At 50.2% G+C, this 288,358-nt stretch overlaps 1 protein-coding gene across 1 annotated transcript; it reads left to right on the top strand.

Moving 5' to 3' along the window:
• Nucleotides 1-129,291: 129,291 nt before the first annotated feature.
• Nucleotides 129,292-285,582, top strand: LOC138521581 (phospholipase A2 inhibitor CgMIP-I-like). The gene is made up of 4 exons (XM_069634528.1): nt 129,292-129,429; nt 218,497-218,616; nt 270,291-270,446; nt 284,717-285,582. Exons 1-4 carry the CDS (start codon nt 129,378-129,380, stop codon nt 284,878-284,880), a joined length of 492 nt encoding a protein of 163 aa, XP_069490629.1. The 5' UTR covers nt 129,292-129,377; the 3' UTR covers nt 284,881-285,582.
• Nucleotides 285,583-288,358: the final 2,776 nt, after the last annotated feature.

The raw sequence follows: 288,358 nt of genomic DNA, 5'->3' as shown, positions 1-288,358 counted from the left end.
TGGCCCCTGCAGGTGGCTCACACCACAGGGGCCTACCCTGCACATGTCCTGCAGGCACCCCATCCACCATGGCCATGCCCGCCAGCCAACCCACATGTCAACTTGCACTACTGCCCACCAACGCATGTCCCCCTGCACCCCCAGCCACCAGGGGCACCCTCCACCAGGCCCCCACCCATGTCTCCCACCACCCCCACCCCTCAGCAGTGCAGGGGCAGCCTCCACCAGGCCCCCACCCATGTCCAACTCATGTCCCCACCACCCCCACCCCCCAGCAGTGCAGGGGCACCCTCCACCAGGCCCCCACCCATGTCTCCCACCACCCCCACCCCCCAGCAGTGCAGGGGCACCCTCCACCAGGCCCCCACCCATGTCTCCCACCACCCCCACCCCCCAGCAGTGCAGGGGCACCCTCCACCAGGCCCCCACCCATGTCCAACTCATGTTCCCCACCACCCCCACCCCCCAGCACTGTGGGGCACCTGCCAGCAGGCCCCCACCCATGTCCAACTCATGTCCCCACCACCCCCACCCCCCAGCAGTGCAGGGGCACCCTCCACCAGGCCTCCACCCATGTCTCCCAACACCCCCACCCCCCAGCACTGTGGGGCACCTGCCAGCAGGCCCCCACCCATGTCCAACTCATGTCCCCACCACCCCCACTCCCCAGCACTGTGGGGCACCTGCCAGCAGGCCCCCACCCAAGTCCAACTCATGTTCCCCACCACCCCCACCCCCCAGCACTGCGGGGCACCTGCCAGCAGGCCCCCACCCATGTCCAACTCATGTCCCCACCACCCCCACCCCCCATCACTGCGGGGCACCTGCCAGCAGGCCCCCACCCATGTCCAACTCATGTTCCCCACCACCCCCACCCCCCAGCACTGTGGGGCACCTGCCAGCAGGCCCCCACCCATGTCCAACTCATGTCCCCACCACCCCCACCCCCCAGCACTGTGGGGCACCTGCCAGCAGGCCCCCACCTATGTCCAACTCATGTTCCCCACCACCCCCACCCCCCAGCACTGTGGGGCACCTGCCAGCAAGCCACCACCCATGTCCAACACATGTCCCCCCTACCCCCACCCCCCAGCACTGTGGGGCACCTGCCAGCAGGCCCCCACCCATGTCCAACTCATGTCCCCACCACCCCCACCCCCATCACTGTGGGGCACCTGCCAGCAGGCCCCCACCCATGTCCAACTCATGTTCCCCACCACCCCCACCCCCCAGCACTGTGGGGAACCTGCCAGCAGGCCCCCACCCATGTCCAACTCATGTCCCCACCACCCCCACCCCCCAGCACTGTGGGGCGCTGCCAGCAGGCCCCCACCCATGTCTCCCACCCCCCCCCCCAACCCCCAGCAGTGCAGGGGCACCCTCCACCAGGCCCCCACCCATGTCCAACTCATGTTCCCCACCACCCCCACCCCCCAGCACTGTGGGGCACCTGCCAGCAGGCCCACACCCATGTCCAACTCATGTTCCCCACCACCCCCACCCCCCAGCACTGTGGGGCACCTGCCAGCAGGCCCCCACCCATGTCCAACTCATGTTCCCCACCACCCCCCAGCACTGTGGGGCACCTGCCAGCAGGCCCCCACCCATGTCCCCACCACCCCACCCCCTAGCACTGTGGGGCACCTGCCAGCAGGCCCCCACCCATGTCCAACTCATGTTCCCCACCACCCCCACACCCCAGCACTGTGGGGCACCTGCCAGCAGGCCCCAACCCATGTCTCCCACCACCCCCACCCCCCAGCACTGTGGGGCACCTGCCAGCAGGCCCCCACCCATGTCCAACTCATGTCCCCACCACCCCCACCCCCCAGCACTGTGGGGCACCTGCCAGCAGGCCCCCACCCATGTCCAACTCATGTTCCCCACCCCCCCACCCCCAGGCCCCCACCCATGTCCAACTCATGTCCCCACCACCCCCACCCCCCAGCACTGTGGGGCACCTGCCAGCATGCCCCCACCCATGTCCAACTCATGTTCCCCACCACCCCCACCCCCCAGCACTGTGGGGCACCTGCCAGCAGGCCCCCACCCATGTCTCCCACCACCCCCACCCCCCAGCAGTGCAGTGGCACCCTCCACCAGGCCCCCACCCATGTCTCCCACCACCCCCACCCCCCAGCACTGTGGGGCACCTGTCAGCAGGCCCCAACTCATGTTCCCCAGCCAACATGTCATCACAATCTAGATCCCTGGTCCCTATGGTCAACCTCCAAATGCAAAACACCCACCCGAGTATTGCATCCACCCACTCAGAAATGGCAATTACACGACAGAACACCAATTGCAAGTTTCGAAACAAACACATGTCCCTCACATACACCCAATGGGTGTCAGTGAATCTAAAAACCCATATCATGATATGCATGAAACCAATGAGATGATACTACACATTGAAGTTCGATAAAAAAATATGTATTAAAGGAAACATAAATAGATCCAAAAATAAAGAAACAGAAATGGGAATGTACAAAAATGAAAAGAAGCATGTCCGTGAAAAAAAGCAAAACCAAAAATCATAATCCAAAGTAATGGTGTCCAAAGTCACTGTCCACAAAAGAAAATCCAATGGGAAATAATAATTGAAAGCCATTGCTCCATGGGTAAATTGTGAAAGAAAATTAAAATCCAACAGTGAACTATGTACAGACAAACAAGCCAGGGTCCATTATCCCAACAAAAGAAATGAAACCTATCTAACAACACTAACTAATAAAATAAACTATATACAAAAAAGTGGCCAATGTCCAAAAGGTCCAAAATAAATCAAAAAACAAAGGAAACCTAACACTACCTACATAACTATGTACAAGGGCAGCGGGCTAGTCTGACGGCTCACTTTTGGATGTCCCGGGCTAGGGCATCATCGAACTCCTGCTCAATGTCCCGGAGGCGGTCCTCCTCCATGGCCCCAAGGGTCTGCAGGGCCGTCGACGTGTCCACCTCCAACCCCCTGCGGATTGCCTCGAGGCACTCGGCCCGCCTCAGGGCCCTCCGCATGGAGTTCTCCGCCCTGACCATTGTGAGCCGTGCCTCTTCCGCCCGCTGCCGCTCTGCATCTATGGCGTGGCCCAACCGCTGCCACACGGAAGACACTCCCTGTCCTGGGTCCTCCTGCCCTCCGGCCGATGCCTGCCCCTCCGATGTTGAAGGCCCCGAGCCTTCATGGCTCCCACCACGTTGCTGCTGCTGCTGTGCCTCTGCCCGTGCACTGCCTCCTGCTGCCTGCACATCCTCCGCCGGCTGGGGTGCAGTCGTTGATGTGGCCACCCCTGCTGGACGTCCGACTTCCGACTGTGGCAGGGATGCCTCCTCCACTAGCCTGGCCGCACCATCAGAGGCAGCTCCACAGGGCACCCAGGTGACTGATGGGTGGGAAGATGGCACGGAGGACGACTGGCGCGTAGGGGGTTCAGTTGAGGAGGGGGTCGTAGCAAGCCCCATCAAACGGAGGAATCCGGCCTGGGTGACCTGTCCCAGCAGGCTGACGTGGTCAACGAGCCATTCGAGATGATGTGACGTCTCCTCCTGAAAAGACTGCAGGTCACCTTGCATGGCCCGTTGACGCAACGCCACACCAGTCAGGACAGGCTCAACCCGGACCCGGATAGCCACGTCCGCAGGCAGAGGAAGGCCAGTTGTCGTTTGCTCATCCCCTGCCTGAAAACGGGTCTGGACGTAGGCATCCCTGCTGGTGCAAGATGATGCAGGGACAGGATCAGGGACAGGATTGCACACAGGCACCTCCGCGGCGGCCTGTGCTGCCTCCTGTCCCTGGTCCTGCACTGCACCACTAGCACCAGTGGGATCCCCACCTCCAGACCCCGACTCTGTTGCTTGCACGGCCTCCTCCTCCACCAAACCCCCCACCAACCTGGATGACTCTGTGCCATCTTCCCCCGTTAGGCCCTGTGGGGTCCCAGCTGCCCCTTCTGCTGCCGAGGAGTCCAACTCCAACCTCCGCCTCTTGGACCTCTCCCCGGCAGCTGCAGCCTGGGACGCGGCACCGGACTCCTCACTCCCCGACGAGATGACAACATGGGAGGGGAGCCGGGCCTTGCGTCTCCGGTTGGCGGTGGGATCCCCGCCGCTGTGCTCCACAGCACCTTCTCCGCCCTCTTCATCAGTTGACGCTGCAGACAGGGAGAAATAAAACACAGGCATCAGGGCACTGTACAATGGACACATCCACACATGACAGTTGTACATGAGTGGCATTGGCAAACCTCAGACATGCCATCACAATCCCCAACACACATGTCATTTCGTGTAATGAGGGAAACACCCGCGCGTGTCATGTCACAGACGCGCTCACGCGCTAAGGGCCTTTGGTCCAATGAAATCGCATATGCGTGCTGACGTGCATACGCGCTAAGGGCCTTTCCTCGAATTACACGCAGACGTGCAGGATTTTCACGTGCCAATTCACTCCGTATCAAGCTGGCCACGCGTAAGCAAACGGAAGACCACGCTCCTGCCCAGAAGGCCGAATCACTGCCCCCCCGAGCCCCGAGCACGCTCCCACCTGCCATCAGCTGCTGCCTGACTGCCTGCTGCCCACGTGCCCTGCCATTTGCTGCCTGCACATCAGCCAGGGGTGCTGTTGCTGTGACCACCCCTGCTGCAACCGAAGACTCCCGACTGGGATTCCATCGCTCCACAGCCCAGCCCCAGGACCCAGTTGCCCACCCACTCCTGCCTCTGGGGTTGTCATGTCGGGCACTCCAACATCTGGCACCACTGACAACCCCTGGCCAGAGAGGCAGAGGGGCACCAGCTTCAGTGCCACCGAAGTTGGTGTCCTGGTGGAGCAAGTCCTGGGGCAGTATGATGCCCTCTTCGGAAGTTCCCGCGCCGACAAGGAAGGACGGACTCGGATCTGGACTGACATCGTGACTGCCATCAACGCAGAGGGGGTGGCAGTCCGCGACTTCCAACATGTCAAGAAGCGCTGGGAGGACTTCAGGTCCAGGACCCTGAACAAGGCCCGGCGCCTCTTGAAGGCAGCGGATGCCAAGCGGCGCCGGGGCCACTTGTCGGAAGATCAGATGAGGGTCCTGGAACGCATATCCCCAGCCCTCCACATCCAGGTCCTTGAGAGGCAGACCCATCTGGAGTCGAGCGGTAAGTGTACATGCATCCTGATTGTGAGCTGTGCATGTGGTGATGTTTCAGTAGTGTGCAGGTTGCACATCTGTTTGTATGGGGTCGAGTATGGGTGGGGGTGTACAGGACCGTGGGGCTAACACATGCAAGGGCTGTAATGTGTGAGACATGGATGGTGCTTGTGTGTGTAGGCTTGCATGCCAAATGCAGTTGTGTGGGCACACATGTTTGGATGAATGTGTATGTAAGTAGACATGTCCGTGATGTCACGCATGTATGTTGTTTCCAGCTGCATGTATCAGCACTGTGTACATGTGCATTTGTGTGTATTTGACAAGGGTGCAACAGTGATGCAACATGGATGCATGTGACAGCGGGATGTGGAAGCCTGATTGGCAGATGTGACATGGATGCCCATCTGAACACTGCGACACTTGGCAGAGGTGTACACATGCATGCAAGTGTGGTGGTGTGTGTACATGTGTGGTGCACTTCCTGTGTTGCATGTGATGTCTGGCTCAGCTTTGCCTGCTCATGCTGTTGTATGTGTATGGATGGTGCTGGCAGTTGCGATATGGCTGTGGTATGGCTCATGTGTGCGAGTTGAAATGACATGTGTGTTGGGGATTGTGATGGCATGTCTGAGGTTTGCCAATGCCACTCATGTACAACTGTCATGTGTGTATGTGTCCATTGTACAGTGCCCTGATGCCTGTGTTTTATTTCTCCCTGTCTGCAGCGTCAACTGATGAAGAGGGCGGAGAAGGTGCTGTGGAGCACAGCGGCGGGGATCCCACCGCCAGCCGGAGACGCAAGGCCCGGCTCCCCTCCCATGTTGTCATCTCGTCGGGGAGTGAGGAGTCCTGTGCCGCGTCCCAGGCCGCAGCTGCCGGGGGGAGGTCCAAGAGGCGGAGGTTGGAGTTGGACTCCTCGGCAGCAGAAGGGGCAGCTGGGACCCCACAGGGCCCAACGGGGGAAGATGGCACAGAGTCATCCAGGTTGGTGGGGGGTTTGGTGGAGGAGGAGGCCGTGCAAGCAACAGAGACGGGGTCTGGAGGTGGGGATCCCACTGGTGCTAGTGGTGCAGTGCAGGACCAGGGACAGGAGGCAGCACAGGCCGCCGCGGAGGTGCCTGTGTGCAATCCTGTCCCTGCATCATCTTGCACCAGCAGGGATGCCTACGTCCAGACCCGTTTTCAGGCAGGGGATGAGCAAACGACAACTGGCCTTCCTCTGCCTGCGGACGTGGCTATCCGGGTCCGGGTTGAGCCTGTCCTGACTGGTGTGGCGTTGCGTCAACGGGCCATGCGAGAAGACCTGCAGTCTTTTCATGAGGAGACTGCACGTCATCTCGAATGGCTCGTTGACCACGTCAACCTGCTGGGACAGGTCACCCAGGCCGGATTCCTCAGTTTGATGGGGCTTGCTACGACCCCCTCCTCAACTGAGCCCCCGTCATGCCAGTCGTCCTCCGTGCCATCTTCCCACCCATCAGTCACCTGGGTGCCCTGTGGAGCTGCCTCTGACGGTGCGGCCAGGCTGGTGGAGGAGGCATCCCTGCCACAGTCGGGAGTCGGACGTCCAGCAGGGGTGGCCACATCAACGACTGCATCCCAGCCGGCGGAGGATGTGCAGGCAGCAGGAGGCAGTGCACGGGCAGAGGCGCAGCAGCAGCAACGTGGTGGGAGCCATGAAGGCTCGGGGCCTTCAATATCGGAGGGGCAGGCATCGGCCGGAGGGCAGGAGGACCCAGGACAGGGAGTGTCTTCCGTGTGGCAGCGGTTGGGCCACGCCATAGATGCGGAGCCGCAGCGGGCGGAAGAGGCACGGCTCACAATGGTCAGGGCGGAGAACTCCATGCGGAGGGCCCTGAGGTGGGCCGAGTGCCTCGAGGCAATCCGCAGGGGGTTGGAGGTGGACACATCGACGGCCCTGCGGACCCTCGGGGCCATGGAGGAGGACCGCCTCCGGGACATTGAGCAGGAGTTCGATGATGCCCTGGCCCGGGACATCCAAAAGTGAGCCGTCAGACTAGCCCGCTGCCCTTGTACATAGTTATGTAGGTAGTGTTAGGTTTCCTTTGTTTTTTTATTTATTTTGGACCTTTTGGACATTGGCCACTTTTTTGTATATAGTTTATTTTATTAGTTAGTGTTGTTAGATAGATTTCATTTCTTTTGTTGGGATAATGGACCCTGGCTTGTTCGTCTGTACATAGTTCACTGTTGGATTTTATTTTTCTTTCACAATTTACCCATGGAGCAATGGCTTTCAATTATTATTTCCCATTGGATTTTCTTTTGTGGACAGTGACTTTGGACACCATTACTTTGGATTATGATTTTTGGTTTTGCATTTTTTCACGGACATGCTTCTTTTCATTTTTGTACATTCCCATTTCTGTTTCTTTATTTTTGAATCTATTTATGTTTCCTTTAATACATATTTTTTTATCGAACTTCAATGTGTAGTTTCATCTCATTGGTTTCATGCATATCATGATATGGGTTTTGAGATTCACTCACACCCATTGGGTGTATGTGAGGGACATGTGTTTGTTTCGAAACTTGCAATTGGTGTTCTGTCATGTAATTGCCATTTCTGAGTGGGTGGATGGAATACTCGGGTGGGTATTTTGCATTTGGAGGCTGACCATAGGGACCAGGGATCTAGATTGTGATGACATGTTGGCTGGGGAACATGAGTTGGGGCCTGCTGGCAAGTGCCCCACAGTGCTGGGGGGTCGGGGTGGTGGGAGACATGGGTGGGGGCCTGGTGGAGGGTGCCCCTGCACTGCTGGGGGGTGGGGGTGGTGGGAGACATGGGTGGGGGCCTGCTGGCAGGTGCCCCACAGTGCTGGGGGGTGGGGGTGGTGGGGAATATGAGTTGGACATGGGTGGGGGCATGCTGGCAGGTGCCCCACAGTGCTGGGTGGTGGGGGTGGTGGGGACATGAGTTGGACATGGGTGGGGGCCTGCTGGCAGGTGCCCCACAGTGCTGGGGGGTGGGGGTGGTGGGGAACATGAGTTGGACATGGGTGGGGGCCTGCTGGCAGGTGCCCCACAGTGCTGGGGGGTGGGGGTGGTGGGAGACATGGGTGGGGGCCTGCTGGCAGGTGCCCCACAGTGCTGGGGGGTGGGGGTGGTGGGGAACATGAGTTGGACATGGGTGGGGGCCTGCTGGCAGGTGCCCCACAGTGCTGGGGGGTGGGGGTGGTGGGGACATGTGTTGTACATGGGTGGGGGCCTGCTGGCAGGTGCCCCACAGTGCTGGGGGGTGGGGGTGGTGGGGACATGAGTTGGACATGGGTGGGGGCCTGGTGGAGGCTGCCCCTGCACTGCTGGGGGGTGGGGGTGGTGGGGACATGAGTTGGACATGGGTGGGGGCCTGGTGGAGGGTGCCCTTGCACTGCTGGGGGGTAGGGGTGGTGGGAGACATGGGTGGGGGCCTGGTGGAGGGTGCCCCTGGTGGCTGGGGGCACAGGGGGACATGCGTTGGTGGGCAGTAGTGCAAGTTGACATGTGGGTTGGCTGGGGGGCATGGCCATGGTGGATGGAGTGCCTGCAGGACATGTGCAGGGTAGGCCCCTGTGGTGTGAGCCACCTGCAGGGGCCGTGGAGGGTGTAGAGGGAACACCTGGGAGGACCCAAACGTGCAATTCATGTGTGGTGCTCCCCGCGCCCCCCTGTAATACACGTACCCTGATGGAATTGCGTGTGAAACTTCCCGCGCACCCCGAAATACACGTAGCCTGGACATTCGCGTGTGGAACTTCTCGCCCACCCCTGTAATACACGTACCCTGATGGAATCGCGTGTGATACTTTCCGCGCACCCCTGATATGCACGTACCCCGCTCAATCGCGTGTGTAACTTCCCGCGCAACCCCGAAATACACGTATCCCGCTCAATCGCGTGTGTAACTTCCCGCGCACCCCCGAAATACACGTACCCCGCTCAATCGCGTGTGTAACTTCCCACGCACCTCCGAAATACACGTACCCTGCTCAATCGTGTGTGTAACTTCCCGCGCACCCCCGAAATACACGTACCCCTCTCAATCGCGTGTGTAACTTCCCCCGCAACCCCGAAATACACGTACCCCGCTCAATCGCATGTGTAACTTCCCGCGCACCCACCGAAATACACATGCCCCGCTCAATCGCGTGTGTAACTTCCCGCGCACCCCCGAAATACACGTAAACTGCTCAATCGCGTGTGTAACTTCCCACGCACCCCCGAAATACACGTGCCCCGCTTGCACAGGCCCAATTGCTGTATGTTGCCACTTTTGTAATGCGCAGGGACGCTACCGCCTGCCTTCGTGTGGTGGACGTGTTTCGGCTTGTGCGTGTCTTTGGCTGTGCGTGGCTTTGCCCTATTCGATTCCATGAATACGTGTGGTTCGAGTGCGTGTGGGCGTTCCGTCTGCTTCCCTGCAGTACATCCCCAGTTACGCCCTTATTTTCGCGCGTTGTTTCCCATTCCGCGCGTTACGCCCCGTGTTCCACCCACTTTCTGGTGTATGCGCCGAGGTTGTGCGCTTTCACTGTGCACGTCGCGCACGCCTTTCGGGATGTTGCAGTGATGTGTGCGCCATGCACGGGTTTGGCGCACATCCCGAGGAAAACACGCACAGGGACTTCCATGAATCGCACGCGCACTGTTTTTTTGCGCTTGCACCTGCTTGCGCCTGCTTGCGCCAAGATTTTCGGCGCACGTTTGTTCCATGAATCGGCCCCTGTTATCCAAATATTTTTAAAACGTGGAACTATTTGAAGATTCAAATGTTCTGAGATCAATTGTTCACTGCTATATGCAAGAACTTAATGAGAAGGAAGAAATGGGAAATGTATAGACCCTAGGTCAATTAATAGAGCTTAATTACGTAACACTCTACCAAAAGTTGGACGTTATTGATTCTTAGTGTGCTGAGAATGACCACCTATTTTCAGGTTGGTTTAGCCAGAATAGAATACGGGCCTTGACACCTACATCCTATTTTATTATATTGAGATTCTTCTTCCAATATGAACCTAGAAGTTTATACTGATTATGGTTATGGTAAGATATTTTAAAGTATATCTAGGCTTACTTCAATTTTTTTATTTCATTTATCTTATTGTCAAACAATATATATTACTTATCACATTTGTATGTTTGTAAGTTCAAAATGGTGTATTTCTATGCTGTTTAATATGTATAATTTATTATATATGTGTAAAGTTTAAATTTAAACTATATCACATTCATAAATACATTAAAAAAAATTAATGAAATTCAGGGAAACAAACCAGAAAAAAATAATCAACCCTATTGATTATTAGGACCCTACCGTCCTAGCAATTTGGATGATCATACCACACAGATCAAGAGTCAGAAACATTTTAATATCTACTTTGATGAATTAGATAAGAATATTAAATATTAAAAAGTTATAGGGATCACGGGGCCAAGCCCAGATGGGTTAGCAAACATGGTAATGGAAAATGACCCGGAGATATGGGGACATGTTCTATCTTCCCTGTTCAATAAGGTTTCAAAGGAAGGGAAATTGCCAGAGAGCTGGAAAAAAGCAATAATTATTCATTTTTTTTAAAAATACCAGCGAAACGACCCGTCCAACTATAGACAGTTGTCTATGCTGGACTCTACTCACAAACTATTTGGAACCCTGATTTTAGAGTAAAAAACTGGGTAAGTGTGAATACGATTCTTGGTCTGTTTCAAATAGGTTTTAGAGCTGTAGTACTCTACACAGCTTGTTGTTATTAAACACTCGGATTAATAATGTACAGACACTTATTATTCATCGATTTTTAAACCAGCACTTGACACAGTAAACCGCGATAGACTGTGGAGGAAGTTAGAGACTTGGGGAATCCTGTACAATCTGTAACGTATTTTAAGAGAGTTCCATTCTGACACTTCTGTACAGATTAAACAGCATGGAAGCTTGCACTAATAACATACATACGACTAAAGGGTTAAAACAAGGGTGCATGCTGGCACCCATGCTATTTAATCTGTACATGGCAGATTTCCCTGAGTATCTGTCAGCTATTAATAACTTGTCTCCTAAGCTTGGAACTAATCGAGTCAACTGGATTTCCTACTCTGATGTGGTCCTCCTTGACCAATTGTTCTGCACAGGAATTATTTAGATAGGCAATGAGGAATGAGCTTATTTGGAATTATGACAAGACCAAATGTATGTCATGCGGAGGTTCAAAAAAAGGACAGAAAAGTATTTTATATATAAATGGGAAATGCATTGTGAGAGTCACTGAGTATACATATCTGGGTGTGATCCTAAGTGAAGATGTGGAATATATGGCAATGAAGCAAGATACATTCTCTAAAGCACCGGGGCTCACTATTATAACAAAGAAATTTACTGACCAAACAGCTGCATACAGCCTTACTGGCATAAATAGCATTTATAGGCAGTGCATTGTGTCGGCTGTAACATATGTAATAGTGAGGAAGGATAGCTTAGGGGCAACGCGTTTGTCTTGGAAGCAAGACAACGCAGCGCAACACAGGTTGGCATCTCGATCCCGCGTTTAATAGCCAGTCTCTGGTATTAAGCATGTTATAAAAGAACTATTATAATTATAATATGGTCTTGAAGCATTGCATCAGGTAAAGATGGGCTGGCTGAATATCTTGGAGGGTAAGATATGGAGAGGCATATTGGTACTTTCACAGAGTGTTCCCGTACAGTCATTACGCCTAGAACTTTGAATGACTTCTATTAATGCACTGGTGCTTATACATCGTGTTTAATTATGTATAAGCACCAGAAAAGAGCTTTGCTAGCTATAATGGGAACAATTATGAACAATGAGGACTCCATGGACTGGCGGTTATTTAAACAATCCTGCAAGGAGTCGTTTATACAAGTCGGGTGGACTCCGGTTTGGGAACAAGAGAAGCATAACTTAATTAAAGAATTCACGGAAAAAGGGAACATGTGGGATTGGGGCCAGAACCACGCTCACCTGGCCAAGTTGAAATCATATAAAGTACTTATCTAACACCACAAAACTATCTAATAAAAACACCAGATCTGACCCTGAGAAGATTCATTTTGTTACTATGACTGAATCAGTTACCTATATTAGAGGCTTGGGGGTCAAGATTGGGGAAGTCAATGGAAGAAAGGGAGTCCAGGTTATGTCGTTTAACACATATTACGGAGTCCGCCCAACACGTTCTAATAAATTGTAGCACGATGGGCAATCTATACATGGCATATTTGGGTGATTATGTTCGTTTGCTGGACAATATAAAAAGCAAAACCTTTAAGTGGGCCGGGGCCTGCCGGGGCCGGGCCCCGGCAGTCTCCAAAAAGTGGGGCTGAGCCGGGGCCCTGCCGGGGCCCCCGGCCTCACCACGCCACTGCAGGACGCATTATCCCGCCGTGGCCGCAGCCGCCACTTTAACGTCAGGCAAGCTGACAGAAGTGCCAGCCAGGCTCAGCGTTGCTGTGACTGGCTGGCACTTCCGTCAGTCACTGTAACTTTCTCTGATGACCCCTCATCTGAGGGGCCATCAGAGGAAGCTAGAGTCCCTTAGTTTTCCCTCGCCAGGTCACTGACCCTCAGCGAACCCGCGGCTCCGTGATCTAGATTAGATCACGAGCCCGCGGGTTCGCAGAGGGTGAAAGACACCTCGGGCTCTGTGATCTCTGCTCTAAGCAGTGATCACTGATCTCTGTTCTAAGCAGAGAAGGCTTGAAAAGTCACAAACCATAGTAGTACGCAAACAAATATATAAATGCTCAAAGACATTTATATATTTGTTTGCACACCTCACTATGATTTGTGCACTTTTAGGCCACGCCCGCAATGGAAGCCACGCCCCCAAACGAGGGCCCCCCCCTCAATTTTTTACCCCACTTAAAGCACTGCAGTGGAGGAGATGCCTAATGGCTAATTACAATACGTTATATATGTCTTACAATACGTTATATATGTCACTTTAAATTATGTCAAAGAATTAAGTCTTTGTTAGAAATTGCGAAATAAGATTTTATTGACGATTGTATAAATGTGTAGCTGTTTTAGGAATTTATGTAAATAATTACTTTTTAGAATATTGTTTAGATGGACTTCTGTCATTTTTTTGTAGTGACCTGGTTTGTACTAATAGAGTGTGAAAAGATATTTAAACTAAAACACAATAAAATAAAAATATTCTGTTGTGGCCATTACTGTTTAGAGGAAGTTGGGCAGCATTAGGACCCTGCAGCCAGGGAGGGAAATGAGGGCCTCAAATCTGTCTGGAACAACAAAACCTGCAATGTCTGCCAAGGCAGTCTGCGGCAGTCCATTCTGCTATTTACCTTAGTGTTTGGAGGAGTTTGGCCAGCATTAGGACACAGCAGCCATGAGAGTAGAAGAGGGCTGTAAAAGCAGCCGGACCAACAATGCCTGCAAAGTCCCACTAAGGCAGTCTGGGTCAGTCCATTCTGCTATGCACTTCAGTGTTTCGAGGAAGTCTGACAGCATTAGGACACAGCAACCATGAAAGGGAAGTCGAGGCTTGCCTTAAAACTGCCTTGGAGGAGTGTTTCTGTTGGCAAACAACACTCTGCAGAAGGCGAGAACGGGTGAATACACAACGGTGTCGGTCCATACCACTCTCGAGAAATAACCTGAACCTAAGTTAAGAACACTGCTTCTCTCGGCCTAGGCACATATTTGAAACTTGTTTGTTCCTTCACACATTGCTGCTGAGCTCCAACAGGAGCTTTAAACAGGTTGTGCTGTGATCTTAACATCAGGGTGACAGGAGGCCTGTGTGTGGTGACCATGCACGGTTTTCTTTTCTGCTTTGAAACCGTCCTTGGTGGTGTTGCACTGACTATTGGAGCCATAACTGACTGTTTGTATTAATATCCTTTTTATTTGGCTTTAGTTGTTTTTTTATGTCATTGCTATTATTGTATGCCAATATACTGTGATGTTGGAGGGGGGTAATTTTATGGCTAAAAATAAGGAATATCCAGATGGAGAACAGGTCCTAAAAAAGTAAGTTGGGGCCATAGATCAATTCTTAAGAGATGTGACGGAAGCACAAGAAAGAGGGTCCTGTTGTGCCTGTGTTTACACCCATCAAGGAAGAAAGAAAAGATCTGATCAATAACCGCAAAGAGGTGAAGGGGTGCATTACTATTGAAAAATTTACCTGGTGTGGATTTCAAACCAAGAGACCAAGAGGAAATGACCAGGGTGTGTATGAAAGTAAAATATGTATCTGAGAAATATTAAAATGATGGAAATAAAGACACACAATTTCTGCTGTGTGTACCTGCACAGGAAGGTACTACACAAAATGATGTTCCAATAGGAGAACAAATTCATTCTTGTAACATCAAGAAGGTATGGGTTTTTGTACTCCCTTAGCTGTAGGCTGGCTGATAAAGAAGTCTAAAGGAGGGTTTGAATGAACCGTTTTAAGGAGGCTTGCCGTTGCAATATAGCATGGTCAAAGCGCTAACACTGATTTATTCCATGTTCTAGATGTAGTGGAAAGGGTGGCATTGTGATGTAGGAGGCCCTGCGTGGAAAGTCCTTTGTCACCATTGTGGAGAATGGGAGATCAAAATGAAGAGGCCTCCCCCTTCCGGATGAGGCCATTAGAATCCTAAACACTTTGTCTGTGGTGTGAGTGTGTTTGTTGCTCCGCAGTGGTCAAAGATGTATTATTTGCCACTGCAGCTTTCTTGTACTTGCCTCATGAGCCACCCATCCTGTCTCCATGTTGGCAGTGCCATTTCTTCACAAGAGCTCTGTGCTTATCTAACCGTCTTCCGCCTGGTGGTTAGTCGGTGGCCAGCAGACATCTGCAGGGTACTCATGCAGCCTGCCTGACCCACGGACTATCACCACCACCCTCTCGTGTTACTGGTTGGGACACTTCTATATCTGGCAATACTGGGGCTTAATCTTTAGAAGCCAGGGTGCTCCTCTCCATGGGTGGATGCATCCTCTCGTCCACCTGACAACCCCACACGATGGGCCACAGACTGGCTGATCTGCTACACAACATGGACAGTGACATGTTTAAGGAGGATGATGAAGTCCCTTACTCTTCATCTTCTCCAGGCACGTGCCTCAGACCATCTGGAGGTGTGCCCTTCTTACCAGACAATAGAGGCCACCCTGCATTCCTGGGAAGCCCAGTGCCAGGAATTGTTGTCTGCGTGGCCGCCAGCATGTTAGGAGCACGCTTGTACCTCTGGATGGAAATATAAATGCTTTTTATGACAGCATTTGAAACTAATGATTTTCCAGAAGGATTCCTGCTCCTGTCCACACCATCTTTAACTTACTCCCTGTTAGAGACAACTCCTATAGACGAGCCAAGGAAGTGTTGTAATCATATTTTCACCCATTTATGAACAAGTATTATGAGAGGCTCGGACTCCGACATGCTAGCCAAAGGGCAACATACCCTCTGGATGCCGTTCATGCCAGGTTGCAGAGCTAGCCATGTCCTGAGGCCTGGTTGACAAAATGGATGAAATAAGGGAGCAGATTATACAAAACTGCTTTCCCTCTCAACTGCACAGATAAATCCTGAATGAGCCAGACATATCTGTACAGTGCATGCTTAAACTGGGCAAGACCCAGAAATGTGCTGATCTGCAGGCATCCCATATAGAAGAAGCATTCAAATACCTCCATGATGAAGGCACACGGGATCAGAGCAAGACCACCACTGAGACTCATGCAAAGGGGACGGGCCATCCCTGAATGCAACCAATGAAATAAAAAGTGGTCAAAAGAACAACCTGTGGTTCGTGCACCAGATCACTATAACACACACAAGTTGGGGAGGGGCTGGGCAAACCTCTAGGAGATGTGGGAATCCAAACTACTTTTCCAGGGTATGTCCGCCATTATGGCGTAAGTGGTCAGGAAAGTCCCCCTTTCTAAGATTAAAATAAACATAGTGGCTTCAGTGACCAGCAAAAGTACGCCATTTCATCAGGGGCCGAGATGTGGCAACAATGTTGTAGAAGTCTTCTGCATTTCAGCAGATGGCCAAGGGGGGGAAAGTTGTCATCTGGAGCCTTGCTGCTCTGCAGATATTCTGCCAAAAATGTAGCCATTCTAATTGACAACATTTAATCAGTAAACGTCATTCCAACATCCCAGTTCCATCTGTTGTAACTGCCTCCAAACCGGTGAAACTAAAAATCTGCATCTCTAAGTATGGAGGGTAGACTACACTTCTCCTCAAAGGTGCATTCTGTGCCTTGACCACTGCTCCACCCACAGCCACATTCTATTTAACCTCATCATCCAAATACACCCTGTTAAGCTGCAACACAGCAGAGGTGCTCGCACTGCTCAATATTGCTTTCCAAGTGTATCAAGAAGACATTAACACCCTGCTGATGGTGCACCAAGATTTATTTGAAGGCATTCATTACTTTCAATGCAAATAAGTGAGGTTAAATATTGCCCCCCAGAGTCCAACCACTGGCAGTGAGACTCTGCCGGATTCCCTTCCACTTACAGGAAAATGTTAAGGAGGGGATGCAGAACTTTGAAGATGTGGACATTATTGAAAGGGTGATGGGCTTACACCATGGGTAATCCCTGATCATGATAGCATGCAAGCAAGCCCAAGCAGCCAGAAAAGGTCATGATCTGTGTGGACCTGAGGCTGACAAACTGGGCAATACACCGGGAGAGACACCCTACCCCTACACTTGATGATATCATCACTGAGCTGCAGGGCTCAATGACCTTTTCGATAATCTGGACTCACAAGGTGCCCCTTCATATGGACTATAGGCCGATCACAACATTTTCCTCACACACTGGCCTTCTTAGATGCAAGATATTGAGCTTTGGGGCCTCAGCAGCCACCAAAGTGTTCCAGGATACGAAAAAAGTCTTTTTACTCCCGGCTATCTTGTTTGGAAAATCTGAAATAAATATTTGTAACACTCTGGTTAGTACGAAATAATCAGTTTATCATTGGTGTTCTTCTTGGGTGGTTCATTCCATAGGTATATTTGTGTTTTAAGAAACACTATTTAGGACTTGGTGTACAAGTTTGGTCAGCCGACACGTGTTTCGACCCATAAGGTCTTTCTCAAGGCAAGAATTATTTGCTGTGTGCCCTCAGTGGGGTTCTGTTGTAAATGTCCTTAAGGCATTCTTGGCTCCTTTTGGGCCCTGCATGCTCTTTCTGGCGTCCTGGGCGGTGCTCCCCTGCTCCAGGATACAATTATAGCTGTGCTGGAGGGACTCTGTGGGGTGCTCAATGTTAGTGATGACGTGCTCATCTATTCCTCCTCTGAAAAAGAGCACCACAAAAGACTGTCCCGCAGTTTTCCAATGACCGAGGCAACATGGCCTTAAACTCAACAAAAAGAAATACTGGTTCCTACAATGCAAGGTGGATTTCTTTGAATGTGTATTCCAGGAAAATTTACTTTCCCCAGACCCTCGCACCAAGACATCAAAATGGCTACACACCCGTCATCGCCATCTGATGTGCCTAGCTTCCTCTGCATTAACTTTTGGGGCTGTTTCCTTTCTAACCTGGCTACATTAACAAAACCCCTGAGAACTCTAACCAGTAAGGACCAAGAATGGGTCTGGGGCCCTAAAGAGCAAGCTTCTTTCAACAATACCAACTGTGCCCTGATTGCAGAAAAGACATGGCATTTCATGTCCAATCCAGAACCACAAAATGCTGGTAGATGGCAGCCCGTTGGCCCTGGGGTGGTACAGAATCAAGTGCACTCCCTCTTCACTAGATGGCTGGTGGCATATGCCAGTAAGGTGCTAAGCCCTACAGAACAATGCTACTCACTGACTGAGCACAAAGCTTTGGCTGTTCTGTGGGGATGACAGCATTTTCATGTATACTATATTTGGCCACCCAGTTAGCGTTGTGACGTTGTGAAAGATCATATAAGCCCCTCATCTCCAGAATGAAAGGATTTGGCCAAGGTCACGTAAACAGCTAGAGACTTGCTTGCTTCACCTTCAGGACTATAGGATGACTTTGCAGATACATACCGGCACCAATAATCTTAATGATTATCTGTCATGGCACCCACTGGCCGCAGTCTTGCAGGTGCTGGACGTCAATGATGGCGTAGAATAGCTTTTCAAAATGATCATGAGGGCTGCAGGCTCAAATCGATATCGATTAGGACATAGAAGAGGCACTGTCTGGCATGACAGCATGCATAGGTTAATTGACCAGATAACATCAGGCAGTGGGTCACCTTCGTAGCAGACCATCAGCACAGAATGGCAGAAGCACAGGCCTTTCTGTAGTGTCTGGACACCTGTCGGTTGGCTCAGAAGGAACTCTGCTGAGAGGATCCCAAATAGTAATTCTGCCAGAGCTGAGTGACAAGGTAATGCAGATGGCGCATGTCGGGCATTAGGGAGCAAGCAGGAGAAAATCAAGATTACAGGGGAAACATCTTGTTGTCGGAACTTGAGGCAAAGGTGTACATGGTTTTGAACACCTGCATGTGGTGCCAAGTGTCAGTGGGGGCTGCTGGCCATTACTCAATGTTTTCCTCCCACAGGGCTTGCAGGCCATGGCAGACACTGAGTATCGATTTTGGGATGGTCCAGCATACCAGAGACTTCTTAATATTGCTGGATGCATGCTCACAATGCCCAGAGGTGTTGTTAAATAACACTGCAGGCAAACACATTAGTTATAGTTTTTAACAGGAGTGCTCCCCTTAGGAAAATGAACAATTTGAGCCATTTTATCATTTGGTCAAAACGAGCTTTTTTGGTTTAATGTCTCATAAAGAAATCTGAAGTTGAACAGGGAAACCTGTTGTATCAGGGAGATGTGGTAGCACACTTCAGGAATAGCTGTGCTGCATCTGTGCTTTTTTATTCCGTAAGGTTAAGGGCTTCAGCCAGATTGATGGACGGTGAATGAGGCCAAAAGAGGGAAAGATTGGTGTGAGGCAGGACTCTTAGGGTATCAGCTCTTGCAATTAGCTAGAAATTCTGTCTTGGGCTGTAATGATTTGCCAAGTATTGGGGGGAGGGCAGAAGTGAAATGGAAGCAAAATGGATAGTATCAAAGCCTGTCAGTGGGCGAATCTCCAAAATAAGAGTACTAACGGGAAGAAGAGTAAGGGCTAGATCTGAGACTAGGACTATGACCCATGCTATTAAAATCATGAGCAAAGGGAGGCCACCAGAGGGCGCACAGGTTATGGGAACCTGACAGCGCTCTGCTCCTATTAGGACCCCAAAAAGTAGTTAGAGCCAGCACCTTTCGCCATCCCTGGAGCAGGCGTAACGTCGAAATCTGCTTATATTCGAAAAATGCTGTGTTGGTGCGCATGCGCAGTAACGACTGCCAGGAAAGCATTTTTCGACAGGCAATTTTGCCCAGGATAGCGCATTTTCCGACGTTACACGGGCCTGTGAAAAGATCTCCCTCCCTCCCAGGGAGATGTAGAGTGAGAGGGAGGCAAATCCGAGGGGAAGCGAAATGGCAGATTGCCGTAGGATGCTCGTTCACCGCCTTTCTTTACACTCTGCAGAGGTGACACCGTTTGCTCCCCTCCCTTTTCCCCCTTCAGCTGACAGGTAGGAAAAGGAGCACCTGAGGGTGGGGGAGTGGTTATGCAGAGCAAACTCGAGTGGAGCACCTGAGGGTGGGGGAGTGGTTATGCAGAGCAAACTCGAGTGGAGCACCTGAGGGTGGGGGAGTGGTTATGCAGACCATTCGGGTGCTTCTAAACTCGAGTCCCATTCTGGTTTGGCATCGACACCTGTTCTTGCAAAAGAAAAGTAAAGTGGCTGAGGACCGCATAACTTAGGAAATAAAGCGTATTCCATGTTGCGAAACAGGTTCAAGGCTGTTTGGCTAAAATGAACTGGGGAGGGGGAGCTGTTAAGCGCATGTTGTGCGTTTCAGGTTACTCAGCACAAAACAAGATAATGCAACTCAACAAGGATTGGTTTGTTGTGGGTTTTCTTTGCTGTGAAGTCTCACCAGGAAAATCGGTGAAAACATGCAGGCCACACATTCATATGGTACTTAGTTGTTGTTGTTACTGGCTTTACAATTTTGCTCATGGACAAAATGGTGTAGTGAAAGACTGTTTAGTCCATTTCGTATAGTGTTGGTTAGCTGTTCCTTGCTATGCTGTCTGGTTGAGGTTTCTACTTTCCAGGTCAGCGTAAGCAAGGTGATGTTTAACTTTCCTCTCCCCGTTACTGGCTTTACAATTTTGCTCATGGACAAAATGGTGTAGTGAAAGACCGCTTAGTCCATTCGTATAGTGTTGGTTAGCTGTTACTTGCTATGCTGTCCCTGCCCCGCCAGTATCTCCTTGTCCCCCCACCAGAGTCTTCCTGCCCCTGCCAGTGTTGCCTTGTCCCCCCCTGGCCCCTGCCAGTGTCGCCTTGTCCCCTCTGCCCCCCGTCAGTGTTGCCTTGTCCCCCCTGCCCCCCTGCCAGTGTCTCCCTGTCCCCCCTTCCCCCTGCCAGTGTCTCCCTGTGCCCCCTGCCAGTGTCTCCCTGTCCCCCCTGCCCCCTGCCAGTGTCTCCTTGTCCCAACGCCAGTGACTGCATTGTCCCCCCTGCCCCTGCCAGTGTCTCCTTGTCCCCCCTGCCCCCTGCCATTGTCTCCTTGTCCCCCCTGCCCCCCGCCAGTGACTTCCTGTCCCCCTGCCCCCGCCAGTGTCTCCTTGTCCCCCTGCCAGTGTCGCCTTGTCCCCTGTGCCCCCGCCAGTGTCGCCTTGTCCCCCCTGCCCCCGCCAGTGTCTCCTTGTCCCCCTGCCCCCCACCAGTGTCTTCCTGTCCCATGTCCCACCTGCCCCTGCCAGTGTCTCCTTGTCCCCGCCAGTGTCTCCTGTCCCCCCTAGCCCCCGCCAGTGTCACCTTGTCCCCCCTGCCCCCTGCCAGTGTCTTCCTGTCCCCCTGCCTCCACCAGTGTCGCCTTGTCCCCCCTGCCCCCGCCAGTGTCTCCTTGTCCCCCTGCCCCCCGCCAGTGTCTCCTTGTCCCCCTGCCCCGCCAGTGTCTTCCTGTCCCCCCTGCCCCCGCCCGTATCTCCTTGTCCCCGCGCCAGTCTCTTCCTGTCCCCCCTGCCCCTGCCAGTGTCTCCTTGTCCCCCCTGTCTCCGCCAGTGTCGCCTTGACCTACTGCCCCGCCAGTGTCACCTTGTCCCCCCTACCCCCGCCAGTGTCTCCTTGTCCCCCTGTTCCCCGCCAGTGTCTTCCTGTCCCCCCTGCACCCCGCCAGTGTCTTCCTTGTCTCCCCTGCCCCCCGCCAGTGTCTTCCTGTCCCTCTGCCCCCACCAGTGTCTTCCTTGTCCCCCCTGACCCCTGCCAGTGTCTCCCTGTCCCCCCTGCCCCCGCCAGTGTCTCCAATCCTATTTATCTTAGCACTTACTCTTATCATCGGTCCCTGGATCACTGATAACAGCTTGTTCGTCCCCCCTTTTTCCCTTCTTGTCTTCTCGCACTCCCTCCCCTGCACTATCTTGTAGATAGTCACTTGTTTTGTTCCTCTCCTTACCGCTTTCCATTTCCGCCCCTTACCCCCCCCCCTCCTCTTGTCACTCTTGCACTGCAACAAATGTCGTCGGGCATAGTAATGTTACTGCTAGTTTTGTCTCTGTTTTTCCCCCACTCACCTCTCCCTTATTTTTCCATGCACTTGTACTATCTGGTATGATTTGATAGTTATTTTTTACATTCTGACCTGTTTCAAGGACCTATTTGAATGTAATTGTATTCTCCCATGTTCCCACCCTCCTTGAAGCGCTTTGAAACACATTGTGTATAGGCGCTATACAAATAGACAATCAATCAATCAATCAATCAATTTGCTGTCACGTTGAGGGTTCTACTTCCCAGGTGAGGGTAAGCAAGGTGATGTTTAACTTTCCTCTCCCCGTGCACATAATTATAGGCTCTCTTCATGAGCAATGCTACATAACTGTTTCCTCAGAGGGGGGCTGGCAGACTCACATAAAATAATAAACTGGCCAACGTCGATGGCTTTTAGAAGTGAAACTATGTCATTTACACTTATACTAACATCATAGCTATTTAAGACCCCCAGTGACCTCAAAAGGGCACTACTATGTGATACAAACTTTATGTTAAAGGTACTTATATAGCGCACCATCACCAACGGAATTGGCCCCGAGGCGCTCTGGCAGATCTGCAAACGAGAAGGTGGGATGGGCTAGTAAGGTGAAGAGGGAGTAGGATAGTGAGAGGAGTGGTGTACTGTTGGCAGCTTCAACACGGTACACACAGGGTGCTGAACTTTGGTGCGAGTATCAGAGTCAGTCTGCATGTGATGTAGGTGCGGCCTATGTGTTGTTGCAGTGTGGTGAAGTGTGTGCTGCTTGTGCGAGAGATGGTTGTGTGAGTTCTTTTACAAAGATACATATGCAGAGAATTTGAGCTTACATTGGTTAGTGGGTTATATGAAATTTAACATGCTAACATTCACAGTTCTGTCTAAGTGTAGTACTTGCTAATCTACATATTCCGTCCACGTGTGGCACTTGCTAATCTTCCCAATAATTATCTCGATGTAGGGCAGGATGATGTTCTCCATTCTAAGTGTGGCACATGGTAACATTCAAGTTCCATCTATGTGTGGCACATGCTAACATTCACTTTTTCTATCTCTATGCGATGCAGGCTGAGGTTAAGAATTCCATCTAAGTGTGGTATATGCTAACATTGGGATTTATGTTCGTAAGTAATGCAAAACAACATTTACAGTCCAGTCATGCGTAGATTTAGGTCGTAGGTCATACATCCCTCTAAATGTGCATGGTGTAAGCCTATGGCGGTGTACTTTAGAGAGAGGTAAGGTAGAGTGGTGGGGGCTTTGTGGAGTAGAGTAATTGCTCTACACCCTACCCAAGCCACAATTACAGTTTTAGTTGGTGTCTGTTGACTGCTGGCTTCATTGGCTTCCCCTGCTGACACCTGCAGACATGTCTTGGAGTGTAGGAGTCACTCTTGGCCTTGGGGCCCTTAGCCGAAGGGGCTGCACAGGCAGGGGACTGCTGTGTGGTGTCTTTGATGAGGGCGTGGTGCACCAATCAGGGCGGGGGGGCGCTGAGGGAGGCAGGTAGAGGGAGGTTCAGGAAGCGGGTTGGGAAGGGGAGAGGGACCACGCGCCGAATGTGCTCACCGTGCTTTTAAGCACAGGTGCAAAAACGATTTTGGAAGCCACAAGATGGCGCGGTCAGGGGGCACCTACCTGATCAGCATCTCACGTCCAGAATTAGGAAAAAGATGTTAATGAAAAGATCCTGTATATCAATGGTAAGGCTGTAAATGGCTACCTTTCACCCTGCGATTGAACCCACATTAGCCCTTTATCTCTCCAGTATGGCAAACAGTTTGGAGCAACACAGTGCAGCTAAGTGAAAAGGGGAATCAGCCCTCAGTAAACATTGGGCTGCTCTATGTTCACATTTAGGGATTCTGGAGAATGTTAGTGCAGCTACCGCACTAAGGGATGAAAGAAAGCACTGCTTCAACATGTGCACAGAATCACCATCTGCAACACAATCTGTGGGGATTTCATACTTTCTATGCATATGTTGACTCAGGCTCTCCTTATGGAGTCAAGTGGGGCCTGGGAGAGCCTATTGCATTTGTCTACTGCTCGTGTTTGTTTTCCTTGCCTCCTGTTTCATGTCTACATGTATTTTAGTTTCTTTCCCTGGTGTTGTTAGCTTGTGACAATGATTTGTTTGCGGTAGACTGCAGGTACCAGTGAGTCATTGATCATTTCCACGGGACTGCTGCTGCTGAAGTGTTTTCACATTGTCCCCCCCCTACCCTCTTTCATTATTAAGTATAGGCTTATATAAAATGGGGACATTGTATTATATATACCAGCAATACCAGCATAGGTATGCCTCAGAGCCAATACTGTACTATTATTTGATGAAATGTGATGTCTTATGCCATGATCTGGTACTTTATATGTTTCAGAGGTGGTACCATGCCTTATAGTGATGTCCAACTATGCATTACATAAAAAGGTGATTTATTCTATTTTTGCATCCATTGTTTCAGCCGCATTGTCAATAGGTGATGTTACATTTAATTATTTAATATTTATATACAGAGAACTATTACACTGATCCAGAGTTATATTGGTTGGATTTCAACAGAGGGCGTGTTTACGCCTGGTCTTGATATGTGATATGTACTTTGATCCAACCATTTTTCAGAAGGTTAATTATATGTTTATGCTATTTATGTATTTAATATTTAAATATATCATTAAAAAGGCACCTTGTCCCAAGGGTGATAAATCCATTTGTGTGCATTGACTTTATTTCAGCGCTAGAGAATATGACTGTTTAACTTGTCCATGTACAAAGGACATTGGGTTTTCTTTACAGGCAGTAGGGATTCTGGGAGCTGTCCCCATTATCTCGCTCCCAGTGGAGTCACTTCTTTCAAAGCAAGAAGCCCCAGTATTGTTGGGTGTTTCTCCATTCTCTCCCCGGATTTCCCAATAGGCGCTTTTTGCGCGGTAAGGTGTATGACCAGTTCTCCTTTTCCTCACAGGTGCTTACTATAGATGGATGTGGGTACATGCAGTTACTTTCCATTGCAAATAAGGTCTGATACACCTTACATATGTCTTTGCAGCGTCCTACAGTAGTGATGTTTCTTCTGTGCATTTTCCAGGGTCTCTGTGTGTTTGGTAAGCAGTGCTAAGTCTTTTGCACATTGCTTGGAGTCTCTACAGAACACTGCCTGTTGTGTCCATGTACATTACAGCAGTGACATTGCTCCAGCACACTGCCTGTCTATGTACAATGGATCTATATATGAGAGCAATCGAGAAAGAAAAAGATTAGCGAGAGTAGAAAACCAAGTGTAAACATTGGAGCTATCTGGTCTGCGGAGCAAGTGAGTGTGAAGGGGATGTCATTTTGTGTCTTGTTTGGCCTTAGTGTACCTTGTTATGAATGATCATGCAATGTTAGGCGATGTCACCTTATGACAGGGTGCAAATTCAAGACCGCAACTTCCAATTTTTCATGGAGCTTCCCTCCTGAGCATCGACAGCTCACAGATATTTCAACCTCAGGACCACTTAGCTTTTTATGGGGTGAAACAATGTGGCCCGATGGAGATGCACCATATGCCAGCAACTGAATTAGCCAACCATACACAACATTGCTACCGTGCACATGGCAACTAAAGCATTACCATGCTGACAGGTGCATCTGAATGCAATCTTATGTTAATGCCCATTTGCGAAGTATAAACTCTCCAACGTAACGAACGCGCTAACAACTCTACAATAGCACCCTCCCACTTGTCTCACACAAATTAAGCACTCATTACAACCCACAACTCTTGCCACCTCAGAATGCCTGCAGACAACGTATTACAGCTTGCTCAACATCAACACCCAGCAAAAACCTAACACATACTACACGCAAATACCACACACACTAGCACAAAGGCAATGGCAAAACCTGGCCTGCTTCGAGCAGCCGACCCAAGAGCAACCTCTTATACGCTCGATAATTCACCCAAAACCCAACCTTTTTAATTGCAGTACCCATAGGGCAAAGAGGTCATGCAAATGTAAAATGCCATGCTTTAAGAGGACCCAGTAAAATAACTTGACAAGTGCCCTCCACCAAGAAAAGACAAACTAAGCTCCTCCTGTGGTACGGGCGATGTTCCTTGGTTGCATTCCTCATTTATGCTCTTGTTCATTGAAGCATGGATCGGCAATGACAAGGACTATGAGTACCCCAGTGTCAGGGACTCACAGGTGGCAAGCATGAGAGGGACACGCCAAGCAGACAATATCAGGGTTATGCAGCGGTGTGGCCATAAAAAAAGGTCTAAAAGACCCAAACACCTTTATTTCAAGACACTGCTTTGTTTTATGTGCAGGAAAAGGGCTTAGTGTGTGTACTAAGAACGCTCTGGGGCATGAAAAGGACCAGTACATTTCCCAGAAGGCTTGCATGACCACTAGCCTCCGGGATCCTCTAGGACAACGCCCAACCAATCGAAGATACCAGCTTGTGCTGGAGAACACGAGAGAGAGACAGGACATGTGTTCGGAGGGCTCCTGCAGGCTGCGAACCGCAGGGCCATTCCCCGCCTGCGAATACTACAGGCCCTGCATTCAGCAACAGATAAGTGCTTTTATCTAACAAGTCTGACTATTGGTTTAATTCTGGAGTGTTTATTTGGATAGAACGCAAGCAGCGTTCAGGCAAGGCAGCGCTCTCGGGAGCAGCATTGTGTTCGAGGAGTAACTGAATAGAACGCAAGCAGTGTTTGGGCAATGTAACTCTTAAAGGCATTGGGAAGTATATGGAGTACAGAGGTGCTCACAGATGATAGCAACTTCCGATGCACAGTAGAATGAGTGGCGGAGAACCGGCACCACAAATCGACTGCATTTGAATGCTGTCGACCGCCAGTGGGCAGTTTTGGTAGCTTGTCAAGTGTTCTGTTATACTGTTCCGCAACACAAGCTCACACGTGCGTTTTATTTCTTTGTAGCGGCGCTCCGCGGGATAAAAACGGCTTGAACATTGGGACCGCAGCTCATGGCAGACGTACCCCGCTGCACGACACAAAGCTAAGTGCCATCTTGTTTATTTAGTTAATGTGTGTTGGTTGTGAGTTCCAACAACCAACGCATTGTATGTAACCAGTGGGTATATGATTGCAATGTACTAGTGAACCTGTTAAGGTGTGCCGGTTGTGAGTTCAAACAATCAGCACAATGTGAGTGCGTGCCAGTAATGCACCAGAGAATCCTAAAATAGAATGTGCCAGGTATCAAAGCAGAATTACTAAGGCCGGAGAAGGCCAGACTAGGCAGGGCTTTGGGGGGCATAGTCTGCTAGTGTGCAGGAGTGGGTGGGCGGAGCATCAGCGATCTCAGGAACCCCAGTAGGGGGGCAAAAAGCCAAACCTTTTCCCTGAATCCCCTTACCCATCCATTACCTCTTCATGATCCTCTATCTGGTTTCCATAATCACCTATCCAATCCAGCAGACCCTAACCCTCTTTCCGTGGCGGGTCATGGAGGCCTGAGATTGTGCACAATCCAGGCACCAAGATCCAACGTGGAGGCAAGTGTACTTGCTACCTTCGCGCAAGACCAAGAAACCTGACACCCAGTCACTAAGTAGAGTAACTTGAATTACTCATATGTCCTGTCCCCTTTCCTCCATCCTTGTGGGTGATTCCACCGATCAAGACAACTGGGTGGTGCTGTGACAACCTGCCTCAAGATTAAGAAGAAGCAAGAATGTTCTCCAGAACAGCCTGACTGAACGATGCATCCCACCTGGAACTGGTATGCAGGGAATAGTGCTTACAGAAAGCAGACGAAGTGGCTCAAGTAGCCGCCTTGCTAATGACTTCCGAGGAAGCGTGTCTCTGAAAGGCGCCCACCATAGCCTTGCCCCCCTTGACCGCGTGGGCATTAACCCCCACAGAAACAGTCTTACCCATGGCCACATATGCCTCAGAAATGGCCTAGACCACCCAAAAGGCGATGGAATCTTTGGACGCTTGGGTGGCGTTAGCCGAGCCCCCAAAGGTGACGAACAACGCTTCAGACTTCTGGAAAGACCTCATCCTGGAGAGATGCAACTTCAGCGCTCCCCAAGTCTAAGGAATGCAATACCCTTTCAGCACCGACGGCGGGTTTGGAAAGAACATTGGCCGGCAGATTTTCTAGTTCAAATGGAACAGAGAGACCACCTTGGCCAAGAAGTTTGGATGAGTGCCCAAGATTACCTTGTCATTGTGGAAGGTGGTGAAGGGCTCGCACGACAGAGCCTGCAGCTCGCCGACTCTGCATGCAGAAGTGAGAGCTACCAACAGTATTGCCTTGAGCGTCACCAGCCTGATGTTGACCAAGGCCATTGGCTTGAAAGGTTTACGCTGTAAAGCCGCCAGAACCACGCTGAGGTCCCAGACCGGGTGTGGCCCATGAACCAGAGGAAACCGTCTGGACAACCCCTTGAGGTGAGCCTTAAGCACAGGGGTGGCCGCCAAAAAAACGCGCTCTGGGGAGTTCTTGTAGGCCCCAATGGCCACCAAATAGGTGCGGCAGGTATCAACCTGGTCTCCATAGCGAGCCAGATGTGTAGAAAAGGCCAGTACGTCATCCAGGGTGCAGGTGAGGGGGTCCAGCCCCTTGTCGTGAGCCCAGTGGCAGAACCTGGTCCACCTACTCTTGTACTGAGAACATGTGGAGGGCCTCCGGGATGATTTCCCAGTTGTCGTACGAAAACTGGGAGTGGCGCAGTCTCTGCTGATCAGGAGCCAGGCCAAGTGTGCCAGCTGGCTGGGTCCGGGTGCTCCCAAAGTCCTGCTGCATCAGAAAGCCCCTGCAGGGGTGTGGGAAATGGACAGGCCCCTGGGAGCGCAACTGCAGCAGGTTGGAGAACCAAGCCCTCGACAGCCAGTGGGGGGGAGGCGATTAGGAGGAGGCTGCAGTCTACTAAGGCTCAAAATGCAGAGGTTCCACTGGAGCAATGGAGGAGGAGGAACCGGAAAGCAACTGCCCGCAGAGTTGGAACGTGTCGCCCAGAGTCCCCTGACCCCATCCCGCCCATGAAGCGAAGAGGGGGCACTTGGAATTCAGAGGAGATATAAATAAGTCCAGATCTGGGAACCTCCATTTCTGGAATAGGGGCAACAAACAGTTGATGTGTAATTGTCATGATGCCTACCCCCGGAGCACCAGGCCAGGCCCAGCAGCCCCGGGAACAGGCATCATGCCCCCGGGTAAAAGCCCAGCGGCCCCTTATAGGGGCTCTTTGGACTCTGTCCTGGCGCCGTCATGTTGGACATCAGTCCTGGCGGCATAGGCGCCAGGCTCATAAAGGAAGGTGTTTTGTACACTTACCTGATGCAGACCATGCTGCAAGATTCAGGCCTCCCTGAGACCTGAAAGGGACTATTTTTTCATTGGGACTATTTTGCCACTCGGGCATGGCCAGGGAAGGATACTTACCTGGAACTACTTTGGGGGCTATTTAAGCCATGCCGAGACAGTAGCTCACGCTTCGCGTTGTTCTGCATCCAAGCAGCTGAACGCTCACCGTGTCTGCTCCTGCATCTGGTCTCCAGCCACGCCCGCCTCGATCCTGGAACACCTGTAAGGAAAGAAGAGAAGAGAAAGGTGAAAACCAAGAATTTTATCAAACTTCTTACCTGCATCCGGAACCTTCACGCCAGCGTTCCTGTTCCTAAGATAAGACTTTCATTTAAAAGCACTGCGTTGCTCGCTGCAGCGCCGCGCTTCACTCACCTGTCCTCGGGAGTTCTTCTGGCTCCACCGCGACTGTCTGCACCGGTCGCCACATCTCTGCGCCTAGGGGAGAGAAGAAGAGACAAAAGGTGAGCAGAAGGAACATATGAGTAAAGCCTAATTTTCCACCATAACACTTACCGGTCTTCTGTTGGTGGACCATTCCTCATTTCGGGTCGGCGCCGCTTCGTTGGCAGGCACCGCACCCCGGCCCCTATGGGGAAAGGACAAAAGACATTACTGGAGGAATATAAAGACATTAAGAGGGATCGCCTCCATCGCTAACTCACCTGAGTTTACCATCGGCAATTCAATCCCTCAACGCATCGCCTTCATTCTGCACCTGAAATAAAGGACAGATCACAGGTTAGGAAGGCAACAGAAAAGGAGGCTCAACACTTGAACTTTTGTAATTTTCATAGTTACGGCGTTCCGCTCGGAAAAGTCAAGTGGATTTTGCCAGCGCCATTCTGAAAACCAGTGAAGTAACTGGACTAACACGCGCCCCTGCACCAGAAGCAGGATGGAGAGTTCATCCTTTCAAACCATAAGGTGAGCTTCAACCGGGGATTTCGGAGGAAGTTAGAGAAGAACGAAGGGGGGAAGGGGGGAGCAAGCACACTATTCTGCAGACTGTTAATCCCCTTTCTCATCTGCAGAAGGATATTCCTACGGGCCAGACAAGCAAGATTTGAGGGTCCTGTTCAGTCAGTGTTCCGAGTTCTGCGCATCACGCTCGAAGAGGCCACAGCAACCCAGACTAGACCAGCGCCTCCGTGGGAGTCAGTTGAGCATTACAGTAATTCCCATTTGTAGGTGTTTAGCCCCAGGCGGCGGAGATGTTCGGCTCCCGCCTTGTTGTCCCCCGGGAGATGGACAGCAGAGATCCATGTCCCCTCCAACTGGGTCCCTCCCAGATTGACACTGCCTCCATGCACAGGAGGGGAGAGGGGGTGACGCCCTTCTTGTTCAAGTAGAACATTGTCATGGAATTGTCGGTCCTGACCAGAACCGCGTCGCCCCTGATGACCAGTAGAAAAGCCAGGCCTACCACTTTGAGATCCAGCAGATTGATATGCAGGAGGGCCTCCGTTCTGGACCATGCGCCATGAATCAAATGGCCATCTAGGGTAGCCCCCAGCCCGAGAGGGAGGAATCTGTCACTACCAGAGTGGGCTCTGGCTGGGTGAACGGAGCTCCCACTGCCACATTGCACTTCTTTCTTTTCTTGAGAACTATCCCACACCCTTTTTGTATTAGTTGTAAGGTTTGGCAATAGGTTTCTTAGTATAGGCCCTTTTATTTTATTAAACTTTATTTATTTAGCTTGACAACACAGAAGAGGCAGAAGCCCAACAGGGGCAGACATGACAATTGCAGTGCATACAGTCCGATTTCAACATTGTACATTGCTTTGCGGGTATGAGTAGAGGGGCGCAACAACACAGGAGCAATTTGGGTAATCAAAAGTTCAGGCCATGGTGGAGGTGGGAGAAGATGAAGTAAGAGATGCACCATCAGAGTCTGTAGCTATGGAGGCCATATAAGAGCAGAATCTCAGCCATATGTTCCTGGGTCTGGAATGCGTTGGCTGTTGATTAGCCCAGACCTCTTCCGTGTCAGATGCCCAGGTGACTGCCCTAAGCCATTGCGAGTGTGAGGGTGGACCAGGGCGGAGCCAGCATAGTAAGATGCAGTGGACAGTGAGTAACATACAGAGGCCCTCCAGCTTTTTGGAGTCGCGACTCAAGTCTGGGAGGTCGTGAAAGAGACACGATGCAGGGGATGGAGCGACTGTGCAGTCCAAAGTGACAGTCATAGTAGTACATATCTCCTCCCAGTACTGCGCTAGTTTAGGACAGGACCAGATCATGTGTATGTATGTGGTGTTGTCGGTTCCACACCTGGGGCATCTGGGGGAGTGGTCCTTGGACATGCAGTGCAACCAAATTGGAGTGAGGTGATAACTGTGCAGAACTTTGAACTGGATTAACTTTAATCAGAAGTTAAAGGAGACATTGTGGGTGCGTGCACACATGAGATTCCAGCGTTGGTTGGACATCACCACCCCCAAGTCCTCTGCCCATTTATGTTTCAGGTTGTCGCGGGGGGGGGGGGCGATCTGGCCTGTAATAGGGCGTATAGTCTGGATACTTTCCCCCTAAAGGAGTTGAAGCTGCATAGCTCCGCAACTACTGGGTCGTTGGGAGGTAGCGCAGGGAAGTCAGGGTATCTGATTTTAAGAACTCTTCGGAGGGAGGAGTATTGGAGCCACGCGGATGGTTTCCGTCTGAGGATGGGTGGAAGATCTGACCACTCAACGAAACCACCACTCTCAAAGATGTCCCGGATTGCCTCCTAGCCTGTTTCAGCCCACTGGTGTATGATGGATGATGGTAAGTATGGGACCCCTGGGAGGAAATTCCACAGTGGCAGATCGCCGTGGAATGGATAGGATGTGCCTGATAGTTTCCAGATTTTAGAGTGGGGTAGGGATGTGCTAACAGGGTCTAGTGACTCTAACATGATCGGCAAGGGGGAGAGAATCAAGGAGCGGACGTCTCGGCCACTGACTGCCATTCTCTCAAGTCTAACATGCGGAGGGGGATCCTGTGTGTTAAAGTGCGAGGCGAAGTGGGTCTGGCCACCAGCCAATATTTGAGAAAATCTGGGGTGCTGAATCTGCCGCTTTCCATAGGAGTGGACAATGTCGCAAGTTTTAGTCGGACTGCCCCAGAATTCCACCGAAAAGCGTTAATAGTGTGGGTCAATGCTTGGAAAAAGCAGTCTCCCGGCAACAGGGGCAGATTGATGAACTTATATAAAAGTTGGGGGAGTACGACCATCTTTAGAACCCCCAATTTGACCAGCCAGGGAAATTGGAAGTCTCACCCAGCCAGAAGCCTTTTCAGAGAGTTTCGTGAGGTACTGATAGTTCTCCTCGAGCAATGTCTCAGGATGGTGAGTCACCTCTATACCGAGGTAAGTAAATTTTGATTGGGACCAAGTGAACCCCATAAGATCGGGAGGGGAACGTGTGCATTCAGTGAGTGGGAACAGGGTGGATTTGGAGCAGTTTACTTTGAGACCAGAGACACGCCCAAAGTGGACAACGTCTTCCAGTATCGGGGCAAGGTTGATGGCGGGAGACCGGATATAGAGCTGGGCATCGTCTGCATATAAAGAGATGATATCCGCCTGGCCTGCTGTTCGTAACCCTCTGCAAGCATGGCACTGGCACATCTTATCAGCAAACGGTTTCATAGCTATACCAAAGATTAAGGGGGGAAAAGGGGCAGCCCTGCCTCGTACCTCTGGCAATTCGAAATAGGGATGAGCGTCTGTCCTCAGTACGGACCCTAGCCACCAGATCTGAGTAAAGTAGCCCGACCCATGAACGAAAACTGGGCCCAATTTTACATTTTTCGAGGACCTGCCAAAGGTACTTCCAGGACACGCAGTCAAATGCTTTTTGCATGTCCAGTGTAGCAACTACAGCTTGCACGTTCGGGTTAATTCTACTAATAATATCAAGTTCAGAGAGGTTGAGCGCCCTGGAATAAATCCTGCTTGATCAGGGTGAATGATGTGTGATATGAAGAGAGCCAAGCGTAAGGCTAGCAATTTTGCAAAAATGTTGACATCTCAGTTGATTAGTGAGAGGGGACGGTACGAGCCACAGGGGTGGGGGCCTTGCCAGGTTTAAGTAGAACCGTTATTATGGCTTCCCGGTGAGAAGGTGGAGCCTACCCACTACACATGCTTCTTCCCATAGGGCCATCAAGTCAGGTATTAGGAGGGATTTGAAGTGTTTGTAAAAATCTACTGGAAGGCCGTCCGAGTCCGGGGATTTACCAGATGACAGCGAATCGATGGCCTCTGAGAGCTCCTCCGCAGTAAACGGCCTCTCGAGAGAGCTATTAGTTTCAGAGGAGAGGACCGAAAGGGGAAGGCTGTCTAGGTAAGCATCGATCTCCGCTGTTGGGACGCTCTCATCCTCTGAGTAAAGGGCTTCATAGAACACCAGGAACTCAGTGTTAATATCCTGTAGGAGTGTGGCTAGAGTGCCGTCGGCTCTCTCGATAGCAGGGATGTTGGGGGATATAAACTCTTGATGGATGAGTCTGGCTAAGAGTCGGCCTGGCCGTTCGCCCTCCCCGTATTTTCTCTGAGCTGGGGTTGTCAAGGAATTTCACCTTGCGTTCCGCATGAGTATGAATCGCATCAAGTTCCGTACCTAAAGACGTGAGGATCTCAGGAGATGGAAGGAAAGCGTATTGGGACTCGAGGGACGCGAGGGCCGACTCACTTTTTCGGATATCTCCTTGGATCACTTTCAGAATACCACTTTCCTTGGAGATGGCGATACCCCTAATGTAGGCTTTAAATGCCTCCCAAAGGGTGGATTGTGTAGTGACCGAATTAGTGTTGTTTTCAAAAAGTCTTCAATGGCAGTCTCTAGCTCTGAGCTAAAGGATGTATCGAGCAAGGAGTGTGGTTTCATTTTCCACTGCCGAGTTCCATCGTAGTCTGGATCCCAGCAGAGAGAGAGAGAGTCACCGGGGAGTGGTCAAAAAGAGTTCTAGGGAGAATCGATTGCTGTGAAGCGTTTCTTATCAGCATGTCTGATATCAGCCGTCTGTCATTCCTAGAATGTGAGTCGTGAACCGGGGAATAGAAGGAGTATGTTCGGGAGTCAGGGTATAACAGTCTCCATACCTCTACTAAAGCCAGTCGGGGAAGCGATGACAGAATGGTGTAGGCTGCTTTCGAGAGTTGGCGGGGTCTTGAGCCCGATCTGTCCAGGTCCATGTCTAGTATTGTATTGAAGTCGCCCCCCACAGTATCGGGACCATAGGGAAGCTGCCTAAGAGGGAGGCTAAGTGGAGGTAAAATTCGGGGTCGTCTACATTGGGACAATAGATGTTCAATAACACCAGTTCTTTATTTTGTAGGACACCATGAAGCAATACATATCTACCCAGTGGGTCGACCTGCAAAGACTTACCAGTAAATTTGAGGCTTTTATGGATCAGTGTCATAACCTCCCGATTCTGGGAAGAATCGTTGTTGTAATATCTTTGGGGGCCCCACCCTTTGGCGAATTTTCCTCAGTGTTCAGCATATGCATGTGTTTCTTGTAAAAGAAGGATTTTCACTTCATGGCGTGCAGTTGTAACTGTCGCATTTTCCTATATTTCCCCAGCCCCCGCACATTCCAACTCATGAGCATCACATTATTGTCGCCCATTGGAATAAGAGCACTGCATAGGTTTTGAAGTTCGGAGAGGTGATAACCTAGAGCCTGAAGCCTTGGCTAGATGAGCAAGCCCCCTCTCAGTATGCGACTGACCTGGCATAGTCCCTTCTTCGTGAACATCAAGCCTTTTTTATCATAACACCCATCCCAACCCACCCCCACCCGCATCCCTCCCCCAATCAGAGGAATGACAACCCCATAACCAAATCCAAACCAATGGCATCAACGCCTGGAGGCCTGTGTGCTGGTCTGGCGGCAATACTCCGGGCTGGGGGCTCATGAAGGATAGAGAGGTGCATCAAAAACCGTTAACATGTAGTTTAAGAGGGTACTAATGACGGGGAGATCAAGACGTCGTAGAGCCAGAGTGAACTGTAGACACATGACAGAAGGATGGATCTCCTGCACCCATGGGACGGGGGCGCCCCTCCCGATAGGTGATAAAACGTGTAACAAACGTCAACAAAGTGATGAGGCCATGAACTTTCAACCTGGAAAGTGATCGTCTATGAATTTGGAGGCTTCTTCTGGGATTGTGAAAAAGAAAACCTGGTTAGAGTGTTCAATTCGTAGCTTGGTGGGATACAGCATGGACTATTTAACCTCCAGGTCACACAGCCTCTTCTTGACTGCCAGGAAGGGTTTGCGTTCCTGTTGAGAAATCTGGGTATAAGTGGATCCTAGAGGACCCAAAGAAAAGATCCACTTTGGCTCTTTCTGCCCTAAGGAGGGCATCACGATGCCGAAAGTTTAGCACCCTGGCTATGATGGGGCACGGGGGCGCCCCAGGTCTGGGTTTTGCTGATAAAGCTTGATGGGCTCTTTCAATTGTGAACTGTGTCGAGAGCCTGGGAGACTCAAGAAGTGTGAGTAGAGTGCGCTCTAGGTAGTCTTCCATGGGTTCCTTGATGCCGTCCTCGGGGACCCCAATTATGCGGAGGTGATTGCGTCTAGAGCGCGATTCGAGGTCCTCATTTATTTTGGCTACCTCCAGCATGCGTCTAGATAATGAGGAGATTTACGCCCGGATAGAGCCCAAGTCGTCCTCCGTAGCGCCCACCCTCGTTTCAATTTCAGCAATTCGGTTGTCGGTTTTTTCAATGTGCGCTGTGATCGAGGATATGGAGCCATTCATGTCATCCAGTTTGGAGTGCAAAGTGGTGAACCCTTTGCAGATATATTCCAGCATTTTCTGCAAGTCTATGGAGTCTGGAGGAGTTGAAGTGGTGGGTTTCGGCTCCGGTGCCTCCTCTGCCTGTTTAGACAGTGTTTTAGTAATCATGTTGATGGAGCTCTGTTTTTTGCCTGCGCCCTTAGTCATGATGTGGACTGGAGGAGAGTCTGCAGACTTGGGAGACCAGTATGTGGAGAGAGCATGCCAGAAGACAGGAGCACTGTAAGCAGTGATCGCAAGGGTGAGTGAGGGTGACTGGAGGGGGCCTAGCCGGTCCCAGTTGGTCTGAAGGAGCTTGGCCCCTTATTAGCTTGTGGGTGTCCAGAGTATACAGCGACGGGCCTGGTCGGCGGCCCGAGTCGCCACGCCAGTTGGCAAGTATGTAGATGCACAGGGAGCCCGGTGACAGGAATGCCCAGGCGGAACCAACCACTGATGTTCCAAGTTAGAGCGCGGATCCTGGGGGACCTCAGTAGACAAGGGGGCGCTATGGTCCAAGGACTTTGTGGTCTCGGGCGTACCAGGGAGGGTGCCCAGTAAGCAACTGTGAGACGTCAGGTGATCGAGGTGGGAAAGGGGTCGCTGGGTGGCTAGGGTGAAGAGGACTTGCTGGAGCTCAGTTAGAGCATCACAGTTGCTGGTCGGTGGGAGCTCTCATTATGCGTGGCTTGGCCACACCAGCGACCGTTCCCCGGGTTGTAGGGCAAGTGGGTGGTGTAGATAGTTTAAGCTTTGTGCAACCTGGCCAGACTCCACACACACTGCATCCGAGTGGCCCCCCCTGTTGAGGTTCGCAAGGCAGGAATTCTGCAGGTGGGCAAGGGTGGAGGAGGCCCAGGGATCCAGAGCCCTCTATCAACAAGCTCTATCAGAGCCACCTATTTCTGGGCTAGTGCAGAGGGATGGGAGCCTTCACTGTCGCAGCAGCATGAACTGGGATGGGGTTGTTGAGGCTCTATCAGCGCCTGAGCAGGGTGTGATTTTCAATGTTTAGTAGGTATAGGGGCGCCCACCATCAGTGCACCCAGAGGCCAATGACCATTCAGTTGTGCCCCCTATGGCCCAAGCTGGCGGCTCGTGGAGCTTGAACTCCTGTGCAGCCACGGGAGAAACACAGATTGTGGGGGAGTGAAGGAGCACCCCCGCCGCACAGCAGCACCCCCGGCAGGGGCAGGACAGGCCGCAGCGAGGCTCGTAGTGTCCCCAGGGGGGGAGGGCCGGCCCAGGGAAAACGAAGCCTGATCCAGGCCCACCCGCCCAAAGGGACTCACCATCTGTGTCGTGGGCTCCGGGCTCCACCTGTCCAGGGCCACAGGAGGGGGGCACCCCCACCAAGTGTGTAGATGTTAGGAAGGCTGCAGCGGGCGCCCCCCACCAGCACACCCCGGCTCGGAGCAGCGGCAGAGCAGACCCGCTCAGCGCCAGAAGGGTCGAGTGCGGCAGCAGTCCACGCTGAACACCAGAAGCCGCAGGATCCAATGGTCGGGGTTCGATGTCGCTGCAACTGTAGCAGCCCCTACGGAAGCTCTGTTCACCCCCCCGGGCACAGAGGATCCGGCTTGATCAGTGCTGGGGAATCCAATCAGGCGGGCACAGAGCGCCTCCCCACAGCAGGCCGCAGATCCCGGCCCTAGCAGACACTCCCACAGAAGTGTCAGTCGGATCAGGCCGATGCCGACTCCCGGTCCACCAACAGTTGCCCAAAGCTCTGGAATGGAGCCGGCTCTCGTCTCCAGACCCAGGTGATAATTAGACAGGGTGCATGGGAGTAATCCGTTGATGTCCCCTCGGTAGACTATGGCGCACCAACGCTGATTTCCACAAGAATAATGCCTCCCACCACAGAGCCTTCACTTAGGTAGCCATCTTCTCCGAGTGCAACAGCACCGCCCAGACCCTTTTTATTTCACACAATGCCATTAGGACAGCCTTATTTTCATTTGATGGTTGACGCTTACTCCCATTGTAGATTTAGGTTTAGATTAGATGCTTTTCCAACCTGCATGCAGTTTAATAAACACCCTTGAACTGTGAGCACTTGTCTGTCTTTACTGTTGACACCATGAGTTCCTTACACTACCCTCAAACAAGCCTGGTTGTTCTTGGGTACTGCAAAAATCCTGTAGTAGAGATCGGAGCACATATCTGACTGAGGAACCGGCTCCAACACCTGCATGCAGACGCGAAGAGAGCCAGCCGGCCCCCACCAGCGAGCTGTGTTACCTGACCGTCACGTCATTGCTTCTTGGCGTCCGAGGTAGGAGCGGAGGAAGGGGAGCGGAAAAAGCTGTGCAAGGTCCTCTGCTGCTTCCTCCTGTGGTCGCTGGGGGATCAGTCAGGCTGCAGCGTATCATGGTCCCTGAACCCCTTCAAGCTGCTGAACAAGCAGGGTTGGAAGTCGGATCTGCCCTGGGTTTGAGGGAAGGACTTCTGCTCTGTTTTGGTCAGGATGGCCAGGGACTTGGCAGTTTGCGTTCAGGTCTTCTTTTCTGTCAGCTTGTCATCGGTGGTCGAATGAAAGAGGTCCATCCCTTCGAACGGAAGGTCTAGACTCCTCTCCTGTACATCTCAGGAGAACCTCGTGGCAAGCATCTACACCGTCCACCTCTTCTAGACCCTGGGGCTTCTCACAGAACCTTTTAGCCACGAAAGGACATCTTTTTGAAGGGGAATGCCTGATCGGATTGTGGCGCGCGGGCCAGGACCTCCGCCAACACCCCTGATTCCAATCAGACCAGGAATGAGCAACAGGTATAAGATAGCACCTGCATCCTTAATAGGAATCTGAGCTTCACACACACACAGACACACACAGACTATAAAAGGGAAAAATCACAATTTTAAAGCAAATGCTGGAGGTACCACGTATGCATTATTCACTACCTGCAATACAAATTGCAAGCTCTCCCCCAGCCCCTGCCCACAAGCATCCAGCATGATGAAGGGCAACCCTCTGAAGAATGGGGCAGGGAACAAAAGTATAAATTGGTCCATCCGTAGTCTGATCATAATCCAACAGACAGTACACCACACAAAGTTTACGATGAAGAGTAAATCCTGGGTAACAAAGGAGACAGGTTTGCACACTCCCTGAAGAAACACCTGTTGCTCCATAAAAGTGCCTCAACAAAATTTAGGGCATAATCAGCGTACACCCGGTGAATAGAAATCCAGAACAAAAAAGCAGCCAGTTTTAACAAAGAACTTTGCCAATTTTCCAACCAGATCATACATTATGGACAGATCCAACAATATGGTCCCACTAGGGCAAAGGGCATTCAGCAGTCTGAAGAAGCTGGCAAATCAAGGTTTAGTAGGCTAACATGCTTTCCTGAACAGGATAGTGAACCGCAGAGATTGACGTTCTGTAAGCAATACTGATGCAGTACTCCTGGTTTACACCCCATCTCAGAGCACTACGCAAAGAAAAACGAATTGCAGAATCCCACTGGAGAAGCAATCACTCTCTAGCTAACAAATCACGCGTACTCCTGGCCACCCTTAACTACAAGGAAGCTATATTCCAGGCAAAAAAAGACACATATAACAAACGCATCGAGCAAGCCAAATCTAACACCAAAGAATTGTTTAAAATCCTAAAAGAACTTGAAACTCCTGTTACCCCACCTGACACATGTACCAAAGATAGCACCTGGTGCTCCAAAATCCAAGAAGCTCTCCTAGGTAAGATTGCCACTCTCCAAATTAAAATCAACAACAAACAATCTAGCCTTCAATCCAACCCTCTACAGATCCCTATACCTACCATAAACCCCTCTATCACAGACTCTCTGACTCCTTTTAGCTTCTCTCCACTCTCCATTCTCGAAGTGGAAAAGATTATCACTAGCCTTAAACCGTCCAATTGTCAGGGTGACCTTTGTCCTGCACCTATTATTAAGGAAGCTGCTCACGACCTAGCACCTTTCATCACTACGCTCATCAACTCCTCCTTTAGCTCTGGGATTGTACCGGACAATCTTAAGGATGCATGGGTCATCCCGCTTCTGAAAAAACCTACCCTGGATCCCAGTATACCCACAAACTACAGACCAATTACCACTGTACCTTTTTTACTAAAAATCCTTGACCGCGCGGCCTACCTACAAATTCAGGAATACCTTGAATCAAATAAACTTCTGGGACTCAGGCAATCAGGCTTCCGGCCTCGCCATGGCACTGAGACCGCCCTTATTGACTTAAAAACGCAGATCGAAGATCTCAAAGACAAAGGCAAACTGGCGTTATTACTTCTCCTGGACCTCTCTGCTGCTTTTGATCTTGTCAATCACAAAATTCTCTGCCATCACCTCAAATCAGCCGCACACTTCTCAGAAAATGCCGCCACTTGGATCAGATCCTTCCTGGATAATAGATCAATGCGTGTGTTCTCCCCACTTGCGGCCGCACCACCCGCTCCGGTCTCTTGTGGTGTGCCTCAAGGGTCCTGTGTCTCGCCCACGTTATATAACGTGTTTACCAAACCCCTCTTTGATATTTTGGACCATTTGGGCGTCACGTATACCAATTACGCTGACGACACACAGATACTAATCCCCATCACAGGAGACTACACAACTGACTCCCTTGCCATCAACGCCATCTACCAGGTCATCCAAGCGTGGATGGCCCAGCACGGCCTCTGCCTAAATGATGAAAAGACAGAGCTCCTCATTCTTGGTTCACCACAAAAACTCACTAAACTTGACCCTGCCTTCAAGTCTTTCACCATTGATGGGAACACCATCCCGATTGCTAAGGACACGAAAACCCTAGGGATTTACATCGACTCAACCCTATCCTTGACCAGACAATCCAACGCAGTCTCATCTGCAGCAGCGCATACTTGCAAGCTCATCACCGCCTGTCGCCCGTTCCTAACCACTGCCAACTGCGTAACCTTGGCCAGGACCCTTGTACTATCCAAGGTCGACTATTGTAATGCCCTCTATCTAGGTACTAATCTCCGCAACTTAAACAAGCTACAAATTGTCCAAAACAATGCGATCAGAGCGGCCCTTAACATTCCTAGGCGCCAGCATATATCTGACACCAGGCGCAACCTGCACTGGCTCTCTATCCCACAGCGCATCTCCTTGAAGTCCTTGGCTCTCACACACAAATGCCTCCACAACCAAGCCCCTCGCTACCTGGCAAACAGATTCTCTTTCCTTAATTCCACCAGACCTCGCAGAGCGGCCCAAGCCAACTGCCTTGACATCCCGCGCTTTAATCTCCAAAGATCTGGTGGAACCAGCTTCCCCATCCTGGCAGCCAAACTTTGGAACTCACTCCCCAATGACCTTAGAGCAGAACCTTCCTTCCTGAAATTCAAATACCTTACCAAAGCATGGCTATCCGCCCAAGACTGCTAACACCAGCTTACTGCCCTACTTGCACTTTGACCTACTCTGCATCCCTTATTAACTATCCTGTAAATCACTGCCTTATCGATATTCATTTGAATGTATATTTTGTAAATTTTGTAAATCTTCCTGTAATAATCTTGTAATACTCTGTCACATTGCCTTGTCATGCTTTCATCTTGTTGTAACTAAGTTAAGCGCCCGGTTGCCCCTGGGCCTGGTGCGCTATAGAAATAAATAAAATACTAAATACTAAATACTAAATACCAAAACAAGCAAGCCTAACGATTTTACCACAACAACCACACCGACGGCCATACAAGAAAGATCTCTACATGGACAGCAATACACCCAGAAGACCAGACTGAAGCATACCAATTTCTAGTCCCAGTCCTTCGATTAAATGTTCTTAGGCAAAGGGAGCTCTGTGGCTCAGGTCGGCGACGGCGGACAGCTGTCCGGTGTTTCTCTTTCATCTCCTCGGCAGTCCCCTTCTCCGGCCGGCAGCCTTTCGTAGGTCTGTCTACCAGGGAGCTTTGGCAAAGATCAGCTGGTGCATGATGGCCCCTTGTAGCTCGGGAAGAGGTCTCCTAGCCAGGTCCTCCCTTGGATCAGTTCCTTGAAGGCACAGAAGCTTTCAGATTAGCGAAGGACAGCAGCAGCAGTTCTTCTTCTTCCAGTGGGCTTCAAAGGCAAGCATCGATTTCAACTTCAGCTTCTGAACTGCGTCAGTTTCGATGTCAGTTTCTACTTCAGCTTTTGAGCGATTTCTAGTAGTGAAAGGCCCCCAGATATATTGTTGATCTCCTATTCATTCTGCTGGGTCACACTCAGGCAACCAATCACTCAGAAGGGCATTCAGGCAGTCAGGCAGCCAATCAGGCGCACAGTGCATTCAGGCCATTCTTCTCCATCCAGACACTCACAACACAGAATGTGGATTCGGCCAAGTACCATGCCATTCAGCACTACACACTGCATTCATACCAGTTTTGCGCAGGGCTGTCTCAGTCATTGTGTCAAACGCCAGATACTAGACACCCATAACATAGAATGCGTATTCGTCACACACTCCATTCACCTAGGTCCCACCCCAAGGGCGTACCCACAACATACAGTGATTGGGAAGGCTCCAGCCAGTCTGGCCTGGTCTTCCCCCACAACACCATATATGGAACTTCCACCGAACAGCCAGTCAGGGAGAAGGGACAGAGTCAGGGCTTCCTGTGACTTTGGGAAAAGTAAGGTAACAGGCGATAGAAAGCAAGATGCCACCGGGGCCATCTTGTTTCCTACCAGGAAACCACTGATTCCAATGACAGGCCCTGGGCATCCCAAAATGGACAATTTAACTGCAAATGTGTACGCCCCCTCACCCCCTTTGGTTTGACGGTAGTCCATAGTGCTAAAGTGCCATCTCCGGGCTTCGTTATCCTTGGTGTCATGAGTCAGTGCTGCACTGCGTGCTTCAGTTCGGTCCTCGGGGCACCTCCCCTGTACTAGCTTGATCAGAGGCTATCCTGCTATGCCCAAGAGGCGCATGTTCCTTGGACTCCAGGCACCCCTCGATCCTTCCTGTAGGAACTCCAATAACCTTGACCAGTCTGTGCAGAACCCTCTTGTATGCTCTCACAATATCTCTCTATTTTGGGGCAGTCCCACCATATGTGGCTCCACGTTGCCTCCCCTCCACATTCCCTCCAACAAAATTTCGATTCCCCCAGGTCAATTTTGTGGAGTCTGTAGGGCGTTGGGTGCCAATGGAAAAGCATTTTTACCCAGATTACCCGAATTTGGAGGGATCTCGTGAGCTTGGTAATGCTCACCCATAGTTTCGACCATTCGCTCTCTTCTATTGAGTGTTCCATGGATAATTTCAATGTTTTCATATATGGCCTCGGAGGGGGATCTTCAACTACTTTTAGGTGCACGTATATGGACGTGACCACCCGCCTGTCGCCGGGATCCATATTCAGGTATTTTTCAAAGGGCGTTAGCTAGCATGTCCCTGCTTGTTTCATGGAGGGTTGGAGTAACCAGTGCCTTAGTTGTGCATAGCGAAATCTCTCCCTCTCCCCCAGTTCGAAGTCTGCTGAATATTGGTTGAATTGTTTGACCTGGATCAGCGCAAACATATCTCTGATCTTTTGGCATCCCCCCCTGCTGCCATTTGGTGAATGCAGCGGTTTTGTGTCCCAGGGTGAATTGTGGATTGTCCAATAACGGCGTGAACGGTGGAGGGGTGATGTGTCCCCTCTTCGTTGCTTCATCCTATGCGTCGCCCACTACAGCCAGAATCTTGCTACAGTACATTCGGGGTGGTTTATCTGGTTTGGATTTCCATAGTATCTCTTCCAAGTTTTCCCCTGCTACTGATCAGTCCATTGGCCTCCATATCTTTCCCCTATCTTCATTCTGCCGATCCCGGATAACTCTCATCTGGGCTGCCAGATAGTAGGCTTTAAGGTCTGTTTCCCCCAACCTACCTTTACAAGTAGGCATTTCCATGATTCTAGCACCCACTCTCGGTACTCTATTGTTCCATAGGAATCTACTTGTCATTTTTTTGCAGAGACCTGAATAGGGCGGGCGGTACCTGGATAGGGAGGGCTGAGAAGTAGTATAACAGTTGGGGCAGGATGACCATTTTTATAACATTTATTCGGCCTAGCAGTGTTATGGTAGGGGCCCCCATAATTTTCGTTCTGATCCTTTCTAGGAGGGTCGGATAATTTACTTGATACAGTTGTTCGACCGATTTGGCAGCATGTCGTCAGTTTCTTTTCAGGTTTGGGGTTATGGGTGTGTGATCTGAGTGCATGATAGTTTCGACCGAGATCCCTGTAGTGTGGCCCAGCAGACTTCTGGAGAGCCACACGTAATCTATCCTCGAGTGCTTGTGGTGAGCATGCCAGTAGAAGGTGTACCCCTCCTGGTATCCCTTCAAAAGCCCTCCACGTATCTACCAAGGCCAGACTTTCCTTTGTGCCCCCTGTGCTATTTTGGTTCTGTCCTTAGAGGGGTCCCAAGCTATGTTAAAATCCCCTTTTAGGATAATTGGCATTGTAAGTGATATACAATTAGTACTTCCACTGATTGAATGTCACTGTTCATGCTGTTGCTTTTTTTGTCTTCTGTTTCTTCTGGCTGAGGTCAGGTTCTCACCTCCTGGCCCGCACATTCTCCTGGGTTCTTACTCTATGCCCAGGGGAACAAGCAACTCATTAGGCTCACTAAAGGGATTGCTGCGTCTTTGGGCTAGCGTGTCATTACTCTGTCTACCTGGTGTGAATACTACACTGCGTGCTAGTGTTGGAAGGGCGTGGCTAGCAGCAGAGTGATGAAGACGTGAGTCTCTGAGCTCTCTCAACCGCTGACAAACATCCTGTAAAATAGCCTGCTATTCTTGTAAACCCTGAGGGGAAAACCATCCCTGTGGAGCGACAAATGAGTGGAGATCATTTGGGCGAAAAACGGAATCAAAAATCAGATCCGCCGGCAATATACAAGCCGCGGAAGAAATCGGCGTGTGTTCGAGGTAGGAACGCCAAGATGGCCGCAGACTGAAGCGCGACCCTCGAGAACCAAGCGTATCAAGGAGGCGCCGCCTGGAAACTCAGTTGCACTATAACAGGTCACCAAGCGCATAAACGGAGGCACCCAAGACCCATAGAACACAGAGAACTTATCTGCCGACCAAGGCGGCCCGGCAGGTGCAGAAGCACTAGGTGAAGCACGCAACGCTCCACGTGAAGGGGCAACGATCCAAAAGAAATATCCTACCCGCAGACCTGCATGGAGCGCCCAGCCAGTCCAGTGCGGGCGAAGGAACACAGAAGATCGATCACCTGGTGGGGGTGACGCTGCCCCTGCAACAGCACCCTGGAATCCAAACCGTGGACCACCAGTGCTGCCGCCCAGAGTGCCTGTCCGGGGACTGCGGATAAAAAGGTGGGGGCCTGCCTGGTGGGTGTCAGACGGTGTGAGACATGCGCGGGACTGGCCACCCCAACCAAGCTGCGTCCACAAGAGTGCTCACACCTACCAGCGAAAGAAGCAGCCCTAGCCGGCCTGAACAAGCATTGTGGCTTGCGGCGTGCTGAAGCACAGACAGCTCCACAAGCAGACCCGACCTGTAATCTTCTCCTGGAGTTCGCTGCATCCACCCTACATCTGCCTCCTGCCATATCCTGAGGACGCCCGACACTGGATATCCACAGCAGTGCATGGGTGAAGCGGCTCGATCGGAAGATGGTTGCGGACCCAGTAAGGGAACCCTCAATACTGCAGTGAATTCTAGGCTTGCCAGAAAATACAGAGGGACCAAAAATAGAATTGTTCTTGGAACAATGGATCACTGATATGTTTGAACCTAACTCGTCTCCAAGTTCTTCTCGATAGAGAGAGCCCGTCGGATGCCATCTGGACGGCCAGTGCCTGTGCCTGGTGCCCCGCCACTTACTGTGATCGCAAAACTCCTGAATTACAGGGACCGGGACGCACTGCTCCAACGTGTACGCGGCAAAGGCACGCAGACCTACAATGGTTCCAAAATTGCCTTTTTCCCAGACTACACCAGGGAGGTGCAAAAGGCCAGACAATCTTTTGATCAACTTAAAAGGCAACTGCAAACACTAAAGGTGAAATATGGCCTGTTATTCCCAGCCCAGCTGAAAATCCACCACAAAGGCACCACTGTCTACTTTACGGACACGAAGGAAGCATGGAGATGGGCACACAAAGGAAGCATGGAGATGGGCAGGACAACATATTGAGGGGGACTGGAGAAATGCAAGGAATAACAGGAATAGAAACCCCTGGGCCCGACCACAACGAGAACTACTACCGCCGCCGCTTGACCAAGAACCGCCGCCTCACAGGGAAGAAGAGTGAGAGCCAAAACGAGTAATAGAATGCACACCGGGAACCCCGTAGAATGGAAAAGAGGTAGAAAGCAAGACAATATCAAGATACATAACTAAGATGTCCAAGAGTAGACAATATTGGTGCAATCGCTGGAGACAAATCTCCACCCCACCAGGAGCGAACACTACAAGTTAAGTGTAATCTGGAATTTGTTGGGGATGGAAATTGTTACCGAGTATTTGTGTGCTTGACGACTGACTGCGCTCTTGCTCAGTCGCCAGAAAAAAGGTTTGGGGCGACAGATGCTTCAAGTTGGGTGGAGTATGGGGGGGGTTTGTTTTCTTTATTATTGTTCTAGTCGTTGTTATACACAAATCCAAAAACCGATACACTGATCCTTCATTGAAATCACAACACAACACATACTGGCCAAAGCACTGGTCGCCCACGAACTCTAACACTACGCTCCTGAATACGCATGGCACTCAAAATGACCTTACCTGAACACAAAACTAAAATACTAACGTGGAATGTCAATGGATTAGGCACCAGTGTGAAAAGAAGGCTGGTAACACAGCTACTGAACAGACCTTCACCGGTCATAGTATTCCTCACCGAAACACACCTGGCAGGTACAACCTGTAACCTGTTCAAACGCACCAACTACTGCACAGCGATTCACGCCGGCTTTACAATGGGTTCAAGAGGGGTCCTTATATTTATACATAAAAGGCCCCCCCTGACTCTCTCAGGTGTAACCCAAGACACAGGTGGCAGATTTGTATACATCACAGGTACTCTCTCGAACCAAACAAAAGCCATGCTAGCAATCTATGCGCCACCTATACTATTATCAACATTAATAAAGGATGTTACGCCCATACTCACCAATGATATGTCCAACACCTTAATCTTGGGGGGAGACTTCAATGAAGTCATGGATGTAGAACTAGACAGCACGCACCTAAGAGGAAGAAACCCTAGCACCAATACCAAACTTGCTACTTTCACGACTGCACTGGGCTTGAGGGATGTGTGGCGGGACCTGCACCCTAACACAAGGGAATACTCATACCATTCTGGTGCCCATGCCTCTCTCTCTCTCTCTCTCTCTCTCTCTCTCTCTCTCTCTCTCTCTCTCTCTCTTGAGATTAGACTACTTCTTCCTCCCATCGACAAATATACACAAAGCGATCACTGCAACCCTGCTCCTGAGGGGTATCTCGGATCACTCCCCATTGGTAATGGAGTTGATGACGGAGAGACCGCTCCCCCCACAATATTGGTGCCTCAACAGCTATTACCTTGGTTTCCCAGACTTTATAGAACAAATAGAAACTGCCACGAAGAATTACTTTGAACTAACACTGGATCAGTGAGAGATCCTTGTGTACTGTGGAAAGCGTACAAAGCGGTACTCCGGGGAGAGATCCTATCTTGGATCACTGCCCAAAAGAGGAAGCACCAAAAATCACTGGAAGTAGCGGAGGCAAACATAAAACCCTAGCACCAATACCAAACTTGCTACTTTCATGACTGCACTGGGCTTGAGGGATGTGTGGCGGGACCTGCACTCTAACACAAGGGAATACTCATACCATTCTGGTGCCCATGCCTCTCTCTTGAGATTGGACTACTTCTTCCTCCCATCGACAAGTATGCACAAAGCGATCACTGCAACCCTGCTCCCGAGAGGTATCTCGGATCACTCCCCATTGGTAATGGAGTTGATGACGGAGAGACCGCTCCCCCCACAATATTGGCGCCTCAACAGCTATTACCTTGATTTCCCACACCTTGTAGAACAAATAGAAACTGCCACGAAGAATTACTTTGAACTAACACTGGATCAGTGGGAGATCCTTGTGTACTGTGGAAAGCGTACAAAGCGGTACTCCGGGGAGAGATCCTATCTTGGATCACTGCCCATAAGAGGAAGCACCAAAAATCACTGGAAGTAGCGGAGGCAAACGTAAAACGAGCGGAGGAGACTCACCTCGCCCTAAACCTGCCTGACACACACCAAGCATTAATGTTAGCCCAAAAACGGCTATAAAATATAGCCCTTAGACTGCGCCAAACAAGCACACAGACCTATGCGCGCCAGAATATATGAAACAGGTGATAAAACGGGCAAAATGCTAGCGTGGCTTGAACGCAGGGACGAAGGGCACAGTCAGGTCAGAGTTATCAAACCTGATAACGCAGATCCGCTGGTAACTGATTGAAATCCCTCTCCCCTCCCTAAGTGATGAACAAAAAACGCTGCTTGAAAGGGATATCACAGAAGAAGAGCTAGTAGTGGCCATGTTGCAGTTACAATCAGGGAAAACACTGGGCCCAAATGGGTTCCCAATAGAAACCTGGAAGAAAATAGGACCGAGCAAGGTGGCCCCGCACCTACTGCACATGTATACCCATTCGAGAGAACAAGGTCATCTCCCCGCAGATCTTAGGAAAGCCACCATAATCGTGATACCTAACCCCCAGATAACTGTGGATCATATAGACCAATCGCCCTCATAAATAGCGAAGCCAAACTCTTGGCGAAGGTATTGGCTAATAGAATGCAAAGGGTCATAACATCACTGATGCACGCGGACCAATGCGGCTTTTTGTCGCAAAGATCCACGCGCATGAACATACACAGGCTCCATGCAGCAATAGAAAAGACGTCTACCCTACAGGATCCCCGGGCGCTACTGGCAATAGATTTTGAGAAAGCCTTTGACTCTGTCCACTGGGAGGCACTCTGGGAGATAATGTATTGCATGGGCTTCGGGGAATACTATATGAGCTGGATACGACTCCTCTACAGCTCCCCTGAAGCCGAAACCAGAGTGAATGGGTGGCCATCGAGACCCTTTACACTTGGGAAAGGGACAAGGCATGTATGTCCACCATCTGCAATGCTCTTCGCCCTCGCAATAGAACCTCTAGCGGCTCTGTTAAGAAATACAAAAACATGGAAAGGTTTCCGGTGATCGGCCGAGTGGGAAGACAAAGTTCCCCTATATGCAGACGACCTGTTGATCGACCTGAGTGACCCTGTGAACTCAGGTCCAATTGTGACAGATCTCCTGGAGCGATATGGGGCATTCAGTGGCCTTCGGGTCAACTGGTCCAAATCAATACTGTTCGCAATCGGAGGTGAGGGAGATAGAATCCCAGTAGACTGTCCCTACAGAATAGAAACGAGTCACTTTTGCTATCTAGGTATAGAAATAACCCAAAGGCTAGACGAATACGTGGCATCTAACAACTCGGCTGAACTCTTTAAAATATGCAAGGAACTGGCCAATCCTGCCGCATCCTGTCCCTTCCCAGGTACTCTGCACGGCACTGGCCTCTCATTTCGTCTCTAAAACTCAAGACATCCTGTCCTCACTCTCCTCCTATCCCCCCCTCCCCTACCACCTCTTCCTCTGGCCCTTCTGTAGCCACCCCTCCTCCTCCTCTTCCTTTCTCCTTTTCTCCACAGACAAGGTTTCTAGACAAGTCCGATCTATGAGAATCTCGTTGAAACAGGTTCACCCCTGTTCCTCCAAAACTATCAAGGACCACATCGACTCCTTGGCTCCTGCCTTGGCTGATTTCTGCAATCACTCCTTCGCCACCGGAGTCTTCCCATCCCCCCTGAATCACTCCCTTGTGCACCCCCTTCTTAATAAACCCTCTGCCGACCCCTCATGCCCAGCTAATTATCACCCAATCTCCATCACTCCCTTCCTGGGCAAGCTCCTGGAGAAACTGGCCATCTCCCAGCTAATATACACACTGAATCTGTTGGTTGTCTTCATGACCATCAGTCTGGCTTCAGAGCTGCCAGAAGCATGGAAACTGCTCTCCTGAACATTCGTGAAGACTTGCTCTCCAACCTTGACTCCAACACCCCTTGTGTCCTCATCCTGCTTGATCTCTCATCTGCCTTTGACACTGTCAACCATGCCATCCTGCTCAGCCGTCTCCGTGATAACCTGGGTATCACTGGTCAGGCTCTGGTGTGGCTGACTTCCTTCCTCTCGGACCGACCCTCCCAGGTCCAACTTGGGTCCTTCCTTTCCACCATCTTTTTCTCTACCTGTGGTGTTCCCCAGGGGTCTAACCTCTCTCCCTGGCTGTTCAACCAATACCTGGCACTCCTTGCCCACCGCATTGCCGCTCTCTGCCCCAACTTTCAGTGCTATGCAGATGACACCCAGCTCATTTTGAGGCTACCCTTGGCCTCCTCCTCTCCTTCCCCCATCTCTGAATGCCTTTCTGCTATCCAGGAGTGGTGTGCCGCCAATCACCTCTGCTTTAATGCCAGTAAGACTGAGATTCTCCTTATTGGCACACCCGCTCCCTCCTTTCCTGTTGCTCTCTGGCCGGCCTCTCTTGGTCCTCTTCCCGCTCCCCCCTGCAAGGCCAAAAACCTCTGGGTCATCTTCGACTCCACACTCTCCTTCTCTCCTCATATGCCCGACGACAGGAAATATTCATGAGCATGAGTACCAACTTCGGTTGGGTTGATAAATGTATGTAAATATGTTATCTGTAAAGCCCTTTCTTTCCACACCCTCTACCTCTCACCTGTTGACCTACCTCCCTGTGCCTATCCAATCCAATGGACCTTAACCCTCTATCCCTGAGGGGTTACAGTGGCCTGTGTACTACTATAGTGCAGGTGCCGGGGGGGGGCGTGGCCTGGGTCCATGGGCTGAAGACGTGCCTCTTCATCGCTCCTGCCCTGATCCTTCTAACGATACTCAAATAACAAGGTTCGATTCTTGTTTTAGCACATACAGACATATGCTGGCTAACAGCAACCGATCCTGTACCCCTGGGTGGCATCGCCAAAGAAAAACGGACCCAACGGGCCGAGAACACGCCGCCTGAACCCCAGGGGACCAAAGATGGCAGCTACTACTTTGCACTGAGCCCCAGGAGGATGAGGGGCCGAGCAGGAGGTGCCATAACACCCGCTGGCTCGAGACGCAAGACGAAGACGGAGCCCTCATCCCTGCCCCGACACCAGCACCTCCTCATCTGCCCTGAAACTTTTAGTGCACCGGCAACTCTATTCCTCCACCCGACATACGCAGCGCTGGGGACGGAGCGGCCAGAGAAACTGACCAATGCGGGCCCTCAAGCAGGACTCAACACTTCAGGTGGGGGGGTGCCCCAACTGCTCCGGAAGACTGGCGCAGACCACCTGGGACTTGGCGGCCAAGGTCCTCCACAGCCGGCAACAACGTGACAGGCGCCCCCGGCGGATGGATCGATCTGCAGCGTCCTCCCCCACACGAGACCAGGGACACGGCAACCTTTGGGGAATCCGGGCCTCTGATACACAGCCCCAGCAGCCGCAACAACGCAGTAAGTGAGGCCGTGATTTCAACGCCTCCCAGCTATAAGTGAAACAAAACGCAAGGGACATCACATATAAAACGAACAGCTGTGGCGGGCTGGCGGGCCTGGCCTCCTCGCACAGCCAATTTAGGGGGCCCTGATTCCCCCCTTCCCCAGCAACCAGACTTTCCCTTGTGCAGGCAACGACTGGGGGCTAAGCTTAATCACAGGTCCAATCCGGTGAGCTGCTTGGCAAACGATCTTACCTGCCCACCTGGAGGCCATCCGCTGTGGGGGGCCAGCCCTTGGTGTGCGCCAGGCGAAACATATAAACAATAAGTGGACCCCAGTTATGTGAAGGGCTTACGCCCTGTGGAGAACTGGGCTTGGGCCCCTCTGAATAATCTCTGCTGGAACTCCTGGGGGTGCCTGATAATTACCGCCAGCACAAACCACGGGAGAGCCCGACCGCCTATCCTCCACCGACAAGTAAGGAGATTGGATACTGTTGGTTGGCCGGGTCTACCCATCACAGCCTGGGGATCAATTTAGTGGCACACTTTACTTCCAGCCCCCAGGAGGGCGGCACTCTGCCAGATGGGGCTGACCCCAAAAACCCGAGTCACTGGCCCTCAACATACCCCGAAAGGAACGCCTGGACCAGCTTCACCAGCGCCAACAGCAGCGAACCACCGCACTAAGCCCCCGAAAGAGTGGGATTGGTTAAAGAACTGGTGCTAAGAGGACCTATTACAAAGGGATAAGCACCACGCCCTGAAGTGGAACATTGGTGGGCTGCGGCTCCCATTGTCCAGCCGTCCCTCTTACTGACCTCTGCAGCCATCCAGCATTGGCCCTCTGGCACGCACAAACACTCTCCCGGTTGCTGCCTCTACGTCCCAGGTCCAGAACCGGGATCCCTATACGACCCCAGGTGACACGCAATACTGCTTTACCCGGGAAACGAACCGGCGTACCTTGAGCGACCATGCCGAGCACCAAAGGCAAGGCCAAAAACACCATTATGGAGTCATTCTCGGCTCGCAAACCCAGAGATCCGGACCAACAGGCCAAGGAGTCAAATCCAGAAACTACAACACCGGAAGTGATGGATAAGGACAACCAAATACTAGAAGCTATCAGTGGTCTACGTTCCTTCATTGACACCAAAATTGGGGAGGTAAAAGCAGACATAATGCTAATGCGACAGGACCTACGGAATCTTACAGATCGCATGTCCACCACTGAGGCAACGCAGAAAGAATCCATCGAGACCCTCAAGGACATGCAAAGTATAGTTCAAGAACTCGAGAAGCGCAACAAATTCCTGGAAGAGACAGCAGAGGATGCCGAAGGACGCCCCAGACGCAACAACGTCCGCCTACTCGGTATTACCGAGGGAATGGAGGGCTCTAACCTGACCAACTTTATAGAAACTCTTTTACAACAAGAAATAGGCGCTGTCCACCTTTTGCAAGGCTTTGCGGCCGAACAAGCACATCGATCCCTCCAGAAGAAACTGCCACCGGGTTCCTACCCATGCCCAATAATAGCCAGAATTCTAAATTTCCAGGGCAGAGAGATTGTCCTGCGCTTCTTCCGGGAGGGAGGGGAAATCAGAAGAGGCAATGCCAAAATCGCTATTTATCCGGATTATACAACTTCAGTACAAAGGGCAAGGAATTCGTTCATCCCAATCAAAGCCAGACTCAACTTAACATCAAATACATGCTAATGTATCCCTCAAGGCTCAAGTTTATCCACAAGGGTAGAGCAATTTTCCTGGAGTCGCCGGCGGCAGCCACCATGTGGCTAGAACACAACAACTTGGCGGACGGCGGGGAGAGGATGCCGCAATCTGCATGAGGGTCCCACAGGATGAGTCCACCCATTAACAAACAGCGCAAATTGAACCAAAGATTGTCTACCGTATGGCAGGAGGGAGCTAACCTATCAGACCGACCCACTACACCTCCCCAGTGAAAGGACACACGACAGCACACTGCTGACGCATCAAACCCGCCCAAGATGACCCGGACGGGCCTTGGCAGGACGGGGACACCCGAGCAACGCAGTAACAATTGGACAAGTTTGGTTTGTTTTATTTGTTGTCTTAGGTCGGGGAGTCCTGTAGTTCTCAACATGCTCAACTTTCAGAGCCAAAAGACACATCACAATGGGCCGTGGAGCCAACCCTACAAGCATGGTAGCTGACCTTAAGAGACTGACCTGGAACGTCAGAGGGATGGGGACCTACATGCGCAGGAACAGAATAAAATCCTTCCTAAAGCGGAAGCACGTCTCCATCGCAATGCTTCAAGAAAACGAATTTTACTGCTGAAACTGACTCTCGCATCCCCGACTGGTGGGGCGGCCAGGATTTGGCGCCAGAGGAGTCTACACATGGATTAGCGGTCATGTCCCTTTTAGAATCTGGTCCGAAGAGGCAGATCCGGAGGGCTGGTACCTCATACTCCATGGAAGCATTGAACAGACAGAGGTGTGCTTGGTTAATACATATCGCCCCAACTGTGGAACAGCAGCGTACCTCACCAAGCTCCAATCAAAATTATCCCCCTACAGACATTGCTTCTTCGTATGGGGAGGCGACTTCAACTATGTCTGCAACACCGCTCTTGACAGATCTGCTCCTCCGACGAAACCTACCAGCCAATGCCCCTCTGCCCTACAGAAAACCATACAAACACTGGACCTATCAGTGGTATGGCGGGACCTGTATCCTGAAGGTAGGGAATTCTCATACTATTTGTCCCCACACGGGGTATACACCCGTATAGACTACCTACTAATAGACAAAACACACCTCCTGCAAGTAAAATCTGCCTCGTACTTAGGTAGAACTATATCCGACCACTCCCTGCTCCTCTTGGTATGGAAGCCAAAGGGCCCTAGGCCGCCTATACCGATGTGGCGGATGCCAGCAGACGCCCTGACGGACGAGGCATTTAAGGAGGGCCTTTGTGACAAAATAGTCGAATATACAGACAATAACATGGGAAGTGTGAGCAGATGGAGCACCATCTGGGAGACCCTGAAGGTAGTGGTAAGAGGGGTGATCATAGCCAGTGCCGGTGGGATCCGGAAGACACTTAGAGATGAACTGGAGGGTGGTGAGGAGAAGATCAAACGTCTGGAGGCCGCGCCCAGCAAGTCACTGGAACTTGAGGAAGAATTGTCCGCTACGAGAAGGAACTGCCAGGATGCCTGGTCCAGACTACCCAAATTTGACAATGTGGCGAAAACCACTAGGGCCCACTCGGAGGGAGACAAGCCAGGCGATTACTTTTGTGGCTGTGCAAAAAAGAAAATCTGAAAAACCCAATCCTTGAGATCCAAGATCAATCTGGATCCACACACACAACTCCAACAGCGATTAATGGGGAATTCAAAAGCTTCTACTCACAACTATATAGCCATGACTGTCGTTCCCCAATGTGAGATCCAAGACACGCTAGATGAAATAGGCTTCCCCACACTAGAGGAGGCCCAAAGAGAAGCATTGAATAGAGAGTTCACCATTGATGATATACAGGAGGCTATTAGAGCACTATCCACTTGTAAGACCCCTGGGAGCGACGGGCTACCCCCGGAGTTCTATAAAACATTTGCAGCAGAACTGACTTCAATCCTACACGAGGTCTACGCAGAAGCCTTCGAAATTGGGAGGCTATCTGATAAGATGAACGAAACCCTAGCGATCCCTATAACCAAACCCGGGAAGCCAACTGCCGAGTGTGGATCTTATTTTACGATATAAAGATCCTCACCACTATACTTGCCAATAGATTATCTAAAGTTATTGGGACCCTAATACATGAAGACCAGAACGGGTTTGTCCCCGGCCGTAGTACAACAGCAAACCTACGCAGACTGCAACACATCATAGCGCAAACAGCAGACTCGCAGGAACCCTATGCAGTGGTCTCCCTAGATGCCATCAAAGCATTCGACTCCATATATTGGGAGTTGCTCCGAGCTACCCTGCAAAAATTCGGCCTGGGCGGCCACTTCCTCCGTTAGGTCGAGATCCTGTACAAAGCACCGAAAGCAAGGGCAAAAACCGGCAGAACCGTGTCAGCACCTTGGAACATACAGAGGGGCATCAGGCAGGGATGCCCCCTTTCTCCTATGTTGTGCATACTTGGGCTAGAACCGCTGGTGATATTTATCAGGAAACAATTTTTTGACACTGGCATAAACATCGGGGGTCGATACCACGTGATCTCGCTATATGCAGATGACGTCTTACTTTATTTAAGGGACCCACAACTTAACCTACCTACAATCCTGGCAGTTCTGGGGAATTTTGCAAAAGTATCAGGAATATAATTTAACCCAGAAAAATCTTGCATTTTCCCACTGGCGGGAATGGTAGGGGCTCAAATATCTGCCCTCCCGGAGGTCGGGGTAGGTTGGGAACCAAATACATTCCGATACTTGGTTGTCAATATTTTGCATACCCCCGAGCAAACACATGGGGGCAATACCCGGATAGCAGTACAAAGACTCAAAAAGTCGATGAGGTTATGGACCAGGCTTCCGCTCTCAATAATGGGCCGAGTAGCCATCGCTAAAATGATAGTGTTACCACGCTTCCTGTACTTCTTCCAAAACGTCCATTACTACATACCCGCAGCCTTCTTCCGACTGCTGGGCGTACTATTGAAGGACTTGGTGTGGGGGAGCTCCAGACATAAGCTTGCCCTAAATACGTTAATGCCTCCATATAAAGCAGGCAGAGTCCAACTCCCCGACTTAAAGCGCTATTTCCTAGTTGCCCAACTCGCCGTCGTGGCTAAATGGCTCGCAGATGGCCCCACCTCCGAGACGGACCTCCTACGCCACCTAATTGCTCCGGGGCGACTTAAAGAAATCCTCTGGGTTCAATGGAAGACGGCTACGAGAGATCCGCCGCTCATCCAACTGGGCCGTAAAGTCTGGGACAGAGCTTTGAAGCTACAGAAGCTGGTAAATCCATACTCCCCAGAGATACCACTCATTGCAGACACCTGCTCCAGCAGAGAGGAATTGGCGCCGACAAGACTGTGGGAAAGGCACGGCCTCTACACCTGGGGGGACATGTATGAGGAGGGCTCCTTTCGTGAGCTGGACTCCCTGATAATGAATGACAGACTTCCCAAACGCCAGCACCTCCGCTACCGGAAAATCAGGGAGGCAGCGAAATAAAAATGGAGCAAATGACCGGAGGAACCAGAACTGGACCCGACTCTGACCCTGCTGCGCAACCTGGGAGATGGCTGGAAACCAACCTCCAGGATATATGCCCAGCTCGCAGATAAACCTAACCCCAAGAGTGAAGCTCTGAAGACCGCGTGGGAAACAGATTTGGGAACCAGTATCACGGAACAAGAATGGGGAAGAATTCAACAATATCCCAGAGAAGTGTCGAGAAACGCTAGATTCAGACTCGTTCAATTGAATGTCCTTCACAAGACTTACATGACCCCCAGCAGGATTGCGAAATTTAGTAGACCTCCGATCCTACAATAGGATCATGTTCCTGCTCACCCTGCCACCCTACCGCACTGCCTCCGGGCCACCCCTTGCACTGGGGTTTATATCTGTACCCGTACAGCCCTCCCCTTTTTTTTCCCCTCCTGCACTTATCAAACCCACCTGATCTGCTGCCTCAAACCTAGCACTTGCCACTTGGCTGCACTACCACTTTGTGCTGATTTTATTATTTATTTTATTATTATTATTTATCCTGTTTCTCTTTTGCTCTGCACTTTCCACTTTCTCCTTCCCTTCCATGCACTTTTCCCCTCCCCCTTCTCCCATGCACTTGCACATTCTCAATGTCACTGGGCCTAGTAAGATCGTTGTTTTGTTCTCCCCTGTTCCCCTCCCTTACCTTGTCGCACTCTGAAACACCTGTGTATGAGCGCGATATAAATAAAATATCATATATCATATCGTATCATAGATTGTAGATAGTGGATTCGTGAATCCTCAAAGTGGGGTCCACGGACATCAAGCTTCTGTGATGCTCGGCCATGATGATCAGCTTTTCAACTTCCATGCAGCAGGGTTTGCCATCTCAGTCCTGAAGAACTAGGAGGTTGTTCCTAGTACGTAACATCTTAAATTTTGTGCAGTAGCAGTCGATTGGCCTTGTTGATATTGAGGTAATAATACTGCTTCGTGTATGCTGGGGTGCGGGCCGTTCGGTCCGCCAGGTGCATCTCGAGGGCAACTTTTGCTCTTCTGAGATCTTTCTGCGCACTCACTGATTGGCGCCCTTTATAGCTCACCTCTTTATCCGCCACCTCTGCCTCTATTTCAGAGAGTCTGAGTTGGTGTCTGCGTTTGTGCCCCGCTGTACAGTCGATGGCTATTCCCCGGATCACTGGTTTCATAGCGTCTCACACCATAGCCTCCGAGGACCCCTTTCCTGCATTCTCTGCGAAGCAATTGACGCGTGCCTCTGACAGTTCCCGGCCAGCTGCCGCGTCTGAAAGGATATAGTCTTGTAGTTTCCAGGACCTCTGCGGGGCGACGGCAGACCTTCTGTTCGTAGTCGAGCTATCACTGGTGCGTGGTCAGCGATCACTCTCAGGCTGATGTAGATGTTTTTGATGCAAGGGAACAGAGCGCTGGATACCAGCAGAAGATCTATCCTCGAGAACCCTCCATGGACGTGCGAGAGGAAGGTATAATCCTGAGCGTTATCATTCGCCAGCCTCCATGCGTCGATTGATTCGGTCTGCCTCAGGAACTCTGCAAACCCCAGGGTCTCAGAGAAGTCGGACCTGGTGGGCGGTAGAGTCTTGTCAACCATGGGGTCCGGAGTGAGGTTGAAGTCTCCTCTGATCAGAAGCTTGCCTTCGGCGAAGGTGGTTATTGTTGGGAGGATCTTGCGCAGAAAGCAGCCCTGGGCGTTGTTTGGGCAGTATATTGCTGCGATAGTGATTGGGAGCTCGACCAAGAGACCTTTGAGCAGAAGGTACCTGCCTCCTGGGTCACGCCTGACTGTGACATTCGATAGGGTTGCTGTTTGACTGAGTAAAATTGTGACCCTGCCCTTCTTCTGGCCAGAGGAGGCGAAGTACCTTTTAGGGTAGCGTCGGAAGCTGATTCGTTGCTCTTCTGGATAAAGTAGATGGGTTTCTTGTAGACGCACGATGTCCGCAGTGAGTTGGGCTAGGCAGTGTTTCACTGATTTGTATTTTCTGAGTGAGTTCAAGCCTTGGACGTTACATGTGATCATGGTGAGATCCTTAGTGTGGGTTGTCATCCGTGTAAGTTGTGTTTGCGGATTACAGAGGTTGCTCTCCCCACCTTCATGCCTTAAAGCCAAAGTATTTGTTGATAGATTTGTTCCCTTCGATGATGGCTCAAGTCCCTTCCCGCTCCCCCTCATAGAAAACAAAACATGGTCATCCGGACCAGCCTTCGACCAACGGGGACTCCAGCTGGGCCAACGCAGCCAACTTGCGTGGAGGCAGTTGGGCCTCCACTGTTAAGGAGTGAAATCTCAGTGTGCGATGGGCGGCAGACACCTCCTTTGGGAACTTCATCCGTAACAGAGGTTTGTGGCAATGGACCCCGGTCAAGGGTTTCGGATCCTGAAAGCCAGGTGTCCAAGAGTGACCCTGCGCTATCCATGGTTACTAGGCCGCTTTCCCTTGAGTGGGGGCGTCTCTCATCCTGAGGCGTCTCTTCTCCACTCGGGACAAGGACTGTTTAGAGTCTTGTGGTTCTTCTTGCCTGGAAGGTGAGTTTCCGTCCCCCTCCCCGTGTGCAGCAGTTTCTCTGCTTTGTGTACATTGCGAATATGGCGAATGTTGCCATCCCAGGTGAAGGTCAGGGAAGTGGGGTAGCCCCATCGATAAGAGATTCCTTTTTCCCTCAGCCATTCTGTGACCGGTCTCAAAGCCTTCCTTTTCGTTAGTGTAACTGCTGCGAGGTCCTAATATAAGGAAATGAAGGCGTCTCTGAAAAGTATGCGGGGGGAGCTTCTTGCTTCTTGCATTATTTCTTCTTTAACTGTAAAGTAATGCCGTCTCATTAGGACGTCCTGCCGGGGTGGGTGGGTTGTGCTCGGTCTCGTTCTCGTTCTATGGACCCTGTCGAGCACCAGGGGGGGTTAGGGGGAGTTGTCTGGCAACGTTAGAATGAAGTGAAAGAGGTCACAAACGTAACGCTCCAGGTCAGCATCTGGAATGGTGGTTGTGATCCCCCTCAAGCGTATGTTGTTGCGGCGGATGCAATTCTCAGTGCCGTCCTATTTGAGCTTGAAGGGCTTCACACCTGGCCTCCAGTGCGGCTAGTCTGTGCACACCCCTCTTGATCTCGTAGCTGTGCTCAGAGAGGGTGGTTTCCGCTTCCGTCGTTCTCGTCTCCAGTTGCCCTACTCGTTTGTACAGGACAGTGATTTTGCTCTTGACCTCTTCCGTGCCCTTCTGGTACTCTTTCGTAAGGGCCGACAGGAGTTCCTGGACATCAGATTTTGTGACCACCTGGGTCGAGCCTCCCGGGGTTGGTTCCATGCGGGCGTCCTCAATATTCACTTCAGTCACTTCTGGCCGGTCCCTCTATTCTGGGCCTTTACGCTGCAGGGGTCAGCAGTAGCACCGCAATGTCTGTTTGGACAACTTCAAATTCTTGGCCATTATAAGCGAAGTGCCTGCTCCCAGATCCCACGGATCAGGGTTCCTCTGTGCTGTTGGGGGCCGAGATGACTAGGCGAGGCTGACGGGCCCTGGGTTGGGGGGGGCACCCCTGTGTCTGTGTGTTTCCCTGCCTTTTTGTGTAGCCTTTATCGAGAAGACCTCTGTGAGGCATGCGTAACTGCTGTGGGGGTGTACCACCTCAGATGGGATGCAGAGTCCGGTTTTATATGACTGGCGCCCCCGGCAGGCTGGGTCTTAGGCTGTGGTTAGATGATGCCTTGTGTGGGTGAGGGATCAGAGATATGGGCGGTGCTGTGGAGGCAGGGGCTAGGCCAGAGGACCCGATCAAAGGGCTGGGCCGTAACTGAAGAAGTAGGTGCATCTGAGTGAACAAGTGGTGTTGGCTGAAGGCTGGGAGGCTTACTGACTGACTGATTGATTTGCAGGCCTGTGATCGGATGCGGGCATGCTCACTGTTGGTTCTTTGAGGGGGAGCTGCTGGTTCCAGTGCCCACTGACCCCTGCTGCAGGGGATGGGGTGCTCAGCGCCGGGTCACCAGATGTGGGCCGTAGCTGTTGACAGTGAAAGCCTAGAGAAGCCAGGGATTTCCCAGCATTAAGGGCCAATTGATCCAATCTGCTTTTAGATCCTCAGGTTCCGCGGCAGCCTTCTCAGATGATGGGTGCTTTAAGCGCTGTGTAGCGGTGGAGGGAATGGCGGGTGGACGAGGACCCAGGAGGCAGGCCACCTACTGATATAGGGCATCCATGCTGAGCCCCCGGGGAGGCACCTTACAAGCCGGTGGGGAGGAAGTCCAGAGGAGCGTTGGGGCAAGTGGCAGGTGCCGCCTTACCTCTGCCGTTCAGAGCCCCCCCAGGGGGACCGGCATCAGGGACAGTTGCGGAGGCTGCAGCCCGCAGCACATGCTCTGAGGGCGGGTCTCGCTGCCTCCCATCGACAATGTGGGCACCGGAGCAGGAGTGGCAATGGCCGCCTGGCCGAATAATGGTGCTCCTTTTGCTGGGAGCAGAGTGTCTTTTCCAACCCCAAAGGAGTAAAGTTGTAGGGGGTGTTGGCAGCCGGCCTGGGCAAACCGCGGTGACGTGTCCCCAAGGTCCGTCGTTCCAGGTCTCTCCTGGTGTGTAGGCGGGTTGATTCTGTCACGGGCAGCCTGGGTGCCTGGGTGCCTCACTGCACCGACAACACCACCATGATGTTCTACATCAGGAAGCAGGGGGGCACCAGATCCCCGGCCCTATCCAAGGAAGCGCAGGATCTGGGGCACTGGGCCGTTGCCCAAAGGATGTTCCTGGTACCCTTCCATCTGGCAGGAATAAAGAACACCATCGCCGACTCATTCAGCAGGGAGCTGCGCTCGTGCCACGAGTGGGAGCTTCGGCAGGATCAAGTGGATCTCCTATTTTGACGATGGGGCAATCCCCAGATCGATCTATTCGCGACGGCGACGAACAGCAAGTGCCGGAGGTCCGCCAGCAGGTTTCCCGGGCCGAGGAGCATGGGCGATGCCTTCTCATTCCCCTGGGACGGCCTGTTCCTGTATGCGTTCCCACCGTTGCCGTTGCTGCTGCGATTCATCAGTTAACTCAGACGGTCCTGGTGCAGGATGATCCTCGTCGCACCGGTGTGGCCGAAGCAGATTTGGTTCCCGGACCTTCTGGACATGTCAGCGTCCCCCCCAGTCAAACTGCTGAACCTGCAGGCCTGGCTCCTACAGCACTAGAGTTCGGAGGGTACGATATCCCGGCGGACTGCAAGGAGGTGCTTGCAAAGGCCAGGGCGTCCTCGACTCTTACGTGCTATGGACATAAATGGAAGAGGTTCTCTGTCTGGTGCTGTGCACAGAAGATCAACCTTCTGCGGATTACGGCCCCTCAAGTGCTGCCGTACTTGCTGTCCCTGGCCAAGGCAGGGCTGGCTCATGCATCTATCAAAATCCATCTAGCGGCGATCTCCCGCTACACCAGAACTCCGGGGTTGTCGTCGCTGTGGTCTCATCGCCTGGTGAAGGAGTTCATGAAAGGACTGTTCCGCTCGGTGAAGGCTCTGGCCCCGGCGTGGGAGCTCAACGTGGTGCTGACCAGGCTCATGGGTCTGCCATTTCGAGCCTTTGCATTCAACACCGTTGAAGTTCCTATCGTGGAAGACAGCGTTTCTTTTGGCCATCACCTCCGTACAACGAGTGGGAGAGATCCAGGCCCTCTCCTGTAAACCTCCATATCTGACATTCCACGAGACAAGGGTAGTGCTGAGAACGCACCCCTCCTTCATGCCCAAGGTGCTGTCAGACTTCCATCTCAACGAGCCCTTGGTGTTACCTGTTTTCTTCCCGTCGCCTTCGTCGCCGGCTGAGAGGACTTTGCACTCGCTGGAAGTGGCTAGAGCGCAGAAGTTTTACGTGGACCGCACGAAGAGTCTTCGGAAGACGTCACAGCTGTTTGTGAACTTTGGCCCTGTGAACCAAGGGAAGGCCCTCTCGAAGGCTTCCATTTCCAGATGGCTCTCCGGCTGCATCATGCACTGTCACCAGTTGGCAAACCGACCGTTGCGCGGCCGTCCGAGAGGCCATTCAACCAGAGCGATTGCTGCTACCACGGCGTTACTGTCTGGTGTGCCCCTGCTGGACATCTGCAGGGCTGCTACGTGGAGGTCGACGCACACCTTCACGAGATTCTACTGCGTCAACCGGGATTGCACAACCTGTTTGCTTGAAGATGAGCCAGGTGAAGAGGTAAGAAATGCTTAATGTTGAGTTGTTGAAATGCTTAATGTTGAGCCTTGCCACCTCCCGTGGTTGTGCATGTGTGTACTGCTATGTAGTCTTGTATTCATGAGCATGTGAATCCATGGCAGACCCCATGCTGGAGAAGGAACAAGTTACTTACCTGTAACTGTTGTTCTCCAGCATGGGTCTGGCATGGATTCACATGCAAACCCTCCCTCCAACCCCTCTTCTCCTGGTCCTACTGCCACTTTACGTGCTACCAAATCTGAACATGGCTGCTAGAGGAGGGGCTTAGGTAGAGGGCAGTAATTGGCTGGGGGCAGTATAACTGTTCTGACTTGAGTGTCGTGTAGACCGATGAGACCTCCGTCCCCAAGTGGCGCACAGGGTAACAAATAGAAACCAGCTGTGCGACCCTTGAGGCCACAGGTGAGAGATGTCTTCCCAGATCCACGGAGCCTCTGGAACACCGATGCTGCTGTCAAGAAGGAAGGAGGTTAAGCACCAGGCAATCACAATACAGCAGGTAAACAAAAGAATCTAAAGTGTCTTACCTATCTGGTGTAAGGGAGACCCAGGTAACCTAGTAGGGAGGTTCGAGGCTCAACAAGATACAGCGGTCCCTGGAGTGGTAGAACCGCAGGTAAGCGTGGATACGGGTAGGCCACCTGTAAGATAGGGCTTGACTTGGGCGTAGGAGTACAGCAAGATACTCAGGGATGATCCAAAGACAAGTCGATGTGCAGTCCAAAAAATCCGGCAACAGGTAAACAGTTCCAAGCAAAGGTACAAAGGGGTGTCCAAGAGAGTCCAAGATAGAGTTCCGTGGTCGAGGTGGCAAGGAGCAAGAAGTAACGCCAAACAGGGTCCGAAGCCAGCTGAGAAGCAATGATCGACCTGCCTCTCAGTTCTTTATACTGTGCGTCCCTGGGTCATGTGACGTCTCTGGGTCATGTGACGTCCACCAAGATCACGTGAGGAACGCCACACTGTATCACATGACCGACGTGATGACGTAACGCCGCCCCTTCTGCGATATATTCTCCAAGGCAGTTGCCAATGCAGAAAAGGTTGTAATCGAGCCCGTACACCAAAGGAGGTACGGTGTTTTCGGTTCTGTGGGTTCACCGAATCCCTTGAGCCTCGAAGCTGGGGTGGAGAAGTTGGGGGAATGTGAGCAGTGTTCTGATGTGGGGAGGCCTGATGTGCCGAGGATCGCCTAACATAGCCCCTCCCCAACGGCCCACGACCCCGTGGGCAGGAGGGATGGTCTAAATGGAAACGGGCTACCAAGCGAGGGGCGTTCAGGTCAGAGGCGGAAACCCACGAACGTTCTTCCGGGCCGTAACCCTTCCAATCCACCAGATACTGGATCCCACCCCTAAACCATCTGGAGCCCAAAATGGCCGACACCTCGAAAACATCAGGAGAGGTCAAGGACACCGGCGCAACAGGGGTGCGAAGACGGACAGAGTCGGGACAAGGTTTGAGGAGGGAGACATGAAACACAGGATGGATGCGCCAAGAGCTGGGAAGCACTAGACGGAAAGCCACCGGGTTCACAACCTTGGATATCACATAAGGACCGACAAAGCGAGGTAGCAACTTCCGACAACCCACTAGGCGAAGATGACGTGAAGACAACCAGACCCTGGAACCCACCACCAGAGGGGGAGCAGCCCGACGTTTGCCATCCACACGGGCCTTCATAGCAGCCTTAGCTTCAGTGAGATGAACCACTGTACTAGCGTGTAAGGCAGAAAGATCCCTAAGACATGTCGTGGCCGCAGGGTTCGCAGAACCAGAAGCATCAGGGACCGGCAAGACCTTGGGATGCTGGCCATAGAGGGCGTAAAAAGGAGAATAACCAGTGGCTGAATGAGCCGCATTATTATATGCGAACTCGGCAAGCCGTAAAGCGGCCAACCAAGAGGTCTGATGTTGCAATATAAGGCAACGAAGATATTGTTCCATAGATTGATTCGTCCTTTCGGTCTGTCCATCGGTCTCAGGATGATAGGCCGAAGAATACCTGGTATCAATGCCCAATAGCTTCGTCAGGGATCTCCAAAACCGAGAGGTGAACTGTGACCCTCGATCAGATATAATGACCGAAGGAAGGCCGAATAGCATAAACACATGTTCAAAAAACAACTCCGCTAATACAGGAGCCGAAGGGATACCTTTGCAAGGAACAAAACGGGCCATTTTAGTGAACGTGTCCACCACCACCCAGATGGAGTCAAAGCCCTTCGACTTGGGGAGATCAGTAACGAAATCCATCGTCAACGTATGCCAGGGCCTGGGAGGTACCGGAAGCGGAAGCAACAACCCAATCGGTCGACCCCTTTGATGTTTAGCCTGAGCACATACTGCGCATGATCTAACATAACACTCTACATCGCGCCTCATAGAAGGCCACCAACACCAACGCTTGAGAAGATCTAGAGTGCGCTCTTGTCCGGGGTGAGCGTTAAAGGGGGCGTCATGGGACCACTCAAGGGCCAGATTACGTGTGTCGGGTGTGGGAAGGAACAGGCGTTCATGTACGAACGGCAGTCCATCAGAATACACCGGGTCCCATTCTCGCAACTGATCAGAATGTTTACTAGTCCAGGATCGAACCGAGTCCATCAGTGACAATGAGGGAGTACATAGACAAATCACATGACTCTTTCCGAGAACAGTGTCAGGGAATGTAGGCAATTGGACCGCCCCCGGGGAACGTGACAAGGCATCCGCCTTCCCATGTGCCGTTCCAGGACGGTGCATAATACGGAAGTCAAAAGAGGAAAAGAAAAGATGTCATCGGACCTGTCTGCTATTTATGCATTTCAAAGAGGCCAAATCCTGTAGATTCCGATGATCGGAGTACACTGTGATGGGATGTTTAGCCCCCAGAAGATGATGGCGCCAAACACGGAACGCGTCCATGACAGCCAAGAGTTCTTTCTCCGTAACGGTATAATGAGACTCATTACTGGAAAACTTACGGGAGTGGTATGCCACTGGATGTAATTTGCCTGTATTAGGACATGATTGTGACAGTACCGCCCCGAGGGCAAAGGAAGAGGCATCTGCCTCGACTATGAACGGAAGATCAGGATTGGGATGTTGGAGTACCGGTGCGGTAGTAAAGGCGGTTTTCAAAGTATCAAAAGCCTCCTGCTGTTCTCTCTGCCACTGATATGGCACCCGAGGACTAGTCAGGGCCGTGAGTGGGGCTACAATCGTAGAAAAGGAAGAAATGAAACGCCTATAAAAGTTGGCGAATCCTAAAAAGGCCTGCAAGGACTTGAGTGTTTGAGGTACTGGCCAATCTAAGACTGCTTTGACCTTAGACTCGTTCATGGATAACGCCCCAGGGGTGATGTGGAAACCCAAAAACTCAACAGAGGTCTTATGGAACTGACATTTCTCAGGTTTGGCAAATAAGGAATGTGTTCTTAAACGGGTTAATACTTCTCGGACGTGTTTTACGTGGTCATCAAGATCACGAGAGAAGATCAGGATGTCGTCCAAATACACAACCATGTACACATCCAGAATATCCCTGAAAATGTCATTCATGAATCGTTGGAACGTGGCCGGGGCGTTACATAAGCCAAAGGGCATGACAAGATATTCGTACAAGCCGTAACGAGTACAAAAAGCAGTTTTCCACTCGTCTCCCTAGCGAACGCGTACTAAATTGTATGCGCCGCGTAGATCAAGTTTGGTAAAAATGGAAGCATGTGTTAAATGATCTAAGAGTGGAGTTATTAACGGGATGGGATATCTATCCTTCTTGGTGATAGCGTTAAGACGCCGATAATCCACACAAGGACGTAGATCCCCCTCCTTCTTGGGTACAAAGAAGATAGGACTAGCCACTGGTGAAGTGGAGGGGCGGATGTGTCCTAAACGCAGGGCGTTCTGTACATATTCTTTTAACACCAGTTCCTCCGAAGGAGACAAAGAGTAGATCCTGCCCGAAGGAACAGTGGAATCGGGAAGTAATTCGATTGGGCAGTCATATGTTCGATGTGGAGGAAGTACCTCAGACGAGCCTCGATCGAAAACTGATTCGAAAGCCCGATATTCGGGCGGAATCCCAGACATCAACCCCCCAACAGTATGGGACTGTATGACTTCTGGATCGTCAGCGGTTAGTGTGAGTTGTGCTAAGGCTCCCAAGAACCGAGAGGGCGTGTCAGGGACTTGATGGACCGGGAGACAATAATTCTGACAAATCTCGGACTCAAAGAGTACAGTGCCTGCTTGCCAATTGATCAGGGGGTTATGTTCACGTAACCAGGGAATCCCTAGTATGATACCGAATTGAGGTGCGGTGATCAGATCAAAACTTAAGGTTTCTGTGTGTATGTCTTGGATGTTCAACAAGAGGGGTGCAGTTTGTTGTCTAACAGGACCAGAAACCAATGCGGAGCCGTCTACGGCTTGGACATGTTCCGGTCGTGTTTTTACCACTAAGGGTAGATTGAGGGTATGGGCCAAATCAATATCTATGTAATTACCAGTGGCACCGGAATCAATAATGATATTGACTGCATGAAGAAGGCCAGTAGAGGGACATAGAGTAGCCTTTACGGAGATGGGTTGAACACGAGCAAAGGCAAGAGGGATACCCGGAGAAGATGAAGGGACACTCGACCTGTTCTCCGGTTCTAAGGTCGAGCCATCCGAAAAACCTGACTCTTCTTGGGACGTCGAGGACACTCTTTCACGAAATGTCCAGTGGTGCCACAATAAAAGCATGCATTATCTACCCTTCTACGTTCCCTCTCAGATGTTGTAATAGGACTGCGTAATCCTCCCACTTGCATAGGTTCTTCAGTACTAGAAGCGGGAGTACTAACAAGAGTAGGAGAGGAAGAGGCCCCCAATTCAGCTCTACGCTCCGATCGTCGTGCATCTACCTGCAGGACGAGATCAACCAATTCCTGATACTGAGTAGGCATAGAAGGGATCACTGCTAGAGCGTCTTTCATGGTGTTACATAACCCCCTATAAAAGACCACCGCCCGCTTGTTTTCTGGCCATGACGTTTCCGCAACTAGCTGATTGAACCGGGTGATGTAATCAATCAGAGTCCTTTTGCCCTGAGTCAATTCCAACAACTCCAGATCCCTAGACTGTGCCTTGTGTCGGGTATCGAATACTCTGGACATTTCTAGGATCAACAAATCAAAGTCATAAAGAACTGGACTATTGTTCTCTAACAGGGGATTAGCCCAAGCGGCAGCTGTTCCAGCTAAATGGGAAAGGGCGAAGGCGGCCTTAGCAGTGGACGTGGGAAAAGCCAAAGGCCTGCATAAGAAATGTAACTTGCACTGGTTAACAAAGGTTCTGAATTTCTTGGGATCGCCTTGGTAGCGTTCAGGAGCAGCCAGGGGGGAAGGAGTTGGGAGGATTATTGGAGTCGGGACTGTAGAAGTAGCCAAGGGAGGGGGTGTAGTGGAGGAGCTGCCATCTCCAAACTCAGGGTCTGCAGGAAGGGAGTGTTGAACGCTCTGTATGGTGTCCAACCTTTGATGGATCACCGTGTTCGCAGCGGCCATATCTGCCCTTAATATTGTAATTGCCTGAACTAAAGCAGTTATGGGTTCGTCCGTGGATCCCTGCATCGTCTAACACGACTATACGGCTTCTCAGTCTGTTCTGACTTGAGTGTCGTGTAGACCGATGAGACCTCCGTCCCCAAGTGACGCACAGGGTAACAAATAGAAACCAGCTGTGCGACCCTTGAGGCCACAGGTGAGAGATGTCTTCCCAGATCCACGGAGCCTCTGGAACACCGATGCTGCTGTCAAGAAGGAAGGAGGTTAAGCACCAGGCAATCACAATACAGCAGGTAAACAAAAGAATCTAAAGTGTCTTACCTATCTGGTGTAAGGGAGACCCAGGTAACCTAGTAGGGAGGTTCGAGGCTCAACAAGATACAGCGGTCCCTGGAGTGGTAGAACCGCAGGTAAGCGTGGATACGGGTAGGCCACCTGTAAGATAGGGCTTGACTTGGGCGTAGGAGTACAGCAAGATACTCAGGGATGATCCAAAGACAAGTCGATGTGCAGTCCAAAAAATCCGGCAACAGGTAAACAGTTCCAAGCAAAGGTACAAAGGGGTGTCCAAGAGAGTCCAAGATAGAGTTCCGTGGTCGAGGTGGCAAGGAGCAAGAAGTAACGCCAAACAGGGTCCGAAGCCAGCTGAGAAGCAATGATCGACCTGCCTCTCAGTTCTTTATACTGTGCGTCCCTGGGTCATGTGACGTCTCTGGGTCATGTGACGTCCACCAAGATCACGTGAGGAACGCCACACTGTATCACATGACCGACGTGATGACGTAACGCCGCCCCTTCTGCGATATATTCTCCAAGGCAGTTGCCAATGCAGAAAAGGTTGTAATCGAGCCCGTACACCAAAGGAGGTACGGTGTTTTCGGTTCTGTGGGTTCACCGAATCCCTTGAGCCTCGAAGCTGGGGTGGAGAAGTTGGGGGAATGTGAGCAGTGTTCTGATGTGGGGAGGCCTGATGTGCCGAGGATCGCCTAACAATAACCCAGAGATCAGTGATTGGTTATTAGTAGAAAGACAGTTCAGAAACAAAACTGAAACTGATTTCTTTCTTTACCGAGGATTCACAGCCTGACGACGGGGAATATTCATGAGCATGTGAATCCATGCCAGACCCATGCTGGAGAACAACAGTTACAGGTAAGTAACTTGTTCCTTCCTTTTAACCTGGCGGTAGTCAAAAACATTGATGACTCCTTCAGCAGGGAGCTGCACTCTTGCCACGAGTGGGAGCTTCCGCAGGGTGAAGTGGACAACTTCTTCCTCTGGTGGGGCAGTCCCCACATCAATCTGTTTGCGATGGCGATGAACACCGAGTGCCGGAGTTTCACCATCAGCTTCCCCAAGCCGGGGAGCATGGGCAAGGCATTCACCTTCACTTTGGGAAGGCCTGTTCCTGTATGTGTTCCCTCCGTTGCTGCTGCTACTACAAGTCATCAGTCAACTCAAACAGTGCTGGTTCAGGATGATTCTCGTCGCACCAGTGTGGCCGAAGCAAATCTGGTACCCGGACCTTCTCAGCATGTCAGCGTCCCCTCCAGTCAAGCTACCAGTGGTCATGGATCGTCTCGCCAGGGTAGGAGGCGCAATACTGCACCACGACCCATGATCGCTGAACCTGAAGCCCTGGCTTCTGCAGCATTCGAGTTCGGTGGTTAGGAGCTGCCTGCGGACTGCAGGGGGTCCTCGCCAAGGCCAGGGCGTCGTGGACTCTGAAGTATTACAGACACAAATGGAAGCGTTTTGCGACTTGGTGCCGATCACAGAAGATTAACCCTCTGAGGGTCACGGCCCACAAGTCCTTCAAACTTGTCGTTGGCTATGTCAGGGCTGGCGCACGTCGCCATCCTGGTGCATTTGGTGGCTATCTCCCGCTACACCAGGGCTCCAGGACAGTCTTTGCTTTGGTCTCACCATCTAGTCATGGAGATCATTAGGGAACTGTTCCGATCGTTCCCGCCAGTGAAGGCGCTGCCCCGGTGTGGGAACACAACGTGGTGCAGACTAGGCTCATGGGGCCCCTTTCTAGCCTATGCATAAAGCTCCGCTCAAGTTCCTGTCTTGGAAGACAGGTTTCCTCGTGGCCATTGCTTCTGCCAGGAGAGTAGGTGAGATCCATGCCCTGTCCTTCAAGCAGCCTTATTTCACTTTCCACGATTTGAGGGTGGTGCTGCGGACGCACCCCTCCTTCATGGCCAGGTTTCCATCCGAATTTCATGTCAACGAACCCTTGGTGTTGCCTGTGTTTTTGCTGACGCCTTCGTCGCCGGCTTAAAAGACTTTGCACTCACTGGATGTGGCTCGAGGGCTGAAGTTTTATGTGGCCCGCTCGAAGTGTTTCCGGAAGGCATCTCGGCTTAATGTTAACTTTGGTCCTGTGAACCATGGGAAGGCCTTGTCCAAGGCTTCCATCTCCCATTGTCACTAGTTGGCAAACCAACCGCTGGCTGGTCGTCCGAGAGCCCACTCCACCAGAGCGATCGCTGCGACGGCGTTCCTGTCTGTTGTGCCCCTGCTAGACATCTGCAGGGCTGCTACGTGGAGGTCTACCCACACCTTCACGAAATTCTACTGCATTGACAGGGATTTCAGAGAGGAGTCCAGAGTCAGCCAAGCAGTGCTACGCAACCTGGTTGCTTGGAGGTGAGGAGGTAAGAGTCATTCCTTCTGTTGAGCCTTGCCACCTCCCGTGGGTGTGTATGTATGTACTGCTATGTATTCTTTATTCATGTGCATGTGAATGCATGCTAGACCCTGTTAGGCAGAAACCTGTGCAGTTCCCTTAGGGACCACTGCAAAAGATTTAAGACTACAGGTGTTGGCAGTAAACCCACTTGGTAGCAGTCTGCACCACCCAGATTTACCTAGTAGCTGTGGCTGAGCAGTCAGACTTCCCTCAAGAAGAGTTAGGCAGTATGCAAAGTATACTCAATAGGCACTCAGATACAATAATACAAGCAAACACTGACCAGAGCTTTGGTATCAAAGTATATAATTATTTATTTAAAAACACACAGTTGAAACACTCCAGCACTCTTATTGTAAAATATTCTAAACACAGTTACTATTATGATATATACACCCCTTTTGCCCTTATTAGAAAATCACAGTAAGACACCACTTCTTTTCATTCAGAGGTGAGCGCTTAATTAGATTGCACTCTACTAAGGTTGTGAAAAAGGGAGGGAAAAAGGCAGAATATGCAGGGTTACACCACTCTACGATTCAGGAACACTATTAGCAAGGCAGAGAGCAAAAAGTCACTGGTGAGCCAAAAGTCCAAAGGCTGGGCCCCCTCTTAGAGAGAGCAGAGCACAAATGCACACAAGATCACACAGTTACACTAGGCTTAGAAAGTCTTGCAGAGGGTTCAGAAAAGAGTTTAGAGAGGCTTTAGAAAAGTTTAGCCAGGGTGTCCCAGGCTAACCCAGGTTCGAAAGCCGGGGGCTAAATCTACCCCGTACAGTCGGTTGCAAGGGAAGCCAGGCGGGACACGGTACCTTAAGTGGGAAGGATCCTCCAGCGGTGGCAGTTGTTCCTGGTAGTGGTTGCAAGTTGCGTCGTCGTCCAGGGGAAGAGAAGATCTCGACGTGGAGGAAAGATGCAGGTCGTTGCCGGGGTGCTTAGCACGGGCAAGGTGGCCACGAGATACGTCGGGAAAGCGAAAAGACAGTGAAACTGGTTATCCCCACCAGTCAAAGGAAGAAGACTCTCCGGCGGGAGATCTCCTCTGTCATTGGGAAAAGTGGTGAGACGGTCCAGCAGGGCTCCACCGGTCGTGGTGTCGTGGCAGGTCGGCTCAGCTTCTCCCTCGTCGGATTCTTAGGTCCTGTGGCGACTTCTGAAGTTCCAGCCCCCAAAGCCCTGCTTTTATGCAGCAAACCCCCATTCACTCAGCCTAGCTGTCACTCAAACATGCTAAGTGGTGAGCCGGCCGGCTCACCACTTGGGCCAATCAGGACGGAGTGCGACTTGAGTTGCCTAGGCAACTCAGTCCAGGGTGCCTAAATTCCCCTCCACCCCTCCTAAGTACCCCAGACATAGTGGTACCACTTTGGAGGGCTTCTGTGGAGAAGCCCGCCAAAAAGTGGAACAAAGGGCTCGACTTGGGTTGGCGTCACAGAAGAGAACACAAACGCCATTTTAGAATCAAGTTTTGGCAAAAAATACCAACCGGAGAATTAATATGAATTAAATAAACCGGCGGTATGTTCGAGGCTACCGTAAATAATTAAATAAAGATAGTAGCCTAAAACAATGGGAAGTCCCATAGGAAAATATTCGCGGTTGAATATAAAAAGTAGTATCCACTGCCACCAGCCAAAACTCGATCAGGGGGGACAGAGACATGCCCCCTCGACTAACAGACCCTGGGGCAATCGAATTGCCCCAGCCAGTACGTCCACAATATGATGGTTTGTACTGGTTCTGTTCAGAATTTAAGACTAGTAAAGTCAATGGTGACTTTACATGCCCTGGGAGACATTAGTCAGTCCCAGGGTATGGAGTTTATACTGGGGGGTCACTATGACACCCCTGTGTTACTGCACGGAGGGTGCGGTGTAACACACATCACAAAAACACATGAAACCCTATGGAGTAAAAGACCCCATAGCCCATTAAACACATCTAGATTCAAAGAAATACACTCAAATCATGTCAAAGAGTGAGGGTAAAAGAGTCTCACTCTTGGCAGGAGAAAAAAAATAAACCCCAAAAATCCAGCAAAGCTGCTGGGGGACTCACTAGGTTAGGAAATTCAGCCTAAACAGAGAATTCTCCCTAACAGACCCCATGCTAGAGAAGGAACGAGTTACTTACCTGTAACTGTTGTTCTCCAGCATGTGTCTGGCATGGAATCACATGTGAACCCTCCTGCCCCTCTGGGGCTCTTCTTGGTCATACTGCTACTTTACGTGCTACCAAATCTGAGGATTGCTGCCAGAGGAGGGGCTTAGGGAGAGGGCAGTCATTGGCTGGTGGCAGTATGACCCATAGCTCAGACATTGGTTTATAGGAGAAAGACAGTTTATAAACAAAAGTGAAACATTTTTTTCTTATACCGAGGATCCCCAGCCCGACGATGGAATATTCATGAGCATGGGATTCCGTGCCAGGCCCATGCTAGAGAACAACAGTTACAGGTAAGTAACTTGTTCCTTACCCTACTTCCCCTTTGCTTTCCATACCCTCTACCTAACTCTCTTTCCGGTTACCCTACCTCCCTGTGCCTATCCAATCCAATAGACCCTAACCCTCTATCCCTGAGGGGTTACAGTGTCCTGTGTACTACTATAGTGCAGGTGCCATAACCCTATGGGGATGCACAAGTTTGTGCTGCCCCTGTGAAACAGACAGAGGACCTGTGACACCTGGAGACACGGCTTTGTAATGCTAGTGTGTAAAATGGGAGTTAGAATAACATGGCGTCGATGCGCAGCCATTTTGAACACTCATCTACCATTGCTGCCTACATTGCCCACAGTGGTGGCAAGGATCAAGTTCAAGACCCTCTGCATTGTCCACAAGTCTTTCTGTGGCCTGGGACTGCACTACCTACAACTCTCTCTTCCTAAACATGTCCCTTCTCGAGCTCTCCGTTCATCCACCTCCAACTCTCTGAGGGTCAGTGGCTTTTCAAAGCAGAAAGTTGGGGGCAGATCTCTTTCTTCGGCTGGGGCCTCCCTCTGGAACAGCCTCCCTGCCTCTCTCAAACTTGAGCAGAACCACCTCTGGTCCCGGAAGCAACACAAGACCTTCCTCTTTGCTTCTGCTTTCTCTCTTCCTCTCCCCTGCTGATGACCCGTCTGGTCCACGCACTGGTCACCCTCTGAAGTTGGGCGCATGTCCCTGCCTGTCCAGTTGCACCTTGCACTGCCTTTTGGCTGCCCCAGCACTTGGGGTCTGTATCTGTAACCCTACATCCCCTTCGCTCTGCACTTATGAGCCACCCGTTGGCTGCACTTTTGATTACCTCCACTGAGCCACCCGCTGGCTGCACCTTTGATTACATGCACTTCTCCACCCCCCCTTCCACTTCTCCCCTTCCCCTTTCCTGCACTTGCGTGATCTAAATGACAAGGCCTAGTAAGAACGTTGTTTCGTCCTCCCTCTGTTTCCCCATCCTTGTCTTGTCTGGCCTAGAAACAATTGTGTATAGGCACGTTATAAATTCCATATCATGTCATATCATATCATACATTAAAATACAAGCCTATCTGAAACAACACAACATCCTCAGCCCTCACCAGTCAGGCTTCAGACCTGTCCATGGCACAGAATCCTCCCTCCTTGACCTGAAAAACCAACTCAACGATATCCACGACACGGGCAAACTAGCCCTCCTCCTTCTCGACCTATCGGCAGCGTTTGACCCGGTCAACCACCAAACACTCTGCCACCACCTGACTTTAGCTGCCAACATTTCTGCCAAGTCCACCAAATGGATTGCCTAATTTCTTGCAGGCAGACAGTGTCTATGCTGGAAGTACTGCTGCCCATCCAACTCAAGTTCCCTGCGGGGTCCCTCAAGGCTCATGCGTCGCCCTCAACATTTTAAAACATTTATACAAAACCACGCTCTGGACATATTTTATACCAACTATGCCGATGATACCCAAATCCTCATTCCCTCTCAGGGATTTATGACCAAGGCTCCAGCTACATCAACAGAATGTATGACACTATCAAGGCATGGTTGGCCACCAGGTTGGCCTGGGGCATACAATTGTCTCAGGCACCAATGAAAAAGTGACCCACAGTTGCAAATGGCAGTTCATTCCTTTTGTGACAGACTGGTTGAATATACAATGATGACTTTCCTGGACATTAGTCTGGAAAATCTGAATTCTGAAAGCTCAATTTCGTGGTCTTTAGTCACGTGGGGAGAAGTCACACCTATGCAAAAGGGCAGAGTGTGCCTTCACTCCCCTGAATTCTTCAGTAACAAGGAACATTTCCAAGGACGAGTTCAACGCCCTAATTGACAGCAGACCACTGAGGTGATGATGGATGATCATGTTAATTGTTGGGAAGCTGTGGTTAAGAATAGCTTATCTGCACCTGGCAGCTCAGCCTGTGAGCTGCTAACGTAGGTTGGGAGGGTACTGACACAGGTTGGAAAGTTACCGATGATAGAGGACCGCATGATCAAGGGTCTTATAGTTGTGTAGCCAATTAGACGTCATATATTTAGCGACGTTCATAGTGACATATTTTAGAGAAGGGCTTAGTTGCCCCACCTGATGTTAAGAAGCCTATCACTTTATTTCAATGCCCAAACGAGTATGGATCATATACCTAGATGATTTGTTTAGACCCTGTCGTTTTCACCCGTAGGTATTTAAGTTTTCCCACGTAGGATGACATGAGTGATGCACAGGTTAACGTCATCAATGACGAATATTTACTATAAAGGTGTCATTTTTTTAATGAAACACTTTGAGATAGTGAAGAGAGACGTCTGCTGATGTCCGTTGTCCTCCCTGTTTTAGATAATTGATATTAAAACAGTTATCCTTTTGCCAACTACCTGAGTTGTTTCGATTATTGATGTTTGAATACAATTCTGCATCCCCATCTATCTCAAGGGTATTGCTATCTCATCTTAAAGGGCTGGAAGGTCCAGTTCACTCTGATGACATGTACATTGTAATTTTGAATTTCACATTACTATTATAAATATATGTACCTTGATGCACCATTTGTTGCATAGGGGCATTATAAATACCCAATAAATTATTGATTAATATGTTCATGCTCTCATACATTACATTTTGGTGGCTATTGTATGCATACCAATATTTGAGCCTTACTTTTTCATCTCTTTACACTTACAGAGAAGTCATCCTCATTGGAGCATTCAGCGTTGGCTTGTGTGGGTAACCTGAATTTCACACCAACCTCCTGAGTGCCATTGTTTCGAAATTGTCCAAAAATAAAATGTTCTTGCTGACTTTTGCAATTTATTTTCTGTTAATACATATTTCATTGTAAAGAATAAAATGATCAGCGTAAAACTTGATTGCTTCTCTACTACTTTGCTTCTTTGTGTTAACATTGATCAAATCAGCGTAACTTCAAATGGCCTTCAACTATACAGAATATGGGCCAATAAAGCAAATGGGGGCTTGTACATTTCTGCTTGCTGACAGGAGCATCAGGGTGGGATGGAACATCACATACTGTTCAGTATGAACTCTTTTGCTGTGCCTTGAAACTTCATCCTGGAGAACTCCTTGGTAGTGCTAAAAGAAGATATAAATCACAAGCTATACAATATATATAATTTGAATCCGTTTTATGACACTCAACATTTTTGACTGGGATGTATGTCTAGGCAAACAGCCTGACACTCCTGGGCCCCTATTGTTATGTTATTTGGCATGTATATAGCACTCTATATCATTGCTGTGACCTCCAAGTGCTGGTAGGTTGAACGCCCTCTGGGACCAGAGTCCAGGTCAGTTGAGAGAGTAAGTGTCGTAGGGTGCATGGGTGCACCAGTTATGTGTGGAGCTGATGTAGTTGCCTGATGGTAGCTGCATCATAGCATTAGGTGTGGTGTTGATGATATCAGTTGAATGTGTGCAGTCTGGTGGGCGGACACCCAAGCTGGGTTCTGGCTGCGTTAGGCCTGTAGGACGCCTATGTGTGCAGCTAGGCCGGTTTGTCATGGGATATACTTGCATTTTATTAGAGTGATGAGGTGTTTGTGGGGTAGTGGTCGTATGTGAGCAGGTAGGCCGAATTGATCGAGGGGTATAGGTGCACTCTAATTATGTGATGGTGTAGAGTAGAGAGTAAGCATACTGATATGATATGATGTTTAATGCAAACGGCGCCTAAGCGCAATGCGCGTCAAAGGCGTTCAATGACAAGGGATGGAAAGAGGGAGAAAGCAAATACGCTCCCACAGGGCATGAACAGCACAAATGTGAAGATTAGCTACTGTACTCGGTCTAGAGACACCTAGACAGTGCAGGTGCTAGGACACAGACAGGAGGGCATGCCTGGGAACTGTAAACGAGGATGGGAGGGGTTGGGTACACAGCGGCATCGCAGGGGACCGGGGGTAGAGGCAAACGGCAACAGCCTTCAGGGGGCCAGAGGGTACAAAGAGACATCACAGAACCAGAAGGGCTGGGGGTATACAGCGAATCAAGGGTGACCAGAGAGGGCTGGGGGCACACAGCGACAACATGGGACACGAGCGGGGCATGGGGTAGACGGCGATATCTTCGGCGACCAGGCGAGAAGCTGGGGGCATCACACTGGACCAGAGGTTGTTGGAGGGGCAGTGACGAGATGGGATCCAGGGGGTCTGGGCACACAGTGACAACGAGGGAAATAAGGGCGGGGGTACAAAGCGACAACTGGCGGATAGTAGGTCAAGAAACTCATATCAGTTAAGACTAGTGATCTGACCAATCATGGAGGAAGCGGGTGGGGGAGGCAGGGAGAGGGATTAAAGGCATACTCTAGTAAAAAATGTTATTGTCCCTATGGGTCGGCCATGTTTTTTTAAGGCTAAGTGGCTCGATTTTAGAAAACTTTCCTATGGGCCTTACCCGAGTTTTCGTCCATTAAACGCACGCGAAAACAAGCACCTGGGAGCCGCCATTTTCTGATAATCTTATCTTTTCCTCGATCGCCCTGGCTGACCTGCTTTTGCGGCACTAAATCAATTCCCCCGCCCCTGAGCCTGACATTATCAAAACATTCATATTCCCCGCCTCTCCCCGTGACGTTACTGTGCTGCGTAGGCAAACGCGCCCAGTCGTCTTCTGCGCGACTCCACACAGAACCCGGAAAACCAACACAGATCAACTCACAACACAGCGCGCCACAATTCGGAATATGAAACTGTACTTTACAATGAAACAGCAACACGGTACATTTGGTAAAGTACATTTATTTGGCATCAAATGTTTAGAGAATATTCATATGAACTCCGGAAGCCATTTATTTTCTTTTATCTGTATCCGCAATAAGTGTTCCGTTTCATCTTGAGTCACGCGCTGTTCCATTATGGCACACAGGGTGTTCATTTTCGTAAAAAGAATCACTTTGGAAGCACGGTGAACCGCAAGGCTGTTCCATGAACTAGGCACTAGTCCAGCCTAAAGTTTATGTTACTTCTAGCCACTAGTACAGCGTAAGGGCATGTGGGCCCTTGGCGATCGTCCCATAATATGGTGATCGTGCTCCAGTTGTTGACACGAAGCTGCAGGTGTCTGCTGAAGAATCCATCCGCCGGTGTCTCAAACTGGTGGCAGTTGCAGAAAGGGATCAAATACCTGTTAAGAAAACAAATAAATGATCATTAGTCTCGCTAGCCGAACTTCATTAATATTACTCATTTCATTTATTACGGCCGATCAGAAACTATTTGCTTGCAAGGGTAGTTCAATGGAGTATGTTCTTCTCTAACATAAATGCGAAAAGTAACGAGATAAATCGAGGGCAACACACAATGATAAACGACAGTCTACATGCATGAGGAATGATATGATATATGATATGGCATTTGTAACGCGCGTATACTCAAGTGTTTCTAGGCGTGACGAGGCAGGTGGGGAACAAGGGCAGACAGACAACGATCCTACTAGGCCAGGTGTCTTTCTGATCGCGCATGGGGATGGGCTGTACAAGGATAGTTGAATACAAATTAAATAATAGGGCCAGCTGGTGGCAAGTGCAAGGTAAATGCCGGGACAAGGGGCTGAAGGATACAGAGACAGTCCCGTAGTGCAGGGAAAAGTGGCTGGGCCAAGGAGCGAGATCGGTGAGACCAGTGAACCTGCATGCCCATGTGCCCACTACGAACAGTTTTAACATCTTTTACAGTCTTCATTCATTAATTTATTCATGCATCCATTCATTAAATCTTCATTCCGGTATAAAAGCGTGTAAAGATTTACTTACATTATATTTGAAATTTCCATTGTGTCTCTTCGTAATGCAGTCTGTAAAACGGACCGTGCTCTTGACAATGATTTTTCGTATACTGACCTAAAACTGAAACTCGGTCTAGTTTCTGAATTTTCTGCCTTATCGTCTCTTACGTTATTGCGCACTCCCTTCAAATGTAGTTCTTTCGGCATGGTCCCTGTCTCAAGGTCAAAAAACAATAGACCCTTATACTTCCAGTGCGACTTGTGGGCCTCATCTGTGCACTGTCCTTCGCATTCTTTATTTGCAATATCACTTAGTATAGGCATCTATGAAAACTTGAAGTTTAGAACCCGTCTATGTAGTGCACCTCAATGTGCAAATGCGAACTGGCTTCTCTCCCAAATGCCACGGCCTGCTTGGCTGGCGCGTTCTAAGTGCCCCAATTTTGTCCCCGTTGTCTGCGAGATTTGCAACCCAAATTGAGACATTTAATTTTTTGCGGAAGGTCAGGGAAAGTATAAAGTACCACAGGAGTTGAGTTAAAAGTGAGATTTATTGTTTGTTTGTTTGTTTTATTTTTTGCAATACGCAAGCCTCCCCTCCGTTAACAGTGCACAGCATTTACATTTACATGAGATGAGACATGAGAAAAATATATACATACACATATGTGAGGTGAATATAGAGAATTCAAAGATGACACCCAGCTTCTTCGCCACCCATGATGGTGAAGTTGGGGGTTAGGTTTACTGGTACACTGTACAATAACATTTATTTACAAAAATACAATCCTATTGCAATTATTTAAACCGCGATTTGTTCTTTACAATCAGCTGTGCATCGGGTGGGCATGGCACAGTCGCAATGTTTGGTGGCAATGGATCACTGCTCTGTACAGAAACGTCAAAAATTCCATATCTGTGCTTCTCTAACACAGCAACAATAAGGCCTTTCACAAAGTCGAACTGCATTTCATCATAGACTGGTTTGATCACCCATTGCTTACTTCGTTTTGAAAACACCTTGGTGTAGCGAGGCATCCTTACTTTACCCCTAGTCCTAGATTGTTCACGTCCGACATTGCTGTTATGGGCCAAGACCGCTAGTAGAGTGCGATGTTTCATGCCCCGAAAGCTAAAATGCAAGCGCTTTGGCCTGTACTTTAGGCACATATTGTGGAACACCTCCAAATCTCCTGTGGGACAGAATTCTGTCAGTCCTCTCAAATCTCTTGATAGAGTTTTGTCGAAAACAATCTTCTCAATGGCTTTGTGTGTCGGTGATGATGGAATCAACCACTTCTTCTTCCGTGCCTCCTCTGGGGACAAAGGGCCATGTTCACATTGGTGGAAATGTTCATTTGCTGTCCAGCGGTGAACGTTGGTACAGTGGTGCATCAGTGACCGCCATTTTTCAAGTAGTATTTCCACTGACCCCTCGCAAGTTTTTGAGCTCCACCAAAGATGGTTGGTGATAGAATGTGACCACTGCAAAATACTTTCAAAACCTTTTTTTTTTCCTGTAGCCGAGATTTTCTTATTGATTGATTTAGCAAGATGCCATACGTCAAATTGAAGTTTAATATGTGGGAACTGCTCTCTCATTGTCTTGGCAATTGAAACGTGTCTATCCGTGGCTATGAGGCCGATGTGCATCCCCCTCGATTGTAGATCTTCCACTGATTTTATAAATCCTAGTTTCTCCATGGCCACTGAGGATGTACATTGTGTTACCTGCACAACCTCCGAACTCACAATTTTCTTACTATCCATGTCCTGAAAGTGGTAGGTGCAGTACTTGGCAGAACATCCAGGGCTATCGCACTGTCCATCGCCGGCTAGCCTGAATCGTTTGCCTTCGAATGTACTTGCTAGAGACAATTGTTCAATTCTCCAAGCATCACTAATGGCCGGAAACAGATAATCACGTTGGTATGTGTAGTACAGCGCACTAGAAATTAAATGGAGTCCCACAAACTGAAAGAAAGCCTCTAACTTTCTAAAACTGGAGCCACTAAAAAGTAAAGCAGCTGCACACAGTAAATTGCCTGCTGGCATTTTCCCCAGCATTGGTTGTGCAGACCATGAGAACCTATGATTTAATCTACCGGCGGCATTTATTTTGACGTTACTGCCTTTCATTTTACGAGTCACATTAATGAATGGCTTCCCACATACTTTCCCTCTAACGGAATGCACACATTTCAGCATACTTATAATTTCCATCAAGCAACTGTCGAATACAATGTATTTGCTCTCTTTCATTAGACTGTCATCCTGCGTCAACGTTGTTTCGGCCTTTGACGTTGTGGAGATGTCAACACATTGGAAAGTAATATCGCTGCTATCAAGTATTGTTGCGTCTATGGATGCTGCGGCTGGTTCATTCTCTCTCATTTCAACATCTGCTAATTCAACATTGATGGGAGAACACAACAATGTCGACATGTTTTTTGGTGGCAATTTTTTGGCTGGTGTAGATTGTGTAAATTGATCTGCAACTACTTCAGAGCTATCTCCAATACATTCAATAACATCTTCTTGTTGTGGTCCGGTCGCACAGTAGCTATGGTCCAATGCAACTTTGCTGTAGTCTCCAAACAGAGCTAATTCATGTTCTGGCCATTGGACATGCGCATCTCGAGCCTGAACACGCCTCGCCTCAATTAATAGTTCCTCCATAGTGTACATGGTCTGGCAAGCCACATCTCTCATTCGCTTCACTGTCTGTGTGTGTATAGTTCTGACGCCCACGGGTAACTGGAGGAAAGATTGGAAAAGGGATGTTCAGTTTAAACACAAGATGGAGTGTAGTAGAATTGACTGGAAAAAAACATAAAATAGTCCTCACCCCAAAAAATTTTTTCAAGTTATTAACTGTTTGTAACTAACCTTTCTTTGTTTTTTTTTCTTTGCAACTTTTTTGACTCGACCTTCAACATCTGCACGATGTAGCTCCGATTCGTTTCCGCATGTCCTCCCTTCCTCTTGCGCTGCAAGGACTATATTTTCTGTATCCTCATAGCCAGCATGGAATGAGGCTCCATCGTCTCCCTGAAACATAGTACTTTCATTACTATGTATCAAAATATTGTTAGCATAAAACACGTGAGGACGAACACACAGGTACATCTCAATAGCCAAATACGATTTAAACATTGTGTGCAACAATCAAACAACAAGTATTCGACCAGTGATGATCTATTTCGATGGAACTGTCAGTATCCATACCTCTGGCTCTGCATGGACTGCCATGAATGGTTGTATTGGAGAGGAGGCATCCGCATCTCCCTGAAACACAGTACTTGCATTAGTATGCTTTTCAATATTGGAAACACAACACACACTTGCGGTCGACGGCACAGGTACATATAAAGAGATAACCGCGAAAGATGCATTGTCCAAAAGAATCAAGGAAAATCCAAATATGATCACATTTCATCGACTTATTTCAACGATTCCTTTACATCTGCATCATCTCAATGAGATGTTGTGATTGTGGTGGAAGCTCCGTCGTCTCCCTGAAACACAGTACTTGCATTAGTATGCTTTTCAATATTGGAAACATAACACACACTTGCGGTCGACGGCACAGGTACATATAAAGAGATAACCGCGAAAGATGCATTGTCCAAAAGAATCAAGGAAAATCCAAATATGATCACATTTCATCGACTTATTTCAACGATTCCTTTACATCTGCATCATCTAAATGAGATGTTGTGATTGGGGTGGAAGCTTCGTCGTCTCCCTGAAACACAGCACTTGCGTTAATTGGGAAGAAAGTATAGCAAATGGAATCACGTTATATGATCACGCATGATGGAGCTGTCAGTATCCATACCTCGTGCTGCTGAAGAATATCTATGGATGTTGCAAATGTAGTGCGCACTTCCGAAAGCTGTTGCGCCGATTTGTATACTTGAATGTCAGGCTCTGCATCAAGTGTAGGGGTTGACGCTCCATCAACTGCCAGAAACATAGTACTTGCATTAGTGAGGATTACAATTGTGAAAACATAACATACACCTGGGGTCGACTGCACAGGTACATACCAACGGCTAACCACGAATGAAACATTGTGTAGAACAATCAAACGACAGGAATTCCGGCTCTGATGATGACGCTCGATGGAGCTGTCAGTATCCATACCTCGTGCTGCTGAAGAATATTTATGGATGTTGCAAATGTAGTGCGCACTTCCGAAAGCTGTTGCACCGATTCGTATACTTGAATGTCAGGCTCTGCATCAAGTGTAAGGGTTGACGCTCCATCAACTGCCTGAAACATAGTACTTGCATTAGTGAGGATTACAATTGTGAAAACATAACATACACCTGGGGTCGACTGCAAAGGTACATATCAACGGCTAACCACGAATGAAACATTGTGTAGAACAATCAAACAACAGGAATTCAGGCTCTGATGATGACGCTCGATGGAGCTGTCAGTATCCATACCTCCTGCTGGTGAGGAACATCTAGAAACGTTGTAGATGTGGCGGACGCTTCAGCATCTCCCTGAAAGACAGTACTTGCATTAGTATGGATAACACTAATTATAACTGAAAACAAACACCAGTGGACGATAACTAAGGTGTACATTAATTGCAAAGCAGTAACCAAACATTCGGTAAAATAATTACACGATAGAATAAAACTATTACTTGACATGCATAAAACAAGTATGTAGCGGATTAGCCTAGTAAGATTACCTGATACGCGCTAGAAGTGGTTGATAACTGCGACCACGTCAAGGATGTAGAATGTTCTTGCTTCAGATTCAAGGGATAGTCAAGAAGTTGTAAAGGTCAATTAATGATTGATAGTGAAATGCCAATATAAAAAATAGCCACGTAAGCCGACAGAATACTTTAAAAATGCTCAATACAGCACAGTTCCCTGTTCCCATATATATACATTGCTTTTGTGGGTTATGAAATCGAAAAAGAATATATTGATAAATGTCATTATTCAAAAAACTATACACTCATATCAATATCGAAATTATTACAAGGGATAGAACACCTACAATATCTATTAGTCCATTCGACTACACACTACCGCAAGGCCTAAAGCTAAATCCGGACACTTGACTCACCGGTGGCGGAATGTGGACGAATAGAGTGGGAATAGCGTTTTCGATCAATTTCCGTGTAGTTCGACGTTTATTCTTCTTTGTTACCCAAGAAGTTGTGTACATGTCCAAGCAAAAGTGCCGGCTGCAGATGCGGTATCGATCGCCCCTCTTGTCCTCTAAGACTTGTTGGACTCTACTTTCCAGCTCATCCAGTGGATATCCGCAATGTCTGACCCATTCTCTTATTCTATCAACAGTTTTCGGGAATACATGCATTGTGGTTCCTTCGGATTTCTCATGGGTCTTCGAAGGGCAACCGCTAATCGAACAGGCAGGCATTGTTGATAAATCTGAAAAGTAAATATCGACATTATTATACAATCTTCAAGAATAAAGATTTGATACAAAAGTAAATGAATCATACAATGATCAATGCAAGGTTTGTTTTGGTCGCAGGTACTGTACCAGTTCATTATGTGCAGCTTAGTATTTGCATAAATTGCAGAAATGTATAAATGATGTGACTAAAATCTGAACATGTGACTCATCCCTTGGCTGTTCTGTATTGCACGAGAAGGAAACATGCTTACATTATAGACTGGACCCCCGAAGGATGCAATTCGATGACAATAGACACAGATGAAAATAAATAGATCTATTGATAGCATAGCAATGGAAAATCTAGTCAATAGCAATTAGACCAATGAACATAGCACTATTGTGTACTCTACTCGCAAATAGATAGAAATTTAAAAATCTGCGAAATATGACTAGGATACATGGCCTTACCTTGACCAACAAACAGTCGGATTCAGCAAGCAGAGCAGTATGTTGCAGGAGAATAGGTGGGTGGCCACAGGTAGCACACTGATGGGTTTGCTCTAAGCGGTCACAGAAGTTCACGGATAGCACGACGACGACCAGATTAGCGTAGATCTCAGTGGTTGCCAGGTAACACGTTCAGGAGTTGACTTGCAAAGCACAAAGATGTTCTCATGAGACATATCAAGTGGTTTATAAAGTATTAGAAACAGGGGTGTGTTTGTGAATGAATGACGTATGTATGTCGTGGTCTTAGGGGGGCGGCCTGCTTCAAGGGGAGGCCTGCCTGGAGACACGGGGTCTAAGGAGACCATGTGAACAATGGCCTCTTGGCGTGGGACACCTTTTGAAGTGTACATGTAGTTTGGCACCTTGGCCTTTCGCGCCCCGGACACCCCCCATGCCAGCGAGCATCCACCGGCGCGAACCGCCTTTGATACAGGGGGGTGGGATGGATGGGCCTGGGGCGTGCAGATAAGGCACAGGAAGACTGCTGAATGGAGACACACTTATGTGGATTGCAGGGGGGCGGCCTGCTTCAAGGGGAGGCCTGGCTGGAGACACGGGGTCTGAGTAGGCCATGTGACCGATGGCCCCTTGGCGTGGGACACCTTTTGAAGTGTACATGTAGTTTGGCACCTTGGCCTTTCGCGCCCCGGACAGCCCCCCATGCCAGCGAGCATCCACCGGCGCGAACCGCCTTTATATCAATATACAGTATATCGCCTTTATATCAATGATAGTATATCGTTGCTTATCAATAACAAATGCCACATACCGGAGATTCTTGTGAGCACAGACCCACACTTCAACCGGTGTATTATAGTGGCCAAGACCCTAAGGCCTGTATAATCCAATGGTAATTGATAGTATAGATATATGTGATTCATTTAAAAAATCGAGACAAACGTTGTTAAAATAAATGTGGTGTTTTATTTTGTATCTTATTTTCATGACACAAAAAAAAATTAGAAGACTTTAAATGTTATACAGGTCAGGTTGCAGCACAGTGAGAGAAAATCCCCTGTACTGACCGCTGTCACTCGGGAACGTGTCTCTAATGGCACGAACGGCACAGGCGGGCATCACTCTTCTAACGCGGTGTCCAAGCCTCCCGTGAAGCCACCATGTAAAGGAACGATAGGCCACCAGCCTGTACCACCTGTGAAAAGGAATGAAACAAACTGTTTTTAAATGACCCAGATAAGTTTAATAAACGTTTGTTGTCAATAACAATTCTTGTAACTAATGGCATTTTACACGGACAAATGCTATCTAGACAATGCACACTATTCAACGCCTTACATGCGTTACAATGATATGTAGATGTAATTTTGGATATAGTAGAAGAACATGAAATAGGAGTGGCATGACAAGCAGAGTATACTTACTCGTTACTCGGATTACGAGGACGAACAGTTGCTCGAAGTTCGTGCATAAGCACCATCAAGATTCTCAACACGGCCCGTGTGAGGCAGGCTGCCCTGAAGTCTGGCAGCTCGGTGATGCATTGCGGGCGTGGCTCGCTTTCTGAAATGTAGGCCAGGCATCCCGAGTTTTCTCGGCAGCAGCAGTTCTCGTCCTCGGTTGGCATTAGCTCGCACCGATTGCATGTGCACCAGGCGGAGACGCCGTCCATGCGACTAGGCCCAGGCTCTTCATCTGTTGAATCGTCCTCCCAACTGCCGTCCGAATCCCCATCGTTTTCGCGTGCTTCCCTTTCCAGTAGTTCCTCCTCGGTATACTCAGGCTCGTACATGTAGGGCATTATTGTAGCCATTGTGTGGTTAACAGAGTAAAATAATTTACCGAGATGGTACAGGTGTTCACACGGGCTACAAGCGGCGAAGGTAGCTGACCAGAGCACTGAAGCGAGTCACAGAATACTCAAAGTAACACAGAGAGAGGAATGGAATCGAAAATCTGCTGCTGTTTGTTGTGAAACGGTCTGTTTATACTTATTGAGGAAAGAGGCGTCCTGCCATTTCCATGGCGACACGTCATTAGCTGAAGCGCAGCGAATGTTGACACGAGACGTGCTTTGGTGTTGGGAAATGGGCAGTACGAGTCTGCCGATGACAGGCTCAGGGGCGGGGGAATTGATTTAGTGCTGCAAAAGCGGGTCAGCCAGGGCGATCGGGGAAAAGATAGGATTATCCGAAAATGGTGGCTCCCAGGTGCTTGTTTTCGCGTGCGTTTAATGGACGAAAACTCGGGTAAGGTCCATAGGAAAGTTTTCTAAAATCGAGCCACTTAGCCTTAAAAAAACATGGCCGACCCATAGGGACAATACATTTTTTTACTAGAGTATGCCTTTAACTGAGGCACGGAGCACAGATTAATACAATGGAAAAAACATGCTCGGAGGAGCTTTTAGATGCTTTCCACTCACCTCGCTTTCACAAAGCGATTATTACCCAAAGCAAAGACATTGGGTATAATTTTATTTTTGCTGTGTTGCAACTAACCAACGATCCAGGATTATTCGCAGATAAGTCTGTCACTCCGTCCATGTTACCAAAATTGAACAAGGTTTATAATTTGCTTATGTTTCCAATCTGTTCAGATCCCTTATGGTGTACTAGGGGTTGTTTGATGGTTTAGAAACCGATATTCATCCCTGCACCACTGGTGCACCAGAAGTTGATTTGTCATAGTGTGCCTCATATCCCAAACAGGACGGCTCTCCTAATTGGCTAATAGTCACCAAAGAGCTGTAAACCCAATCGGAGGGGTTGGCTAGCCAACTATGATTCTATGAAGGTCACTTGCCTCGGGCACTAATACAGCTGTGTTCTGCTGAGAGCAGCTAATGATTGTCAGGTAAGGGAGGAGTACTTCAGTCGGAAAGGGTTTCTAGTACAGAGGCAGTCAGGCACATACGATGTGGCCTTGAGGGATGCAAGGATGGCAGTGAGTGTCTCCAATTGTCCAGATAGCTGAGGTTTTGCGAGATGGGATGTGTAGTGTGCAGTCAGTTGTAGCGTTGGTTTCAGAATGAGTGTAATTGTTTCAGTGAGGGGAGGCTGGACAGGACTTCTCATCAATGGTGTGATAATTGCACGAGAGGGAAGCCGCACTTCACCTGATGTGTGATACTTAGCAACACTTTGTGCGCCAGGTTCCCATCCAGTCCCCAGGCGGTGTTTGAGCACGAATCCAGAGAACCCACAACCAGCCCTCTGCAAGAATGTTTTATATGTTACCCATACCCTGCTTCAAGTACTCCCAGGGCGTTGAGTAGGGTAAGAAAGTAAGGGGGTGGGGGCCATCTGGGGGCGTGTCTTGCATGATGTCCATGGTCTAATACCTGATGGAGGTGGCCTAACTACGAACATTTTAAAAATGGCGTGGCTTGCTAAGTGCATATCACAACACAGTCTGCTTGCTACATTCCTTAAAGTATTAGAAATCAATGCTCAATATCATTATTATTGGACCCTCACAAAAGGGTAGTTGTTTTAGTAGCAGGTTCATTAGCATCCCATTATGTAGGTTGGGCAAGACTAACCCTTCAAAGGCACTACTCATCTCCTCTGTCGGGCCCTGAAAGGGAGGCCCAGCCAATTCAAGCACTTTCATCTGCAGCACCTAAGCAGCTAGTGTTGTTTGCAAAGAGCCTCTACCTCCATCCAGTGCCTTATGAGTGGGAAAGCAGCCGGAGCCAGCCCTGAGCCTGGAAGGGACAAGCGTAGAGAAGAGCAACAGGGGGATAGCAGGAGCCTTGAAGGGGCAAGCGTACAGGAGAGCAACAGGGGGACAGCAGGAGCCTTGAAGGGGCAAGCATAGAGAAGAGCAACAGAGGGACAGCATGAGCCTTGAAGGGGCAAGCGTAGAGGAGAAGAACAGGGGGACAGCAGGAGCTTGAAGGGGCAAGCATAGAGGAGAGCAACAAGGGGATAGCAGGAGCACACATGGAGCCTCATAAGGACCCCGACAAGTGCAACCCCGACGAGTGCAACAGGTGAGGCCCCTCCATTAAAGTGAACACACAGAGGAAGATACCGTAGGACATAGCAAGGGAGGGAGGAGGCTCTGGGCCACAGACCAGTCAGCTATACCCAGAGGACTACCTTATAACCCCCACCACACCACCCATCCAGGAGAACATTGAGGCCAGGAAGGGCCAAGGCACCGCACCTTGTCGGCCCTGGTGAGATACGATCAAGGGCCCACAAGAGTGACCCCAGACACCCCGGTTCCCCAGAGCAGTATAAAGGAGCTAAGGTAGAGCTTCCAGGGGGGGCAGGCACTCCTAACCAGACAAACTGTGCAACCACAGGAGATGAAGCCTCTAATATCAAGAGGGGCACAGCTGATAACCCAGGCGGGGGGGCGGTCGCAGGGAGACGTTGCCCCATAAAAGCGGGGGAAGTAAAGTACTGGGGGCCCCGCAGACCTGGTCCAGGAGAGAGAGACAACCTGCCAGGTATATCCCCCTGGACCTCCACGAGGAGAAAATCCCCAAGTAGCTCCAGAACAGAGGTCCCACAAAAGGAGACCCAGGGGAGAAGGGGGGGGACCGACCAGCACCTCATCGCCACAAGACCGGACCTCGAAGACATTACATAGAGGGGTACCTTCCGCCACCGCATGAGGCTCGAGGGGTCTGAGAGGCCCAGAACCAGAATAAAAGCACCAGGGAGGCTAAACTTTAAGGCAAAATAAAAGCCTGGGGAGGGCAACCACCACAATAGATAACAACACAGGGGATGGGGGAGGCTCTTCGAGTTGAAATAGGCCCGGACAAGCCTGCAGGTTGTACACCTGGGGAAAGGAAAGGACTCAATACTTTTTTTAAAAACATTTTTTATTGTGTTTGGTTTAAATTTACCTTTACAAAACAATCATCACATTACTAGTAAACATGTGTAAACTAAGCAAAAACAGCCTTAATACTCTAAAGAATAAAATAAAAATTAAAGGACTCCATACCCGCGAATCCACAGCGGATTCGGCACCAGATTTTCGCTACCTAAACGATGCAACATAGGGTTAAAAACGAAGAGGCACAGCTCTAGTTGCCCGGGAAGGACAGCGCCAAGCCATCATAGGGTTAAGTTGGCACAATTCCTCACAGGCGGCTTTGCAGGGCAGCAGAAAATGACATTTTACGTGCCGTCAGATTCTGTTTAGGCTGCCGTCAGAATTGCCCTGCACAACATAGGGTTAATAGGGTTAATGTAGCGCTGCCCCCGCTGGCCCTGCCCCGTAGACGGCAGAAAGCATTTTCTGACGGGTTAATGCTATGCTGCACTGCCCTGCACAACATAGGGTTAAAATAGATAATATGCCCCGTGGAAACATGCCCTGTGGAAACATAGGGTTAATAGGGTTAATGTAGCGCTGCCCCCGCTGGCCCTGCCCCGTAGACGGCAGAAAGCATTTTCGGACGGGTTAATGCTATGCTGCACTGCCCTGCACAACATAGGGTTAATAGGGTTAATGTAGCGCTGCCCCCGCTGGCCCTGCCCCGTAGACGGCAAAAAGCATTTTCTGACGGGTTAATGCTATGCTGCACTGCCATGCACAATATAGGGTTAAAAGAGATAATATGCCCTGTGGAAACATAGGGTTAATAGGGTTAATGTAGCACTGCGCCTACCCCTGCCCCGTGGACCAGAAAGCATTTTCTGATGGCAGAAAGCATTTTCTGACGGGTTAATGCTATGCTGCACTGCCCTGCACAATATAGGGTTAAAATAGATAATATGCCCTGTGGAAACATAGGGTTAATAGGATTAATGTAGCACTGCCCCTGCCCCTGCTGCCCCTGCCCCTGCCCCATAGACCAGAAAGCATTTTCTGACGGCAGAAAGCATTTTCTGACGGGTTAATTCTATGCTGTATTGCCCTGCACAACATAGGGTTAAAATAGATAATATGCCCTGTGGAAACATAGGGTTAATGTAGCACTACGCCTGCCCCTGCCCCGTAGACCAGAAAGCATTTTCTGAAGGCAGAAAGCATTTTCTGACGGGTTAATGCTATGCTGCACTGCCCTGCACAATATAGGGTTAAAATAGATAATATGCCCTGTGGAAACATAGGGTTAATAGGATTAATGAAGCACTGCCCATGCTGCCCCTGCCCCGTAGACCAGAAAGCATTTTCTCATGGCAGAAAGCATTTTCTGACGGGTTAATGCTATGCTGCACTGCCCTGCACAACATAGGGTTAAAATAGATAATATGCCCTGTGGAAACATAGGGTTAATGTAGCACTGCCCGTGCCCCTGCCCCCGCTGCCCCTGCCCCTGACCCGTAGACCAGAAAGCATTTTCTGACGGGTTAATGCTATGCTGCACTGCCCTGCACAATATAGGGTTAAAATAGATAATATGCCCTGTGGAAACATAGGGTTAATAGGATTAATGAAGCACTGCCCATGCTGCCCCTGCCCCGTAGACCAGAAAGCATTTTCTGACGGCAGAAAGCATTTTCTGACGGGTTAATGCTATGCTGCACTGCCCTGCACAACATAGGGTTAAAATAGATAATATGCCCTGTGGAAACATAGGGTTGATAGTGTTAATGAGCACTGCCCCTGCCCCGTAGACGAGAAAGCATTTTCTGACGGGTCAATGCTATGCTGCACTGCCCTGCACAACATAGGGTTAAAATAGATAATATGCCCTGTGGAAACATAGGGTTAATAGGATTAATGTAGCACTGCCCCTGCTCCCGCTGCCCCATAGACCAGAAAACATTTTCTGACGGCAGAAAGCATTTTCTGATGGATTAATGCTATGCTGCACTGCTCTGCACAACTTAGGGTTAAAATAGATAATATGCTCTGTGGAAACATAGGGTTAATAGGGTTAATGTAGCACTGCCCCTGCCCCTGCCCCCGCTTGGCGTGCCCCGTAAACCGAAAGCATTTTCTGACGGGCAAGCAAAATCTGACGTTACATGTACCGTCGGATTTTGTTTTGCCATTGAAATTCACACATGCGCAGTAGCACCCTAAGCATTTTTCGACGCTGAGCAGATTTCGACGTTACACAGCCAACCACCGACCAAAATCCCCTGAAGCTCCACAGCCCCAATGGGTGGAACACCAGAGTTAAATGGCCCAGGGAAAGTCCGAATCAGGGCTGCAGCGGTGTAGAAAAATTGAAAGTGCTTTTGCGGCCCAGGAGAGCAGGGATTTCACTTCTCTGCCTCCCGCCCCCCAACACCTGAGACCCCTGCCACACAGCCCACCTCGGGGGAGAGAGGATTGGGTGCCGAAGTCAACAGAGGCAGGTGAGTGGCCCCTGCTGAAGCTCCCCACCAAAGCTAGAAGATATCAAAGCAGACCACGAGGACTGCGGCTCGCATGGCTGTTCCGGGAGAGCACCCTGCAGCACCCAGACCCTCCCCCTCTGGAAACGGGCCTGGTCGGAAAGCCCAGGATCAGAAGGGGGACTGAGCCCCTGCCTTGCCCAGTGCACTGAGCAGGGCCAGCGCACCAAGCAGGGAAGCGTAGAGAGGGAGTCAACCCTGGTGGGCCTGCCACAGTGGGATCCCGCAGACAAAGTGTGACCCTAGGGAGTCCGGCCACCGCAGTAAGCAACAGTCTACCAACACGTGCACACCAAGGGTTCCCAAGGAAAGCCCCCATGGGGGTCTGGAGTCTCAGGTGTCAGAGGAGCTACTGCAGGGGCCTGAAGTGGACCAGGCCAAGCGTGAACCCCTGAGTTTCCACAAAGAGAACTGGGAAAGCAGCTGAAGGGCCGTGGCCTCCCTGTCCCGGCCAGAGGTGACGGAACCCACAGTGGCGCATCTCCCCAGAGAAAATAAACAATACAGAAGGAGCCCACCCATCAACAACGGTCCCCTCAAGACAGTGCTACAAGGACCCCGACTGGCCTCTACAGAAGGGAGACAGGACCACCACTAGTATCACCCGAGGAAGAGAGTGAGTGGGGAGGTGTAGGCCCCCTATCCAGGGGCATGTGCCCGCCTCTCTGCCCAGACAGGCTATAGTGGGGACCAGGCGCTGCCCTCCCCAGGTCGCACACCGAAGGAGCAAAAGAAGAGGCACAGGCGTGAGGGAGCGCCCAAGAACACGGATGTGGTAGCGGCCCGATCGCAGCAAATTGGGGAGCCCTCTGGTACAAGAAGGGCGAGACACCAGTCAACGACCTCAGGGCCACCACCCACCTTCGAGGATACAGGCATGAGAGAGAGGTGGCACATGGACGCAAGATTGAGATTGGCCAATTTCGAATACATCCCAAGAACAAGCTGTTAGGTAAGATTTCCACAGAGCTGGTAAATCTTCCTTTCCTGGTTCAACTCCAGAACTTTTTGCTTTTCTAGTGGGATATTTTTCATTAATATGTCAGTGAGTGGGAAACCTTTTCCACACTCACCTAATCTTTAACTCTTTTTATGGATGTCGTTTTTAAGACTCTCCATAGTGTATTTTTAAAGTTATCATGTCTAACAACTTATTAGCAATACGTGCCTGTTGTTACTGGGTTGCCCTAGGGGCTCCCCATGTAACTTTCTTGTGCTAACCTTGAGTGAACTACAGTTCCCAAGGGTAGAAAGGATCTTTGGATCCCTTTTACATTTTATTCTGTGAAACAAGCACACCCCACTTTATGTAGAGTGCTGGGGAGATACAATGTATCCCCTTTCACATTAAAACTGTAACAATTATTTTACAGTGACAAGCTTACCTTTAATGGCTGGTGGCAGTGATACCTTTTACTAATTTGGTGCACCTTTACCGCAGGCTGTAATCACAGCTGCAGTAAAGGCACCTAAGGGTGCTCATTTTACCAAAATGGCCCCTGTCTTCTTTTTCTGCCATTTCAGTGTTTCTTGTCGTTTCTTGTTCCTTCCCCTGACATCCAGGGTGGGAGATTCCTTTGTTTGAGTTTTGTCTTTGGCGGGAGTCCCCTGGACATCCCGCCCAGGCTCCAGTCAGTCTGTAAGCACAGGAAGTGGGGGAGGAGTCCAAAACTCCTTCATCCTTTGTCTTACACCTTCCTTCAACTGGGACAAATCCCAGTGGGGGGCTGCCTGTCCTGATTGGACAACCAGATGCCCCTTTCTTGTAAAATGCAGGGAGAGAATGCAGAGGTTGTGCTGTAGTTCCTGATAAATACTGGAAACCTGGAAGCTGAAGTCATGTTGACCACTGGAACAGAAAACCGAAGAGGATGACGAAGGAAAAGCGGCAGGAATGATTTCTAGCGACTGGAGAGCCAGCTGTGTAGCCGGAGCCTGCTGCAGCCCTTCATTCCAATTGACCTGGGGTCTCCGAAAACGACGACCCGAGCCCAGAGCCTGATGAGACCCACTGGACTCAAGAAGACATGCATGTTTAGCCATAACATGGGTTGCTGCGACCTTTCTTTCTTGCAATAGCCCAATACCCTGGGACCTCCAGCCACTGTGCGGGGCATGGTCTTCCGAATTCCGAATCTCTCTGAAACGTCATGGGCATCCTGGTGTATCTCCAGAGACACGAACTGAGTCCGAAAAGTCCCCTCACAAGAGTGCTGGACCTTTTAAACGACGAGAATTCAACTGCTATTTTCTGTCTTCTTCTGGGCTCCTTGAAAAGGCGCCAAACACGCAGAACCGCATTCAGCCACGAGAGAAATCTTGCCTAGAGCCTTCTTCATCGATCCCTGCTGCAAAGTCCCTTCTGAGGTCTTTTGTTCAGTCTCCAGGACAAGGAATCCACTGACCAGGTATTTGGCTGCAGTCCCTGAAGTTCTCCTGCTGCAATCTCTTCTTCATTGCTGAGGTACTGTGTTGGCTTGGTTATATACTTAACTTAAGCCTGTTGGGATTTCTGTGTAGCGTAGCTTTGGGGTGTCTTCTGTGATTGGAGGTCCCTCATCCAGTGCACTCATCCCACTGCTAGAATCCTGCTGGGGTGTCTTCTGTGAAGCCCCTGGACCCTCTTCCAACCCTAGAAGTAAAGTACTCACCTGTTTGCCCAGTTTTCCTAAGGAACTCTGAGTTTTGCTATTAAAGAACGCATTCTAACACTGCCTGTTGGTCACTAGTCCTAGTGACCCCCCTTCTGCCACTGAGAACACTCATGCTCCAAGAATAAGGGAAATACTTTGAAGGGAGTGGGACCTCTGCCTAGAAAAGAAATCAAGTGTTTTACTTACTTGTAAAGAGTTGGTGGGTAACTGTAATTCTAAGAGTGAACAGTTACAAAAGTTCTTACTGAACTTGAATGTGTGATGCACTTTTCTTAAAAGTATGGTTAACATCTTTTCTTCCTTAGCCACTGTTTGACCACTCTAAAAGAAAGTAGATGTAAAGGTATTTTACTCTCCTGTGATTAGGTTGTGCCTCTTTACAAAAGTAATGTGCTGGTTTCACCAGATTATTCCTGTAGGGTAATTGTATGAGTGTCCTCCAACTGTTGGTATCACCAGGTTAGTCCTGTTAGGATAACTGTATGAGGGTCCCCAAATTGGGTCTTGCGTCCCCTGACTTGCTGCTAGTCTGTCAATAATAAGTGTACATTAGGTTGTTGCCTACCTAGAATAACTATTCAGTAAAGTGTGACATTGGATTTTACTTTCCCCTTCAATGTGATGTTAAAGTATGTGGGTTTTACTTAACTTGTGTTAGCTGTGTGCCATCCAAAACAAGTTACCAGAGTTATTGCTTACCTCAATCTGGGGTTCCCTGATTTCCAAAGCATCTGTAATTGCATATTACATCCTTAGGTTTTACTCACCTAGTATAACTGTGTGTTATGACAAAAGTAGTTATAGGTTTCTACTGCACCTAGAATAAGTGTTTCACTATTCACCAAAAAGGTATATTGTCCAGTTGACTGTTTATGTGATTTGTTCCAAGAGTCACTGTACAACTGGAAGGGCCTACTGCCCTTGTGTTACCAAAAGTAATCTGAAAGTAACAATTGGTCTTTTACTCCCAAAGAATAGGCTTGACCTACACTAAATGTGTATAACAAGGTTTTGACTTCCCTAGAACTACTGTTAGGTTTTCCAAATAAGGTTTATACTTGGGTCTGTGTACTTTCAAGTATAGTGTTGAGTTTTATATTGTGATTTCATATAATGTGTTAGTACTTACTTTACCCCTAGATTTATCTGGGCCTACCTGTATTTAAATAAATCCTTTATTTTTACAATACATAGTGTTTCAGTGTTTCTTTGGATCATTTGTATTACAATTTCCCTTGTACTGTATCTACTGCCCTCTTTCCCTCCTAAGATAAGCCTGGCTGCTCTGCCTACGCTGCCATGTACTCAGGTGGTACAGTCTTATACTAAGAGTGGAGTCTTGTACTGCCTCAGTTGAATGGTTTTGAAGAAGTGGGTAGCACTTCAGAAAAACTGTCCTAACACAAGCGGAGGAGGAATAACCACAAGGCACACCATGTCTTTGGTGGAGGAGGAATCTGATGCCACCAAAAAAGACGTAGCAGCACTAATGGAGGAGATCAGGAGCATGAGTATGAGAGGTGACATTGGGGGTAAGGTCGACAAAATGACCCAAAGGATCGATAAAATGGAAGAAAGACTGGAGGAGGTAGAGCATAACCAGTCCTCCCTGGCCCCTCTGGAGAACCAGATGGATGTGCGTCTACCAGAGATGGAGAGGAGAGAGGAGATTATGCTCAAAATGCCCAATCTCGAAAATCGCGAAAGGCACAATCATCTTGGAATTTTTGGGATCCCTGACAAAGAGGGAGACACAGAGAATGGCTTGAGGAAAACCCTCTATGAAATCACAAAACTCATATTCGACAATGACAGAATTGACAAGGCTAAGATCGAGAGGATCCACTGGGCTGGGGCGTGGCCGAAAGCCCTAGATGGGTCCTCATCCACTTCTCCAACTATGGAGACAAACTGAAAATCCTGGAAAGAGTGAGGAAAAAGGACCCGATGATGTACAGAATAACAAAGGTCACAGTTTTTCAGGATCTGCCATCCCCGACCCTCTCCAAAAGAAGACTTTTGTCACCCTTTACCAAGTAGCTAAATGAAAAAGGGGTCAGATAAAGGTGGGGGTTCCCATTCTCCATCACTTTTGAATTGGATGGGTAATAAATACAGTCTTGTCACAGAGGAGGACATTCACAGGGTTACCAGGTTGTTCACGGGAGACACTGAGATCCCACACACCTCAAAGGACAAGGCATCAGAAGAAGAACCTTGGCAAATGAAGAGCTCAAGAAAGAGACGTATCCCAGGCTCCAGGAAGTTCAGGAAGCTGAATACACCACCCGGGGTGGGGACCTGACCTAACACTGGGTCATGTCTCTAATATTAACAAATAAAGGAGGGGGAGCAACAATTAGAGACACACATGTTGGAGGGGTCTCACCTACGACCTCAGTTAGGGTTTGAAGAAACCCACTCCAGTTCAATGCTGGGGATGGAGTGGTATGGGGGATGAGAAATTAGGGGAGTTGTATTTGATGTTTTGTTTTTGAGAAACTGTTAGGGGCTGAGGAAGAAGGGCTCTAGAACAAGAGGCTTTATGTGAAAGGGATCCGACTGAACGGGTGCCATAGGTGGTTCGGCTCTGACCTGGTTATGTTAACTGGAGAGGGCCAGACGCCCTGGGGGTTGAGGGGGAGGGACACAAAGGCCTCCTAGGTGGAGAGAGGTGAGCTTCTATACAGGGATAACGTGATAGCCACAGAGGAGATAAGGGGTCTCATTACGACCCTGGCGGTAGCCGTGCCCTTGTTAAGGGCACGGCTGCCGCCGGTAATGATTTTTTACCGGGTCCAAGAAAAGGGCAATAACTGGATTATGCCGACTTTGGTGGACCCGGTAATTGCCCTTTTCTTGGACCCGGTAAAAATCAATCCCCATTCCCACTTGAGCCCCATAGGGCTCAATGGGAATGGGGAGCATGCTAACAAGGGGCCCGTTAATGACTTGTTAGCATGCTGGCCGCCTCGCGGGACCCGCTAAGGACATCTGGTAAAACCAGACGTCCAGAGCGGGTCCCACAAGGGGACCTCGTAATAGGGCATCCCGTAATGAACGGTGCCGGTCCGTTACCGGCACCGTTCATTACGGGAGCGCCAGGGTCGTAATGAGGCCCAAGGTTACGGGTGGACCACTTAAGGGTGGGGACTCTGAATGTCAAAGGATTGAATTCACCCACAAAAAAGATCATTGGTCGCAAGGGAATTTCGGAGATGGAATTAGATATCCTCTTCCTATAAGATTCGAGATTTGCTAAGGTGGAAGAAAGAAGGATCCCTAGTGGTTTAGTAGGCTGAGAATACTGGGGCTCAGGCCCTCTACAGAAGGCAGGAGTGTGTATTCTTGTTAATAAGGCACTCAAGATGGAACTGACCAAGGTCTGGTCTGATGTGGAGGGGAGGGTTCTGCTGGTCTCAGGCACCATCAGGAAAGTGCACTTTACGTTTGCCACGGTCTACGCCCCAAACCAGGGACAGCTACGATTTCGGAAAAACACACAAGCGATAATACTGGTAGAAAGCACAGGGCATCTTATTACAGGAGGAGACTTCAATGTATGTGCAGACACTGACCTAGACAGACAAGGGAGATATGAAAGGGAATAGGACCCGCTAAGAATTCACTGGCGGGGTATGGGATGCGAGACATATGGCACCACTTCCACCCACAGGAAAGGGGTTATACCTTTTATAATCACTCTCACACGGAACATGTACCAGAATTGATTACATCTTTATTTCTAGAGACCTTTGGGAAGTAGCACAGGGCTCTGCGATCATCCTGATCTCCTGGTCCGACCATGATATGGATTTATACTGGATGAGATTGACCCCCAGAGGTGCGAAATGTAACAAATTGCTCTGGAAGGACCCGATGTTCCATTCGGAAATGGGCAAGGAAATCTCAGAATACTTTGAGACAAATGACACAGGGGAGGTTGAGAAAATAATTGTGTGCGAAGCAGGCAAGGCTACCTGGAGAGGAATCTTGATCAGGGAAGGGTCGGGGAAGAAGAGGGTAACCGTCTTTAGTGGAAAGTAGACTGAGGGAAGAGATAAAACAAATGGAGCTCCCTCCTAGTCAGGGCTGGAGCCCTCGCCACCGAAGCTGCAGGAGCAGCTGTATCATCCGAGACTATGACCTCTGCAGAAGCAGTTCTGCTCGCTTGGATTTGAGTGCAATTGTGCACGCTCAGAGCATCGGAGAAACAGCTGTTGGGAATTTTACCCTGCACACATGAAGAAGTCCCTCCGAGCTGAAGCTGGGCTCCCCCTTGCCCTGCCGCCATCATCCACATGGAGCTGCTGCTCCGTGATCCCTTCGCCTGCCTTACCACGGCCACCAAGATGGCCACTGCATCGCTCGCCAACTTTTGTTTACTCTAGGTTGCTTGGCAACCCTTTTCGGCATGCTCATAGGCCGCCAGGGCTACCTGGGAGGTGTTAGCCGGGACCCTTTCGTCTAAGGCCTCACAAGTACAAGAACATACCTGTCTGTGCCTGTCCAGGCCGCTACGGCCATAGGGTATACCACACTGCCCTTGCTAAACGGTGATTCCATTTCCGTTTGTAATTCTCATCCTGACTTGTGAGTTGCATTATCTCCACAACGAGTACCGGTGAGTATGCACAAGATCGCCTTCAAAGAGACTATACCATGCAATTTGCGTGTAGTGCTCTGACACGGCATTATAACTGTTATTACGGTCAATCCAGATGATAATGTCCGACTTGTAATGTATCAATTGTTTTATGGTAATTATAGCCACCCGCTATGACATTCCGGCATACGTTATGCACTACCTAATGGCCCATGTTAGACCTAGTCTTTATAAATGAGTAAAAGTTACCATCCGCAGCTCTATAGCTCTATAGTGAAACTGCAACTCTATGAACAACACTGATATTAGTTTGTTATCACAGCCACCATTTATATATTCTAGACTGCATTCCGGATGCCTGTGTCTGCATGTCCCCACATCATACCTGCCTCTGACATCTAACTGTGTCCATGTTATATCTGGGGCGAACACCATTCACTGTGCCCATGATCCTCTATGGTGGACCGATCTGACCATCATGTACTAGTTAATTTGTTAATTTGCCACTTTGAAGCATGTGCATCAGCGTACTGCATGTTGTGAATAACATCCCTTCCTATACATTAGGCATTATAAGATTGACATTCCGGAGAATTTTTCTGTGAACCAACTTCACCTATTTACATTACTCATGCTCTATATGTGCGCCTATTGGTACCACTAGCCGTGCATTACTTGCTGACCCGTTTTATGACCGCATGTAAATGATTGATTTGTGACTTACCTTCATCAATCACATATTTCATATTATGATATATGTGTCCATGAGCTCTCCAGTTAAGCCACCGTGCCATCCTTTTGCTGCGCAACCTTACACCAGCTTGCAAATTAACATTGAGACTCTGACCAACTGCTATTCTATTCATCCAACTATCACAAGTATAACATCCAGCGGAGCTAGCTATGCCTAAGCCTGCCACATCCTTGCCATGCCATACCTACCATTGCTGCTCCGCACTCTGAGTATGTTCACCATGGCCACCAATGTTGCCAAGACGAATTTGGTGTTTCTTAACCACGACCTTTACACACTGCCAAAGACTCACTACATCTCTCTCACCATGCCTCAGAGACTACCATCATCATACAGCATACCACCTTCAGAATGTCTACCCCCTGCCATCCCGCAGTACCCAAACCTCTGCTCACCACTACACCCATGATAAATAATCTTCATGTCCTCAGACCAGCCCAATGGATTAAACAGTTTGTCAAGAAACCCACCCCTAACCATCCATGCTCAATGAAAAACAGAAACCAAAGACTTGGCTCCAGATTCGCACCAGCCCACCCCTCACCCAACGCCAAACTCTACACCATAGTAGCTGACACTACCAATTATACAACAAACAATATTATTCCACCCTGTGAAAATACTGCCTGCCCTGAAAACAAGCAGAAGAATACCACTAAACTCAAATGCGCTCTCATTAATGCCAGGTCTTTACCTGCACATGCATTGGATATCGCCAATCTCGCTTGACCTGGTCTTCTTAGCAGTCACAGAGACTTGGCTCAATGCTGCAGCTGGACCCTCTCTGCCCCTGGCCATTCCAGACAAATACTCCATCATCCACCTCGATAGAGAATCCAACCTAGCCAAAGGCGGTGGTGTTGCTTTTATTGCTACAATCACTCTAGGTGCTCAATCAATCTTTCCCCTCTGCCGAATTACTGTCCATTAAACTGCCCATCTCAGCATCCAGAATAATTACCATCCACCTCTTATACAGACCCCGGGCCCTCCAACCACTTTCGAAGAAGACATTACACTCCTCCGTGTGACCAACACTAAGCCAGGATCTGAAATAATCCTACTGGGCGATCTTAACATAGGCTTCCAAGACCCTAAAGATCTGAATGCACTCTCCCTCCCCAACACAATCTCAGATGTAGGCTTTCTACATCGTAACAAAGAACCCACTCACAACAAAGGAAGGATGCTAGACTGACCTCAACTGCGACATAACCATCCTAGCTAACACACCTTGTGCCTGGTCAGACCACCACCTTATCTCTTTCACTATAAATGAAAGCACTCAGACAGACCACAAAAACATTTCACCCCCCACGTGCACAAGGAACAATCGTGCCATCACTGTGAAGAAACTCTTACCCTTGATACAACCGATTATTAACACCACAACCTCACACGCAAACCCCACTGTCCTAGTTGACCTCTACAACCACACTTTACTCAAGGCCATCAATACCATAGGGCTGCTTAAACTGCGCAAAGCCAAACCTCGCTCTCATCTCAACTCATGGTTCACCCCGCACATCATATCGCTACGCAAAATCAAAAGGAATGCAGAAGCTCTCTGAAAGAGTCTGCCCATAACCTTCAACAAAGACAAATACCTAATAGCAGTCCTTAACTACAAAGTTGCCATATTCCAGACTAAGAAAAACATGTATAATGACCACATAAGTCAGGCTAAATCAAGTAATAAAGAACTCTTCAATATTCTTAAAGAGTTGGAAACCCCGGTCCCTCCACTGGATACCTGCATCAAAGACACCACTTGGAGCACCAACATTCAAAAAGCATTATTGGGCAAAATAACTGTGCTACAAGACAAAATAGAATCCAGAAAACATAGTCTCTCACCAAACAGAACGCGACCCATCCACTCAGCCCCTGTCTCGAACACCCTTAAACCATTTAACTTCTCACTTCTCTCTAGTAAAGAAGTTGAGGACATATGCACCAAACTCAAACCGTCAAAATGCCAGGGGGACATTTGTCTGGCTCCCATCATTAAAGAAGCAGCTAAGGAACGGGCGCCCTTCATCACTTACCTTATCAACGCTTCCTTCAAAACCAGCACTGTCCCTAACAACCTAAAAGATGCTTCGGTCCTTGCACTTCTAAAAAAACAAACTCTGGACCCAAACATCCCAACCAACTACAGACCAATCACTACGGTTCAATTTCTGCTGAAAATTCTGGATAGAGAAGCCTACCTGCAGATCCAAGAACACCTTGAAACTAACAACCTCCTCGGTCTCAGGCAATCAGGCTTCAGATCCAGACATGGTACAGAAACAGCATTGATCGATCTTGAAACACAAATTGAAGAACTCAAGGACAAAGACAAACTTGCCATCCTTCTTGTATTAGACCTATCTGCCACTTTCGACTTAGTGGATCACAAAGTCCTGTGCACCCATCTATCCTCAGTGGTTCACTTTTCTGACAAAGCCAATAGGTGGGTCCAATAATTCCTAGACAATAGATCCATGATGGTCTTTGTACCTGCAGCCTCAGTTGAGCCATCTCCAGTCACCTGTAGAGTCCCCCAGGGATCATGCCTGTCTCTAACTCTATACAATGGCCCTCATTACGACCCTGGCGGAAAGCAACAGACCTGACCTCCATAACGTAAATAGCGTTTCCACCATTGCACGATGGAGTAAAGTGCGGCTAATTCGGCCCATCGGGCACGAGCATTACGCCATGGCGGAATCGGAAAGCCTGCGATGGCGGAAATGACCCCAAAACGCCCCTTACCGCCGTCATACGCCGCACTAGGTGCAATTCCGCCACCCATCTTAGCGGTCACCGTAATGAGCGGGCAGCGCAAATTACGGTCACCGTAAATATACGGAAACGGAAGCAAAAACATGTTGCCGGAACGGGAAACAGCACGCCGTACACCTATAAAATGAGAATCCCACCACAACCATAAAAAATCCGACCCTGAGACACATCCCAACCCGTTAGCCACTCCAGTTAAAAGAAATAAATATGGGAAAAGTAGCTAAGAAAGCGTGTGATCGCAAGCGGCAGGTCCACTTCTCCCATGAGGAACTGACCGTGCTCACAGAGACCCTCCAGGAGAATGCCGCCGTCGTCTTCTCCACGCAAATGACCAGGACGGCCCTTGCGAACAAGAAGGCCATATGGGCCCTGGTGGCACAGCGTGTAAGTGCGGTGGGGACCGCACCCCGCAACCCACAGCAATGCAGAAAGCGATGGGACGACTTGCGGATACGCGTCCGGAGCATACTTCTGCTAACAGAAACATTGCCACAGCTACGGGGGGAGGATCGGATTCACCCATCAAGTTGACCCCCTGGGAGGAAATCTGTGCCTCCACCATTGGAATGGAGAGCATAGAGGGAGTCGGAGGGATGGAGAAAGGAGTGCCGACATCCGGAGAATCAGGTAGGTTGGCCAAATGAAACAATGCCAAATCCACAAAGTACAATCATGTGCAGTACCATGTGTCCCCATAGTGCAATAGAAACACATGTCCAGGAGAACGTCCACATACTTTGGCCTGATAGCGCCCTCTAAAAGTCAGAATAAATAAATAAATAAGTTAAAATCCTAAAACCACCCTCTACATGTGCAGCATGCACCCCCTAACTGCAGGCTGCCAAATAAATGCATCCTCAATCCACACAAAAATGAGACCACCTCCAAGGCCCTGACCCAAATCACCCTCATGTACCACCCCAATGCATGTGATACATTGCCATTCCAATTTCCACAGACCCATAAATAACGCTCGCCCTCCTTTACTCCACCGCAGGGTCCGATTCAAACGACGAGCTGCAGGACACCCCTACCAGCACACCTGCAAAGAGGGCCAAGACCAACGGCCAAAGACCCTCCACCTCAGCTGCACGGATCAAGACACGGCAGCAGCAGAAATCAAGTGGCAGCACACTGGAGGGGACTGCAACAGGCACCCCAGCAGCCAGCATGTCCACAACAGCAGCACCACAGGTCCCCCCAAAGGATGTTTCAGATGGCACTGCTTCTGGTGGTAGCAGCACCATAGGTGACACTGCTTTCATGCCAGCATGCTCTGACACAGAAAACGGTGCTGGCGATGTAGGACCCATCCATGACCTGTCTCAATCCCCCTGTTTGTTTCATCCCGTACACCATGAGGAAACCACACAGGGGCACCCACAAGACGACGACTGGCCAAGCCCCACAAGCCCTGTGGCAAGGCAACATGTGGTGATCAGCCCCTCTGTCACACCACCGCAAATGGGCATGGGCCAGCAGAGGCAACAGTCCCTCGACCAGCTGATCGTGCAACAGCAGCAACTGGCCACGCTCCTCAAGGAGCATGCTGATGAATGTGGGGGTTCTAGGGCAGCCATTGAAACATCCACTGAGACACTTAGGGCACAAATAGAGCAAAGTACTGAGAGCCTGAGGGGAGAAATGGAGAGAAGCACCGAGATCCTGAGAGCACAAATGGAGAGAAGCACCGAGAGCCTGAGGGGGGAACTGCATGCGACGTCCAAAGACGTATGTGGTGAACTTGCCGCTGTGCGCCGTGTGCTCACTGAGCTCTCACAAACCCTTAGGGACATGCATGGACGTGAGCAGGCAGAGACATCATCCGTTGCAAGTTCCGTCCAGGGCAGCCCCCAACGTAGATCTGGCAGGAACCTGCGCTCCACAGGCAGGGGTGCACCTGATACCCGGAGAGGGGGCTTGCAATAGCGTTTACCCACGGACAATATGCATCTTTGGACACTGGTGTTCGGGGGGGAGGTAGGAGGGTGGAGGGGGTGTGTTGGGCTTTTCTGGGTGGCGGGTCCATTGGGTGTATAAATCAATTCACATTAGCAATACATTTCTTCATATTCATCCAATGAGATGTGTGGACATTGATCTTTGCGTACGAGGCCTTCATAGGCGTACAGTCCACATTGTGCATGTACTAGACACACACAGTGCTACAAGTCCCCTTTCCGTGTAAAAGGCACCATGCGTGAGTGCTAGAAGCATGCATCTATGATGCTCTGTCGAATTTCATGTGCCTCCTGTGCCTCACGGACTCCTTGAGGTGCCGCCACATCCCCACCCTCATCATGACCATCTTCAGGTGCATGCAGTTCTGCATCAGGGGGCATGGGCACATTTCTACGTACGCACATGTTGTGTAGCATGACACATGCCATGACCATCTTTGCAACCTTCTCATGGCTGTACAGGAGTGCCCCGCCAGACCTGCTGAGGCAGCGGAAACGAGCCTTCAGTAGGCCGAATGCCTGTTCTATAACTACACGGGTACGTGAGTGGGCATGGTTGTAGTCCTCCTCATGCTGGTTCTGTGGGTTCCGGAGTGGTGTAAGGAGCCATCTCTTCAGTGGATACCCGGCATCACCTGTATGTGGCAAATAAAGGATGTTAGTGGAATGAGATTGCTATGTACGCATCCCCCCCCCCTTCCTGCCAGGTCATTGACGCATCACATGCCCCACATTGTCATGCATGAAATGAGACTCACAGAGTAGCCAGGATCTGTGCCCTGCGTGTCGCTCCATGTAGCGTGGTATTCTAGAGTTCCTCAAGACCATAGAATCATGGGTAGATCCAGGAAATCGGGCACAACAATGTGTAAAGATCCTGTTGGAGTCACACACCATTTGTACATTGATAGAATGATATTGTTTCCGGTTGCGGTAGTGGACCTCCATGGCATGTGGGACAACCAATTCCACATGGGTGCAGTCGATGGCACCAATGCAACCCGGGATGCCGCCAAGTGCATGGAATCCCACTTTTGCGTTGGTAATCTCCTGGTCCGAGCGTGGTAGTGTGATGTAGTCGTCTGCGTGCTTCAGGAGGGCATCGAGCACTTGGAATACTGTCCGTGAGAACAGGGGCTGTGAAATGCCATGCAACTGTCCGACTGTGTGCTGGTAGGTGCCTGTGGCCAGGAAGTGGAGTACAGACACCACCTTCAGTAGGGGTGGGATGGCGGTTGGGCTATCTATCATGCTGACAAGGTCAGCGTGTGTCATGTCCACAATGGCGATTATGGTGTCCCGGTCCAAACGGTAGAGGGTGTGGATCTGCTCAGCAGTGAGGTTGAACGGATTGGCTCGGAGGCGTGGGATTGCGGGCTGCCTGCGTGGTGGTAGTGGCTGTGCTGGTGGGCCTTGCTGACCCTGCCCTGCCCTCCTCCTCCTGCGTCTCCTCTGTGCGGCCGGTTGTTGTAGCAGTTGGTGTTCGTCATCTTCTTGTAGTTGTAGTACTTGCAGTGCTATCAGGTCCCCCAGGGCCAACTTGCTAGTCCTGCCGGTAGCATTTTGGAGTGGGTGTGGTTGTGGGAGGGGGTTGGGTGTGCAATTTATTTGCTGTCAGGCTGTATGGCTTCCACCTGTGGTGATTAATTGAACCTGTGGCAGCTGCAATCTCTTTTGGGCGAGCACGTCCCGCACGAAACGCTGCATTTTGCCGCATGGCATCTTGCAATTGCAATCATGTATCAAATCCCGATGGCAGTGAAATGTACTTTGAATGTATATTATGCTATGGTCCCATTGTTACACATACTGTATTTGTAGACGCGAACAAACTTGTGAAGGGTCAGTGGAATGTAGGGCTCGATCGACGGCGGACCCTCATGCAGCACTGTAACGAACTTCACCGACGGGCGTGGCGTCCCATTTGTGATTGTAGCCAGTTAGCATTATCACACACAGCCGCACTACATAGGTGTAATTGTGAATGCAAGCGTTCACAGATGCCTTTTCGACGTGATGTTGCAAATGAGGAATTCGAAGGACAGCGCTTTTGGTTTTCAACTAGCGGCGAGGAGACGCCCACAGGTCTGCATGGAAATATAACGTTCTATTGTTGAATGTCCTTGGGACAGGGCCCATAACGAGCAAGCAATGAATGATATGAATTGAATGGGATGCGCAATAGCGTAGTGGACGATAAGGCAGGACGTTCCCAAATCCATGTTACTTCACAACACTACAGATCCGGCCAGGAGCACAGTGGTTTTTGCAGACTGCATTACGCACAGACGCAATGGAAGTTTCAAATATTATGTGAGTGAATCTTCATGCGTTTTCATGGCGGGATGAGGGAATGATGAATGGATGCATGGACAGATGGTTTAATTTAGAGTCTGCCATGTACATGGGTTTTTGGAATAGATCCCCTTACCCTGCGCTATGTGATGCAAAGCTGCCATAGTGGGACCATCGTCTATCTGCCCTTGTTGGATCCTCCCTGTCTCGACGCGCCTTCATACACTTGTGTCTATGCACGTTACTAATCCCATGTAATGGATTCTGTCTTAACAGACGCATGCACACAAACAAACGTTAGTTATGGTGTATTCACCTCGATTTTTTTCCTTATGATTCGCTAGTGATTTCGGGGTGTATATATTCCTTTGGAGCGTCCTAGCATGCATATGGTTGTAGATTTAGTGTGTTGAATGAAGTGAGTAATACATCCGGAGTTCTGAAGGCCGTACAGTTATTTTTTGTTTCATTTGGGTGACAGGTATCTCCTGCCCTTTTGCAGCTGCCATCTGTACGCCACTCCTGCAGATGGGTTTTACTCTCGACACCTGCAGCTTTGAGTTAATCAGTGGAGCACCATTACGATCTTATGGGACGATCGCCAATGGGCCACATGCCCTTACGCAGTACTGGTGGCTAGGTGCAACATTTCTGCCTTTCAGCTGGACTAGTGCCTACCTCATGGGACGGCCCTGCGGTTCTAGGCGCTTCCATGTTGCCTTTTGGAACGTTGATGTAGGCCCTGTGTACCATGAAGGAACAGGGCGTCACACAAGTGGAAGCTGGTCATTTATTGCGGATGCAGCCCTAAGTGATGATTGATGTTTTGGAGTTTATGTGCAAATAGCTGTATGGGCTTTGTGATTTGGATGTGCATTAAATTTATATTCAGATATTTGCCGTGTTGCGTTATTCTTTGCAGGTAATGTAGCATATTCCGATTTGTGGCGCTATGTATTGTGAGATGTTCTGCATTGTGTTCCGTCTTCTGAGTTGAGTTGTGTGGTACTGTACTGGCCGCGTTTGCCTACGTAGCACAGTATGGTCACGGATAGGGGCTGCCATTGTGACTGTTTTAATGTTGTAATGCTCAGGGGCGGGGGATTAGCTTTTGCCCAACTGATGCCAGGTCGATTGGTGGAATGGTGGGATTTTCTGTATATGGCTGGTCACAGGTGCCTGTGTTTGCGTGCGTTTGTTGGAGGGAGACTGGGGTCATGTCCATTGGAATAGCTTCTGTATTCGTGCCATCTGTGCCTTGCAGCTTCCATTGGCCCCTCTTGAGATTTGCCTGGCTGCTCAGTCACTCTGCCAACTTGTGTGGTACATGCTTTTGCTGATGGTTGGTTTGTTTACTGGCAAGAGTACAGGGCTGGTGCAATCTCCCTCAGGATACTGCTTTGGATGTTGCCTTACGCTGGTGGCAAGCGATGGGGGACTGTTGTTGTTTTGTGGCATGTAATCTTTCTGTTCATTTTGGTGTACTTGAACCTTCAGATGCCTGTGCTGCATCGGTACGGCAATGGTGACATGCCGAATATGGATGGCCACTCACAAGGCACTTGGAGCACCTGCATGCATTTGTACGTTGGCATGCATGGGTGACTTGTACATTTCACTGGTTGCATGGTGTGACTTCATTGCGCCTGCGAGGAGTTGTGCAATGTGGCCAGGGAGTGGAGTACAGGCACTCAGTAGGGCCATTTACGGTTGGTTCACGTTGCCGTATTTCTCCCCATGGCGGAATGGTACTTTCCGCCATGCTTGATGGCGTTATGTGAATGTCCGCTAGGGTCATAATTCGCGTACCGTTGCGCCATGGTGGAAATTGCGGTTTTGCAAGGCGCGCGTGCGCGTACTTGGTGCAGTTTGCGTTGCCGTTCACTGCGGTGTCGCTAATGGCATCATACTTTACGGTGACGGGTCATAATCGCAACGAGCGGTATTCGATGGCGGTATTCCATTTCCGCCATCGTTTTTCGATTTACGCAAGGGTCGTAATAAGGCCCAATGTGTTTACTAAATCCCTGTTCGATTACCTTGACTATTTGGGTATCACCTACACTAATTATGCGTATGACACCCAAATACTCATCGCCATCACATGGGATTACGCCACTGACTCTAAAGCAATAAACAACATCTACCTTATTATACAAGCCTTTGGCTTTTGCCATTCATGACGGAACTGTTCAACGACATACTGAACACCGGAAGTGCCCCAGAGTCATTCGGTAGGGCCCTCATTACAGTGATCCATAGTGAGGGTAGGGATCCCAGAATTTGTGCAGCCTATCACCCGATCTCCCTCCTTAACATAGATGTCAAAATATATACCCGGGTTCTGGCGACTAGGTTAGAAGGGTACATGCCGGGACTGATCCACCCGGACCAGGTAGGCTTCATTAAGGCTCGACAGGCAGCGGACACAATGAGGAAAACCCTACACCTGATTCATGCAGCCCAAGGAATGGTTGGGGATCCATCCCGCCTCTTTGTGGATGCCTAGAAGGCATTTGATAGGGTGGAGTGGGGATTTCTCAAGGCATTCCTCTTGAAGTTTGGGATAGGGGAAAAGCTCCTCTGAAGAAAAATGGCACTCTACGCATCCCCCAAGACATGTGTTATGGTTAACGGTGGGTACTCATGCTGGTTTAAAGTGGGAAGGGGAACGAGGCAGGGTTGCCCCCTCTCACTGACACTGTAGGCACTATCAATAGAACCTCTTGCCCAGAAGATACGAGCTGACCCACGTGTGGTGGGAATCTCAGTAGGGGGGTGGAGTACAAAGTCGCACTGTATGCGGGCGACATGCTTCTACACATAAGGGATCCCTGAACTCCATACCTCCACTGATTCAACTGATAGAGCAATACAGCTTCATGGCAAGACTAAAAGTCAATAGATCCAAATCAGTTCTCTTCCCCCCTAGACAGGCACAGGAATGGGGAAATAGGGAGGTTCACACTACTAGGGGTGCAGTTCTGCCTGGACACATTGAAATACCTGGGCATAAATATCTTGAGGGATATAGGGGACTTATTTGAGGTGAACCTCCGCCCCCTGATGGCCAAAATAAAGGAGGATTTGTTAAAATGGCAAAAGCTAACGATCTCTTGTCTGGGCCATCTGAATGCTCTGAAAATGGTTGTCCTCCCGAAGCTCCTTTATGTGTTTCAAATGCTCCCCATCCAGGTCCCAGACTCATTCTTTAGAGACGTAAGAGGTACCCTTCTGAGGTTCATGTGGCAGAGGAAAAGGGGAGGATTTATAGGGCAGAGCTGGATTTACCCAAGGAGAAGGGGGAGTGGGTCTCCCAAACATAAAGCTCTCCTACAAAGCTGCTCAACCCAGAATTCTAATACCCTACCTCAGGTCTCGGAAGGACCTACCATGGATTGCTCTGAACAATCTACAGTTACACCCTGCCACAGTTGGGGAATGGCTGTGGGTACCGAGAAGTAAGCTCCCAAGGAGGATTCGTGAGCGCCCTATTGTGGGGCCCATATGGGACATCTGGAAACAGGGCACGGAAGTGAAGGGGGCGTGATGTCATGGCCCTCACCTATGGGGCATCTCTGGGTACCGGGAATAAGGGATGCAATACCGAACCACTGAAAGATTCCAGAAATGGTTTAAGGCAGGGCTTGAAAGGATTGGGCAGCTCTGGAGGGAGAGTAACTTAGTCACCATAACTGAGTTAGAAGAAGCTCTGGGCATAGGCAAACATTCGTTATTCTCGTACCTACAGCTAAAAGGGGTCCTCACAGGGACGGGTTTGAAGGAAAAGATACAGAAGGACCTCACACAGTTCGAAGCACTCCTAGATAAGAGGACTGAAACAAGGGGTCTGATCTCGACAATGTATGGAGCCCTGGTGGGGTCAGGTAGTGGTTCCACTGAAAAATTGAGGGCCCGATGGGAACGTGATTTTGGAGATAATATTGACCCACACCTCTGGGACACACTTTGCAGGGGAGTCTCTAAGACATCAATCTTCTGTCAATACAGACTTCACTTCATTAAGCTTCTCCACAGGTGGCAATACGACCCGGTCAAACCTTCGAAAATGTTCGAAAACTCAAGCCCTATATGTTTGAGAGGTTGCGGAGAATGCTGGTGAGGGTGCCTGACGGTACACATCTTTTGGGATGAGGTCCTGAGGTGGATCAAAGACCTAGACGGACTAGCCCAAATTAAATCACCCATGTTGGTCCTGTTCGGCATGAAGGTGGATGATGGAGAGTATAATGGAACCTCGAAAATGGCAGCTGTGTTACATTTGGCCGCAAGGGCATGCATAGCCACTTAATGGAAAAGTGTAATACTACCTGGTAAAACAAAATGGACCAATGTCGCTAAAAATGTATTCACTATGGAAAGAATCACAGCGGGGCTCCATGGACTGGCAGGCTCTCTGGAGATGGAATGGTGTGACTTCATTGCTAAATATATGGCCCAGGACCCACACTGTTAGAGGTCCTGAAAGGTTGTCAAGGGAGAGGGGGATCCTCCACAGATGCAGGGGGTGCAAACAATGTGATCAGGGTACTCATGTCTTCTTCTTCTTCTTCAAATTATCAACAGCGTGGGCGGACCCACGCAGGCGCTTCCCCATCCAAAAGGATGATGAGGTACTCATGTCAATTGAACTTCAAAGTGGGCTCATCACACAGGGGCCAATAACCAGTGCCCAAACTATTAATATGCTTTATAGTAAAAAGGTTTGAAGATGTGTTCTGAGAAAGGGAAAAGATGTACCAAGGGGGGAGGGAGATAGGGAGAGGAAAGGGCGGGGGAACAGGTTGAAGACTTGTATGTTGCTGGGTGGCTCCGGGGGCTCAAGCCTGTTACTCGTCCACCGAAAACCGATGTATGTGAGTTAAAATCTTCAATAAAATAAAAATTAGCAAAAGAAATCATGAGGAAAGGGTGCAGTACTCCGGTGTTCGGGAAGTCAATGATAAGATTATGAGAAATAGGAATAGCAAAGCATAGGGGTTGACTGGCTAAAGGGAAGTGAATGAAAATGACCAATCAAGGATAACTGCCCATCCAAAACTTGGATGAATTGGTAGACTTTTTGTTGAAATTCACAGAGCAGGAATTCTTTCACATTTCATGGAATATCGCAGGACTATCAAAGAGAATGGAAGACCAGCCTGCTCATGAAAAGAATTGGCTTCTCAGTTCAGTTCTCAACTGGTTCACATCTTCGGAAAGGCACCAATTCGTTCAGATGGGCAACTTCAGGTCAGACCACTGCTCAATCACCTTCAGAGTCGGACAAGGTTCAATACACTCCCTGGTGATCTGTAATCTATGTATGGAGCCATTGAAATCCCTTCTCACTCAGTGGGGGAAGTGTACGAAAAGAAGTAGGGGAGCTATATCCCTGCTGGCCTGTCCACGCTCCCCACAAATCCCATTACCACACCCCCTCCCACGTGCAATACAAACCCCTAAACAAATATGCCTGCTGTATAAGGGAACGTTCAGTGCAGTATACTGAAGTGCAAGTTTCAACTTCTTTCTACACTTTTATTTTAAAACAAAATAATTCTGGAATGATTTCTTTTTAAAATAAAAGAAAAGGAACAGTGACACTTAATTAAAGAAAGTAGAGGAGCACCACTCCCAACAGCTCCCACACACTTCGACCACTGTTCTCACTGACCTTGACATCTCACTCAACCCATACGCAGATGATACCCTATTCCTAAAAGTCAGCAAAATGGCCCAAACCTCCTGGTACCAGCTAACCCGCCTCCGGAAGATAAAACCCTTCCATCCACCCAGTCACTTCAGAACCACAATCCAGACGTTGGTAATCTCCCACAAATTGGTTGGAGAAAAAGACTACTCACTGGCTATCCATGAAAGCACTTGGTCCCACTAATGGCAGCCCAAGATGACACGGCATGACTCATCACAGGAAACAAGAGATTCAACCACATTTCTCCTGTCCTAAGGGTGCTACACCTGCTTCCAATCCCAGCTAGAATACTCTTTCAGCCTGCCTGCACTACCTATAAGGCAACCACTGCTTGTACACATGCGTACGTAGCTGCAAAACTATATTGCATAGGTGGGCGACTCTCCTCCAGTAGCCAGGCCATCGCTAGACACTAGACAAAAGTGGCAAACAGGGAAAAAACAGGAAAAAGGTTTTCTTTTGCTACATACCTGCCTATTGGAATACCATCCCAGTGGCAATCCAGACAGTGGAAACGCTTTTGCAGTTCAGGAAGGAGTTCAAGTCCTTACTGTTTAGTCAATATCTAATTGCCATCTAAGATCCTTGCATTGTGTTAGGCAAGATTTTGTGCAGTACCCTTTGTGTGCACTACAACAACATTGTCCCCCTGGCAATAGGAACCCAACCTTTGGTATAGGTCTGTACTACACAGGTTGGTAGTGTGGCTGAGCAGCCAGGCTTATCTCGAACGGGGTCAATGTGAGAAGTAGGGTGGTTACACAGATATTCACAGTTACAAGTATCCAAATAAACATTTACACTGAAGGTTTCTTGAGTAAACAGTTATTAATTTTATTTCACAGTCAGTTTGAATACATCTTCTACAGAAGGGGAAATATATAAGCAACACACAAATACACTCCAAAATGCACACACTTAGTTTCTCTAAATCAGCGAATACCCATTGGGGATGGCACACAGATACTTTCTACACCCTCAGGTGACTTAAATAGCTAGGACACTGTGGACATTAATATATCACAGTTGCATTTAGAGCAATACTGAGATGAGTGTCAAAGAAAAGGGTTATAGAATAAACAAGAGATCACACAGTTATTTTGAAGCAGGTAAATACTTTTGAACCCCCAATGCAAAGTAGGTTAACCCCTTCCTGGAAGGAAAGGTAAAGCCCAATGTCAGAGGGAAGAAGAGTAATTCAGAGAGCCAGGTCAGCCAATGTCAATTGGGCAAAAGTCTAGGTGAGCTGAAGCACTTCTTGCAGGTAAGTAAAAGTCTTGCACAATGTTTTAGAAGTCTTTGAAGAAAAAGTAAAATCAATGTAGGGCTACAATCTGGGAGGCTTATGAGAAGTAGAAGATGCAACCAAGACAAGTCTCAGCTGATATCAAGTAAGGCTACACACTAAGAGGTAAGTCCTCTCCAACTTTACAGTACCTTTGATTAGAAGAAATGGTTCCAGCTGGTTTCTGTTCCTGTGCAGCTCTGCAGATCCTTTTGTTCCTGTGCCTCAGTCGTGGGGACAAGAGGGAGGACTTCTGGGGACTCCTGCACTGCAATGGGTCAGTCAGCAGCAGCTAGGGAAAAACTTCTATTCAGCGGCACTATGCAGTTTCAGAAAATAGCACCACCGCGGTCTCTCGGATACCACTCTGGACTTTCCTCGCATCTGGGGTCCAGCACTCTGTTGAGGTGGCTCAGGCTTGGTCAGTCAGTCCTGATTACTGGGAGTCCGGAGGATCTTCCACAAGCTCAGGTCTGAATTAAATGTGATGCACTCCGTTTGGTGTTCCTCCCCCTGGCACTTTGGTTCCAACTGGAGCAGCAGTGGACGTACAGCCAGCTCTGAGCGGTTGTCCAAACAAGTTCACTTTGGAGTTGATTGGTCCCACCAACTCAAGGGGAGAAGTCGCCCTTGCAGGGCTTCTCTAGTCGAGGTGAATTTGGAACTTCAGCACAGCAACAGGGCTTCACCGTGCAAACCAGCGGTCCAGGAGTTGCAGCAGGCATCTCTTACAAGTTCTACTTCGGATTCCTTCGTCTAGTGGTCGACTCTGCCTTCCAAGCCAAAAAGCCTCGCCTTTTATCCAGGTTTCTCCCATTCATTCCAGCCCAGCTGTCAATCACACATCAGGGTGGCTGTCTTTGCCAGACAGTCAGCCGGCCAATCACCTTTGGGTGCATTCCTGTAACCAAGGGGATTAAGCACAGAAAGTTTTGGGCACCTCCCTCACTTCCTGCCCCTGACAGACACTCTGGAGCCAGAGGCGGGCTTCACTCATGAATCCTGCCAAAGACAAAATGAACAAAGGAAACAAACCTGGTTTGGCGCACAGAGTAAATCTCAAGAAGGACCTTTCCAGCAAGAAATGACAAAAAAAGAAGACCGGGGCCATTTTGACAAAATGGGCACCCATGGGTGCCTTACTGCAGCCGTAAACGCAGCCTGCAGTAAAAACACACACTGGTAGTTAAAAGTAAACCACGGCCACCAGCCATTAATTGTGGAAAGGGTAACATAAAAATATTACATGAGAAACTAGACAAAGGGGATACTAAGTAACCCCTTCAGCACCCTATTGTAAGATAGTGTGTGCTGGGTCTAGAAAGTTACAAATGTAAGTAAAGTCAATTTCACTTCACTGCTATTGGAAACAGTAGTTTCACCAAAACAAGGTAATTAAACCTTTGGGAAATCTAAGAGACTTCCCTGTGCCACTGCACTGAAGGTGCTGTGTGTCACAATGTAAAGATGTTGCCTATGGAGTTTGTCACACTCCACAACCAAAAGAAACACAGAGTTCAAATCACAGAAAGAATACATGAGAGTGGGAAAAAGGGCCTCACTCTCTCCATTTTCAAAATCAAAAGTCATAGAGTCCAGCAAAAGAGCTAGGGGTCTCTAAGGTAAAGAGGAATTAGCACATTTCTGAGAATTCTCCCTAACACATTGCCACATCAAATCTCACCCCCATGGCTGGAACATCCCATGCCACATATTGTAACTGCCCCTGCTTACCTCATATGTTACCCTCAATGTCATTTACAGTTGAAGTATGGGCACTTCATGCCACAGAGCGTTTTAACTTTGTTGCAAACAATTTGTTTAAAAGGTTCTTACGAGCAAATAAGTTGGTGACTAATATGATAGTGCACAATGAAACCAGTGTTGAAAGTGTTTTTGAATTAAGACATCAGGGTATGTTGTTGCATTTTAATTATATTTTAATGTGTGAGGTTTTACATATGTTCCAACATGCTTTGGTTCATTCTATAAAGGGAATTCACTATTATCATGTGCAGAGTGTTGCATCATGTGATTTTGGAAATTTGGTATTTGCAAAATCTCCCTGTGAAACTAACACAGATTAGCGCGTAGATTAAGATCTTTATCCAACTGCAGTATGGGTAACTCGGCTTTAACTGCAGATGCAAGCCTGTACCTCCCACATTCTACCCAGCTGCCGTTTTGCTTTGCATCACTGACTAAAAGGATTTCCTTAGTGGTGGGGCTTGCTCCCACGGCTGATGCACTATCAGCACCCCATGATGGTTTGCCACTCAGCCTTGGTTTCATTTCCCATCAGCTTCCTTCACCATGGGTCCTCCTCACCCACACGTCCCACACGTCTGCACTAGCCGGATATTCTTTTTCCTCCATCACTCATCACACCACTCCATTGCAACCGCTACCATATGCAGTGAGGCAGTGCCTTCTCGAGTGAGGCTGTATGGAATGCTCTTCCCCTGTTTATAGATACATAATGATGCTAAAATGTGAATATCATTTGTTTCCTTGCTGTTCTCTCTGAATGGTAAATCTGCTTGTGGGTTTATATGCTGTTCATATATTTTTGTTCAGTGTTCTGTTCCCCCTTATGTCGGACAATGTATCATTTTAATAGGGACTTGTTCAAAATAACAATTTTCGTTCAAAGAGTTGGAATTCAGGTGGGGCCAATTCATGCACCGTGGATAGAGAGGTTTTATTTTCCAAACATCTCGACAAACACGCCATTGCAGCCTCAATCGCTGTGTACAACTCTATGGCAAAGGAGCGCAAAGACAGCAGACCCAGAGAGACGCAGAGGATTAAAAAACAACAGAATCCTCCTCTGAAATGCCTGCCAACCAATCTAAGAGAAAAGCAAACAGTAATACCAACAAACGACCTACAATACCTCTTACCTCTCGAGATGTTGTGCAAGTTAGCATCAACAACCAGAAAAAGACACATCACCATCACAGATAAATTATTCCATAGATCGAAAACCCAGTTAAAGGCAGAGAAGAAAAACGCACCATAAAGGATCTTCTAACTCAAATGTCTGGACCAACGGTAGATATCAACAAAATACAAGTACCGAGAAACTTGAAGAAACCACTGTTCCTTGAGTGACCAAATAGCACACTAAGTGGCATATCCAGAGGATAATGGGGGAATGCCCACTCATGTCGGGCCCCAATTCCACATCTCAGTGCTCCATCCCGGTCACTCAATTTGCCCCATGTCAATCAAATGTATTTAATGGTCTCCTCCAAGCTTTTGATGGTGGATGAGGTAAGCTGAATGGCATCACACTCCGCCCCAATTGTTGCTTTGGGCATCATATCTCAACTCATCCATAGAACAAGGTGTTTTCCTGTGAACCTTTAACATGCCTTGCAGTAAGCCCCTACTAAAGAAAACCACATCTAGCCCTGGTGGCCCGGGCTGTTACCACACCTCCTCCAAAACAATGTACACTGAAATAATCCTAAGAAGAATTAACTGAATCATAAAAGGAATCATGTACAATGTGTTTCTTTCTTGCTTTATAAAAAGCCTATAATGTTAGGCTGTATTATAATAAATGCATTATAAAAATCGAACACCTACTTCTGGACCATGTAGAAACCAACAACATCAAATGTAGATAGGATCCCCCACTCTTGTCCATATGAAAAATGCTAAAAAACAATACTGATGCATCACATCAAAGGAACCAAAGATTTGAGCGATTTTTTGATACTATCTTTTTCAAAGTCCTGCTTAAAAAACTCAGAATAGAGGAAATAGCACTGTGTTTGATCTCATCCTTACTCTCAGACACGAAATAGGCTACTTGCATGGCTCCCTTCAAGTCATACCAACTCAACAGTATCAAACTTATTTCCACAACATCTAAATGACCCCACTCTTGCATGAGCAACACAGACCTCAAATTCTACAACTATGCAGAGGATAGAAAAATCATATTTATATGTACCAAAATCATAACTGAAAATCAACAGGGGTGGCAACAAATTGACTAATACTAAACACAATGTAACTTAAGATATGCATTGATTCCCTGAACACAAGAAGTTGGTAACAGGTCACAACGCCTCAGTAAACACTACACTGGCTCTCTGTAAAAGGCAGGAGTCATTTAAAAACCATCAGTATTGCACACTATGCCTCGCAAGGCATGGATCCAGAATTCTCCAAGAAGAAGTTAATCCATTACACACCTGCCAGAACACTGTGCCCCAGCAGGCATGTACTTTCACTGTCAACAAACCTATTGAACACAAAATACTCTTCAAAACCTGTCTGCTCACAAGAACTCAACCGAAAAATTAGCATGGCACCTTCCAAAGATTTGACAAATCGGATCCTGATAACACAGAGGCCAACAGGCCAACTAGCCACGGGATCCTAAGGCCGACCTGACTCCGATTAAACAAATAGCATAGTCATGCCACTGCCCAATGGTCAGTCCTTCAGGACTCTAACAGCATAATTGCTACCACAATCTAGTATCATAGATCAGTGCTACGTTGTTTCACCGAAGTAAACTATTTTGTTGTAATTCACTTCAATGCAGTTACTTCGAATTTCTTTTCATCTTTCTTTTTTTAATTTATAATGGCCCTCTCCCATGTACCACCCACCACACTACCATTCCCCACCCCGATACCACTTTGCCGCAAATATACATATATTAATTACTTCCCCTCGAAATAGAGGCATCAAAGTGAATTACAACACAGTAATTCACTTCAATGAAACGACTGAGCACCCAAAGATCAACTAAAACACCAATGGCACCACCAGGAACACTCTAGAGAAAGGACCTATTTGGGTCAATCTCATTGAAATGTGCAACTAAGCATGTGGACATTCTTTATAAGAAGAATGCCCACAAGATTGAGCTAAATTGGGGCAATCTCCCAAATCCCCCTCCTCTTGCATGGAGCACCAACACCACACTGCAACCAAGATAAAGTAGAACCTTGAACAGTAAGAAACCCCTATGGATAACACTGCAAGATCGTCATGGCGGACTCGAACTCTACTGGTTCAGGCAAGCCTTTATATCTTCAAAAACAGGTCTTATCAATTGATCTTTCCTTCCCAACTAACTAACTGTCCTTTCAATCTTTTAACACTGTTATAATACATCAACACACACACACACTCCAAACACGCATGTAGCAGTTTTAAACTTGCTGACAGCACAACCATAACATGTACTTTCATGAAACCACTTGAGCTATCTGCATTGCACACACATCGTTCGCTCCATGACACGACCCATCAACCCCTCAAGAGCCTTGCCTCTTCCTGTGTTCCAGCACTTCCAGCCAAAAGAAAAAATGGTTATTTCCTCTGATACAACATGCACTCAAGTGTCACTGCAAAGAAACAAGTAAAATCATATCATTGAATAGGCCATCTTGCACATGCTTGCCATTCCCCCTACCTCACTAACTCTCACTACCTCCCTCTTTCTTCACAGATCCAGGCATCATGAGGCTCACAACATGGCAGATATGTGCTTTAAAAGACCACTTTACATTACTGAATGGCTTTTGACATGTGAAAAATAGAGAAGGAAAATTGACAGAGGGCTATCCCACATTCCATAATATTCTTAACACCCAGCTCTTTCTAGTATCCTAGCCTGTGTTTAATTGCCCTATCACTTTAGCTCTGGGATGCCAGAAACTGTAGTGAGAGAGTGCTCTACAGGAATAGATAACAAAGTAATAGCATTGCAATCCAGACAGTGTTCAATGTTTACCTATGTGAAGAGAGATTTTGATATATCAATTCAGTTGTCTCCCATGTTTGTTTTGTTCTGGTAATGCATCGATATTCTAAGTAGAGGCGTAGCCAGGATTATTTACGAGTGGGGCTTGAAGCTAACGTAGTCGGGCCAACCCCAAGGGGGAGGCAAGAGAATTTGTTCACGGCTGAAAATGTGGAAGCGGCCAATCGTAGTAAGGGAGCCTGAACCAACCAAATGGGGGAGGTTTTCCAAAGAGAAAATCGTTTAAATAATGGGTTAAAATGGTTTTACAGCACACTTTCTGTAATAAATTGGGTAAAAAGCCAGTCAGTGTATGAGCAGTTTGTAGTGTCCATTAGATTCCAAGTCACCAACCTTGACCAGGAGCATTTTCATGATGCCTTTGTCCTGTATAAACAAGTATCTAAAAGCATTTTCATGCTGATTGCGCCCATGCATATACAGACTGTCTTCTGGGTGAAACAATATATGCCAGTTTTCCCACATAAGAACATACACATGGTTGCTCTGCCCATAATGTTTATAATGATACTATAAAAAACATGTTCATGCTTGTTCAGGACATATATGCCAGTATTCCCTTGTAAGAACATACTCCTTTTGGCTTTGCCCTTAATGCCAGTAAAAATATCATGCCACATTCATCAAACATGTTCTTGCTGCCTCCCCATTACCATGTTAGAAAACTCATCATGTTGTCTGTAAAGACTGCAGGTGGGTATCTGTACTTCTGCCCTCTATATGGTAGGGTAAAGGCACAGAACACTGCAGCAAGGCTCTCAATTTGGTAAACTGTGACAAACAACCAGGCTTAAGCTTTCAGGAGGTGATGCAGGCAGGTTCTTAAATACAGTGTTTCCATCAAGCCCCCACAAAGGAAAGTCCATACACTATCTTAGGTGAATAATAACAATTTGTACATGGAATACTTATTCAGAGAATGATCAATATATACACTCATGTGGTACCGCACACTACTTAAATTTAGTAAGAACTGCACTGACTGCAGACAGTTTTAAATGGCAGGTGAATTCTTAAATACGGTGTAACCAGCATAGAATGGGAATGAAAGGCAGGTTAGTTATAAACAGTGGCAGAATGCTTTCTTTAGAGTAGACAAGTAATTCTGAGTGAGGATCCCCCCACCTTGGAAACCTGTAATAGAAAAGTCAGGGAGTAACTTATGTTGTCTTTTACAGCCCAATCCAATATTGTTCAATAACTTTGTGCTTTCTTTTAAAAGGTTTTACCACCCCACAGAAGAACTGGATCCAAGACGGATCTGGGACCCCTGGACGACTCCTGGGGCTAGAAGATGCTCTTCCTCGTCACAGTACCTTTGGTGCCTTGGTAGCCAAAGTGGCAGAGTTTCTTGGATTTACTCGACGATTCCCTCCGAGATTGGACCCCCTTTGGAAGAAAGAGCCACTGGGATGCTCAGTCCAAGAATAAAAAGGAACCAAAGTCTTTCAGAATGGCAGCAGTTTGGCTCTTCGCAGTGCTCTCCTTTGTCGACGATGTCTCTGAATGTAGAAGTCATGTGAAAAAGAAACTTGCTGTGGTCTCCTTAAAGACTCAGTCAGCCAGTCACACAGGAGGGCATTCATGCAGGCAAGCAGCTAATCAGGCTCACAGGTATTCAGGCCATTCACTCGCCCAGTCACCCATAACAATGGAATGTGGATTGGGGCACGTACTCAGCCTTTCAGCACACTACACTGCATTAATGTCAGTTTCAGTCAGGGCTGTCTCATTCATTGTGTCACACACACAGAAACCAGACACCCATAACAGAGAATGTGAGTTCACTTCAGACTCCAATCACACAGGTTCTACCCCCAGGGTGTACCCACAACACGCAACATCTGGGAAGGTTCCAGTCAGTCTGACAGGAGGCAGCCCCAGAGCCATATATATTGTATTTCCACCCACAGCCAGTCAGGGGGAAAGGGAAAAACGTAGACATATATGGTGTTTCCACCCAACAGCCATTCAGGAAGAAGGGACAGAGTTAGGGCTTACCAGGACTTTGGGAAACAAGGTAAACAGCAATAGAAACCTGTCATAATCTGTGCTGGGCTGGATTATGCTTATGTGTTTGTTATGATGGTGTGGTGATGTCAATGACATTCCATGTGGAGTGTTGGTGTGGTGATGTCATTGACATTCTTGTGGAGTGTTGATGGTTGTTTGGAGTGCTGGGTTCCACTGGTGTCAGTTGGATTTAATGTGCTGGGCTGGATGGATGCCCCAGTGCTTTCTCTACTTGCTAACTAAGAGGAATAAACCTACATGTAAACTACATACCTTCCGGTGTTCCATGATTGAGAAGGAGACTTAGTTTATATCACTGGCGACGAGGATGGTCCTGCTTGGAAGGGGCAGGGGGTGAGAAGTGCTGCCTTCCGGTTTAGACATCCATCCAGCAACAAGGAGCTGCAGGCTGGGTGGTGCAGTGAAGGTCCAAGGCTGGAGACCTGTTTTGGTGTGGCACACCGTTGCTGGTCCATGAGGTGGCACTGCCAGACGCTGTTGGGCGAAGTTGGCCTGCTGTCTGTAGTGGCGGTCGGAGCACGGACCCCTGGGGAGCTGTCCAGGTGAGCAGCGGCGGTGTTGTCAGGAGTTGCGGTGGCTCCTGTATCAGCTGAGGGACGCTAGGCGGTGCTGCTGGGACCGTCTGGACAAGCGGTCGAGCAGGGGCTGAAGTGGCCCATAGTCTGGCGTAGCTGGCAGTGTACAGATCACAAGTGAGTGGTCTGGAGGTACTGTGAAGGTGCCAGAGGTGCTGCTGTGGCCAAGGGCGCCGCGGATTTGCCTGGTTGGGTGCACTTTCACGAGGTGCACCGGTTGATAGCGCTATGCCGTGTCTCTGGTGTGGAGGCCCGCCTGGGGGCGCAGCGACGGAGTTGGCTAGCGGAGTGGTGGCCAGCGGAGTTGTGGCGGCTGGTGAGATGACTTTTGTGGAGCTTAGAATAAGTTTGCTGGTGCTCGGTACAGTGCTCTTGGTTTTCGGAGCAGTTCTGATGACGTTGCTGGGAGGAGGGCCGGTGTCCCAGCGTGTCTGGCTGGAACGCAACATTGATGGTTGCAACTACGTCCTCTTGGAGCGCAGTGTGGTGCGTGGCTGCAACGTTCCTTGAAGAGCAAGGTTTCTTTGGAACGCATCGTCGGCCGGGGCACGTGCAGATGCGCGTAACAGGAAGCAATTGGACAATGCATGCTGCCAGTTCGGTGTCGGAGCTACATGGGGCGTATGATATGGTAGCAGAACTCATAGAAAGTGTTGGTGGACGTGCTCAAGAGGATTTAGATTATTATTTTGAAGGGTGAGATACTGAGAACAGAGTGTCCTGGTCAGCGGAAATGAGCGGAGAGGCGTCAACACTAGAGGACATTGTTTACTTGTGCGCTGGAGGAGTCTGGCGACGTGATCGTGTCATGGGCCGCAGTGTTGCAGGACGGCTGCGGGAGCTCGATCCTGACTTGTGGGGTTTTCCTATGGGGGCGGCGTTAAGGGAGTCCTATATCTAACCTGGGGTAGGTGTTGGGGGAGGCAAGTGTTATTATAATGTTGTTGTGTTTACATAGTGGCCTCGGGGTTAGTAAATAGTTGGGATTGGTCTTGGGATAATGTTAGCAGTGTAAGGCCTGTGATTTGATGTACTGTGGTTGTGTATATGTATGTGGCCTGCTGATAGGAAATGTCTTTGGGTTTTTAGTGGGGACTCGTAGGTGGGTTCATGGGCAACGTTTGTAATGCCTACTATTTTCCGCAGGATAGTTTGACTGGACATGGGGGGTGCGGATGGCGCAGGGACTGTAGCGCCATGCTATATTTGCATGTATTTGCTTTCACTTCATGGTCATGCTGGATTTGGCGCAGGAACTTTGGCACCATAATGTTATCCGTATGATTTTCAGGGGATTTATAAGATGGCGTAGGGACTTTAGCGCCAGGGCGTGTTTGCATGTATTTGCCTTCACTCCATGGACATGCTGGGATTGGCGCAGGGACTTAAGTGCCGAGGATTTTTCCCATGGATTTTGGCAGTTAATGCTGGGTGGGATTCATCTGATTGATTTTTGCAGCAGAGGGTTTTCCTTGTACTTTGACGTCATGAGTTGTAGTACATGTTTTGTGATGCATGGGTTCGGGATTGTTGGGAATATTTAAAAGTTTTACAGGATGGACTCCATTGCGAAATGTGTTTAACGTTTTCCTTTACAGCATGGACGTTTGCTGAATGTTTTTGGGACTTGTTTTACTTGCAATTTTGTTTTTACAGGTTGGACTTTGGGGGTGGGTTCGACTGTTTGATGGGCATTGATTCATAATGACATATTGCATTTTTACTTTGGGCATGATAAACGTGTTGTGTTCATTGGGAACTTTGGTTGGGGTGTTTTGGGTGGATGCTCAATATATGTCCGAGGGTATGTGTCTATGAATTTGTGATGTCCTGTGATGTTATATGTGTCTTCGTAGGGGCATGTCCCCTGGTCATATTTTTAGAGAGCTGCCTGGTGCTTATAAGGGGCAGTGAGGTAAACAAGGTAATGAGAGATGCGGCCTGGGGTTGAGGGGCAGTGATGTTCCATCTGGTGCTGCTCATAATTTGCGTTTAGGGGCAGCAGTGCTTTCTATATTGTGGGGTTTAGGGGCCGAGCGGTGCTGTCCATGCCGTGGTTGTATGCAATTTGAGGTGATGGGTTGCAGTAGGTGTTGTGGGGTGATGCAGTTGGGAGGGTAGTGAGGTGCTGCCTGGGATTTTAGAGGTTTAATGAGGTGTTTCCATGTTTTGGTCATGTGTTAAGGGGCATCTTGTGTGCAGTGAAGTGCTCTCCAGTTGTTTTTAGGAAGTGGTTTTGGTTCAGGGGCATCTGGTGTGCAGTGAGGTGCCATTCAGTTGTTTTAGGAAGGGCGGTTAGGTGTTGCGTGTTCCAGGAGGTGCAGTGAGGTGCTGCTTAGGGTCCGGTTAGGGGTAGTCAGTGCTTTCCATATGCTGTGCTGAAGGGGCATTACAGTTATGTCTATGTTTTGGTAAGGGGTAGTTGATGTTGGGCGATGTCAAGGGGCAGTGAGGTGCTGTTTAAGGCTGTCCACGTTTTGAGTTAAGGGGCTGTCTGATCATCTCAAGGGGCAGTCCGGTGCTGTCTGGTTATTTTAGGTGCAGTTAGAGGCTGTCTATGTTTTGGTTAGGGGCAGCCAAGTGCTGTCTGGTTATTTTAGGGGTAGTGAGGTGATGTCTGGTGGTTTCAAGGGGCAGTGAGGTGTTGTTTAGCGCTGTCCATGTTTTGAGTTAAGGGGCAGCTGCTTATATGGAAGGGGCAGTGTGGTGCTGTCTGGTGGTTTCATGGGGCAGTGAAGTGCTGTTTATGCTTTGGTTATTGGTTAAGGGGCAGTTAGGTACCCCCTGATCAGTGTGAGATGCTCTCTAGGTTTTGGTTAAGTGGCAGTTAGAGCTGGCTGGTCATTTTATGAGGTAGAGAGCTACTGTTTATGTTCTGGTTAAGGGGCAGTTAGGTGCTGCCTGGTCAGTTTATGGGGCAGTGTGGTGCTGTCTGTGATTTGGCTAAGGAGCAGCCAGATGTTGTCTGGTCATGGGTAAGTTATGGGGATAGTGTGGTTGTATGGGATATGATGCTGTAGGGTCTGGTGATAGGATCAGAGTGCTGCCTATGTACGTGAGCGGTCTGGTGGGAGGATCAGAGTTCTGCTAGGTTATTGTAAGGTCTGGTGATAGGATCAGAGTGTTGCCTATGTACTTGAGCGGTCTGGTGGTAGATCAGAGTGCTGCGTATGTACTTGAGTGGTCTGGTGGTGGGATCAGAGTTCTGCCATTGTTCTCAGCGGGACATAGTGATGGTGCTTTAGCGGGTTGATAGTTGAGTGGGTGTTCAGGCTTGGGTAGGGCCTGTGGTGTGGGTTTTAGTTGGTGCTTTTCATTAAGATTCTTCCCAGATTTGTGGAGTAGCACATGGGCTCAGTTGGAAGTTGTTTCTGAGCAGATATGAGCTGTTTAGTTCTGTGTGATGATTGAGGTGTTCATCCACTTTGTGGTTGGCGGTGTTATGGGTGTTGTGATGTGTTAGTGTAAGGGAAGGAGATATGTCATAATCTGTGCTGGGCTGGATTATGCTTATGTGTTTGTTATGATGGTGTGGTGATGTCAATGACATTCCATGTGGAGTGTTGGTGTGGTGATGTCATTGACATTCTTGTGGATTGTTGATGGTTGTTTGGAGTGCTGGGTTCCACTGGTGTCAGTTGGATTTAATGTGCTGGGCTGGATGGATGTCCCAGTGCTTTCTCTACTTGCTAACTAAGAGGAATAAACCTACATGTAAACTACATACCTTCCGGTGTTCCATGATTGAGAAGGAGACTAGTTTATATCAAAACCATCTTGCCTTCTGTCAGGAATCCATTGATTCCTATGGAAGGGCCTGGGTATCCCAAAATGGATGAAACTCAGAGCCACATTCAAGTCAGCATGTAGCTGCCGCCAGCCCATACCCTGCTCTGTGAGCAACACACAGGTGCCCAAAAACACACATAAGAGGTACAAGGGTGTACTCCCACCCATGGGTGCCATAAGGTTATCCCATGGGTGATGTTCACCAAAACATAGGAATGAAGAGCTGCACTGCCAGAGGTCCAGGTGGGACCTTTGTGGCAGAAATCATAGAGGAAATACACACAGAGAAGTGGTAGGACAAGGATAGGAGGCCTTGTCCTTCATAAGGCATTTCCAGCAGCACATTGGCATTCTCCGTAACGCTAGCAAAACATGTCATGCCACAGTGAGAAAACATCTCAATGCTGGCTTCACAAATGCTCTCCCCTACTGACATGTAAGAAGATGTATCATGTTGCCTTTGCCCTTAACAACCTTAAAAAATAAAAAATAAACATACCACATTAAGGAATCATCTCCTTGCCGGCTGCACAAATGCCCCCTAACATATAAGAACACATATGTTCACTTTGCCCTTAACGCCAGTACAAAAATAAATCCCACAGTAGGAAAACATCACCTCCTTCCTGGCTGCATATTTGACCCCACCCCTGCCATGTGTGAAAATTCAACATGTTGTCGAAAAATCAATGACACCCTAAATAAACATTCACTTGCTGGATGCACAAATCCCCCCTCACACTAGAGTGTAAGAACATGCATGATGGCTTTGCCTTTAATGCAAGCACAAAATGTGGAGAAGGTAAAGTGAATGGAAGTGCATGAAGTGGTCTTGAGGTTTTAAATTTGGAGATCTAGTAAATGAAGCAAATGTAGGTCTTCTGTGCATCTGCTCTCTCAGTGCCCCAAAACCATGTAGCTGTGGTGTCCTCATATAACTTTACTTCTATACAGTGCTTAATTTGGAAAAAATAAGTGCCAACACCCAAACATTTTCTAGCACTCCTGTGACGTTGAGGGTGGGCAGTTCCCCACCACTGTTGTGACCACCCATAGCTGCTCCCATCAGTGCCGTCATATTAGTGGTTGATGGATGCACTGACTACCACCACTGCATAATTAAAGTGAGTCTGAGACAATAAGTGCCAGGGCTGAGCCCTGGCAATCATCCACACAAATGACGCACTGCTTCTATAGAATGGTGCTGTAAGGCCAGCTGAAGATTGAGGAGCCACATGTCGAATGACGGTACTAACCTCTCTATTAGTGCTCTTTGGCCTCACACTGAATCCAATCCCATTACTTAGACAACCACTACTTGCTCCTCTTCAAGCCAAGCTTCGCAGTGATAAATAAACCAGAGTCTTGCTTAAATACGTGCAGGTGAGTGATTGCTTGTATGACTCTGACCCTTCACTTTACCAACTGTGGCAGATGTTGTCGGCATGTAAACTACTTGGCAGTCCTTTCATGGTGAATTACTATAAAAAAACAACTTAATTACTAACGCACACTTGGATCGCCGTTGCACACATGAGTACTTGAAAAGTAAATGAATAACTCGCTGAATAGTTGCCGCATTTAAACTGCGTGTCCCTGCCTTAAACCTGCCAGGGATTTGAAAGCACGCTACTTAAAACGTGCAAAGCAGTCGGTGTAGTATCCACACACTCCAGTGCTTCTTTTGTCACTGGATAAAGGAGAGGGGAGTGTGGCAAAATGTGTCCTTGTTTTTCCTTTAGAAGTTACGGTTCTTAGAAGTGAGCGAGTGGAAATTGTGTTTTCCTTTCCACTTACAATTAACACTTCAAGTTATGTTTGATTTCCCTGCTTCTAGCTCCACTTCTGTTTAAAATGTCATGGGGTTCCATTTTCACACTGGGGGAAAGACCAGCAGGCAAGGTTATTCAAGATTCGAAAGCACTTTACTACATCTTCCAGCGGCACTGCGTTAAGTGGGGTAAACAGGAGGAGCTGCAGCACACTTAGTGGGGCAGTGTGCTTTGCACTATCCACTAAAGCAGTCCCTCTGGACATCATAATGAAGTGGTTGTAATAGTAAAAACATCTGGCCTTTTGTGTTCTGATCACATGGGAAATTTACGACATGGGGGACTATGCAAAGTAGTGCATACTGTAAATATGGATAATTTACCTCGTGCAGTACACGCTCCAACTAATAGGGGATATTATAAAATTGAAGTCCACATGTTTTTACCTTTATCACCATAACGATGGACTTTTTTTATGGTACGCACATTTATAAAAAGTGTACTTCTATTTTTGAAACTGTAATCCCGAAGGAGGAGAAAGGCAACATCTCTCCATTAAACCAAGTCGTTGTTGGGTTGGAGTGCATTACATCATGCTACACGGTTCTTTAGAGGACTGCTAGGGGCGTGTTACAGAAGCATCAACAGTGCACCCAATCACACAGCAGTTGGAACAGCAGACCTGCCACTTCTGCTCCTCCTCCCATCAAATAGGGACTCCACCTTCTTCATTTCAACAGTATAAAAGTCATGTCCTGTGGAGGAGCTGTACAGAGGATAAGAGAAGCTGCACACTTTAGGTTCCTCTGCATCACCCAGCTCCATCCACTAACCAGAACCATGAGGATGCTCCTCACAGCCGTGGCCGTCCTGTTTGCTGTGATCACTGAAGGTGAGATATGATTACTTTCTTTGCATTATTTTCTTAAGTCTGCATATTTTGAATTGTTTCATTTGTAACTCACACAAATGCCCAGAATTTCGAGGTTGACTGAGAAAGGAATGGTGTTGGAGGAGGTCCTTCCATTAGGGGACAAACAATACCAGCCCCTAATACAGCAAAAGCGGATGCCCTAATGCACCGTGACCCCCCAACCAAACACCTACTAATTACACAGAGAACCTGCTACCCAAACTCCTACAATTGCTGTAAATGAGTTTAAAAAATTGGGAGTGAGAACAGAGAAACCAGCCTCGTCATCCCGAAAGTCAATGGTGGAATTGCTGATAAGACTATCGGCCTCATTACGAGTCCGGCGGTAACCGTGCCTGAAATTCCGGCAGGTTACCGCCGGACTCGTATTACCATTCCGCCTCCGTGATTCCCGGAATTACCGGGGCATTACGACCCCGGTGACCTGGGTATTCCTGAGGCGGAATTTGGTAAATCCCCATTCCCACTGAGTCCGACAGGACTTAATGGGAATGGGAAGTGGAAACACCGGCACCATCTCGTGATGGTGCCGGTGTTTCCACGTCCGCCTACAGGTCTGACCTGGCGGGAATGACACCTCCGCCTGCAGAACTCGAGATCACCCGGTATGGAAACAACGGTGGGGGCGGATTTACCGCCACCATTATTTCCATACCGGGTGACTCATAATGAGGTCCTATTACTAGAAAATACACTTCTATCACGTTGATAGTTAAATAATTTATCAGGCAGGAATTTATGTTCTGGAACATGAAAAGTCATGTGTACCAAACAAAATAGTGTCAAATTACATAGCATCTATTTCTTTAGGGTAAGTATTGACATACATTACTGTATACAATCTGTGTAAATTGCACAAGATTCACAAAGAGGAACATTTCCAGTTGAAATTAGCGGTCTAACGTGGAGTAATTTACATCAGAGTAATGTACACAATGTTAGAGAGGAATTACAGAAAAGTGGAAATATTATAATATTATAAAATGTATAACCTCTGCTCACACTTCTTTCTTAGTCATGCGTGCTCACGTTCCCTGTAACCAAACGAACGGCTACACCCATATGTATGTATAACATTAAGCAACTTACCTAGCTCTGTAACAGCGCTGTGATGCCCACGGGCTGTTGTGCGCTATATAAATTAAAACATAAAAAATAAAAATAAATGAATAATCTGCGGAGTAACACGAAAGCTGTACTGAGTGTCTCCATGGTAAATTAAGGCCTGTATGTGGGCGTGAATACAGAATTACTGCAATCACTGGAGAGTCAGCAAACGGTAGATGTGGGAAAAAGCAGTCAAAGAAAGGAGATGGTTCTGGAGATGTTATGTTATGTTGATTTATGCCACTGCCATTTGCATGGTCTCCAGGCGCTCAAAGATGTTGATGTGAGAGTCAATAGTCTTAGCCCCTGAAGGTGGCAACATTAGTACAAACACAGCTCTGATTAATAGTTCCAGGAATTAAAGGTACAATTACTCTCGTAACAACCCGTTCTCCTGAGATGGCAGATCACAGGGAGGCTTGCAGACGTTAACGCCACAATGGCAAGTAACTTGATAAAAGAGGGCCAAATTAGTGAGGCTTGCCCTTGTGCAAAGAAAAGAGCAGTGCCAGAGAACTACAAATGGAAGATACAGAAGAGAGGTTTTTGATTAATGCAGTCTCTGATTACAGCTTTTTCGTAAAAGTCCAAACGTGCACTCACAACAGATATTAACATTCTGAGACCAAACTAAAACGTGGTTGACAAAAATGGAGATTATTGAGGATTGGGTTTGGCCAACTAACACAATTATGAAAGAAACTAAAAATAAACTGATTAAATACGTTTGGCTGAAAAACGTGAGGCACTTGGACATCAACAAACCTCTCAATCGAATATATTTGCGTCTTTCCGGAATACATGCCCTTACAGAAATACTATAGTTGTTTTCTGTCCAAAACAAGAGAAGAGATTTCATGAAATTTCAATTAAATAGATTGGACACACGTGAAATTATGGATGCATGGAGATGTATTCGAATTACATTTAGCGTTTGTAGATTAAGTAAAGGGCATGATTGAAGCACTCAAGCACGTGTTCATTGTGCGTAAAATGACAGTGATGATTTGTGACAAGGCTGTTTCAATACATTTGTGAGAGAGACAGTATTTTTACAAACAGAATGCATTTGGCAGAGACTGATAAATGGGAAATACATATAATTCATTTTAAGCGTTTTACATTTTTGAGATTGGATAAGGAAGTTAATAAAAGATAAAGAATTGTAATGTGTAATTTTAAAATGTTGTTACATTTTATGTTGAATTAAGTAGTTTGGTTATCATTTCGATCTACCATAAGAAACACAGATGTGTTCTGTCTGTGAGAGTTACTAGGCACTACGAGGTGCCAAGCCAGGATCACAGCATTTACTATATGGAACTCCTTTATTAATTTATTTGAAGTGGGGAGTGAGACGAAAAGAAGTGTGGCCTCCACGTATAGCATGCAACGCATGACATGCAACGAAACAGGAAAGATACTGCTGCAACTAGCAATGCATATGGAAGTACGGGAAAAGGCACTAGCAGAGAGAATTCTGAGATGATCTAGCTGTGCAATAGGACACACCAAAGAAACATAAGAAACATAAGAAGTCACCACAAAGTTAAGAGAGCAAGGAGCCTAACTAAACATGAGGGAAAAGAGACTCGGAGGAAACATATATAGAATGTAGACAGCAAACATCTAGCACATAGTGGCATAATCCATAACTGGGGGACTTTGGCAGTGACTCACAAAGATCATGGGGGCATTAGTGAAAGGTGGTCACAGCATCAAACTGTGGAGTTTCTGAAATAGGAAAGCAGATGGCTGAGTTATTGCATAGGAAACTGAGATTTTATGAGGAGGACTTTCATCTATAAGGGGGGTAAAGTCTGTCCGGCATCACTTCATGTGACCTCATCAGAACCAAATGGTCATGTGGTGTCACTTCTTGTGATGTCACTGAGCATATGACATCACATCCACTACCCCTAGCATTTGGGTGAATTGACATCCTAGTCTCCACTCTCGTCCAACAAACCCATTAGGCTTTGAACAACACAGTAATATCCAGGATTAAAGGAGAAGTTCTCTCAAAAATGTTATTGTTACAAAATATATGCCATAATAATAATAATAATTATATATATATATATATATATATATATATATATATATATATATATATATATATATATATATATATATATATATTCACTAACAAAAACATTGTTAAAGGGAAGTTATGGTTAAGTTGCACTAGCAAAAACCTATGAAATTCGATGGAAAAATGTTGTTACAGGGATGTTATGGTTACAGGTAAAACCGAAAAACCGACGAAATTAGACAGTTATGGTAAGCTAAGCAACCCTAACTCGTGCCACCAGTGTGCACTGCAACGACTAACACCCACGACATCAAAGATGGCATCACAAATCTCATTCATGACATCACTCATGACACCACATGTGTGGCTCCCTCTCCCTCTGTTTTGTTCACTACCCTAAGAAGGGCAGCTGCTTTTCTTCACTAACAGTCATTAAACAAACCATTGAAAAGGTTCTATATTTGTGTACGGCAACCTTCTCATATGTTCTTACACACCTTTCTTTACGGTTCACTCACATTAAATAATACATATGCATATAGGGGAAGAGGAAAGTATAAAACACAGCACTGGTTTCTGTGCACGAAGATAATCAGTTATGTTATGAACAGTTTCTGGTAATACTGCTGCTTTTTAGCTTACTGCAAGTCCCTTGCATATGGTCATGTTTGTATGCATTATGCTGTCTTTATGGTTTCTGTGCAATAGTGCAAATATGTAGTTATAAATGCAATGGTAGCTACTTCTTACATGTTTCACAGTACCCAACACTCTAAAACGAAAGCATTAATATTGTCACTATGTAACATGGAAAGATTTTGAAGCTCACACTTCCATGAGCCATGGTGCAGATAATGGCTACGTTTGCACATGAGTTCCTTCATATACACTGAAAACGTGTGTAGTACTATGGTGTGTATAGCAATTAATTCCTCCATGACATACTTCTCTCATGATAGTTCTTCCAATATTCTTTTATAGTTTTCTGCCACCATTACAATAACAATCCCTTGAGGAGGCTTCCTATGAAAAGTAAATGCACATGTGATGTCATGAGTGATGTCATGAATGAGATTTGTGATGCCATCGTTGAGGTCATGGGTGTTAGTCCTTGCAGTGCACACTGGTGGCACGAGTTATGGTTGCTTAGCTTACCATAACTGTCAAATTTTGTGGGTTTTACCTGTAACCATAACGTCCCTGTAACAACATTTTTCCATCGAATTACATAGGTTTTAGGTTTTTGCTAGTGCAACTTAACCATAACGTCCCTTTAACTATATATTTGTTAGTGAATTTCATGGGTTTTTAGTAGGGCACTGTAAGCAGACCGTTGCTTTAGCATACTGTTTTCTGTAAAGAGGATAGGTATTTGGTAAGGCAACAGAACCATAACGTCCCATTAACAACAGTTTGTTACTGATTCCTTGCCTGCCCTCACGATAAACGTGTGTAAAGGGCAAATTGTCTGGTGTATGTATCCATTTGCGCTACCCCTTACTGTTCCGAATGGAGTTGGTGCATCGTACCAATTACAGATGTACATAGCAAATCAGGAGGCTCTCTTTTTCTGTTAACAATGAATGATAAATCTGTACCACACACTACTGGCCAAGTTAACTACAGATGTGCAGTATGGACGTTTCCTAGGGACGCTGCACCTAATTGTCGTATGTGCAATCACAATGCAGATATCCGTAGGACTCCATTAGTGGCCGCAAGTCCGCATCTTCCAATGGACTTGTAAGTAGTTGGGCAAGGGCACGTGTTTCCGTTCCACACCTAAACCCATGCATAGGTCATCCACTGTATGCTGGTAACACCGCCCCTGCCGCTAGCCCTACGGATTCATGCAGTAGGCTACTACATTTAAAGTACTGCTGCGACTTCCTGGGTGGCTCTGTAAACCTATCAATTTGTGGCTAAAGCCCCCCTAACTGTATAACGGCCACTGGTGAACAAGGAACAGTAACCTGCAGTGTCACGTGGGTGTGGTAAATGTCCCATTACTTTGATTTATCTGCTGCTTGTCTTTCCATGATCCGTTAAACAGATACATTGTGTGTACACTCAGCAGTGTGACTGAAAGTATCAAGATCTCACCTGCCGGTCGTGCAGTTGAAGAAAACATGTAACTGCAGGTGGGACAGTTTGTACTAAGTCTGCAAAATTGCAAAGCTGGTGCACCTTCCTCACGCACGTAGTAGTGCATCTAAAGGCAAATAAAAAAACATCAGAATATGAAGAGCGCAAACAACCTTAGTGGTGGTTAGAAAAGCGTGTTAGCTGCATTGGTCGCACACAATAAATGGCTTCCTGCGGCACGTAATGAAGCTGTGTTTCCCGTTGTTGTAAACATTCTTGTATTCCACAATGTATGCATATCCGTGAACGCTATCCCTAACACTAATGGCACAGCACAAAGTGTTTATACTGCATGTGACGACAATTGAAATGAAAGCACAGGGGACCAGTGGGCAGGATACTGCCCTTCCAACAATTACGTATCCTACTTTCATATACAGCATTGCCCACATCTGCTACGGGCAAAAAAAGGGGCACTCCTGTAGGGCAGCAGAGCTCTAAAACAACCTTAGCAAACCACGTGCCGCACTGCAGACCCTTAACCAGCAAAGGGCATTGTATTGTGCATGTACTGGAATGTGCTACTGTACAGACGGAAGGTACTGTGAAGTGCGTGGGAACGGTCCTTACGGGAGCATTACAATGATTGGTGCCTACGTACGTGAGGGCCACCCAATAATTCTGTCTCCTGGCACGTCCTATAGAGTATCAAAGTAGGTGCTGCCCCTTCTGTACCTGACCTTTGCTGTCGTTTTTTCTGTGACGTGTGTGAGAACAGCATGATAAATGAAAATTAACTGGGAAAGGAACAAAAGGTACATAAAGAAAGCACCTTTCACAGATCAACAACGGAATTGCCAATGCACACATGGATACATGTATGGCAGTGTGGTAAAAACTGTAGTGGAATCGATTAGAAAGGGGGTGGCTGTACGGTTTGTTTACGTGTTGCAGAGCATTTTCAAGAGAGTCACAGCGCAAAACGAACTACAAAAAAAAAGAATATTTTGAAGAAGGGCACCTAACCAATGTAGATTGGGTGTACAAAAATCGGGATTGCTGGCATGCTAAGATGAACGTTATAGCTTACGAAAAGTATTCCTCCTGTAAAACGTCATATTCCCAAGGGCAAAGTATGTCATTGGCACATGGCACAAAGGCAGAAGTGCACTTCTTTGCAATGTACCGTGCTGTCTGCATTCACAGACCAAATAGAAAATAACGCCCCCACATTGGTTTCATAATGTGGTAAAAACGTATGCAAAAGATCGGAAACAGATGCATGAACTGGGCAAATGCCTCCTTCATCACAAACGGCCCTCAAACTCATGTAACACACTGTGCAATTTTCCCTGCACAATCACCAACAATAATATCGGCATGATTGCTTGCCACCAAAGTGTCACACAAAGAAACCAAAATCAGGCACTTCATTGTAGCTACTCCATAGAACTACACATTCACATCATAGATTAAAAAATGAGACACCACTGCACAGTGTTGTCCATTCACTTTCAGTCAATGTATGTCGAAATTGCCTAAAACCAGCACGCTGTGCCTCATAAAACACACAGCCATAGCCGCATCCTCTGCATTTCTATCCACAAATACATCTGTAGGCTGTAGCACAGTCTGTCCGTACAGACCAGACCCACAAACTTTGTAACAATCCCGTAGTCTCTGCAGGCCCATTGCTATGAGCGTCATCTGCAAAAGGGGCGTATGTAACACGTGCCACCCTGCAACTATCACGATATTTGCAGACTTTTCATGCTGAGAGCGTGCGGGGGAATAACTTTGAACCAGGGAAGCAGATGTTGGTAGGTGTGGTGGCTCTGAAAAGAACCTTTGGGGTCTTTGCTGGTGTTTTTTTTTCATGTTTCTTTTTAAAGGTGCTTCCCTAGAAACACTGTTTTTGCTGTTTTCATACATAAATGTGTGTTTTCAATGTTAGTTCACATTCTTACAATAGGCTCTTCAGTGCAGTGTGTAGATTGCAAAACAACACTTCATTGCCACTGTACGACAAAGACATGCCATTTGTCGTGAAAAGGTGTACGTATCACGAACCAATGTTCTTATTCTCACAGTACAACATCCCAGCAGCACTTAAAAAGTCACACATGCTTCTGTTGATAAGTCCCCTCCCTACCTCTAGCTGGCAACAGGAATCATTGGAATACTTCCACACTATTCTCGGGGGTATACCTGAGAAAAGCACCTTGGCAGTGGGAATAATGTGCTGCACTGCTTTCATCTTAATCTTCAGTTGACGGAACACACAGGAACAAGGCATGTAACCCATAAAGAAAGCTCCCAAGTGCACAATCACCACATGTACAGTTGACGAAGAGGACACGCGTCGACATTCTAGAAGCAGTCCACCGAAACAGCACGATTCAACAATACTCCACAAATCGTCCACTCCCTCCAAACCGAAATTACCAGACATGTCTTCTTGGAGGGCATACACGCACAGATCTTCCACAAAGCCATCACCCACCACAAAAACTGCCATGTTTGCCAGCCGCAGTACACAAAGTAATGGGGAAAGTGAATGCCTCCCTTTCCTGTGACGCACACCCAAAGCACCTGATTGGGAAAATGCCATAGTCCCATTTCTATTGGCCAGCATGCTCATAAGCGCAGAATATGGCACGTGCCTTTCTCCAAGTACTGCCAGGCCGTGCCCCAGTAAAGCAGGAGGAGTCCTTCTTCCTGTTGGCGTGCTTTCCTCTGATGCACACCCTGAGCAGCACCTGATACCACAATCGCTACAGTCCCATTTCCATAGGCCAGCATGGTGAGGAGCGTCGAATGTGGCACGTAGTCCCCAAGTACGCCGAGGGCCGGTCCCAGTGCAGCAGGAGTGTCACAGTGCCTGCCCCCAGACATCAGGAGCAGACCAGTCAGCCCAGAGTACTGGCACCCATGGGGACCTTTAAGGCCCCAAAGGATTGCCTAAGGGCTTCCTTGACTCAGTCCTGGCGCCGTTCAGGCAAGACAGGTTATCAAGTAACAGAACCATGTACAACCCAGTCTGAGGTTGGTTGAAGGGACTACTTTATCTGGAGAATATTTGATAAGGTGTGGTGCAGGGACTACTTTACCTGGGAACTACTTCTGGGAAGCTATTTAAACCACGCCCGAAGAACAGAACATGCTTCACGTTATTCTGCACTCCTGCAGCGTAACACTCACCGTGCTTGCAGCTCCAGTCCTGTCTTCAGCCATGCCCATCCTGGTCATCGCGATCCGCGCCTGCAAAGGAAGGAGAGATCACAGATTAGAACAAGAGCTTTACCTGATACTCCATCACCATTACTCAGGAGTCTCCGCATCTACAGAAAAAGGAACATCAGTTAACCGCACTACGTTAGAACCAGCTTAAAGACAATTAGCGTAGCGCAGCATGATACTCACCTAAGCGCTGTATGTCCACGTGATTCAACGAGGCATTCTCACGTGATCGCCGTCCCGGTGCAGCCGCATCTGCAGAACAAGGAAAGAAAACAACAGGTGAGCTGCGCTTCGCTAAAGGACATTCAATCTCGCGCAGCATAATACTCACCAGAAGCAGTATTCACTTGCGGTTCCGCGAGTCACCATTACACAACCTTCGCTCCGGCGGCGCCGCACCTGCAGAAATAAAAGGAGACAGCAGATTAATAGCACGAAAGAACAATATCACTTGTTGGACATTTTTGAATCGTGCAAGTATTGAAACTTACCTTGGCATTACCTCATCTTATCCGGTGGTGGAGACCGCCGCAGTCGAGCTACGTTCCGTGCCCCTGTGGAAACCAGGTGAGTGTAACAAGGAGTCCCTCTTCTTATTGCTGCACATCCTAACCAACTCATTTGACAATCCCCATAGTTCCATTTTCGTGGCCGCCACCTGCAAAATCCCCACATGTGATCGTGCTACGTGCAGGCGTGGGGGAATAACTTGCAACTGGGGCAGGGGGAGTTCATAGTAAGGGACGATTTTTAAAAGAATCTGTTGTTTTTTTTTGTGTAGATTCTTCTGCAAAAACACCTTTTTTTGTCTGTTTTTAGTAGCTTTTCTGTTTTCTTCTACACACATTAGTTCAGTGAACGCTTCACCGCATCCTGTAGACGAGCAAACAAAACTGCATTGCCAATGGATGACAACAAAATGCTATTTTCTTGGAAAAACTCTGCATTTCCACAAGTAATAAGGTAATTGTTGCAAAAGAACATTCCACGAGCGTACAAAAAAGTGTACATGCTTCTGTTGATGAGACACCTTCCTTCGTCTGGCTCAGAACACCATCCATGAGCAGTAGGCCATACTCTTCGCGGTATTATAGATGAGAAAAGCAGCTTGACGGTGCAAAAAAGCATCCTCGCGACATCCAGCAACCTCCTCAATCTACGGAACAAATCTAAGCAAGGCAGGTGACCCATATGCATGCCACCGTAATGAATTACGATAACATGTACTACTGGAAACGTGGTGAGGTCTTTACAAAGTGCATGCATATCGAAGAAATTGCACTCATACAAAGTGTTCCACAATGTGTCCACTCCTTCCAAACCAAAATTGCCATCAATGTTTCTTTGCAGGCATAGCTGGCGGATCTATTACAAAGGAATCACTTACAGTCAACACAATACGTTTCGCCATGTCTGCCACCCTCAGTACGCACAGTATAATGTGCAACCGTTTCACCTCCCCTTCCTGCTAACCACACCCACACTACCTGATTGGCTAATCCCCACACTGCCATGGCAATTGGGTATATGGTGTAAAGGACAGATATTGGCACATACGCCTCCCAAAGTAGCGCGTGGGCGGCACCGCTGTAAAACTGGAGCAGTCCTTCTTCTGTTTGCACACACTTCATTGGGTTACTAGTAAAGAGGCACAAACGCCTCCACCAATCGCATTAAAGCCGCCATCATCGAACACTGTCACTCCTGCACAACACTTGAAATGTACCGTTACACATTTACAGCACAAATGTTGTGCGAATTCCAAAGCACGTCCACTACAAAGGTCAATGAAAGTATGCACGATTTCTCCATCCACATACATCCACATAGCCACCCAGGATGTGGCGCGTAATCCACTACCTTTTTGTGATAGTGAAGGTGGGGGGGATGGGTGGTAAACAATATGAAACTGGGTAGGGGATTCAGTTTTCCAGCGTATATATATATATATATAAAGTGTGTTTTTTTTGTTACGTGCGTGAGAACAATTCTTTTTTGTATTTTCTCTTTATATGCGTTTCTGTTGGGCTCTCTTCACATTTTTACAACATTCTGGTCAATGCTTCTTGCACGGTGTAAAAGAAAATGGCATTGCCAATGGCACTCAAATAAATGCCATTTCTACGGAACCACTGCATATTTTGCGACCTTATGATCTCATAGTGGGTGGAAAACATGCCAGCAGTCTGCATAAACTGACGCATAATTTTGTTTATAACACACCTTCCGACCTCTGGCTGGGGACAAATTACACCGTCATGGACCCACACTGCTCTTGGCGTTATGCCTGAGAAAAGCACCTTGGCAGTTGGAAAAATACGCATCACTGTGGTCAGCAACCTCTTCAGGAGACGGATTAATTGTCCACACAACATGTAACCCAAATGTACACTTCCATAGTGCACCACGACACAGTCCATGTTTGTGACGGACGCCACATATCTGCAAAGGCGAACCATCCCGCCGAACAGGTCCAGAAAGCGTTGACTCCTTCCAACCCGAAATTACCAGCAACGCCTCTTTACACGCAACGCCTGTGCAGATGGCGCACAAAGGTATCACTGACTATAAGTACTGTGCGTCTCTCCATGTTGACCACCCTCACACACAGTATTGTGACGAAATGGTACAGCCCCTTCCTATGAACCAAGCCCTAAACTCCTAATTGCCTATTTCCCACAATTCCATTTCCATTTCCACCCTGCTCATAACAGGAGGATATGCACGTGCGCTTTCCCATCTAACGTGAGGGCCACGACCCAGTAAAGCTCTCACAATACTTCTTCCCTTTCCACTTTCACCTTTTGTAGTGCTCCCCGAATTGGGTGCTGTCACATTTCAAAACACGCATGCACCAATCACATACAAAACCTCTGCATTGCACACTGTCATTTCTATACACCACTCCTTATTTTACGTTAAACACTCTCAGTACACTTTCCGTTTGATTGCAAAGCTCCTCCACCAGAAACCTCTGCTAAAGAATGCACTATTGCAGCATCCACAAACATCCTAACACGCACCCAGGACACCTTTGGCTATGCACACACCATTGCTAACCCTTTCCATACCCACCACAACACTATACATTCAAGCAAGCGACCATGTGGGCACCTAACATTATGCACAAACGTTACATACTTAGCGGCGGGTCTACCCAACTCCCTCACACTATAAAACACCCATTCACAAAAACGTGTCACACTTAGCAGAAGTCGCAAACATAGCGCAGCCTGCACCACCCCTACGCACTACCATTCACACGATATTGTGTCACTGCCAACCTATGCACAGCACCTTCACTACATTGGACCTACTTCATTAAATCGGAACACAACAGAGTGGCCAACCAGATATAAACTGCCCTTCAACCATATCCACTTCCATAGCCGCATTACATACGCACTGCACCCTGTGGCCAAACCACAAAACTTCTCACTGCAACATGTCCTGCCGCACACCAAATACTGTAGCATTTCCCAACTATCACCACAACCATATAATGCACAATATACGCTTTGCACCAGCACTCCTAACCAACCTTGACACCGCAATGAACATGCACATCATTACATACAACTGTTACCATAATGTATAAACATTACACTGTCTCCGGCACCCCTACGCCCTTTCATTCACATACTATTGTCTTACCAACTTCCTCTCAGAAAGGATTGTTTCATGGCCAACATAACAACATGTTTACAACATTGCCCATACTGCAAGCATTGTGCACATAACACACTATGCAAGCACGTATAAGCTTCCCTTCAACCATACCCTGTAACATAATGACAGTATACAAGCATGGCACCCAGTGCCCACACAGCGTGACTTTTCACTACAGCATCTCCAACCACAGGGCACCGCCATGGAGCTATGTAGTAACAAATTGCAACCGTTACCATAATGTACAAACAAGACACTCTCTCCTGCATCTCTGTACACTTTCAATCACATACTATGGGCGTACCCACTACCATTCACAACGTATTGTGCCACTGCCAACCTAACCACAATTTGTTTCCAACAGTGGCCTATAACGGCTTAAATGTGCTCCACACCCATTCCTTACATGTCACAACCCTCTAACTGATGCAGATTGAAAAATGCATTACTGCTGTGCTTGTCCTCAAGGCCTAGGCTCTTGAATGCGTGGCCTACGGCCTAGGGCCTTTGGCCATGCATCCAATAGTCTAGGCCTTCAACACACTCAAGGCAACGTAATGCCACCATGCATTTCTCCATATCAGCAACTGCGACAATCCACATAGACACCACTGCCACCAACACTCCTACCCAACCTGTACACCGCCATGGCGCTACACAGCAACAAATGGCAACAGTTAACATAATGGCCATGTGGCCACACGCAGGTAGCAACACTTCACCCCAACTCCCCCACACCATAAAACACCCAATCACGAACACAGGTCGCGCTTACCAGAATGCACAAACATACCACATCCTCCACCACCTCTGCCCACAGCCATTCACAAAGTATTGTGTCACTAACCACAACATTTTCACAACATTCGGCCTACTTCAACAATTATGCACACAGTATAGGCCTTGAACACACCTACAGCAACGTAATGCCACCATGCACCATTTCACCAACTACGACCATCCACATACACACCACTGCCACCAGCAGTCCTACCCAAACTGCACACCACCATGTAGGTATGCAGCAACAAATTGCAACAGTTAACACAATGTAGAAAGAAAACACTCTCTCCTGCACCCCTATATAATTTCATTTACATGCTATGGGCGTACCCACTCCCATTCACAAAGTACTGTGTCACTGCCAACCAACCAAATTCAGTTTGCAGCACTAATGCTACTGCAACCAATGTGCACACACCGCACGATGCAAGCACCACCCTGTACCGGATGCAGAGTCAAACATGCCTTCCTGCGGTGTATGTTTAGCCCTACGCTCCTCAGTGTTTCGGCCATGCACCCAATAGTGTAATCCTTCCACAGGCCCACCGCACCTTCAATCACCCATGCATGCCTCCATGTGCACAACTACTGCATTCCATCGGCAGCGCAGAGCCACCCGCGCTCCCACCCAACCTATGTCATGTGCAAATCACTCTCCATCTGCAAATGACCTGCCACCACTCACCACGAAAACAGTTCGCTGCAAACAGGTTGCGGCAGAAGCTATGGAAACGTTACGACAGCTGCCTCCAATCACCACAGAAAATATGTGCCTACATATGTAAAATGAACCACTTCTCACTCCCCCAGCCATTCCCTCCCTTATTGCCGCCAACACAATGCGTACGGTACATTTTCCAGACCCTTCCGCTACCGCAATGTCGTCCGATACACCATGGCGGCTTTCCCAAAAATGTTGACGCACAGCACGGTTCCCTCGAGCCAACAACCAGCGGTGTCCAATCTTCTCCGACACCACGCCGTACCGCCATCCAATGACACTTCTGACCATGGAGCGAACAGGGAAATGGGTCCGCGGTGCGGACCCAGATATCACTAATTTTTTGGGACATACATTGAAGTTTTTTTACAAAGAAATTACTTGTCAGATTTCCACCAAACACACAAAAGCAGACTTTCTGACCCAAGACCCCACTCCTGCCGCAAATTTGGTAAAAATCCGTCCACCCGTTCAGGCTGTAGCCATGTGCAAAGTTTTTCCCCATTCAGTCTATGGGAAAAACATTTTTGCGAACCCCCCTATAACTCCTTCCCCCTGCACAAAACCTTGGGAAAAAATTCAGAGCCGGCCATATTCCTTTTTTGCAAAGTTTGGTGAGGATTCGCCCAGGGGAGCGAAGTTATAAGCTGCCGAAAAAGTGCTCTTCCTATGATTTTAGCAACTTAACCATAACTACACGCCTGTTCCTGCTTCTGGTATCCAAGCCAGCTGTCAAGTTGCACTCTTCGGTGTGATTACCATGAGTAATCAGGGTCCAAAGGTGTAGACAAACTTCCTTTATTTCTTTAATTAAACATCACACAAAATGATTAAAAAACCATCAGCATATGACATTTCCAGTGTTTAACCCAAAAATTCAGCAGCATAACGCGTTTTGCGACTGCCTCGTCACTTGTTTGCTTGTATATATATATATATATATATATATATATATATATATATATATATATACATACATACACGGTAGTGGCTGTGTAGTTATGGGTAAGTTGCTGTTTCCATAGGAAGAGCACTTTTTGGGCGACCTATAACCTATAACTCTGCTCCCCCTGGACGAATCCTCACCAAACTTTACAAAAGAAGTATATGGGGCACTCTGAATTGCAAAGTTTGGTGATGTTTGGTGCTGGGGGGCAAAAGTTATGGGGGGGGTCCCAAAACGTATTTTTTTCCCATAGACTGAATGGGGGAAAAACTTTGCGCACGTCTACAGGTCAAACTGTTGGACGGATGTGCACCAAATTTGTGGCAGGGGCAGGGGCTTGGTCCCGAAAGCGTGCTTTTGTAAATTTGGTGATAATTCGTCCAGTAGTTTTCTTTAAAACGACTGAAAAATATGTCTAAAAAAATGAGTGATATCTATGTCGGCTCCGCAGTCACACTTCCCTGTTCGCTCCGCGGACAAGATACCGATTGGCCAGGGGGGTGGCGTCATGAACGCGGACACGTGACGTCTTCGCCGATTGGCTGCAGCGAGCCGTGATATGCGTCAGATTGTGTGGATGCGCCCGACATCTTGGATCCGAAGACAGCGCGGTCGCCACCAGAGGCGAAATGCTGTTTCGGAAACTGTTTTGCTCTCCTACAGTGCGTGGGGAGGTTCACAGAGTAAGAGATGGATTAAATACTCTGCTTGTTTGGGCAGCAGGTGTTAATGATGTATTCACCATGCGAAATGCTGTTTCGGAAACTATTTTGATGTCCTACAGTGCTTGGGAAGATTCAGAGAGTAAGAGATAGGTGAAATAATGTACCTGTTTGGGTGTCAGGTGTTAATGATGTATTCTCTATGCCCGCCTTGTTCGGGATGTTTCTATGTGCAGAAAATGAGGGGTCTAATAAGGGTAGTATTTCTGTCCGTGCTGTGCACAGGCACCCTGAAACTGTTCTAAGGACACGCGTGGTGTTAGCGAACATTGAAATTGAGTCCATCTAGTTATTACATTATTTTTTCCTATGGGTGTGCTATTGATTAGTACGCCGCCATGGGTGTAACATGCTGCGGTGGTTTTGGCCAGGGCCTAGAGTCTTGGATGCATGGCCGTAGGCCGACACTTTATTGTGAAATAAAAGCACTTTACAAATTGTAAAGTGTTACTGTTTTCTTTAAAGAAAACGGTTTATTATTTCAAAATGTGATGTGCTATGTTGTACGTCAATGTGTGTTCATTTTCAGGATCTGCGTCACGGCACGTAGGTGCTTATGGGCGCATTTGGCTACGCTGGAGAGGAACGTCATCGAGAAAGGTGTTGAATATCACTAGGGTTGGTTATGTGAGGGTCAGGGGCGGGCCATATGATTTAGTGATGTCAGGGCGATTTATTTTAGCCAGATGCAGCAATGGACAAGATTAGCACAAGATGGACGTGCTGTGCTGTACGATTTCGTATGTTTCTAAAAGAGGAAAAATGAGGTACGGTACACTGAACATGTTTGTGATAGATCAACGTTTGTAAAAAAATACATGGTCGAACCCTCGGGATAACAATATCTTCTGACCGTTCCACTTGTGCAACTTATAAAATAATGTGTGGGAAGGTGAGGATTAATGCTGATGGTTGGAATACTTCTGACGTGATTGCGAATGAGTTCACAAAGTTTGTTGGTATTTTGTGCACACGTAATATGACGAATCATTTTTGTATTCTTTTGACAGTTTTGAAAAAAAAACTGGGTGGATTTACAATAAATGTGCATATGGCTGATTGGCAACAACCAAAAAGCATGGTGTTCGAGAAGTGGTAGTGTTTTTCGTATTTGACAAGTGCTGTAATGTACTTTAAAAAAAATAGCGGTACAGCTTCTGTGACTGAGGGGTAGCCTGTAGCCATGGGCAGTGGGCAGAATGTCAGGGTTATGGTATAAGGTCCTGATCTGGACAATGTGGCTATTGGCCATTACCAGAAGGGACAAAACAAAGGATTAAAGTTGCCATGTCCACCTGAGACTGGCTTTGTGGTACAGTTTTTGCACATTAGGATACATTTGCAAAGGGAAGAAAAATGTGCTCATGGCAATGGTCACAGGGTTTCATTTTTGCTTTTTGCAGGCTGCAATGGAAAGCGAAGAAGGGCCCTGTATGGAACACCCACCTTCCCTTTCTATGGTGGCCATCTTGGAAAAGGATTTTCTTTCCTAAACCAGGACGCTGAAGGCAGTAGCACAGGTTACTGCTTTGGAAATCTAGATTGATAATGGCATTCATCCCCCATTTTAGAGGTGTAAGGGGGGGTAATGATCCAGAGACCTTGTTATGCACTCTCGCTTCGATTGGGCTGATAACTTGGCCTGCTGGCCCTTTATCCACCGTTCCATTCCCTGGAACGGAGGATGAACTCTACAGTATTCCCATTAGCATAACACAAACTGCAAATGGAAATGTTGGAAAATCTTATTGCGTCTATGTACTTTACTGCGAAATATAAAGTAGATGGAGTGTACGCGTTTTTTTTTTAGTTCCATTTTTTTACTGTGAAAGATGGATCATAAAGGAACATTTATTTTGTTTATGGATGGCTTTTGTTTGGGAGGATAGCTAAGAACGAAAGTTGCGGACGGAACTGAGGAAAGAGGTACCAAACACTAATATGGAGGGGTAGGTGGACGGGGGAAAATGTTGTGCGTGTGTTATTTGTAAGGTAGGGGGCAGTGTTTTTCATGCTCCTTGATTACAGCAGTGGTGGTGGCTCTTGGGGAGGAGGGATGGCATTAGTTGATGCCATTTTGAGATAAATAGCAGTTTTGCTAAAAGTATGTACTGTGTACTAGATTGTTAATGGCTGCGTACGAATAAGTGTTGGAGTTGTGCAAGGGTAATGTTGACGTCGCAAGTTCCTACAGCAGTACAAAATGTACTTCCACATTGTCTACGAGGCACAGATCTTATTGTGAAGTGTGTATGGGTTTTCGGACACGTCACCATGCTGTGCGCCAGCATATGGTCATGTGGCATTCTTCGGAAGGTGTGCAATGCAGTCAAATGTTCATTTATATTATGGTTACGTGCCACTACTGAATACCTATGAAACTCAGTAAAATGTTTTCGTTATCGGGACGTTATGGTTAAGTTGTGCTACTAAAAACCTATGAAATTCCCTAAAAAAACCTTGTTAACGCAACGTTATGGTTCCACGTAAAACCGAAAAACCCTTGAAATTCGCCAGATATGGTAAGCTAAGCAAACATAACTCGCGCCACCACCGTGCACTGCTAAGACTAACACCCAGGACATCAAAGATGACAACTCAAATGTAATTGATGACATCACTGATGACATCCCATGTCTAGCTCCTTCTTTTTTTATTCACTGACATATCTAAGCCAGGTGGCTTTCTTCACTGTCAGTCAGGAATTAAAAAAATTAAAAATACTACATTTGTAGACCTTAACCTTCTAATATGTTCTTACAATACTTCCTTAGGGTACAGTTACATCATATGATACATATACAAAGGAGAAGAAGGAATCCTGAAACACAAGCATCTTTTCTGTGCATGAAGTTAAATAGTTTGGTTATGGACACTTTCTGATAACACTGCAGTTTTTTTTGCTTACTTTACATTCCCTGTATATGCTTCTATTTGTATGCATTGTGGTGTCTTTATGTTTTGTGTGTAATAGCACAATTATGCAGTAAGGGATGCATTCGTAGGAACTTATGTTTCACAGTATGGAAAAATCTGTAATGTAAGCATTTATCATTTTACTATTCAACATGAGAAGATTTAGAATATTGCACCTCTATGGCACATGCTGCAGACAATGCCTATGTTTCTTCTTGAGTTTGTTCATGTACTGAAAGAACTCAGTAATGCAATGGAATGTATAGCAATGCATTTAATGAACTATTTGGCATATACTTTTCTGCCAATATTATAATGACAATCCTTTGAGGAGGCTGTGCATGAAAACTAAATGCACATGTGATGTCATCAGTGATGCCATCAATGACATTTGTGATGTCATCTTTGATGTCCTGGGTGTTAGTCTTAGCAGTACACGGTGGTGGCGCGAGTTATGGTTGCTTAGCTTAGCTTACCATAACTGGTGAATTTCAAGGGTTTTTCGGTTTTACTTGGAACCATAACGTCCCGTTAACAAGGTTTGTTTTAGGGAATTTCATAGGTTTTTAGTACCGCAACTTAACCATAACGTCCCTCTAACAAGGTTTTTTTATTGAATATATATATATATATGTATATATATATATATATATATATACAAATCTTTTTACAAAATGGTTCCTATGTAAAGTGAGCAGCAAATCTGTCCTAAAGTCCTGCTTTTTAAAACCTTGCAGACATCCATTCTGTAGGCATAGACAGTGTGATCTGTTTCTATAATTCTCTGCCCTGGCGGCACTAATCAAGCACGAGTCCCCTCCAGGGGCCTCATGCTTGTTACTGCAGATAGACATTCGCAGGAGAGCCAGTCCTATGAATGCCATCCAAATACAGCAAACAAGCCCTTTTCAGCAAAATAAAAGTAATTTTACTGAAAGGGTTTTGTTTGCTGTATTAGTGTGACATTTGTAGGGCTGGCTGTCCTGTGAACAAGGCAAACACATCCTGTTTATTTAACAGGGTATGTTTGCCTTGCTCTTTGAAAAAGACTTGCGTAGTCCAGTAGTGAAATGGTAGTCCGTTCAACCATGCAACCTGGGTTTGAGTCCCAGCTTGTCTGGATACATCAATTTTTGTTTTTAAAAACAATATTTGATGCACCAGAAAAAGACAGGCAGGACCTCCAGCCCAGGTTGCTTGGCTGAAGAAAAACCCTTTACCACTGTACCACATAAGTCCCTGGCAATCACAGTGCTCTTTGCCGTGTTGTTCTACAGCACTGGGAAAGCAGCTAAGGAAATAGACCAAACAAGTCCCTTTAAAAGAGGCTTGTGTGGTCTAGATATATAGCTGTGAAATAGCAATCGCAGTGCTCTTTGCCGGGCTGTTGTACATTATTAACATTTATATGTATCGTTCCATTTGGATAATATACAATCCTATTTCCCCCATATCCCCCTTTATAGTACTGCCTGCCATAATACCCTCCACCAATACACTCCCATTAGTGCCAACAATATCACACACAATCCACCAGCAATTACTGATCCACAATAATACATATATGTCCACAATCTCTCATTTGTGTCTCTACGCCTCGGGTCCCTACTTAAAAAAATATGTACATTAGTTGCATCCATCTTCTTTCCTGAAATAGAAGCACAGACACACAAGACGGAAAAAAAGGAAAAAACGTACAAGATGTACTCTGTACAAAAAAGAAGAAGAAATGAGAGGGGGCAAGAGAGAAAGAGAGGAAAAGAAAGATGGAGAGAGAGAAAGCGCTCCCAGAAAAAGAAAAATGAGGAGCTAGCAGCTGAGCTTTTGTCTGTCACTCAGATGTGCCACCACACCTGTATCGCCCCTGGACAGGCCGGTGAGCTAATCAGGGTACACATACTGTTATACCTTGTTTAAAGATAACAGATGCACCACTGTGCGCTCTTGAGGTGCCCCACGAACATCAGAGAGGTGGACCCAGTAGTGTAATTCTTTCACTTTGACAGCGAGGGGAGTACAAAACACCACTCCGTAGGGTCCTTGTAACCGAGGATTGTTCCACCGGCGGACAAAATTGCGCACATAAATATAATCCCCAGGCAGCAGTAGCTGAGTCATTATGTGCTCAGGATCTGTCCCCGTCGCCTGTGCAGCATCGGGCATCTCTGTCATCACAATCCTGGGAGGTGCAATCTGTCGGGAGACACATTTAATGGCCCGAGTTAGTGTCGTCAGATATTCCCTGAATTCCTCTCCTAACACTGCTGCAGCTCTGTGTGCATCTGTAGCCCTTCTTAAAGGGGATATTGGAGTATGCATACGCCAGCCAGTGACCACCTGGTGACGTGACAGATGATGGTCTTTACTTGTCTGTGTGCGTAAACTGAAAAGGGCCTGGGTCAAACAGTGCACCCAGTTGTTCTTCAATGTGGTACACAATTCGGAAAACTTTCTCATAAGGAGGCCATTTATTCTCTCCACACCACCATTGGCCTGTGGGTGATGAATCCAACACATCGAATGCTTGATGCCAAGAAGTGCTGTAATGTGTTGGAATAATGCATTGAAGAAATGGTTGCCATTGCGAGACCTTAAAAATGTGCACACACTCCAGCATGAAAAAACTTCCCACACTAGAAACCTTGCAGCACACTTGACATCCTGGTGCGCACATGACCCTGCTTCCACCCACCTTGCGAAAGGACAGACCACCACAATGAGGTACATGGATCCATGACAACGATCACCCATATCAGCGGAGTCTATGTGTAATTCACAGAATGGCCCAGTAGGGCATGGCAAGGTGCCCCGTAACGATTGTAGTGTCATCCCTTTACTAAGACTTTGACATGTGGTGCAATTACTGTCTTCGCAGAGCTCTCCTGCCTCCACACCAAATCTGGCCGAGATTGTTTGCACCCCCTCCACAACCACAACTCATTCTCCATTTCAGGTACCATGCCTTGTAGTTTGATAATCTGGGAGATGGGCAATGCTGTTGAGGAGGAGGTGCAGAGCTCGATTTGCACTCTGATCGCCCATTTTGAAGTATCAGGAACATTCACGTCGAAATATGTGACGTATGAGGAGCAAAAAAACCAGCAGAGAGCTGCAGTTGGGCTCTGTCCAGCACCTATCAGAATAACAGCACCTGTTGAAGTACCGACACCTAAGAAAACCTGGACAGTAAGGTACCCATTGAGAAAACCATATCGACAAGTGAAACAGAATGACGATTGTCAAAATGTAATACCCGAAGAAACTAAGAAGACACTGAAAGAAGATGAATGGTGACGTCATAAGAACCCAAACCGACTCACTTATAGAAGATATGATGACCTGAGAATGATGACAAACGAGACGAAATACCATGGATAAGTGACATCCTGAGCCTAAAGTGAAACAATGGATGTCAAGATGTCCGAAATTATGCCATATGCGCGAGGAAGATATTCAGCTAGTTTAAATGTGTACATATGCAAAGTAACCGCAAGAAGCACAGAAATCGTGAGGCTTGCTTATACTTAGTAGTAAAATAGATTGCGGCAAGCGCCACCTATACATATCTACCTCAAAAGAAGCACCTTATACAAGTATACTTCCACTACGCACAAGAGCAGAATCAACCAAAGGTTACTAAAGGTCTCCAGAGGAGAGTTTCACAGCAAACAAATCGAGAATTAATGACAGAGAGAAACTCAGACGAAGGTAACCATTACAAGAAGCCAAGGTCGTATCAGCTGAAATAGGCCAACAAGTGGATACAATTAAGAGAAAGAAGAACAGAGTATCCTGTTTGGAAAGTTCAAGATAAACCACAGGTGGCAGACGAATGGCAGAATTAAATCAAATACATGAAATTGTATGAAGGAAAGGATGATTTGACTGTCTCTGAATTACGTGACCAGGCTAACAGGAAGGGATGAAACTTTCACACCTATGCATGGACCTTTGCCATACCCAGACGCCTTAACTTTCCCAGACAAAGAAGCAGAATCGAGGACAACCACAAATAAATAGTTGACACATAACCACTGAAGTGATGATTGATTGTAGCAATAATTGGCGGGAAGCTGGGGGGGCAGACGAGCTCCCTGCACCTTGCCGGCTATTCTGCATGCTGCTAAGCACAAGTGGACAACTATGAGTGGGGTTGATGCCAACCCAATCATAGTAGACCATGTATTCTAGGGTCCTATAGTTAGTAGAACCAATGAAACGTCATACTTTTAGTGACGTTTACAGTAGCCATTTTGAAGGAAGCGCTTAGTTGCCCCACCTGACATTGTTTATCCAATCCTCTCTCCCCGTTACCATATACAGATATAATACCTATATTAAAGTTACCTTCCTAGGGGGGGCATGGCCGGCGTGCATGGCGTAAGGACGAGACTTGCCAGCGCTCCTGCCCGGGATCCTGATACGGACCGAATGGTTCGACAAATACTCGACGAACGGTCATGAAATTAATAGCACCACAGAAAGGAACCGATTTCCAACACTCGGTGCTATTTTCATGAAAAATCAGACTACCAGAACAGGCGGTTGGAGTAAGCAAAGTGGAGCCCCCCAACCTGCAAGATGGTGGTGCCCGAGGCTCCGCTGTAGACCGCAGCGACGCGGAGCAGGCAGCCTGCGGGGGGAAGGGAGCGCGGATGGCTACCCTCAAATTTACCCAACAAAGGGCTCCCTGAGAAGCACCAACGACCACCGTAGGACACATCCTGTGACCCTGCACTTTGCCACACGGGCTGAACCAGAGACGGTTTCAGCGGGTGCGAAGCCCAGAGGCAGAAGAAGGCATCAGCGGCGAGCGGCTGCGAGGCACGGACACCGCCCAGCAGGAAGAAGAAACCCGCCGGGACGACAGGCCCGACGGACCTGCAGAAGAGGCAGATCGACCTCCAGGGACCGCAGGAGGTACGGGCGGAGACCGAAGAGGACTGCAGCCCAACACAAAACGGTGAACCTGGGTACGGCCGAATCCTGCTAGGAAACGAGGAGGCCAGTAGAGCGACAGAACGGAGGGGCCCGCGCGTAATCCGGAGAGCCCGGGGGGGCACTGCAACAACACAGCAGTGTACGGGCAGAAGGTAGGCCCCACACGAGAATTAACCCGTATGTTGCATGAACTCCGGCAGCCCGCGCCCTAAACCCCAAGAACATGGCCACCATCCAACGGACGGCCCAGCAACACTAGCGCTGCAACGGCCTGGAATTAGGAAGGCACAGGCACCATACCTACCACCTGGGAACGGAAGGAAAGCGGCACTGTAGGGGGCAAGACACTGAGAAAATCAAACCTCTTCAGAGGGCTCTGGGCCCAGAAGGTTAGCGCACCCCAGGCCCACAGTAGCAAAGGCTGAGACAACAAGGGGCTGAAGCCACGACTGTCCAGCTACAGAAAGCAATCGCGGCTGCCGCCAATGCGGAATAACACTGCTCTGGGCACGCACAATAGTGTGGAGAAGCCACACACTTCAGCGGCCAATAACACAGTGACCACCGGATCCTGAAGCGATAGTTGTTGAAATCGCAGCCAGTGGAAAGGCGAGCACCACCAACACGAGGTAGCGAATTGAATGCCCAGAGACAGGAGATGTCATCCCCCAAGGGCAAAGCGAAAACTGCAACAATGGACTCCTACACGACGGTTAGACCCAAACAACATTAGGAAACAAGGACTGCAGAGGAGCTACCGACCCAGGAAGAAGAACCTACGAACGCGCAAGTACTGCAGGCCATAGCAGCGTTACGCACCTCTATTGAAACTAGAATAGATGAAGTAAAATCAGACATGCAGTTGATAAGGCAGGATGCCCGAAATCCCACTGAGAGAGTGACCACAGCAGAGGCTGCCCTACACGACAATGTAGAAAGCACGACGGATCTTAAATCTAAGGTCCACGACCTGGAACTGAAGGTAGCACGGCTGGAGGCGAGGATGCGGAAGGGCGAGCCCACCTCAACAACATTCGAATCCTGGGTGTCCCAGAGGGAATGGAGGGCCCGGACCCAACAGAATTTATTGAGACAATGCTACAACAGGAAATTGGGGCTGGCAACCTGACCTAGGGATTCTCGATAGAACAAGCACACAGATCTCTGCAAAAAAGACCTCCCCCGGGCTCGCACCCACGCCCAATGATCGCAAAAGTCCTAAATTTCCACGACAAAGATACAATACTGCGATTCTTGAGAGAAGACGGGGAAATCAAGAGACAGGATGCTAAGATAGTCATGTATCCGGTCACTACACTCCCATAGTGCAAAGGGCAAGGAACTCATTCATCCCGGTGAAAGCAAGACTACGAGAACTCAACCTCAAGTACATGCTAATGTACCCGTCGCGCCTCATGGTAATATACAAAGGAAAAGCCATCTTCCTAGAAACTCCCGCGGCGGCGAATATGTGGCTCGAGCACAACAACCTCGCAGATGACAAAGAAGGGGCAACGAAAGAGATCACAGGACACTGAACAATCAAAAGCAACAGGAAACGACCGATGCTCACACAATGCAGGAAAAACCGCAGCACCACACCAAGAACCACAGTAATATGAAAGCAACATCGGGCAGGAGCGCACCGGCACACACGAGCGCCGATGACGTCGACACACCCCTTCAGGAAATGTGGAGGCCGACCGCCAACACACAACCCGCACCGGGAGGCCTGGAAAGGCCCAAAAGGCTTGGGAGCCCCTGCGCGCTGCAAGTTCGAAGCAACTGCTGGGAGCAGTTCAAAGTTGCACAATTTGTTGTTCTCATTCACTAGAATGAACGTTACTATTGTTGGTAAGTCTCCAGATGGACCGGGTGGGAAGGGGGGAATCGAATGGAAGACGGGGGGGACTGGGCTCTAACCCACGTACAGGAAGGGGCTTCAGCACCAGAGCCGCGATCACAAATGAGGCAGAGGGGGATGCAGGACAAACGTAATATCCATTTTGAACCACCATGACCTCAACAGCAATTAAAATAATGACATGGAATGTGAGGGGTCTGAGAACATACCTTCGCAGAAACAGAATTAAGACCTACCTATACAGAAAAGGGGTGATGATAGCACTGCTACAGGAGACCCACTGAACGGCAGACTCTGTGACTAAACTATAAACTCACTGGGGGGGACAGGGATTTGGCACCACTTATTCCAAATACACAAGAGGAGTTTACACCTGGATACACCCACAGCTCCCATTCCGCCTGGTCAAATCAGAGATAGACTCGGAAGGCAGATTTGTAATGTTATGGGGGCACATTGAACAGACAGAATTATGCATCATGAACTCCTACTTCCCCAACAACAACATACCGGCCCACTTGAACTCACTGTATCCCAGAAACGGCCTGTTCATCTGGGGGGGAGACCTCAATTGTGTACACGATCCAACACTGGACAGGTCCATACCCCATTCGAAAGGCCCACCGGCAGCAACAACAGCACTGACCGCAATGATAGACAGGCTGGATCTGGCAGATGTATGGCGAGAAACACATCCAGCAATAAGAGGCTACTCATACTACTCGTCCCCGCATAATCTACACACAAGATTAGACTACATCCTTGTAGGCAGGGAACACTTACCCCAAGTGGAAGAGACACAGTACCTAGGGAGAACCATCTCTGACCACTCCCCACTTTTAGTGACATGGAACCACAATGGCCCAAGACCCCCGATCCCCATGTGGAAAATGCCTGTAGATGCCCTGACTGACCCAGCCTTTAGAGAGGGATTAAAAGAATCTATAGACAACTACATAGATGTTAACACGGCAGCGTCGAACTCCGAAGTACAGAATGGGATGCTCTAAAAACAGTGATAAGGGGGAAACCATTGCAAAGGCTGGGGGAATCAGGAAAATACTCAGGAAAGAATTAGACCAGGTGGATAAGGAGATTGAAAGGCTGCAGGCCACCCCCACAGGCACTCAGCAGGGAGAAATTGAACTCCAGAAACTCAATGAGAAGAATGCAACCGCTTGGAGCAGGCTAGACACTCCACCACTACACTGCAGGACGAAGACGGGCACACGCATCACATACAGCAGGACATAAATAACACCTTTGAATGCTTCTACGAGCACCTATAATCCCACAAAGAACAGGTTTCCCAAGAACAGATAATGGACACACTGGACGAGATAGGGCTCCCCAAGATGTCCCCGCAACAGGCCAACACACTAGAAACAGACATCACACCCGAAGACATAACGGAGGCCATTAGGTCCCTGGCCACGCGCAAGGCACCTGGCACAGACGGATTGCCCTCAAAATGTTATAAAACTTATGAGCCCTCCCTGACGCCCCTGTTACATGAGGTATACCATGAAGCATACGAGAGGGGGATACTACCTGAGAGCATGAGAGAAATGCTGGTGGTCCCGATCCTCAAGCCCAATAAACCGGCAGACCGGTGTGACTCCTACCGCCCACTAGCGATGCTTAATTATGATGTGAAAATCTTAACCACAATATTAGCTAAGCGACTGTCCAGAATTATAGGAGACATAATACACACAGACCAGTGCGGCTTTGTACCGGGCCGCAATACATCCATGAACTTGCATAGGCTGCAACACATTATAGCGCACACCGACAACGATAAGGACTCGTGTGCACTACTATCCCTGGATGCCATAAAGGCATTTGATTCCATATATTGGGAGTGGCTAGTGGCTGTACTCTAGGAATTTGGCTTTGGACCGGGGTTTATTAGATGGATCACAATACTGTACGCTAAGCCGAGAGCAAGGGTGAAATCTGGGAAACACGTGTCAGAGGGCTTACAAAGAGGGACCAGGCAGGGCTGCCCACTGTCCCCAATGTTGTACATACTGGGACTGGAGCCCATAGCCATTTACTTCAGAAAGCAATTTTTTGATGCCGGTATAAGGCTGGGAGGAATAGATCACGTCATCTCACTTTACGCAGATGATGTACTCATATACGTTAGGAACCCACAACACAATGTGCCCACCATGCTAGAAGTTTTGGATAATTACTCCAGAGTCTCAGGAATCCAATTCAGCAAGCCAAAATCCTGCCTGTCCCCCCTAGCGGCCCTGAGACATGAGGACATGGAGGCACTCCCGGCAGTGGGGATAAGATGGCAGACCACCTCGATCCGATATCTCGGAATCCAAATAATGCACACCCCTGCACTGATGCACGAGCACAACATAAAAGCAGCACTCCCAGCTCTGCGTAAATCAATGAACTTCTGGGCGAAACTCCCCCTGTCAATGATGGGACGGGCCTCGATAGTCAAGATGATTGTACTACCAAGGTTCTTGTACGGGTTCCAGAATGTGCATTACTATATTAACAAACCCTTCTTCCGACTGCTCGAGACATTAATAAAAGAGTTCCTATGGGGGAAAAACAGACACAGACTAGCGCTGTCGACGTTAGCCCTACCACACAGCCACAGAGGAATCCAACTTCCGAATCTGGAAAAATATTACCTCGCAGCCCAGCTAAGCTTTGTGACAAAATGGCTAGCCAATGAGCCCACATCTGAAACGCCCCTGCTGCAAGCAATAATCCTTCCGTACCAACTGAAAGAACTGGTCTGGACACCCTCACAACTATTGGGAAATGTACCCCCCCTAGCCGCCCTGGGGAAAAAGATATGGCACAGAACGAAAATGCTCACCCACTCACGGAACACCTATGCACCAGAAGTACCACTGCTCGCAGACCTTTGCAAAACGGCCACAGACCTGAAACAAATCAGATTATGCGAAAGAGAAGGGGTCTACACCTGGGGAGACCTCTACGAAGAGGGCACCTTCAAAGAGTTTGCCTCACTACAAGAAATAGACGGCATCCACAGAGGCCAGTTCCTATGGTATCAAAGGGTTCGCAGTGCAGCACGACGCAAATGGGATACATGGCCTGAAGAACCGGGCTCAGACCCATTCTTAACGATGCTATATAACCTGGGGGAGGGCAGCAGACCAATATCCCAAATATATGGCCATTTGAGTGATATACCCAACCCCTGGAGCATGGAAATGAAAAACAAATGGGAAAGGGACATAGGCAGAGAAATGACAGAGGGGGAGTGGAGCAGAGCGCTCACATTTCCCAAAGAAGTCTCAAGAAACCACAGATTCAGACAGATACAGCTGAACGTACTGCACCGAACTTACCTGACCCCACACCGAATAGCCAAATTTAACAAGCAAGCTCAGCCGAACTGCACCTGGTGCATGGGGGAAGAGGCCGACCTGATACATATGCTGTGGGAATGCCCCAAAACAAGGTCGCTGTGGGGCAAAGTAAAACAGACGTGCGAGAAGGCAGGCATAACCAAATACAAATGGACACCCGAGGAGTGCCTATTAGGAACTTACCACAGATTGGCCAAGCTTAAGGACACGGTACGACTCATGGACTTAGCATGCATACTGGCCAAAAGAACCATTTCCATGTCCTGGAAAAAACCAGCGGGACCACAATACAAAATATGGCACGGTGAAACGGAGCGGTGGGTGTTAGCTGAGACCAAAGCTTGGGAGGATTGCGTCGCCAGATCCACTGATGAATCCAGCAGGGCACAAGAGGCATGGAGAGAACTCACCAGACATATGTTCTACCCCTCTGACGATAAGCCCCCATGAAATAAAGGCCCCAGGCTAAGCATACCCGCAGGATAAACAAGGGCAACCCAGGTGAGGCCACTGGAGATAAAGCTGGCCCTCTGTGGACACCCCCCCCCTTTAAACCGTCTGACTACCCCCACCCACCCCCTCCCGAGACAAGAGACACAGAACTGTAAGAACAGAGCATGGAGACAGTTGTTGTTGTTTATAATAATGTTTAATGTTAAGTTAAAATGCATTGCGATCATATATGTGCACGCCACTTTTGAATGTCATGTAACTGATATCACTGAAAAATGGCAATAAAGAAATTTAAAAATAAATTAAAGTTACCTTCCTAGAACCAATCAAGTTGCATGCCAAGTTTTAAGATGACGGATTTTTGGTATAAATGTTATGTTTTTTCTGAAATTAATTGGAGCTCAAGCGAGAAGGAAGATCGAGCAATTGCTGATATTCATTGAACTCCCGTTTTTGTACTTGTCATCAAACAGACTCCCTTTGCCAAACTATTAAGTTGTCATTATTGGTTTGGTGCAAGAGTACGAATCTGCATCCTCATCCATCTCAAGGGTGCTGCTGCTCATCTTAAAGTGCTGTTGGAAAACCCAGTCCTATGGGCCGGCTGGGTCCATCGAGCACACTTGGTAGCAGAGGATGGTTATCGATAAGAATCGATTAGATAAGACACCCATTGGCCGTCGAAATAAGTAACTCTAGTTCCTCGGCAATATCACAAGTCCTTCGCCATCCAGCTGAGTAGAATGAGAGGCTCCCCGTAGATAGTGGTTAGTCTAAGTAAAAACCCTGCAGGTTAGGTCTGAAGGGACCCTTGCTTTCTCCCATAAACCCCTTCCCACTTCTACGAGCAGCTGATTGGACGAACGGCACGGAGAGGCGGTAATGAAGGCGGTGATCCTGAGCATCCAGAGAGGAAAAAATGCAAACGATGTGTGAAAAAAGACTAAATGCTTTGGCAAAAAAGTTGCATGCCTTAGAACAAGTAAAGGGAAGGTAACGGAGGGAGGAAGGATTACAATTAACGTCAGAGTAAGAATATAATGTATATATAAGGGGAAAACATTGACTCGAGGGTGGCCGAGCAATATTGAGAGATACCGGGAGGATACCTGAGCAATAGAGAGAGATACCGGGAGGATACCCGAGCAATAGAGAGAGATACCGGGAGGATACCCGAGAAATAGAGAGAGGAGTATACGCCCAGTTACCTAGGTTTTAATATAGCGCTAGAGGAAGCCTGCATTTAAAGTCCTGAATTAATAGGACGACGTAGGCGACCAGAAAGAAATGGGCTTACATTTCATGTCGGAATAATAATAGGGGCAGAAGTGCATCTGAGGAAGCAGATGGCATGAGATTTATGTAGCCGGCCGGAGTCTGTCTAGTCTCTCGTGTCTGTCTTGTGTTTTTCTTTTTTCTGACGTCACAAGGCAAGACATTTTTAGGGGGAAATAGCAGGAAAATTGGGCGATTGAATAGACAAAATGTTGTATGGCGTGAATTGATGGTTTTTGTTTGAAAAAGTTAAAGTAACATTTTTGTACAAAAACAGGATTGGAGCTTACGAAGATTGGTGCTTGCTCATGTTGTTGTTTTGTTTGTGAAAACGTAAAGCATAACAAAGTGTTATAAGAGGAGAGGATATAACAAGTTAAGCATGAAAGACGTTACCCCGTTACTACACCTGTGTGCAAACAGTTGCCAAAACATGCAACTAAGCTGAAGAAGTACAGTGCAGAATGGGTTAAAGGAACCACAAACAAAATGTTCATGCCATGGCCACAAGGCGGATCGCTATCTAAAACAGTCCTGCAGCACATGACGACATATTTGCATGCCACGTATACTGGAAAAGGTTAGATAAACGCCTTGCTAGTTTAGAGCTTTGCAAGATGTACCAAGAGGAAAAGGAGGAAGAGCCGCCGTTAGATTGGATACTTAACATATGCACAAAGAGGGGTGAAACGCCTTCTGCGCCACCCTCCCCATCTGACACAAAAAGCAAAGCTAGAAAAGACGAAGTATTATATGCGTTGAGGGAGCTTAAAGCAGCCACAGGATATAGCAACCCGTCATATGAGTCACCTACGCAAAGTAGTGACGAAAGCCTAGAAAAGGACAGAGACAGAGATATTACCTCCAAAGTCCCGAGGGACAAGGAGAGACGCGAAAAAAGAAAAGGAGACCAAGCACAAGCAAGTACATCTCTAGGTATAGGTAGAGACGGAAAGAGATGGAAAAGAGATGAGGACAGGACTGATGAGCTGGCATTCACACAGAACAAAAGGATGGGAGGTCAGATTTTATTGAAACTCGATGGTAAAGGCATTGAGGACGTGAGACAAAAGGGAGAGCCAGACGATTCAAAGAGGGAAGAGAAGGAAAAGGAAAATAGATTGAGAGATGAAGGAATCAGAAAAAAGGACATGCAGAAACTAGAGCAGTTATATCGTGAAGAGCAGGAAAGGAAACGTGATCATAAGCAGAGAACTGCTAATGATCAGGACAGGCAGGAACAACAGAGAGTAGAAGAAGAAGAACAACAAAAAATACAGGAGAAGAGAATAAAAAGACGATGGGATGAGGAAATACGAAGGGCAAATGAACATAGAGATGCGAGGAAAGAAGAAGAAGATAGGGTCAGAGAGGAAGCGCAGAAAATTCGATGACGACATAGAACGTAAGAGACGACAGAGAGCACGGGATCTTGAATATCTGGAAAGAGAAGTTAAAAAATCTGATCCAGTCATAGACTGGTAAGACATAGAAGAATTATTTCCTGAGTACAATTTAGTACCATGCACATCTAGGGCAAATATGGAAGATGTCTTCGACACCAGAAGCATCAGAGAGACGATCGATAGAATCTATGATGAAATGGGGCTAGAACAGTTACCCCAAGGAAAAAGAGAGGATGAGCGTCTGGAGAGCACTCAATTTTACGACACTGAGGATGCCTCCCGAAGTAGCAGAAATAGAGAGCTGTCCCTAGATAGGTTGACGCTAAACAAAAACGAGGAGGATGAGAGAAGTTGCACGAGTTGGGCACAGACAATATCAGACGCAGAAAGAGAGGAATGTGAGGAAAGAGAAGATGAGAGAAGAAGCGAAAAATGCTTCTCTAGAGGAAAAGGAATTAGATGGTCAGATTCTAGTGGATCTGCAGCTGAGGCATCAGAGTCAGCCACCCAATCAGACTGACACGAAGGAGTATCTTACAGTAAGAGGGGGGTGTCTCCACCACCCTATGTGAGCAGACTAAGGACATTGCCAGGTAGATGGCGATGCAGGAGTATTACCCCTGCAGTGGATAGAAAAATGATAAGGGAGGAAAAGGAGTGCCATGTGTTACAGTTCCCATTACTCAAAAAGGGAAGAACGAGGCCACAGTACATGGAAAGCATTACAATTGCTATACCCGGACACTTCACACATGGGAGCTATAATGACACGTAAAATGAAGGAGTCAGAGGATACTTTGCTTTACATTCAGAATTTCCAAGACGCCTGTGTGCTGGAAACTCGTTAATCTTGGGGGAAGTCCATACCCGTGTTTTATCATCTATAATGCCAAGGGTTGCCAGATCAAATACAGACGCAGCTCAAGAAATTGGTAGGAATAGAAGCCAAACCGTGGTCCGAAATACAGTTGACCATAGCACACTACTGCAGTCTGCTGCAAGAGAAAAATCGCAAAAAAGAGGCTGCACGTAAAGCTGAAGAGGCAAAATTGGTGCAGAAGAAATTGTCAAAGTATGCCATTGAAGGGGCAATGATAACTAACACAGACGGAGCAAACATGCAGTAGGTGAATAATAAAGGGCAGGGTGATCAAAGCAATAACAGGCTTTACCCAAGGGGGAGAAGCTTTCGAGGAAGAGGATGGCAGAGTAATCAGGGAGGTTTTCAAGGTAATCAGGGAGGTTTCCAAAACATGGAAAATGGCAATCAGAATATGTCAAATGGGCAAATAATCAAAACACCGCCAATATGTTGGTCATGTGGGTTGACAGGGCATCTAGCACGCACATGCAGAAGTCAAGGCATGGTGCACAACGACCAAAGGACAAGAGTAGGAATGATGAATCCACCTGTGTTTTTACAGCAAGGTGGAAATGGAGTTGCACAAAATCACACAGTGCAGCAGCAAGCGCCGGGAGCACAGCAAAGCTTGCAACCTCAGAATATGACAAATCTTCTGCAAGGACAGTCTCAACAGTCGCCGACGCAACTGTTACAAGCAACAAGTACAGGACAGGTACTGTATTCTGGAATAAGAAATAACACTGGTGATGGAGGAAGTCAATTCACTCAACATGGGAAAAAGTTATATATGGATTAGGACAGCTACCTGGGAAACCTGATGTGTTCTATCCTATTGGTGACACCAAATCCTCACGAGGAACCAAGAGTAGATGTCCTTATAGGTGATGAAGAGTATTCTTTCTTAGTTGACACAGGTGCAACACGCTCATGTATACGTAAAGGCAAGTTTTCTTTGTCTGGCGATGCCATAAATACTCAGGGCTTCACAGGAGCAACAAGGCGTGTTCCTTTTACAAAAGAACTTCCAGTTTCCATAGGAGAATGTGACATGAATGTGCCACTGCTGTATTCAAGGCAAACCCCAGTAAATATACTGGGACGAGACCTAATGACAAAGTTAAAGATGACAATCTCGTTCACGGAGAAGGGCATAGTATGTTCCACCACAGGAATGCATTATTTGAATGTATGCAAAATGATTAGAGCATACACAGGACAAACGGCTATGAGAGCTGTTCCATTGGAACCAGAAATATATGTCAAGACTACCAGGCCTTACAGACAAACAAATTAGAACCCCAGATGAGTTTCTATTCAGGCCAAGAATACCTATGCATGAGGAAAAGGGACGAATGTTTCCCTTGGTAATACACAGAGCCATAGTGCGAGGAAAAATGGTGTTGATCGATGGTTGTGATGACGAAGGCAGACAATGGTGCACAGTAATCGCCATTGAGGAAGGATAAAGATTGACTGACGTCACTGATGACGGTCTGTTTGAAGATCAAACAGGTGTAGATGAAACGACAGCTGAGGTTAATCTTATTTATTGGGTGAAAATGATCAAAAGAGAAGTGCCACAGAGAAGGATGCTGGCGCAAAAGCGTCCTGAATATTTTGATGATGACATCGCAAAGGTGCCTGTCTCAGTGTGGACTACAGTCCCTTATGACGTAGGCTTGTTGAAAGGGGTCGGAGAAGTAAAAATTCAACTGAAGCCAGGAGCAATTTTACCAAAGGCGCAACAGTATCCCATGTCTAGGGAAGCAGATGAAGGGATTTTCAAGACAATTTTCGTTATGATGGAGCAGGGCATTTTGGTGACGTCAGAGTTGTCATGCAATACCGCAGTTTATCCTATCAAAAAATCAAAGGGAGGGTCTTGGCGTTTCATCCAAGAACTCAGACCGATGCATGATATTGTAGAGGCCGAGTTCCCTCTAGTCCCTAACCCATCCACAATCTTATGTAATATACCCGTTGAGGCAAAGTATTTTACGGTGATTGACTTGTAAAATGCATTGTTATCAATCCTATTGCACAAAGACTCACAAGATTTGACGTTGTTCACGTTCAGACAAATGCATCTGAAAAGTACCAGGTTACATCAGGGGTAGCAATATCGCATTAGAGAGTGTTGTCTTGCAATATGTGGATGACATCTTAATTTGAAGCACGACAGAGGAAACGGCAGACATGATTCTGTTAAGCTATTGACTATATTGGCTGAGAAAGGATATAAAGTTGACAAACTTACAGTAAAATACTGTAAAAAGAGAAGTTACAGTATTTTCAACAAGTAGTGCTATACATAGGCCAGCTAATCTCACATGAGGGGAAAATGGTTACCCCCGAAAGGGCTAAAGCCATATTGAACACAGCCAAGCCACACACGATAAAACAAATGCAGAGTTTTTTAGGATTATGCAATTATGTCAGGGCATGGGTCTTTGACTACTGCTCTTATACCAAGCCCTTGTTACAAGCCCCAAAGAAGGCACAGGTGATGAAAGAAAAAATTGAGTGGACTGAGACCATGGAAAAAGGGTTTATTGAACTAAAGAAGGCCGTTTGCACGGCAACAGTTTTAGGGATTCCCAATTATGCAGAGGAATTCTACTTGTTTTCATACACGAATGGCAGTGTTATGAAAGCAGTACTAAAACAGAGAACCACGCTGGGTTATAAGCCCCTGACATATTACAGCGGGAATCTAGACCCAGTGATGAGAGGTCACTTCCCGTGTGTTGGGCAGAAACCTGTGCAGTTCCCTCTGGGACCACTGCAGAAGATTTAAGACTATAGGTGTTTGGCAGTAAACCCACTTGGTAGCAGTCTGTACCACACAGATTCACTTGGTAGCTGTGGCTGAGCAGTCAGACTTCCCTCAAGAAGAGTTAGGCAGTATACAGAGTATTCACAATAGGTCAAAAGAACACAGTAGAACAAGCAAACACGGACCAGAGCTTGGTGTAAAAGAGATATGATGATTTATTTAAAACCACATCTAATAAAACACACTGGCACTAATATCAAGCAGTTCAAAAACACGGTCACTAAAAGATATACACTCCCTTCAATGATTAGTTAGACAAGTCTTAAGTAAGGCAACACTTATTTTCAGACAGTGGTGAGCGCTTAACGAAGATGGCACTCTAATCACTCGGTTTAAAAGGGAGAGAAAGGCAGAGCAAAGATAGAAACAGATCCCAACACTTTCAGAAGAACACAGTAGGAGAAGAAGGCAGGTTAAAACCGTAAAGTCAAAGTTAACAAGGCCGGACCCACTTTAAGAGGCTCCGGTCGAAATGTGTCCAAGATCACACGGTTCAAAGTGCCCAAAAGTCTCGCAATCAGTTCAGAAAGAGTTGGACCAAAAAGAAAGGGACCAGTTAGATGGTTAAGGCGGCCAGCCCAGTCCAGAAGGTTAAGGGATTATTATTACCTTGTAGCAATCTTTAGAAAGGGAGGCCTGGCGGACACGGTACCTTAAAGTGGTGAGAATACTCCAGCGGGGGCAGTTGTTCATGGCGGCGGGTGCAAGTCGGTGCTTCGTCCGGAGGAAGAGAGGATCTCGTCGGGGAGGAAGACAGGAGTCTGTTGCACTGCCAGGGAAGAAACCAGCCGCGGAGTTCTCAGTTAAAAGGAGCGGTCCTTTTATTCGCGGTCCAGTGGTAAGTGGCTATCAGGTTGCCGGGGTGCTTGGCACGGGCAATTCGACCACAAGACGTCCTGGGATGCGAGAAAAAGAAGGTAAACTGGTTGTGCCCACCAGTCAGGGGAAGAATACTCTCCAGCCGGGAGATCTTCTCTGTCGTTGGGAAGTGGTGAGTCGGTTCCGCAGGGCTCCACCGGTGGTGTTGTCGTAGCAGGTCAGCTCAGCTTCTCTCTCATTGGATTTTCAGGTCCTGTGGCGACTTCTAAAGTTCCAGTCCCAAAAGCCCTGCTTTTATGCAGCACACCCCCATTCACTCAGCCTAGCTGTCAATCAAATATGCTAAGTGGTGAGCCGGCCGGCTCACCACTTGGGCCAATCACACAAGAGTGCGACTTGAGTTACCAAGGTAACTCAGTCCAGGGTGCCTAAACCCCCTCCCATACCCCCTGTGGTATCCAGACAGAGTGGCACCACTTTTGGAGGCTTCTGTGGAGAAGCCTGCCAAAACGTGGAACAAAGGGCTCGACTTGGGTTGGAGTCACAGAAGAGAACACAAACGCCATTTTAGAATCGAGTTCTGGCAAAAAATACCAACCGGCGAATTAATATTAAATAAATAAACCAGTGGTATGTTCGAGGCTATGAGAATTAAATTATTAAAGTTGGTAGCCTCGAACAATGGGAAAATCCCATAGAGATATATTCGCGGTCAAATATAAAAAGTAGTATCCACTGCCACCAGCCAAAACTCAATCAGGGGGGACGGAGACGTGCCCCCTCGAATAACAGACCCCGGGGCAATCGAATTGCCCCCACCAGTACGTCCACAATATGATGGTTTGTACTGGTTTCTGTTCATAATTTGGGACTAGTAAAGCCAATAGTGACTTTACATGCCCTGGGAGACAGTAGTCAGTCCCAGGGTATGGAGTCTATGGTGGGGTGTCACTATGACACCCCTGTGTCACTGCACTGAGGGTGCTGTGTAACACACATAGTAAAAACACATGAGACCCTATGGAGTAAAAGACCCCATAGCCCATAAAACACATTAACAGTCAAAGGAACCCCTCAAATCATGTCCAAGAGTGTGAGGAAAAGAGACTCACTCTTGGCAGGAGAAAAAAACAAACTCCAGAAATCCAGCAAAGCTGCTGGCGGACTCACTAGGTCAGGAAATTCAGCCTAAACAGAGAATTCTTCCTAACACTCGCCCCCCCAGACTAAGGGACAGGAGGATTCAATCCACTCCTGGATGAATCTCATACCTCGATGACATACATCCTAGAGAGACCATCAGCATTTTGGTGGTGACACCCTGACCTGTGCTCAATGGTGAAATCAATGGTGAAATCAAACCCTTGCAGGCAGATTGACCATCCCAATAGTTTTGGGTTTTCCCCTTTCATTTGCATTAACCATCTCAAGGGTTGGTGGTCAGTCTGAATGACAAATGTAGAACCATACAAGTATGGCCCACACAATAGCAAAACACTCTCGTTCAATGGTTGCCCACCTTGTTTCAGGATCCTTCAGTTTTCTACTGATGAAGCAAATGGGGTGCTCCCTACCTTTCCCATCCAGTTGACTGAGGACTGCACCTATTCCTACCTTTGAAGCATCTGTTTGCACAATGAAAGTTTGGTGGTAGTCAGGAGCTCTGAGTACTGGGGCTTGGCAAAGAGCCTTTTTCAGGGTTTCAAAGGCCTGATTGCATTCCTCATTCCACCTAACCTTTTTAGGGAATTTAGGAGAGGAGATGACATTCAGTGGAGAAGCTATGGACCCATAGTTCTCTATGAAATTCCTGTAGTATCCAGTGAGGCCTAAGAAGGCTCTCACCTGGGTCTGAGTAGTAGGTGTTGTCCAATTCTGCACAGCTTCAATCTTACTGGGCAAAGGCCTTATTTCTTCACCTCCTACCTCATGTCCAAAGTAGACCACTTTACTCTGTCCAATCTGGCATTTACTTGCCTTTATGGTCAGAGTGGCCTTTCCAAGAGCCTGCAAAACATATCTCAGGTGGTCCACATGTTCTTCCCAGGAATTGCTGAACTATGCTATGTCATCCAAGTATGCCATGCAGAAGTCCTCCATCCCATTCAAAACCTGGTTTACCATCCTTTGAAATATAGCAGGTGCATTTTTCAATCCAAAAGGCATAGCCTTAAACTGGTATAAGCCAAATGGGGTAGAAAATGAAGTTTTCTCCTTGGCATGGTCTGTCAGGGCTATTTGCCAATAGCCTGACGTCAAGTCAAATGTGCTGAGGAACTTGGCTGCACCAAGTCTATCCACCAACTCATCTGTCCTTGGCAAAGGGTGGGCATCAGTCTTAGTGACTGCATTAAGAGCTCTGTAATCCACACGGAATCTAAGTTCTTTAGATCCTGCCTTTGGTACTAACACAACTGGGCTAGACCATGGACTAGTAGAGGGCTCTATTACCCCGAGATCAAGCATCTTGCTGACCTCACCTTTGATGTGGGTTCTTACATTCTCTGACATTCGATATCCTCTGCTTTTGACTGGAAGACAGTCACCAGTGAGTATGTCATGCTGTCCCCAAAGGGTCAAGCCTGGTGAAAGTGAGAACAGGGAGGCAAACTGATTTAACATAGATTTGCACTCTTCCTGTTGCTCAGGTGTCAGATTTGAAGAGAGATTTACTCCTTCAATCTTTTCGTCTAAAGGTAAGCCTCTGAGGAGATCAGGAAGAGCTTCACTCTCTTCTTCTTCCTCTGATGATGCTAGAAGCAAAGCTCCTACATCAGGTCTGGAGACATACACTTTTAGTCTGTTGGTGTGGAAGACTGTTGGAGCCTCCTTGGGATTGCCCAAGTCCACCAGATAGTTGACCTCTCCAAGTTTACCCACAACCTTGAAGGGTCCCATCCATTTGTCTTGCAAGGCCCTCTGCCTTCTTGGAATCATAACGAAAACTAGCTGGTCCTGAGTAAACTCAACCATGTTAGCCTTTTAGTCATGCCAGTGCTTGACCAATGCTTGTCCAGCTTTCAAGTTATCACTTGCTTCTGCCATCATTTGCGACATTCTCCTTCGGAGACCTATCACATAGTCAGTCACTCTGACTGGCTTGGGGGAAGGAGCACTCTCCAACCCCTCCTTGATCAGGGCCAATGGACCTCTGACCGGATGACCATAAAGAAGTTCAAAGGGAGAATAACCTACTCCCTCCGGAGGGACTTCTCTATAAGCAAAGAGAAGGCATGGCAGTAGAAGGTCCCACTTTCTTTTAAGGGGGTCCTCTAAAGCACCAATCATGCTCTTCATGGTTCTGTTGAACCTTTCAATCAGCCCATTTGTCTGAAGGTGGTATGCGGTTGAGAACTTGTAAGTAACTCCGCAGGTTTTCCACATGGCTTTCATGTAGTGGGACATAAAATTCGACCCCCTATCAGAGATTACTTCCTTAGGAAACCCAACCCTGGTAAAAATACCAAGGAGGGCCTTAGCCACAGCCGGAGCTGTAACAGTCCTCATAGGAATTGCCTCAGGGTACCTAGTATCATGGTCTACTACAACAAGTATAAACCTGTTGCCTGAGGAGGTTGGAGGATCAAGGGGACCAACAATGTCAATCACTACTCTCTCAAATGGGACTCCCACTACAGGGAGAGGCACTAAAGGTGCCACATTCTTGGAGCCAACCTCACCGGAAGTCTGGCAGGTGTGGCAGCTCCTGCAGTACTAATCTACTTCAGCCCCCATCTTTGGCCAATAAAAGTAGAGAGAGAGCCTTTACTTAGTCTTCTTGAAACTCAAGTGACCAGCTAAAGGAATCTCATGGGCTAACTGCAAGAACTGTGGTCTGTTCTCTTGGGGTACTACAAGTCGTTTGTTGTCCCCAGGTGCAGACTCTGTTGGTTCACTGTAGAAGAGGCCATCTTCCCAGTGTAACCTATATTTCCCAGGCTCTTGCCCTTCAGCCTGAGCATCTGCCTGCCGGCGAAGACCTTCCAGAGTTGGACATTCTCTCTGACCCTTACTGAAGTCTGTCCTGTTGGGTCCACCTTCTGCCAGTAAAGACTGCAGCTCAGGATGGTCCACAGGATCCAGATCTCCAATGAGTTCCTGTCCTCCCACTAGCTCTTCCTCAGAGTCTAGTTCAACCACGCAGGGTTGTACCTCCCTCCCAGCATCAGCTGTAGGGGGAAGTTACTGGTGTAGCTTTGGACAACCTAGGGGAAGTCCTTGTTGGCTGCACTGGAGTGCTCGCTGTGGTGTTCTTTCTAGAAGTTTTAGGTTTCCCTTTTTCTTCTAGTTTCTTAGAGACAGCAACTGACATCTGCAGTGGAGCAGGAGTGATCTCTTTCTTCATCATATCCTTGGGAGCACCACTCATGGTTCTCTCCCTTGCAGGTCTGGTGAGCTCCTGTAACCTTTTACTAGGAGGTCTGGAGGTATGTGACACTACTTCAAGAGTTTTCAAGTCATTACCCAACAGAACCCTTCCTGGCACCTCACTTTGTATGCTGACAGGTATCTTCATAGTCATGTCATTACACTGGATGAGAACTGGTAATTGGGGAAGCATCTGCACAGTCCCTCCGGCTAACTTGTTGAGGCATTTGGGTGCCTTAGCAACATCCTCAGCCTGAAAAAAATGATTTGTCTACCACAGTTATGCTGGCCCTAGTGTCCCTAATGGCAGGAGTCTCCTGACCATTCACCTGGACACTGTCTTTATAATACTCTTTAGTATTATTTGGGATAGAATTATAGACATCTAAGTTCTGTTGTTTCCACAAACCCAGAGACACTAAAGAAACACTGGCTGAGACTCCAATGGGTTCATGAGCCAGCAATAGAAAGTTTCCACTTGCCATTTGTACTTCCTCCTCTGGAGCGAAGGCTAAGGAGACAAGCTGGACCCCTGAAGGTTTACCCTTACATCTGGGATCTCCTTTCACATGGTCAGTAGAGCCACAAACAAAGCATTTACCAAATGCTTTCTGGAATGGTGGCTTGTTCTGACCTTCTTCTGGTTTGGCACCAGAAGGTACAATAGCCTGATTTGGTTTCCCTTGTGGCTTACCCTTTTGGTTTTGTTTGGGGCCCTCTTTGGAATTGGAATTATTAGAATTTTCTTTGGAGTCCTTTTTTGGCTGTTTTCCCTCATCCTTTTTCTGAGTAGCCCCAGAATCCTTGTGAGTGGCCCTGTTGGCAACCCACAAGTCAGCAGCCTTAGCTAACTTCCTGGAATCCAATTCCTTTGAATCAGCCAAGTGCTGTCTGAGCTCAGGAGAGCAGGAATCATAAATTGACTCCAACATTACAAGATTCTTCATTCCTTCATAAGTGTTAACCCTGTAACCCTTAATCCATCCCTCTAGGTTTTTCAAACTTTCACTCACCCAAGTAGCCCAAGGGGTACCATCGTGCTTTTTGAGGGTCCTAAACCTCTTAAGGTACTGGGAAGGGGTTTTCCCAAATCTAGCTATTAAAGCTAGTTTCACACATTCATAATCCTTCTTATCCACCTCCCCCAACTCCATTACCACATCAGTTGCAACAGGGGGGAGCCTAGAGAAAAACCAGGGAAGTAACTCATTCCCTGTGATGTCCTGGAACCCATGATTATACTCAAATATTTTTAACCAATCCAACACATCCAACTTAGGCTCATACATACCCACTAATTCCTTAGGTATCCGGGGTCTTTTGGGACTGGAACTCCTAGAGGAACCAGAGGAGGGAGAAGCATTTTCCACAGACAACTTTTTCATTTCTAGTTCATGATTAAGCTCTATTTCTCTGAGTCTTAACTCAGCTTGCTTCTGCTCAGCCTGGGCATTCATTCCTCTGAATTCTAGATCTTGGTTTCATTCAGATTGAGCAATAAAACGTTTGTACTCTAATTCAAGCTTCATTTTTTCAAGTTCAAAATAAGCAGGGTTACATGTAGGACCTGGTATAGGCCCAGTAGGTACAGTAGGTAAGGCAGACAGAGGCTCAGAGTGGCTAACTTCATTAGGTTCACTTTCCTCTTCTGACTCATTATCAAGACTTTGATCCAGATCAATACCATTACTGTTTTCTACATTTGCTGGGGCGGGGTGGTAGATTTCTCTGTACCACCCAGACTTTGGTTTTCTAACAATCTTTCTACAAGTTCCATTTTCTTGCCCTTCTCAGAGAGATTCTTATGCCTACACAATACTTTTAAGCAATCAGCAGTTTTGGCAGACAATGATTCTAGGGTATAACTCTCCATAGCAGGCATAGTTAGAAAATCAGCTTTTTAGTGCTAAGCTTTGTGGTTAGTTGTCCTAAAGTATTAAAAAAGCACACTAAAGTGTATATTCAATACAAATCCCACCGCTGTACACCAGTGTTTGGCAGAAACCTGTGCAATTCCCTCTGGGACCACTGCAAAAGATTGAAGACTACAGGTGTTTGGCAGTAAACCCACTTGGTAGCAGTCTGTACCACACAGATTCACTTGGTAGCTGTGGCTGAGCAGTCAGACTTCCCTCAAAAAGAGTTAGGCAGTATACTGAGTATTCACAATAGGTCAAAAGAACACAGTAGAACAAGCAAACACTGACCAGAGCTTGGTGTAAAAGAGATATAATTATTTATTTAAAACCACATCTAATAAAACACACTGGCACTAATATCAAGCAGTTCAAAAACACGGTCACTAAAAGATATACACTCCCTTCAACGATTAGTTAGACAAGTCTTAAGTAAGGCAACACTTATTTTCAGACAGCGGTGATCGCTTAACGAAGATGGCACTCTAATCAATCGGTTTAAAAGGGAGAGAAAGGCAAAGAAAAGATAGAAACAGATCCCAACACTTTTGGAAGAACACAGTAGGAGAAGAAGGCAGGTTAAAACCGTAAAGTCAAAGTTAACAAGGCCGGACCCACTTTAAGAGGTTCCGGCTGAAATGTGTCCAAGGTCACGCGGTTCAAAGTGCCCAAAAGTCTCGCAATCAGTTCAGAAAGAGTTGGACCAAAAAGAAAGGGACCAGTTAGATGGTCAAGGCGACCAGCCCAGTCCAGAAGGTTAAGGGATTATTATTACCTTGTAGCAATCTTTAGAAAGGGAGGCCTGGCGGACACGGTACCTTAAAGTGGTGAGAATACTCCAGCGGGGGCAGTTGTTCCTGGCAGCGGGTGCAAGTCGGTGCTTCATCCAGGGGAAGAGAGGATCTCGTCGGGGAGGAAGACAGGAGTCTGTTGCACTACCAGGGAAGAAACCAGCCGCGGAGTTCTCAGTTAAAAGGAGCGGTCCTTTTATTCGCGGTCCAGTGGTAAGTGGCTATCCGGTTGCCGGGGTGCTTGGCACGGGCAATTCGACCACAAGACGTCCTGGGATGCGAGAAAAAGAAGGTAGACTGGTTGTGCCCACCAGTCAGGGGAAGAAGACTCTCCAGCCGGGAGATCTTCTCTGTCGTTGGGAAGTGTTGAGTCGGTTCCGCAGGGCTCCACCGGTGGTGTCGTCGTAGCAGGTCGGCTCAGCTTCTCCCTCATCAGATTTTCAGGTCCTGTGGCGACTTCTAAAGTTCCAGTCCCAAAAGCCCTGCTTTTATACAGCACACACCCATTCACTCAGCCTAGCTGTCAATCAAACATGCTAAGTGGTGAGCCGGCCGGCTCACCACTTGGGCCAATCACACAAGAGTGTGACTTTAGTTACCAAGGTAACACAGTCCAGGGTGCCTAAACCTCCTCCCACACCCCCTGTGGTATCCAGACAGAGTGGCGCCACTTTTGGAGGCTTGTGTGGAGAAGCCCGCCAAAAAGTGCAACAAAGGGCTCGACTCGGGTTGGAGTCACAGAAGAGAACACAAACGCCATTTTAGAATCGAGTTCTGGCAAAAAATACCAACTGGCAAATTAATATTAAATAAATAAACCGGCAGTATGTTCGAGGCTATGAGAATTAAATAATTAAAGTTGGTAGCCTCGAACAATGGGAAAATCCCATAGAGATATATTCGCGGTCGAATATAAAAAGTAGTATCCACTGCCACCAGCCAAAACTCGATCAGGGGGGACAGAGACGTGCCCCCTCGAATAACAGACCCCGGGGCAATCGAATTGCCCCGACCAGTACGTCCACAATATGATGGTTTGTACTGGTTTATGTTCTTAATTTGGGACTAGTAAAGCCAATGGTGACTTTACATGCCCTGGGAGACAGTAGTCAGTCCCAGGGTATGGAGTCTATGGTCACCCCTGTGTCACTGCACTGAGGGTGCTGTGTAACACACATAGTAAAAGCACATGAGACCCTATGGAGTAAAAGACCCCATAGCCCATAAAACACATTAACAGTCAAAGGAACCCCTCAAATCATGTCCAAGAGTGTGAGGAAAAGAGACTCACTCTTGGCAGGAGAAACAAACAAACTCCAGAAATCCAGCAAAGCTGCTGGGGGACTCACTAGGTTAGGAAATTCAGCCTAAACAGAGAATTCTCCTTAACACTGTGCCAACAAAGTTTAGCTGCTGCAGCGTTCGCCATAGAGAAAGCTACAACCATTGTGATGGGATGCTCAATGGCTTATTCGTCGAGCATGCATTATTTGCCATTCTAGAGAAACCGAAAGGCACATTGACATCTCAGAGAGCTTCAGCTTATGAAGTGATCATATCAAATCCATCGATGACTGCGCGAACTATGAAGAATTCTATGATGAGATTCCCAGAGTAAAAGAAAATGCATTAGCAGAAGGAGAAATTGTCTTCGTTGACGGTTCTTCGAGAAACGATCAAAAAGATGAACAGAGATATACAGGCACCGCTGTGAGATAGCACACAGCAAATGGAGAATTTAGAGTACTCATTAGTGTACGATTACCATCACATTATTCAGCACAAGCTGCAGAACTATTGGCGTTGATACTCGCGATTGAGAATCACACAGACCATGAAGTGACGGGGTACAGTGACTCCGCCTATGTGACATCGACAGTGCACGCAGGCTTAGTGCGCTGGAAAAGGAGGCGCTACCGCCAAGTGGACGGCACGCCAATGCAACACACAGCCCTATTGGACAGGCTCATTAAGGAACTATGTAAAGACTGGAGAGGGTGTCTGTACTCCTGCTCTCTATATGGTAGAGGAGAGGCACAAAGGACCCCAGCCAAGATTCTCTATTGTTGGTTGCAATGGACGACTAATCAAGACCTAGCTTCTCAGGAGGTGATGCAGGCTGGTTCTTAAGTACAGTGTAGTACCCAAGCACCCACACAGGAGTGTCCACCCACTGTATTAGTTAAAATACAGTCTTTATGTAATTAAGGTTCAAGGTTATATACACAATCACAATAACTCACTTTGTGCTCAGTAAATCTACAATGGCAAATATATACATTTCTAAGTGGTACCGCAATTATCATCAGATCTCATTAAAATGCATCAACTATACTCTCGTCAAATGTCACACAAATCAAGTAATAAAGTTAACCAACAATGGGTAACAAAAGGTAACCGGCTCGCAGCTCTTGCGGCTTGTGCGGCTTGCAGCCCAGCGGTTTATTCAGGATTTTCGGCTTCCTCGGCCGAGATGGGGACGAGGACGCCGGAGCCTCGCTGCCCCTTAGGCTCGTCAGCTGCCTCCTAAATGCTTTGGGGCAACGAGTTCCGAGTGGCACACATTTCACGGCGGAGTGTCGATCAATGCGATAAGCGCCTTTTTCCCCCGCTGTGGATCCACCCTCTCTCCCTCTGTGGATACAGAAGTGACAGCCCGGTCACTGCTGACCTACTACTAATTGTGTTCTTAGTGACCACCAGTAACCTACAGTCATCATCAGTTGCCTCCTTTAACTTAAGGATTCTGACTACGGTTATTATCATGGCTGCCAGTAGAAATGGAGGGTCCTATGGGTTATGATCAAGGGAACAGGAGTATATGTTTGATACTCCTGGGCCGCTTGACAAGTCCTTTGTGAGGCTGACGGAAGTGGGATCAGCAGGATTAGTGACCTCTGCTGTTTCCCCCACCAGAGACCATGTTCTAGTGGTCCTGACTCGTAGTTCCCGTAGGAGACGGAGACTGCAGGGTCACATTTCCGAGCTGGAACTGCACACTGCTGAGTATGATACCTCTTCTCTCAAATGCCCAATTCAAGAACCTGATAATTCTCTACTGCCTTCTTTTTCTGCAGTACCTATATCTTTGGGGGGTACTCCAAGAAATGATAACACTGACATTATGGAGTTGGCCCCTATTCCTGATGTTTCCCTAGCCTTGGAAGGGTCTGAGGAATATACAGGCATTATCATGGTTCCCCCTATGCCACTTAATGCTGCCTTGCAAGAGGGAGCTATGCTTAACCCTCTTCAACCAGAACAATCAGTTCTTGCTCAACGGCCAGGTCTTATGGCCAGTATAGCCAAAGAGCTACTCTTATGTTCCACTCCTTTTGATCTTGGACTATTGGTGGACTCCTTAAATGATTGGGTGGTGGAATTACGCTGCCTGAGAGATAACATCATCCCACAAACCAACGAGCCCCCTAGTCCTATTGATGGGACTCAGTCATTCAAATGGGACAAGGCCTGTCAAGTTAATTTCCAAAATGAGTTTCTGGAGCAAGCATCACAAACTGATCCCCCCAGCAGGGAACCTGTGGTGTCTATCAGTCCCATTATAGCCGTCAACAAATGGATTGAAATTTCTAATACGGACATGACCCGCTCTGCACAGGAACTACCTCTTTCTTCCCTGGCGTTCGCTCAGAATGTGGGTCAGAAACTGCTTAAACAACCCGCATCAGTGAATGCCTTCTGCAAGTTGGGATCCTCGCAGAATCAAAGTCTTAGAAAGTGTCAAATGCCTAAAATAGCTGATACTTGTACACATGATTTTGTTGTGGACCAAAGAAATGTTGTCATCACCAACATCTGCAAGGTCGGAAGGTCCAAAATCCAGAGAAGCTTTGCGATATAAGGTCCTAGCTTGGTTAAAACAAAGGACAGGGCCGGGGTGGTCAGATTATCTGACCTAAGGATTCTTCAGAGGGTTGACCTTAAAGAATGGTGTTCGCATTGTAATAATGACTGTGTTCTAGTGGGCTGTGGGTCGAGTACTTTACCCATGTTCCTTACACTGTAAATATCTCCCCAAAGGGTCGTCTAGGTGCAATCTAATTATTCGATGTATATCTATGTTATGGGAATCCATCATTTATGTAGCTTTCTAAATGTATTTCATTAAGTCTTTGATGCTCACCATCTTTTAGGATGTTGTTTATACTTTTCCGTAAGTTGCTCCATAGATTTTGTTATTTGTTTTTTTGTTACTCTGTACAATCTGTCTGTATTGATGGTGTTCTGTTTTTTGTTGCGCCCCTCAGCGTTTGGGTACTTTGGTGCGCATTATAAATTATTAATCATAAACATAAACAGATATAGGAGGGAAAGCAGTTGGTTAGAACAATTGGAAGAATACTGGCCCCGTTACCTAGACACAGCTCTCTCTGGAGATCCCACAACTGGGCAACCTGTGAAATAAAGATATACCACAAGCCCAGTCCATATATTGTTCAATAAGTCTTATTTCCTTCTATAATATTTCTACCTCCCCAATGTACCTGGAATAGCAGAGTTTGACGACGAGTCATCGCGGATCCTTCTTCAGTGGCTCCCTTTAAGGCAGGAGCCACAGATCGTTGAGATCCCTTGAAGAAAGTAAACTCGGCGTTGAGGCGGCAGCTTCGGTCCCAGCGGTGCTTGACGACGACATAGCGAAGACGTGCTGCGAGGAAGAGGCGTGCGGGGCACCTCAATGTCGACAGTTCAGGACCGCAAGGAGCTTGTGAAGAACTGTGGCCCAGCAAGGGCGTTGAATCGTCCGGCATCTCTACGGTCTTTGGGTGGCGGGAAACCCACCGGCGTATGCTCCTCGGTGTGTCGACGGCCTGGCTGTCTCCGGCAGGAAAAGGCGGGCGGCGGTGCGGACGAGTGCTTCTGTGAATCAAAAGTTTTAGGCAAAGGAGTGTTGCAGCTCCGATCATTGATTGGCACGGAGTCAAGCGGTCCTCTCTTCTGGGAAACACGGCTTCGACGGGCCTCCAACGGTTATAGCAAACCTGCGAAACCTGGTCGATGACGGTGGACGGAATGTCCAGTGCTTATCTTCATTCTCCTCGGTGCCCCCCGTCTCCGGTCAGCAGCCTGTTGAGGGTTTGACTTCCAGGGAGCTTCGGCAAAGGTTAGCGGTGCTCGATGGTCCCTCGGAGCACAGGAAGAGGGCGCCTAACCAGGTCCTCTATTGGATCAGTCTCGACGGCTAGGCGGCTTTTAGATTTCAGCAAAGGGAGACAGCAGTCAACCTTCTACTTCAGGCTCGGCTTCGAGATTCAGCTTCAGTTTCAAGGTCAGTTTCAACTTCAGCTTCGGAATGAATTCTAGCAGTGAGAGGCCCCCAGATATACTAGTTGATCTCCCATTCATTCTGCTGGGTTGTTAGGGAGAATTCTCATTCTATGACTAATTTCCCTTATCTATAGAGTCCCCCAGCAGCTTTGCTGGATTTGAAGGGTTTGTTTCTTTTTACCTGCTAAGAGTGAGACTCTTTTTCCCACTCTTAGGCATTTTTGCTATGCGTGTTCTAGGCTATTTTTGTGTTTAATGCCTATGGGATTTTCTCACCCCCATAGGAACCATCTTTATTCACATGTGTTGCACAGCACCCTCAGTGAATTGACACAGTGGTGTTGTAGAGACCCCCAAACATAGACTCCATACCCTGGGACTGACTACTGTCTCCCAGGACATGTAAAGTCCCCATTGACTTTACTAGTCAAGTTTTATGAACTTAACCAGTACAGCCCATCTTACTATGGACGTACAGGAAAGGGTTACTAGTTTTTCCCATATGTTCATTTTCGAGAGGGCACTGTACAGTCCCTCTCTCAAAAGTTTCTGGCTGGTGGCAGTGGTTACTACCATAAATATTCGACCGTGAATATTTTCCTACGGGATTTTCCCCTTGTCGAGGCTACCACTTTTTCTGACAGCCTCTAACATACCGCCGGTGCATTTTAATAATAACTTTACTCCGGTAGGTTTTATTTTCCAGAACTTTAGTATAACTTCTTTCTCGTGTCTTTCTCTATACTCCTAACCCAGGTCGGGGATCCTTTGTTCGTCCTTTTGGCGGGCTTCTGCCGAGAAGCTCTCCTTTCGGCACCACTGAGACTGGGGTGGGCCCATTTTGTGGGAGGGGGAGTAGGACCCCTGGACAGGGTTGCCTCGGCAAACCATGTCGCACTCTATCCTGATAGGCTGGAGGGTCTCCCTCCAAGATGACCACTGCACTGTGTGAGTGACAGCAAGGCTGTATGAATGGGGATCTTTTTGCATAAAAGCAGGGTCCTGAGGACTGGAAGAGCAAGACGTACGCCACTGGAACTAAGAAGCCGAAGAGGAGTGAAGCCAAGGACATATGCTACGACTGAACCACCGGTTAAGCCCTGCTGCAGCTTCTCACCACTTTTCTCCACATGACGAGACAAGATCTTCACCTTCAATAGCCTTCTTCCCTTGAGCTGGTGGGGCCAACCAGTTTGCCAAATGCCTTCCCGGACCTGCCTTGGTCGAATCTCCCGTACCATGTACTCGGAGGCCGGATAGCCAGGCACCAGTCCACCCGGACTGCGATTTAAAGGAGCGTACCTTTTATTTGTCGGGCAGCACCGCGCTGGATTCATCCCTGGGTAGTGCAGTAACTCGAACCTTCCTCCACGACGAGAGCATCTCTTCCTCTGCTGGATCACCCGAACTGCAGGAACTACCAGGAACAACCGCCACTGCAGGAGCCACTTCTTCAATTAAAGGCACATTGTTCCGCCAGGCCGCCCTTTCTTCGCGGTAGCACTAAAGGTGTTTTAAATCCTTTACCTATCTGTTGGGTTGGCCGCCCCTCTCTCTTAACATTGTCTTTTCATCGTCTGCATCCACCTTTCTTTTCAAAATCGTTAACCAAAGACTTGACTGCAGCTACAAGAACATTTTGCTCCTAGGCACTTGCCCTGTACCACTGACTCTGACACAGGCCTACTGACTCTGGCTACATTTGTTAGATCTGCCTTCTTTAGATTGATTCTCATCAAGAACTGTGTGGTGCACCTAATTCTTACAACTGCCCTTTCCTTCCCTTTGCTAAACCTTGTGAAATGCCATTTTTCTCAGTTTTCATTTAAAGTATTGCCTATACTAATGCACTGTCTTGCTTAAACTGGTTCACAAACTTAAGGGAAGTGTTGCTAGGGTGTGTAAGAAGGTATTTCTGAATAACTTTTTTCCCGCCCTGGTGAGAAATTGTTAGAACACACCTTGTGTGTGGTTTTCACTGTGCCGTTTTGCTCAGTTTTCACTCTGGTTCACTTGGTCTACAATTTAACTTGGGAGTGTGTATATTTTTCCTTTAACTTAATTTAACTTGCTAGATGAATGTGACACATGTGTTTTATTAGAAGTGTATAAAATAAATATATATCTACTTTTTAAATACAAAGCTTTGATCAGTGTTTCCTTGCTCCATAGGCTAGTGGGCCTATTGTGTAAACCCTGAATACTGCTCATCTCCCCTAAATATGACTGCTCAGCCGCAGCTACCAACTAAATCTTTGTGGTACAGACTGATACCAAAGGGTATTTATTGCTCTCACCTGTGGTCCTAATCTTGTGTAGTGATCCCTAAGGGAACTGCACAGGATTCTGCCTAACATGGGTCACACTCAGGCAACCAATCACTCAGAAGGGCATTCAGCAGTCAGTCAGCCAATGAGGCATGCAGTGCTTTCAGGACATTCTCCTCCCCCTTAGACACTCCCAACAAGGAATGTGTATTGGGACAAGTACCCAGCCATTCAACACTACACACTGCATTCATACCAGTTTCGGGAAAGGCTGTCTCAGTCATTGTGTCAAACACCAGAAACTAGACATCCACAACAAGAAGTGCATATAAATCACAGACTCCATTCACCCAGGTCCCACCCGCAGGGTGTACCCACAACATACTGTCACTGGGAAGGCTCCAGCCAGTCTGGCCTGGACTTCACAACAACACCATATATGGAACTTCCACCCAACAGCCAGTCAGGGGGAAGGGACATAGTCAGGGCTTCCCAGGACTTTGGGAAAACAAGGTAACAGGCAATAGAAAGCAAGAGGCCACAGGGGCCATCTTGTTTCCTATCAGGAATCAACTGATTCCAATGGCAAGGCCTGGGTATCCCCAAAATAGAGGATACTCAGAGCACCTGTCAAATTCAGCATGGAGCTGCCACCAGCCCATACCCTGCTCTGTGGGCCACACACAGGTGCCCAAACATATATACTAAGGGAACAATGTTGTACCCCCACCCATGGGTGTCATAAGGGTATCCCATGGGTCTCTAGACCAAACCAAAAACAGGAAGACCTGCACTGCCAGGAGTCCCATATAGACTCCTGGGCAGAAAACAATACAGAACACAAATGAAAAAGGACTACAGGACAAGGACAGGGATGGCCTGCTGTCCCTCCAATGCATTTCCAGCATCACACACTACAGCTCCCAGTGGGCATAGTGGCCATGAAATGCGCCGCCCACACGAAAGGGACAGATTTGATCTCACGAGGAAATCAAGCAGCAGACACGGAAGCCAAACGTGTCACAACCAAAGATGAGATAATAATGAATGTGGAAATAACTGATGTGCATGAGAGAATGATTTTTGCAAGAAGTAAACCTGGAGGTTACCATAATATGGAGAAAACCCAGTTAATGGAGCTCCAAGGGGAGGCACCACATGTAGAGAAAAACCTCTGGAAGCAGCAAGGTTGGTCTTTAAATCCCTCTGAGAGCTTGTGGCGACAAGACAGCACTGGTGAACCGGTTGTGCCTATAGCCCTATTGAAAATAACACTGGAACAGTTACACTATCCAGCATGACAAAAGAGACTCTAGCAGCGACAATTGCCGAAAACTGGTTTATACCAAACTTGGCAGAACACGTTGCATTTTTCATGGTGAACTGTATAATCTGCCAACAGTTCACGGCTGGGCATACACTACGTGTAATTAGAGAAGTCATCCCAAGACCCAATGGACCTTTTCAGCACTTCCATGTCGATTATGTCGATATGATTCAAGTATGTAACGAGTACAGGTACCTAATTTTTGTGGTGTGTCCATTCTCTAGATGGATAGAAGCAGGTCCATGTACACACCCAGACTCTACCTGTGCGGCCACATTTCTGATAAGGGAGGTATTTCCCAGATGGGGAGTATGTGAGGTCATGAGGTCAGATAATCGTCCTCACTTTGTTAATGCAGTATTTGAACAGATCAGTTTGTTGCTTGGTATAAAGCACAAGTTCTCTTTGGCGTATCATCCCCAAGGGAATGGGATATGCGAGAAGCTCAATGGCTTGTTAAAGGAAAGGATAGCCAAGTTGAAGCTTACTCTAAAGAAGGGATGGCTACACTGCATTCCACTGTCACTGTATGCGCTCAGTAACCAGCCTGGTTCGGACCACCATCTCACGCCGCATGAAATCATGATTGGCAGAAGGATGCACACGCCACTGACACCCTGAGATAGAGCTAGATGTGATGCTCAGCCGACAGGGCAAGTGTTAGGATCAGAAATGCAAAATTACTTGAATTGCATGACATCTTGTCTTACTGTAATTTCAGGACAGCTGCAGCGACAACAAAAAGGGTGCATGGCAGCACAGAATACAGAAGGAGATACTACAACAGACCAAGTTCAGGGTTTACGTGTACCACAATTGTTCCCTGGGGACACGGTGCTGGTGAGAAACCACACGAGAAAAAAGTGGGACGAACCAAGGTTCAACAGTCCTTTCAGAGTGGAGGACGTCACTCCCTCTGCAGTCAATTTACAGGGAAGAAGAGCTTGGATCTTCTTGGGAGACATCAAGCCATACAACAGAGAAGACCCTCCGCCCTCACCCCAATGCGAAGAGACTACAGACAATGGGGAAGAACCACAGCACGTTCAGACGAGATCCATGATGAGGAAGAAGGACGCATGACCAGCAAAGCAAAGGCAAAGAACTTTTGTGCAAAGTTGTGGCTTAATTTTGGACATTTCCTCTGAACAAAAAAGGGGATAAGGTCCTAAACACATGGACACTCTGTGCATCCTAGTTGCAGGGTGAAGAAGAAAATTACACGTATAAGCCACATAAGCCACAACATAGTCTATTGACTTTGAATTTTGGACTGAGGTACACTGAAGCCTTGATAAGAAAAGGATATGCCAAATTTTGATCGAGGACACATAAATTGGAAAAAATACAGTATCCAGATTCTTTTAATACAGAAGCCTTATTTGGACTCACTTATGGTGTCACGCAGTAGTGACATCACCAATGACGTGTTTATCTATTTCGAGTTGGTGTTGAGATCATACCCATCTCTAGTGGGAAGGCTCACTAACATCACCGAATTTCTCCAAGATCCTGAGAACGAAAAAACAATAAGGAGGCTGCTCATCTTGATTGCAGAGCAGTTCCTTTTGCTTCCGGAGTACAGCGAGGACAAGACAAATGTCCCTGTCACCAGAGGATAGCAGATTAGCAAACAATGGGGGTCATTCCAAGTACGGAGGTAGCCATGCCGCTTTTAGCGGCATGGCTACCCCCATACCAGGTACCGGGTCCGGGTTCCCTGAATGGGAAGGAATGGCCTGGTATTTCCCCATTCCAGGAACCTGGACCTGGTAACCGGAAAGGGGGTAGCCATGCCGCAAACAGAGGCATGGCTACCTCTAAGGTCGTAATGACCCCAATCTATTATTCAGGCAAGAAGGACAATCGTTCCAGTATCTGCAACCTGCAAGCAGAGACAGCAGAATTGAGATATAACGACATTACCTAGAATGTATTAAAGAGTTAGTATTTTTCCTTAGATGATCGAGATGGGCAACCAAAGTAGTAATCTCGTCCTCCCTCAGGAGAAGAGACGCTTGCATTGGCCCAGAAATAAGTGCAGTAAATTGACCTATAGAGAAATCATGTACCTATGCATTGTATTCATTATTGTGTTACTGTCCCTGACGATTCAAATTGTGTTTTTTATTGGTTCACAAAGTGTTCCGATTCTAGTGCACCCACCTAATGATGTACGCATGAAACCCACAAAGATGCCCAGACCTTACATAGTCATTCCAGTCCCTAGAAGGTCTGGCAGAGGAATGAGTGAACTTGAGATGGATGTGATTAGCAATGACACACACACATTTTTGGTAATAAATAAATTGAACTGCCGGAGACAGGGTCGGCAAGGTAAACACGAGAAAAGGTTAATGAAAGACACACACATACAAATGATGAGCGCACATACACCGGGTCTAGTGTCAGCAACTGCAGAACCACATTCCAAAGAATGGGAGAAGTTTGGACAACCTACGATGAGAAGTTCCACGCCAAGCAAAGTCAAAGGACAAATGGAGATAGCTGAACTTTTAAAGAACAAAAGGAGTTAGAGAATAAACGAACAGAGACAGCATTGACAAGCATGAGTCCTGCAAAACTATCACGTGCAGAGATGATCGCAGAATCAGTATGGCCTTTCATGGCCAAAGCCAGGAAAGGACACAGAGATAAAGAAGGACTGACAGAGCCTTCTATTACTCAAATGGTACAAATGAAAATGCCTGGACCCTGGATGTAGATACCGGAGAATCCTCCAGCAAGGAGAAGCTATACGGATGCTATTAAGGATGTGATGATAGCAAACTACATGAAAACCTTAAGAATCAGAAGAAGCACACAAGAAGACAATTACAAACTAAACGACTACCTGGACAGTACAGCACAGTTGGGAAATAACATATGGTACCAACATATGAAAGAGGTTGGAAGACAAACTTCAGAGGAAGAATGCTTTGTTTGTGCACTCTTATCATACAGCATGGGGAAGTTCAAAGTCTTCGTAGCTGTGGAAATAGATGTGCAGGTGGCACACTGCCAATAACATATAGCAATGTGCAAGACCAGAGGCCAGTTCATGGGAAATGATGCTTCACTCAAATGGGTAACTGAAGCAACTGATCCGAATGAAGACGATTATAACCAGGACAAAGACGAGAAACAATGGGAAAACCAAGAACAATGTGATCAGATATGAGAAGCCTGGAGTCAAAGGAGCAGAGATCAGAAGAGAGACAAACCAAAGACTGAATGTTGAAGGAAAAACTCCAGAAGAATCTCCAAGTTGGAAGAACAGAGGCCAAATGCAAATATGGGGAACGGTGCTTTCACCAGACGGATGGGAGAAAGGTTTAGTGATTTGCAGAGCATGGATGGTCAGTGGAGCCTGCAACGAAGCAATTGAAAATGCACAGAGGATATGCAAGCCATTATGGCCGAGACTTGAAAAACTATCGACATGGGTTGAAGATAGAGGAGGACCCTTACAGATAGTGCCATTGTAGAGTTCCAAATTGTGTTTCAGAAATAATGGCACAAGGAAAATGGGAGAAAATCAGAACTGTGGGCACATTTTTGACGCTCCAGGAATGATACATGGAACAGCAGTAATCATAGATCATTGTTGGGCATGTGGAGCCAAAGCATACATCAGACTGCCGAAGAATTGGGGAGGTATATGCACATTGGTGAATGTCCATGTTCCAGCATTGGTGATTCCAAAAAGTGATCTGAATATTGACAGTTTCCCGAAAGCAGATGCTCACCTGAGGAAGAAGAGATATGTGGAACTGATGAGCTGAATAAAGAGAGAGAATTACTTTTCTGCCAAATCAGAAGAAGCTTTTCATGCAATCCCATATGAACACAGGTTATTCAGCCTAACCTCATCAGTGTTCATGACAATTCTGATGCCAAGAGCAGGTTGGAGCAAATACTAAATGGTTGTAGATAACCAGATGTGAGTTACTGCAGACCATCAACACGACCATAAAAGGATTCAATGCAATCAAGGAAGAGTTGAGGGCGATTCGACTAATGACTCTCCAGAACAGATATGTCCTTGACATGATCACAGCTATGGAAGGAGGTGTTTGTGCAAAAATTGGAGAATCATGTTGCACATTCATATCTTCGTACGATGATGAGAATTGAACTCAAACAGAAGCCATAGGTATGCTGACAAACCTACAGAATCAGATGATAGATATAGTTGACGAAATTGATGACGACAGTTGGTTAGGATCACTGTTCTCATGGGTTCCGTAATGGATGGCAGATGCATTCAAATTCCTAGGAGCCCTGCTAGTGATGATATTGCTTGGATTCTGTGTTATCAAGATAATATCTCAGTGCCAGAAAACTGCAAAAAGGCCATAGGGATGAAGATCATGATTGATGTCGAGTCAGACTGGAAGCCCAAGGACCTGACTGATGAAGAAATAAGAGACTTTGTGAAAGCCAGCATTTATGCACAAGAAGGAACACAATCTCGGTATCCAAGGAAACACAGAAATTATGTGGGAAGATGGATCTATTGCAATCCAAGTGCAGAATGTCAATTAATGACTTGAAATGAAGATGAGCACGTAAGAACAGCAGGAAGCTTGAAGAGAGTCATAAAGATATGGACTCCAAAGAGACATTTCTTCAGACCTCTATGCTTGGATCCAGAGGAGGAAATAAAGGTGTATACAAAGGAAGAAGTGAAAGTGGTTGATGAATCACCCATAGGGGGGAGTGTAGAGGAGGTGCCAAGCTCGATTCGCACCTCAATCGTCCATTTTGAAGTACCAGGAACATTCACGCCGAAATATGTGACATATGATGAGCAAATAAACCAGCAGAGAGCCACAGTTGGGCTCTGTCCAGTACCTATCAGAATAACAGCACCTGTTGAAGTACCGACACCTTAGAAAACCTGGACAGTAAGGTACCCATTGAGAAAGCCATATCGACAAGTGAAACAGAATGACGATTGTCAAAATGTGATACCCAAAGAAACTAAGAAGACGCTGAAAGAAGATGAATGGTGACATCATAAGAACCCAAACTGACTCACATATAGAAGATATGACGACCTCAGAATGATGACAAACGAGACGAAATACCATGGATAAGTGACATCCTGAGCCTAAAGTGAAACAATTGATGTCAAGATGTCAGAAATTATGCCATATGGGCAATGAAGATATTCAGCTAGTTAAAACCTGTACATATGCAAAGTAACTGCAAGAAGCACAGAAATCGTGAGGCTTGCTTATGCTTAGTAGTAAGATAGATTGCATCAAGTGCCACCTATACATATCTACCTCAAAAGAAGCACCTTATACAAGTATACTTCCACTACACACAAGAGCAGAATCAACCAAAGGTTACTAAAGGTCTACAGAGGAGAGTTTTGCAGCAAACAAATCAATAATTAAAGACAGAGAGAAACTCAGACAAAGGTAACCATGCCAAGAAGCCAAGGTCATATCAGCTGAAATAGGCCAACAAGTGGATACAATTAAGAGAAAGAAGAACAGAGTATCCTATTCGGAAAGTTCATGATAAGCCACAGATGGCAGACGACTGGCAGAATTAAATCAAATACATGAAATTGTATGAAGGAAAGGACGATTTCACTGTGTCTGAATCACGTGACTAGGCTAGCAGGAAGGGATGAAACTTTCACACCTACGCATGGACCTTTGCCATACCCAGATGCCTTAACTTTCCCAGACCAAGAAGCAGACTCGAAGCCAACCACAAAGAAATAATTGACACATGACCACTGAGGTGATGATTGATTGTAGCAATAATTGGAGGAATGCTAGGTGTGCAGACGAGCTCCCTGAAACTGGCCGGCTATTCTGCATGCTGCAAAGCAGAAGTAGAAAAGTATGAGTGGGGTTGATGCCAACCCAATCATAGTGGACCATGTAATCTAGGGTCCCATAGTTAGTAGAACCAATGAGACGTTGTACTTTTAGTGACGTTTACAGTAGCCATTTTGAAGGAAGGTCTTAGTTGCCCTACCTGACATTGTTTATCCAATCCCCTCTCCCCGTTACCATATACAGAAATAATACCTATATTTAAAGTTACCTTCCTAGAACCAATCAAGTTGCATGCCAAGTTTTAAGAGCTACACGTCAGTGATGACGAGTTTTTGGTATAAATGTTATGTTTTTTCTGAAATTAATTGGAGTTGAAGTGAGAAGGAAGATCGATTGATTGCTAATAATCATTGAACTCCCTGTTTTTTAAACTTGTCATTGAACTGACTCCCTTTGCCAAACTATTGAGCTGTCATTATTGATTTGGTGCAAGAGTACGAATCTGCATCCCCATCCATCTCAGGGTGCTGCTGCTCATCTTAAAGTGTTGTTTGGAAACCCCCAGTCCTATGGGCCGGCTGGGGTCCATCGAGAACAATGTATAAGGCACTGGATGTTTGTTTAGCGGTGGGACAGTTACAATGTACTCTGCAGGCATTTCATTTGGCAGATACGCCACCATTTTGGCTGCCATGTTGGCGGCTGTGTTCCCCCTCGATATTTTGTTTGTCCTGTGAGTGTGGGCGGTGCACTTGATGACCACCACAACAGATGGCTGTGATAACTCTTCTTTCAGCATTTTTGACAGCACTGCATGCTGCACTGGGGATCCACCCCCCCTCCGAAATCCCCTCCTTTTCTAATGGGAGAGACCGGCTTGCACCGTTGTTGTAACGTACGCCGAGTCAGAGTATATTGTGACATGGCATCCTTGTGATGTTCTCAGCACTTCAATGAGCACCACAAGTTCTGCCGCTTGTGCAGAATAGTGTGTAGGCAACCTTTTCATAACCACCGTCTTGTACTCCCCTCCCTCAAGTTGTACCACTGCTGCCCCTGTCCGTCTCTGTCCATCCTCCTGATCAATTATGGATGACCCATCAACGAAAAATATATCACCCTGTCAATGCACAGTCCCTTGCTTTGGGAGTAACATCCTCCTCCCACTCATATGTGGCACAATCGTGCGCCGGCAAGTCCTCTGTAGTAGGCATGTCTCTTAAAAAGGTGGCAGGATTCAATGTCTTACACCTAACCCCATGAATGGGTGAGTCCAAGGCGAGTCCAGTCTTAGCCCAAGACCCACAGAGTTACGGTGCTGTTTTCACAGAACCTTGTTATTTTTCCCTTTGAATTGGAAATCTACACTGGCTCTTTATTTCCAAGGACAACCTACAAAAGCTGCTTTCCGGCGCGTAGCGCCTGCGCGTGAGTCCAAGGTGAGTCCATTCTTAGCCGAGTTATCACCCTGGAGGAGCTAGGAGGTGGGAGTAATGGTGGCTGGCAATCCATCTACAACATCCGTCAGGCCAAAACACGAGAGCAAAGCTGGGTCCACCACAACAGTGAGAGTCACAGCTGCCTTAATTTTCCTTGCATAATCGCAAAGGTAAGGCGAGTGTACAACAGTGCCTTGCGAGTGAGAGTGTGCAACAATGAATTTAACGAATGGACTAATGAACGTACTAATGAACGTACTAATGAAGTCACCCAGAGTCACCCCTCTATTACACCACTAACCTTAATGTCAAGAGTAAACATACCTGAAGGCAAGGGTGAAGGAACAAACAACAGTAACAAGACCTTGAGTAATCCACTGTCCATCTCAAAACAAGTAACACCGAAAAAAGACGAGTCGGGTGGAAAATTTGAGATAGTTGACTTAAATGTGACCGACGCTGAGCTCAACGAGGTCGGATTACACATCGAGCTAGAGCCCAATTTATCTCAACAAATCAACGATCATAAAGGAGTGGCTGAGGCAGTCAGTTTCACACAGAATGTATTTGTCACGATGCATAACATCCAAGAGGAAATATCTGAGACCCACATGCCCCATGCCCTTCTTCCAAATAATGAGACAAATTAAGTTACCAAACAAACTGTGCCGGTCATAACAATTGAAGAAACTGGAAATGAAAGGGTGCATATCACAATGAACGAATCAGACAATTCGATATACTCTGCTGTCTCGAACTTAATCGACGCAACAGAAAAGCCTGAGTCGATTGAAGTGGAGACTGAAGAAATGCAGCACAATACTGAGTTGTATGCCAACAACAACTCCCAATTCAAAAAACCACGTGAGGAGGAAACATGGGATAAAAACCTAGAAAACCAAGGATTTCAAGTGATTGACTTTATACAAAACAACATTCAACCTGACACAGAAACTATACTTGGAAATAAAGCCGGTACAAGTAGGGATAGTCCTTCAACGAGCTCACATCCACTGGAAATAGTGGAAACATTAGGAGTAGGTGGGCCAACTGTGTACAAGTATGCAGTGAATGGCCAATATAACAACAAAACAAACGAACAAACGCATAAACATTCAACGGCTCATACGGGTCAAAAATCATCAAATGTATTGGAATGCAAAATTTTAAGACGTTCAAGGGGTGAATATGTTTGTCTTACAGAATGGTCAAACCCACACTCTTGAAAATCCGATGTTTTTGATCGAAACCAACATGTAGGACCCATAAAAAACAATAGGTGTTCCCCGTCATTTTGTTCAAAAGGAGATAAAGGGCATATGGAAAGAAAAGAACTTCACGCACAAGTCAAGCGATTGCTATAGGAAGCAAAAACTCAAATGTTGACACCCCTTATAGGGCAAAAAACAATAAGTCGCATTATAAGTAGCCTTGAAACCTCCATTGCAGACGAGATTGGAGAGCTAGAATGGAGGGAGCACTTCATTAATACAATGAAAGTGAGGGCTAATCAAGTCTCAGTGAGCTTAAATTTGAGCAAACAGCAATCAGTGCATCAAATCAACAAATATACTACAACAGGAGAGAAAAGAGATGTTTTGCAACAGGCTAAAACTCACACACAAGAACTTGATTCAATTCACTCAAGCATTAAAGGAAACCAATTGACTCAAAGCTTAGAGGGAGCGGTAACAATAATTACACCAACACATGAAAAAACGTGTCTGCAATCAACTTCTGTGTTGATAAGTTCCAACCCTGTAACCATAAGTACTCATGGGCGTGATACTCAAACACTGATCGGGAGGAACTTAGTTGCCTTGCAAACCACTCCAACACTTGATGCCAACAAAGAACAAGGACCAGAAAAAGAGGAAAAGAACTAGGCCAGCTTAAGTGAACAGGAATCAGTGAGGAATACATGATGCACCAACAAGACGAATAATGGAGACAGGGACACAAGTGACGATGACCAAAAACACTCATCAGGAAGAAATCATCTTTCCATTGCAGCAGTTATGCAAATTAATAATAATGTCATGGCAGTATTATCCATCTCCTTGACGCCCTACTTGAAACTATATGAATCAATTAGCGATAGCTTAAAGGAAAATAGCACACTGCTAGCGCTGATGCATACAAAACTTGCGGCACGAGAATTTACCTTAGTAAAATTGGAAGCAAGATTTATCCAAGAGGCGGAAACCTCAGCCGCCTGGCAAAGGAGGCTATATGACCTAGCCAGTGGAGAAAAAGACGGAAAAGATAGACTGACACATGCACTGCTAGAGTCACTGAAATGGATGAGGAAAACTGTCGAAAACAAAGAGCGAGAGTTCCAGGCAGTAACAGCTCAAGGAAATCAGAAACAAGCTGAACATAGAGAATACATCCTACCTGCCAAAGAAAAACGCTCATTTACACCAACCACAAAAAAGGGACTAAATAAGAAATCAAACCAGACAGGAGCAGCAGAAATAAGCAGTGTTGAGATAGACGCTAATCCACAAGTATAAACCAAAGAGAAAAAAGACAAGCAGGTTCCACAAACAGATGGAGCGAGTGACGGGGGTGTTCCTACCTATGGATCCTCTTTCTTCTCTCATAGCAATGGGCAGCTCCCAAATCAATCAACAAACTATCAGTAACGATATAGACAAATTGCCCGAAAAAGGAAAAAACAAAAGGCGGTCACAAATACAAGAGTCAAAAAAACACAGAAATGAAAGATAACGTCTCCATTAACAAAAAAAGGGAGCCACAGAATAATTCTAACTCCACTGACAAGGAATCTATATATCCAGTCTTTGTTCCAGCTCAAGGACGGACAAACACAAACACGAGCACAAAGACACAACAAAAAGAACAGAGTCAGAGGGAACATTAATAGCAGTTAAATACACAAAAGATGTCAAGAAAACTAAAAACATGAATGGTGTACTGCGTAACTGTAGAACTGGTGTAAGGACATTTTTAGAAACATTCAAACTGCAAAGCAACAAAAAACGCAAAATGACATCCAAAAAAAAGAGTGCAATGAGGTCAAAGAAAAGTCAAAGACAAACAATAATCAAGTTACTTCAGGAAGAACAGTTATCCTAGACGACAGTGATTACAGAAGTGACATAGATGAAGAGAACGTTGAATGAGATCTGATAGATGGCGCATCATTCTATATTGAAGAAGTGGAGAATACATCACAGCCAAGCTAGGTCGATCAAATTGAACAGCTGTCATATGATTCAGGGGAAATTAACAACTTGTTGAACGAAACTGGCGAAAATGGAAGCCAACATTAAAAATCCATAGATGTCTACGATGAAGAGGACATTGAATTCCTCATGATGGACCAAAAAAGAAACAACCAACATCTCAAAAGAAAACAATATACCAATCTGAAAAAGAAAAAAGAGAATACAGTATCAACTAAAATGAATTGGAATCCAAAAAAAACAGTGGGGGATGCGTTGGAAAGTGAATCAAGAAAGACTTCAACAGAAGGAGGAAAAGGGAAAGATAAACCAAAGATAAGAATAGAGAACATTCTTTCAGGGAACGACAAAATTAACTTAAACTGAATGAAAATGATTCAGTTATTACACTGCGTTCCCCAATTTATGAGTATAAAAACAATGACATTGCAGTAGTCGCATACATGGACGAACAACGAGTCGACCTTGTGATACTCCATTTGAATTCAATAAAAGTAAAAGAACAGATGTTGAAGGAAGGTTCCAAACTAACAAAACGAGGCTACGAATTGCTTGATTTTGACAGCAGGAAAACGGGCAGAAAGGACGTTCTGATCAATAGAAACAATCCAGGGGGCGTTGGTGAGCAGCCAACGGATGAAGACGTTGGAGCTCTGTGCCGGGACCTCTTTAATCCTGCAAATATCTTGGGAAACGCGATCCAACCCGCAAGTTTCCTGTGAGCAATACTGGTGGGAGCCTCTCCTGCTGTGCTCCCCCTAGTCGCGACTCAAATCAGTGCTGTTTTGGGGCATTACAAGACCTGCGGCGGGTCGCAGGAAGAAAGCGGGACGCAGTCTGTGCCCCACGGCGTACAAGTGTGCACAGACAGGAAGCGGACACTGCAGCAAAGATTTGCTGACTCTCCTCTTGGACCCGGATAGACTGCTGCATTGCGGAGAAGACAAAAAGGACTCCTGGGGCTGTGCAGAGTCCCGGCTGGCTCCGCGGCACTGCCCCAGCATCCCCCGGCGTGGGTCGTGGCCCGGGGGTACCTGGATGGGCCAGCATACAGAGCGAAGGGAGGACTGGAGCTGCTGGGTCGACCCGGCGCTGCCGGGGTTCCTGGTGCGGCTTGGACCCATTACGGCCCCCATGCACTTGGCGTCCGGACACCTGGGGGCCTGGATGGGTGGGTCCCTCTGACACAGGGCTTCTGGTGTGTGTGACGGGCCTCCTTCCGCTCTCCCTGAACATCACCTGCTTGCCCGAGCGGGCCGCATATACGCCAGTGGAAGAGGGGGCCCCGGAACCCCATACGGGAGGATCTGCTCAGCAGACCCGGCCAGTGGGTACCCCTGGGCGGCGGCAACAGCTGGGAGAGAGGCCTGGGCCCTGCAGACATAGAGCCAGCCGGGTGTAGACCCTGGGACTTCTGCGTTGGGGAAGCTTGGGCGCAGGGAGCGGGGAGCCCCACACTGCCCTACCTGTTCACACGGCAGCCCAAACCACTGTGGACCCGCATCCCCGGGGCTCTGGACTTCACTGCACGCCCCACAGGAATTCTGCCCCAAGGGGCATTTGAAGTACTGGGCAAGGCCTCCTGTGTCGGGCCTGCACAAGCTGGATGATTGGGGTTAATTGATACCTGACCCCCACCCCGGGATGGGGTACAGAGCTTGACCTCAGCAAAACTGATCTTCTTCACACCTAGGGCGCAGGGCCTGGTGAGCCCCCTGCAGCAGAGAACCTTGTCACTGACTCGCTTACCGTGGTATCTGAATTGTTGACAGACAAGGGGGGGAACACTATGTGGTGGCAGTCACAATCGCTGCAACCATGGTGACCATGATAAAGGACCCCCACCGTAAAAGGATGGCGGAACACAAGATGGATAGGTACACCACAGGCAACTCAACAAAACCCCCCACTGCAGGCGATGTAGGGTCATGCGATGCAGCAGGGGCAAGTGGAGGTACCGGACCAGTCCTCTCATTGACCGACATCATGGCTGCCATTGGAGAATCGAGTGCATCTGTCGAAACAATAATAGGCAGGTTGGCCTCTGAGGTCTCCTTCCTAAGACAGGACTTGCGAAACCTTACCTCCATGGTAGGGGAAACTGAGCAACGGATATCAGATGGGGAGGATGCAATTAAGAAGATGGAGGAGTGTCTGGAGGCGATCACACAGACACCACCCTGGAAGCGCGTGCAGAGGATAGTGAAGGCAGATCCCACCGCAACAACCTCCGCATACTTGGTCTTCTGGAGAAGGAGGAGGGTCCCTCTATGGAACTGTTGTTGGAGCGTTGGTTCACTGATCTCATGGCGCCAAAGAAGCTGTTACATTTCTTTTCCATCCAACGGGCGCATAGAGTCCCGGCTGGCAGACCAATACCCGGCGCACCTCCACGAACTGTAGTCGCCTGACTTCTGAATTATAGGGGCCGGGACACCCTTCTCCACATGGCTAGGGTGACGGGCCCGATCACTTACAACAGAATGCACAGGAAAAGTGCAAAAATCTTGCCAATCTTTTGACTCTGGAAAGAAGAAACTTGCATTTTTGGGGATCAGATATGCTTTATTTTTTCTGGCTATCCTCAAGCTCTACTGCAACAACAATGTCTTCCAAAACCTGAGAGAGGATTGGGACTGGCTCGAGACGCAGGTTCCCTCCGATCAACGGTCGAATAAACACCGAGATTGACTGCCCAGCGGGAGGACGACCCAGTGCACTCGGCCCGCACAGAGACCCTGCCGCTGCGCACAGAGGATGAACTAGCTAAATCCCCGAAGCACATGGACGCCACTTGAGCGCGACATCCTGAGATGGGGTTTGATTGGGCCCGCTACCCTTTGAGAAAGGATTCCCCCCTGATCAGGGTTGGATCGTTGAACCACCCCTGCACTGTGGCCTGAACCCCATGGGTTATCCCATACATGTTCTCATTGGTTCTGAATTTGTTCAGTTTGGCCGACAGGTAATTCTGGTTGGGGGAAGTGCAGGGAGGGGAGAGTTTGTGGGGTTCAAGGGTTGGTTTGGGTGGGCGGATGCATAGTAATGTGATGAAGTAAGTTCCTGAATCTGTCAATTCCGCACCCGACCCTTGCGGCCCCGGGTCGGGACTAATGCCCATGCCTGGGGGTTTAATGTTTCTAGAGTTTAGCGGTTTTCGGCACAAGGTCACACAGTAACAGTGATGAGCAGGCGAGGTCACTGTTGTTTCTATTGGTGTTCCATGGGGCCTGGGACATGGGAGCCGGGTTGACGCACCCCCTGCGATATCCCCCCTAGATTGACTAGGCAGTACACGTATATAGATGGCTTATGATAGGACCATATCCCTAATGACGTGGAATGTTAGTGGGGTAGGTTCCGGCATCAAAAGAAAGCTTGTGTTACAGTAACTTAACTGGCAATCCCTCGACATCGTATTTCTTACAGAAACCCACTTGATGGGCACGGAATGCAGATATTTCAAGAGATCCAATTACTCACAGACATACCACACACGGTTTTCACGGGGGTGCTAAGGAGTACCATGGTCCTTTTCCACAAACGGGTGCAATTCCAACTGCGCAAGGTCTGTGCTGATACACAGTGTAGATTTGTGGTGGTTCTGGCTGACATATTAGGGGACAGCTGGGGCCTTATTGCAGTCTATGCCCCTCCTCCACTCAATGCAGATCTTTTGGGTGAGCTCCAGACAGTGCTGTTGTCGAAGCTAGCGGACTCCTGGGCTCTGGGGGGAGACTAATGTAGTAATGGAAATTACAAGGGATTGATCGCATACTGGTCTCAGACACTGAGGTACCCCCACTAAACTGTATACTTTTGTAGATGCTGCGGGGCTGGTAGACACCTGTAGGGCATTGCATCCCACTGATACTGGTTTCTCCTTTTACTCTGCTGCACATAGATCCTTTTCGAGGATAGATCATGTCCTGCTCCCCCGGCACATGTCGCATTGCCTGTTATCGGCAACATTCCTAGCTAGAAGCATTTCCGACCACTCCCCCCTACAGATAACACTGAAGAATGGGCAGGGTAAACCAGATTACAGCTGGAGCTTGAGCATGTATTATCTCGGAGTACCCGAAATTGCGGAGGGGCTCTCACGAAAGTCTGCTGAATACTTTGACTTCAATGAAGGGATGGTGACGTGCCCGATCACCCTATGGGAGGCCTATAAGACCGTCTTGCGCAGGGAAGCTATCTCCTTGGTGTCAGCCCACCGCAAACAACAGGCGGAAAGCGGGTTTCTGACAAGGAGGAACAATTCCCGGAACTGGGGACTCAGGCCGCACATTATGCCCTGGTCACCACACAGGTGGCCCTGTGGAATATCGCCCTAGACAATGCGCGTATGGCCCAATGGTCGACTCGCAGTCAGATATATGAGGTTGGGGATAAGGCCAGTAAGACCTTGGCCTGGCTAGAACGATGGGAGCAAAGCAGGGGTCGGGTCAGAGCCATTCTCTCGAACTCTGGGTAAATGCTGACGGCGGATCTAGACATAGCGTAGGCTTTCGCTGACTTTTACGAACTACTTTATTCTCCCCGTCTCTGTCACCCGTCACTGACAAAGCATATTTTTTAGATTCCATTACGCTCCCTCACCTCTCAGATCACCAAGCTGAGACTCTTGAGGTGAGGCTGTGATAATGGTAGAGGAGGTCCAAACGGCCTTGGGGCAACTCCAAGCGGGGAAAACACTGGGGCCCAATGGATTCCCAATAGAAACCTGGAAGAGACTGGGAGGTGATATAATGGGACACATACATCATATGCTCCTGCAGTGTAAGACCTTGGGCCGTCTCCACTCAGACCTCAGGCGGACGAGGATAGTCATAATCCCCAAACCCAGAAAGCCCCCGGAATGTTGTACCTCTTATAGGCCAATATCCCTCATAAATGGCGAAGCTAAAATCCTGGTGCGGATACTCGCCATTAGGCTACTCACCGTGATGGAGTCCTTAATCCACCGGGTTCATGCCTGTTAAATCCACCCGCATGAATCTGCGCAGGCTTTTACTTGCCATCGAGGGCGCCCCTGTGATTTCCGACCCGCTGGCCCTCCTGGTCGTTGACTTTGAAAAAGCGTTAGATTCCGTGAGGTGGGATGCCATCTGGGAAATTATGAGGCAAATGGGGTTCCAGTGTGGGTTTATATCCTGGATCAAGCTTCTCTACGACTCCACTGAAGAGGTTGTGAGGGTGAATGGCAAGTGCTCAAGGGGGTTCCCGCTGGGGCGGGGAACCAGGGAGGGCTGCCCCTTTTCCCCCCTCCTGTTTCTCTTGGCCATTGAGACCCTGGCTATCGGACTCCGATCTGATAAAAACTGGACGGGATTTGTGTGGCCCTGGGCACGGGAAGACAGAATCTCCTTTTATGCAGACGATCTTGTCATCTATCTGGTCAACCACACGATCTCCTGCCCGGTGGTATCTCAGATTCTTACTGGATATCAAGAATTCAGTGGGAACCATCTACTTCCCACTTCAAGGGGGGGGAGTTGGCGATCCCTGAGCACTGTCCATACCCTGTCTCGATTCTAGGTTTCTCATACCTAGGTGTACGGATCCGCCCTACATTGGGTGACTACCTTCAACTCATTCTCCAGCCTGTGGTAGATAGGTTTGCTACAGATGCTTCCTACTGGCAATCCCTACCACTGTCACTGCTAGTTAAGGCTGCACTTTTTAAGATGATCACCCTCCCAAGGCTCCTGTATGTTCTCCAGAACGCCCCTCTCCCCATCCCCCAAGCTACCTTTGTTTCATTGGAGGGTGTCGCCCGGGAACTGCTTTGGGGAGGGAAACAGCCCCTCTCTTAAGACACTTCAGCGCTGGGTCTGGGAGGTTGGTATTGGGCTGCCGTGTCTCCGTACCTATTATTGGGCACCGCAGATAGGAGTGGTTAATGAATGGTTGCACGGGGACCGGGCGCTCCCCCATGTTGGGGAGGAGCTGGACAGATTAGAACCACTCTCCCCACTCCAGATAATGTATGACGCTGACGCCAGACTGATAGGAGTGGCCAAGATGACACAACATATCCGCCGGGTCTGGAAGGAAGCCTATCATCATGTGGGGTGGAAGGCTAGACCGACACTAGCGCAACCCCTATGGCACAACATGCACCTTCCCGAAATCTGAAAAATTGGACACTTTGCAAATTGGAGGAGAATAGGCATCTCTACACTCGCAGACATAATACACAAGGGGCACATGGAAGACTTTGAAACCTTGCAGGACAAGTTTGGGCTACTACTGATGGATCGCTTAAGACATAAGCAATTAACCCATTCCATTAAGGCCCATTTCCACTCTCTAAGCGACATTCCCCATTTCTCCCCTTTAGAGACCAACATTCTGCCAGCTCGCATCCCAACCAAGGTTACCTCCACACTATACCAAGTGATCAACTCCTTCGGAACCCGTGACCTCCCCACGCTTAAACTAAGATGGAAAAGGACCTCGGCCCAATTGAAATAGAAGAATGGATGGCGGCATTAATGTTTCCCTGCGAGATAGCCATAGAGGCCAAACTGCGGCTGATCCAACTCTGCATACTACACCAGTCATACCACTCCAGGTCCGCTATGGCTCGATGGGGGGCGGGAGGCAGTAGATGGGATTTGCCATAGATACAAAAGAAGGGAGGGTACCTTTTTTCATATGGGTTGGGACTGCAATGTTTTGCAAGGCTTTTGGGTGGAATGCTTAGGGAAACTCTCCAGAATCCTCGGGTCCCCTGTCCCACGCAACCCCAAACTGATACTTTTGGGCATATGGGGGGACTCAGAATTTACTAAATACGAAAAGGGGTTCCTGGCAGTGGTGCTAGTCGCGGGCAAATGGCAGACAGCCGCCACTTGGGGATCCGCGGACAGGCTTAGCATGGAGCGCTGGTCTAACGATGTGGACAGATGCCCCGCCCTGGAGAGACAGATCTACCTGGCCAGAGGCTGCCCCATGAAATTTCTGAAGATCTGGGGGAGATGGGAGGGTTCTGGATAGCATCCTCCTTCAGATGAACCCTCCTATGCATCCCACGTTTCTCCTTAATGGACTATCGGCTCCCACCCAGTGCCCACACCTCGGACTGATTGTACGCTCTTGCCTGCCTATAATGTAAACCTCGGCTCAGCTGACGCATATTCTCTATGTAACCTGCGGACTACCTCGTTTTTGTATGAGTAATGTTGTTATGAATGTTTATAAACTAATAAACAGAATTAAAAAATAAAATAGAAACAATCCAAAACAGGAGCCTGGGTAACCCAGGATTAAGAGCTCAAACATATAGAAAAGAAAACTTCAAAATAATGTTCGACAATCAAACCCCAAATGTGGAAACAACTACTACAAAGGAAACAAACAATAGGAGCAAAATGCCTTTGATGACTGGTCTTGGTTGGCCAAAACATTGTCTTCAAACATCAAGAAGAATTAGCAAAATCAGTCTGATCACTACGATCAGGAGGGTATGATTACGTGGAACACGAGGGGCTATGAACATTTGGTGAACAAAGTAAATCCTCATCTTAATCAAGCCTCCATAATATGTTTGCAAGAAACGTGGCTGCAAGTACTGCCGACATGTGAAAACTACGACATTCACATAAATCAAGCAATAAAAGGAAAAAATTGAAGACCCTCTGCAGGTCTCATAACATTGATCAAACAAGGAAGAGGTACTCACACAACAAAACAATCAAACCCGAATCACTATATACAATGGGTTCTATTGGAAAGAAAGGAAAAAGACTTGGTAACGCATGAGAAATCACTGGTGCTGAACGTTTACTGGAACCCAATAGGAATCAACACAGCAACACTAATAAAGGAAATTGCAGAAGTAATAAAGACCCAAACAAGTGCATACCCTGAGCTTAATATCATAATATGCAGAGATTTGAATATTTAATGTCTCAATAAACAAGGAATTGCAAAACTGGACCAATTAAGCAGGGCTCATCAGACGCAGCAAAATGGGTACAAATGGCCTTTGAAAAAACAATTTATACATGCCAAACGGGCAAACAAATGGCGACATACCAGGAAAACCAACTTGGAAAATGGTGTGGCAAGTTCAATAATAGATTATATCTGGGTGTCACACTTCAAATTACACAAGATAAAAAGTTTTGAAGTTTTGTCAACAATCACACCACAACACTCTTAAAATGATTCGACAAACAAGAAACAGGATACAAGAACAGTCGAAAAATGCAGTCATTGGGAATGCGGATTTAAATCATGCAGGGAACCATCTACGAATAACAAAAAATGATATCAAGACAATAACAGGTCGATATCAAGAGCAAACGGGCAGTTTGAATCTACAACTAGACTATGAATCACTACTGAAGGTTTATGAAAAAGTCCAGAACAAAATAAAACTCCTTCAAAGCCAAACACCAGTATAGTGTACAACTGGCTGAGAAAAGAAAGCAACTACGCTGAGAAATAAGACAAATTAAAAAACGCTGCAATGGAAACTCCAATGAAAGACAAATTAAACAAGCCCATCAGCTGTATAAAAATTGTCTCATCGTGTTTCGACAACAGAGAGACCAGGAGCAAGGAGCAAGGAGAGAGAATGCTAGCTGCATTATGCAATGTAACCACAAGAGAACTGTGGGATATAATTAACAAAACCACACTTAACCAAGAAAAGCGGCTTATAAGTGGTGTCTCGGAATCCGAGTGGGTCAAACACTACTCTCAAGTATTTGGTGCCCAGGACGACTCTACAGAACAGATCACAGATGTTCCAAATAAACCATGGAAAATCACGATGGATGAAAAACAAATAGAAGCTGCCATACGAAAGTTAAAGGATTCCACTGCTGCAGGTCCTGACGGCCTGACAAAGATTTATCTAAAAAAAGACTCTGTAACTTGGGCAAAAATTATCAACACACTATTTGTCCTTATTGGGAAACAAAAGAAAATTCCTGCTGCCTGGAATAAAAGTATCACAGTACACACATATTATAATTATCGTCCCATATCTCTACTTGAAACAAAAGGGAAGCTATTCGCCTCAGATCTCCATAATTGTCTATCCTACTGGGCAGAAAAGAATAACATCATTGACCCCCGAGAAACGGGGTTTGTAAAGAGAACTGTCACTGAACTAAACATTTTTCTCCTGTCAATGCTAAAGGTAAACTCGAGTAGGCACAAAAAAGAACTTCATTTGGCTTTTATAGATTGAAGCAAAGCATTTGACGGAGTAAATCGGAGTAAGCTATGGGCCAAATTAACAAAATGGAATTGTCCAGATGAGCTCTTAAATCCAATAAGAGCATTGCATCAAAACACGTCAATGCAGATTCGGATTACCAATGAGGGAGCCCTAACCACCGATTTGGTCATCAAAAAAGGGGTTAAACATCGCTGTCCTTTAGTGCCGACCCCATTTAGCTCTATATTGTGGACCTTCCAGAGATAATGATTGATACAAGGTACTTCCCTCCGAAGATTAATGATCACGAAGTGGCAATGATCTGCTATGCAGAGGACATAGTCATTCTCGATGAAACCCGGCCTTCAACGCCTACTAAACAGACTACAGAACTACATGCTAGCAAACAATCTGGTGATAAACATCAATAAATGGAAAAAATGTTCTATTGGTGGTAGTAAGAAACAATCTGTGAAAAGATTCAAATAGCAAATTGGGTCAGAAACTTTAGATTCTGTTACAGAGATACGATACTTGAGGATAAGAATTAACACCTCAAGCATCGAGAAAAGCTGGGAGGACGAGATTCTCTCTAAAGCAAGGATGCTTTGTTCCCAAGGCTCTATTCTAAATGGTTGTATTGTGAAATACTCTCTGTTACCAGTACGGATGTTTTATACTCAAAAAGTAGTACCAACGTTAACCTATGGTAGTGAGGCCGGTTTGAACATGACTTGGTGTATTTGGGCAAAACTCGAAGGCCTCTTTTGGAAATCCATTCTAAAATTGTCCAGGAACACACCAATCATTGTGATAAGAGCAGAGCTGGGGCTTGAGTCATTAGAATCAAAAATGAAATGGAAATCTCTAGCGCTCTTAAGAAAACTCAACAAAGAGTCACCGGCAGAAGGACACAAAATTCTTGTTAACAACGGTCGAGGAAAAAGTATGGTCATATTAAACACATAGAAAGAAGGACTGGACGAAGGTACTGCAAGACATGGATTCATCAATGGAAGAGCTGATCACCAATCCAAATCGAGTAAAATAAAAACCAAACAGAAAGGATTGGTTTCAAACTAGAGAAGCTAAACTACTATTAAGGAATAACAACGACATGTCCAACAAGCACCGAAAAAGAAATGTGCTTCCTGAGTACTTGACGAAATTCCCCTCAAAGTATTACAGAGAGAGGCTAATGAAAATACGACTCAGAGTCTATCCTACAAATGATGGGAAAAGAGGAATCAATGAAGGAAGTTGCAGATTCTGTCAGAAAGAGAATCAGATGGAATCGACCTTTCACCTTCTAATGCAGAGGTCTTCAAATTGTGGGGCGCGGCGCCCCAGGGGGGCGCGGCCATATCCCAGGGGGGCGCGAGAGCCCAGGATGAAATGTATAAAAAAAAAAATATATATATATATATATATATATATATATATATATATATATTTTTTTTTTTTAGGTTGGAGGAAATGGCCAGGGGCGGCTCACATGGTCGGACTGGACCATAAAACTGACTCAGACACCAACGAAAAAGTGGCCCACAGTTGCAAATGGATATTCATTCCTTTAGTCACAGACCATTTAAATAGTACCCAAGGGGGTGCTCTGTGTCAAAATGTAAGCAAATGGTGATATTTAAAGAATATTTATTCAGCAACAATGGTCAAAACTACTAGCTGAATAGTGAACTAACTCTTCAAACTGGCCCACATTGGGCAAAATAGTGGGCCATTTTGATTGGCCTACACTAGCATTTTGCATTTTTAATACGGGCATTGTCCTATTGCCCTATAGGCCAGTCCGAGCCTAGCAGCTCACCAACGAAAAAGTGGCCCGCAGTTGCAAATGGATATTCATTCCTTTAGTCACAGACCATTTAAATAGGACCCAAGGGGGTGTTCTGTGTCAAAATGTAAGAAAATGGTGATATTTAAAGAATATTTATTCAGCAACATTGGTCAAAACTACTAGATGAATAGTGAACTAACTCTTCAAACTGGCCCACATTGGGCAAAATAGTGGGCCATTTTGATTGGCCTACACTAGCATTTTGCATTTTTAATACAGGCATTGTCCTATTGCCCTATAGGCCAGTCCGAGGCTAGCAGTTCATGCATAATGGCTGAGGGGGTATCCACCCAGTGGCCCCCTAACCCATTATGGAGGAGCCGAGGAGCCAGCCCAGTGAAACACTGAGCACTCCCTCAGCTGCTTTTTCCAGCTGAGGGAGTGCTCCTGGGCTGGCTAAACTGTGTGTGTTTGTTTTGGTCCGAAGAGCTGATTTTGGGGATTGGGGTAGAGTGGGGAAGGAGGGTTATACAACAAAGGCATTTTAAAAATGCCTTTGTTGCACAATCCCCCTATCCACCTGCCAAAATCAGCTCTCCTTCTGAGGCGCTGTGGAGCCCAGGGGACAGGGATGGTATTTATTTAGTTCTAAAAGTACCCAAGGGGTGATCTAGTGTTTTTAAGCGCATCTGTGCCTGCATAAATGCTGTGAGGTACCTCGTCTCTGGATGGAGTGGAATCGAGAAGAATGCATTTTTCAAATCCACTACAGTAAAATATGTGGCTTCTTTGAGGATGCTGCATAAAATTGTTGTGGGATTTGAAACTACTGGAAACTCTTTCTGCACCACATAATTTAGGGGGTGCAGATCCTGGCTCATTCACCAATTGCCCCCATTGATTTTTTAACAGGATATATTGCTGTGTTACACAGAGATGTAGATGGCACGATAATTCCCTGATCCTGTAAGGCCTGTAAGGTTTTTCTAATGCCTTCCTCCGCTTCTCTTGGCAGTGGATATTGTCTCACTCTGGGCACCTCCGCACCTGGCTTCAATGTTATACACACAGGTGTTACATCTTTCAGTAGTCCGACATCATGTGGATTTAGAGTCCACAACTGTGAAGGCATGTGCTGTAAATATTAATCAAAAAATGGGGATGGAGTTAATGCTGCCATTAAGGGGCACTGAACTCTTCGGTACTGTATCATTATGCCACTTGGGATGCAAATCTCTAGTATGATTGCCCCCTCTTTGTCATTTTTCCCAAACATTCATCATTCATCATCTCCTTTAGCTGCACTGTTGGTACTACACAGAGCACTGTGCGCCACTCACACCCATCTCTATCCATTCTCAAAAGGAAAACCCTTTTGCCCAACACCAACAACCCCTGTAAATCCAACGATAATATCGTTCCTGCCCCCACCACGGCTGACACAGCTGGGCGAAAAATGTAATCAGTGGGCACTCGCCAGCATTGCTTTGCAATATGGGACACCACCTTCACAAGCACTGTAATACCATAGATAAACATGTCTGGGTCTAAAGGAATCCCATGGACTACCACCTCCCTTGTCATCCCTTGTGTATTATAAACATCACCTTTACAGCACAAATTCCAGGCATGGAACAGACTACTCCATGATCTGTAAAGGATATAGTCATGTTTAATTTACTGAGCAGGTCCCTACCCAGTAAATTGACAGGTGAGCTCTGGGAATATAGTAAGGGCGCCTGTACTACCGTCCCTCCCACCTGTACGTCTCCTCAGTTTATGAAACCTTGGAAATAGCCCAGAGAATCCCTGTGCATCAAGATAATTTCCTGATAGTAGAAAGTTTCCTTCCATGATACATGATTTAGTTGCACCAGAGTCCACCATGAATATGAATTGCTTGTTTCCTATCTCCGCCCCAGCAAAGGTTCCTCTTCAGGGTGGATAGTCGTCGACAAGACCGGACATGCAAGTGCTCTCTGTGGGATGTCCTAATCAGGATATGTGTTAGTTCCAGGCAACGAAAACAAGCTACCTCCTACCACTGCTGCTCCCGCAAAGTGAGCGGCAGCCCCACCTGGCACCCTGGTTACCGGGGCAGCACTGCCCTGCTGTTGCTGCAGCAGGTGGTACGCTTGTGTGTCCGGTGCTTGGTGCTGCTGATTATAAGTTTGGCATTGCCCATGTGGGTACTCCTGACTCTGGTACCCTTTACCCTGTTGCCGGTACCCTAGTCATTGGGGTCCTTGGGGCCCTTGACCCTGTTGCAGTGGCCCATAATTATACCCTACTTCAGACCTGTTCCTTCATTCCCTTGCGAACGGCCCCCACCTTAAACAATTCCAACATTGAGACTGTCCGAACCCCCCTCCCCTGTGACTAAACCCTCCTCCTCTTGCTCCTCAAAATCCCTCTCTTCCTCGCTGCGGCCCCCTTGCTGCAACTGTGGACCGGGGTACTTTTGGCCCTCTCCCCACTGTCCTTGTCCTCCTCCGGACCAGAGAGCTGCAATAGTGGCACTCACAACTTGCTGGGTACTCTCTGCTCCTTCTACCTGTACTGGCATTGGCACAGTCACCTGAACTGCTACCTTTGCCAATTATTTCTCCACCAATAGTGCTTTGTCCCCCTTACACCTTTGCGCTGTTTCCTTCTCACCCTCCTTAATCCTTTTACATTGATGCACTATTATACTCTGTATTTCCTGCCATCCCTTCGCCTCAATACCCACAATCTTATCCAGCACCTTCTGCACTTCCTTCGGGAAACCCCTCTTTACGATAAAATAGAAGAATGGTATTGATTGATCCCATGGCCCTCCCATCTCAGCTCTATATTTCTCTTGCATTTTAAGAATGAATCTAGTTGGGTCCTAATCATCACCTATATATACTGCATATATACTGCCTCAAAGACTGTAAATCAGGGGTATCTGGGAAGGCCCGACCGTAGTGCCTCCCATATCAATGCTCTTCTCAACTCAATTTCATTAAATGATGCTCCATCATGTGCATCGTCTCCCAGAGTTACTCCCTACTCCCGGGAATCCGGCCTTAACCTACACGTCCCCAGCCTGATCACCAATTACAGCAAACAACGGGCTCTTAAGATCCCCTATTGCCAGGGGAACCCCTGCTGTTTGTTTTTCGAATTTGTATATCCACTTGCTCGCCCCTGCTGTGAGCTGCGGGAGTGCCTTAATAAGTTATTATTAAGCATTTGAAGCTGTTAGGGAGAATTCTCAAGAATGTGCTAATTTCCCTTAACCTTTGAGACCCCCAGCAACTTTGCTGGATTTCTAGGATTTCATTTTTTGCCTGGGAAGAGTGTGAGCCTTTTTTCCCACTCTTCCAGGTATTTTGATGTGTGTTTTACTTTTGTGTTCTTTGGTTGTGGAGTTTTAAAACAACTCCATGGGCATCATCTTTTTCTGTGTGTCACACAGCACCTTCAGTGCAGTGACACAGGGATGTCTTTCAGACTTCCCAAATTTTAAATACCTTCTCTGGGACTGACTACTGTCTCCCAGAGCATCTAAAGTTAAATTGACTTTACTCGTCTCTTTAAATTTACAGACCCAGCACACACTATCTTCCTATAGATTTCTGGAGGGGTTGCCTAGCTTCCCCTGAGTCAAAACACTCATGTAACAGTCAAATGTTACCCTTTCCTACTTTAAATGGCTGGTGGCAGTTGTTTAGATCAAACTACCATGATTTTTCCTGACCGCGAACAACGGTAGCCATGTTTTTCAATATGGTGCCCAAGACCTATCTGTAAAAACAGACTCTGATCAACTTTTTTCACCATTTCTTTTAGGAAAGGTCCTTTTTGTGTTTTTCTCTGCGTGCCAAAGCAGGTTTGGTCCCTTTGTTTGTTGGCCTTTGGCGGGCTTCAGTGCTAAAGCCCTCCTCTGGCGCCTGAGTGTCTGGGGTGGAGAGGATGTGAGGGAGGTGCCTGAAACTCCCTGTGCTTAGTCTCCTAGGAGACCTGAATGTGCTCTGGCGTGATTGGCCATCTGGCTGTCCGGCAAGGACAGCCACCCTGCTGTGTGAGTGACAGCCAGGATGGAATGAATGGGGGAAAACTGTTTGAAAGCAGGTCTCTGGGACTTGGAAAGCAGAGTTGACCACTGGAACAAAAGAACCAAAGAAGAGCTGAAGCTAGAGGACTGCTGCAACTGCAAGACGACCGGTAAAGCCCTGCTTCAGGTCCGAATTGGCTGAAACCCCATCGACAGAGAAGCCCTTCAAGGTTAACTTCTTCCCTTGAGTTTGGTGGGAAAAACAAACTTGTAAGCCGCCTGGACACCGTCCCCTCCTGGTTGAATTTTCTGCAGAGTGCTGTGGAAAACTGGATAGCCAATGGGAGGGATAACAGTGTGTGGTCTTTAAGGCACTCATACTTTAAATCAACATTTTGCCCAGCTTGTGGCCTCATCCCTGGGCAGTGCAGGAAGCTCCCAACGTCCTCCTTCTTGTCCCCACGACTGAAGTGCAGGAACAGCGAGATCTGCTGAAACTGCCAGGGACAACTGCCTCAGCTACAGCTCCTCTTCACCTTAAAGGTACTGTGCAAAACACGGTCTGGAAATCTTTTCGGCCACAGTGAAGGTTTGTGAAACATTCCCGACTTCAAAGGCTTTTCTTTCCCTAAACATTCATCAAACCTTTCGCCTAGACAAATTCTTCTCAAATCCATGGCAAATACTTAACCATTTACTACCAGAACTGTGCTATGCTATACAAAGACTCTGAACCACTGACTTTGGCCCAGGCCTATTGAATTGAATTGCTGGTTGTAGTCTACTGAAATCGTTTGCCCTGCCTATGAAAGTATGTGTGCTGTTGATTCTAATAACCTTGTCTTTTTACCCCTTTTTAAAGTATCTGAAGTGTCATTTTGCTCCCACTTCAGGGGAACTGAACTTGTTCAGTAAGTTATTGGTTGTGTATTTGTAGTATATTAGTGTGTGATATTGAGCTGCTCTTGCTAGTGTAATGTTTTCAAACTGACTGTGTAAATAAATGTATATTCTTTTACCACGAAAAACTTGAGTAAGTGTTTGTTTGCATCACTGTATTTGTGGGGACTTTGTGTAACTTGTTCTACTGCCTCCTCAACTCTTGAGATAAGTCTGGCTGCTCAGCCACTGCTACCACATAACTGTGAAGTACACGCTTGTACCTAAGGTGAAATTGTACTGACACTTGTAGTCTTAATTACATGTAGTGTTCCCAAAGCGTACTGCATGTGATTCTGCCTAACTGAAGCCAGGGCGCATAATGTGTCCTCCCTGCCCCCTTATGGATGAGAAGCAATTGTTTTATCATGACTGATATGGACAGCTACAGACAGGAGACCCTAGTCACTTTAACAGTTTATCAATTGAGAGATATGTGTAAAGCTAGGAATCTCATTGTAAAAGGCATAAAGGTTGAATTGATAGAAAAGTTGTTAGAATAACAAAGTCTGAGGAGTGGGTTTGAAACTCCCACTCCTGCAGCAAATGTAGAAAATGTTGATGAGGATGATAATGTTTCTGAGGGTAACTCAAATGTTATGGATGAGTTAGATGAGGCAGAAGAGTCTCACAATGTAGGCCATGTCTTACTTCTACCTGCTCATGGGCCTCAACCTTTGACCACAGGGACCCCACCAGGTCCAAACCTATGTCCTGAATTTGTCTCTTTGGAAATAATTACACTGGAGTTAGAATTTAAAAGCATCCAAGCTCAAACTGAAAGCAAACATCAAGAACTTAGACTCAGAGAAATGGAGTTGAATCATGCAATTGAAATGAAAAAGTTGTTTCTTGAAACTGGTTCTCTCCCAGAGTCCTCTAAGTCTTCCAGTCCTAAGAGGCCTTGCATGCCGAAAGATGCAGTAAGTATGTATGAGGTTAAGCTTGATATTTTGGATTGGTTGGCTGCTTTTGAATATAGCCATGGGATTTAAGACATTACAGGGAATCAGCTGATTCCTTGGCTTTTTTCTAGGCTACCCCTGTTGCAACTGATGTGGTAATGGAATTGGGGAATATAGACAGAAATGAGTATGAAACTGTGAAGCTAGCTTTGATAGCTAGTTTTCAGAAGACCCCTTCTCAGTATCTTAAGAGGTTTAGAACCCTTAAAAAGCATGATGGTACCCTTTGGGCTGCCTGGGTGACTGAATGTTTGAAAAACTTAGATAGATGGGTTAAGGGTTACAGAGTTAACACTTATGAAGGTATATGAAATATGGTTATGTTGGAATCTATTTATGATGCCTGCTCTCTTGAGCTGAGACAGAACTTGTCTGACTCTAAAGAAATTGATCCAAAGAAGTTAGCAAGGGCTGCTGACTTGTGGGTTGCCAACAGGGCTACTCACAAGAATTCTGAGGTAACTCAGAAGAAGGATGAGGGGAAGCAACACAAGAAAGATACCATAGAGAATTCCAATACCTCCACTCCAAAAGAGGGCCCCAAACATAACAAGGGTAAGCCACAAGGGAAACCGAATCAGGCTAGTGTACCTCCTGGTGCCAAATGAGAAGGAGGTCAGAACAAACCTCCATTCATAAAGACATTTGGAAAATGTTATGCTTGTGGGTCAACTGACCATGTGAAAGGGGACCCCAGATGTAAGGGTAAACCTTTAGGGATCCACACTGTCTCCTTAGCCTTATTCCCAGAGGATGAAGTACCAATGGCAAATGGAAACTTTCACTTACTGGTGGAGGAACCCATGAAAGTCTCAGCCAGTGTTTCCTTAGTATCCCTGGGTCTGGGAACAGCAGAACTTAGATGTTTATAATTCCATTCCAGGCAACACTAAAGAGTATTACAAAGACAGTGTTCTTGTGAATGGTCAGGAGATCCCTGCCATCAGAAACACTGGGGCCAGCATAACTGTGGTTGATTAATCATTTTTCAAGGTAGAGGATGTTGCTAAGGCACCCAAATTCCTAACTAAGCTTGCTGGCGGCCCTGTCCAAATGCTTCTACAGTTACCAGATCTCATCCAGTGCAATGACATGACTGTCAAGATACCTCTAAGTGTGCAGAGTGAAGTACCTGGGAGAGTCCTGTTGGGGAATGACTTAAAAACTCTTGGAGTTGTATCAAGCACCCCCAGGCCTCCCAGCAAAAGGAAACAGGAGCAGACTAGGAAGGCCAGAGAGAGTACCTTAACGGTCTCTCAAGAGGAGATTATAGAGGAAACTATAACTCCCAGCCCACAGGATTTACTGACTGAAATGTCAAAGAAGAAGGAGGAAAGGGGGAAACCTAAAACCTCCAGGAAGAAACCAGCCAGCACTCCTGTGCTACCAACCAGGACATCCCCAAGAGGATTGTCCAAAGTCACACCTGTGACTCCTCCACCAGCTTAGGCTGAGTGTGTGGAACAACCTTGTGTGGTTGAATCAGCTGCTGAGGAATCAGAGCTGGAAAAGGACCTTGCTCCTGTTGGTGATCTGGATCTGCAGTCTTTACTGGCAGAAGGTTTACCCTGTAGGGCAGACTTCAGCAGAGGTCAAAGAGAGTGTCCTACTCTTAAAGATCTTCGCCAACAGGCAGCTTCCCAGCTAGATGGGCAACCACTGAGCGTGAATGCTTTGCTATTGTGTGGTCACTCAAGAAGTTTAGACAATACTTGTATGGATCTACTTTTGTGATTCAGACTGACCACCAACCCTTGAGATGGTTGATGCAAATGAAAGGGGAAAACCATAAACTACTGAGATGGTCAATCAGCTTGCAAGGGTTTGATTTTACCACTGAACACAGGTCTGGGTGTCACCACCAAAATGCTGATGGGTCTCTCCAGGATGTTTGACCGACTGGAGTAAGGAGATTCATCCAGGAGTGGATTCAATCCTCCTGTCCCTTAGTCTGGGGGGGGGGTGGCTGCATGTGATTCTGCCTAACAGAAACCAGGGCACATACTGTGTCCTCCCTGCCTCCTTATGGATGAGAGGCATCTGCATCTTTGCCCTACTTCCCACACCCTTCCTCGTAATTCCTATTCTATTTACCAATGCCATCTGCTCAGCCCTATTCCTCAACCTGCCCGCTGCCCAAAAAACTCCTCCTTGGGGGTATTCTCAGCCACCTCTTCACCTCTCCCTTCTCCGTCACTCTGCTCCTCCGTAAAAGTATCAGCGTCTCCTTCCTCCACATTATCTCCCAACACTGTATTCTCCACTCCCAGGAAAATCCACCCACCCGGGCTCCTTTCTTACACCTTCGGTATCCATCTTCAGCAGCCTTTCCACTGACTTCACTTGCCCGACCCTTCTCTCAGTGCACTTATATCCCTCACTGTTCCTGGGGATGTCTGTATCCTTTTCAGTTCCGTTAGTATCCTGTCAACCTAGCCTCATACTCCCTAGACCTGTAACCCGCTGATAACGTTACTTCTGGCTGAATGGGTATACAGAGGTGGGGGAGCGGTAGCCTGTGGTGTTACTGACGCTGCAGGAGACCCTAACACAGCAGAAGGTGTCCCTGTTGCAGCGGGTACATAGCTTGGATTAGTGTACCCTTCTGCAGGATATGTTATCAATGGATATAATCCTCTACCCTCCACTGGTGCCCGGTCTTCTCCTTCTATCTTTCTGCACTTCCCATCTTTCTGTCTCTGTCCTTCCACTCCATTCCATTGATCTTCTGCATCTTCAAACATACGTCAAAGATCGAGAATCTCTTTTCTCCTCTGCAGCTGCTTCCCCTTATATTTTGCTACTAGAAATGTGGACATGTGTTCCAAAATGCTCTTGTTGTGTGAGCCCTGCCCTGTCACGATACAGTGGCAGGGCCTTGTGCATGTGCTCTATGGAGTTCCTCTCCCCATCTCAGTGACGTCTACCTCTTACTGACCCTGCGAAGCCCCTCTAACGCGCTGTGCATGCTGACGCTTGCTTGTAACAACTAAAACAAGAAAATCAACCCCCAACCTTCTCTATCACCCTTCCCTGCACGCACACACCACTCCACAAGATCATCCAACACCACACCACACTGCGACGTACACAATTACCGCCCCTTCTAGGGCTTGTTCCTTACCCAAAAAGCATGAACACAATACATGAAGACAATATGCTAAACTAGCAACCACTGCTTGTTCCAGGCCTACTACATATACGAGACCCCTACTCTTATTTTTATATTCCTCATTTAAATAATATAATATCCTGTGGTACCACATTCCTACCATTCTGAGGAGGGGCTCCCTGACTTACCTGTGCCTTACCTTATAATGCCTTAACTTTAAATACTTTACCAAAACACTACATTCATAATACGAATCTTAACAACAAATAACCCTGACCACATTCACGTCATGTTGATGACTTCGCTCTCCACATACTCACACATCCCCATGCATCTGTCCCCTACTTGCTATCTCTTACAAGAGTCTACTCACATGTGCATGCTCATCCGAACTCCTCTGTTACGAGTTTCCAACACCGCCTGTACTCACCTCGGAGCAGCGCACCACTTCAAAGAGCAGAGAGGATTTTTTCTTAAAATGGCTCCTGCTAAACCACTCGAAACGTGTTTTTTTGGGACCGGTCTCTGCAGGTGAGTACGGCTCCTTCTGGAGAAGCGGCCTGGAAGTCTCTGCAGATACGGGGGTGCTGGGATAACATTGGGGTCACCAATTGAAGGCACACCCCTGATTGCTCACAACAGAGAGAATACAACCTGCTAGGGAAGCAGGGCCCACGTCGATCTTGTAAGGATAACAAGTTTAATCTCACACGCGGATGAGAGCAACAGCAAAGAACTCTGCTGCTAAGAACGTTCTGCCAAATAGTAGTACAAGCAGTATATTATAAAGGAAAACATCATCATAACTGACTCAATAAATACAGTAAAAAACCAGCGCGGCTGATTGGAAGGACCCTATATAGGTACCACCTTTATCCATAAGGGATGGCAGTTTATTGGTCCCAGCCAAGTCCGTCCGTCTTCCATCACATGGGTGCTGTGGGGCTCATCTTCTTCTCACATTGAAGGTCAGAAACAAAGTAAATATACTCCTACTATACAGCATGTTTTATGACTCATACTGTGCACTTGACAGGCCTCAAGATGGACACATAGGAGGTTTTGGGGCACTCTAACCTTCACATACATATTTCACTCACTCCTGCGACGTCATCCGACTCCAAGGTCTCCACCCTCATTTTGAACTATATTTTATCCCTCCCAGCACCTCGCAATACAAATCGTATGATTGTCACTTCAATGATATGCCCTGTCCATCCTCTTTGAACGGTATCTGGTCATTGCATCAAAATCACTTTCATCTAATGCCTTACCATCAAATTATATTCAACGAAAAGCATATCCATCAAAAATGCCTTTTCATTGTCTATAATTCTATGGTATATTCAAAACTCTGTTTAACATTATGAATAACAATGGTCGGTTGTAGCTTTTCCTTTATATTTATTTTTTAACATCAATATATAGGAAAAGCTACAACCAACCAGGAAGGTAAGATGTTCCGGGCTAAGGTGTGGGGTTGGTGGGGGGACCCCACCATAACATGTAAATAGTGTACGTTTAATCAGTTTTTTTTTGTTGCCAATTGCGTTGTAATTGTCAATGGATTAGGTTTGATGGAATGGTATTTTCTTTATTATACATAGCATTTCGATGGTTTGGAAATCAATGCTTTTTTTAATGTTTTTGCATTTCGATGGAAGTATTTCGATGCAAAGACCATACATTTCTTTGAACATTTCAGGACTTGAAACTTTGGAGTTGGTGGTCAAAGGGCACCTGGTGCCATGGAATTCAGGGATCTTAGGGTTTAGTCAGTTATATGGGCTATAACTCATGGTCCGGGTCATGCTTTGGCCAGTGTGAGATAAAATGCACACCAGGCGCAGGTCTCTGATCACGGCTTTGTAGGGCACATTCCTCTTAGGTGAAAAACACATCTTTGCAACACTTTTGGAACAATTAATAGACAGTGTGCCGGGCGGGGGTGCAAACTGTCATCCTGGATTTGGACCTAGTGCATGAAATGCCGCATTTACAGCACATGCCTTCCCTTCTAGCTGAGATTACTAATATCTATGCAAAATTGCGATGCCGCCCGCGCCCTGGGCCACACCATGTAGTTACACTATAATTGGTTATATTAACATGGGGTCCTGCTGGAGGGGAAGGTGTCCCTCACACTGTTCCCTCTCCTGCCTGGCTCATCAGAGTGCCTCAAATGCATCTCGCCTTACTTTAAAACGCCTCGGGAGGGTGAAGGGCCTGGGTCCTTCCCAACAGCGCCATCAGGATTCATTCATGCGAAGTATGTGCCATATTGTCCGAAAAAGTGGAATCACTGAGACTTTTAGGTTTTGATCTTTGTTGAAGTACATCTAAATCTGGTCTAAATTCCCCAACCATGGGTTCTCGGACTGCATACATCCTGAACAAGGAGAGTAGCTCTGTTATGGACAATAACCTAAGAATTTCCCGGCCCTATGACAACAATTCCAGAAAGGTCTGCCTAACTAATACACAAGTTGTAGGGCTTAAAATAAATGAAGATTGGAATTGGCTCACTGCATTTTTTTCCAAAGGGGATGTGCAACCAGGCACGAGTGTGCAGGACCTTTGATGTCCACTTACATAGTTTGAAGCAAGATCATATTTTATCTATATTGTCTTAGAAAGTCGGGGGTATGGGAAACTCTTGAAAGAAGTTAATATCATATACATTCTTAATAAGTCCCCAATTATCATGCTGCAAGAGACTTGTGCTTTAGAGTCCATAGTTTGGGATGGATACCCTACATTTGTGCAACTAGCAGTGAACGTAGTAGGGGTAGGTCCTCCGGAGGCCTCATGACAGCTAAGTACGGGTCAAATAACATTAGAGGGATCTTGACTGTGGAGTTTTCTTCAACATGTAAAGTCAGGTTGAAACAAATGTTGTCCATTAACATTCATTGGCATCCTACCCACTGAGTGATAATTGACTTTATCAAAGCTGTTAGTAGAATCCTTGAAACACTTAAATCAAGGGTGCCTGATGGAGACATACTAATGGTGGGTGATTGGAATTTGAACTGCTTCTCAACTTCCAATGTTCTCACACTTCTCTTTACTTCACTATGTTTATCTCTAAAGACTGGAACACTTTCATTTCTCAGTACATAGTGCTGCCCATCCACAGTCCATTTTCTATCTTCATTTCCAAGCATCAGTTTCCCGAATTCTATGGCCCTTTTAGCTGTGGCAACTTTAGCCCGCTTACTATTTATTAAGGCTGGGAGCCGCCTTCTCTAACACACGGTTTGGAAACTCTAGTGTGCTTTGTTGCCAGTGTTTCTTCGCGGCAAGATATACTATGCCTACGGGTCCCGCCATTGAACTCTTGTGTCCATCATTGAAGTTCATATGACCATGTGGGCATCTCGTTGTGTAACGTTGTGACTTAATACTTCATACTGGCTTTACACTTTACAGTAATCCGTGATCATTGTGCACTAGCACTTGTTAACTATTTGAGAATCCTTATGCCATTTTACCCAGGACATCTATCCAGTGACATGAATGTCTATCCACTACTGTGATGGAGGTAAGATATCGCCCTATAGTTTGAGGAAGCTGGACATAGAGTTGACACACATCACATATTCACGTGTACGTTTGTTTTAGGACATTCGCAGAGGATATGTATGATTTATTGACTCAGCGCATTTCAATAGGTAATAATTTTGAAACACACAAGAGATCGATCGATTGAGTCTTCTTTCGTGGGTCACATGGAGATTTTCTGAAATCACAGTCTCGGTGGTACAACTGTTCACAGTTCATTTTCTCCTCTTTTTTGCTTGGGTACTTTCTCTACATTTCACAGTATGGAGAGTTAATCTGATAAGTCACTTGAACTCGAAATATTTCATGCCATGTTACACTAAATTAGAGCATGCTACAATGCAATGTAACGCTACATTATACCATGCTACAATGGAATTCTATTTGTAGTTACAGTTACCACTGTGCTCCTGAAGAAGGTATAGTGACCATGTAACGTGTTTAGCATTTTACTTTATAAAGAATTCATTGATGAGCATCATTGAGTCTACATCTTGTATTTTTTGCTGTTTCGAATTATTGACTTCATAACAAGATATTGATATTAGATTGTAAATTATTGGCTGATTTTTCACCGTATAAGTGTGCAGGGGACGGGAGTCCTAATTTTTAGGACACCATTGTTATTTTGTGTATCCTCTTCCTTGTGTAAGGGTTGTTTGTACTTTCCCTGCACCTAAGTTTCTTTTTATTTGTGCTGGAATAGCACTTATTATTTCAAGAGTAGGTGTGCATTTTTCACACTTTTGTGTTACATGTGGAAAAGGTTATGTCGCTTTACTTTGAAACCATTGATTAATTTCTATAACCTTAAAGTGATACTAGCCCTATTGTATGGATTTGAGTTGATCACCTTTTCCGAGAACTATGTACTTGAAAAAACGGAGGCTTTTATATGGCAGAAGGTATTAAATCTCCCAAACTGTGTACTGATTTGCATTCTGCCTCGCATCCTTGAAATGTATTGTCAATTGGAATGTTCTTCGCACATACACAGAAAGTTAATGACATCAAGACCAAATTCCCTGTACTACCTGATTCACAAGGACCAGCTAAAAAGTGTATCAGGAAAATGAAAGCCTTTTTAAAGAATTTGCAGGAACATTTTAAAAGAATTTGAGTTGACAGAAAAGCTTCTTAATTTTAGATATGACCTAGCAAAGGTAAAGACCCTAGAGAAAGATTTGGTCAAGACTTGTGAAAAAGAGAAATACATACAAACTGTAATTTGTGTTGAAGAAAAAAAAAGAGGCACCCTGTTTTGGTATTTAAACCACTGTCCTGACGAGAGGTTATAAAAACATTTTTGAGGATAAGACTTAATCTAATACACCCCTGCAAGATCCTACATATCATAGGACTCTGTGTAAAATATGTGTGTAGATTCTGTCAATGTGTAACAGAAAGGATTAAACATCTATTTATAGCGTATCCCGCCCTCCAAGGAACACGTATTCATTATTTTAAAGAGTGTAATCATGACGAGTACTATATTAAAAAACCTCTTTTTGGCATTGAATTTTAATGTGTCATCCAACCTCGGTATTAATGAAAGTTGCAACCTTTTAAAATAATTGAAATTGATTGAGGGATTTTAAATCAATTATTTCTTACATGAAGACTATCAAATTTGATCTTTTTTTAATGTAAGAGGATAAAAGTCACAAATCATTTACCTGTACTAAATTGTTATTGTATTTCTGTTTTCTTTAGTTTTTTCTTGTTCTCTGGTTGTTTAAAGTTTCACATGAAATGCATCTAATATTTTTTTAATGTTATTCAAAGTTGTTTGTATAAGGTTTGAAAAACACCAGTACAATAAAACCAAAAATAAAATGTAGTTGCCAACATACAGGAATTAGTATTAATACACAGATGAAACATTTTTAATTGAGGAATCACACCACATGACAAAAATATTGTGTCGCTGATGTGCATTCATTGTTGTGTCTGATTCTGTGTGGCCGTTTCCTGATTTATACATGTTTTACACATGTCCTTTTACTTTACCAAGTGTGTAACTTCTTATGCTATCTTGGTTTTATGGTCGTGTAGTCACTATGGCGGCATGTGTTCTGAAATACATGCACCCCTGTACACACTCTTCCCCGGGCACTTCATTGTGAAATAGAATCTCGGGGGAGGGAAAAGAATGGGTTTTCTCACCCCCTCTGAAACAATGTCTTCCCGCTCCCCAGGTTCTGTCTGAGGGCTGCAGAGGAAGGGGAGGGCTGTGAGCTGTGATCCTACTGTGAAATACATGTGCCTCTGCACCCATTCTCCCTCTACTCCACCCCACCACTGAGATTTCATTGCAGAACACCATCTTTCCCGGAGACCTATTCTGCAATAAGATTCCAAAGGGAGAATGCTTTCCCCCATATTCTGCCAGAGGACTGCATTGGAGGGGATGGTATGTGAGCTATGAGTATGGTTCTGCTGAATACACACGCCCTGTAACACAATCTCGTGCAGAGTTTTCAAGCAAAATAAAATCTCCCCTGAGCCTTAGTGTTCTACCTAGATGGTTCGCTGCGGCCCCATTCCTGAGTATATATGGTTTGCACATATCTTGTTACTGTAACAAGGGTGAACGTTCTTATGCTGTTACGCTTCTGTGCTTGAATAGCTAATGTGGTCACAAAAGCAGCCATTATTTCTCATAGCAAGGGACATCCTTTGTTCCAAAGTTAACCATTTTTAGTGAGACAGGATATGCAATGGTTAGTTTTCTTCTAATACTACGGAACATTTCTCCTTAAAAAGTATCAGTTTCTCATGTGTCTATGTGCATTCTTCTTCAGTGCTGAATTAATAAATTCCGCCTAATGAATTATCATATTTCAATGAGAAGTTGCAACAGGTGATTCTTTAGGACACACGTCGTTTTAGTTTTCCTTTGAACATGTTTGTGTGTCTTTTTAAGTGGAATCTTGAGAAACCTGGAGCATACACATTCTCTTTCTCTTCAGGGAATTCTCTTATTTGTGAACATTGCGCCAACTTGGACACTGAGAGCTGCAGTGGCGTGTTTGCAGCTTGTCCTGATAACGTCACACATTGCGTCAAAGGTCTGGAGAAAAGCAGTAATGGTGAGTGTTTTGTGCAAACTGTGGCTCCACTGCCAACCAAGACATAATTCATGGCACTGCCAAAAATGTGTGTCCATTCATCAGCGTAACCGTCACCTGTTTTGAAACTTTCTGAGATTTTGAAAGTTTACATGAAACGTTCTGCTGTAGCTGTGGATGGAATGTCTCAAAACGCCATCACAAACAAAGCATGAGCCCAATTTTCAACAATGTGTCAATTATAGGAGCTGAAAAGAGAGGCAATTTAAGCCTCTCAAAAGTGGGCTGTTAGTAACCTAAAACGTAATCATTCACCTACGCAATATTGGTTAAAAGATCATTGGCGATCATCGAATGTTTAGAACTTACAGGGTAATTCATAGAAATTCGCACAAAAGTGGCGCACGCGACTGGTGCACAGCGTGCCCGTGCGAATGTCTGCGCCAGCCGCGTGCGCTAAAATCGATTTCCGCGCACAGCCTATTCATGGATTTTCGCATCCAAAACCAGCCGTGGCGCAGCGTGGCGCAGCGACCCTGCAGCAGTGCCAGTTACGCCCCCAAGAACGCCCTCGCGCAAGGAAAAGCCTTCAAAATCCCCAAATAATCGCAAAGGGCTGCGCTAACCCTGGACCAGTTCACAGGGCTGGCAAACAGCAAACGCCAAGCGGGGAACATGTATTTCAATGGTTTGCGGGAAGTTCCACACGCGATTGTCCTGTGTACGTGTGCATCAGGGGTGCGCGGGAAGTATCACACGCAAAATCAGCATGGTACGTGTATTTCAGGGGTGCGCAGGAAGTATCACACGCTTATTCCAGCAGGGTACGTGTATTACAGGGTTGAGCGGGAAGTTCCACACGCAATTTCAGCAGGGTACGTGTATTTCAGGGGTGCACGGGAAGTTCCACACGCGATTGGCCCCGTGCGAGCAGGGTACGTGTATTTCAGGGGTGCGTGGGAAGTTCCACATGCGATTGGCCCCGTGTGAGCAGGGTACGTGTATTCCAGGGGTGCGCGGGAAGTTCCACACGTGATTTCAGCAGGGTACGTGTATTTCAGGGGTGCGCGGGAAGTTCCACACGCGATTGGCCCTGTGCGAGCAGGGTACGTGTATTTCAGGGGTGCGCGGGAAGTTCCACATGCGATTTCAGCAGGGTACGTGTATTTCAGGGGTGCGCGGGAAGTTCCACACGCGATTTCAGCAGGGTACGTGTATTTCAGGGGTGCGCGGGAAGTTCCACACGCGATTCCATCAGGGTACGTGTATTTCAGGGGTGCACGGGAAGTTCCACACGCGATTGCCCCTGTGCGAGCAGGGTAGGTGTATTTCAGGGGTGCGCGGGAAGTTCCACACGCGATTGGCCCCGAGCGAGCAGGGTACGTGTATTCCAGGGGTGCGTGGGAAGTTCCACACGCGATTTCAGCAGGGTACGTGTATTTCAGGGGTGCAGGGGAAGTTCCACACACGATTTCAGCAGGGCACGTGTATTTCAGGGGTTCTGGGGAGTACTACACGTGAATTGGCCGTGTGGGTCCTCCCAGGTGTTCGCTCTACAACCTCCACGGCCCCTGCAGGCAGCCCACACCACGGGGGACTACCCTGCACCCCTGCTCATGTCCCGCAGGCAGCCCATCCACCATGGGCATGCCCCCCAGCCAACCCACATGTCACCTTGCACTACTGATCAACAATGCATGTCTCCCAGCACCCCCACCCCCCAGCAGTCAGGGGCACCCTCCACCAGGCCCCCACTCCTGTCTCCCAGCACCCCCACCCCCCAGCAGTCAGGGGCACCCTCCACCAGGCCCCCACACATGTCTCCCAGCACCCCCACCCCCCAGCAGTCAGGGGCACCCTCCACCAGGCCCCCACTCCTGTCTCCCAGCACCCCCACCCCCCAGCAGTCAGGGGCACCCTCCACCAGGCCCCCACTCCCATCTCCCAGCACCCCCACCCCCCAGCAGTCAGGGGCACCCTCCACCAGGCCCCCACTCCTGTCTCCCTGCACCCCCACCCCACAGCAGTCAGGGGCACCCTCCACCAGGCCCCCACTCCTGTCTCCCAGCACCCCCACCCCCCAGCAGTCAGGGGCACCCTCCACCAGGCCCCCACACATGTCTCCCAGCACCCCCACCCCCCAGCAGTCAGGGGCACCCTCCACCAGGCCCCCACTCCTGTCTCCCAGCACCCCCACCCCCCAGCAGTCAGGGGCACCCTCCACCAGGCCCCCACTCCCATCTCCCAGCACCCCCACCCCCCAGCAGTCAGGGGCACCCTCCACCAGGCCCCCACTCCTGTCTCCCTGCACCCCCACCCCACAGCAGTCAGGGGCACCCTCCACCAGGCCCCCACTCCTGTCTCCCTGCACCCCCACCCCCCAGCAGTCAGGGGCACCCTCCACCAGGCCCCCACTCCTGTCTCCCTGCACCCCCTACCCCCCAGCAGTCAGGGGCACCCCCCACCAGGCTCCCACTCCTGTCTCCCAGCACCCCCACCCCCCAGAAGTCAGGGGCACCCTCCACCAGGCCCCCACTCCTGTCTCCCTGCACCCTCACCTCCCAGCAGTCAGGGGCACCCTCCACCAGGCCCCCACTCCTGTCTCCCTGCACCCCCTACCCCCCAGCAGTCAGGGGCACCCTCCACCAGGCTCCCACTCCTGTCTCCCAGCACCCCCACCCCCCAGCAGTCAGGGGCACCCTCCACCAGGCCCCCACTCCTGTCTCCCTGCACTTCCACCCCCCAGCAGTCAGGGGCACCCTCCACCAGGCCCCCACTCCTGTCTCCCTGCACCCCCACCCTCCAGCAGTCAGGGGCACCCTCCACCAGGCTCCCACTCCTGTCTCCCTGCACCCCACCCCCCAGCAGTCAAGGGTACCCTCCACCAGGCCCCCACTCATGTCTCCCTGCACCCCCACCCCCCACCAGTCAGGGGCACCCTCCACCAGGCCCCCACTCATGTCCAACTCATGTTCCCCTGCACCCCCACCCCCCAGCACTGTGGGGCACCCGCCAGCAGGCCCCCACTCATGTCCAACTCATGTTCCCCTGCACCCCCACCCCCCACCACTGTGGGGCACCTGCCAGCAGGCCCCCACTCATGTCCAACTCATGTTCCCCTGCACCCCCACCCCCCAGCACTGTGGGGCACCTGCCAACAGGCCCCCACTCATGTCCAACTCATGTTCCCCTGCACCCCCACCCCCCAGCACTGTGGGGCACCTGCCAGCAGGCCCCCACTCATGTCCAACTCATGTTCCCCAGCCAACATGTCATCACAATCTAGATCCCTGGTCCTTATGGTCAGCCTCCAAATGCAAAACACCCACCCGAGTATTGCATCCACCCACTTAGAAATGGCAATAACATGATAGAACAGCAATTGCAAGTTTGGAAACAAACACATGTCCCTCACATACACCCAATGGGTGTCAGTGAATCTCAAAACCCATATCATGATATGCATGAAACCAATGAGATGATACTACACATTGAAGTTTGATCAAAAAATATGTATTAAAGGAAACATGAATTGAATCAAAAATACACTAACAGAAATGGGAATGTAAAAAAAGTAAAAAGAAGCATGTCCGTGAAAAAATGCAAAACCAAAAACCAGAATCCAAAGGAATGGTGTCCAAAGTCACAGTCCACAAAAGCAAATCCAATGGGAAATTATAATTGAAAGCCATTGCTCCATGGGTAAATTGTAAAAAGAAAAGAAAATCCAACAGTGAACTATGTACAGGTGAACAAGCCAGGGTCCATGATCCCAACAAAAGAAATGAAACCTATCTAACAACACTACCTAATAAAAAATAACTATATACAAAAATGTGGCCCATTGTCCAAAAGGTCCAAAGAAAATGCAAAAACAAAGGAAACCTAACACTAACTACATAACTATTTACATGGGCAGCGGGCCAGTCCAACGGCTCACTGGATGTTGTCATGGGCCAGGGAATAATCGAACTCCTGTTCAATGGCTTGGAGGCGGGCATGTTCCCTGGCCCCGAGGTCTCGCAGGGATAAAGCAGTGTCCAGCTCCAACTCCCTGAGAAGACCCTCGAGGCACTCAGTCCGCCTCAGCGCCCTCCGCATGGAGTTCTCCGCCCTGACCATTGTGAGCCGTTCCTCCTCTACCCGCTGCTGCTCCGCACCTATCTGCTGGCCCAACCGCTCCCACACGGAAGCCACTCCCATTCCAGGGTTCTCCTGCCCTCCGGCCGATGCCTGCACCCCTGATGTTGATGGCCCTGAGCCATGATGCCTCCCACGTCGAGCCTGCCGCTGCCTCCGACGCAACTGCCTGTGCCAGCACGAAAGCATCCAGGCTGATGGAATCCACCGACGCCGTTGTGCACGTGCCCTGCCCGATGATGCCGTCACATCCTCCATCTGCTGGGGTCCAGTTGCTGGTGTGTCCACCCCTGCTGGACCTCCGACTCCCGACTGTGGCAGGGATGAGATCCCCACCGAGCCGGCTGCATTGGTCGGGGCAGGTCCACAGGGGGCCCTGGTGGCATCTGGGCCGGAAGACGGCATGGAGAACGACAGGTGCATAGTCTCCACAGAGGAGGAGAGGGTCGCCAGATTGGCCGACACATGTAGGAAACCCCCGACCATGGCCGATCCCAACTGGGTCACGTCGGCACGGAGCTCTCCGTGATGACGTCCATGCTCCTCCCGGGAAGCACGCACCTCATCACGAATTGCACCTGTGCGCAACGCGACACCAATCAGGACCTTCTCCATACGGCCAGGGGTCCCCTCGTCCGCAGGTGGAGGGGAGTCAGATGACATGGACATCCCCCTACCTGCGGACGGGCCTGGGATGGGGCATCCCTGCTGGTGCATGGTGGTGCAGTCACAGTGTCAGGGACAGTGACATGCACAGGCCCCTCCACGGCGACCTGTGCTGCCTCCTGCCCCTGCCCCTGGACTGCAACACTTGCACCAGCAGGGATGCCCCCACCAGGCCCCATGTGCGCCGCAGTAGCGGCCTCCTCCTCCTCTGTGGAAACCACCAACGTGGATGGCTCCACCCCGTCTTCCGCCGTTGCAAGCCCCTGTGGGGGCTCACCCACCCCTTCCGCTGCAGCCGTGGGGGCATCCCCGCCGCTTTGCTCCACAGAGCCGTCTCCGCCCTCTTCTTCACGTGGCGCTGTGTAGAGGGAGACATAGAACACAAGCATCAGGGTACTGTACAATGGTCCCCTAGACAGGAAGCAATAGCAGATGAGTGGCACTGTCAAAGATCACTTCGATCATGTCCCTCCACAACACATGGCTCAGTGCAGGTAATACACATGCGGTAACAGGCATGGCGCATGCTATGGACATTAGCATACATGTCCAAGGGATTCTTGAAACATACACTGTTGTTTTGGAACTCACATGCATCATGGGCCATGCCTATCACATGCACACACTTCACCCTAGTTTCATCCATCTGGCCTCGTACACCACAGACACAGTGGATACAAGGATGACTAGGCTGCATCAGTGAACCTGAACATTGCGACAGACATGTGTCATGCATCCCTGGCATTCACAAGTCACAGACACGCAGGTCAGACACACAGACATGGACAGCATACATGTACATGGCATCAGCACCCATCCCTCACCCCCACCCATGTCCAGGAACAGAGACTGGCATGCTTTCATGTGGCCATTCCGCATAGGGCAACCCATGTTGCATTTGAACACATGCACCAACCGTGTGGTTCACACATTACTGGTCTCAAATGCATGACGTCCCTGCACACACACATGCATACATGGCCTATGTCACACATACAGGCAAGTATCAGACAACCAGCAAACTGCGACATGCCCTGTCTCACACAGCAATGCTTGGCCACTTACAGCTCAACTACAGACGGGTCTGCCTCTCAAGGATCTGGGTGTGGAGCGCTGGGCCTATGCGTTCCAGGACCCTCATCTGGATGGTACTCATGCGGCCCCGGCCCCCCTCCACGAGGCGCCGGGCCTTCAAGAGGGTCCTGGACCTGCAGTCATCCCAGCGCTTCTTGACATGTTGGTAGTCACGGACTGCCACCCCCTCCGCGTTGATGGCAGTCACCATGTCCGTCCAGATCTGAGTCCGTCCTTCCTTGTTGGCGCGCTTACTTCCGAAGAGGGCATCATACTGCCCCAGGACTTGCTCCACCAGGACACCAACTTCGGTGGCAGTGAAGCTGGTGCCCCTCTGCCTCTCTGGCCGGGGGTTGCCAGTGGTGCCAGATGTTGCAGTGCCCGACATGGCAACCCCAGAGGCAGGAGTGGGTGGGCAACTGGGTCCTGGGTCTGGGCTGTGGAGCGATGGTATCCCAGTCGGGAGTCTTCTGTTCCAGCAGGGGTGGACACAGCAAATGGACCCCTGCAGATGGCTGATGTGCAGGCACCAAATGGCAGGGCACAGTGGCAGCAGGCAGGCAGGCAGGCAGCAGCAGATGGCGCGTGGGAGGCTGCTCGGGGCTCTGGGGGGCAGTAATTCGGCCTTTTGGGCAGGAGCGTGGTCTTCCATGTGCTTACGCGTGGCCAGCTTGATACGGAGTGATTTGGCACGTGAAAATCTTGCACGTCTGCGTGTAAATCGAGGAAAGGCCCTTAGCGCGTAAGCGCGTCAGCACGCATACGCAATTTCATTGGACCAAAGGCCCCTAGCGCATAAGCGCGTCAGCACGCATACGCGATTTCATTGGACCAAAGGCCCTTAGCGCGTGAGCGCGTCTGTGACGTGAGGCGCGCGGGTGTTTCCCTCATTACACGTGATGACAGAGCACACGTGGATTTCCACCAATCGCGTGTGGAACTTCCTGCGCACCCCAGAAATACACGTACCCAGGCCAATCGCGTGTACGCTCACTTCCCTCCGATTACACGCGATGACACTCGGACGTGCAGTTTTACCACGTGTGCTCGCATATGCGATTTCATTGGCCCAAAGGCCACCATGCGCAGCTGTGATGTCACGCGCATGGCCGTAGAGAATGGCGGGAAGAGATACACGTCCGAGTGTCAAAGCGCGTAATTGGTGGAAATGGCCTCATCGCGTATGCGCGTCTGTGACGTGTGTATACAAGGTACGTGTCGAACGCCATTTCCTTGTACGTGCTTTTCGTGGAGAGCGAGTGGGTGAAATCTGTACTTCTTGTCGGTTCACACGCGATTTACTTCACGGCGTTTCCAGTTCGTACTCCCTGTTACCTCTGACTGCTTTTTCTCTTTTCCTCTTTTTCCTGGGCCTGTTTCAACAAACAGCGTTCCCTTCTACTCTTGTCCTGTCTCCTCAGACAGTGTACAATTCTTCTTTTGGCGGGGGTGTTGCCAACGCGCACACGCGCCTATTTTTCATGCTTTTGTTCCTGGCAGACGGTGAGTCGCGCACGTATTTAACATCTGTGCTTGCCCCGTGTGTCGCGTACCCCTTCAGAGGTCATTCTAGGCTGCGTGTGACACGCATACGTTCATTCTTGTGTTCCTGGGTGCCACAGCGTAGTGCAGGTTTATTTTTCCACGCACGTGGTCTAGGAGGTGTTGCGTGCACCTTACTTCGTTTTTTTGGGGTGCCTGTGCGTTGTGTGACCCGTCATCTTTCCCCAGGGGTGACATACAGCCTTGCTAGAGCACTAGGGTACGATTACCATCTGGTACCCAACCCCTTTGACCCCCAATTGCCCAGGACAATAGTTCCCATCGACTCCCATACGCACAATAACAGCAGTGCCATGGCTGGGAGGCGACCAAGCCGTAAGGGTGGCAAAGGTGGCCGAGCTCCAAGTGGTGGCCGTGGTGGATCCAGTAGGGTACGTGGCTGTGACTTGCAGGGTGCCCCTAGCCCCCCATGTGTGGAGGAGCAGTCAGGGACACCCATGCCCCCCCCCCCTGGTTGAGGTTACCGTGGCTGACACCATCCTTGCTCAGCCCTTGTTGGACCAGCCCACTGTGGAACCAGACCTGGCACAGGGTGACTCCACGGCTGACTTCCAGGTCAGCAGGTCTAGGCCACGTGCGCCGGTGAACGTTGGTGTCATCAGGCCACGTGGATCAGGGGCAGCTAGGTCATCTGCTGCCCCGCGTAGGCAGGCTGGGAAGGCTGCAGGGGCAGCTGCGGCTCCATCCACCCCACCTCTCACACACCCATCCAGGACAGTGTCGGTCCAAGTCCATCATGCTGACATTCCCCCTGACACCATCACACTTGAGCTAATGCCTGCACCAACTCCAATGCTGAGTGTGCAATCCCACGCTCCTGCCCCTAGTGTCCAGAGCGGCGTAGGACACTCAGGATCCCCACCACCTTCCAAGCGGAAGAGGAAGAGTGCTCGTCCAGTAGAGGCTGATGCCCCAGACACGGCTACACAGTCCGGCCCGTCAAGGAAGCCCAGCTTCAATGAGGCCGAACTGAATGCACTTGTAGAGTATGTGTTCGCACATGACCGCGAAATGGTGATTGTTGCAGGATCCAAGACCACACCTGCACAACGTCAGGCACACTGGCAGACGATTGCGGACATCATAAGTGCCCGTGGAATCGTGAGGCGCACAGCTAATGAATGCTACAAGCGCTGGAATTACCTAAAGCGCAGGGCAAAGAATAAGCTTGCCTCAAGTCATGCCGCAACTCTAGTGACTGGAGGTGGGTCTCCAGCAGACGACATAGAACTCACTCCACATGAGCAGGTTGCTGGGACCTACGTCATGGAGGAACAGATCCAAGGCGTGGGAGAACTGGCAGATTACGAGGCATTGTCCGGTGAGTGCACATGCATGTGTGTGTCATCCATGTGCATGGTGTGTGTGGGAGGGCTTCTGTTTGGGTGCCAGGGGAGGGTGTGTGTGCCTGAGTGGTTCGGCTCACCCATGTGCCTCTTCCTATACATTCTTGGCACCAGCATTTGGGTATAGCAGCATCCCTTCGGCCAACATTAGACATACAGCCCAACACCACGCCAGTTGCCCTTGGAGTGTCATCTTGCGACAACACTGTTGCTTATTTACCTCTGTTTATTCAGGCAGATTGTTTGCATACCACCACTTTTACTCGGGATTTCTCAGTCCTATTGTCACATGTCTGACATGGCTATGGTACAGTGGACTGGCTCAGTTTCGTGGACATGATTAGTTTGGACATGTCCCTGTGCTATAGGACCATTTTTGACTGGCAGCTGCAGGTTAAACATTTGAACCATTACAATGAAAATAATCAATTATATGAGCAAACTGGACTGAATGAACAATTGGTGACCTCCTCTCCCTCTTCACTTCATGGCTAGGGTACATGCCATCTGTGTGATAGCATGTGTATTTGACCTGCCAATCACTGGCCAATGTGTGATGCCACTGCTAGGCAGCATGCAGCAAATGTGTTCATCTTCCATCTTGGTGTCATCAATGTGTGCCATTTGCCTCCCCATCACACGCAGTGACGGTGCATGCATGGGAGTGTTTTAGTCATGTGGGACATGTGTCAATCAAGTACTGTTTCTGTAGCCTCTCAGCCCTAATTGTGTGCCATACTGCTAATGCCTGTTTCCATTTGTTTTCTTTTATGTCTTTGCAGGGGAAGACGCACTTGATACTGCTGGGGTTGTGGAGATGGTGCAGACCTAGGAGGGGTCTGAGGGCCGACCGACCACCAGTGAGGGACGTGGTGTGGTGGTGGGTGAGAACCCAAAACTGCTGCAGGTCGTGCTCTCAAGGGGTGTCTCTGGCTGCACCTCCCCCGAGCTGTATTCAGGTGTCGATTCGGATGATGAGACCTACGTGCCGTCGCAGGTGAGTCTTCCTGGGAGGGATTCTGTTCTGTCCGACCCACCTGCACAAGGTTAGAACCCTCAATGGGGATGTCAGTGTTGGCAGGTACGCCTTTGGTGGTTACGGATGCAGGGTCACACTCCGCGACATCTGATCCTGTTCCTGGGCCAGCAGATCAGAGGGGGAATGCAGTCCTGCAGCCTCAGGCAGTGCCGGCACAGCAAGGCGCAGTTCGCCTTGCCCCAGACAGGTGTTGTGCCCGCCGACGTGGTGGCCGTACGCCACCTGGCAATACCGCATGGGAGCAATCCATTTACGGTATGGCAACCCAACAGGCAGCATCATCAGAGATGATGGCTCAGGCCATGGATAGGGTGGCCACTTCCATTGTCCCCCCCGAAAGGCTGATGGAGCGACTACAGCAGGCAACCGGCTCCATCAGCCAGTCACACAGGGAGGACATGTTGGCGTCCGACAGGGACAGGCGGGCGGCACTAGCGACTCTGCAGGAAGCCATCTCCATAGAGTCCCAGGGCCACAGGGAAGCCCTGAGGCTGGAACTCCTTCACCTCAGGACGACTCTTGTTGAGCTTGAGGCTTCAACAAACCGAAGGACAGAACAGCAGCTGGAGCGTCTCACCCGTACGCTCTCAGCTGAGATGCAGGCAACTAGGGCGGAGGTCCGGGCATCCTGTGAGTTGTTGCATGGGGACCTCCGCACACTTATCCTCCAGAACGAGACCTACCACACCTGCATGCTTGCAGCCATGGAGGAACAGGCTAGGGCTTTGCGTGGGCTGCCTCCCATAGTGTCACCACCTCCTGATGCAGCTGCAGAGGGTGAGGATAGCGACAGGAGTGATACTCCCACAATAGGGTAGCCGTGTAGGCCATGAGCCCATGGAGGTGTTTTTTTTTTCGCAAGATCCACACAGGTGGGTTTTGGTGTGCACCCTGTCCTCGGACCTCCTGGGTGCCCCCCCCCCCCCCCCGTGCCCATTAATGGGCATTTTTTTTTTTTTTGGGACAGTGTGTTGCCTGGTGTGGCTCCCGTGGGCATACGCTGCATTGTGGCTGGGCACATGCAGGCTTGTCATGGATTTGGTTCAGATGCTTGGGATTTTGTCACACACACCCCTCCTGCTTCCCGTTTCCATGGGCTTGCAAAGGGTGTGCCCAAGTGACATTGACGTACATGGTGACATTGGACTCCCATGAGCTGTGTGGGCAGTCTGTAGTCAATACTGTGTATACTTTCATAGTGCATATTGTTGTTGTATTGTACACTGCGTGGTGTATTGATATGTGCCTCTGCATCCATCTCATCCTCCATATTTGCAGGTCCATTCCTCATGTCTTCACAATGCGGTCCACCTTGGAACTGGAGTCCATGTTGTAAGCAGTGCACCTACACTCTTGCGTGGCGCTAACACTGTATACTTGGAAGTGTTCGGAGGGCTGTCATCATCAGGTGGTGAGGCTAGCAAATTTTTAAGTCTGTAATGTCATGTTTAAGGTAGGTTGGAGGTTGTGTAGGTGATTGGTATTCTTGGTAAGTATTTGGTAATGTGGGTTGTAGGTCCTACATTACTGTGAGCATTTCATGTGTGGACATGTTTCCATTAGGGACACTGTAGCTGCTGACACTTGGGGCATGTTGTGGGGATTCATTTCTTTCCTCTCACATTGCATGACATGCCATGGTGTGATGTGTGGCCGTGCCGGGGAGGGGGTGGGTGACTTGGCACTGTTTTCATGTAGTATTTTGCAAGTGGGTATTCATTTCTGCAGCATGGAAGTGTCTTTTCATGACACTGCATTGGTGGTGTTTGTGTAGGTAGGGATGCACACATTGTGACACTTCCACATGAACAATCTCAGGCTGCTATGGTTCTGACAGTTGACAGTCCCTTTGATCGTCTTAATTGTCAGGTCGAGTCATCATTGCTTATCAGATGGTATGTGCCAGGCCTGTGTGCACTCCACTGGGGTGTGATTTCTATGTGAAGTAATTAGCCACCAGCTGCGTACGGGCTGCCTCACCCTGTGCCCTCTCCCCTCCCATGCGCAGCGGCCGTGCATGTGGTTGGGGATGTGGGGGCACCACCATGTCCACAGCCAGGCCCCGGCGTGTTGCAACATTGTGCAGGACACATGCTGCCACTATGATCCTGCACACTACTGGGGCGCATATAACAGCTGCCCGCCAGAACGGTCAAGGGAGCGAAAGCGTGACTTGAGCACTCCGAATGTGCGCTCCACTATGCCCCGGGTTGCAATATGGGCTGTGTTGTATCTTACCTCTGGAGGCGTGATGGGGTTCCGAATTGGCGTCATCATGTGGGTGCTCAGAGGGTAGGCACTGTCCCCTGGTGAGGAGGTGATGGGTATCATTAGTGGGGTAGTGACATAACTCTGCATCTGACATGCATGCATGTGCAGTGGCATTCATACTCACCAAGCAGCCATGTATCGCCATGCTGCCCAGCTTCTAGGTCCCGGCTTAGGGTAGACATTCGGTAAATGAAGCTGTCGTGGGTGGACCCTGAATAGTTGGCATATACTGAGGTGATGATTCCCTTAGCATTACATACTACCTGCACGTTGATGGAATGCCAGTGCTTGCGGTTCCTATAGATGTGCTCAGATGCCCTGGCCGGACGTAGTGCCACATGGGTGCAGTCAATGGCACCAACACTTTTGGAAATTGTGCCACACCGTAGAAATCGAGGGTGGCAGCCTGCCTTTCTGCAGGTGTCCTGGGCAGGTATATGTGCCTACGGACTGATGGGCGTGCAGTGATGATGTTCAAGACCTGGTGTTGGCAGCGTGACTGCGTGGCCTGTGACACCCCACCCACTATGTCACTTGTCCGCTGAAATGACCTGTGGCCAAGAAGTGCAGTACATTGAGGACCTTCTCCAGGGGGCTGAGTGCTTGGGAGCACAGGGTGGGTAATATGAGGTCATCCTCCCACTCACTGACCAGGTCCAGTATTATGTGTGGGGGAAACCTGTACCTCCCATACACCTGGTCATCAGGCATCCCAAAAAGGCTGGTTCTGGGAGTGAAAATTCGGGCCCTCACTATCCTCCTCCTCCTCCTTTGGTAACCCACGGCCACTGCTGCTAGGAATGGTATATTCATCCTGGCGTATGAGCTTGTTTGTTGTTTGCGCGCACTTTTATGCTGCGCGGGTCGACGTACGCCTGCTTCATGCTGGCGTACGTGTCTCAGGATTGGAACATTTATTTTTCGGCACGTCGCAGGCGAACGTGTGAATCTTTCCGCCCACCCCAGGAATACACGTAGCACGCTCTCCCAGGCCCAGTCGCGGATAAATATTCCCGCCCACCCCAGGAATAGATGTACCCCACTCTCACAGGCCCAGTCGCGTGTGGAAGTTCACGCGCACCCCGTAGTACACGTACCAAGGCCAATCGCGTGTGGGACTTCCCGCGCACCCCGAAGTACACGTACCCAGGCCAATCGCGTGTGGAAGTTCACGCGCACCCCGAAGTACATGTACCCATGCCAATCGCATGTGGAAGTTCACGCGCACCCCGTAGTACACGTACCCAGGCCAATCGCGTGTGGAAGTTCACGCGCACCCCAAAGTACACGTACCTAGGCCAATCGCGTGTGGGACTTCCCGCGCCCCCCGAAGTACATGTACCCAGGCCAATCACGTGTGGAACTTCCCGCGCACCCCGAAGTACACATACCCAGGCAAATCGCACGGCTGGGGGGTGGGGTGCAGGGGGACATGAGTGGGGGCCTGGTGGAGGCTGCCCCTGCACTGCTGGGGGGTGGGGGTGCATGGGGACATGAGAGGGGGCCTGGTGGAGGCTGCCCCTGCACTGCTGGGGGGTGGGGGTAATAGGGGACATGAGTGGGGTCCTGGTGGAGGTTGCCCCTGCACTGCTGGGGGGTGGGGGTGGTGGGAGACATGAGTGGGGGCCTGGTGGAGGCTGCCCCTGGTGGCTGGGGGGTGGGGGTGGTGGGAGACATGAGTTGGACATGAGTGGGGGCCTGGTGGAGGCTGCCCCTGCACTGCTGGGGGGTGGGGTAATAGGGGACATGAGTGGGGGCCTGGTGGAGGCTGCCTCTGGTGGCTGGGGGGTGGGGATGGTGGGAGACATGAGTTGGACATGAGTGGGGGCCTGGTGGAGGCTGCCCCTGCACTGCTGGGGGGTGGGGGTAATAGGGGACATGAGTGGGGGCCTGGTGCAGGCTGCCCCTGGTGGCTGGGGGGTGGGGGTGGTGGTAGACATGGGTGGAGGCCTGGTGGAGGCTGCCCCTGCACTGCTGGGGGGTGGGGGTGGTGGGAGACATGAGTGGGGGCCTGGTGGAGGCTGCCCCTGGTGGCTGGGGGGTGGGGGTGGTGGTAGACATGAGTGGGGGCCTGGTGGAGGCTGCCCCTGCACTGCTGGGGGGTGGGGGTAATAGGGGACATGAGTGGGGGCCTGGTGGAGGCTGCCCCTGCACTGCTGGGGGGTGGGGGTGGTGGGAGACATGAGTGGGGGCCTGGTGGAGGCTGCCCCTGGTGGCTGGGGGGTTGGGGGGGGGTGGTAGACATGGGTGGGGGCCTGGTGGAGGCTGCCCCTGCACTGCTGGGGGGTGGGGGTGGTGGGAGACATGAGTGGGGGCCTGGTGGAGGCTGCCCCTGCACTGCTGGGGGGTGGGGGTAAGAGGGGACATGAGTGGGGGCCTGGTGGAGGCTGCCCCTGGTGGCTGGGGGGTGGGGGTGGTGGTAGACATGAGTGGGGGCCTGGTGGAGGCTGCCCCTGCACTGCTGGGGGGTGGGGTAATAGGGGACATGAGTGGGGGCCTGGTGGAGGCTGCCCCTGGTGGCTGGGGGTGGGGGTGATGGGAGACATGAGTGGGGGCCTGGTGGAGGCTGCCCCTGCACTGCTGGGGTGTGGGGGTGCATGGGGACATGAGTGGGGTCCTGGTGGAGGCTGCCCCTGCAATGCTGTGGGGTGGGGGTAATAGGGGACATGAGTGGGGGCCTGGTGGAGGCTGCCCCTGCACTGCTGGGGGGTGGGGGTGCAGGGGGACATGAGTGGGGGCCTGGTGGAGGCCGCCCCTGCACTGCTAGGGGGTGGGGGTGCATGGGGACATGAGTGGGGGCCTGGTGGAGGCTGCCCCTGCACTGCTGGGGGGTGGGGGTAATAGGGGACATGAGTGGGGGCCTGGTGGAGGCTGCCCCTTCACTGCTGGGGGGGTGGGGGTGGTGGGGTGGTGGGAGACATGAGTGGGGGCCTGGTGGAGGCTGCCCCTGGTGGCTGGGGGGTGGGGGTGGTGGGAGACATGAGTTGGACATGAGTGAGGACCTGGTGGAGGCTGCCCCTGCACTGCTGGGGGGTGGGGGTAATAGGGGACATGAGTGGGGGCCTGGTGGAGGCTGCCCCTGGTGGCTGGGGGGTGGGGGTGGTGGTAGACATGGGTGGGGGCCTGGTAGAGGCTTCCCCTGCACTGCTGGGGGGTGGGGGTGGTGGGAGACATGAGTGGGGGCCTGGTGGAGGCTGCTCCTGGTGGCTGGGGGGTGGGGGTGGTGGTAGACATGAGTGGGGGCCTGGTGGAGGCTGCCCCTGCACTGCTGGGGGGTGGGGGTAATAGGGGACATGAGAGGGGGCCTGGTGGAGGCTGCCCCTGCACTGCTGGGGGGTGGGGGTGGTGGGAGACATGAGTGGGGGCCTGGTGGAGGCTGCCCCTGGTGGCTGGGGGGTGGGGGTGGTAGTAGACATGGGTGGGGGCCTGGTGGAGGCTGCCCCTGCACTGCTGGGGGGTGGGGGTAATAGGGGACATGAGTGGGGGCCTGGTGGAGGCTGCCCCTGGTGGCTGGGGGGTGGGGGTGATGGGAGACATGAGTGGGGGCCTGGTGGAGGCTGCCCCTGCACTGCTGGGGGGTGGGGGTGCATGGGGACATGAGTGGGGGCCTGGTGGAAGCTGCCCCTGCACTGCTGGGGGGTGGGGGTAATAGGGGACATGAGTGGGGGTCTGGTGGAGGCTGCCCCTGCACTGCTGGGGGGTGGGGGTGGTGAGAGACATGAGTGGGGGCCTGGTGGAGGCTGCCCCTGGTGGCTGGGGGGTGGTGGGAGACATGAGCTGGACATGAGTGGGGGCCTGGTGGAGGCTGCCCCTGCACTGCTGAGGGGTGGGGGTAATAGGGGACATGAGTGGGGGCCTGGTGGAGGCTGCCCCTGGTGGCTGGGGGGTGGGGGTGATGGGAGACATGAGTGGGGGCCTGGTGGAGGCTGCCCCTGCACTGCTGGGGGGTGGGGGTGCATGGGGACATGAGTGGGGGCCTGGTGGAGGCTGCCCCTGCACTGCTGGGGGGTGGGGGTAATAGGGGACATGAGTGGGGGCCTGGTGGACGCTGCCCCTGCACTGCTGGGGGGTGAGGGTGGTGGGAGACATGAGTGGGGGCCTGGTGGAGGCTGCCCCTGGTGGCTGGGGGGTGGGGGTGGTGGGAGACATGAGTTGGACATGAGTGGGGGCCTGGTGGAGGCTGCCCCTGCACTGCTGGGGGGTGGGGGTAATAAGGGACATGAGTGGGGGCCTGGTGGAGGCTGCCCCTGGTGGCTGGGGGGTGGGGGTGGTGGTAGACATGGGTGGGGGCCTGGTAGAGGCTTCCCCTGCACTGCCGGGGGTGGGGGTGGTGGGAGACATGAGTGGGGGCCTGGTGGAGGCTGCCCCTGGTGGCTGGGGGGTGGGGGTGGTGGTAGACATGAGTGGGGGCCTGGTGGAGGCTGCCCCTGCACTGCTGGGGGGTGGGGGTAATAGGGGACATGAGAGGGGGCCTGGTGGAGGCTGCCCCTGCACTGCTGGGGTGTGGGGGTTGTGGGAGACATGAGTGGGGGCCTGGTGGAGGCTGCCCCTGGTGGCTGGGGGGTTGGGGTGGTAGTAGACATGGGTGGGGGCCTGGTGGAGGCTGCCCCTGCACTGCTGGGGGTGGGGGTGGTGTGAGACATGAGTGGGGGCCTGGTGGAGGCTGCCCCTGGTTGCTGGGGGGTGGAGGTGGTGGTAGACATGAGTGGGGGCCTGGTGGAGGCTGTCCCTGCACTGCTGGGGGGTGAGGGTAATAGGGGACATGAGTGGGGGCCTGGTGGAGGCTGCCCCTGGTGGCTGGGGGGTGGGGGTGATGGGAGACATGAGTGGGGGCCTGGTGGAGGCTGCCCCTGCACTGCTGGGGGGTGGGGGTGGTGGGAGACATGAGTGGGGGCCTGGTGGAAGCTGCCCCTGCACTGCTGGGGTGTGGGGGTGCATGGGGACATGAGTGGGGGCCTGGTGGAGGCTGCCCCTGCAATGCTGTGGGGTGGGGGTAATAGGGGACATGAGTGGGGGCCTGGTGGAGGCTGCCCCTGCACTGCTGGGGGGTGGGGGTGCAGGGGGACATGAGTGGGGGCCTGGTGGAGGCTGCCCCTGCACTGCTAGGGGGTGGGGGTGATGGGAGACATGAGTGGGGGCCTGGTGGAGGCTGCCCCTGCACTGCTGGGGTGTGGGGGTGCATGGGGACATGAGTGGGGGCCTGGTGGAGGCTGCCCCTGCAATGCTGTGGGGTGGGGGTAATAGGGGACATGAGTGGGGGCCTGGTGGAGGCTGCCCCTGCACTGCTGGGGGGTGGGGGTGCAGGGGGACATGAGTGGGGGCCTGGTGGAGGCTGCCCCTGCACTGCTCGGGGGTGGGGGTGCATGGGGACATGAGTGGGGGCCTGGTGGAGGCTGCCCCTGCACTGCTGGGGGGTGGGGGTAATAGGGGACATGCGTGGGGGCCTGGTGGAGGCTGCCCCTGCACTGCTGGGGTGTGGGGGTGGTGGGGGTGGTGGGAGACATGAGTGGGGGCCTGGTGGAGGCTGCCCCTGGTGGCTGGGGGGTGGGGGTGGTGGGAGACATGAGTTGGACATGAGTGAGGGCCTGGTGGAGGCTGCCCCTGCACTGCTGGGGGGTGGGGGTAATAGGGGACATGAGTGGGGGCCTGGTGGAGGCTGCCCCTGGTGGCTGGGGGGTGGGGGTGGTGGTAGACATGGGTGGGGGCCTGGTAGAGGCTTCCCCTGCACTGCTGGGGGGTGGGGGTGGTGGGAGACATGAGTGGGGGCCTGGTGGAGGCTGCCCCTGGTGGCTGGGGGGTGGGGGTGGTGGTAGACATGAGTGGGGGCCTGGTGGAGGCTGCCCCTGCACTGCTGGGGGGTGGGGGTAATAGGGGACATGAGTGGGGGCCTGGTGGAGGTTGCCCCTGCACTGCTGGGGGGTGGGGGTGGTGGGAGACATGAGTGGGGGCCTGGTGGAGGCTGCCCCTGGTGGCTCGGGGGTGGTGGGAGACATGAGTTGGACATGAGTGGGGGCCTGGTGGAGGCTGCCCCTGCACTGCTGGGGGGTGGGGGTAATAGGGGACATGAGTGGGGGCCTGGTGGAGGCTGCCCCTGGTGGCTGGGGGTGGGGGTGGTGGTAGACATGAGTGGGGGCCTGGTGGAGGCTGCTCCTGCACTGCTGGGGGGTGGGGGTGCATGGGGACATGAGTGGGGGCCTGGTGGAGGCTGCCCCTGCACTGCTGGGGGGTGAGGGTAATAGGGGACATGAGTGGGGGCCTGGTGGAGGCTGCCCCTGGTGGCTGGGGGGTGGGGGTGATGGGAGACATGAGTGGGGGCCTGGTGGAGGCTGCCCCTGCACTGCTGGGGGGTGGGGGTGGTGGGAGACATGAGTGGGGGCCTGGTGGAAGCTGCCCCTGCACTGCTGGGGTGTGGGGGTGCATGGGGACATGAGTGGGGGCCTGGTGGAGGCTGCCCCTGCAATGCTGTGGGGTGGGGGTAATAGGGGACATGAGTGGGGGCCTGGTGGAGGCTGCCCCTGCACTGCTGGGGGGTGGGGGTGCAGGGGGACATGAGTGGGGGCCTGGTGGAGGCTGCCCCTGCACTGCTAGGGGGTGGGGGTGCATGGGGACATGAGTGGGGGCCTGGTGGAGGCTGCCCCTGCACTGCTGGAGGGTGGGGGTAATAGGGGACATGCGTGGGGGCCTGGTGGAGGCTGCCCCTGCACTGCTGGGGTGTGGGGGTGGTGGGGGTGGTGGGAGACATGAGTGGGGGCCTGGTGGAGGCTGCCCCTGCACTGCTGGGGGGTGGGGGTAATAGGGGACATGAGTGGGGGCCTGGTGGAGGTTGCCCCTGCACTGCTGGGGGGTGGGGGTGGTGGGAGACATGAGTGGGGGCCTGGTGGAGGCTGCCCCTGGTGGCTCGGGGGTGGTGGGAGACATGAGTTGGACATGAGTGGGGGCCTGGTGGAGGCTGCCCCTGCACTGCTGGGGGGTGGGGGTAATAGGGGACATGAGTGGGGGCCTGGTGGAGGCTGCCCCTGGTGGCTGGGGGTGGGGGTGGTGGTAGACATGAGTGGGGGCCTGGTGGAGGCTGCTCCTGCACTGCTGGGGGGTGGGGGTAATAGGGGACATGAGTGGGGGCCTGGTGGAGGCTGCCCCTGCACTGCTGGGGGGTGGGGGTGCATGGGGACATGAGTGGGGGCCTGGTGGAGGCTGCCCCTGCACTGCTGGGGGGTGAGGGTAATAGGGGACATGAGTGGGGGCCTGGTGGAGGCTGCCCCTGGTGGCTGGGGGGTGGGGGTGGTGGGAGACATGAGTGGGGGCCTGGTGGAAGCTGCCCCTGCACTGCTGGGGTGTGGGGGTGCATGGGGACATGAGTGGGGGCCTGGTGGAGGCTGCCCCTGCAATGCTGTGGGGTGGGGGTAATAGGGGACATGAGTGGGGGCCTGGTGGAGGCTGCCCCTGCACTGCTGGGGGGTGGGGGTGCAGGGGGACATGAGTGGGGGCCTGGTGGAGGCTGCCCCTGCACTGCTAGGGGGTGGGGGTGATGGGAGACATGAGTGGGGGCCTGGTGGAGGCTGCCCCTGCACTGCTGGGGTGTGGGGGTGCATGGGGACATGAGTGGGGGCCTGGTGGAGGCTGCCCCTGCAATGCTGTGGGGTGGGGGTAATAGGGGACATGAGTGGGGGCCTGGTGGAGGCTGCCCCTGCACTGCTGGGGGGTGGGGGTGCAGGGGGACATGAGTGGGGGCCTGGTGGAGGCTGCCCCTGCACTGCTAGGGGGTGGGGGTGCATGGGGACATGAGTGGGGGCCTGGTGGAGGCTGCCCCTGCACTGCTGGGGGGTGGGGGTGCAGGGGGACATGAGTGGGGGCCTGGTGGAGGCTGCCCCTGCACTGCTAGGGGGTGGGGGTGCATGGGGACATGAGTGGGGGCCTGGTGGAGGCTGCCCCTGCACTGCTGGGGTGTGGGGGTGGTGGGGGTGGTGGGAGACATGAGTGGGGGCCTGGTGGAGGCTGCCCCTGGTGGCTGGGGGGTGGGGGTGGTGGGAGACATGAGTTGGACATGAGTGAGGGCCTGGTGGAGGCTGCCCCTGCACTGCTGGGGGGTGGGGGTAATAGGGGACATGAGTGGGGGCCTGGTGGAGGCTGCCCCTGGTGGCTGGGGGGTGGGGGTGGTGGTAGACATGGGTGGGGGCCTGGTAGAGGCTTCCCCTGCACTGCTGGGGGGTGGGGGTGGTAGGAGACATGAGTGGGGGCCTGGTGGAGGCTGCCCCTGGTGGCTGGCGGGTGGGGGTGGTGGTAGACATGAGTGGGGGCCTGGTGGAGGCTGCCCCTGCACTGCTGGGGGGTGGGGGTAATAGGGGACATGAGTGGGGGCCTGGTGGAGGTTGCCCCTGCACTGCTGGGGGGTGGGGGTGGTGGGAGACATGAGTGGGTCCTGGTGGAGGCTGCCCCTGGTGGCTCGGGGGTGGTGGGAGACATGAGTTGGACATGAGTGGGGGTCTGGTGGAGGCTGCCCCTGCACTGCTGGGGGGTGGGGGTAATAGGGGACATGAGTGGGGGCCTGGTGGAGGCTGCCCCTGGTGGCTGGGGGGTGGGGGTGGTGGTAGACATGAGTGGGGGCCTGGTGGAGGCTGCTCCTGCACTTCTGGGGGGTGGGGGTAATAGGGGACATGAGTGGGGGCCTGGTGGAGGCTGCCCCTGCACTGCTGGGGGGTGGGGGTGCATGGGGACATGAGTGGGGGCCTGGTGGAGGCTGCCCCTGCACTGCTGGGGGGTGGGGGTAATAGGGGACATGAGTCGGGGCCTGGTGGAGGCTGCCCCTGCACTGCTGGGGGGTGGGGGTAATAGGGGACATGGATGGGGGCCTGGTGGAGGCTGCCCCTGCACTGCTGGGGGGTGGGGGTAGAGATGGGTGGGGCCTGGTGGAGGCTGCCCCTGCATTGCTGGGGGGTGGGGGTGGTGGGAGACATGAGTGGGGGCCTGGTGGAGGCTGCCCCTGCACTGCTGTGGGGTGGGAGTGCATGGGGACATGAGTGGGGGCCTGGTGGAGGCTGCCCCTGCACTGCTGGGGGGTGGGGGTAATAGGGGACATGAGTGGGGGCCTGGTGGAGGCTGCCCCTGCACTGCTGGGGGGTGGGGGTGGTGGGAGACATGAGTGGGGGCCTGGTGGATGCTGCCCCTGGTGGCTGGGGGGGTGGTGGGAGACATGAGTTGGACATGAGTGGGGGCCTGGTGGAGGCTTCCCCTGCACTGCTGGGGCTGGTGGAAATAGGGGACATGAGTGGGGGCCTGGTGGAGGCTGCCCCTGCACTGCTGGGGGGTAGGGGTGGTGGTAGACATGGGTGGGGGCCTGGTGGAGGCTGCCCCTGCACTGCTGGGGGGTGGGGGTGCATGGGGACATGAGTGGGGGCCTGGTAGAGGCTGCCCCTGCACTGCTGGGGGGTGGGGGTAATAGGGGACATGAGTGGGGGCCTGGTGGAGGCTGCCCCTGAACTGCTGGGGGGTGGGGGTGGTGGTAGACATGGGTGGGGCCTGGTGGAGGCTGCCCCTGCACTGCTGGGGGGTGGGGGGGGGGTGGGAGACATGAGTGGGGGCCTGGTGGAGGCTGCCCCTGCACTGCAGGGGGGTGGGGGTGCATGGGGACATGAGTGGGGGCCTGGTGGAGGCTGCCCCTGCACTGCTGGGGGGTGGGGGTAATAGGGGACATGAGTGGGGGCCTGGTGGAGGCTGCCCCTGCACTGCTGGGGGGTGGGGGTGGTGGGAGACATGAGTGGGGGCCTGGTGGAGGCTGCCCCCTGGTGGCTGGGGGGTGGGGGTGGTGGTAGACATGAGTGGGGCCTGGTGGAGGCAGCCCCTGCACTGCTGGGGGGTGGGGGTAATAGGGGACATGAGTGGGGCCTGGTGGAGGCTGCCCCTGCACTGCTGGGGGGTGGGGGTGGTGGGAGACATGAGTGGGGGCCTGGTGGAGGCTGCCCCTGGTGGCTGGGGGGTTGGGGTGGTGGTAGACATGGGTGGGGGCCTGGTGGAGGCTGCCCCTGCACTGCTGGGGGGTTGGGGTGGTGGGAGACATGAGTGGGGGCCTGGTGGAGGCTGCACCTGGTGGCTGGGGGGTGTGGGTGGTGGTAGACATGGGTGGGGGCCTGGTAGAGGCTTCCCCTGCACTGCTGGGGGGTGGGGGTGGTGGGAGACATGAGTGGGGGCCTGGTGGAGGCTGCCCCTGGTGGCTGGGGGGTGGGGGTGGTGGTAGACATGAGTGGGGGCCTGGTGGAGGCTGCCCCTGCACTGCTGGGGGGTGGGGGTAATAGGGGACATGAGAGGGGGCCTGGTGGAGGCTGCCCCTGCACTGCTGGGGGGTGGGGGTTGTGGGAGACATCAGTGGGGGCCTGGTGGAGGCTGCCCCTGGTGGCTGGGGGGTGGGGGTGGTAGTAGACATGGGTGGGGGCCTGGTGGAGGCTGCCCCTGCACTGCTGGGGGGTGGGGGTGGTGTGAGACATGAGTGGGGGCCTGGTGGAGGCTGCCCCTGGTTGCTGGGGGTTGGGGGTGGTGGTAGACATGGGTGGGGGCCTGGTGGAGGCTGCCCCTGCACTGCTGGGGGGTGGGGGTAATAGGGGACATGAGTGGGGGCCTGGTGGAGGCTGCCCCTGGTGGCTGGGGGGTGGGGGTGATGGGAGACATGAGTGGGGGCCTGGTGGAGGCTGCCCCTGCACTGCTGGGGGGTGGGGGTGCATGGGGACATGAGTGGGGGCCTGGTGGAAGCTGCCCCTGCACTGCTGGGGGGTGGGGGTAACAGGGGACATGAGTGGGGGCCTGGTGGAGGCTGCCCCTGCACTGCTGGGGGGTGGGGGTGGTGGGAGACATGAGTGGGGGCCTGGTGGAGGCTGCCCCTGCACTGCTGGGGGGTGGGGGTAATAGGGGACATGAGTGGGGGCCTGGTGGTGGCTGCCCCTGGTGGCTGGGGGGTGGGGGTGATGGGAGACATGAGTGGGGGCCTGGTGGAGGCTGCCCCTGCACTGCGGGGGGTGGGGGTGCATGGGGACATGAGTGGGGGCCTGGTGGAGGCTGCCCCTGCACTGCTGGGGGGTGGGGGTAATAGGGGACATGAGTGGGTGCCTGGTGGAGGCTGCCCCTGCACTGCTGGGGGGTGGGGGTGGTGGGAGACATGAGTGGGGGCCTGGTGGAGGCTGCCCCTGGTGGCTGGGGGGGGGGTGGTGGGAGACATGAGTTGGACATGAGTGGGGGCCTGGTGGAGGCTGCCCCTGCACTGCTGGGGCTGGGGGTAATAGGGGACATGAGTGGGGGCCTGGTGGAGGCTGCCTCTGGTGGCTGGGGGGTGGGGGTGATGGGAGACATGAGTGGGGGCCTGGTGGAGGCTGCCCCTGCACTGCTGGGGGGTGGGGGTGGTGGTAGACATGGGTGGGGGCCTGGTGGAGGCTGCCCCTGCACTGCTGGGGGGTGGGGGTGGTGGGAGACATGAGTGGGGGCCTGGTGGAGGCTGCCCCTGCACTGCGGGGGTGGGGGTGCATGGGGACATGAGTGGGGGCCTGGTGGAGGCTGCCCCTGCACTGCTGGGGGGTGGGGGTAATAGGGGACATGAGTGGGGGCCTGGTGGAGGCTGCCCCTGCACTGCTGGGGGGTGGGGGTAATAGGGGACATGAGTGGGGGCCTGGTGGAGGCTGCCCCTGCACTGCTGGGGGGTGGGGGTGGTGGTAGACATGGGTGGGGCCTGGTGGAGGCTGCCCCTGCACTGCTGGGGGGTGGGGGTGATGGGAGACATGAGTGGGGGCCTGGTGGAGGCTGCCCCTGCACTGCTGGGGGATGGGGGTAATAGGGGACATGAGTGGGGGCCTGGTGGAGGCTGCCCCTGCACTGCTGGGGGGTGGGGGTGGTGGTAGACATGGGTGGGGCCTGGTGGAGGCTGCCCCTGCACTGCTGGGGGGTGGGGGTGATGGGAGACATGAGTGGGGGCCTGGTGGAGGCTGCCCCTGCACTGCTGGGGGGTGGTGGTGCATGGGGACATGAGTGGGGGCCTGGTGGAGGCTGCCCCTGCACTGCTGTGGGGTGGGGGTAATAGGGGACATGAGTGGGGGACTGGTGGAGGCTGCCCCTGCACTGCTGGGGGTGTGTGGGTGGTGGGAGACATGAGTGGGGGCCTGGTGGAGGCTGCCCCTGCACTGCTGGGGGGTGGGGGTAAAAGGGGACATGAGTGGGGGCCTGGTGGTGGCTGCCCCTGGTGGCTGGGGGGTGGGGGTGATGGGAGACATGAGTGGGGGCCTGGTGGAGGCTGCCCCTGCACTGCGGGGGGGTGGGGGTGCATGGGGACATGAGTGGGGGCCTGGTGGAGGCTGCCCCTGCACTGCTGGGGGGTGGGGGTAATAGGGGACATGAGTGGGGGCCTGGTGGAGGCTGCCCCTGCACTGCTGGGGGGTGGGGGTGGTGGGAGACATGAGTGGGGGCCTGGTGGAGGCTGCCCCTGGTGGATGGGGAGGGGTGGGAGACATGAGTTGGACATGAGTGGGGGCCTGGTGGAGGCTGCCCCTGCACTGCTGGGGCTGGGGGTAATAGGGGACATGAGTGGGGGCCTGGTGGAGGCTGCCCCTGGTGGCTGGGGGGTGGGGGTGATGGGAGACATGAGTGGGGGCCTGGTGGAGGCTGCCCCTGCACTGCTGGGGGGTGGGGGTGGTGGGAGACATGAGTGGGGGCCTGGTGGAGGCTGCCCCTGCACTGCTGGGGGGTGGGGGTGGTGGGAGACATGGGTGGGGGCCTGGTGGAGGCTGCCCCTGCACTGCTGGGGGGTGGGGGTAATAGGGGACATGAGTGGGGGCCTGGTGGAGGCTGCCCCTGGTGGCTGGGGGGTGGGGGTGATGGGAGACATGAGTGGGGGCCTGGTGGAGGCTGCCCCTGCACTGCTGGGGGGTGGGGGTGCATGGGGACATGAGTGGGGGCCTGGTGGAAGCTGCCCCTGCACTGCTGGGGGGTGGGGGTAACAGGGGACATGAGTGGGGGCCTGGTGGAGGCTGCCCCTGCACTGCTGGGGGGTGGGGGTGGTGGGAGACATGAGTGGGGGCCTGGTGGAGGCTGCCCCTGGTGGCTCGGGGGTGGTGGGAGACATGAGTTGGACATGAGTGGGGGCCTGGTGGCGGCTGCCCCTGCACTGCTGGGGGGTGGGGGTAATAGGGGACATGAGTGGGGGCCTGGTGGAGGCTGCCCCTGCACTGCTGGGGGGTGGGGGTGCATGGGGACATGAGTGGGGGCCTGGTGGAGGCTGCGCCTGCACTGCTGGGGGGTGGGGGTAATAGGGGACATGAGTGGGGGACTGGTGGAGGCTGCCCCTGCACTGCTGGGGCGGTGTGGGTGGTGGGAGACATGAGTGGGGGCCTGGTGGAGGCTGCCCCTGCACTGCTGGGGGGTGGGGGTAATAGGGGACATGAGTGGGGGCCTGGTGGTGGCTTCCCCTGGTGGCTGGGGGGTGGGGGTGATGGGAGACATGAGTGGGGGCCTGGTGGAGGCTGCCCCTGCACTGCGGGGGGTGGGGGTGCATGGGGACATGAGTGGGGGCCTGGTGGAGGCTGCCCCTGCACTGCTGGGGGGTGGGGGTAATAGGGGACATGAGTGGGTGCCTGGTGGAGGCTGCCCCTGCACTGCTGGGGGGTGGGGGTGGTGGGAGACATGAGTGGGGGCCTGGTGGAGGCTGCCCCTGGTGGCTGGGGGGGGTGGTGGGAGACATGAGTTGGACATGAGTGGGGGCCTGGTGGAGGCTGCCCCTGCACTGCTGGGGCTGGGGGTAATAGGGGACATGAGTGGGTGCCTGGTGGAGGCTGCCTCTGGTGGCTGGGGGGTGGGGGTGATGGGAGACATGAGTGGGGGCCTGGTGGAGGCTGCCCCTGCACTGCTGGGGGGTGGGGGTGGTGGTAGACATGGGTGGGGGCCTGGTGGAGGCTGCCCCTGCACTGCTGGGGGGTGGGGGTGGTGGGAGACATGAGTGGGGGCCTGGTGGAGGCTGCCCCTGCACTGCGGGGGGTGGGGGTGCATGGGGACATGAGTGGGGGCCTGGTGGAGGCTGCCCCTGCACTGCTGGGGGGTGGGGGTAATAGGGGACATGAGTGGGGGCCTGGTGGAGGCTGCCCCTGCACTGCTGGGGGGTGGGGGTAATAGGGGACATGAGTGGGGGCCTGGTGGAGGCTGCCCCTGCACTGCTGGGGGGTGGGGGTGGTGGTAGACATGGGTGGGGCCTGGTGGAGGCTGCCCCTGCACTGCTGGGGGGTGGGGGTGATGGGAGACATGAGTGGGGGCCTGGTGGAGGCTGCCCCTGCACTGCTGGGGGGTGGGGGTAATAGGGGACATGAGTGGGGGCCTGGTGGAGGCTGCCCCTGCACTGCTGGGGGGTGGGGGTGGTGGTAGACATGGGTGGGGCCTGGTGGAGGCTGCCCCTGCACTGCTGGGGGGTGGGGGTGATGGGAGACATGAGTGGGGGCCTGGTGGAGGCTGCCCCTGCACTGCTGGGGGGTGGTGGTGCATGGGGACATGAGTGGGGGCCTGGTGGAGGCTGCCCCTGCACTGCTGTGGGGTGGGGGTAATAGGGGACATGAGTGGGGGACTAGTGGAGGCTGCCCCTGCACTGCTGGGGGGGTGTGGGTGGTGGGAGACATGAGTGGGGGCCTGGTGGAGGCTGCCCCTGCACTGCTTGGGGGTGGGGGTAAAAGGGGACATGAGTGGGGGCCTGGTGGTGGCTGCCCCTGGTGGCTGGGGGGTGGGGGTGATGGGAGACATGAGTGGGGGCCTGGTGGAGGCTGCCCCTGCACTGCGGGGGGGTGGGGGTGCATGGGGACATGAGTGGGGGCCTGGTGGAGGCTGCCCCTGCACTGCTGGGGGGTGGGGGTGGTGGGAGACATGAGTGGGGGCCTGGTGGAGGCTGCCCCTGGTGGATGGGGGGGGGTGGGAGACATGAGTTGGACATGAGTGGGGGCCTGGTAGAGGCTGCCCCTGCACTGCTGGGGCTGGGGGTAATAGGGGACATGAGTGGGTGCCTGGTGGAGGCTGCCTCTGGTGGCTGGGGGGTGGGGGTGATGGGAGACATGAGTGGGGGCCTGGTGGAGGCTGCCCCTGCACTGCTGGGGGGTGGGGGTGGTGGTAGACATGGGTGGGGGCCTGGTGGAGGCTGCCCCTGCACTGCTGGGGGGTGGGGGTGGTGGGAGACATGAGTGGGGGCCTGGTGGAGGCTGCCCCTGCACTGCGGGGGGTGGGGGTGCATGGGGACATGAGTGGGGGCCTGGTGGAGGCTGCCCCTGCACTGCTGGGGGGTGGGGGTAATAGGGGACATGAGTGGGGGCCTGGTGGAGGCTGCCCCTGCACTGCTGGGGGGTGGGGGTAATAGGGGACATGAGTGGGGGCCTGGTGGAGGCTGCCCCTGCACTGCTGGGGGGTGGGGGTGGTGGTAGACATGGGTGGGGCCTGGTGGAGGCTGCCCCTGCACTGCTGGGGGGTGGGGGTGATGGGAGACATGAGTGGGGGCCTGGTGGAGGCTGCCCCTGCACTGCTGGGGGGTGGGGGTGGTGGTAGACATGGGTGGGGCCTGGTGGAGGCTGCCCCTGCACTGCTGGGGGGTGGGGGTGATGGGAGACATGAGTGGGGGCCTGGTGGAGGCTGCCCCTGCACTGCTGGGGGGTGGTGGTGCATGGGGACATGAGTGGGGGCCTGGTGGAGGCTGCCCCTGCACTGCTGTGGGGTGGGGGTAATAGGGGACATGAGTGGGGGACTAGTGGAGGCTGCCCCTGCACTGCTGGGGGGGTGTGGGTGGTGGGAGACATGAGTGGGGGCCTGGTGGAGGCTGCCCCTGCACTGCTGGGGGGTGGGGGTAAAAGGGGACATGAGTGGGGGCCTGGTGGTGGCTGCCCCTGGTGGCTGGGGGGTGGGGGTGATGGGAGACATGAGTGGGGGCCTGGTGGAGGCTGCCCCTGCACTGCAGGGGGGTGGGGGTGCATGGGGACATGAGTGGGGGCCTGGTGGAGGCTGCCCCTGCACTGCTGGGGGGTGGGGGTGGTGGGAGACATGAGTGGGGGCCTGGTGGAGGCTGCCCCTGGTGGATGGGGGGGGTGGGAGACATGAGTTGGACATGAGTGGGGGCCTGGTAGAGGCTGCCCCTGCACTGCTGGGGCTGGGGGTAATAGGGGACATGAGTGGGGGCCTGGTGGAGGCTGCCCCTGGTGGCTGGGGGGTGGGGGTGATGGGAGACATGAGTGGGGGCCTGGTGGAGGCTGCCCCTGCACTGCTGGGGGGTGGGGGTGGTGGGAGACATGAGTGGGGGCCTGGTGGAGGCTGCCCCTGCACTGCTGGGGGGTGGGGGTGGTGGGAGACATGAGTGGGGGCCTGGTGGAGGCTGCCCCTGCACTGCTGGGGGGTGGGGGTGCATGGGGACATGAGTGGGGGCCTGGTGGAGGCTGCCCCTGCCCTGCTGGGGGGTGGGGGTAATAGGGGACATGAGTGGGGGCCTGGTGGAGGCTGCCCCTGCACTGCTGGGGGGTGGGGGTGCATGGGGACATGAGTGGGGGCCTGGTGGAGGCTGCCCCTGCCCTGCTGGGGGGTGGGGGTAATAGGGGACATGAGTGGGGGCCTGGTGGAGGCTACCCCTGCACTGCTGGGGGGTGGGGGTGGTGGTAGACATGGGTGGGGCCTGGTGGAGGCTGCCCCTGCACTGCTGGGGGGTGGGGGTGGTGGGAGACATGAGTGGGGGCCTGGTGGAGGCTGCCCCTGCACTGCGGGGGGGTGGGGGTGCATGGGGACATGAGTGGGGGCCTGGTGGAGGCTGCCCCTGCACTGCTGGGGGGTGGGGTAATAGGGGACATGAGTGGGGGCCTGGTGGAGGCTGCCCCTGCACTGCTGGGGGGTGGGGGTGGTGGGAGACATGAGTGGGGGCCTGGTGGAGGCTGCCCCCTGGTGGCTGGGGGGTGGGGGTGGTGGTAGACATATGTGGGGGGCTGGTGGAGGCAGCCCCTGCACTGCTGGGGGTTGGGGGTAATAGGGGACATGAGTGGGGCCTGGTGGAGGCTGCCCCTGCACTGCTGGGGGGTGGGGGTGGTGGGAGACATGAGTGGGGGCCTGGTGGAGGCTGCCCCTGGTGGCTGGGGGGTTGGGGTGGTGGTAGACATGGGTGGGGGCCTGGTGGAGGCTGCCCCTGCACTGCTGGGGGGTGGGGGTGGTGGGAGACATGAGTGGGGGCCTGGTGGAGGCTGCCCCTGGTGGCTGGGGTGTGGGGGTGGTGGTAGACATGAGTGGTGGCCTGGTGGAGGCTACCCCTGCACTGCTGGGGGGTGGGGGTAATAGGGGACATGAGTGGGGGCCAGGTGGAGGCTGATCCTGGTGGCTGGGGGGTGGGGGTGATGGGAGACATGAGTGGGGGCCTGGTGGAGGCTGCCCCTGCACTGCTGTGGGGTGGGGGTGGTGGGAGACATGGGTGGGGGCCTGGTGGAGGCTTCCCCTGCACTGCTGGGGGGTGGGGGTGGTGGGAGACATGAGTGGGGGCCTGGTGGAGGCTGCCCCTGGTGGCTGGGGGTGGGGGTGGTGGTAGACATGAGTGGGGGCCTGGTGGAGGCTGCCCCTGCACTGCTGGGGGTGGGGGTAATAGGGACATGAGTGGGGGCCTGGTGGAGGCTGCCCCTGCACTGCGGGGGGGGTGGGGGTGCATGGGGACATGAGTGGGGGCCTGGTGGAGGCTGCCGCTGCACTGCTGGGGGGTGGGGGTAATAGGGGACATGAGTGGGGGCCTGGTGGAGGCTGCCCCTGCACTGCTGGGGGGTGGGGGTGGTGGGAGACATGAGTGGGGGCCTGGTGGAGGCTGCCCCTGGTGGATGGGGGGGGGGTGGGAGACATGAGTTGGACATGAGTGGGGGCCTGGTGGAGGCTGCCCCTGCACTGCTGGGGCTGGGGGTAATAGGGGACATGAGTGGGGGCCTGGTGGAGGCTGCCCCTGGTGGCTGGGGGGTGGGGGTGATGGGAGACATGAGTGGGGGCCTGGTGGAGGCTGCCCCTGCACTGCTGGGGGGTGGGGGTGGTGGTAGACATGGGTGGGGGCCTGGTGGAGGCTGCCCCTGCACTGCTGGGGGGTGGGGGTGGTGGGAGACATGAGTGGGGGCCTGGTGGAGGCTGCCCCTGCACTGCTGGGGGGTGGGGGTGGTGGGAGACATGGGTGGGGGCCTGGTGGAGGCTGCCCCTGCACTGCTGGGGGGTGGGGGTAATAGGGGACATGAGTGGGGGCCTGGTGGAGGCTGCCCCTGGTGGCTGGGGGGTGGGGGTGATGGGAGACATGAGTGGGGGCCTGGTGGAGGCTGCCCCTGCACTGCTTGGGGGGTGGGGGTGCATGGGGACATGAGTGGGGGCCTGGTGGAAGCTGCCCCTGCACTGCTGGGGGGTGGGGGTAACAGGGGACATGAGTGGGGGCCTGGTGGAGGCTGCCCCTGCACTGCTGGGGGGTGGGGGTGGTGGGAGACATGAGTGGGGGCCTGGTGGAGGCTGCCCCTGGTGGCTCGGGGGTGGTGGGAGACATGAGTTGGACATGAGTGGGGGCCTGGTGGCGGCTGCCCCTGCACTGCTGGGGGGTGGGGGTAATAGGGGACATGAGTGGGGGCCTGGTGGAGGCTGCCCCTGGTGGCTGGGGGGTGGTGGTAGACATGGGTGGGGGCCTGGTAGAGGCTGCCCCGGCACTGCTGGGGGGTGGGGGTGGTGGGAGACATGAGTGGGGGCCTGGTGGAGGCTGCCCCTGGTGGCTGGGGGGTGGGGGTGGTGGTAGACATGGGTGGGGCCTAGTGGAGGCTGCCCCTGCACTGCTGGGGGGTGGGGGTGCATGGGGACATGAGTGGGGGCCTGGTGGAGGCTGCGCCTGCACTGCTGGGGGGTGGGGGTAATAGGGGACATGAGTGGGGGACTGGTGGAGGCTGCCCCTGCACTGCTGGGGCGGTGTGGGTGGTGGGAGACATGAGTGGGGGCCTGGTGGAGGCTGCCCCTGCACTGCTGGGGGGTGGGGGTAATAGGGGACATGAGTGGGGGCCTGGTGGTGGCTTCCCCTGGTGGCTGGGGGGTGGGGGTGATGGGAGACATGAGTGGGGGCCTGGTGGAGGCTGCCCCTGCACTGCGGGGGGTGGGGGTGCATGGGGACATGAGTGGGGGCCTGGTGGAGGCTGCCCCTGCACTGCTGGGGGGTGGGGGTAATAGGGGACATGAGTGGGTGCCTGGTGGAGGCTGCCCCTGCACTGCTGGGGGGTGGGGGTGGTGGGAGACATGAGTGGGGGCCTGGTGGAGGCTGCCCCTGGTGGCTGGGGGGGGGTGGTGGGAGACATGAGTTGGACATGAGTGGGGGCCTGGTGGAGGCTGCCCCTGCACTGCTGGGGCTGGGGGTAATAGGGGACATGAGTGGGGGCCTGGTAGAGGCTGCCTCTGGTGGCTGGGGGGTGGGGGTGATGGGAGACATGAGTGGGGGCCTGGTGGAGGCTGCCCCTGCACTGCTGGGGGGTGGGGGTGGTGGTAGGCATGGGTGGGGGCCTGGTGGAGGCTGCCCCTGCACTGCTGGGGGGTGGGGGTGGTGGGAGACATGAGTGGGGGCCTGGTGGAGGCTGCCCCTGCACTGCGGGGGGGTGGGGGTGCCTGGGGACATGAGTGGGGGCCTGGTGGAGGCTGCCCCTGCACTGCTGGGGGGTGGGGGTAATAGGGGACATGAGTGGGGGCCTGGTGGAGGCTGCCCCTGCACTGCTGGGGGGTGGGGGTAATAGGGGACATGAGTGGGGGCCTGGTGGAGGCTGCCCCTGCACTGCTGGGGGGTGGGGGTGGTGGTAGACATGGGTGGGGCTTGGTGGAGGCTGCCCCTGCACTGCTGGGGGGTGGGGGTGATGGGAGACATGAGTGGGGGCCTGGTGGAGGCTGCCCCTGCACTGCTGGGGGGTGGGGGTAATAGGGGACATGAGTGGGGGCCTGGTGGAGGCTGCCCCTGCACTGCTGGGGTGTGGGGGTGGTGGTAGACATGGGTGGGGCCTGGTGGAGGCTGCCCCTGCACTGCTGGGGGGTGGGGGTGATGGGAGACATGAGTGGGGGCCTGGTGGAGGCTGCCCCTGCACTGCTGGGGGGTGGTGGTGCATGGGGACATGAGTGGGGGCCTGGTGGAGGCTGCCCCTGCACTGCTGTGGGGTGGGGGTAATAGGGGACATGAGTGGGGGACTGGTGGAGGCTGCCCCTGCACTGCTGGGGGGGTGTGGGTGGTGGGAGACATGAGTGGGGGCCTGGTGGAGGCTGCCCCTGCACTGCTGGGGGGTGGGGGTAAACGGGGACATGAGTGGGGGCCTGGTGGTGGCTGCCCCTGGTGGCTGGGGGGTGGGGGTGATGGGAGACATGAGTGGGGGCCTGGTGGAGGCTGCCCCTGCACTGCGGGGGGGTGGGGGTGCATGGGGACATGAGTGGGGGCCTGGTGGAGGCTGCCCCTGCACTGCTGGGGGGTGGGGGTGGTGGGAGACATGAGTGGGGGCCTGGTGGATGCTGCCCCTGGTGGATGGGGGGGGTGGGAGACATGAGTTGGACATGAGTGGGGGCCTGGTGGAGGCTGCCCCTGCACTGCTGGGGCTGGGGGTAATAGGGGACATGAGTGGGGGCCTGGTGGAGGCTGCCCCTGGTGGCTGGGGGGTGGGGGTGATGGGAGACATGAGTGGGGGCCTGGTGGAGGCTGCCCCTGCACTGCTGGGGGGTGGGGGTGGTGGTAGACATGGGTGGGGGCCTGGTGGAGGCTGCCCCTGCACTGCTGGGGGGTGGGGGTGGTGGGAGACATGAGTGGGGGCCTGGTGGAGGCTGCCCCTGCACTGCTGGGGGGTGGGGGTGGTGGGAGACATGAGTGGGGGCCTGGTGGAGGCTGCCCCTGCACTGCTGGGGGGTGGGGGTGCATGGGGACATGAGTGGGGGCCTGGTGGAGGCTGCCCCTGCCCTGCTGGGGGGTGGGGGTAATAGGGGACATGAGTGGGGGCCTGGTGGAGGCTGCCCATGCACTGCTGGGGGGTGGGGGTGGTGGGAGACATGAGTGGGGGCCTGGTGGAGGCTGCCCCTGCACTGCGGGGGGTGGGGGTGCATGGGGACATGAGTGGGGGCCTGGTGGAGGCTGCCCCTGCACTGCTGGGGGGTGGGGTAATAGGGGACATAAGTGGGGGCCTGGTGGAGGCTGCCCCTGCACTGCTGGGGGGTGGGGGTGGTGGGAGACATGAGTGGGGGCCTGGTGGAGGCTGCCCCCTGGTGGCTGGGGGGTGGGGGTGGTGGTAGACATATGTGGGGGGCTGGTGGAGGCAGCCCCTGCACTGCTGGGGGTTGGGGGTAATAGGGGACATGAGTGGGGCCTGGTGGAGGCTGCCCCTGCACTGCTGGGGGGTGGGGGTGGTGGGAGACATGAGTGGGGGCCTGGTGGAGGCTGCCCCTGGTGGCTGGGGGGTTGGGGTGGTGGTAGACATGGGTGGGGGCCTGGTGGAGGCTGCCCCTGCACTGCTGGGGGGTGGGGGTGGTGGGAGACATGAGTGGGGGCCTGGTGGAGGCTGCCCCTGGTGGCTGGGGTGTGGGGGTGGTGGTAGACATGAGTGGGGGCCTGGTGGAGGCTACCCCTGCACTGCTGGGGTGTGGGGGTAATAGGGGACATGAGTGGGGGCCAGGTGGAGGCTGATCCTGGTGGCTGGGGGGTGGGGGTGATGGGAGACATGAGTGGGGGCCTGGTGGAGGCTGCCCCTGCACTGCTGTGGGGTGGGGGTAATAGGGGACATGAGTGGGGGCCTGGTGGAGGATGCCCCTGCACTGCTGGCGGGTGGGGGTGCAGGGGGACATGAGTGGGGGCCTGGTGGAGGCTGCCCCTGCACTGCTGGGGGGTGGGGGTGCATGGGGACATGAGTGGGGGCCTGGTGGAGGCTGCCCCTGTACTGCTGGGGGGTGGGGGTAATAGGGGACATGAGTGGGGGCCTGGTGGAGGCTGCCCCTGCACTGCTGGGGGTGGGGGTGGTGGGAGACATGAGTGGGGGCCTGGTGGAGGCTGCCCCTGGTGGCTGGGGGGTGGGGTGGTGGGAGACATGAGTTGGACATGAGTGGGGGCCTGGTGGAGGCTGCCCCTGCACTGCTGGGGGGTGGGGGTAATAGGGGACATGAGTGGGGGCCTGGTGGAGGCTGCCCCTGGTGGCTGGGGGGTGGTGGTAGACATGGGTGGGGGCCTGGTAGAGGCTGCCCCGGCACTGCTGGGGGGTGGGGGTGGTGGGAGACATGAGTGGGGGCCTGGTGGAGGCTGCCCCTGGTGGCTGGGGGGTGGGGGTGGTGGTAGACATGAATGGGGGCCTGGTGGAGGCTGCCCCTCTACTGCTGGGGGGGGGGTAATAGGGGACATGAGAGGGGGCCTGGTGGAGGCTGCCCCTGCACTGCTGGGGGGTGGAGGTGGTGGGAGACATGAGTGGGGGCCTGGTGGAGGCTGCCCCTGGTGGCTGTGGGGTGGGGGTGGTGGTAGACATGGGTGGGGGCCTGGTGGAGGCTGCCCCTGCACTGCTGGGGGGTGGGGGTGGTGGGAGACATGAGTGGGGGCCTGGTGGAGGCTGCCCCTGGGGGCTGGGGGTGGGGGTGGTGGTAGACATGAGTGGGGGCCTGGTGGAGGCTGCCCCTGCACTGCTGGGGGTGGGGGTAATAGGGACATGAGTGGGGGCCTGGTGGAGGCTGCCCCTGGTGGCTGGGGGGTGGGGGTGGTGGTAGACATGAGTGGGGGCCTGGTGGAGGCTGCCCCTGCACTGCTGGGGGTGGGGGTAATAGGGGACATGAGTGGGGGCCTGGTGGAGGCTGCCCCTGCACTGCTGGGGGGTGGGGGTGCATGGGAACATGAGTGGGGGCCTGGTGGAAGCTGCCCCTGCACTGCTGGGGGGTGGGGGTAATAGGGGACATGAGTGGGGGCCTGGTGGAGGCTGCCCCTGCACTGATGGGGGGTGGGGGTGGTGGGAGACATGAGTGGGGGCCTGGTGGAGGCTGCCCCTGGTGGCTGGGGGGTGGGGGTGGTGGGAGACATGAGTTGGACATGAGTGGGGGCCTGGTGGAGGCTGCCCCTGCACTGCTGGGGGGTGGGGGTAATAGGGGACATGAGTGGGGGCCTGGTGGAGGCTGCCCCTGGTGGCTGGGGGGTGGGGGTGATGGGAGACATGAGTGGGGGCCTGGTGGAGGCTGCCCCTGCACTGCTGGGGGGTGGGGGTACCTGGGGACATGAGTGGGGGCCTGGTGGAGGCTGCCCCTGCACTGCTGGGGGGTGGGGGTAATAGGGGACATGAGTGGGGGCCTGTTGGAGGCTGCCCCTGCACTGCTGGGGGGTGGGGGTGGCGGGAGACATGAGTGAGGGCCTGGTGGAGGCTACCCCTGCACTGCTGGGGGGTGGGGGTAATAGGGGACATGAGTGGGGGCCTGGTGGAGGCTGCCCCTGGTGGCTGGGGGCGTGGGGGTGATGGGAGACATGAGTGGGGGCCTGGTGGAGGCTGCCCCTGCACTGCTGGGGGGTGGGGGTGGTGGTAGACATGGGTGGGGGGCTGGTGGAGGCTGCCCCTGCACTGCTGTGGGGTGGGGGTGGTGGGAGACATGAGTGGGGGCCTGGTGGAGGCTGCCCCTGCACTGCTGGGGGGTGGGGGTGCATGGGGACATGAGTGGGGGCCTGGTGGAGGCTGCCCCTGCACTGCTGGGGGGTGGGGGTAATAGGGGACATGGATGGGGGCCTGGTGGAGGCTGCCCCTGCACTGCTGGGGGGTGGGGGTGGTGGTAGAGATGGGTGGTGCCTGGTGGAGGCTTCCCCTGCACTGCTGGGGGGTGGGGGTGGTGGGAGACATGAGTGGGGGCCTGGTGGAGGCTGCCCCTGGTGGCTGGGGGGTGGGGGTGGTGGTAGACATGAGTGGGGGCCTGGTGGAGGCTGCCCCTGCACTGCTGGGGGGTGGGGGTAATAGGGGACATGAGTGGGGGCCTGGTGGAGGCTGCCCCTGCACTGCTGGGGGGTGGGGGTGGTGGGCGACATGAGTGGGGGCCTGGTGGAGGCTGCCCCTGGTGGCTGGGGGGTGGGGGTGGTGGGAGACATGAGTTGGACATGAGTGAGGGCCTGGTGGAGGCTGCCCCTGCACTGCTGGGGGGTGGGGGTAATAGGGGACATGAGTGGGGGCCTGGTGGAGGCTGCCCCTGCACTGCTGGGGGGTGGGGGTAGACATGGGTGGGGGCCTGGTGGAGGCTGCCCCTGCACTGCTGGGGGGTGGGGGTGGTGGGAGACATGAGTGGGGGCCTGGTGGAGGCTGCCCCTGGTGGCTGGGGGTGGTGGTAGACATGAGTGGGGGCCTGGTGGAGGCTGCCCCTGCACTGCTGGGGGGTGGGGGTAATAGGGGACATGAGTGGGGGCCTGGTGGAGGCTGCCCCTGGTGGCTGGGGGGTGGGGGTGATGGGAGACATGAGTGGGGGCCTGGTGGAGGCTGCCCCTGCACTGCTGGGGGGTGGGGGTGCATGGGGACATGAGTGGGGGCCTGGTGGAGGCTGCCCCTGCACTGCTGGAGGGTGGGGGTAATAGAGGACATGCGTGGGGGCCTGGTGGAGGCTGCCCCTGCTGGCTGGGGGGTGGGGGTGATGGGAGACATGAGTGGGGGCCTGGTGGAGGCTGCCCCTGCACTGCTGGGGGGTGGGGGTGGTGGTAGACATGGGTGGGGGCCTGGTGGAGGCTGCCCCTGCACTGCTGGGGGGTGGGGGTGGTGGGAGACATGAGTGGGGGCCTGGTGGAGGCTGCCCCTGCACTGCTGGGGGGTGGGGGTGCATGGGGACATGAGTGGGGGCCTGGTGGAGGCTGCCCCTGCACTGCTGGGGGGTGGGGTAATAGGGGACATGAGTGGGGGCCTGGTGGAGGCTGCCCCTGCACTGCTGGGGGTGGGGGTGGTGGTAGACATGGGTGGGGCCTGGTGGAGGCTGCCCCTGCACTGCTGGGGGGTGGGGTGGTGGGAGACATGAGTGGGGGCCTGGTGGAGGCTGCCCCTGCACTGCTGGGGGGTGGGGGTGCATGGGGACATGAGTGGGGGCCTGGTGGAGGCTGCCCCTGCACTGCTGGGGGGTGGGGGTAATAGGGGACATGAGTGGCGGCCTGGTGGAGGCTGCCCCTGCACTGCTGGGGGGTGGGGGGTGGTGGGAAACATGAGTGGGGGCCTGGTGGAGGCTGCCCCTGGTGGCTGGGGGGTGGGGGTGGTGGGAGACATGAGTTGGACATGAGTGGGGGCCTGGTGGAGGCTGCCCCTGCACTGCTGGGGGGTGGGGGTAATAGGGGACATGAGTGGGGGCCTGGTGGAGGCTGCCCCTGCACTGCTGGGGGGTGGGGGTGGTGGTAGACATGGGTGGGGGCCTGGTGGAGGCTGCCCCTGCACTGCTGGGGGGTGGGGGTGGTGGGAGACATGAGTGGGGGCCTGGTGGAGGCTGCCCCTGGTGGCTGGGGGTGGTGGTAGACATGAGTGGGGCCTGGTGGAGGCTGCCCCTGCACTGCTGGGGGGTGGGGGTAATAGGGGATATGAGTGGGGGCCTGGTGGAGGCTGCCCCTGGTGGCTGGGGGGTGGGGGTGATGGGAGACATGAGTGGGGGCCTGGTGGAGGCTGCCCCTGCACTGCTGGGGGGTGGGGGTGCATGGGGACATGAGTGGGGCCTGGTGGAGGCTGCCCCTGCACTGCTGGGGGGTGGGGGTAATAGGGGACATGAGTGGGGGCCTGGTGGAGGCTGCCCCTGCACTGCTGGGGGGTGGGGGTGGTGGGAGACATGAGTGGGGGCCTGGTGGAGGCTGCCCCTGGTGGCTGGGGGTGGTGGTAGACATGAGTGGGGCCTGGTGGAGGCTGCCCCTGCACTGCTGGGGGGTGGGGGTAATAGGGGATATGAGTGGGGGCCTGGTGGAGGCTGCCCCTGGTGGCTGGGGGGTGGGGGTGATGGGAGACATGAGTGGGGGCCTGGTGGAGGCTGCCCCTGCACTGCTGGGGGGTGGGGGTGCATGGGGACATGAGTGGGGCCTGGTGGAGGCTGCCCCTGCACTGCTGGGGGGTGGGGGTAATAGGGGACATGAGTGGTGGCCTGGTGGAGGCTGCCCCTGCACTGCTGGGGGTGGGGGTGGTGGGGGTGGTGGGAGACATGAGTGGGGGCCTGGTGGAGGCTGCCCCTGGTGGCTGGGGGGTGGGGGTGGTGGGAGACATGAATTGGACATGAGTGGGGGCCTGGTGGAGGCTGCCCCTGCACTGCTGGGGGGTGGGGGTAATAGGGGACATGAGTGGGGTCCTGGTGGAGATAGCCCCTGGTGGCTGGGGGGTCGGGGTGATGGGAGACATGAGTGGGGGCCTGGTGGAGGCTGCCCCTGCACTGCTGGGGGGTGGGGGTGGGGGTAGACATGGGTGGGGGCCTGGTGGAGGCTGCCCCTGCACTGTTGGGGGGTGGGGGTGGTGGGAGACATGAGTGGGGGCCTGGTGGAGGCTGCCCCTGGTGGCTGGGGGGTGGGGGTGGTGGTAGACATGGGTGGGGGCCTGGTGGAGGCTGCCCCTGCACTGCTGGGGTGTGGGGGTGCAGGGAGACATGCGTGGGGGCCTGGTGGAGGCTGCCCCTGCACTGCTGGGGGTGGCCGTAATAGGGGACATGCGTGGGGGACTGGTGGAGGCTGCCCCTGGTGGCTGGGGGGTGGGGGTGATGGGAGACATGAGTGGGGGCCTGGTGGAGGCTGCCCCTGCACTGCTTAGGGGTGGGGGTGGTGGTAGACATGGGTGGGGGCCTGGTGGAGGCTGCCCCTGCACTGCTGGGGGGTGGGGGTGCAGGGGGACATGAGTGGGGGCCTGGTGGAGGCTGCCCCTGGTGGCTAGGGGGTGGGGGTGGTGGGAGACATGTGTTGGTGATCAGTAGTGCAAGGTGACATGTGGGTTACCTGGTGGGCATGGCCATGGTGGATGGGTTGCCTGTGGGACATGAGCAGGGGTGCAGGGTAGTACCCTGTGGTGTGGGCTGCCTGCAGGGGCTGTGGAGGGTGTAGAGGGAACACCTGGGAGGACCCACATGGCCAAATCACGTGTAGCATTCCCCGGCACCACCGAAATACACGTACCCTGCAGAAATTGCGTGTGAATCTTCTGCGCACCTCGGAATTCACGTACCCAGGCCAATCGCGTGTGGAACTTCCCGCGCACCCCGAAGTACACGTACCCAGGCCAATTGCGTGTGGAACATCCTGCGCACCCCCATCTACCCAGGCCAATCGCGTGTGGAACTTCCCGCGCACTCCGTAGTACACGTACCCAGGCCAATCGCGTGTGGAACTTCCCATGCACACCCACCTACCCAGGCCAATCGCGTGTGGAACTTCCCGCGCACCCCGTAGTACACGAACCCAGGCTAATCGCGTGTGGAACTTCCCGCGCACCCCGAAGTACACATACCCAGGCTAATTGCTTGTGGAACTTCCTGCGCACCCAGGAACACGCGCACACGCTATTTTTCACACTGCGGGTGTCCGTGTTTGTCGGTGCCCCTTTGCACCTCATTTGTCCTAGAGGGCCACTGTATGGCCCATTCATCATGGCTTTATATGGGTGCTTTTTGTTAGCGCACATTTTGGCGCACATTTTTTTCAGTCGCAGGGGCGCTACCGCCTGCTTTCTTGTGGCATACTTGTTTGGCCCTGTGCGCGTCTTTGACCGTGTGCTGGTTTGCCCTATTCGATTCCATGAATACGGGTTGTAGGCGAGCGTGTGGGCGTTCCGCGCACTTGCCTCCTGTACTTCCCCCGTGACGCCCATATTTTCACGCGTTGTTCCCCATTCCGAGTGTTATGCCCCGTGTTCCGCCTACTTTTGTGATGTGGCCGTGGCGCACGCTGTTGGATGACCTGTGCGCCGGCGTGCATCCAATGTTTTTCTCGCGCACGGACTTCCATGAATCGCTGTGCGCTGGTTTTCCTGCGATTTTCGCACTTGCACTGCGATTTTCGCACTTTTCCTGCGATTCGCACGTTTTGGCACCTCTGCGCGGGAATTTTCGGTGCACATTAATTCCATGAATCGACCCCTTAAGCTTTAAAATGGGATGGTGCGCTAATAGTATTTTTTAAAGTAATTTGCGGTTACCACTTATACTTGTATCCAATTTCCCTTAAAATAAACTACAAACTAAGATGCTGAAAAAGATAGAGGGCGTAATGTCCATTTCAGTGGCAACGCGCTTGCCTTGGAAGCAAGGTGATGCAAAGTAACACAGGTTCGAATCCTAGGTCGGGCTTAGAAATCTAAGCACGTTATATATAAACAGTTATAAAATAATTATAAATATTAATACTATTCCCAAGGCAGTCATAGTTGCAGCCAATGAAAGGGACTGATTAGTTGGGAGAAGGGGTGTGAATGGATAGTGGTGCAGGAACTAACTTGGAGGCATGAGAGTGCTTTCTGGCTCCTGCACATGCACAGTGGAGCCAGAGCACCTCCATCATGCTGCTCCTTGGCCCAAGGCACAGGAGCACTGGCTCTCACCTTCACATTCATCCATGAAGCAGCCTGCATCCCTAATCGGCCATGCAAGGCTCGGGAAGCAAAATGCCCTGGTCTGGCATGCCTCATTGGGCACTCTGTTTCCCTTTAGCAGTTCAGTTAAATTCAGCACAGGAGCGTCCCCTCAGCTGCTTGCTTTGCTCGTCCATTATGTGACATGTCGAAGCAGCGTTAGCCATAATGGATGAGCAGCCCACACCCTTGCAGATGGCCATCCATTACAGACAGAGGCACAGAAAGCAGGTAAATAATTAAATTGGCAGATTCTGCCTGCATTTCTGGCCTCCTTATTGGCCTGTGTCTCTCTCGCTGAGGATTATATTGCATAAGTTACTTTTTTGCACAGTGCTCTAGCTATTATTATTACATACCCCAATGGCACACTTTATATCTATCCTGGAGTGATGGAAAGCAAATTGTACACTGTCCACATTCAAACCTCTCACGTGACGGTTTCCAGAGAATCTACAGCAGGTCAAGGCCATCCTTCCATTCACTTCTTCATCCCTAAATACGAGGCAGCCCAAATCTGTAGGGGCACATTTTCCTGCAGAAAATACAGACTACTTATGAGCACAGATTTTCAAAATTCTCTGGAGATTTTATAAATCACATGCAGGTTTTGAAATATTTGGACATTTACAGAAGATTTCCCCTCTGTTACAATGAAATTTCCAACTCAACATAAGTACGACAAATATTTCGGCAGAGTTTTACGAGTTTCCCCATAAATTTGGACTGCCCCCCGAATTCATCCTTAAACACGGCCAGCATCACCAACCTCTCACACCACAGCGGAGCACACTTATCCTGCACAGATGAGACCACCAGTGGTATGATACCACCCGCCATCTCATGGGTATCTGCTTCTTAGGAGCCATGGCTGGGTTGTAACCATGAAGGGAATGGCGGCAGCCATGAAAAGAACAAAACCAATACCTCTCCCTGATCTCATGTAACTCTCTCATTGCAACCTTGTACAGGACCGGGAGCATTCACAGCAGTGGACCCAAGTGCTTGCTCACCCAAGTACATGAATCAGTCCAGAACTACACTACACTCTAACAGAGAACACTAATGTAACATGATTAATTCATTGTCTCCACCCCCATCTAATGGGAGAACCGAGATGGGGGTGAGACCCTTTGGTCCGATATTATCATATGTGCAGTAAACCAAAGCCAGTGCACAATAATCCACATTCAAGCCTGGTGCTGGGTGCAATATGGACTGTTTAGACAGTATCTGTAGATCTAGTAAAGAAATAACACTTCCGAAATCCATTATTAGGGCAAAAGGACTGGTGCCATCTTCCCACTTGACAATATCTTTCCCTACCATGCCATTACCTTATCATCTTCTTTTGGCATGCATTAGAATTGGTCTTGGCAAATCTTGTCTTTTTAGCCTTCATTTCCTCTGCAGTGTATACACCTGGGACTATGAACAATAGCTCATACTCCACCTTCAAGAAAGAAAGCTAACCCAAGGCTGCATCAATGTCTCTCCAATGCTACCCAGTTGAGAAAATGACAAATCATAGCCAATATATGGCTCTGCCAGTTGCACTGAGATCTAAAACCTCACTCCAAAACCATATGAAAGTCTGTGACAACCTGGGCCGGTATGATAGTTCAGGGGTAACACGTTTGTCATGGATTCAAGACAATGGAGAGCAAAATAGAGGTTTGAATCCCTATCCTCTGCTTAGAGACTGGTCTCCGGTATTAAGAGTGCAATAAAATAATAATTAATTAATTAACCTGTAAACAACAAATAAACACATTCAAGTCCACATCAAGCCATGCCTCAAGCCGATGTAAAACTTCATATTGTCCAACTATTAGTCCTAGTTGATGAAGTCAGTGGTTTCTTATCCAAGTCTTACTGAGACTCACAGTTGGTTCTACAAGATGTAAATTCACCTCCAAAGGCTCATGATCTCCCTATAAACACTGCCTCTATTTCTCTCTCTTTGTCTCTCTGGAAAGTACAATATGAGCTTCAAGGATGTGCATGGAGTTGATAATGCATGTATATGAAGACAGGACAGCTACTGAGTATAGCGGCACTATACCATGCTCCTGTTCTTACTCTTCACTTATCCATCTGTTCTTCAATACACTCTGTTGTGCCAGAGGCCACACTCCACCATCACTGTATTTCTGCATGCCTGCTGTCCCTTGTGTACAGAGGATTTCTGCTGCACCCTCTGAAGGCCCTCCCCTGTACATACTGCATGTGCTAATTGTTAGGAAAGATTCCCCCAAGGTGCAATTTTCCCTCCGTTTGTGAACCTCCCAAACGTTTTGCTTTTGTTTGGAGTACCTAACCTGACTTTTTCCAGTGGAGCACAGCCTTTAGCTGCACTCCTCTGGGCGTTCACTCATTTGTTATGGGGAAACTGACATGTCCTTCAGACTGTCAGTACTGGGAAACTAGGTCTCCCTTAGTCTTCGACTTTGTTGCCATTTCTTGGTAACTTTTTATCTATGTGCCAAGTACCTTACAGTACCGCACATAGGGGTCCTCTTGTTTTATGGCCCTAGCCACCCTCTAAAACTGTTTGTACAAGTGTGCCTAGGAGCAACAGCAATTTACATTTAAAGTATTTTTACTTCGGTTTTTATGGACCATACTGCGTTTACTGCATTTGGCCAAAGACTGTGACCAGAGGCAAACATGGCCATGCCACAAATTCTTTTGTTCTGTCCTTTGGCCATTTTGTCCCTTTGCCTTCCCCCAGGTCGAGGGACCTGGGAATTCCTTATGTGGGCATGCAGCCTCCTGCAGAAACCTCAACTTTCACGGGCTCCTGCATGTCACGTGTGCTAGTGCCCAGGAAGAGGGTTGGGACTGTCTGGTCCCAATCCACAATACTGGTGCCAGTATGTCTGGTAGCCATGAATGAATGGAGCCACCGTGGGCCACAATTGGTCCACACCTGGCATGCATGCAAGGGAGCAGATCTTTCATTGGCTATCTGAGATTTGAGCAGGAATCGAATCTTGGATAAGAGAAGGGGCTCTGCATCCATTCCAGGTCGATCTACTGAGGCTCACACCGAAATTCATAAGGAGCCAAGTATCCTTAAGAAGAAAGCAAACTCGAGGAACCGCCAGTGACATGCTTTGAAGGTTTGGCACCCTGACCCCGCTGTTGTCCCCTCCAACCTCGTAATGACCCCCTTAGTCTTGACCGCCTGCCAAGCTAACATAGATTGCTCTGGTTTGTCCAGAAGGTTCCCCTGTTCCACTAAACTAGGGTGGCCTCCTAAACCTCTGCCCTCCAGGTCAGAGTTTAGAAATCCATCTTAACACTAATGAACCTCCCTTTTATGGAGTTGCAAAAAGAACAAATATCACCATGTAGCTGGTTTCGTCCAAATGCCTGGGAAGCTGAACCTCAATTGCATGATCTTTCTATAAGCTCCCAGCTATCTCCTCAATGAAATACCCTGTGCCAAAACAAATCAATGCAGCTCACCCTCACATTACTCCGGAGAGTTGGAATTCATTTCATCATCATCTGAGTTTATTTCAATATAGTCAATTCTATAAAATGTGTGCAAAAATACATCAAATAATACACATTTAAATAAATAGAATAGAATAAAAACCAAGAAACAAAAATACTCTCAATCACTTCATTTCACATTAAAACATGATGATAAACATGCACACTTGATTCATAGCACTTAAACAATAGACTCATAGGAGCGAGACATGAATGAAATTGGCTAAGAGAAAATGGAGGGATTCCTGTTCATCCTCTGACAAACTGGCCTGTCGCCTACTCCAAAGGCAATACCGTCTCTCTGTCTGTACCAAGAAGAGAGTCCACATTCAAGCCCCTGTCTCTTCGGCATCTAACAGCTCGGCCGAACTCTTGAAAATCTGCAAGGAGCTGGCCAACCCTGCTGCAGTCTCTACCCCTCCCCTTGCCTCTCAGGCTCTTTGCAATGCTCTGGCCTCTCACTTTATTTCAAAAACCCAGGACATCTTGTCCACCCTTTCTCCCACTCCCTCCCCTCTCCCCTGTCTGTCTGTACTCACTGACCCTCCTCCAGCCATCCCCCCTCCCTCCTTCTCTTCCTTTCCTCTTTTCTACCCTGATGAGGTCGCTAGACAAGTCTGATCTATGAAAGCCTTGTCAAAACAGGTTCATCCCTGTTCCTCTAAAACTATCAAGGGCCATATTGATACCCTCGCTCCGGCCCTTGCCAATTTCTGCAACCACTCCTTTGCCTCAGGATCCTTCCCCTCCCCACTTAAGCACTCCCTTGTGCATCCTCTCCTCAAGAAACCCACAGCTGATCGCTCTTGTACGGCCAACTATCGCCCAATTTCCATTGCCCCCTTCTTGGGCAAACTCCTTGAAAAGCTGGCCATCTCTCAGCTAATCCTTCATTCTGACTCTGTTGGCTGTCTCCATGACCATCAGTCTGGCTTTAGATCCAGCAGAAGCATGAAAACTGCTCTCCTGAACATCCGTGAAGATCTGCTTTCCAACCTTGACTCTAGCATTCCCTCTGTCCTCATCCTACTCGATCTCTCTTCTGCCTCCAACATGGTCAACCATACCATCCTGCTCAACCATCTCCGTGATAACCTGGGCATCACCGATCAGGCTCTGGCCTGGCTGACCTCTTTCCTCTCTGATCGACCCTCCTAGGTCCAACTTTGGTCCTTCCTATCATCTATCTTCCTCTCCACCTGTGGTGTTCCCCAGGGGTCTAACCTTTCGCTGTGGCTTTTCAACCAATACCTAGCAACTCTCGCCCGGTGTATTGCCTTTTTCTGCTCAAACTTCCAGTGCTACGCAGATGACAGCTCATTTTCAGGCTGCCCTCGGCCACCTCCTCCACCTCTCTCATCGCTGATTGCCTAACTGCCATTCAAGATTGGTGTGCCGCCAGTGATGTCTGTCTGAATGCCAGCAAGACTGAGATCCTCCTCATCGGCACACCATCACCTTCCTTTCCCCTCACTCTCTGGCCGGCCTCCCTTGGCCCTCCTCCTATCCCCACCTGCAAGGCCAAAAACCTTGGTGTCACCTTTGATTCCACACTCTCCTTATACGCCCACATCGCTGATGTATCAAAAAAGTCAAACTTCCTACTGCACCTCCTCAGAGGTACTCTTCCTTTCCTCTCATTCCCCCAGAAGCTCACCCGCTCCCAAGCTCTGGTTCTCTCCAAGTCGGACTATTGCAACAGCCTCTTTCTTAATCTACCTACCTCTACTCTCCGCCCTTTGCAAGTTATCCAGAACAGGACTGCAAGACTTGTCCTTGGCCTCAAGCCCTGGGATCGTATCTCTCCAGCTCTGAAATCTCTCCATTGGCTCCAAGTGGATGCAAGGATTACATTTAAAACCCTCTGCATTGTCCACAAGGCTTTCTGGGGTCTGGGTCCAACATACATTCAGCTATCCCTCCGTAAATACCTCCCATCTCGAGCACTTCGCTCCTCTACCTCTAACTCCCTCAGGGTCCTCAAGACCTCCCTCTTTGCTTCTGCCTTTGCCCCCCCCTCTCCCCTGCTGATTCTACTCTCCCTCGGCACCATGCACCTGGCCACCCTCTTTCCTCCAGTCCCCGGTACCTGCTCCTCTTGCCACCCGCACACACTGCCTCCGGGCCACCCCTTGTACTGGGGTCTGTATCTGTACCCATACAGCCCCCACCCCTTTGTTTTGTTCTTCCTGCACTTATCAGACCTACCCAGCCTACTGCCTTAAACCCAGCACTGCCACTTGCTGGCTGCACTCCCTCTGTTTGTTGTCTTTTTATTTATTAATGTATTTATTATTATTTATGTTTTTTTTCCTCCCTGCTCTGCACTCTCCTTTTGTTCCCCCTTCCATGCACTTCTCCCTCTCCCCCTCTACCATGCACTTGCGCGTTCTCAATGTCACTGGGCCTAGTAAGATCGTTGTTTTTGTTTCTCCTCTGTTCCCCTTCCCTTGCCCCGTCGCGCTCTGAAAAACTTGTGTATGAGCGCGATAGAAATAAAATATCAATATCAATATCAAAATCAGAATTACAAAGCAATAAAAGATGTTCCTACCTTCATAACCTGCTGCAAATATGATAACAAGGCCAAGCCACTAAGTGGTAGCTCTGGTATCAATAGAAAGCATACAACAGGTCGCCTTGAGTAAAACCCATATCCCTTAGGATGGGCCTTAAATATTATGCGAGATTAAAAGTTAGGATAAAATGATTTAATTAATTCCTTAGTCTCGCTTTCTGAATAATAATAATTCACTAAAGATGCTTTTAAATGTCGGCGAGATCTAAAATCCATGTAACCTTGGTTACAAAAATTAGAAAGTTCATTAATACTCTCCAAGGATCGCTTTTTGTGACCGAACCATGTGACAAATTCTCTGATCACTAATGGGAGGCACAACAACAACGCACCCTGTCAACCTTTCATGAAAAGCATATGGGTGCAGTGGTGAAACAAATGAATGATTAACATTCATTGACATGTCCCATAAGTCTGGTCAGTCAAACTGCATCCTTCACCATTATGAAATCCTCCCCCAATTAACAAATGACACATAACCCATTACTCCAAAATTAAGTTGCACAGGAGCAGTAACCCTTTCAGCGATGTTACTGGAAGGGGAATCTGGGACCTGCAGGTTACACACAGATCTTTGCAACAGGTGCAATAATCCTGGGAGCTATCTGATTTGGAAAGAAGCCTGTGACCCGAAGATGACACTAGGCTTTATGCAGTAGTCTCATTTATGCTATGAGGCATCTCATTAACAAATAAAGTGGTAAGAGCTGAGCAAGAAGGACTGCTTGGCTATCTATTTTTCTACATCAACCTCCCCTAGCCCCATCCTCCTTCTGCTATCTTTATATCAAAGCTATTCTCCACCTAAAATCTTGATATTGCAGACATGATCTTGGCACTCTCATTGGTTCACAGATATTTGTCAGTACATGCCCCAAAACACCACTACAGTTTTGCAGATCTCCTTGGTTGCCCCAGCAAAGAATTCACAATGATCTGCCTTTGTGGGCTTAACCTTGTGACCAGTACCCGCGTTGAATGGCCAAAAAGGCAGAAATCACATTTTCGGCCCCTTTGCAGGTTCAATTGATGAAGGTCTGAAGAGCAATTCACACACCAGGACCCATTTTCCAAGAAAATATAAAAAGAGAAAGAAGGACTTTAAGGGAGTGTGAAAGGTGATGGCTCTATCAAGTTGTGCATGCACAGTTCCCAAATGTAGAAACAATTCTCTCTGCTGGTTGATACAGCATACTCTGCTGCTGGTTGGTCTTTGAGATGTAGCCTCTAAGAGCGAGGGTTTCAATATGACGTAACAAGCATTCTCACTGCACAAACGTGCCATGATGCCCATAGAACTGACCCTGGTGCAATTGTAGTTTAGCATGTTTTATTTTTAATAACGTTTATTTAAGTCGGTTCACAGCAAATAAAGAGTGATACAAGCACAGTAAGTACATCAGTAAAGAAACAAAAGCATACATGTATTTGGGAATAGTACAATATAGAGCAGAGAAGTGTACAGAATCATCTATTTCCCCACATGCAGTCTATGTATTGTCCACAAAGACATTCTGGGGCTGATTTAGCCATGCCCAGAATAGCTAGCCGCTTGTAATGATAAAACCTGTGAGCCCATCGTGTCATTAAGTAGTGTGAACTGATTCAGTATACACATCCCAATGATCAGCCTATGCATTTCCGCGTCCTCCTCAAGCAGCTGCATAATTCTCCGGAAGTCTCTAAATAGTTCCCATATGTCATTGGGCCTGGAACTAACCAGGGCCGTTCTACATAGTTCAGATTCTGTATCATTGCACCAGATCCGGTCTCTCAGCCACTTACCCAACACAAGTGGTTCCGAACTGGACCATGACATCCAGATAAAATAGTTTGACCAATAATAAACCAATAGAAAGTAGCTTCCTAGCTCCCTTACTCCGTGCAGGAAACCATCCAAACATGCAGCATAAAGTTTCTGTTGGGACTTCAACTTGTAACATCATGTCCAACACTTGATTCCAGGACTCAGACAATTTTGGACATGTCCACATCACATGCAGAAAACCCCCCTCCGGCTCTCTGCATCTAGGGCACCTACCATTAACAGAGCTATGAAACTTACTCTATCGATATATGGTCAAATACACTCTACGCAACAATTTCTTTTGAATCAATTTAAACCTCGCATTCAAAGGCAACTTTTACATGGACATATAGGACCACACCTTAGAGTGTAGCACCAGCCTTTTTCCTCCTCCCACCGTCTCCGACAAGGGAGATCTGTCCGAGGGGTTGTATTTTGCACCTGATGGTAGAGAGTGGATACTATACCTCTTGCCTCTGCTGAATTCACTATATATTTTAGAAGTCGGGTTAAACTCGGTTCCATCGGAAAGACAGGACCAATTACGAAACACAGCACTCATTCGAAAGTACTGAAAGGCCAGATTAAAGCCACCATGTAATTTTGCCGTAACCATCTCCTTTTTTACAAACTGCACCTCAAGAACTTTCTCTTTGCTTCTGCCTTCGCCCTGCTTCTTCCCTGCTGACTCTGTTTTTCTCTCTCAGCATCGTGCACCTGGTTACCCTCTGTCCTTCGGGCCAGGTACCTGCTCACCCCGCCTCCCTCCTGCACTGCCTTCGGGCCACCCCTTCCACTGGGATATGTATTCTGTACCCATATAGTCCCCCATTTTTTCTGCACTTATCAGATAATACCCTATCTGACTAATCATGCACTTGCCACTTGCTGGCTGCACTACCACTTCTCACTGCCTTTTTTATTTATTTATTGCACTTTTTATTTATTCTGCTTCTCTCCTCTGTTCCACACTTTCCACCTCTCCCCCTTCCATGCACTTTCCCCTTTTCCCTTTTTCCATGCACTTGCGCGTTCTTAATGTCACTGGGCCTAGTAAGATCGTTGTTGTTTCTCCCTTGTTCCCCTCCCTTTGCCTGGTCGCGCTCTGAAACACTTGTGTATGAGCGCGATATAAAGAAAACATCTTATCATATCGTACCATGATTAACACATGTATTTTACTTACATGAAGATAACCAATTGTGAAAAAACGGTTTCACTGGGATAGCTGCTAAACTATTAGTCAGGTGAAGTCAATGCTCTGCATTACGTTACTTCTCTCATCCCTTTCTGTGTTCTAGTGCAATCAGATGTTACAAGACATATGCATGACAAAAGATTTTCATAAATAGTCAGTGGAAGATATAAACAGGACATGATAACATTATAGTCTCTGCATTCTCTAATGCAATCATGCAAATTACAATGCTATTAAGTTGTTAGCAACATGTTGGACATCATCCAGGATGTATTGTGTTGGTGGTGATATAATATGTTGAAAACTGATTACAAATAACATGTAAGGCCCCATTCTGTATTCATTCTCCCAGTGACAAGAAATCAAGGTGTTCCATCCAGAATATTTCTTTTTGGAGGAGATTTCTATTTAAATCCCCACCTGCCTAAATGGCTGAACCTGTTCTAATATAGTCGCCTGCATCTGAGCTGCTGAATGATGTACTTGAATAAAGTGTTGTGCTGCTGCCGACTTTTCTGACTTACTCCTAATGGTGTTCTCTCCAACATGTCTTGGCTTTGCGTAGAATGATTCCAACATAAAAGATGCCACATTGGCATCTTATTCCATAGATCACGCTGGCGCAATCGCATGTTGTAAAATGTGTTAGCATGATCCAAGATGTTGTTGCTTTTTAAAAATGTATAAAAGTGCATGTGAGCAGAACATGTTGTTACATACTTGACTTTACATTTCTTTATAACACTTTTCCGCTATAAACACAAGTAAGACAAATAGACATTTAGGATTACATTTTGAGTTGTTTTTGGGATGTTCTGATAGGAGCGGTGAACATTTCATCGAGGTTTTTGAAGAACCATATGTTCCTCCTATCTTTTTGTCCCTATAGGCAGGGACCTGAAATGTTTTTCATGAAGTGTGTCGCCCACAAATTACTTTCTGCATAAGGTGATAATGTCACATGGTTCCATAGGCACCGCTAGAATTTGCATGAGGTGGGCCACAGATGTACAAATGGAACTAATAGACGATGTCTGGCCTAGAATGTCTTACTCATCATGGGAGGTATCCCTAAACTCTCGCTTCCGACTTATAGAATTCGAAATACTGAACAGACTGCACTCTACCACTTCCAGAATGCATCGTGTTAAGCAAGATTGTGAGGGTTTATGCCCAGCTGCAAATCTGAAGAGGCAACATACATACACCAGTTGTGGTCCTGCCCAGGCTTAGTGAAGTTATGGCAGGAGGTGTGTAATACCATTGGGAAGATTGTGGGAGGCCATTTACTGTCACTGCCGGCTGTCTATTTATTTAGTTGATATGATAGCCCTGGCGCTTCCCCATGGACACTATTACATCTTGAATTCCTCTTAACCATAAGATGTATCCTCCTGTGAAGGACACGCCAGAGAGCTCCTACTCAAGAACAGTGGCCGGTTGCGTGGGCTAATAACTTGGAGGAACTGTGTATTTCTATTTTCCCAATGACTCGTCGACCTACGAATATTTGGTCCAAGTATAAGATGCACCTGATTAATGATAACCCACTGTCTGCATAGGAATAACTAGCCTAATAATTGTATTTTAGCATATTGAGTATGCAAGTTACAACATTGTGCATGTATGCCAGTGATCCATAACGGGGGGAAAGTGGGGATTGCATTTATTGTGCCTTACTTTGTAAACTACTCTGCCTACTTCTACTCAAGGAGCTATGTGGTATTCTATTTACTTGTGCGACTGAGCATTAATATATAATGGTGTACGAAAAGAACCTTGTTGTGGTATTATCCGACTGAGCTGCACATGGCAACATTTTTGGCTTCTGGAACAAGTTGTACTAAAGAGCAAGAGCATCTAACAGCAGGCTGAAAAGGCTATCGGAAGGAAGCACTGCGTCTGTTATGTCTATTTGAGTAAAATTCCTTGTGGTCCAGATGCTGGGATTTCGTTTTAAGAATCTGTGTTTTCCAACAGGGCCCCATGTCATCCAATTGGCCTTCAAGGGCTGTCTGGATCCTTCCAAACAGCCAGCCTGCGGTAAAGAAGTAGTCCTCAGGGGCACACACATGTCATTGTGGATTAAGAGAGAGTGCTGTGACTGCGACTCATGTAACTCAGGGGATATACAAGGTATGTGACGTTTCTCCATACAACTTACTATTTTTGATTTTCATGTTCATGCATTCTAACATATGCAAATGCTTTGAATCCTGCAAATAGGACCACAACATCACTATTTATATTTCCAGGTGAATGGTGAACAAAATGATCACTTAGGAGGTGTTTGTGCATTAGAGTAAGGATGCAGGATGTTGGCAGGTGGTTTCTGCTTTGCACTGCTGTTAACCAATCAGCATTGGATGTTGCAGCTTGGGCCAAACCTCTTCTCAGGCGAAGGCACAATAGCCATTTCTTATTGTCTAACTCAGTCTAGAGTTGGGAGAAAGTAGCTGTGTGCTATGGAGCAATTCCCCTTTCATCAGCATGATCTGATAGCACTAGTCAGAAGAAAGGTGCTGTGTGTCTCTTTTTGGGTGCCCACTTCATCCTCTGCATAGTTACCATTCTGTTATCCCTGCTCAGGTAGAATATCATCATGAGCTTTCTCCTGAAGGGGGAAAAGGGAGGATAGCAGGGATATACTTGTCAATTATTGAAAACCAAAATGAGGGTAATATGTGCATGCCTAATGTCAGTGCCTGGTAACCTCTTCGGTAAGAAGCCAATTTTCTTTGGTGCACTGCCTCTTTGTCTTCCAAACTCAAAAGAAAACAATTACATTTCTGAATACAATGTTAATACGTAGTAAAGTAGTACACCATGTATTTTGTTCATTGTCTGCCAAGTATTTGTTTTTTATGAGAGGTGGAAAAGCAATGCTTTGTGTGGTATTTCTGCATTTGCGTATACCGATACATAGTCGTAGCTTGTTCTTTCCTCCCTGCAGTTCATTCAGCCAAACTAGAGGAGTTACACATGTGGGTGCACATGCTCAAGCCACTGTTAACAACTTTGACATGGCACAGGCTTTTGTCTTTTTGTCTGGCTGCATTGGCAGATGTCGTGCTTTGTGGACCCTCACAGCCCCTTGTCAAAATGCCATGGAACCACTGCCTATTGGAGAAAGAAAGATGAGTGACCCTTGCATGTGTTAAGTTACTCACCCTTCCACCTGCACTTGCAGCATCTACTAGGCTCAATCAACCAATGCAGCAACAAAGCATGTGCAGGACTCTGGGGAGATTGGGGAGATATTAAAGTAAAACACTCCACCATCCTCCTCCTGGTTCATGTAAAACACAGTCTAACATGAACACTAATGCTATGTAAAGTGAGTAGAGCCTCAGATTGTTTTATTTCTGTTTGAGATCACTTGTGGTTGTTGTTTTAGCTGAAATAAGTGTGAAATAATTGTTGTATATATATATATATATATTCAATGAAAAAACTTTGTTAAAGGGACGTTATGGTTAAGTTGCGCTACTAAAAACCTATGAATTTCAGTGAAAAAACTTTGTCAAAGGGACGTTATGGTTCCAAGTAAAACCGAAAAACCCTTGAAATTCGCCAGTTATGGTAAGCTAAGCAACCATAACTCGCGCCACCACCGTGCACTGCTAAGACTAACACCCAGGACATCAAAGATGACATCACAAATGTCATTGATGACATCACATGTGTATGTACTTTTCATGAAATATGTGTACAAGGGATTCTTATTATAATTTTGCAAAACAAGTGTCAAGGATCATTGCAATAAATATCATACCCTAATTAGTGCATTGAACGATGCATTGATATAAATAGCATTCTATTATGGGGTTCTATCTAGTATACTAAGCTACTCATACAGAAACATAACATTGTGTGCAGTGTACAAGATGAAGGTATAATATTCGTAATGTTAATATGTTGAATAATGAAATGATAATTGTTTTCTTAATCGATTTTTGTGTACTGTGAAATATATAAGTAGCTAATACAACACATGTATTACATAATTGCATTACTATAGACAAAACACAAAGACACAAGAACACATACCAATATGGGTATATACAGGGAAAGTGAAGTTAGCAAAAAAGCACAAGTAGTAGCAGAACCAATTCATAATTTAACTGATTATTTTCATGCAAATAAATGATCGCTCTGTTTCAAAGCTGCTATTTACCCTAGCTATATGTATCACTTGATGTGATTGGACCCTAAGGAAAGTAGTGTGAGTACAATGTATACAAATATGACCATATACATGGAAAGTGCAGTCATAAAAAAAAAAACAGAACTATCAGAAAGTGCTCATAAGTCTATTGATTATCTTTATGCACAAAAAGGATTGCTGTCTTTCAAGCTTGTGTCTTCCCGTATGTATATGTTTCATATGATGTGACTGGACTCTAAGGGAATTACTGTAAGAACCTACTTGAAGGATACGTCTACAAATAAAATACATTTTTTAGTTTCTGACTGTTACTGTAGAAAACCATGTGGCCTAGATATGTCAGCAAATGAAAAAAGAGTGAGCCAGACATGTGATGTCATCAGTGATGTCATCAATGACATTTGTGGTGTCATCTTTGATGTCCTGGGTGTTAGTCTTAGCAGTGCACGGTGGTGGCGCGAGTTATGGTTGCTTAGCTTACCATAACTGGCGAATTTCAAGGGTTTTTCGGTTTTACTTGGAACCATAACGTCCCTTTGACAAAGTTTTTTCACTGAATTTCATAGGTTTTTAGTAGCGCAACTTAACCATAACGTCCCTTTAACAAAGTTTTTTCACTGAATTTCATAGGTTTTTAGTAGCGCAACTTAACCATAACGTCCCTTTAACAAAGTTTTTTCATTGAATTTCATAAGTTTTTATTAGTGCAACTTAACCATAACGTCCCTGTAACATTATTTTTTACAAAATTTTAAAGGTTTTTATTAGTGCAACGTCACCATAACATCCTTTTCAATAGATGAAGACCACTAACATCTTATGCCCTCAAAGTGGGAACGCTGGGTGGTTAAAAAAAACAAAAAGATTTTCCTTCCTACACCAGGGATGGCCACCATGGAAAGGGAAGGCGGGGTGTATAAAGAACACGACAGGGCATGAGCGGGGGGTGAGGGGGAACAGGGGAGACACATGGGCATGAGCGGAGGGTGAGAGGGAACAGGGTACAAACGGGGCAAGAGCAGGAGGTGGGGGGAAAAGAAGGAAACACGGGGCATGAGCGGTGGTGGGGGGAACAAGAGAGAGACACGGGGCATGAGCAGCAGGTGGGGAGGAACATGAGGGAGACACAGGGTATGAGCGGGGGGTGGGGAGGAGCACGAGGGAGACACAGGGCATGAGCGGGGGGTACAGGGCACACACGGGACATGAGCGGGGGTGGGGGGAAAGGAGAGAGACAAGGGGCATGAGCGGGGGTTGGGGGGAACACGAGGGAGACACGGGGCATGAGCAGGGGGTGGGGGGTAACAGAAGGGAAACACGGGACATGAGCGTGGGTGGGGGGAACACGAGGGAGACATGGGGCATGAGCGGGGGGTGGGGGGCAACAGGAGACAGACACGGGGCATGAGCGGGGTGTGGAGCCAACAGGAGAGAGACATGGGGCATGAGCGGGGGGTGGGGAGAACAGGAGACAGACACGGGGCATGAGCGGGGGCGTTGGGAGAACAGGAGACAGACACGGGGCATGAGCGGGGATTGCGGGGGAACAGGAGACAGATACAGGGCATGAGCGGGGGTGGGGAGAACAGGAGACAGACACGCGGCATGAGCAGGGGGTGGGGGTCAACAGGAGACAGACACGGGGCATGAGCGGGGGGCAACAGGAGAGAGACACGGGCATGAGCGCGGAGTGGGGGTACAGGAGACAGACACGGGGCATGGGTGGGGGCAACAGGAGACAGACACGGGGCATGAGCGGGGTGTGGGGGGAACAGGAGACAGACACGGGGCATGAGCAGGGGGGGTAACACAAGGGAAACACGGGGCATGAGCATGGGTGGGGGGAACACGAGGGAGACACGGGGCATGAGCGGGGGGTGGGGGGCAACAGGAGACAGACACGGGGCATGAGCGGGGTGTGGAGTCAACAGGAGAGAGACATGGGGCATGAGCATGGGTGGGGAGAACAGGAGACAGACACAGGGCATGAGCGGGGGGGTGGGGAGAACAGGAGACAGACACGGGGCATGAGCGGGGAATGGGGGGGAACAGGAGACAGATACAGGGCATGAGCGGGGGTGGGGAGAACAGGAGACAGACACGGGGCATGAGCGGGGGGTGGAGGGCAACAGGAGAGGGACACGGGGCATGAGCGTGGAGTGGGGGTACAGGAGACAGACACGGGGCATGGGTGGGGGCAACAGGAGACAGACACGGGGCATGAGCAGGGGGTGGGGGGAACAGGAGACAGACACGGGGCATGAGCGGGGGGTGGGGGGAACAGAAGACAGACACTGGGCATGAGCGGGGGGTGGGGGGCAACAGCAAAGAGACCCGGGGCATGAGCAGGGGGTGGGGGGTACAGGAGACAGACACGGGGCATGAGCAGGGGGTGGGGGGCAACAGGAGAGAGACACGGGGCATGAGTGGGGGGATGGGGGGTACAGGAGACAGACACGGGGCATGAGCAGGGGGTGGGGGCAACAGGAGAGCGACACGGGGCATGAGCGGGTGGGGGGACAGGAGACAGACACGGGGCATGAGCGGGGGGCAACAGGAGAGAGACACGGAGCATGAGCGGGTGGGGGGAACAGGAGACAGACACGGGGCATGAACAGGGGGTGGGGGGTTACAGGAGACAGACACGGGGCATGAGCGGGGGGCAACAGGAGCGAGACACGGGGCATGAGCGGGGGGTGGGGGGAACAGGAGACAGACACGGGGCATGAGCATGGGGTGGGGGGAACAACAGAGACAGACACGGGGCATGAGCGGGGGTGGGGGGCAACAGGAGACAGACACGGGGCATGAGCGGGGGGCAGAGCGGGGGGTGGGGGGCAACAGGAGACAGACACGGGGCATGAGTGGGGGGTGGGGGGGCAACAGGAGACAGACACGGGGCATGAGCAGGGGGTGGGGGGAACAAGAGACAGACACGGAGCATGAGCGGGGGGTGGGGAGAACAGGAGACAGACACGGGGCATGAGCGGGGGATGGGGGCAACAGGAGACAGACACGGGGCATAAGCGGGGGGTGGGGGGCAACAGGAGAGACACGGGGCATGAGCGGGGGGGAACAGGAGACAGACACGGGGCATGAGCGAGTGGGGGGAACAGGAGACAGACACGGGGCATGAGCGGGGGTGGGGGGAACAACAGACATGGGGCATGAACGGGGATGGGGAGACAGACACGGGCCATGAGCGGGGGGTGGGAGGAACAGGAGACAGACACGGGGCATGAGCGGGGGGTGGGGAGAACAGGAGACAGACACGGGCATGAGCGGGGGGTGGGGGGCAACAAGAGAGAGACACAGGGCATGAGCGGGTGGGGGGAACAGGAGGCAGACATGGGGCATGAGCGGGGGGGTGGGGGGCAACAGGAGATAGACACAGGCATGAGCGGGGGTGGGGGGAACAGGACACAGACACGGGGCATGAGCGGGGGGTGGAGAACAGGAGACAGACACGGGGCATGAGCGGGAGCGTGGGGGGCAACAGGAGACAGACACGGCACATGAGGGGAACAGGAGACAGATACGGGGCATGAGCGGGGGTGGGGAGAACAGGAGACAGATGCGGGGGGTGGGCGGGAGGTAGAGAGACACACTGGGCATGAGCGGGGGTGGGCGGGAGGGGGAGAGACACACGGGGCATGATGAGCGGGGGTGGGCGGGAGGGGGAGAGACACACGGGGCATGAGCGGGGGTGGGGGGAAGGGGAGAGAGACACAACGGCATGAGCGGGGGGTGGGCGGGATGGGGAGAGACACACAGGGCATGAGCGGGGGTTGGGCGGGAGGGGGAGAGACACACAGGGCATGAGCGGGGGGTGGGCGGGAGGGGGAGAGACACACGGGGCATGAGCGTGGGGTGGGCGGGAGGGGGAGAGACACACGGGGCATGAGCGGGAGGGGGTGAGACACACGGGCATGAGCGGGGGGTGGGCGGGAGGGGGAGAGACACACGGGGCAGGAGCGGGGGTGGGGGGGAGGGAGAGAGACACACGGGGCATGAGCGGGGGAGGGAGAGAGACACACGAGGCATGAGCGGGGGGTGAGGGGAAGGGGAGAGACACGGGGTATGAGCGGGGGTGGGGGAGAGAGAGACACACGGGGCATGAGCAGGGGTGGGGGGAAGGGGAGAGAGACATGGGGCATGAGCGGGGGTGGAGGGGAGGGAGAGAGACACACGGGGCATGAGCGGGGGTGGGGAGAACAGGAGACAGACACGGGCATGAGCGGGGGGTGGGGGGCAACAAGAGAGAGACACAGGGCATGAGCGGGTGGGGGGAACAGGAGGCAGACATGGGGCATGAGCGGGGGGGTGGGGGGCAACAGGAGATAGACACAGGCATGAGCGGGGGTGGGGGGAACAGGACACAGACACGGGGCATGAGCGGGGGGTGGAGAACAGGAGACAGACACGGGGCATGAGCGGGAGCGTGGGGGGCAACAGGAGACAGACACGGCACATGAGGGGAACAGGAGACAGATACGGGGCATGAGCGGGGGTGGGGAGAACAGGAGACAGATGCGGGGGGTGGGCGGGAGGTAGAGAGACACACTGGGCATGAGCGGGGTTGGGCGGGAGGGGGAGAGACACACGGGGCATGATGAGCGGGGGTGGGCGGGAGGGGGAGAGACACACGGGGCATGAGCGGGGGTGGGGGGAAGGGGAGAGAGACACAACGGCATGAGCGGGGGGTGGGCGGGATGGGGAGAGACACACAGGGCATGAGCGGGGGTTGGGCGGGAGGGGGAGAGACACACAGGGCATGAGCGGGGGGTGGGCGGGAGGGGGAGAGACACACGGGGCATGAGCGTGGGGTGGGCGGGAGGGGGAGAGACACACGGGGCATGAGCGGGAGGGGGTGAGACACACGGGCATGAGCGGGGGGTGGGCGGGAGGGGGAGAGACACACGGGGCAGGAGCGGGGGTGGGGGGGAGGGAGAGAGACACACGGGGCATGAGCGGGGGAGGGAGAGAGACACACGAGGCATGAGCGGGGGGTGAGGGGAAGGGGAGAGACACGGGGTATGAGCGGGGGTGGGGGAGAGAGAGACACACGGGGCATGAGCAGGGGTGGGGGGAAGGGGAGAGAGACATGGGGCATGAGCGGGGGTGGAGGGGAGGGAGAGAGACACACGGGGCATGAGCGGGGGTGGGCTGGAGGAGGAAAGACACACGGGGCATGAGCGGGTCTGGGCCGGAGGGGGAAAGACACATGGGGCATGAGCGGGGGTGGGCAGGAGGGGGAAAGACACACGGGGCAAGAGCGGGGGTGGGCGGGAGGGGGAGAGACACACGGGGCATGAGCGGGGGTGGAGGGGAGGGAGAGAGACACACGGGGCATGAGCGAGGGGTGGGGGGACAGGAGACAGACACGAGGCATGAGCGGGGGGGTGGGGGGCAACAAGAGACAGACACGGGGCATGAGCGGCGGGTGGCAGGAACAGGAGACAGACACAGGGCATGAACGGGGGGTGGGGAGAACAGACACGGGGCATGAGTGGGGGGGTGGTGGGATACAGGAGACAGACACAGGGGAATGAGCGGGGGATGGGAGGAACAGGAGACAGACACGGGGCATGAGCGGGGGGTGGGAGGAACAGGAGACAGACACGGGGCATGAGCGGGGGGGTGGGTGGCAACAAGAGAGAGACACAGGGCATGAGCGGGTGGGGGGAACGGGAGACAGACACGGGGCATGAGCGGGTGGGGGAACAGGAGACAGACACAGGGCATGAACGGGGTGGTGGGGGCAACAGGAGATAGACACGGGGCATGAGCAGGGGTGGGGGGAACAGGACACAGACACGGGGCATGAGCGAGGGGTGGAGAACAGGAGACAGACATGGGGCATGAGCGGGGGGCATGGGGGCAACAGGAGACAGACACGGCACATGAGGGGAACAGGAGACAGATACGGGGCATGAGCGGGGGGTGAGGAGAACAGGAGACAGACACGGGGCATGAGCGGGGGGTGGGCGGGAGGGCGAGAGACACACGGGGCATGAGCGGGGGTGGGCGGGAGGGGGAGAGACACACGGGGCATGAGCGGGGGTGGGGGGAGGGAGAGAGACACCCGGGGCATGAGCGGGGGGTGGGGTGAAGGGGAGAGAGACACACGGGGCATGAGCGGGGGCTGGGGGGAGGGAGAGAGACACACGGTGCATGAGTGGGGGGTGGGTGGGAGGGGGAGATACACACGGGGCATGAGCGGGAGGTGGGCGGGAGGGGGAGAGACACACGGTTCATGAGCGGGGGTGGGCGGGAGGGCGAGAGACACACGGGGCATGAGCGGGGGTGGGCGGGAGGGGGAGAGACACACAGGGCATGAGCGGGGGTGGGCGGGAGGGGGAGAGACACACGGGGCGTGAGCGGGGGTGGGGGGAGGGAGAGAGACACCTGGGGCATGAGTGGGGGCTGGGGGGAAGGGGAGAGAGACACACGGGGCATGAGCGGGGGCTGGGGGGAGGGAGAGAGACACACGGGGCATGAGCAGGGGGTGGGCGGGAGGGGGAGAGACACACGGGGCATGAGCGGTAGGTGGGCGGGAGGGGGAGAGACATATGGGGCATGAGCGGGGGGTGGGCGGGAGGGGGCGAGACACAAGGGGCATACGCGGGGGGTGGGCCGGAGGGGGAGAGACACACGGGGCATGAGTGGGGGGTGGGCGGGAGGAGGAGAGACACACGGGCAGGAGCAGGGGTGGGGGGGAGGGAGAGAGACACACGGGGCATGAACGGGGGTGGGGGAGGGAGAGAGACACACACGAGGCATGAGCGGGGGGTGGGGGGAAGGGGAGAGACACGGGGCATGAGCGGGGGTCGGGGGGAGAGAGACACACAGGGCATGAGCGGGGGGTGGGGGGAAGGGGAGAGAGACACAGGGCATGAGCGGGGGTGGAGGGGAAGGAGAGAGACACACGGGGCGTGAGCGGGGGTGGGTGGGAGGGGGAAAGACACACGGGGCATGAGCGGGGGTGGGTGGGAGGGGGGAAGACACACGGGGCAAGAGCGGAGGTGGGCGGGAGGGGGAGAGACACACGGGGCATGAGCGGGGGAGGGGGGGAGGGAGAGAGACACACGAGGCATGAGCGGGGGGTGGGGGGAAGGGGAGAGAGACACGGGGCATGATCAGGGGTGGAGGGGAGGGAGAGAGACACACGGGGCATGAGCGGGGGTGGGAGGGAGGGAGAGAGACACACGGGGCATGAGCGGGGTGGGGGGCAGGGAGACACAAGGGGCATGAGCGGGGGGTGGGCGGGAGGGGGAGAGACACACAGGGCATGAGCGGGGGTGGGCGGGAGGGGGAGAGACACACGGGGCATGAGCGGGGGTGGGGTGGAGGCAGAGAGACACATGGGGCATGAGCGGGGGTGGTGGGGGAGGGAGAGAGACACACCACGGGGCATGAGCGGGGGGTGGGGGGAAGGGGAGAGAGACACACGGGGCATGAGCGGAGGTGGGCGGGAGGGGGAGAGACACACGGGGCATGAGCGGGGGTCAGGGGGAGGGAGAGAGACACACGGGGCATGAGCGGGGGTGGGGGGAAGGGGAGAGAGACACGGGGCATGAGCGGGGGTGGAGGGAAGGGAGAGAGACACACGGGGCATGAGCGGGGGTGGGGGGAGGGAGGAGGGAGAGAGACACAGGGGGCATGAGCGGGGGTGGGGGGAGGGAGAGAGACACACGGGGCATGAGCGGGGGGTGGGGGGAAGGGGAGAGAGACACGGGGCATGAGCGGGGGGTGGGCGGGAGGGGGAGAGACACACGGGGCATGAGCGGGGCTGGGGGAGGGAGAGAGACACACGGGGCATGAGCAGGGGTGGGGGGGAGGGAGAGAGACACACGGGCATGAGCGGGATGGGGGGAGGGAGAGAGACACAAGGGGCATGAGCGGGGGGTGGGCGGGAGAGGGAGAGACACACGGGGCATGAGCGGGGGGTGGGCGGGAGGGGCAGAGACACATGGGGCATGAGCGGGGGTGGGGGGGAGGGAGAGAGACACACCACGGCGCATGAGCGGGGGTGGGGGGAAGGGGAGAGAGACACACGGGGCATGAGCGGGGGGTGTACGGGAGGGGGAGAGACACACGGGGCATGAGCGGGGGGTGGGGGGGAGGGAGAGAGACACACGGGGCATGAGCGGGGGTGGGGGGAAGGGGAGAGAGACACTGGGCATGAGCGGGGGTGGAGGGGAGGGAGAGAGACACACGGGGCATGAGCGGAGGTGGGGGGGAGGGAGAGAGGCACATGGGACATGAGCGGGGGTGGGAGGGAGGGATAGAGACACACGGGGCATGAGCGGGGGTGGAGGGAAGGGGAGAGAGACACGGGGCATGAGCAGGGGTGGGGGGAGGGAGAGAGACACACGGGGCATGAGCGGGGGTGGGGGAGGGAGAGAGACACACGGGGCATGAGCGGGGGGTGGGGGAAGGGGAGAGAGAGACACGGGGCATGAGCGGGGGGTGGGGGAAGGGAGAGAGACACAGGGGGCATGAGCGGGGGGTGGGGGGAAGGGAGAGAGACACACAGCGTTCGTGTGCAGGGGGCAGATCCCGCTCCTCGGCCCACCGCTGGCCACCATGTGCCGATGGCGTGAGCAGGGGGCTGGAGGAACAGGGGAGACACGGAGCATGAGTGGGGTTGGGGGGGACAAGAAGGACACACGGGGCATGAGCGGGGGTGGGAGGAACAGGAGACGACACAAGACTTACTGTGCAGGCGGCAAGGAACAAAGATGGCGGGCGTCTCTGAAGCCAGACGCACTGCACTCTTTCACCGCATCCAATGAGAGAGCACGTCAGATGTCTGCGGACATCACGCAAGCTGCTTGCCCAATCACCGTCCTGTCCGCGGAGCGAACAGGGAAGTGTGTCCGCAAAGCGAACACAGATATCACTAATTTTTTTCACTTACATTTTTGTCTTTTTTTAAAAACTACTGGACGGATTTACACCAAATAAAGCAAAGCACGCTTTTGGGACCAAGCCGCCGCTACTGCCGCAAATTTGGTGTAAATCCGTCCAGCGGTTTGGGCTGTAGGCGTGAGCAAAGTTTTTTCCCATTATGCCGATGGGAAAAAAAAGTTTTGGGACCCCCCCTATAACTTTGCCCCCCCTGGACAAATCCTCACCAAACTTTGCAAAACAATTCAGAGTGATCCAAATACTTTTTTTGCAAAGTTTGGTGAGGATTCATCCAGGGAGAGCGAAGTTATAAGCCGCCCAAAAAGTGCTCTTCCTATGGAAACACCAACTTAACCATAACTACATGGCTGGCCATGTAATATATATATATATATATATATATATATATATATATATATATATATATATATATATATATATATATATATCTTTTTTTTTAAAGTTTGTAACAAGTAACAAACCATATTAAAAAAATATATATATCTACAAAAAAAAGAAGGAGGAAGTACTTGATAGGAACTAAACAAAAGGTATACTTTGTATACAAAGGTATATTTGGAAATAACTAGAGGCAATGAGAAAAATGCATCTAAGTGCATCAATTCCAGCCTATCAGATATTTGAAACTGGAAATGAGAGAAAGAAAACCATATTGCTGCAAACTTGGAAAAGCAAGCAAGATGCAATTTTGGACGTCGCCGGTATAAATAAACTAGATCTGCTTGACTGCCCACAAATAGCCAAGAAGAAATTTGAGATCTGGTGCTGGATTATTAACCTAGAAAAACGTGGAAACTCAAAACAGCGCTCACTCTAGGAGTGGGTGTAAATAAGCTAAATGAACAACCAAGATACCTGTTACACTGCCGATCACGATACCATTGGGATCAATTTTTAAGATTCAAACTAAATGCTCTACAGACAAAAGATATGCTCTGGTTAAGACAGAATAAAGAAGCAACTGATAATCAATGTCGATTCTGTGCCATCGCAACAGAATCCCTAAAGCATTTGCTCATAACATGCACAGGAACCATCAGTCAGCGTACTTTACATCTCGGAAAGTTTAAACCATTAGATGACGACATGGAAACATGGTGGCCATATGTTGTCTCTGGAACAAATATCAACCTATCCTGCGCCGTAATGGACTACTTGGGCATGATACTAAGGAATGAGACGCAACTTGCCTCACGAAATCCTATAAACTTGAATTAAAGTAGATTGGCCAACATGACTACCTGCTCAAATTGAGGATTCTTTGTGTTTCTTTCCTAGTAGCTGAGAGAAAGGAAGACTGGTTTAATAAATTTAACAAAAGTTTAATTTTTTTGTTATTAAACTGAAGTTTGCAATAAAGAAAACTAAACAAAACTAAGCTAAAATGTTGCGTGGTGAAGACTAAGAGGTTTGAAAGTGGAGTGGTTTTCAGAAAACATTTGCCAATACTAATACCTATCTTGCTAGCTGGTTTAAGGGACAGTGTAATGCTATATATGCCACTTAACGTTCATATGTGGTGCAGAAGGTGGCCAACCCCAAAATCTGTTTTACTCGACTGTTAGCAATGGATATTTACCTCTTTGAAGTACAATGAGACATGACTTGGGCGATGAAGAGGGTTCAGCAGGGTTAAAACAAATGACCAACTGTATTACTTGGTAAGACAGGAAACGCCCCACTTCCATCCCCTGATATTGTTATTAAGCCTTTTATGAAACATGTTTTCTTTGGTATGACTGATTTTCACATTTTGGGGTATTTTGTTGTATTCTTTTTTTTTTACTTAGCCATCTTTGCAGGTAACAGGGAAAGGATGATGGCAAGGTAAAGGGGCACACTGGCTGAATCTGTTGGGCTGAAAAGGCAAGGGGGTGCATGGTGTTGGTGCAGATTTGGATAGGCGGGAATCCATTTGAAATTACTTCAAGACCACAGAACATGAGTGAATAATTAATTGGTACCTTCAATGGCCAGACTCTAAATTCACTGCTGAGGAGAGTACTAAATGTTTTTGTCTTCTTCTCTCAACTTAACATGTATCAATTCAAGAGTGTTTCCAATACAGTCGAGCCAGGTGATTTTACGACAAGCCTCCAGGAAGTTCACAATACATTTTACTAAGGCAGACATGGTAATGCTGCCAAATGGAGGGTTTTATTGCTTTGAGTTTCCTGGCATGCTTACTGGGATGCTGATCGTTTTTTGAAGTTGAGAAATAGCATGATTGCTGTTTCTCAACTTTAAATAAAAATACAAAACAAGATGGCTCTCATTTTCAAGGGAGAAGGGAACTACACATAGACCCTTCTCCCTTTCCATTGCGGATATTGCCATGGAGGGGAAGTGCCAAAACACAGTGTCCCAGGTTCCTGACTAGTGATGAGGCAACTACAGATAAGTAGGGTCGAGATGGGGTGAGGGGAGTGGGCGAGAGAAGTGGAACTGGGGAATAGGGGAAGTGCACATATTCCCACTTACCTGTTGCCCAGCAGGAAAATGGCTGCCTCCTCCTCTCACAGGGGATGGAATGCAGGCTCAGAACATGGGATTTGCTTTGAGGTAAAACCTGCATTCCGTGCTCCCCTGATTGGCAGTGAGGCCGTCTGAAACCCCCTCCGGGGTGTTAATCCAAATTCTATTTGTACCCCATATGGTTAATAGTTTGTCAAAAAAATGTAATTTTATTAAAAGTGGTAATTGCATGCAGGGTAGAACCAACGTTACGAGTTACACATAGTTTGGCAACCTACTTGCATTTTTTCACTTTTACAAAACGAATGGAAAATACAAGCTGAGAAAACAAGCACAATCCTCCTTATTATTATTTTAATCCCCATTTTAAAAAAGCATGTAAATATTGCCTGTAATTTACATTATGGTATTAAAAACAGTTATATTCCCTTCGAACCTCATGCAGCGTAAATAGCGTAAATGTATGTGTGCTTTAAAGTGTGGGGAGGAATGCACAGAGGAAAAGTTAATTATGTTTTGTCTTCCTTTGCTGCCTCCAGATTGAGGAAAAGGTCCCGGGAGTGGAAAAAATAAGGCATGAATGCTTTCACACCTGACTTTTTACACTCTGGAGCCTAGAAAATTACCATCTCTATTTTTTACAGAATTAAATATATTATGCAGCACCTGTGACTAATATTAGCATAAGAAGCAAATTAACATTACAAAAAATTGGCATCAATAAACTGTTTTGGAGGAAAGCCGTTCTGTAATGTGTGTTATTTTTGGTTTTTCAGATATATTGTAAACATGCTCTGAGTTGCCTTTTGCTTTCCTTGATGTCTTTTAGTTCCTCCTATTCTCCAGACCCCAAATGGATTCAAGTGTCCAGACTGCAGCTCCGACCAGTCAGCCAGTGGCTGCACAGCTGTCGAAGATATTATCTGCGTTGGGAATGAGAACCAATGTGCCAACTTTACAGGAAATGCAGAAAGACCTGGTGATCCAGTGTGATGAGTTTCCTTGCATGACTGATCGAGGCTCCATCTATGCGATCTGTGTCAACGTGATGTTTCTTGTTTGAATTTCATTCATGTGGACGAAGACTTTCATGTATTTGAAAAAAATTACAATATCTTCCTCTGACTACATCTGACTCTAATGCCCACGTGATTAGTAAACCCAGAGACTGCTTAATTGCCCGTAGAGGTGAATGAGGTATAACATGTTGTGCATCCCTTTTGGACATGAAAAAAAATATGTGAGGGTGTCCATGTGCATTGATAACTGGTTAATGTCTAACAGAGGTCTTTCGACCAATCTTCAGATGTTGCATGGCTTGGCTGCTGTATGAATCGTTGGCCGTATCTCTATTTTTGATCCTTTCTGGTTTGTGCCCTGACACAACTCCATTGTACGAAAGTTGGCAATGTCCATAATCCAGTTGCTGCATCTGTTGCTGGGTCCGTGCACACAACACAAAGAAGGCCCCTTCTGCGAAGACGGTATTTTTCATTGCAGCCTAGAAGGCTTTAAGGGCTAATTCAGGACCGGGAAATGTCTGTGGGACCATGTGACACCAGCTGCCATACAATGTGGCTGACATAGGATCATTGGACGAATCAACAGTTTTAAATGTTATCACTTTACAATGGCATGGCAGATATTTTTTCGAATGTCTACAATCTTAAAATATTCAATGGAGAGACTGGTTGTGGTAAGAAAAACTGTAAAACGATTGTGAATTATTCAAATTCTATATGTACATTGGCCATCTTATGCAGTGAACTCTGAATGTGCAGTCAGAGAATTCCAGCATTTCCTGACATGCCAGATTACCTAGATCATTTCATGTCAGGTGGCCATTAGAAGCAATGGCATTAGAACGTCAAAGAGCTATTTGAAAGAACTGTTTAGCCAACTCACGAAGATTGGCAGTTACGCGAGTAATGTAGGCAATCCATAAATTACACCTTAGTGTGGCCGGAAAGTAAAACAGGATATGGTTTGCACAAAAAACATGGGCAACATATGCTTGACTTACAATAAGTTCACTTCTCTGTTGTCACTTCCTGCACACATAGTGCCATATTTACAGCATTTTGTGCTTTTCACACAACTATCTGCTACATATAGGTGTATACACTTAGCTGTAAGTTAGTTAAGAAGATAGTTGTGGGAAATGCATTTGCAAATCCTTACCATTACTCGGTTTATTTACGAGTTGTGGATTTTCACAAACAGTATTTTCGTCCCAAACATGTTCCCTATCACGGCCGTCTAATTGCCCTCTGAGGTAGATATGTTGGTAAGTTGTGCATGAATTAGAAGCTCAGGGTTTAAGCTGCTTGCTCGTAAACATGAGCAGGTTCTGCAGGCACCACTTGACCAGTGAGTCATGTATGACTTGCTTTGTGAAGTATGTGCAACAGAAACATACAAACCTTTCCAATTCTCTATTGTGCTTAAATCTGGAAAAAAGCTTTGTGAATCTACCCATCTGCATCAGGTCACCAGGAACGCAGACCTCATTTTTCAGTGAAAGCTGCATTCCATGCTAGCTGAATTGCTTCTCCTGCAGTCTGACTTTTTTCTCACACCCACCATCCCCCTTCACATTAAAGACACTCAGCGCAATCAGGCCTATTGATTTGGACGGCGCACCATTACAGCCCTAAATTCTAATACATTTTAATAGCGCTTACTAATGCATTCTTCCAGCTTTGCGGTACTGTAAAAATACCATCTTCGATATATAAATATTTCTCTTATGATGTCTATACATATGGCACTGAGAATGTGAAAAGCCATCTCTAGACTGAGACCTTTCTAAAATAATACACAGTGGAAGAAAACATGATCTCCTGAGGACCCTTGGACCCCAGGGGAGTGGCTGATGTCACAGCCCTTTTATCCTCACATCCGTATCTTGAGGCCGTCTGAATCAATAAATATGGTTCAATAGTACAAAAAGTTTAATGTTAGGATGAGTGGCATAAAAATAAAATGAACACCAAGCCCAGTGTGCGTTATATACTTATATTTATATTTACTTGAAGTAAAGGGATGTCAATTTCGAACAGAAGTGACTTGCAAAGTACATTTTCAGATAGGGAAGTCATGGCCCCGAAGAGTGCATTATAATAGCACAAAGATTAGAACAAGTAATAAGCAAGGTTGGGAGGGTGTGAAGAAAGTAGGCCATAGACCAGTGACAAAGAAACATGTTATTTATGAAGAGAGCATTAATGTAGGGAGCAGGTTCTGCAAACTTAATAGGAGTTCTGGTCACATTTCTTTTATTTTTTATTTATTGCCATTTATAGTGCACTCAGAAATCAGCTTCAGAACGAATATACAAGTATAGAGTGGTGGGGTCATGTGGGGAGGATGGGTGGGGTGGTGGAAAACCTCCATCTTTGGTCAGTAGGTGAAGTTTGAGACAAGCTTTGAAGAGATTCACTGTCGGCCTGGCTTTGATTGCAACAGGCAGCGTATTCCAATGGAGAGAGGCAAGTAGAGAGAAAGAGCAGAAGGGAGAGAAGACACGTGGTGGCATGGGGCAGTGAGGTTCAGTGTAGAGGACGAGCAGAGGGAATGAGATGGTGAGTAGACAGATACAGTTAGCTAATGAGGAGCAAAACCATTCATAGCTTTGCAAGCTAGGAGAAGGAACTTGAAAAGGTAGTAGCAGTTATGCATATAGTGCCAATAAGCATGGTGTCGTAGGCAGCCATGGGGGAAGATCTGGGTATATTGCAGTGAGTTGGGGTAGCGACGTTGATGACTTTGTCTAGAGGAAGAAAGGAGTAGAGAGGAAGACCAAAGAGTAGACATGAGCAATATTTGAGTATGCTGGGCACAAGGGTGAACATTAGAGTTTTTGGTAATAGTGTGTAAAAAATGTATGAATTTTACAAATGTTCAAAAGGTTAATACAAGCAGCAGAGTCACTCGTAGTGATAAATGTAGTTGGAGGCAACTTTCAAAGAGGACCCTAAGGTTGTGAGCCTTGGTTGAGGGAGCAATGCGCTTAGATGGTGAGGAGATGGGGCTGACTTTGGTGGCTGGCAGAAACAGCTCAGCATGAAGGAACAAAGAGCCATCTTGTGGCGGTTTTCAGTGAGACGAGGGTGATAGCTTCGTCGACAGTGTCTAAATTGTTTGATAGTGGTCGAGAAGTCCAAAAGGAAGACTATGGAAGAAAGTTTTGAGTGGTGAGCATCATAGAGAAAGTTGGAGGCATGTATCAGTGCAGCCTGGTGGGGTGTTTACTATGGAAGCCAGATCGAAGTGGATCTGCAAGGCCTTTTTCCTCAAGGTACTTGGTGCTCTCATTAAAGACCACCGCTTCATGGACCTTTGAATAATGGTGTATGATGTGAACTGGGGGATGGTGCACCAGGGAAATCGGTTCTGCAGAGGGTTTCTTTAAAAGGAGCTGGGCAGTTGCAGATTTAAAGGAGGCAAGGAAGAGTCCAGCGGAGAGTGG

The sequence above is a fragment of the Ambystoma mexicanum genome, chromosome 1q, assembly GCF_040938575.1.
Source record: "Ambystoma mexicanum isolate Mex_15411 chromosome 1q, UKY_AmexF1_1, whole genome shotgun sequence".
Classification (NCBI taxonomy): Eukaryota; Metazoa; Chordata; class Amphibia; order Caudata; family Ambystomatidae; genus Ambystoma; species Ambystoma mexicanum.
This window is presented reverse-complemented; position numbering and strand designations above follow the sequence as displayed.

Coding starts and splice junctions, on each gene's coding strand:
- LOC138521581 (XM_069634528.1), top strand. CDS start 129,378: ATGAGGATGCTCCTCACAGCCGTGGCCGTCCTGTTTGCTGTGATCACT. Junction 218,617..270,290: donor TCTGGAGAAAAGCAGTAATG/GTGAGTGTTTTG, acceptor GTTTTCCAACAG/GGCCCCATGTCATCCAATTG. Junction 270,447..284,716: donor TAACTCAGGGGATATACAAG/GTATGTGACGTT, acceptor GATGTCTTTTAG/TTCCTCCTATTCTCCAGACC.